Source organism: Brienomyrus brachyistius, chromosome 7 (assembly GCF_023856365.1).
Source record: "Brienomyrus brachyistius isolate T26 chromosome 7, BBRACH_0.4, whole genome shotgun sequence".
Lineage (NCBI taxonomy): Eukaryota > Metazoa > Chordata > Actinopteri > Osteoglossiformes > Mormyridae > Brienomyrus > Brienomyrus brachyistius.
The window spans coordinates 29676618-29929117 of NC_064539.1; the positions used below are offsets into that span (position 1 = coordinate 29676618).

At 46.6% G+C, this 252500-nt stretch overlaps 13 protein-coding genes, 2 long non-coding RNA genes and 1 pseudogene across 82 annotated transcripts in view; 6 read left to right on the top strand and 10 right to left on the bottom strand.

Annotated features, from left to right (window-relative positions):
- Positions 1-14803: 14803 nt before the first annotated feature.
- LOC125746000 (uncharacterized) lies at positions 14804-18034 on the top strand. The gene is made up of 2 exons (XR_007398823.1): positions 14804-15386; positions 16420-18034. It is a non-coding gene; the product is annotated as an uncharacterized LOC125746000 (long non-coding RNA).
- Positions 18035-19999: 1965 nt separating this feature from the next.
- pargl (poly (ADP-ribose) glycohydrolase, like) lies at positions 20000-30431 on the top strand. 5 transcript variants are annotated; one of them, XM_049019461.1, is made up of 18 exons: positions 20000-20124; positions 21483-21729; positions 22373-22512; positions 23423-23691; positions 23900-24016; positions 24129-24206; positions 24753-24824; positions 25732-25821; positions 25915-26075; positions 26814-26893; positions 27097-27163; positions 27272-27347; positions 27597-27744; positions 28112-28190; positions 28405-28513; positions 28939-29047; positions 29572-29700; positions 29991-30431. In XM_049019461.1, exons 3-18 carry the CDS (start codon positions 22395-22397, stop codon positions 30104-30106), a joined length of 1818 nt encoding a protein of 605 aa, XP_048875418.1. In that variant the 5' UTR covers positions 20000-20124; positions 21483-21729; positions 22373-22394; the 3' UTR covers positions 30107-30431. The 5 variants fall into 5 exon arrangements, with proteins under 5 accessions (XP_048875418.1, XP_048875423.1, XP_048875420.1 ...); XM_049019466.1 differs by lacking the exons at positions 20000-20124; positions 21483-21729 and adding an exon at positions 21747-21765; XM_049019463.1 differs by lacking the exons at positions 20000-20124; positions 21483-21729 and adding an exon at positions 22024-22107.
- On the bottom strand, positions 30420-55607 carry LOC125745988 (2-oxoglutarate dehydrogenase complex component E1-like). Of its 7 annotated transcripts, none has more exons than XM_049019405.1 (24): positions 54936-55607; positions 53495-53569; positions 51788-52158; positions 44958-45131; positions 44613-44697; positions 40880-40995; positions 40429-40583; positions 39766-39912; positions 39480-39570; positions 39148-39327; positions 37830-37958; positions 37546-37725; positions 36070-36222; positions 35877-35979; positions 35465-35593; positions 35083-35233; positions 34655-34782; positions 34045-34223; positions 33783-33854; positions 33279-33404; positions 33123-33195; positions 32206-32369; positions 31880-32034; positions 30420-31794 (listed from the first exon to the last, which is right to left on the bottom strand). In XM_049019405.1, the coding sequence occupies exons 3-24, from the start codon at positions 52004-52006 to the stop codon at positions 31674-31676; spliced, it is 3030 nt and encodes a 1009-aa protein (XP_048875362.1). In that variant the 5' UTR covers positions 52007-52158; positions 53495-53569; positions 54936-55607; the 3' UTR covers positions 30420-31673. The 7 variants fall into 7 exon arrangements, with proteins under 7 accessions (XP_048875362.1, XP_048875357.1, XP_048875361.1 ...); XM_049019400.1 differs by having other exon boundaries at positions 52961-53569; XM_049019404.1 differs by lacking the exon at positions 53495-53569.
- A 2047-nt stretch (positions 55608-57654) lies between these two features.
- LOC125745991 (calcium/calmodulin-dependent protein kinase type II subunit beta) lies at positions 57655-118194 on the bottom strand. Of its 50 annotated transcripts, none has more exons than XM_049019409.1 (25): positions 117786-118194; positions 112227-112321; positions 105752-105811; positions 105226-105280; positions 104658-104723; positions 101083-101155; positions 90858-90960; positions 89574-89657; positions 88894-88988; positions 87896-88018; positions 87535-87618; positions 86985-87027; positions 85459-85551; positions 80978-81015; positions 77917-77949; positions 76317-76385; positions 70713-70757; positions 68695-68743; positions 67769-67864; positions 66671-66808; positions 66034-66168; positions 63315-63390; positions 62456-62550; positions 62041-62275; positions 57655-61723 (listed from the first exon to the last, which is right to left on the bottom strand). In XM_049019409.1, the coding sequence occupies exons 1-24, from the start codon at positions 117845-117847 to the stop codon at positions 62043-62045; spliced, it is 2043 nt and encodes a 680-aa protein (XP_048875366.1). In that variant the 5' UTR covers positions 117848-118194; the 3' UTR covers positions 57655-61723; positions 62041-62042. The 50 variants fall into 50 exon arrangements, with proteins under 50 accessions (XP_048875366.1, XP_048875367.1, XP_048875365.1 ...); XM_049019410.1 differs by lacking the exon at positions 101083-101155 and adding an exon at positions 97314-97386 and having other exon boundaries at positions 80978-81012; positions 117786-118193; XM_049019408.1 differs by lacking the exon at positions 101083-101155 and adding an exon at positions 97314-97386 and having other exon boundaries at positions 117786-118193.
- A 961-nt stretch (positions 118195-119155) lies between these two features.
- nudcd3 (NudC domain containing 3) lies at positions 119156-123941 on the bottom strand. The gene is made up of 6 exons (XM_049019468.1): positions 123530-123941; positions 121918-122222; positions 121437-121569; positions 120575-120718; positions 120076-120264; positions 119156-119780 (listed from the first exon to the last, which is right to left on the bottom strand). The coding sequence occupies exons 1-6, from the start codon at positions 123725-123727 to the stop codon at positions 119670-119672; spliced, it is 1080 nt and encodes a 359-aa protein (XP_048875425.1). The 5' UTR covers positions 123728-123941; the 3' UTR covers positions 119156-119669.
- A 580-nt stretch (positions 123942-124521) lies between these two features.
- Positions 124522-135537, bottom strand: gnsb (glucosamine (N-acetyl)-6-sulfatase (Sanfilippo disease IIID), b). The gene is given in 16 exon segments (XM_049019467.1): positions 124522-125227; positions 125362-125554; positions 126092-126199; positions 127360-127470; positions 127741-127842; positions 128367-128470; positions 129019-129137; positions 129487-129569; positions 129689-129859; positions 130654-130752; positions 131081-131146; positions 132509-132655; positions 132657-132713; positions 133432-133491; positions 134713-134914; positions 135398-135537. Coding segments are annotated over 14 exon segments (1554 nt in total). The 5' UTR covers positions 134887-134914; positions 135398-135537; the 3' UTR covers positions 124522-125227; positions 125362-125401.
- A 307-nt stretch (positions 135538-135844) lies between these two features.
- polm (polymerase (DNA directed), mu) lies at positions 135845-144817 on the top strand. Its single transcript, XM_049019473.1, is given in 13 exon segments — positions 135845-136054; positions 136242-136275; positions 136277-136422; positions 137020-137116; positions 138581-138751; positions 138843-138914; positions 139994-140080; positions 140082-140115; positions 140755-140896; positions 141017-141119; positions 141205-141489; positions 142308-142391; positions 143434-144817. Coding segments are annotated over 13 exon segments (1521 nt in total). The 5' UTR covers positions 135845-135875; the 3' UTR covers positions 143521-144817.
- A 4069-nt stretch (positions 144818-148886) lies between these two features.
- Positions 148887-149037, bottom strand: LOC125746913 (U1 spliceosomal RNA; annotated as a pseudogene).
- Positions 149038-157171: 8134 nt separating this feature from the next.
- LOC125746901 (heparan sulfate glucosamine 3-O-sulfotransferase 1-like) lies at positions 157172-167914 on the top strand. Its single transcript, XM_049021517.1, has 2 exons — positions 157172-157427; positions 165448-167914. The coding sequence occupies exons 1-2, from the start codon at positions 157410-157412 to the stop codon at positions 166369-166371; spliced, it is 942 nt and encodes a 313-aa protein (XP_048877474.1). The 5' UTR covers positions 157172-157409; the 3' UTR covers positions 166372-167914.
- A 4307-nt stretch (positions 167915-172221) lies between these two features.
- On the top strand, positions 172222-180504 carry ved (ventrally expressed dharma/bozozok antagonist). Of its 5 annotated transcripts, XM_049021515.1 has the most exons (5): positions 176322-176376; positions 177170-177264; positions 177570-178028; positions 178787-179037; positions 179612-180504. In XM_049021515.1, exons 3-5 carry the CDS (start codon positions 177752-177754, stop codon positions 179948-179950), a joined length of 867 nt encoding a protein of 288 aa, XP_048877472.1. In that variant the 5' UTR covers positions 176322-176376; positions 177170-177264; positions 177570-177751; the 3' UTR covers positions 179951-180504. The 5 variants fall into 5 exon arrangements, with proteins under 5 accessions (XP_048877470.1, XP_048877471.1, XP_048877468.1 ...); XM_049021513.1 differs by lacking the exon at positions 176322-176376 and adding an exon at positions 172222-172389 and having other exon boundaries at positions 177170-178028; XM_049021514.1 differs by having other exon boundaries at positions 175422-177709; positions 177793-178028.
- Positions 180505-183545: 3041 nt separating this feature from the next.
- Positions 183546-189003, bottom strand: LOC125745770 (histone H2A.V). Its single transcript, XM_049018953.1, has 5 exons — positions 188848-189003; positions 186871-186948; positions 186621-186734; positions 184032-184161; positions 183546-183918 (listed from the first exon to the last, which is right to left on the bottom strand). Exons 1-5 carry the CDS (start codon positions 188848-188850, stop codon positions 183857-183859), a joined length of 387 nt encoding a protein of 128 aa, XP_048874910.1. The 5' UTR covers positions 188851-189003; the 3' UTR covers positions 183546-183856.
- Positions 189004-193036: 4033 nt separating this feature from the next.
- Positions 193037-199057, top strand: LOC125745769 (transcriptional activator protein Pur-beta). Its single transcript, XM_049018951.1, has one exon. It carries the CDS (start codon positions 193171-193173, stop codon positions 194065-194067), a length of 897 nt encoding a protein of 298 aa, XP_048874908.1. The 5' UTR covers positions 193037-193170; the 3' UTR covers positions 194068-199057.
- Positions 199058-199519: 462 nt separating this feature from the next.
- On the bottom strand, positions 199520-203354 carry LOC125745771 (uncharacterized). The gene is made up of 6 exons (XR_007398749.1): positions 203317-203354; positions 202966-203162; positions 201686-201728; positions 201081-201243; positions 200744-200806; positions 199520-200598 (listed from the first exon to the last, which is right to left on the bottom strand). It is a non-coding gene; the product is annotated as an uncharacterized LOC125745771 (long non-coding RNA).
- A 9540-nt stretch (positions 203355-212894) lies between these two features.
- Positions 212895-216857, bottom strand: il1b (interleukin 1, beta). Its single transcript, XM_049021348.1, has 6 exons — positions 216700-216857; positions 215951-216002; positions 215393-215579; positions 215016-215192; positions 214163-214299; positions 212895-213614 (listed from the first exon to the last, which is right to left on the bottom strand). The coding sequence occupies exons 1-6, from the start codon at positions 216738-216740 to the stop codon at positions 213393-213395; spliced, it is 816 nt and encodes a 271-aa protein (XP_048877305.1). The 5' UTR covers positions 216741-216857; the 3' UTR covers positions 212895-213392.
- A 14027-nt stretch (positions 216858-230884) lies between these two features.
- On the bottom strand, positions 230885-240706 carry LOC125746195 (metal transporter CNNM3). Of its 3 annotated transcripts, none has more exons than XM_049019908.1 (9): positions 238981-240706; positions 238550-238693; positions 237478-237636; positions 237173-237342; positions 236579-236675; positions 236292-236422; positions 233872-233998; positions 233378-233428; positions 230885-232868 (listed from the first exon to the last, which is right to left on the bottom strand). In XM_049019908.1, exons 1-8 carry the CDS (start codon positions 240338-240340, stop codon positions 233379-233381), a joined length of 2238 nt encoding a protein of 745 aa, XP_048875865.1. In that variant the 5' UTR covers positions 240341-240706; the 3' UTR covers positions 230885-232868; position 233378. The 3 variants fall into 3 exon arrangements, with proteins under 3 accessions (XP_048875865.1, XP_048875863.1, XP_048875866.1); XM_049019906.1 differs by having other exon boundaries at positions 233364-233428; XM_049019909.1 differs by lacking the exon at positions 233378-233428 and having other exon boundaries at positions 238981-240697.
- Positions 240707-242342: 1636 nt separating this feature from the next.
- Positions 242343-252500, bottom strand: part of LOC125746556 (metal transporter CNNM4) — a 23127-nt gene continuing 12969 nt past the window's right edge. Inside the window, exons 5-9 of one of the 3 annotated variants that reach the window (XR_007399007.1) lie at positions 251663-251759; positions 249063-249152; positions 246492-246667; positions 243568-245894; positions 242343-243292 (exon numbers count right to left, since the gene is read on the bottom strand). Coding sequence is in view for 2 of the 3 variants with exons in the window: in XM_049020655.1 (XP_048876612.1) it covers positions 245580-245894; positions 246492-246667; positions 249063-249152; positions 251663-251759 (678 nt within the window). In the remaining variant the exon portion in view is untranslated. Of the gene's footprint in view, positions 245895-246491; positions 246668-249062; positions 249153-251662; positions 251760-252500 lie in introns of all 3 variants that reach the window. The other 2 variants (XM_049020655.1, XM_049020656.1) reach the window with 2 other exon arrangements.

Genomic DNA, 252500 nt, shown 5'->3' on the forward strand with positions numbered 1-252500 from the left:
GTCCCCCGCGCAGACCCCGCCCCCCCCCCAGACGCAGATGATGGAGCAGGCCTCAGGCTCACACAGAGACTAGTCGTCAAACATGTACCCCACCCCCCCCTAACCCTAACCACCCCCCCGAGCCTGCTGGGTCTAATGAGGAACAGGCTTGTCCCACCCTTCCCCCCACCCACCCTGAGAGCCCATTGAGGAACAGAGAATTTTGGATGGGGGGGTTGCATGGAAAGCTGGTTGGGGGATTGCCTCTCTGATAGCACATTCCTGAGCATGGCTATGTGCCCTGAGCAGCCTACAGTCTCTTGCAAAAACCAAATATCTACTTAATTTGCACGGCCGTGTCACGCACCTCATGCTCAGGGCGACATCACGCTCTCAACGTGACCACTGAGTGAGGTCATACCCCAAGCATCGATGCCATCGGGAATCCCGACTCCGGCTTCATACCTCCTCAGTGGCTCCCGTTTCCTTTCCGGGAAACACCCTGAGTCACATGATGCGCACTGCGGGACTGCATGTCCCGTGTCACATGATGCGCACTGCGGGGACTGCATGTCCCGTGTCACATGATGCGCACTGCGGGGACTGCATGTCCCGTGTCACATGATGCTCACTGCGGGGACTGCATGTCCCGTGTCACATGATGCGCACTGCGGGGACTGCATGTCCCGTGTCACATGATGCACACTGCAGGGACTGCATGTCCCGTGTCACATGATGCGCACTGCGGGGACTGCATGTCCCGTGTCACATGATGCGCACTGCGGGGACTGCATGTCCCGTGTCCACATGATGCGCACTGCGGGGACTGCATGTCCCGTGTCACATGATGCGCACTGCGGGGACTGCATGTCCCGTGTCACATGATGCGCCACTGCGGGGACTGCATGTCCCATCTTCGAACACCAGACACTCAACCGAGACGGGCGGAGAGTCCACCCGGGCGAAGGCCTTCCTGCTTCCTCGACATGACTAATCGTGTTTTTTCAAGTAAGCACTTGTCACGCCAACGTAGCCTGGACACAAACCGAGAGCTGAGAAGGGTTAACAGGCAGCAAACTCGTCTGAAAGACGCTGGTGTCCCAATGGGTGTCTGTGAGCAAGACAAAATCTCAGAGAAACCGGTCTGTTACTCATAACACGTGACCCGCTTCTTGCTCATTTAACCCAAGGAGCCGCACAATGTGCGGCACACAGCCGGTCCGCCACATTCGCACAAACAGCCAAGGGAAGGAAATTAACAGCAGCAGAACATCTAGTAAAAGCTGGAGTAGATTGAGAAAACCAATGCAGTGGTAGGTAGGAATTTGTATTATACCCCCTGCCTAGAAAACAACCATTTAACTTAGAAGCCCTTAGGAGAAATTCCAGTTGAACAACAAAGACCTGTCTCATGGTCCATTTACAGCTATAATAACAGAGTTTTTTTTATATATATATATTATATATATATATATATATATATATATATTAATATATATATATATATATATAATATATTAATATATATATAAAATTAGTTGTTAGTCTATGTACATAAAGGCACACGTGCTTAGAAGAACATATACAGGGAAACCAACAGGCATAGTGTGTCACTCAGTGGGCATGAGCAAGACCAACTGTTAAACGGATAACTTAGGTTTCCGGTGTTTAACCAGCTCGCAGTAACCTGTTAACCTTGTGAGTCAACCAGCGGTCATCGAACCAAAAACCAGAGGAAGAGAAGGCTGCTCTGGGGGAATTCTGTATGTTTGATGTTCGAACCCCCGTTTGTAAGATATGCGAAGTATGTAAATGAAAAATGCTTAAAAACTGAAATCTTTGAACCTCTAAACACTTACAAGTCCATCCCAAATGATGTGGGGGGGGTGCAAGTCCATCACAGGGTGAACAGTCGTGCATACACAAAAGCGCAGGCTATGGGAAAGGTGGGGACAGCGATTAGTGTGACTGCATGCCTTTGAACTGCAAAACGGAATTACGGGAGAAAAACGTGCATGACAGGGGAGGACATGCCGAATCCGAATCTGCAAGGCAGAAGTGTGATTCAAAGCCTCAAAAGCAGCTACCCACTAAGACACCACGTTAACGAAAGAAACGTGTTAAATAACAAAACAAAAGTGCTGGAGCAGATCATCTGAATCATTAAGTAACCGGTAGGCTTGGGCAGTATCTTTTTTCATATGCAATGCAGTCATACTGTACGCCATACTGTACGCCATACTGTACACCATACTGTGCGTTTTTTATGGTATTTTCTGAAGTAACGCTACTCCCGCATCTCTAAAATGTTTACGATAAAATTCGCCAAACAAAACCACAGCGCTATTCCCAAAATATCACGGTATTCCCAAACGTGCGGTGCAAGCTTAGTATGTGCTACCTTTTTTGTTATTTTACTGGAGTGCTTAGGAAAGGTATAGAAATTACATTTGTCAGGAAATAAACGTATCGGCAAAAAGGAAACAATTTACGAGGTTTTTAAAGAGCAATATGATTAGACAGAGTGGAATTTTCCGAACAATTTGCTTTTATACGACAGGCTACAATCTCAGTCAAGCTAACACATCCGTGACACGCAGGGCAGGTCGGCACGCTCCTCCAATCACCTGTAAATCTATTTTACAAACTTTTCGAATTGTAGCAAAAAAAAAAAAAAAAAAAAAAAAAGTGTGTCAGTGTTAACAAACAGACTGTTCCTCTCTCTGAATTCAAAACATACTTGTGTATATACACAATCGATACACATTGGGAGGCAGACCTGAGGTTAAACGTGACAGACGATCAGTTTGTCGTGACCACACTAAGAGAGGGAGACCCCTGGCAGATCACTGCTGGTAACCGCTGCTCCAAGGGCAGTGCCAGTCCAAGGCTAAAGCCTCAGCGAGGCTGGAAGTCAGAAAGTGCCAACCACACATTTAAAAATAACATGTAAAAAAACCCTGGTGAGAGTCGAGACCCAGGGCATGAGCCTGTAACACGTGAAGGACAGTGAATGTTCTTTCACCAAAAGCTGCCAACACACAGCTACCGTGATGCTGGAGAATCTAGTTGTCGATGAAGGCACCAGCTCAGCCAAGCCGGTCAACGGTGTGAGCAAGGTCAACAATAACACACAGGCATCTAAGAACACACAAATACACTCAAACACACATGAACACACACACACACACACGCACAACTGGCATGCGCACACAGGCCCTTCATAATCAAAGCCATGAAACCACAAAGCTTCGGAAACCCAAACTGAAAATAACTCCTTTACAGACGTACAGTCAGATAGCCCGTGCAGACAGACACATTAACCAGCCCTGACCAAGAAGTCAAAGGTCACTGCAAATGAATCCAAGAAGCACAATTACTGACAGTGGCTTTATGCAGGTAAAAAAAATTGTAATATGACACATTTAAATACTAAATTAAGACGCAATTTCATTTACACCACTGACTTTTGAGGTTCAAAAATAACATATACATTTACTGATATATCGCCGTCTGACAATAACCCTCTTTTATGTCAAGCGAGTATGAGCTAGTACTGCCACATCATAATTACTCTAATTACTCATATTACTCAAATCAATTGCTCACAAACACAATTGCTTGCAGATAATTAATTGATGTGCAAAAGATGAGTGTTAACCCGCATATTTTGTTCTGGGAAGCCAAAACAGGGCTGTTCATTTATCACTACCCCCCCCCCCCCACACACACACACACACCACAGACACACAACACACACACATTGCATTACAACTGAGCACTAACACAAATGCCACCACAAACCACGGATTCCACCCCCCCCCCCCCAAACCATGGCCGCTCCTAATTATTGGATACCCTTATTACTGAACCCTGTCATCAACAGTGTTCCCCTTAACACATGCACATACCTTATTCAGTAGGAGGATAAGCTCAATACTGTCTACTACCTCACTTACCATTGGCAGTGATTATTTTTATTTATTCATTATTAAATTACCTACTTGACTTGTGCACAACTGATGGACTCAGCCCTTCAGTAAGAGCAAGCGCAAGCGAGGGGATTCGAGTGCTTCCTCGCAGACAGCACCAGGTGTTCACCATCCACAGCCGCAGCTAATGTAGGTCTTTAACTACTCGGCTACCCGCCGGAGTGTCAAAGGCGGTGTGGTGTGACGGGCTGCCTCGACAGCCGGACAGTCTCGAGCCAAAGCGGAGGCCGGCTGGCTGACAGACTGAGTGGGTTTGCGGGAGCGGCCGGGGGAAGTCGGACAGCCCCATCGCGTCACGCATGTGGTGGCTGCCAAGGCCGGCAAGGGTGACGTAGCGAGGCACAAATGGCCCTGGTGGTGGAGAAGGAGGAGCAGCCACATGAGAACTCGGACGCAGAGAGGGGAAGCTGCACACTCACTGTGACTCGGGAGATCTCTCTTCCAGAGGGGCCACCTCCTGACCTCTGTACTGTGCTGGCGGGGAGGGGCCCATATCGTCTTAGCTGGAAAGTCAAAGAAAGGCTTTCACTGGAACTCAAACTGGACCCAGGGGAGCGGCACAGGCTGTGCTGAGGGACAGGACAGCGCCCCCATCAGGAGGAAGCAGACAGCGGCAGCAGCTGGACTTTCTCCACTTCCACGCAATCAGAGATCCCCTGGCTTTTTTTGTTTGTTTTTCCGCGCGTTGTTATAGTAACGCGGTCGGGCCACATCAAATCCGGCCACTTGCAGATGCAGATCTGAGTTTCTTTAGAGTACTTAGACGTGAATGTCGCGTTTGATGCATTGTTGAATTTCACTGGAGGTATTTAACACACTTACACATTCCTACCTTGGAAAGTAGAGCAGTACCACTCATTCATACTCAAGAACACTTCTTCCCCGTGACTGCTTAAGGTAACCCAGACAGACCACAGTATTATTCCCCAATAACAATTTCCCAGCAGTCCCCCTTAAAAAAAACCGTCTACACTGCTGACCTAGTAGTAGTTCCTTCTGTAAAGACACAATGAGCCACAGCTCATTGTCACAGAAATGCCGCTCGAGCCTTGAGCAGAGACACTTTCAGCAGGTGAGCCGGTCTGACCCTTGAGAGCACAGAGGCGTTTATCTGGCTAATCTAATTGCAGGATAAGATGGCCACCAGAGGTCATGTCGGGCCAAACGCAGCTGCCCCTGGCAGGAAATGGAGGAGAAACCCCCCCCTCCCCCCACCAGTTTCAGCAGGCCCCCAGAAAACCCTTTGATCATGTCACACAGAGTCATTCGCAGAGTCGTGCGGACGAGCGGGGGCCAGAGGAACCGGCAAGAGCCAGACAGAGATAGGAAGCCGTACGATACGAGGGCAGCCGTGAGTGAGGTCTTTGAGGACAGATGGCCGCTCGTTTGTTAAGGCGTGCAGAAATACCTGCTATAAATCGGCGCCGGGAACGGAAAAGCCGGCACTGCCAATCGACTCACCGTGAGTGTATCCACACGCGACAAGCTGGTGACCTGCAGGAAGGTGCGTGTTTCCAAACGCAAACCCACCCTGTGCGTGCGTACGTGTGTCGGTCATCCAACGTCAGGCCCGCCAACGTGCGTCACAGCCGCCGTCGGGGGGCTCTGTCGCGTGGGAGTCCCGTCTCCCCCTCCTCTGACTCACTGCTGGCCTCCCGACGAGGCGGCCAGCGTACAGCAGACAGACAGATTTGCATACCATTTATATCCTCACGTGCGCCGCCCAGACGGCTCTCCACGGCAACCGCTCGCCGTCACAGCGACTCAGCCAGATCACAGTGGCGTAATAACCGTGTGTGAAACACAGCACTGATGTAGCAACCTCGCTGTGTTGCAAGACCCCCGTAACAACCCCCAGAAGCATTGAAATGGAAACCTAGAAACCCACGATACCAAAACCTGCCACACTTACCGCACGTGGTGCATCGCGCAGACAAGTTTGGAGCACCACAGAAACCGAACAGTCAAATAACTCCTAATAGCCATTTGTCATCCGCGAAAACCTTGTAAAGAAACTCAGATCGTCGAGGACAAACTATAGTTAAAAAAGGCAGATTTAGAAAGATCCTGTGATTACCGAGAGCTAAAAGTAAGTAAGGACTGTAAAAGACATTTGACTTGGTGTGCAAGGACTTGGTCAGCAGTAACGGAGAAGCAGAATCTGGAGGGATGAGGTGGCCTGGAAGAATAATGCTGATGCCATCTCTCTCGCTCTCCTACACGCACGTGCAAAAAAACAGGAGCATCAGTAGAAAGGATCGGCAAGCCTTCACACATGTAGCATGTAGGTACAGGTATGATCATGAGGTAAAAGCCACAGGGGACCAAGGGTGAAGGGGAATTTCCTTGCTTGTAGTTAGAACGTAGCACAGACAATTTCAGCCATATTACTGGTACCATAATTCCACCATGGGGCACTACAGGAATCTAACCAGCACCTACGGTGGCTAAAAATAAAAGATGATGATGGCACCTCTATCCAGTCTCTTTCATGAATAATTTTTAACCTGTTCACGATCAACTTGATCTGTTTGGTCCTGCCCCTTTTTAAGGAAAAACGTTTTTAGACGACCGAAAAACGGAAGCCATTAACGTCTACTGGAACAAAGAGAAAGGGTTCAGTCCTCACTGCTTCTGAAGGGGACCTGGCACAGCCAGCTGGATTCCCGCCACATCATGTTGTCTGCAGCTTTGTGCAGGCAGCATGAAGCTATGGAGATTGGATAATTATGGGGGGGGTGGGTTTGCGTTCACTCTCTCTCATCCAATCAGCTCTCGGCACATAGTGACGAGAAACTTCACTAAGGGGTAGCTCTTCTCCACCCGCTGTGGAGATATCAGAGCCAAACCCCATCCAGTGCCCAAGCTAGACACACTTCACAGACAACCTAGAGGCACATTTACACCCAGGAACAATTAGTGCGCGTGGCCCGGCACCACCCGTGCAGCCCAGCGCAGATAAAAGCTGCGACGGACCCCATCAATCCGCAGCCGCTGTGCTTTGAACCCAGGAGAGCGGCTAATTGGGCCTCGCACTAGCCTGGCGCCGGCCTCTTCTCCTGACCTGCCAGCCGCTGGATCCTCCCTCGCCGTAGCTCCCGAGGGGCCCAGCTGGTGAGGCAGCCTTTTGATCCAGGCCCCCATTACCCGACAATGACATTTCATCCCGCTTCCAATTCCTCTTCATTCCTGAATCACTACTTCACGACCATATGGGCACAATAATGCTCCATATCACAACAACCTAAAGAGCTTTGTGACCTTACACACCAGCAATGAGGAAGCGCTCGGGAATTACAGTGTCTGCAGTGAGATAACAATACAAAATTACATATTAACCAAAGCGCTCTATTTCCAGGTAGCATAAACAGTAATCCCCCTCATTTATTTATACAGTTTGGCATTTCCTGAAGCTTGTTGGGCTAGGTGTCGTCCAAGCACACCACAGGAATTCTGGGAATTGTAGTCTGTAATCTCAGTTGCTGTCCACAACGCTACCATCATAGCCTGCTATGGGGTCTGAACTGCCAACAGACTTTCAGTCTAATCTTGCTGGCTCACGGACGGACTGGAGTACCACACATTCCCCAGTGCAAACCCAAAAAAGGTGCTCACCCCGAACGTACCCTGAAAGTAACTGGCAATCAAGACAGACACTGCGTGCATCTGCTCGCCTACTGAATGGGCTAGATCACACAGTGCTTATGAATGGAGAGGGAAAGCTCCTCTCCGCAGACTACACACAGCCTCCCCTCACCCTGCATCATGCCAGCTGCCCCAGCTACGTTTTGCTAGATGACAGGGGGGGGGGGCCATCACACTACCCATCGCATGGAAGTGCCACCTGGGGGGCGCATCTCCTGGTGATGCCATGCTGGTGAGCTACAAATGTCCAAGGGGAAGGGGGCAGACAAAGGCACAGCACTGTCCTGAGCCGGCAGTTTGATGCACCCCCCCCACATAAAGTCCAATAATGGCCACGGACTTGCCAATAAGACAGCCATCTACACCTCCATCTGTTCTGCCCAACGCGGCTTGGCGGAAGAGGTGGTGTGGGGGGGGGGGGGCTCAGCTGTAGCCCGGGTGGATTATGAAAACACCATCTGATGATCTTCCTCCACACTACTGCTTCATAAAGCCACATTAGACAACCTGGGCTCATGCGCCACATGCCGGCCCCATGTCAAAACGAAAATGACGGAGGATGACCTAGACAGTGTGGCATTTACTCGGCCTGACTTACCCCCTGTGAGGCGCCCAGTACCGGCTCCTTGGCTCTCTGCTACACCATGCATGGGCGAGGGAGACACAAACCCAAGACCTGCTGCCCGGCAAAGACCCCTAAGCGACATCACGTTACCAGATTCTTTAATGACTATATAGTGATTTCAGAATGTGCCCGTCTTGACTTTCAGCATGTCATCAAGGATCCCTCCACCCCCTCTGGAGAAATACTCCTCTTGATAACTCTTGGAAGGGGGGGGGGGCATTCTCAGATAATATAGGTGACATCTGCATGGTGGTGCAGTGGTTAGCACTGTTGCCTCACACCTCTGGGACCCGGTTCGAGTCTCCGCCTGGGCCACATGTGTGCGGAGTTTGCATGTTCTCCCCATGTCGTCGTGGGGTTTCCTCTGGATACTCCGGTTTCCCCCCACAGTCCAAAGACATGCTGAGGCTAATTGGAGTCGCTAAATTGCCCATAGGTGTGCATGTGTGAGTAAATGGTGTGTGACTGTGCCCTGCGATGGGCTGGCCCCCCATCCTGGGTTGTTCCCTGCCTCGTGCCCATTGCTTCCGGGATAGGCTCCGGACCCCCCCGCAACCCAGTAGGATAAGCGGTTTGGAAAATGGATGGATGGATGGATGGATCTGCATGGCAACCCAAGCTGAACACTGTAGGGATGGACCAGCTGTGGGGGCTGCTGGGGGGGGGGGGGGGGACGGTCAGCATCTGCATTGACAGAATCACACTGCTTCTTCCGCCCATCAAATAGCATGCAGATCAAGCCAGAAAATTGCCAAACCTTCCTTAGTCTAAATAAAGTGACGCGATGGTGAATCGCCAGTGAACACGATGCCGATAAACCATTTATGGAAACTACAACTCAAACTGATGAGTCAGCCAAGTCGCGGCGACCCAGCGACGTCATTCTCCTCCAGCCCACGGCCCGATGCGCCAGACTGCGCCATCCAGAGCGTCGAACGTCCCTAAGGGCAGCAACTCTCAACGGCAAAATCCAGCTCCGAGGTCACCGGGGGAAAAGTCCTCGCCCAACCGAGGTCAAAAGTCAGCAGAAAAGGCGACGGATATGAACAAACCGCCTGTTTTCGAACGTGGAATCTGCCAAAATGAAAATAAAAATGGCAGAAAACTACATTTCTCTAGCCTTATTACAGCAGGTAAGCGTGCCCAAAGCGGAAGCAGGAGACTTGTTACACTGAGACAGGCGTGCAGTTTATTTGCTAATCCATTTATTGCTGGCGATTTCTGATTCTTAGTATCACTCACTCCCTGCCAGCTGCATCCTGGTGGGATTAAACGACAGGTACGCGCTGCTCACACTTCAGCTATTCAGCATACCCACGTATCACTGGGACGGCAAACAGGGGAAATTACATTAGGATATATAGGAGGCATCCTCCCTGTCTCCGTGAGGTCACATTGTTGAAAGGGCAACACAGCCGTGGGAAGGAAATTGTTCCAATAAACAGGATGACGATACGGCCTGCGATTAGCAGCCAGTTTGGCCCATTTCTGTATTCTCTGAATGAATGTAAGCACCTAACTCAGGAGAACAGGTCTTGAAATAACTCCTCTAGTTATTTAAAACACAATACAACCGCTTTGGAGAGATTTCATTTCATAATTGAGCTTAAAAAAAAACTAAACAGGTAACTAAAAATCTTTTCATTTACTTGTTCAATTATCAAGGGGGGGGTCATGACCAGTCATCTCCTGAACGGAGGTAGAGCTTATTACACCCAACCACACACTGCAGCCTAGAACCCAAACGAGACGTCTACAGCCCTTCTGCCACTAACAGAGGTTCCTGAAGACGATACAATCTGTCGTTTCAAAGCTTTCCTGAAACCTGCTCCCCACAAAGCAGGCAGGACTCACGGCTCGCGTGTTTGCCCGGTGGGGGCCGGTCCCACCCCGTTAGGTCAAACCTCCAGACGCTGATAAGTCTGAAGACCGTTCCCATTCTGGGGATCTGCTCCTTTTAATACGTCGTTAACCAGGCTATCCGGCAAGGCTGACATCCAAAGGAAGACCGGTCAGCTGAAATTGTCCGGCCCCAGTCCTGACGCTACCCTTCCTCCTACAGTTTACTTCTATAATGTGTATGCTGTTTGTCATAAAATTATAATTTAAGCATTCGAACTCATAAGTTCACAATAATTATGACTATTAACATTTCAGTCAGCTGCCACAACCCTCAAATATACGTCAACTACCTTTACTGACAAGGAAAGAAAATGAATACTATAAGACCTTAACTATGACGATCTTTTACACAAAATCTGTAACCAAGGCAGCCATTCAACGCAAAAGAAGACTAGAAATGTATGGTACACTTTGAAAATGCTACGATACCCTACGTACATCGTCAGTAAATGTTAATACACACAGCGAATCGACGTGACAGACGTCCATTAACATGTAAATTATATTTCCATATACAAACGCGAATGCAGCTGCACTGCAAAAAATAAGAAAATCGTGTCATATTGTGGAAGACACTCAAACCGGGTAGGTCTGCAATGTTATACCAAGCTGGTTAAAACACAGTATTTAATAAAATAAAATAAAAACTTAGTGCAGGGTGCGTAATTCAAACAATACACTGCAGTGCTGTAGGGTTAGCAGAGGTAGACGGGCTGTTAACTACGGGAAATAAGATTCCACAGTAACACGCCAACCCGGTTTTTAAACGTAGATAAACCATTGTCGGCAAAACCCAAGAAACACTCGGGCAGTTTAATTATTTTAAGAAAAAAAGAACCATTAAATATGCCCCAGTCGGCTAAGTCTCAATACTTCGGTTTAAACATCGCTAGCTATGCAGCAGCAAAGCAAGCGCAAGACCGGCAGTGACTGTAAAAAAAGAAAGCAAACAAATAAGCAAAATCATCTTTTTGTTTCTGCAGTGGATTAACAGACAGCATGGTAAGAGGCATGGAAGCTGGACATGTGCGATAGATTATAACGGCGCGTTAGTAGCTACATGCCAGGTACAATGTATCCGGCACAGTGGCACTAAACGCGTGTCCGCAACGAAATAACAATGGGAGACATTTTGTACATCATTTGCTGTATCTAAGTCTAAAGTATCCGGCGAATTGATCTTTTTCGCCTCGATTTAACTGGCGGATCATGCGTGCGGGGATCCGTTCGTTAGCCACATTTCCTTGACACTGAAGAGTGCACATCGGCCATTATTAAATCGCCGAGCTAACTGGGCTAGGGAAGGTTAATTAGTGTCCGATTTCGTTAAATCACACGTGTTGGGGACCGAGCAGCAGCACACTGCGCACACACGCCGAGAAACGCAGCGAAACGCAAACGATGCAAAGCTTGAGTTCACCATGTCAGACGAATAGGTGAAGTGTGGAGGATCTATTAGCCATCGTGCTTACCTTCGACTCAAAACTGCCCGAGGTTGATGTGCTTTAATCTCCAGGTCCAACAGCAGAAATCCACCAAGATCCTGATGCGCAACCCTCTTTACAAAACCAGTACGGCGGGGGGAGATCGTCTCTAACTTTAAAAGCACGCTTGGTCTATCTTTTTGGATCCCTTTCCTCCAGGTGTAGCGCACTAGCCGGCGAGCTAGCTTAGCTTGTCCGTGTTGTCTGCTCAACCAGCGACTTAATCCAGTAGTTTTTTTGCCGTTTCGCTTTGCTAACTTGTATTCTCCATACTCCGGTATGTGCACCGTGCCCGTGCGGAAAACGTGGTAAAACACAGTAAGATGTGTCCGCGATGTCTAGGCGGACCCGGCTGGGGGGTAGTTCCTTCTCTGAAGGTGCATGAGTACAATACGGAAAGTGAGGACAGCCCCCCCCCCGATTACGCTGCTGCTGTAAATGCTACACTCCGTGCAACTCAGCCGTGTTTGTTCGGGCTTCGCTGCATACCTCCCTCTATTGCACAATGGCCTGCTATAATTTATTCATGAGATCATGAGGATGGAGCTTCTCCGTCGGGGGGGGAAAAAGCATTTTTTTTCATGTTTCTCTCCCCCTCATTGCCTTCCTGACTGACTTCTCCCTGCCCTCAGACCAGAATAGCAGATCAACTATTGTAGGAGTTACAAACAAGAAATATGTTGTGCCATCCGTAGTATTTGCTTGCGAGTAGTACTGATGAGATCACAGAATACTTACGCCATTTTAGCTTTTTGCATTGTGACAGAGGCGTCGCTGAGACGATCTAGCATCGTATGAGTCCTGGATAAGACGATTTATATACTAAAATGCCGTTTTCTGAGCATTGCCGCGAAACTTTCATGACGCTTGTAATCTGATATTTAATTACGGTTGTCACTGATGATTAATATACGGCACATTAGTCCGTAGCTACAACGTTTTGGCAATATTTACTTTTTATTAGTTTGATATGTATATATAATTTTATAGTATTGACAGTAAAACATATACTAATATACAGAGGGCGCTATTTGTATTAAGCAACTAAATTAGAATAAAAATGTCCTAATATATTGCAAAATGTGTATCATAACATTATTTTTTTTATAATTTTCACTTTTATGATGCCCTGAATGTTTTTATTCCTTAAAGTAATTAAACATTAATAAATTGTCTCTATACGTATTGTTACATTCATAACAATATTGTAATTGTCAAAACTGCAATTTTGACAAAAAAATTACAAATCTTAAGTTCAAGGTTTAGTCTTGGGAATGCCCATAAAGTTTATTTTGAACAATGCTGAAAATGTGGCGTAATCCATTCAGCTTTGTATTTTTCTTTTTACTAAAGGAACTTCAGAACATAGTTTGGACGTTCTGTCCAAGAGGAGGTCTTAGCCAGTTATATGAATCTTGGCCAGAACTGAGAAATGTGCCTGGACGGCGTGTCCTGTTCTGGGCGTCTGCCCAGTGATGTGGGGAGATGGGGAGACGCATGTAAAATTGAGAGCAGACTGGTGTAGTGAATAGCTCGAAAGCAAGGTCATAGAAGGTCAGGTCCAACCACACCCTGTACACTCCAGGAGAAACACAAGATTCTATTTAAAAAAAAAAAACACTAAAAACGAAATGCTGGATGAGTGGCAAAGATTAACAGAATGGAACATACGCGAGAGAAATCTATAGCTGTAACTTTAGTTATTGGTGTTTATCACTGATAAGTACAGTTACGTCAATGTTAAACAGGCACCTATGAACAAAATATGAAGTACACGGCAATATAGTCTTTTAAAACATTCACTGATGAGCACAAAATCCTTCAGTGAACTGAGTGAGTTTTTTTTAATTGTTTAGCATGTTAATTCTGAGATGTCGTGTTCACTTTAAATGTGATTGTTCGCAGAGAGATGTGACGCAAAAAGCAAGCATTGTAAGAGTAATGTGATATTGACTGCCTGCAATTATGAGATACAGTTATGATATTATATGCAACCACCTTTCTGATGAATATGTACAGGAAGTCACAGTGGGGTTACATTCTAACGACAACGGACTTTTCAATGTGTATAAGCTACAAAAAAATAATATGTGATGGACTTTTATTACCATGTCAGTGTATCCATGTTTACCCGCCAGCATACTGACAACACACTTCTCTTCAGTGATGTAAGCCTTTTATAATTTGCCACTGTACACATCATGACACTAAGACGGGGAGTGTGGGTTTGGAAGTTCAAAAAACGCCCTCATTTCATTTTTTTAAGATCAGATCACACACACACACACACATAAAATGCCTGGGGTTTGCGGGGATTCTTGTACTATCCATCAATCCTGGTTACGGTTGCAAGGGGTTAATATACCATTATCACAAAAATAATTTCAGATTCTATGCAAACGGTTTAAAATATATGGAAATATATGGAAATGGTTCAAAGCACACAACAATGTTTCCAGTGCAACCTATTGTGTTGCATAATAGATGAGAGTGACTGTGTCCTGGTAGCTGAATAATACATTTCCGGTTCAGTATCTGAAGTTCCATACCTGGAGAATTTTATCGTTCTGGCCTATCTTAAGTACATGACATACACATTTCTTTCGAAATGTCTATTCGTGCATATTGTTAAATGTCAATTTAAATAAAAAGAAACACTGGGATTCTATAGAATTCAGGACAAGTGAGAGCCAAGAAATCCATTAACGAGACATCCGAAAAGTCTCTATAAGTGTGGCTGGATACTGAAAGTTTATATTAAAAGATTCCGAAGTAAAAATGTGTACTTCAGTTTACACAGACTCATATAATAGACAAAAACGAGAAAGTATTTTATTGTGTACGGTTGTGAAGACGGATTAAATGAAAAATAAAATGTATTTTCATCGCCTTCACTGAAAGAATAATGTCCAAATTGTCATGTTTTTCCTGGTAGCAGCCAAATTCCTATGACTCATCAACCACAATCAGTTAGTTAAAGTCATATCACACTTCTATCTCTGAATGAGTATCAACTGCTAAGCTCAGTACAAGAATATATTTACAACTCTTAAACAACCTGATGTAGAATAAAAGTTAGTTTTGCAACCTCCTTAAAGCATAATGGCAGCGCCACCTTAACCAACACAGAAAAAGAACAGTCTCTTTGAGTCAATAAGACGCTTCACAAAACGAGAACGAGATGGACTGTACCACTTCGACTGGTTGGGAAAGTATGTGTGTTTACAGCACTGGGGAAGGACATTGTTTCCTGTTATTATGCTATCGTGCGTTACTACGGAGTAATGCTATGCTGCAGATGGTTGTAGTAGTCATTACGGTTAGAAAGTAGGGGGAAAGACCGAAAATAGTACGCTTCCTATACCTCCCCGCTTTCGCAAAAGGGCTGGTGGTCTGTTCCGCCCGAGATGGCCGGCTGTCGCACATCATGGGAATTAGCCAGCAGAGAGACGGAGAGTGGAGCTAGACAGAAGCTGCAGAGAGGGGAACAATGGATCTGGAGTTTCAATGTGCGTCGCTGAATGGCACCCCCAGCCCTTGAGCTCTGGGGCCAGATTTACCATTCTTTGCCTCAGAGACATCTGTTTACCACCCTGTCTTTGCAGGAACACTGAACTAAAAAGAATCGACTGATCAGGTTATGAAAGTACGCGAGCAAGCGCCCCTCAGGAAACGCACAAACCCAGTAGGGCACCGCAGTGTCATTTTTAGGAAACGCACTCAAATATTTTATAAGGACATCGGAATACCATTTAGAAGGTAGGCGGCTGTTAGTGGTAGAAGAATTTCAGATAACATTGAAGGTTGACTGGAGGAGAACTATATTTTTTTGTTTCCGGATTTTAATGGCTAATTACAAAATATTGCATGACGGGAACAGCAGAATGTATTTCCCAGTGTAATATTTCACAAGGGATGCATGTGTGATCGAAACCTAACTGGGCAGCTTCGTCTTTGAGCTGTAGGTAACGTAGGAGTTACTGATTTGGCAACCAGACACATGGTTAGTATTGTGACACAGCTGACCTCTCCAGCCCCTGTTTGGAACACAGGTGGAAAAATGCAGCAGTGAAATAAGCTGGAGAATATGGCAGGATGTGGTTTGTTGAAAAGTATCTACCGTGTTTGTGCCACACCATATTGGCACAGTTTATGCATTGCTCTGTCTGTGTGCTGTCGGGGGGGACAAAGTCAGCCCCTCTGCAGCTCAGGGTTGCCCTGGAAACAGGTGCTGATATTCTTTGCATTTTCTTCACCCCCCCCCCCCCACCCCCCATCGACATAAGAGCAACAGAGCCCCCTCCCCCGGTCCAACCAACCGCAAACCCTCCACCCAAACCTACTGCAGTCATTTGACACTGTCACATGGCTGTAGAACCAGCTGCCTCTTCCCATTGCAGGATGCGTCTCGTCGGGGGCCGCCGATCCCAGTCGGGGCTGCGCGGCCTGGCCGGAGCTGGTCACGGCAGGTCACCGGTTGACCTCCAGCCAATCTGCCACCTAAAATCTGGGATCGCCATCCACTGTGGCTTTCTCTGTCCATCCAGTAGACTGACAGAAACCATCAGCGAATATAATGGGCGTTTCTTTTGCTCGGCTGTCATACAAATCGCAAAACAAAGAAACTAACTCTCTCACCGCGCTGATTCCTGCGCTCGGTGTCATATCAGCAGCTGCACTGTCTGGCTTTAACATCTGTATTCATGTGTTCACAGGCAGAGAAATTGGTTTCATTTTCTGGCCTTTTTAAGTCATTCTTTTGTTGCTTAGCGACCTCTGCATTCCATTGCAGTGACTCCTGGCCAGCGGAGGAACATTCCATGGAAGTCGCTGACCGGCAATAACAGTCCGTCACTGAGCTGTGGGGGCAGGACCCATGGGATGGGTGCGCCTCTTCTTCGGAACACCAATGCCGGGCGTGCCGGGTGGCCCACCCAACCCCCGGCGTTCCCACTACTCCCAGTTCCAACAGTGACATAGCAATGCTGGGTGGATCCGCACATCCCCCGCACGTAAACACACATGCACGCAGACAGCGTCTAGACCAAGAAAGTACAGATTGAGGTTTCTTGTTAAATGGGAATTATGTTCAACAACAGAGCACGATCTTGAGTGGGGGAAAAAGTAGAGAAAGACGCAGAAAACTACAAAAAAAAGTGATGTTTACAGACGATGGGTGAACCTTAAAGTGGCAATGACCAGATACGAAAAGGCTGAATCCCTCCATCAAACTGGAACATGGAGTTGAATCGCCCAAGATCTAAGAAGCTGATTAAGGTAAATCGTAATTTTCTGAGTTTTTCTGTGGAAGATAAGATGGAGATCAGGACCGATGAGCAGTCGGGGGAGATGCACGACAGCTGCTCCCTGCTGACACTGAGATCTTGAGCTTCAGCCTGGAAGGAACATTGTGGTTCAATCAGACGTTAATCATCCCATTTTTAGTTGCAGATGTGGTTACTGTTACCTTGGTCTACACAACAATGGACCAAATCCAGCAAGAGATAACGGAGTGCAGATAAAATCACATGACTTGTATGTATACAGGTGTAGCTGTTGGATTTCAGCACCTGGTCCTTGGGATCCTTAAGGTCACTTTCTCTGATTTCCACCGATCATGCAGGGAATCAGCCTGGACTGAGAGAATGAGCACATTGTAATATTCAAATCACATTAAGCCTCTTGAGCTTGAGTCATACCAGACTTCCCCAGCGCTGCCCAGTCATGGCATCCTCTGCAGATAACAGGGGGGCAGAACAGTTAAAAATGCCGCAACTGCTAGGTGACGCATGACCAGTCCTGACCACTTTTACCCACCCTGGGAGAAGTTGAAAGGGTTGGGCGGGGGGAGAGGTCACGTCTGGCTGGGCAACCTGCTGAGAGACACTGCTGCAGCTTTTAGTGTGGCTAGGGGGGGGTTTACAGGGGCGGGATCATGTGACATGTCACTGAGTGGAGCGGACACTGATGGGAAAAAAGCCCCCAGGAAGAGCCATCTGACACACACAGGGAGTCTTTCTCATTTAAAACAAGCTGTTGTTCTGTGCACCAGAGGTGATCGCCATGCATGGGGGAGGGTGAGCTCTGAGGGACATTGGCTGTCATAAAGGGCGAACGCACACCCTGATTGGTCGGCCAGCTAATTAACATGATCTGTCCTTTTAAAAATCCTACCCATCACACCCTTGAGTGTTCCCCATTTTATCTTTAAAAGGCTGGAACACAAACTAATGTTCCGCTTGCTTGACCCTGTGACCCGAACACCTGTACCTGTCCTCCCTACTCCCACTTTACTGCCTGTACTATGTTACTAAGCATTACTTAGAGTTACGCAGAAAAAGCCTAAAATGTAGGATTCTCCTGTTGTGTTTAAAGTATTAATTATTAAAAACATTTTCCTACTCTGACATTTCATACATTGTCATTGGACTATGATTCTGGCTTTAAATATTGCAGATATCTTTAAATATAATTCAAATGCAAAATACTTTGTGTTATTAAAAATCATTCTTGTTTAAAATGAGTTTTACTATCTCCCCTTTCTCTTCATGTTCTGCCCATCCCCCATTCCAGTCAGCTAACTAACCAGGTCATTTGGAATTTACCCACAATGCCTCATGGGCGCTACCACAATGCAACATACGGATAGCATTAGCGGCTAAGCCTGACCTGACCTGCTCTTTAACCTGACCCTTAAAAAAAACAGCACTACTCTACTCTACTTATGGGGAACAGGAATCAGATCAATTATTCAAATTAGAGAACGGTGCCAAACAGAATGCCATATAAAATTTGGCATATTTGTTTTAAAATCATTTATATACTAATTCGGTGGTACTGGGATGTGTATATGCACTAATTAATATGCCTCCGGGTATGCAGCTTAGGTCTTCATGTACATTACTATAATCCAAATTGTTGTCAATCGCCAATGAATTTGCCATTTAAAATGATTACTTAATTGGTTGTCAGTTGCATGGTTATTGCCCTATTGATGTATTCCGCGATCAAACAGCACTCTGCTCTGTCCTGGTACAGAAGCTTGAATGTAACAATATGAAGCTGATTTTGATGCTAAAAAATATGATTTTGCATTCACATTAATCAGAAGGTTGTTTCGCTCTGAATAAATGTGAAGTTTTGAATATAATACATATTCAAATAGATAAAGCATGTGTTTTACCCCTTCATCTGATATTGCGGCTATTCGCAACATCGTTAAATGAATCGACCAATCTGTATTTCAAACAGTAAAGCAGTATAAAAACAATCCTGACATGTCCCAGTACATACATTTTGATTAGTTTCCAAAAAATTTGATCCGCAAGCGAATAACTACATGCATGAGTGGTAAAGAAATGTAACATGCATCTGTTTTTTTAGACGATTTAGGGACCATGCTGGTTGTATGTCATATTTTTAAAAAAGGTGGCGGTGATAGTGGGGGTGGGGGGTTGAGTGGAGGGGGGGCGTTGGTGGCAAACCTTTCCAATGACGCCATTGCAGCAGATTGTAGCGAGGACAAAGATCGCCATGACAACGCGGGGAAATGCAGGAGAAGGCTGAGTTACGTCCCAGCTCGTGTTACACCCAGCCAACACACCGGAACCAACCTTTCGGCTGCAACGCCAAAGTCGGTGCAGCCGTTAATTTTATCCTGAAATTGGTTGAATTTGCAGTTACGGATGTTAACTTAAACACAAATATCTGCGGTTCGAGCGTATATAAAAAAAATAAAACAGTTAATGGAATTTAACTCGTATGATTTAATACGTAAATCAAGGATCTTTGATTCCCTGGTAGCGTACGGTTTTCACACCAAGTTTTTAAACAAAATATGTGAAAAATCCGATTTTCATTTATATGTTATGCATTACTGCCATCTAGCGCTCAAAGTGAAAATACAGTTCGTTCATTCTTTATTTAACTGTTTTATTTGCTGAATATGGCGCTGCAGCCATGAAAAGACCTACCCATCCATTATCAGAAACCGCCTGTCCTATACAGGGCCGCGGGGGGTCTAAAGCCTATCTCGGAGGCTACGGGCGTGAGACAGGGAACAACCCAGGATGGGGGCGGAGTACCCGGAGGAAATCCCACGACGACACAGGGAAACATGTAAATTCCACACACAGGGAGACACACAGTAGAGACTGGAACGCAGGTCCCAGTGGTGTGAGCAGACAGCGCTAACCACTGCCCCACCGTGTCCAATACAATTTAAGGCTTACGGGAGTTTCCGAAAGAAAAGATCTACGTCTGTACTATAGTGATCACAATCATTGAACAAAAACTTCCGCCTCCACACTGCTCCGTGTAAAACGCATATCAGCCTGCACTGGGCATGCGCATAGGGGCGGGAACAGGAAACGGAAGTATCCTAAACGGCACGCGTCATTTTCAACTTTGTTTTGAAAGCGAGGAGATACGAGTACAGTAATGGCGAAAAGCACTTTACTTTGTTTGGACTGATGATGAGGTGGAATTGTTCTTCAAGGTAACACGATTACAAGACGTGCAAGACAGCTTAGAACATTAATTGGGCGTCTTGCCATTCGAAATATGTAGACATACTGCAGCGCTATACAAACCAGTAGCCATCACTCGAAGAAGCGGGACGCTGTTGTAAGGACTGCTTTCACTAGATCGAAGAAATATCTAAGTTGATATTGTCTTCGAAGCTGAAATATATACGCATAGAATTCTGGCAAGCTGTCGATTTGCAGAGGAAAAGTGGACAAGAGAGGTTTTTTTTATTTTGAACGGTGCGAAGTTATCTGGGGAGGCTGCCCAGTGAGAGCTGGCTTACCCAGGAGGATCTGGTAATAAAGAGGGTTTTGTTGCAGACTAGACGCTGCGGACCGAGAGCTTTCGGCGACAATATCGTCGACAAGGCTAACTTCGGTCGTTGAAAGACTTACCAGTGCCATTGTGGACTGCACAGCACAAAACATTGCAGCACATGGCTCCTCCTCGATATTCATCGAATCAGTTTACATATCCCAGCATGCATGTACATAATTGAAATAGACTACACAAACAACCAGCTTTAGTGTAATTTGTTTATATACGGTATACATGGCTGGTTCATATGTACATTTCTCATTTGCACAATCAGGTAAAACTTTCTATAATATTTTTAGAAATGGCACACTTTATATTTTCTTTGTTCGTTAAAGCTTGAGCACAATGTTATTTGTAAATTTTGTTTGTCCAACCAGAGTTTCTTATTATTGTAGAAGTGACAAAGTACATATTTTATATTGTTTTTTTTTAATGAAGTAAAATTTTTCTAAACTCTTTACTGTTGATAAAATTTACACACGGCCACGTGTTTTAGTTACAAAAAGCGAAATATAGTACTGTAGCGTCGCAAACACAGTTGCACATAAAAGGGACCATTAAAATCACAGTGACAACGCAGCTATAAATAAAATACACCACGGATCCAGAAACTTCTTTACTGCACGTCTCACTCTCTTCCTCTGTTTCCGCGCACACTTGTCTTACTATAATGTTTGATGGAGTCACTGTCAGAGGACTCAACTGTTCGTTGAATCAAAATCTGTCTGAACTTTTACTTTCTGGAACCGAACTATACACCTCTGAATACTTCCTAAAAATAAGCTACCTAAATGTTTCTAAACTGGTGCAATCACGCAGGCATCCTTCCATCTTACGTATGTTCTAGAATGAACGGGTTTACTGTGGCCCTGAATTGTATAAGTGAAAGCAGAACGTTGGCTGATGAATGCAATATAACTTTACAATGCAACTTATTTAACTTATGAACTTTGTTCAAACAGCACTTTGACCTGACAACTGAGTAGTATGTTTCCATCCGTTCCCATATAGACGTTCAAAGCTTCAACATAGGAATGTCAAAAGAACTTCACACTAAGAACCATGGATTGCGTTCTACTGAAGCTGCAATATTTTCCGGATTCCTTCAAATATACCCATAATGTACCCCGCCCATGAAGTGCATACTTTCGCTTTCAGTTTTGAACGGCGCGCGCTGTTTAAGATTACATGGGATTGGCCGAAACGCTTCAGAAAATCTCTCACGTCCGCGTGACGAACATCGGCTTGTCATAAAGCAGTGAGTAAAATCTTTGCACATTTACAGTTGTCTAACGTAAGCTTATTCAGCTGTATTGCTACATAGTAAAAAATTACAATGCACTTCTGTGTAAATTACGACGGCATTGATAACTGCCATCACGATACTTAAGAGTATTTTTTCGTGTATATATTTTGTACGACATTCATTAAATATATGAAAAGTAACCTGAATAAATTACATTTTAATTTCCCCCCAGCAGCTGCATGTTATATATGTGTTCGTATTGAATTGCAATCAACATATCTTTCATCTGAAGTGAAACCGAAATATATTTGATACACGTCGTTTCCTTAGCTGGGAAGCTAATTGGCTAAATATGGCTACTTGTAGTTAAATGGCTATATGCTGCACCTGGTGGGTTACTGCTACTCGGTCTTCTTCAGTTATTCACCCTTTCTTTCTATTTTCTAAATATAAACTAATCTTATTACACCAGACTGGATGATTTACTAAGATGTTAGTGTCTGGGTACTGGTGCATTTACACTTGCGTGCTAGTGATGTTCTGCAGCGTAGTTCAACGCTTCGACAAGTTAAGACTGTATGTTAGCAAGTTAGCCTCCTGTCTGACGGCAAAACGTGGTTTTATGACATATGCCTTTCGTACATTAAACTTTCAGGAGCGTGTAATCACCGTAAAGCATGTCAGATCGCCGTACTGGGGACAAACAGAGCATTCCTCCCGAGGCTGGACCATCAGGCGTAGGCGATCCGGCGCACATATCCGGAAGTGACCAACATGCGAAAAAGGAACCCTCTGGTAAAAAACCAGTATCTTTTTGCTGTTAAATTAAAATAACCGGGAAATGTACGGTCCTATTAGTGTTAAGATGCATTGATTGCAACTTTTGGATTTTTTTGTTTCCCTTTCTCCTAAAATGTAAAAGTCATAATGGGCTCTTATCAGCTAAAAACGTACATTTATCTGCTAGAGTCTTTAGCCAGATAAACTATGTGTCGGTCAAAGCCAGAGCTGAACTTTCAAGACACAGGAGTGTGCTTGATCAGGTTAAACCAGTAGTTCTCAGTCCTGTTACTGACACTCTCCCTGCCAGAATGTTTTCTTTCCATCCTTACCTTAATCAGGCTAATACTGAATGTGGCAGATTAAAAGCAGTGTGGGTTGGAGTGAAAATATTCGGGGGGGCACCAGGAACAGGATTGAGAACTACTGGTTTAGACCATCTGAATAAGTACAGATGTTCCTTGACTTAAAATGGAGTTACGTTCCAGTGCCATTTGCCATCGCAAATTGAAAACATCGTCAATCGAATATGAATTCATAGGACGCCCTTGGACATTTAGTAGATATGATGGGCTTGTGAAAAAAAATTTAAACATAGAAAAAAATGCCATTTTATGAGACACCGTATGAGATGTACATGCTCATTATCATCACAGAGACTGGAAGCACAGCTGGGTGGATGCTGTTGTCGCCCGGCAACAGTATGAAGTATTGTACCAGATATCCATAGCCTGGAAGCAGATCAAAATTCAAAGTTTGATCACTACTGACTGCATTCCTGTCGCACCATCATAAAGTTTAAATATCGTCAGTCAAACACGTTATGAAGCAAGGAGCATCTGTATGTTGGAATGGGTGTTAGGGTTTTGCTGTTGTGTCTGGCGAGCTCGTCACATTAATTTAATTAAAAATGGATCGGGGGCAGTCTCTCATTCCTCAGGCGCGTCCAAACGGAATGACAGCTCTCAAATGAACGATATACTCCACCATGATGACAAGGCACACAAGGGTCAGAGTCGCAGGATGTCGTCCAGTTATGATGAGAGCAGGTCCCAGTCAGGACAGGCAACAGGAGGTGAAGTGGCGAGACAGATCAACAACAGGACACCCCTGTCTAAGCTGAAGAGCCTCCCTACTTGCCATATGGAACTGGATAAGTTGTCCTTCAGCAAGCACCACACAGTTCTGGTCAACGTAAGGATTTAATATTGCTTTAGCTGGTCACGTACTATGGGGTCATATTGAGAGTTCATAAACATCACTCCTGTTCCTTTACATTGTAGTAAGAGAAATTCACTGGTCGGCTGTAAAGACATTCCCGAGCTTATTTGTGTGTTGATGGACCGGTTGTTGTATATTGTTATACAAATTTGTTTATTTTTTGTTTCCCTTCTCTGTCTAGGTAGATGAATTCCAACATAAGCGGTTGGTACCACAACATGGCAAACCCAAATGGAATAGTTGTTCTGTGAAAATGCCTTACTTGACTGAAAGTGTTATGCAGTCAAACATTTACCAGGTGGGGAACCAGAACATTGAATTGGCTCGGCTTGCGTAAGGGATAGAAGTGCTCTCTCATTTCGTATGTCTTTCTGCAAAAAGCTAATTCTCATTGTTCCTCATTTATTTAGACTGAAAGAACACGATGGAATGGAATTTGTAAAACTTTGTCCCATCTCCCAAAGACCCCATCATCATTTGACGTTGAGGTATGGTGTTTGGTAGGAATGACCATTTCGGGCAGAATTATTAGTCAAATTTTGCCAGTGATTTTTCAAATAATATTCAATTAACCTCTCCCCCAGCCCACCCCTACATCAGACACAGAAAAATGTATATGTAGCATGGATCAGATTAGTTACTTATTTCCTTACACAATTCGATATTATTTGTGGCTGCTAAAAGATTAAAAAGTAGCTTGAAGAAATTAAATTGAAAGATGAAATCAAACTGACAAGCTCAAGGGCAGTTACCATATAATGACATATATTAGTCTGTGCCTTGTGGATTCAGGGAAACACTTCTCTGGGGTATCGGTTACTCCATGAATGTATTTCCATGCAAAATGAAACATTACTCATTGCTGCAAAAGGATATCTTAGAACGTTATAAGTAGCCTCGAAACATTTCAGTGAGAAAATTAGTCAGACTGAATCCAAAGCCAAAATAACTTCACTTTACCAGCCTGAATTCTCTCCCGTCTTTTCTAACCTATGAACACGTCACTTCCGTTTCCCCTCTCTTTCTCTCTTTAGAATGCAATAAAGAGATGCAACCCAAAGTACAAAGACCATTGGTCTTTTGATGCTCTGCATTATTTCTCTAAGGTCAGTGATTCAAGTCGTGTTGTGTTCATTTAGTAGCAAATGACTAACTGACTTTGTGATACAATTATATAACATCATTAAAAAGTCATGGTCCTCAGCAGCTCTCATCACTATAGCAGTTCAAGAGCATATTTCATAATCAGATTATTTATTGCCACACGACCAAAGTTACCAACAGTTTGAGACACCATGTCACAGTAGACAATTAAGTGTAATGTGGATAGAGCATACACACAAGATAACAAGCAGAGAGGGTGAGTGATAAGTACAGAGGTTGGTGGAATTTTAGTCAAATACTGGAAGTAAATACAGACAATATACATTCATACATGCAGTGCGTGACGTATAACTCATGATATGCAATTACAACGTGCAAGTAAATCATTAGGTATCTGTGCTGATGAGAAAGTAAATATCGAAACGATGCAGGTATTGCATTGTTGTTGATTAAAAGCAGGGGGAGTTGTTGAGGAGTCTCATTGGCATTGGGGAAGAAACTGGTTTGAATTGTTTTGTTTTGGTGGTTAGTGATCTGAGTTACCTACCGGAGGGAAGCAGTTGAAATAGATCATGCACAGGATGTGAGAGCATGTGAGAGATCCTTTTGGCAGGTTGAGTGTATAGTTGTTCAGTTGATGGCAGTGCAGAACCACAGATCTTTCTGGCCTTGGTGACGATTGGCTGGAGTCTTTTCTTAGTGAGGGAATCCATTCCACCATACCAGACTGCGATAGAGCATGTCAGGTTGCTGTCTGTGATGGAAGCGTCGAATTGTCCAAAGAGGAGCCGCAAATGAACATTCTTAGCCTGCAATGCATGTTTAAAGTAAACAGAGCAGCCCCTGACACCAATTTGTTTATTAAAAATAATGCAGTTCATCATTAAAGTGTTAATCTATACATTTCAGTCCCTAACCATTGAGGAGCGTATGGACATGTCTTCCATTCTGTACAAAATAGCTGTACTGGCCCTCAGGTTGCCGGACCTTTGCCCGAAGGTAAGATGTACTGAACCCACATGGCCACCTCTTCTGGTTTTGTGGGGTTAATTGCAGCCTAACACTCCTTTGTCCCTCATCATTCTTTGGCAGGCCATTCCCTTGCTGAGACGCGACCAGTATCACTCCATCACGATGTCTCAGCTCCAGATCGCTTGCCTGCTGGCCAACGCCTTTTACTGCACCTTCCCCCACCGCAACGCCTCCCACCACAACTCAGAGTACTTCAACTACCCCACCATAAACTTCTCCAGGTCTGCTCCTCCTCGTGGTGTTTTTGTGCCTGGCCCATCTCGCCATCTCACAGCCATGAGATGTATGTCTCTCATATTGTGATGAGCCCAAACCAGACAGACGTTTACTTCAGTGACAAAATGACAACATATTGCAGAGTGGACATGATAGATGAATTAATCTGATCAGCAGGCTTCACCACTGGCTCAAGCTGGGCAGTTTCTGGTGACAGTAGTATCAGTAATATTAGACACACATACATCGGTCTCACATCGGTACACCACTATTTAAAAGGAAACCTGACCTTTTTTGATATTTCACTGTTGTCACCAAATTGTGCAGGTTTATCACACATTTCACTGTTCACTGTAGCTAATTTGACATATATTTAAGGGAGCCTCTTTTTATACAAAACTGTCAATCATGGGTTAGGGTACTTTCCTCCCTAGTCAATTTTTAGTAGTAGAAAATGGAGACATTTTAACTTTCAGTCCCTGTTTAAATGTATACAATGTTCATAGTGCAAAAAATTCTAATCGCTGTATGTTCATCTCCTGAAGTTAGTGCTCACCTGCCCACATTACCCATTTCGTGGGACATCAGTCTTCCATTCTTTACTGGATGATGACTGGATTGCTACCATGAAAAGTAGTTTTCTGAGAAAGAGGAAAAATGAAAGATCTGTGGAATGTAAAGTGCGCATCTCCCTTTATGTCACGTTCAGCGTGCTGGGTGTATTCTTTTCGCCCTCTCTACAGCTTGTTTGGGAACTGGTCACCAAGGAAACAGCAGAAACTCAAAGCCATTTTCAACTACTTCAAGATAGTTTCAGATCACGGTAACTGCTGTCTGAAGTGCTCCCTGATGGATTATGGGTCATTATCCCTTTCCTGTTCCTTATAACTTGGAGGTGTGCAGGAGAGAAAAGGCAGGGTCAGCCTTGGATCCAGACACTTGTTGGATCCTTTGCAGGAAGCCACAGGAGGTCAAAATGGTTTTTCTATCAGAAACCCACTGTTTGTGCTCGTTCTCTGCCTACAGAAAAAGAGATCGAGGGACTGGTAACCTTCGAGAGGTGCTCTCTTCATGTCCCTCCGCAATGGGAAAGGTAGCTATGGTTCTTCTTCCTGGTTGCATGTGTTGTAAAAGACGGAATGTGTCATTGACACGCAGCTGATTGTCCCCCCTTTGTGGCTGGCCCTCTGGCATTGTGTAGGGAATCCAAAATGCTGACTAACCTTCACGTCTCCTCGGAAGGCACCATTGAGGATAAGGGCCTGGGCATGCTGCAGGTATGAACCCCAATCAGACTTGCTGTCCGCCTGACTCATTCTGAACCTGCTATCTGCTTCTACTTCCTCAATCATCTCTCGCTCTGCTATGTTGAACTGGTATATGTCTGCTTGTGTATCACAGCACTGTTTGTCTATGAAATATAAGTCGATCGATCTTTCTGTATCCTCTTGTAATACTGCAATATCACCCATGCAAGCTGCCATGGAGTTTTCTGTGCTGAGTTGAAGGTCTCGGGTTTGTGGCAGGTGGACTTTGCCTGCAGCATGGTAGGAGGGGGTGTGCTTGGGAACGGACTGGTCCAGGAGGAGATCCTGTTCCTCTGCTACCCAGAGCTCATTGTGTCCAGGCTTTTCACTGAGAAGCTGGCCGACCACGAGTGTCTCCGGATCACTGGTAAGGGCATGTGTGAGGTACCTCAGACTAATGTCACCTCCAGAGTCTAGTGGGCAGCCCCCCACTGGTCTGGTAGCTCTGCTACTAAAATGTCTTGTAAACTTTGGAACAATATGATTGTAAAATATGTATTAATCACTGATCAATTAGGTGTTTTTTCAGTTCCAGGGGAACAGCTCAGTTTTGCCCAAGCTGGGAAGTTACTCTACTGATTCGCATAAACGATGGCTGGGTTCTGCTTCAGTTAGCTTGGTGTTTTAGGGCTGGGCTTAGGCAAAAATGGCCAGGTCCGCTGGGCCACTGTTTCAACGTGCACTTCGCATTTGTCATGCCCTGTGCCATGACATTATTTTGCCTCCCCCTACAGGTGTCCAGCAGTACAACACATACACTGGCTTCAGCGACACCTTTCAGTGTAGGGAATTTTGCATAGACCGATGCCAGAGGTAACCTATGAACACGTCACTGCCGTTTCCAGTTGACTTTATGCCTCTGCACCCAGGCTTTGCTGCAGATGCAGCTTTTCCCCACTTGCAGAAACATACTATGCTATTCTTGTAGATATGCAGTGCCGCTTTGCAGGGTACAGTGCATGTGTGCCGAGTGAAAGGATTCTTCAGACTCGGTGAAAAGCTAACAAATGTTAATCTCCATCCAAAGGGACGAATGGCTCAGACGTCAGAGAAAGATGGTCGCCATTGACGCCTTGAACTTCAAAAACCAGAGGGAGCAGTACGACATGAGGCGCGTAGACCGTGAGCTGAACAAGGTCGGTTGGCCTGTACGGTCTCACCCTGTTACTGTGACTAATCATGGAAAGGAAACCATTGTGGGTGTGACTGCTGTGCTGTCAGGCAGCAGCTGGTGTAGTCCAGTAAGAAACGCAGTGTGACCACTGTCACTAGGGTGCTTGGAAGCAGCTCAGATCTTACCTTCTCTACAAAGTGGAGAAGGTCAGTACATTAGGCTGCCACGAAGAGCTTGTGAAGCCAAGAACGTTTGTCAATGTTTGCATTTGTTGGTCGCTATCAGCATCTGATTAGATCTGTTACCCAGCTTATTTGATGTTGCCAAGGATCTTTTGGCTCTTAGCTGCTCTTGTGTTTTCAGACTTTGCTGACATGAGTTTCCATCTGACCAGGTTAAGAAGCAAAGGAGCTTTTCTCAATGTGCGTTTTGGGTTGTTTTTTGAAGGCCTACTGTGGTTTCCGGGGAGAAGAGGACATCCCTCCCGATTACCTCCCAGCTATAGCTACTGGGAACTGGGGCTGTGGTGCCTTTAAGGGTGACCCCAAACTCAAAGGTAAGGCAGGTCACCTCCCAGGAGGACAGGAAAATGCCTTGTTGGAATATGCAGCTGTAAATGTACCGAGGCCCTCCTCTTGTTAAATGATGTAGCATAGCTGATGTGCCTTTCTGTGTTCTAAGACTAACGCTCTTGAATTAGTTGTTGTGGTTTTTCTTTAGCTCAGTGCTTTCGTCTATCTATCTTCCAGTCCCTGATCCTGGTCAGAATGGAGCCAATGCTGCATTTCACCCACACATGGGATCCCCATCCATCACTTTCTGTACATTTACACAGACACTATGGCCAATTTAGACATGCTCATTACCCTATTTACATGGCTTTGGACTGAAGGTGGACATGGAGTGAACATGAAAGCTCCACACAAAGAGTGTAGGATTTGAACACCCAGCTCAGCCCTAAAACCCCCATGGTTTTCATACTTTGGCAGTGTTTCCCAGTCTGGTCGTCGGAGACCCACACAGTCCACACTTCTGCCCCCTCCCAGCTCCCTCATGACCATGATCTCTCCTCTGCTGTAGGTCTTATACAGTTAATGGCTGCAGCCGTGGCTGGGAGAGATGTGGCCTACTTCACGTTCCACAGCAAGCACCTTGAAATGGAGCTGCTGGGGATGTACGAGTTCCTCATCCATCATACTGTGACAGTGGGTGAGTCAATTCCCCCCCCCCCCCCGCCGCATGCTAAATGAAGACTCAAGATTACACAACATTGTTTGGGCATTTGTCACATTTAAGACGTGCACCTGAAAACATACGATACCTGGTCTGCCTTTTGCTTATATTCACTGATAACCTTTACTTCATATCGCTGATGTTTTATGTTGTTGCGAAGATCGTAGGAAATCCACAGCCTTGAGCTTCTTAGCGATGGGTCCCATCTACTGCTGACCCCCACATAAGTGTCCACGATGCTGATTTTTGTCTCACTCTCTTTCCAGCTCGGCTCTATGAGCTACTCAAACTTTACTGCAGGCTTGTGAATGAGAGTCGAGAGCCTGAAGACCTCTTTAGGTTCATCAAACGTGCTATCACCGACACGACATGCAGACACTAAGAGGCTGCATGAAGCTGGTGCACCATGAGAAGGTTCTGAGGCTACACCGCCTTTGCAAACAATCAACGGAAAAAATTATTCCTGTAAATTAGGTGAACTTTTATTATTATTTTTTGTCCGATCAGTATTTAGACTTAATTGACGGGATGCTTTTCTAGTCTGGGACGACACTAAGGTTATGAATATCACACAATATACAAACTGTTCTTGCTGTTTTAAAGAATGAGTATATTTAACCAATAAATTCTTATAAGGTGTTACAAATTAATTCAATGAAAATGAGTATGCAGGTTTAAATGCAATAAAATTACCATTTGTACAAGTACATGGGAATTCTTTATTTTTCACATAGAACATCTCTCTTCTCTGAGACACACACATGTGCGCAGGTAGGAGCAGTGCTTAGGGTCACACTGACATTAGTGTGGCAGGCCTGGAGCTCTTGGGGTTCGGGGGCTTGACCAGGACGCAGCAGTGATGCCATGACTCTGTCGGGCGATTCAGGGCACCAGTGCAGACATGAGCCCCGGCCAGCTGGATGATACACCAACCTAACGTCACCCACTCACGGTTTCATTTGTGTTCTTGTGTACAAATAAAACTTCCAGAGAAACTGGAGCACAACGTGTGCGGCAAACGTCCTTTCCAGGCTGATCTAAAAAGAAAATAAAAAGCGAACCACGTGCTTTTTTTACGGAGGTAAAAATAACACAATCAGATCTATCACCACTAGGAGAATAAATATATGAGATACAGCTTCTGATTGGAGAGAAAAGTGCAAATTTTTCATAATGTTAAGGTCTTCCGGGAAAGCATTTAAAAATTTTTTTGCAAACCGCATACTTTCTCCTCAACCCTTTTACTTGGATACCGGAGAATTAATGGGGAGGGGTGTGGAAAACATTGTTAACACTATGCTGCATTATCACAAAATGGCTGCCTCCATGGGAACAGGAATGTCATGTGACTTGGTAAGTACAGAACACCTTCCACCCGGGCCTCCTATAAGGAGTGCAAACTGCTCGTCATGTGACCAGCTGGGACCAGTCAAAGTGGAGAGTAAAGGAAACGGTTGTGGGTATGTTTCCCAAAGGCTCCCGTTGGCAACTTGCATAGTTGGAACTGTTCAGTTGCATTGTTCCAACTATGTAAGCTGCTAACTTTGTTAGGAACTATGCTTCTGGGAAATGTAACCTTCAACGATTTACCGCAGCTCACATTCACAGGTGTGGCAAGAGAGCTACTGTACTGTGCAGTAATGTCACTCTGTGGTTAAGCATAACCTGTGCTATAATTTTGTGTTTAAATTCCAGTTCCTTGAAATTGACTTTGTTAGCCTTGTTGGTACTGGTGCAAAAGATGCGCTTGACACTGTTTCTGTGTGCATGCAGAAGTGGCATCCTGAAGGTGGGGGCAGGACGGCCTACTGGGTAGCCAGAAACGTCCGTCCTAGAAGGATGGGGAATTATGTAGAAGCCAACCACCAGGGCTGAGTTAGGGGTGAGGGTATCGGGCAGCGAGGGGGCGGTTTGACTGGAACGGGTGTGGGATGGGGGCTGGCTGGGTGCTAGGATCGTCCCCGGAAGCCATCCAGGTTGAAGGCAGTGTTCAGAAAGCGCCGCAGCTCCACCCCATGAGTCATCTTGTTCCCGGTGGCAGGCGCGGCTGCGGGGTCCCTGCCGGCATACCTACAGGGCACAGGAACCAGAACAGTGGCCGTGAGAAGGCCGTTTGACTGGGGAAAAGGGAGGGGCACGGGGAGGCGGAGCTTACCACACGGCCCGGGAGTCGGCTGTGCTGCTGCGGAGGCGGGGCTTCACGTAGTTATAGTAACCCTGGTTCTTGTGCTCCTCCTGGCACCACACCAGCTCCGCCCCTGCGTACTTATCAGCCTCCGCCTTCACCAGGTCGAAGGGGAACGGAGACAGCTGTGTGCAGAGGACGAGCAGGCGTGTGGGGCAGGCCATGTCTGATCCTGCAGCGACACCTCCAGTCGAATTTTATCTACACACATCGTTGAAGAGCTTTGCGGTACATTTTCGTTTACGGTTCGCAGCTGTAAAGCTGGCAGCTGAGGGCCGAGTGCCCATGGCCGGTACCTGCTCGATGCGGGTGATGGCCACCACGTGCTCCATGTCACGTGCCTTCCGCTCCTTTGTCAGGTCATAGTAGACTTTCCCCGTGCAGAAAATGAGGCGCTTCACTCCCTCCGGGCTCTGGGACGCGGGGCCGGCCTCTGCGATCAGCCGCTGGAAATGTGTGCCTTGGCATGACAGGGACAGTGTCACATACAAAGGGTTTGGTGACCAAGACCATATCACAGCATATTTCTTATTCTTGCCTTTTGTGTTCTTGAATGTTATGTTAAGAACATAAACTCTAACTGCCTAACACACTGTTTCCCGACCGTGGCCCTTAGACTTTCTGCAAAAACAGGAACTGTCTGGCAGGGAGCTGGCAGGGAGCAAAAACATGAACTGCTGGCAGGGAGCTGGGAGGGAGCAAAAACATGAACTGCTGGCAGGGAGCTGGGAGGGAGCAAAAACATGAACTGTCTGGCAGGGAGCTGGGAGGGAGCAAAAACATGAACTGCTGGCAGGGAGCTGGGAGGGAGCAAAAACATGAACTGTCTGGCAGGGAGCTGGGAGGGAGCAAAAACATGAACTGTCTGGCAGGGAGCTGGGAGGGAGCAAAAACATGAACTGCTGGCAGGGAGCTGGGAGGGAGCAAAAACATGAACTGTCTGGCAGGGAGCTGGGAGGGAGCAAAAACATGAACTGTCTTTGGGTCCCGGTGGATCGGGTCAGGAAACACTGGCCTAACATACCTCATACATTTCACAAAGGTGCAGAGAAATTAGCCGAATGCTTAATGCTGCTAGTCTAAAACAAGAATATAATGGGAACAGCCTAAAACTGTCCCATTCACTGCATTGCCACATGGCTTAGTTCACACACAGACTGGCATTTGATTGGTGGACGTTTGCTCCTCCCACTCCGCTCTTCATCTCTCTCACCTGGCAACATCTCATCAAAGCTGGATTTGGCCTCTGGGTGGCGCAGCAGCGACTTGGGTGTGAAGATGATGAGCTGTGATTGGGGGGTAAAGGGAGACGGTCAGACCTTTAACTGAGGGTGCCAGTGGGTTTGGGGGAATATCAGTTAAGACTCACAGGTTTCCTGAAGGGCAGCAGGATCTGTCTTCTCAACACATGGAAGTAATTGCTGGGAGTGGAGCAGTTGACCACAATCCAGTTGCAACCATATAGCTGCCTGACCGCAAAGTCCTCTGTTATTTTCTGCAGCATGAAGGAGTTAGAGATCAGGGAGTATTTAATGCACATTTAATGCAGCAAACACATCTGATTACCCAACAACAATTCATTAAATTACTTCACAACTTCATTAAATTAGCCTGTTGCTCCTCACTAATGCTGCAATATAAGCAAGATGATTCGGGGTTCAGCAAAAGAATTATTATGACTGTATAGGTTTTGGGTCCAGAGAGTATAAATCCAGACCAAGATTTTATTTCAACCAAGCAGTTGAGCAGGTACACAGAATACTCAGCTGGATGGTTGAAACAAAATCCTGGTCGGGATTTGTATTCTCCAGACCAGAAATCTCCAGCTCTGCTGTAACTTCATTTAGCTTCAGGCTGTGAGAAGGTGACTTACTGGGAAAACATCTGGGTCATCGTTGCACATCTGCAAGAACCTTTCTGGACGAGCAGATGAGTGTTCTGGGCCCTGGGGGAGGGTTGTACAGAGGGGTAGAACTGTAACAGAATCTTCTATCAATCACAGTTTCAAACTGGTCAACCATAGGCTCTCTCGCCATGATTTAAAAAAAGCGTAGTTCTTGAGAACGCAAATGGTCTATTTGTTACGAATCCATGGGGAGCCAACAAAATGAGGGTGATATCTGATAGATGCTGACCATGCCCTCCATGCCGTGGGGCAGCAGCATCACGATGCCGTTCTGACGGACCCACTTGGCCTGGCCGGAGGAGATGAACTGGTCGATGATGCCCTGGGCCGTGTTGTGGAAATCTCCGAACTGGGCCTCCCACAGGACCAGGGAGTTGGGGCTGGCCATGGCGAAGCCCAGCTCAAAACCTGCCCGCCCCCGGAAGAAGAACAGAGTGGAGGATGGGGGAAAAATACCTACAGGCCATTCGCCGACGAGCATTTTAGCCAAACATAAGCATTTTAACACATAATCAAGGTATGAGCATCCTAGCCCTGACTCATCAGTACTGTACTCTTCGCTCGTGGGAGTATTGTTCATGAGGGCAGAAAAAAATTATTGGTTCAGAGAGAGAACCAATCAGATTGTAGAGGAGATGGGTCCAAGTAACTAGAGGAGGCGGGACCAACTATCAGATGTCTTGGTCTTGCCTCCGCTCGTTACTTGAACCCACCCCCAAGTAGAACTCCCACTAGTGTACTGTTCACATCTATCAAGACTTTGAGAATAATGGTGGAGGGTTGGGCTATCATGTATATATAAAAGGCCATGGGTACTGTATTGGGAGGGGCAGACTGACCCAGCACGCCATACTCTGAGAGGGAGCTGTTGCACACAGTGTAGGGCGCCTGCTTTGGGGACAGGTGGTTCATAGGAACGCAGGTCCTCTTGTCGACGTTCTGGTCGTGCAGCACATGGTGACGGTGGCTGTGGAGAGAAGAAGTAAGGGGAGGAGCAACGAGGAAGGGAGCAGGTCAGCTGGGCAAAAACATCACCTTTATTTAAGCACAAGGTAACATAGATAGGTAGATAGGTGGCTGGATGGATGGATGGAGAACCTTTATTTATCCAGAAGGAAATTTAGGAAACATGCTAAAAAAACTATTTCCAACTTTAAATTAATATCATGAATAATGTGCTAAGAGTCAATCAGAGTAACAAAGAACTGCACAGAGATTACAGTTTGTCCATTGCTGCGGGTGGACGGGCTGGGCCTTCACTGCGAACCTGAAGGTGCCCCTCTCGACGTCCTGGCCACTGAGGCGCACGTGGATGCCTTCCTGGAGCAGCGAGCCGAAGGCCATGTATTCGGCCAGGGCCCAGTCCACCGTGTGCCGCTGGATCATGGCTCCCCGGCTACTCAGGACGCGTGTCAGTCCTGAGTCACAAGCAGGCGAGAAGCAGGAGTGAGGAGCTGCCCTGTGTGAATGGCGAGGCGTGTCCACACACATGCACGTGTGTGTGAAAGGCACTCCAGACATCCTTAGGCGTGTCATATTCTGGAATCCGGGCGCTCATATGTACTCCTGTCACCACACCTCTGTCATTGGTAAAAAATGCACGTGAGTGTGTGCTCTGTGTCTGGTAAAGAATGCATGGCATCACACACCTGCGTGGATAGTGAAATTTTCCACAGGCACAGAAGAGGCCACCTGGCCAATATGGACCAGCTCCTCCTCTTTCAGGCCCGTGGACGGGCAGGTCATACTCTTTGGCTGGCCGTCCAGAGTGAAGAAGCCTGTACATGCATCCGTAAAGGAGGAGAGAGACACCGGGACAGATCAGTCCTCCAAGGTCATGCCACAACCTTCAGACTCAAGACCTCAAGACTACATAATTACTTCATTCAAATAATGGAAGCATAAATATTTGCAGGGCCAGAGGTACAAGTTTGGAATTTGTTTAAAAAACTTCTAATGTCTACACCTGTTATGAGCTCATCCCTAAATCATCCTCTGGAAGGCTGGCAGTGGTAACCGAAATCAGAACCGCTCACCCATACCGGGTCATTCATAACTCACCCGGCCAGGGGGAGTCCAGCCAGTGTTTGATGTTGAGGATCTTCTCATCCTTGGAGCGAGTGTATGCGTCCTCGCAGATTTTGTCATACTTTGCCACCTCCTCCTGGAGGAGATCCACACACACTGTCTTAGCTCCCTCCATCTCCCCTCTGCCTCTCCCCACCCTACCACACTCTGGAGTGGATGATGTTACCTCGTACTCCTGCCTGGTAACGATGCCTTCCGTAATCAGCTTCTCTGTATACTTCTGAAGGACCCCTTTCTGCTTTTGGATCTTCTTGTACATCAGAGGCTGTGTGAACATGGGCTCGTCCATCTCATTGTGGCCATTCCGTCGGTAGCACACCTGAGGACACACACACACACACACACACACACAGGTTTGTAATTATATCTTTGTGGGGACTCTCCCTTCATTTCTATGGGGGAAACGTTAATCCCAACATGACAACCTTAACCCTCACCCAGCTCTAACCTTAACCATAAGTAACCAAAGAAAATACAAGACATTTTTAGTTTTTTGATAGCATTCACAGATCTTTGACCTGAAAAATGGTCCCCACAGTGTCAAAAAAACAGGTTTTTGTCACACTGTGAGGTACATTCGGTCCCCACAATGTAATATAACCCTAACCCACAACACAGTAAACTTTAGCCTTACTCTGCATTTGCCTTAATGCAGTAGTGAAAGCAGCGATATTTCCTACCATACGCAGGGTTTCTGCAGGTAACTTTATTAAAGTCCAGTGATTCCAATGAATAACCGAAACCGTGGGTAAGAGCTGTAAACCTGTCAAATTCGTATTTTAAGGCCTAAAATTCAGATTATTGGACTTTTTAAGGACCAACGGAAATAGGCCTATTGCGTAGAGTTCTAACAGCATGTGACATGTGACACTGCCACTTCCCTCGTACTTTCATAACCTCACAACCACTTGGAGCCAGGAAAAGACACGTAAATGACAGATTTAGCAATGTCACATTTACAGTAACCTTAAATGTCAGCTATACGTCTCTTCTAGTGGGACTGAAAGGAACTAGTAAGACTCAGAATAATTAGTTGGTTCTAGGAGCATGATTAAATGACTAAAATTTCTCAAAAAATAAAAATAAATACCATCAAAAGTTTGGACACACGTACCCATAGAACAGTTCATTTGTACCATTCTCTACATTTTCGAATAATTATAAAGACATGAAAACTATAAAATAACATATATGGAATTATGCACTGACTAAAAAAATATTTATTTGGGGGGGAGAGGCAGTTCTGTGGTTTGGGACTCAGAAGGTTGCCAGTTCAAATCCCTGGGTCGGCAGAGCGATGTCACCCTTGGACCCTTGAGCAAGACCCTTAAACCCAATTACTTTATAGACTGCATGACCCCACTTTCTCCTCTATGCCACTCTCATGAGGCGGCCCCCTGGGGGGCTTTTCCAGCGGTCCTGAAGGAGGTCCCACATACGGTATATGCTGAGCACTCTGGGTCACTTTCCCTTCACTCTCTGGTCAAACTCCACCAAAAACCATTTATACTGAGTTCATGTCTGACGGCCAGGTCATGTGAGGCAGCACTACCACCATCCACTGTAGACGGCTTGGCGTAACCAAACCTTTGATTGGTTGTAGGTAACACATATATCATGCCCAAAAGAGGCGGAGGCCTACCAGGTCCACGACCACGTCCTTGTGGAAGGTCGCACGCCATTCAGCCGCTACATTGCACACATACATGACGGCCTCGGGATCGTCGGCATTGACGTGGAAGATGGGCGCGTTGACCACGCGGGCCACGTCAGTGGGATAGGGGGAGGACCGCGCCATGCGGGGGTCTGTTGTGAAACCAATCTGAAGGTGTGGATTTGGAATGTTAGAACAAAAGGTGACACAAGGGCATTTGTAGTAACTCGTAATTAATTTACTTCTGGGAATTAATTTGGAATGCAACTGACCTGGTTGTTGACGACGACGTGCACGGTGCCATGTGTGGTGTAGGAAGGCAAGTCGCTCAGGTGGAATGTTTCGTACACGATGCCCTGCCCAGCGAAGGCAGCATCGCCATGCAGCAGGACGGGCATCACCTGCGACGCAGATGCTTGTCAGCACAGCTGCACCACACTTCCTCATGCCTCTTTCATGCCAGACTCGCTATTCCACAGCTTTCCGACAATCGGGTCCAAGAACTGACAGATATATGTACTGATTCACAGCTGAACGTTTGAACAAACCCTTCGTTGTTTGTTCCACTTATACTCAATGGCCAGTCTATTAGTTATCCTGGTTTATTAGAGCAAACAGCCAATCGTGTGGCTGCGACTGAATAGCGCACAGTTACTGTGTGGCTATGCATTAGAACAAACATCTTCATTATTTTTTTGATGGTTCCAGCATACCTGACGCCCTCCTGGGGTCTTCACACACTACAATGTCATTAGTTTACAATATTAACATATTGCAGTAGTTTGGACATCCTGGTTTTGCCGAGTTCGATGTGTCCTTTGCGTTTCACTTTCGATAACCAATCACATTCTTCATCATATGACATCACCGCCTTTCTTTTTCATTTTCAAACTCTTGGCTTCCCGTCATCCAGTCATCATGCCAGGAACAGTGTGGCTCAGCAGGGGAATGCACCTGTGATCACAAGCTTGTTGTTTCATGACGTGTTATTAGTTGTTTGTTATTTTTATTTTACTACTATTATCATCCTGAAATGAAGACTCGCCCATACATTGTTCCATTCAGTCCTTGCAGGTAAACACGTCCCTATATTTTGTCTATATTTATCTTAACAAAAGGCAAACAGAATAAGACAGGTATTGTAGATATCTGTGCAACTTACTGCTTAACAGAAAACACTGGTTTTAATTAATGCGGTGATGTCATAAGATGAAGACCGTGATTGGTTAAAGAAGTGAAACACAAGCCCCTCCCTTGTTGACCAAGGAACACATCGAATTCTGCAAAATCAGAACGTTGGTGGTAGTTCAATGGCTGAAAAAAAAATCCTTTGAGGTCAAGGGATAATGGCTAGACTTGGTTAAAATTAACAGGAAGTCCACAAGTGTAAACACGAAAAGTACCAGCTAGGTGTAGCCAATAAAGTGGCCACTGACTACATATTGTCTGTTATGCTACCTTTCTGCTATTTTCTCCCAATATGGAATGAGCAAATAACATGCACAGTAATCTGCGAGGAGTTAAGGTGAGAGTGGAGCCCGTCAGGGATGTCGTGGAAGAACGTGGCACGGTCGTCACTGGGACTGTTACCCGCTTTCCGTCAGTGTCCCCACAGTAGAACTGCTCAGCTTTGGTCTTGCCCTGCACCACAGAGTCTACGGCTTCCAGGTGCGAGGGGTTGGCCATCAAGGACAACGTGACGTAGCGGTCCGTTGCCCGGTTGATGGTGCGATGGTACATTCCCAGGTGGTATTTCACATCTCCTGAACCCTGGCAAGACGCAGGAAAAGAGAAAACCTCATTTCAATAAGGAATATGGGCTACCTACCACAAGGAATCTGCTCCAAGTGGGACAAATGTGTAAAGAGAAGGTGGAGCCACATCCCCAGGTTAGATGTGTTGGAAGGGTCCCACTATCCCACCTCATCTGCAGCTTCCAGTTTGGAGTCAAACTGACAGAAGATCTGCTCCAGTTCCTTGCGGATGACATTGGCCAAGACATTGAGACGACCTCTAAGCACAGATGGGGAATATTTACATACTTTGAATGTAGAAATGTAACAGCATGAACTGTATGAGAATCTGAAATTCTCCATACTGAGCTTAATTAAGATTCAATTAATGAATAGATATAATTTAACTTAATCTTTTGGTTTTGGCCTGAGACCAAAACGATGACAGCCAAAATGGCCACCACAGTACGTGTACCTGTGTGACATGCCTATGATAACACTCTCCACACCGTTCTGGCTCGACTTGTCGATGATGGTCTTGAGGGCGGGGATGAGCGACTCGCAGCCCTCCAGCCCAAATCGCTTCTCTGAGGACCACTTCCTCTGTAGGAACTCTTCAAACCTGCCACGCGATGACAGAGAGCCAAGCAAACTCTCAGGTTTGGAGTCCGAGCATGAGGAACGGCCAAGCATTGGCGGAGGCAGCAAGGAGACCACCATCGCTGACAACTAGTTAGTACTGGATGCCTCATTTTGTGAAGCTGTGTTCTATAGGCTTAACAACCAACTCCCCCAGCCCAGAGCATTCCACCACTAGGGGGCTTTTAGTTAGAACCTGCACATAACTATTCAGTTCCGATTTTTATCCAACATCTTTGCCAACACAGTTCCCTCGATGTCCTTGAATTATTTTTAAAAATATTAAAAGTTGATATGACCAGATTGAGATGTTTGGGTTCTAGAACACCATGCAGCCAGACCCTAGCATCAATACCACGAAAGAAGCTACACTTCTGAGCTGCTTAAAAGCGCGATGAAGATACAGTTTAAAGAAGCATAAGGAGGTGTTGGCTAACTGACTGTGCCGTCAGGGGCCTGGAGGTGGTGGGTGGGTGGATAGGAGGAGAGCAGCGCTGACCTAGTGGACCGGATCATCCGGGCCAGTAGGGTTCTCTTCTCCTCCAGCGTGAACTGCATCACACCAGGCTTCTCAAACTTCTGCCGGATCCACTGGCACTGCTCCAGGTCATTGATGAACATGAACTCCACACCAATATGCTGGCAGTATGCCATCTAGACGGGAGGGGAATTACATATGAGCTACATACTGCTGTTCTGGTGCCTGACGGCAGTGAGCGAGTATGCAAGCTCCGCCCACTATTCTACCGACTCCTCCCTCACCCTAGTTTTCTGTCCCTATGCCAGTTGTGTGACTTTTACAAGAAGGGATTAATGTCATGACCCCTTCGTGCACATAGTTAACTGGAACTGGCTTTAAATGACATTTAGTGTTGTGTGACTAAGGTTGCCTGTTCCAGACCCAATACATTTATTGTTTGTGTGTGGGGGGAGGTGGGGGGCTGGCGGACCTCGAGGCGACGAATGATTTCCCTCAGGGGCAGGACACTCTCGTTGCCCCCAATGAAGGTGGTGGTGGGGAGTCGGAACATCTTGTCCAGATCGGCCTCCTCCAGCCTGTAGAATCCTGGATAGGTGAGGGAGGGTGTAAAGCAAAAATAGGGTGGGGAAGAGAAACGCTGGAGGTTATGGGGGGCAAAGGGGGCAGAGCAACATAGACCAGAGACAGAGTGGTGCAGCAGAGCACCAAGGAAGACAAAGAAAAAACACAATAAACAAGCACTAGGGAATGTGGAGCAGGTTGGTTACAGGACATCAAAACTACGTTCCTGATGAGATACAGATATAGATAAATGCGTCAATGGTGCATTCATGTTATGTTAGAAATGAATACCAAGGCACCGGCAGAGAATGAGCCGTAAGGCAAACGCAGCAGTGCAAAGGGGGGCGAGAGATGAGTCAGTAAGAAGTGACAGGCTTGGGGGTGATACAAAGCTTTTTTTTTGCATTTTCAATAAAGGGTGTTCAGTGTGGTTTCAGTGGTGCTACTGTCATCATCAGCTGAATCAAGGGCGGTTCATCTGGATGCAATGAAAATGAGCAAATAGTGGGATTTGACAGGGAAAAGGCAACTAAATTCTGCTCCAAGCTGGTAACTCCTTGGTATCTTATTACACACATAAGGAGCTCATTGCAGCTCTACAACGTCTATAGTTACATATTAAAACCCTTATTTGGACCACTGCTTCTCGCTACCTTCCCTTCACCCTGGAAGTTTTTCCAAATTACATTTGCTGAAGTGTTGTCCCAACACCTTAAGGAACAAGTCAGCAAAGGCTGATTTTCACTCAAAACACCCCTTCACCGGGGGCATGTGGAAGGCTAGTGAAGTGTACGCATCATGTAAGAGAAATTCACCTTTGGTGACACCCCAGGCATAAAGGCATAAAACTTATACTTCAGTGATGACTCCATGCATACAGGCGAAGCATGGTAAGTCATCGAGGATGCAAGTGTGTCCCAATTCCACTTTTTGTCTATGCTATCTCACTCACTCACTCACTCACTCACTCACTCCTTCCCTTGTCAGCTTCATGAACTGTTAGACAGCAAGTCATTGAGGGAGGGAGCGAGGGACCCATTGAAAAAAAAAATTGGGATGTAGCCTATGAGTCCTATAATAAACCAGCATTCTTCAGATTTAGTTGGTAACAGCCGCAGCGGGCAGTCCTGCTGGTCCTGATCGGAAAGTGAAGTTATTCATTACAGGAACCTAAACCACGAGCAGTGGCCTCTTTATTTACAGGACAAATTGCATGTGAAAAATACCCTGCATGGTAGTCATCTGCTGCACGTCAGTGCTGGGGGAAAGGATGTTTATGACGAAAACCACCTTATGAAGAGCAAAAAACAAAACACTGCACAATAACCGGGCTAACAGCCAACGTGCAACGACTCCAATGTGGTTAAAGCAGTGGGAAAGACTCAGAAATTAAGATACCTACTCTAACACCAAAGTCCTGAGTGGCAGTGCAGAGACGGATTAGAGTTAAAAACCCAAAGCCTTTTGTTAATATGGGAAGGGTTTCAGGGGCGACTCGCGCCCCCCACTCTGTGAAAGCTTAAGATCACTGCCTCCCCATGTCTCCCTGTGAGAGGTCAGAGAATGAAATGCGCAGGGACAGCCCAAAGACCAGGGCCCATGTTGGCAACACGATCTGCAAAGGATACCAAGGGAGGAGAGAAAAAACAACCATCTGACCTGAAGCTGCAGAGCTAGACCCACACACTTTATGTGATAGAAAATATTGCATTTTTACATGTTTAAGTAATTAATATGCTACATTATCATTACAGGATGAGCAATGACTTCTGAGAAACAGTCACGATGTTCTAGAACCCAAACATTAAGTACAGCTGACAACCCTGTATAAGAAGGTGAAGTTCTGAGATGCTCCATTCCTCCATTCTCACAATCACAAGATAAACCAGAGATTTCAGAACTCGTCTCTCCAGAAAACATCTAATCAGATTGTACATCCACCATCCATTTTCCAAACTGCTTATCCTACTGGGTCGCGGGGGGTCCGGAGCCTATCCCGGAAGCAATGGGCAGGAGGCAGGGAACAACCCAGGATGGGGGGCCAGCCCATCGCAGGGCACAGATTGTACACTATGCAAGAATATATAGTTCAACAACAAAGCGATAGAACACAGACTTTCTGGAGAACCTGGGAACGGAAGAGATTAAGCAGTGTGACGTCTACTGGGCCGCTCTGCATTCCCCTGAAGATAAACAGACAGCCGGGCTCATGATCATCTGTGTCGTATTAACAAAACAGAGAGGAGGGGCATCCCCACCCCTCAGGAGCTTCTCCATTTCTTCAGATCTGGCCACCACTGGGACCAGTTTGTTAAAAATTAGACTGCACGGTCCAAAGCCCATTGGAACGCATTCATGTGTTGTGTCCAAGGGTTGCTGTACAGCGTAATGTTCTGGTACTCACCATTTTATGGCAGATATTTCAACGTGAAGAACAGTTTTCTTTTCATGTATTTTGCATACTAAGCAAAATGTGATGTTGTGCAACTCACCATTACTTTCCCCCCATCCTGGGTTGTTCCCTACCTTGCTCCCATAGCCTCTGGGACAGGCTCTGGACCCCCCCCAACCCTGATTTGGATGAGCAGGTACAAAAAAACGGATAGTCTGTTTTTATTTATATGTATTTTTACTGAGTTTTTTAATTATTATGTTTACTGTTCATAATTTAGTTTTGATTTCAGTTTTAGTTTGGTTTAGGGGCACTATGGTTCAGCAGGATCTTGGATGGGACAGACACAGCACTGCAGTTATGAAGAAGGCCTTGCAATGCTTGTATTTCCTGTGACAACTCAAGGATCTCATCCAGGATGAAGAAGAAGGTGGGGAAGATCATGGCTGACCGCTCACATCTTTGTGCTGCTGGGCTTACAGATACATATTTTGCGGTTGATCCTACACAGATAGGTGCATATTAACTCTTATAGTTGCTGAGAATAAAACGTACTGGTGCAGATTAGCGGAATGATGGTTTTTTTATTCTACGGACACCGAATGATCGATCTGAGGGCCAGATTTCATAATGCAATTTAAACATGTCCTGGACTGGCACTTTGAGACCTTGTCTAAGTGGTGAATGAACCATTATGGAAAAATGGCTGATTGCCCAATGCCATGTTCTACATTGTTTTTGTAGTTTAGTGTCTTTAGCTCTGGTGCTGTTGGCTTTCAATATTAATAAAGTTTACATATTGGACAAGATTGATTTTTAAGGAATATCACTGATATTTTAACTAATATCCATGCAGGGAAATATGGGAAGGTTAGGGCACGCATGCAAAGGAAGCAGATGATGGAGGTTTTTGGAATGGGTGATACAATGAGCAGAGAGTCTGCCCTGTAGCCATGGAAACCTGCCCACCGCTCCCCAACGAGTTTCATGCAGTAACTGCCCTCACCAAGTTTATCCGGAGATGTGATTATGTCAGTGAGCCTGACTCCATATCAGCGTCCGTAATTCCCACAGGGTCCAACTGAATAAAGATCCACCAACCGGCAAGAAGAACAAATAAAATATAAAAGGAAGAGACTCAGAATCTGGGGCAGAGAGTGAAGACAGAGGTAGGCGACGGAAAAGAGGGCAGGTAGCAGCATTGAACAGACACAGAGTTCAGAAATATAACAGCTGTAATGACCCTCACCGACTCGATGGAACCCAACGGTTCCTGGAGCATCACTGGAACTGATGCCCAGAGGGTCCAGTTTGGCTATGTGATGTCCTCTCACCTGTAAACGAAGCAACAATGGTCATTGTGTGACAGCACACCGGCAGAGGAACACACCAAATGGCACAGCTGTGACCCAGCGTCTATCTAACGAGGGTGTTTATCAATGACAAAATGGGTTCCAGTCTTCAGTGGGTATTGTTTTATTTGTCTGTTATACTAACTTAACAATGACGAATATACAGATAAAGTCTATATATGTATGGAAATAAAACTGTTTACTTTATACATTCATGTTGGGCATTGAGACACCAGACTAACCTGGTAGCCACGGATGAGGGACTGTACAGCCAAATGGTCCTCCATCAGCTTCTCCATGTTGGGCTGTGCCCCTACCAGTGCCTGGCTGTGTGCCACCCGCATGGGAGAAGAGGTGTGGTAAGCTGTACCTGGGGGAGATCCAGCGTTTGCCTTTCGGAAGAAGACGTCCCATGACTGGAAAATGGAGAGATTGTCAATCCGTCAGTCTGTCATGTCAGTCTGATGCATGGTGCACATGAGAGATCACCATCTACTTAGATCAGATCAGAGGTACAACATATAGCCTGAGTTCCAAACTGGAGCAGAAATGAGACAGACTGCCTATCAACCTGCCTTTCTGCAACGAGGCAGCCTGAAATGAAACTCGAGCAGACCAAGGGACCCCCAATCACATAAGTAACAAAACAATCAACAATCTGGCAGTTTGCCATTCATTTCCAAGGATCTCCAGGCTGTCATGGTGCACCGGTTGAAACCTCTGTTCGAGGCTATTCACTAAATCGGCATCATTGCTGTGTCAGCAATCTTCAAATTATCATCTGCATATTTAAAGGCATATCTCAAACACAGGCAGCACAGACAATTCCACATCCAAAGCAAGATCCACATGTCATCTCTGCCCTACCACAGCAAAGTCCAAATTTTTTTTTATCAGATAAATATTGGCTGAAGTATAATAAACTGTTCACAGGACACCTAACTTGTTCTATCTTTTCCGTTTGTAAAGAGACAGGGTGCAGTGGGTTGGGCTGGGCACCGTTAATGATTGGCTGACTCTGCATTTTTGATAAAGCTGTATCTGCGGTCATCTCCGTGCGCTGATATGGCTGGTACAACTGCGATAGGGGGTGTGTGAGGTGACGTGAGTGTGTGGAGAGGGGATTTCCCAATGAAATGTGACATCACTATTTGTAATGGCAGGGACGGGGTGTCCCAGCACATCCGGTTACTTCTAGCTTTGTCAACATTAGGGACAATTCCAGTAGGGGTGGGGGTGATAGTGTTGGTTCGGGTGCGTGCGTGAGGGAGAGTCAGGGGCACACGTGCATCTCAGGAACCTGCAATTTTGCATTATGTTTGCCTGCACCTAGCTAAGCCTCAGGTGCACATGACTGCCGATCTCAGAGGTGCTGAGATTAGAACGTTCACAGTGTCTCATAGGAACCTCGTCACCTCAAAGCACATAGAGAACTTCCAACGAGATAACAGCCTGTTACTCGATACGTGTCACTGCCCCGTATGTCTTTGTAGACGCTCCCTTTTCCGTTCTCGTTTTTGTGGTCAATGCTGGACAGAGCATACATCATCCCAGAAGTGGGCCCGAGATGAGCTTAACTCACCCATGAATATGACAGGATTAACTACCTGGAAAGCTGAGAAATTTTTTATTTGTCTTATAAGCAGAGGTGGAGATTTCAGGGTGGAGAGTACAAATCCAGACCAGGATTTTGTTTCAACCAACCAGTTGAGTCCTCTGTGACTTATGACTCTTTATGCTCAACTGGTTGGTTGAAACAAAATCCTGGTTTGGACGTTTACTTTCTGGACCTGAAATCTCCACCTCTGCTTATGAACCAGTGAGTACGAGTCTGAATCACAGCTTTGTGGTTTTCATAGTCAGAAACCTTACATTACGTAATCAAAACGAAAGCTCCGGCAAAGCCAGAGAGTGACAAGCATACCGTGACCTGGCCTGTTTGTTTCCCCGACTCTCTTACTCACTAGATCAAGGTCAGGTCAAAGGAAATTATTCACTGGCTGCAAGATCAACACAGACTGTCCTGTGACCACAGCATGCAACGCAGGTATGACAGCGTCAGCATGTGACGCGGGAGAACATCGGGAACGATCAGCCTGTAGAATGATGGGAAGCAGACCCAGGCACGTGCTCTAATTTGAACACACAGCTTGAAGTTCAAGTGCAGCTCTAAGGTTCAAGCGTGGAAGAGGTGGAAGCCTTAAGGTCAAGGACGAGCGTAGCCCCTTGTAGCAAATAATCAGCTGGTATAACCTTCATGTAGCTGGCCTGAGCGAGTACGGAGAGAGTACGGCCTCCCTCCACGCTGAGACGCCCTCCAGTCCTCGGGTCACTCTTCCCCAATGGGATAAATGCTTGGACTTCAGCCAAATCACCTCCAGTGATTAATGGGGGCTGAAGTGGCTTGAGGGGACTCACATAACACTGCAAAAGCCACTTTGTACCTAAACTACGGAGAGTTTCACTTATATGCTTACAGTAAGATAACCCACTGCAATCATAGTGAAGTCGCACTATCCAGTGTACAGCTAACATAATGAATGAATGTTGACAGACGAGATTGAATTAATATCGTTACACAACAGCATAGCAGCAGGTGAACCTCTATGCTTCAACGACCAACTTCCTGGCTGAAGTCCATGATCATACCTACTGACATCCAGTGACCCAAAGTACTTAATGACCTTCTTCTTCTTCTTATGCTATAGAGAGGGCAGTTTTTTTTGGCTGCCTGACCTTCTCCAGATGAGTATCCAGCTTCATAGACAGGTGAAACCATCATTCTGCGTAACACAGAGAATTAGGGCGTTATGGGATTTCGGCTGAGCGGTTCCCATGCTTGGGGGCGGGATGGGGGTGTGCTGTGGATAGACCGGGCTGTCATGGATGTTTGGGTCTCATCCGAGCCAGTTCCTCTGCAGCCCTTTTCAGGCACAGGCAGCTCGATTTATGACTAGTACAATATTAGTCATGCGTTGCTTAACGACAGGGGGACCTTCTGAGAAATGCATCGTTAGGCAATTTCGTCATTGTGAGAACATCGTAGAGTATACTTACGCAAACCTAGATAGTATAACCTATTACATACCTAGGCTACATGGTATACAGCCTAAATAACGATAAAAAGTAAAGTATAACCAATATATAAACCAATAACGTGTTTATTGTCATTATGAAGTATTATGTACTATACATAATTGTATGAACTATACTTTTACACGACTGACAGTGCCGTAGGTTTGTTTACACCAGCAACACCACAAACACGTGAGTAATGTGTCACGCTACAATGTTACTAGGCGATAGGAAATTTGTAGCTGGATTATAATCTTTTGGGACCACCGTTGCATATGCAGTTCGTCGCTGACAGTAACACGGCTAAGTGACGCATGACTGTATCTGCGTTTGGGGGAGGGTGACCTTGCTTTGAGAACAACCTCAGGTGTTTGGTTTCCTCTCTGACATGCACTACAACATTTTTTCCCGCTCAACTTAAGCAAAAAACGGGTTGTTGGTGGCCATAATTATTTGCAAGTTTTGTAAAATGCTTTGAGAGAGCTTTGTTGGGAAGGGCACTAAATAAAACAGAACGTAGTCGAAATTCAAACCATCTGCTTTTGAAGCATTTGGAACCAGCACTGCTGTTTACGGGAGACTGAACAGAGATGTAAGTGCTGTTTACAGGTTGTTGAACATTGTGCTGCAAAAACTACGGCCCTCAAACTTGTAACGGACTGGAAAGAGTTCAGGGCAGATTATGGCTGACTGATTCCTTCCCTTTCTCACTTGCAGCCATTAGCCCAGGACTTGGAATGTCTTTACTCTCAGTAGACAAAACCTCAGATCAGGATCAGGGCAGAGACAGCTTGGCCCTGGGGCAAAACACACTAACATGCAGTTAAGTTATCAACCCGAAACACAGTCTTGGGTGGAGCTGTTCTATCACACCTCCTCAGTCGTACATACTGATCCCAGAACACCAGTCCAGTGAAAAACTAACAGGGAATGTCAAAACACCACGACAAAGACAGAGGCTTCTCCTTGAAATGCCCATTCCTCCAGCAGGAGTGCTTGTGCAGTTTATATTTATTAATAAGAATAATTAATAAGAATAATACCGCTGGACTTTGGGGGGTTGAATTCAGAAAAGAAAACAATAAATAAAAAATGAATTTTACAATTAACTGCTTAGTAGAACAAATTATGTCAAATACAGTGCGATGAGGGATCGCTTTAGTCTACGGACACTCATCTGCAGTGTGCAGAAACTGCACATACCGCAGTGTGCAGAAACTGCACATACAACAGTGTGTGCAGTGAAATAGCAGAGCACGACATATGCCGGACCTCCTGCTTGAGGCACATCCATACCCAGTTCATAGCCCAATCCATACCCATCGCTGGCGGCTTGCTGCACCTCCGTAACACATACTGTGTGTGGCATGTGACTGCATCGGCATTCGGGGGGGGAGGGGAGGGCAAACCTGTTTTGATAACGACCTTTGTTTTCCTCCCTGACACGGTCTTTAGGATTTTTTCCAGCAAAAACAGCAAAAAGTTGTAGGTGCCATAATAATGATTTCTAAGTTTCGCATGCTTGCCGCATGTCTATACTACATACTGCGTGCAGCGCATGACTGCATTGGCTTTGCGGAAGTGATTTCAGGGAGAACTATTAGGAAATGAGTGAAGGACTTGGTGCCACCGAGCTGTATATTTTCACACTGTAAATATTTTGGTTGTTTTTTTTCTTTTTCCATTTCGAAGGTCCCCTTCAGTGGCCGCTGACCCCATTCTTCCACTGGGATACGTGCTCTTCCCATAATCATGAATCATTAACATCTGAAACAGAGCCTCTTACGGCAACCAGAAGCACAAAATTTCCAGGAACCAGGAACATCGGTCACATTCTCACCGCAGGAACTCGCATTGAAGTTCTTGGGATGATGGTGCATCGTTTTTTATGCTGGAGAAACTGAAAGATTGATCCGCTGATCAAATGTAATAATAAATTATAAACATATCATGGGCTATAAAAAATTAAATATTAAAAAATGCTGTGTCCCATCATCCATCCATCCGGGGTGGGGTCACAGGGACAGCAGTCTAAGCAGGGATGCCCAGACCTCCCTTTCTGGTATCACCTCCAATGTGTCCTGGAACACAGGCCAATCTCATTCACCCCCAGAGCCTTACCCATCAGCTGCCTCAGGAGTCCCACAAGCTAACCAAGCTCAGAAGGCCTCTTTCTTCAGCCTGATAGCTCCCTTTACCGCTGGTAACCACCACTGGGTTTAGGGATTGTCGCCACGTCAGACACCAACAACCTTACTGCCACAGCTCCGCACAGTCGCTTCTGCAATGGAGTTCCGGAAAATCGCTCATTTTGGCTCAAAGTCCCCTGACTCCCTCAGGATGCAGGAAAAGTTCTTCCAAACAGGAGCCTCTGAAAGACCTCCGAGACAGGGGCCTCCAAATTTGCATCTCCTATGCTTATTTAGCATAAAGATCGCGGTTCCTGTTGTGCGATGGGAAAGTAACACAAAAAAGTGACCAGGAACCAAAAAGTTCCTAGGCCCAGAAACTCAGAGAGAGGAACCAGATTCCTGACCTTCGGTGGGAAAGCAACTCAGATAAGCCCTTCTCGAGGATTAGGACCCAGGACGAACCAACTCAGATGCAACTATTATGAAGAATAATAACAATTCACAGATCACTCACAGTCTACAGTGTGACCTTTTTGGATTAGCTAGCGCCAGTTATCTGTAACCATAATAAATAGCAATAATATTTCTGCATTAAACATCTGTTTGTGAGTTTAGGTTCCACTCATATCAATAAATGTAGCCTATTCATTCATTTCATTGTGCATACCAAACCGAAAATGCGCCTTATGGTACATAGCGAACACGTGCACTGTTACAACCTTAATATTGAACCCATTGAAATGGCGTATTAAGATGAAATGCGGCTGCATACAATCAATAAAAATATTTAGTAACTTTTATTATTAATTAGTTAGCTTATCATTATCTTGACAAGTTTCCCTTTTCAGCAACATTCCCTGGAGGGTGGGCCGCACCGGTTACACCCACCCCATAGGCAGCTTTGACCTCAGGAGACGCCCTAAAGTAGTGAACCTTTCCCAAAAGTCCCTTCCAAGGTGTGTGTGAGAACAGGGGCCTAAACCACGAGTCACAAACAACCCCCACATTAAATTTAGACATGCGGGTAAGAGAGGAATGAATGAACAGCAGTTATATATTTATATATTTTGTAAAATGACACAGATCTGCAGCCAAACTGAATTTCTTGGCCCTACTGAAAACCCTAATTCAGAACAAGGCCTGGAAACCAAGAGAGATTTTCCAATGTTTGATCTTAATCTGAATGGGGTCCCCTGCACTATAAGATAGAGGAAGCAGTTTGCAGTGTACTTCCTGGAAGCCTGGGGTTCTGAATAGGATGAGGCACGATTTATTACACCAGACATCCAAATACGGATGAACGTCAAAATGCTTCATGTCATTTCATGACAAGCTAATTTGTACTCTTACGGGAAAACTTTTTTTTTTTAACTTAGTGGCACAGTGGACCATCAGCCTATATTGATCAATCAGCCTGTATTGATCAATCAGCCTGTATTGATAAAGATTCCTTTCAGTTCACATATTACAGAATTCAACAAATCAAGTCTTTCGATCTCATCGTAGTTAATGAGGACGAAAGCTTTGCTGAGACAGGACAAGGTCTGCTATAAAAGGAAAGGTTCCTAATTAATCAATGACAACATGAAGATGGAAAGGGTGTTTGAGGAACACATTGTGGTTGGAGCACATTTTGGGCGACACTCCCAGCGCTGCTTTGGGATCAGAGTAAACCGAAAAGAACTGGTATATGTGCAAACAAATGCATCGGAACCTGACGCAAATACTGCAGCAAACAATGCAATGTGTGGAAGTGTTCGAGTCTGGTAGAACTTTCAGTCAAATGTGGATTTTCCTAATCTTCCTTTAATCCCCCCCCCCCGCTCCCAGAGTCACCACCCCCTTCTCCTCCTCTACCTCCTTACCTTGTGCACACTCTTGGGGTCCTTCAGCCAGGCATAGTACATCTCCTCCATGTAGTTGGAGCTCCTCCGGTTGAGGAAGCGCTCAGCAGCTATGGGTGCCATATACTGCCGCTCCCCTCGCCTGGGATTTGCCGCCAGGCCCCACAGTAACGGGCAACGGGCAGCCTGGGGGCCCATCAGGGGGCGCAGGCGCGTGGCACAAGTCCTTATGTGGTGCATGGCAGTCTGTCAGCAAGCCAGTGCCGCACTTCCTGCCAATCCTGCCGCTTTCAAAGAGGTCCCTTCAAGAAATTTCAAAACCAGTCTCTCTCCAGTGTTCCGCTATCGATTCTTCCCACTTCTGCCGCTTTTTTTCCTTGATATCCACCAGCCTGTGACAGAGAAGATAACAGTTACCCACAGTGACAATGAGAAAAGAGTCATTCAGGAAGCACAGGATTGTAATAGCAGGGGTCCTGGGTCTTCAGACAAAGAACCTGCTTAAGAGTCTTTCAAAAAGTTGGTGCAATGACACCCCAGGCACAATCTGCCCTTACACATACTTTTCTTCTGGTTACTTGGTGAAGCATCCATTCCCAATCGATATTACAGAGCATGTGTTCCACAACTCAACTTATTATCCAGCTAGACCAACCAGCACCATTCTGCTTACTACATTTACATTTACATTTACAGGATTTGGCAGACGCCCTTAGCCAGAGCGACTTACATAAGTGCTTTGGCCACCAATGCCAAGACTCCTAAGGATGAATAGGAGAGTTTTGTGGTTGACCGTGTCAAATGCTACTGATAGGTCAAGAAGGATGAGGACAGATGACAGTTTGGCCGATCTGGCAGCATGTAGCTTCTCAGTAACTGCTAAGAGGGCAGTCAGATTACTGAGAGTGCGGCGCCTGGATGTTGGATGAGATATTCTAGGTCTCAAAGATAAGTGTACTGGTATACGTCTAAGGCACATGTCTGTAGTGATGGTGTGAGAGATTGCGAAGTAGAGGATAGGATAGAGTAGGAGAGAAAGGTTTAGAAGCAATAGTAACAACTAGACCGTTTACCTTTGTCCCTTCAATTTAAACTCAGTAAGCCCTGCCCCCTAATTAACACCTTCAGGGAGACCGAAACTACACACAACAACAGTTTCAACAGACAGTAAACAGAAAGCAAACAGAGTCCTACCTTACTAGCAGAGAAGTAATCCACAAACAGAGCTTGAAGCACACTGAGTATTGAGCTGGAGTCACCTTCAATTTAAACTCAGTAAGCCCTGCCCCCTAATTAACACCTTCAGGGAGACCGAAACTACACACAACAACAGTTTCAACAGACAGTAAACAGAAAGCAAACAGAGTCCTACCTTACTAGCAGAGAAGTAATCCACAAACAGAGCTTGAAGCACACTGAGTATTGAGCTGGAGTCACCTTCAATTTAAACTCAGTAAGCCCTGCCCCCTAATTAACACCTTCAGGGAGACCGAAACTACACACAACAACAGTTTCAACAGACAGTAAACAGAAAGCAAACAGAGTCCTACCTTACTAGCAGAGAAGTAATCCACAAACAGAGCTTGAAGCACACTGAGTATTGAGCTGGAGTCACCTTCAATTTAAACTCAGTAAGCCCTGCCCCCTAATTAACACCTTCAGGGAGACCGAAACTACACACAACAACAGTTTCAACAGACAGTAAACAGAAAGCAAACAGAGTCCTACCTTACTAGCAGAGAAGTAATCCACAAACAGAGCTTGAAGCACACTACACCTCTTACTACAACTCTGCACTTACACCTACGAAAGGTTGTAGTAAAAAGGAAATGTCACATCCATTCTTTAACATGGGATAAACATAAGAATGTCCACAAATAAGACAGGCTAAGTAGTTCCTACTAAGGAACCATTCTCCCTAAAGCGACGGATCTCAAACTCAGCTCTGGGGGACAAATTAACATAAATAGACATGTCTAGTTTGGCGCGAATGACTTACAATACTCGGCTCAAAAATAGTTGCACTTTTTTGCAACATATCTTAATTGATTTAGATGCTCTTGCAATATTCAACCACACCAAATTAACTGAGAACTTGTCATACGTGGAAAGCTATATTACACAACGAGCAAACAAACAAATTGATACTTAAAGTATTACATTTATGTTTCATTTCTGATTCCCGTACAGTGGACGTCTTGCAACAGGAACAGGAACACAAATATATAGGGGTAAACATTTCTTGCATTTCACCCTAATCCATCAAGCCGATGGCAATTGTCAGTATTAAGTAAAACATGTCGACATGGCGACAATTTAGCCTTTAGCCTAAAATATACGTGTCCGGGTTTAATTTCGGCATGTCACTCCGATCACTCATTTGTAGTTGTTCGAAGTTTGTCTGGGTGGTAAACCTCAGTGAAAGCTAACTATAAAACGGAATATTAAATATAAAAAACAAAAGGGCGAACACTGACTATAAGCTAAACACTGTACTGAATTCCGGGGTTTCACATGCAGTTTCCATTTCTACACAAACTAGTTTCCCCATCGAATTGCATGAATTTTCGCACTAGGTGACAGTCTGGACAGAAAACTATGAAACATGCTAGCTGATTAATAAGCAGAAAAAAATATTATGTTCATTCATTAAATAAATGAATACATAAAGAGAGCGTGAATATTCTAAATTCACCGGTTAAATCACCTTCTCCGGCACCGTCCCGTCACCATTGAAACTGAACACCGCTGCCCTTCAGCTGTCGGGTAAGTGCCATTAGAAATACACCAGTATATGTGTGTATTCGTATCGTATTAAACGCAAAGGAGCAGAGCTTTGGAGACGTTTGCCGTGTTTTCTTTCACCGGCAAGCCCATACACTAATCGGGGTCGGTGAGGCTTGTAAAAAATTATAGGAAATAGGGCAGTACTGCAACCTAAAGTAGGCAACTGTCACTGGGAATCCCGGGTCCGCTCAACACCCAGGACAACGCCCCCCATCTGATACCCACTGCACAAAACATAATATTACCGGGACGGCAACTAACCACCGGAAGGCATAAGCCGGTTACCACTTCGTTAAAAGGATGTACATCTGGAGCTCTACAATCTATAATTCCCGGGTAATCACTTACGCGTCATATGACGGCAAAGAACAGAAATACTTACCTTTTTGCTCCGAAAGTGATGAAATATAAAAGATTTAAATTTTTTATACTTTCCCTCTGTTTAGTAAATTCGGATGTACAGCAGCTTCCTGGCAGTAAGCGCGTTGTCCTCGGCAACTGGACTGGTTACGGACTGTGTGGCGCTGCGTCATAGCCCTCTGACGTCACAAAGCAGGAGTGCAGCAACTCCATTCAGGGAGATTTAACGGCATAACGCGTAATGGAGCTGTAGGGGAAATCCTAAAACTACACACAGTATAACAGCAATCATATATGTTCCAGTGTAATTACTATGGGGTTAGAACGTTCCTTGTAATTCCCCTACTGCTTGTCCTATCCGCCATGCACCTGGCCCTTCCTCTTAGATCGGGCCATAATTTCATTGTGTTTATGTGAAAATAAAAGTTGAAACGTGAATTGCAGTGTTTTATTACGTTATTAGTTTAAGTAACACAAAAGTTAAACTTATCTGTTGTAATATTCACATTTAAAAAGCAGTTCTTGTTTCTAACATGTCAACCATGAAGGCAGTGTAAAACCGCAGCAGAACTGGCTACAGAAAGACGACACCATGCAAAAGAGCCTCTTTGTCAACATTGGGGAACTGAATAAATACGCTGGAGAACTTTACACACAATTGTGGTGTTACGTAAAATAAGATTATAATTCATAGTACAGTGTGTATGCATATATATGCGTGTGTGTGTGTGTGCATATATATATATATATATATATATATATATATATATACATACATACATACATATATATACATACACACACACACACACTGACACTATGAAATGAAGCATGGCATAAAATTGTGTCTCTTATCTAAATGCCTGTTCCTTGCAGCTGCATTCCAATATCTTTCACTTAACCTCGCTAATGTGTGACGCAACTCTGCCGATACAGTTTTATTTGACATGTGCTTTTGCAAAATAAGATCCAACCTTCATCTTCTGCATTTGTCACGGGTTTTATTGAAAGGAACTGGGAAGACAGCGGCACGTGAGGTAGACGAAAGATATATGCACACGACAGGCTGCCATTGCCTGTGTTAACAGGAGAGCTTGAGTTTTTTTCCTACTTCGTTATTTCAAATACCATCGCCTCTGTAGTGCTTCGGCGACGGACCATTTAATTGTGTTACGTGAAGTGTTTTCATAGGAGATATTCCTTAAAAAATGTCACGGTTCATATTCTGGCAATATAAAAAACCGCATGTAAACCGCGAGACAAAAACAGAAACTCACTATATGTTAAGGGCAAACTAACAAATAAAATACAATGTTTTATCTTCCGTTCTTATTAACCAGCAACAACAACAAAAATTATTTATCATTCCAAATAAGAAAACTAACTCCTAATGTGAATTGAGCATGTAGGGAATAGGCCTATGGGGATAAATTAATACAATCTGACACCATTGGCATTTTTTTGGCGACCCATCGGGACAACCACTATCTGAAATACTTAAGTTGCCGTTTAGTACACAACACTTAAAAATAAATAGCATTGAAAACATTTGCTACTGGGAAGTTATGTGAAGTAAACCGCAGCTTTTGTGCAAGAATAAAAGAACATCTGATGAAACCCAGTGAAAAGGGATTACGTGACCCAAAGCTGAGAATACCGCGTGACATTACATGGGGGTCTACTATGTACTTCCGTATCAGAGGTTAATTAAAATGTTTTAGGGCGTACATGTCGTGACAGTGGTTTCCAATGCGGTTTTAGTTCACTGTTATGCTCAGGTACTTAGTGATTGAAACAGCGACAAAGAACAGTTAAGAGACATAACACAACCGCTGAGTTTTTATCCCGTTGAGGAATTCACTCCAGTGTGGTCAGCATACCTACCGCCCGTATGTTTGCAGTCTGCAGCCATATGTCTGTATATTTCGTCTGCCTTGCTCAAGCTCAAAACATGTACACACATACTTACCATAACGTTTAAAAATACGAAGCTACAGTACTGGACAAAATGTCTTAGGTAACCAAAGAAAATAGTACTTTAAACTATTTTTCTGGGCAGTAAGGGTAAAAATTGACTTTAGAATAAATGAAAAAGAAGAAAGAATGTAATGTTCTGCAAACAAATCAATATTTTGTTTACATTGTAGTACATTCCTCCTAACTTTTTGTCCAACTTGCCATAACTCTTGTTTTGACTTGGCCTGTAATTTTTCCTCTCCCACGCTGCATGGGTAATGTGGAGGTCAGGCTCTCAGCTGGTCATTCTAACACTCCGGTGGCTTAAGACTTTTGCACAGTATCGTACGGTGAAACTTCATTAATTTCTGATATGGAGCCCAACTAAAAGTTTGTGTTAGTTTAACGCCCAAGCCGGATTTGCATACGTGACGAACCACCAATCACAGCTGCCTGCAGGGTGCAGGTCCCACCCCTGCTGTGTCACATCCCGTGTTTAGGAGGTTCACTGCGTGTTTTGTTAGCTCGCTTCTCCTTCCTTTCATCCATCAACAGCGATGTTTGTTGTCGAATGAGCCCTACGGGGAACATGCAGCTCTGCTCTCTGTATGTTATGTCACTCAAGGCGGCCCACGCCCAGGTGAAAGGTGAAAACACAGCACAACTCCAGGGAAAACAAAACCAGGAAGAAGGCAGCTTACTGTAGGTTCAAAGAACATACCTGTATACACACGCAACTCAGGTATTAGCAGGGGGTGGGGGGCAGGGGGTTGTGTGGTGGTGTCTTAGTATTGAAGTTGTCAATTTATTGATAACGTCTTAACACATTTCCTTAGGTTAGAGAACACAGAGCGCACACTGGAGAACAACGCAGTCATAATCAGTGGAATCAGAGATATACAGCAGGATTCACATAATCTTATATATAGAGAAACCCCAGCTGAGAAAAGAAAAAAAAACAATAAAGAAGAATTTAAAGGCTCCTGTGAAGAGAAACTATATATCATAAGAGTTCAATGAAAGGAAAAAGTATCAGGGAATAGATTTAAAGACACACTACAAATAGTCGTCAGCGTACTGTTGTCAGAGCAGCAGGGGATCAGCGTCACTGGAAGTAGAGATGGCACACATGAGCATGCGATGGGGCACACCGCAGGTGGCATGAGACTAAGGGCACAGCCTCGCCCTGTGGCCCCATGGAGGGTGGAGCTGAACCGCGTCACTCCCTCGTACTATAACGTGAACCTCATGCGCACGGATTCCGCATTTTCTCTCTGTTTGCTTCATCTAGTTGGTTAAAATTCACTATTATTGCTCGTTGGCCTTCCTGGTATGATAAGCTCTCCGTGACGTAAATCCTGCGTGGGCAGCTGTTACTGCTTTCCACCGTTCGTCATCTCCACCATGGTGTGGGACAAGGCCTCTTAGGCAAGGAGGCAGCACCTTGTCCAGAGGAAGACTCTGTATTCACAATAATCTCAGTGTACTTCAGATGCAAAATGATCTGAGTTTCAAACAACAAAAAAAAAAAATTGAGCATTAAAGCTACTGTAAAAGTTACAACGGCTTTATATTTATATGTAATTTAATTCTATGTGTGTTATCATGAGACCTTAAAATCTCCAAATGAAACTATGTAGGTTGCAGGGGAAACAAAATTGCAAACAATTGTTTTGTGCTCTTCTTGATAATTGTGCCATCTAGTGGAGACCTTGGGGAAGTACGTCAACACCACATGCACCAGCACTGGCCAAGGCTAAGATAAGCACTAGGAAAGATCTCCCCCGATCTATTTGGCTGCTTTGCAATGTTCTGTTTTCACACACCAGCATGATCTGCTCTGACGACAGTGGGCGCTGCACAAAAGCATGCTGTACAATCGTCATTACACGTCCGTCTTCATTATGATAACCATTGTCATCATCATGGTAATTGTAACCTCGAGACAAAAATAGTTTTATGCACTTACAAAGCTCAGAAAATAGATAAATAGATTCATAGTTTACCAGCATTCAGTAAAAAATCAACTAAAGGAATTCCAAAACACCAAAACTTGTCCCAGTTGAAAGTCATGCAAATAAATGCCATTTATGATATCACTAGATAACTGTAGTTTTACAATATATAATCTTTTAAAAGTTAATATTTAAAATGATTATTTGCAATGCTAAACACACATAAGAACATAAGAACCATACTTCGGCAACATGCTGCCTCTTCTCTCCTTTTGAAGGGGGGGGGGGATTCGTGAGATTTGTCCGTCTTTTGTTTCCCCAAACCAAAACACATGGGGGGTCCACAAAACTCCTAACATGATTTCACATTTTATGTAATAATGGAATAAAATATGTTTTTTAAAAATAACCCAGAAGACAAACAGACTGACCCTCCTCTTGGGTTTATTTTGTGAGCTTATGAATGTGAACGCAGGACCTCACTGCTCACTGTCTTTCTGTTGGGGGGGGGGGGGTCCTCATCTCCACCCTCATCACTCACACAAGCTTGAGTTTACAAAGTCACAGGGGCTGTGACTCACGCACCCACAGCGCAGTCAAAAAACGGAAAGAAGCGTACAAACATACACAGACATGTAAGTCGAAAGGAAAATAAATAAATATATAAACCTGAGGACTGTGCAGTGCATCGTGGGATGAAGTTGAGTCTTGGTGCTCTTGTGCCATGCTCCCTCTATGGCGCCCCCTAGAGTCACAGCTTACTCACTGCACTACCCACAACAGCGTAACGTACACCAGCGCATTGGCAAAGAGCCGGCTCAATCCAAACACGCGCCATAACACTTTCGGCTTCATGTTCGCCGCTGGTACGCAGCAGCTGGAGTGGTTGAGGGTTTGGGCGAGAGCATAAATACCCTCTATGCCGTTCAGCGTCCACCTTGCCCAGATGCACCGCGTTAGCATGTGCTAACCGCCACGTCAAAAACACCTGCGGGCGACGGCAGCTCCGAATCACGCTACCAAGCTGTAGTTCGCTAAGTCATCATCAAACAACGATAAAATGTTAACGGTAACATTAAAATGCACCCAAACAGTCTCCATTTCAAAATATGTCATAAAAAAACTAGGAAAATCATGTCTTCGATTTTCCAATAAGTAAATACAAAATAAATCCACAAGCTGCATATACAAAATAAATAAAGACAATGACGATAATCGTAAAACCTGCATTGCAAAGGAACGGCCTGACAGGAAATTCCACCTCAACATGATGCCGATGCTCCTCCTGCCACCGGGTTCCTCCACACACTCCAGTCCGCAGCGACTCTACGCAGCATCACTGGCTTCATTAATAAAAAGGCCAGCATCCTGCCACACTATTCCCCCCCATTTCATGGGAACACACTTGTCTTTATTCGCCATCAATCGCTGAGATGCCACCAACCCCCCCCCCCACCCCACTAAACACTAAACGTGACAGAAATGAGTCACACCTGTGGGTAGCTTATGAACTCCAGGGGTCTCTGCTATGGGTCGTATCACTCTGGCTGACTCGCTCTCAGCCGCACTGCTACTAGAAAGACCCTCGGGGGGGGGAGGGGGGGGGCACTGTATGCGGGACACACAGCAGAATGCAAACCCAATGAAACACAATGAGACTGCTGGGAATAAAAAAAAGCCAAGGTGGGGGCTGAGCAGTGGCATGGCTGGAGCACTGAACCATGGAGGAAAGTTCTAGAGGATCTGGAGGCCAGCCGTCACGCTGCTGTTGCAGAGGGGGCACATGGTGGCATTCATCACGGCACACGATGAGCAAAGGACACAAGCAAATGAGGGAACCAGAGGCAAACCTCCAGGTCTCTCGCCTTACACTGCATAATGGGGTTCGGAAAGGGGGCGTGGCTGGAGGCAGTGCCGACCTGAGCCAGCCAATCGCAGCCCGGCACGCAGGGCGGATACCTCCAGTGCTGACGAAAGTGACGATTATGCTTCTACAGGCCTCTCTCAGCTCCCCTTCCCTCTCAGGCAACCCCCATCCTCCAAACGACAACAAAAAAAACCTAACGAATGAAGAAATAAAACCCGCTCTCACTTCCAATGCCAGGCTGCGCAGGATCATCGTAAGCTGAGAAAAGCGTGTCCAAAACTGCCAACGTTTCTCTTACCAAGCACGATAAAAAAACAGCCACTGTGAATACTAGAAAAGTCATGCGTTCTTAAAAAGAGAAAAAAGAAAAATGATTTAAATAAATTGTCTTAAACTCCTAGAAACCACTGGCATCAAGAATATGAATTGTACCAATTAAATATACAGTCGCTATAATAGCCATAATAATAGTAATAATGATGTTGACGATGATGAGAATAACAATAAATGTTTTGTTTAAAACTTTACATACTATAATTTGAGTATCTGTGTGCTACGACACAAATCCCTGGTGTAAGATGATCAAAGAGTTAGGACAACAAAAAAACACAGCGTGAGGATTATAATACTGGAGCATTAATTAAAAGTCTCTTCCCTCATCCAGAGGCTTAGCTGCAGCTACTGCCACGGGACATCTTGGCGTGTGGAGCTCTCATGGCAGGTGGGTGGGGGGGCAGCGGGGGTCAAAGCTGAGGTGCGGTCAAGGTCAGGGCTGGGGTGGTGGCGCCTGGGTGGGGAGGGTTGGGGGGAGGGGTGAATGCGTGAACTGGACGCTGATAGGCAGGTGCAGTAGCGAGGGCAGCCCAGCAGGTGGCGGTACTTGTAAAAAGAGACTTGCATGCGGGTGAGCACGGATGCCCAGAGTGGGAGGGCTATGTGCCGGCAGCTCAGAGCTCTCCAACTCGGGACTTGTTCTCCATTCCCTCCTTCCATCCCTCTCTCCCTCTCACCAGGCAGGCGTTACTGTCTCCCCTGAAAGATAGGCGTGCGCACGTCAGTACCGCCGCTCTTCTGGAACGTTCTCATTTTCTTTTCACATCAATTAATGATTCCTAACCTCCTATAACAAAACAACTTCTTGTTAAAAAGACTTCATTTCCTGCAGATCTTCCCCACAGAGTATCAGTTAGTCTCTGAGGAGATACATCTCAATTTACGCAGCTGAAAATGTTTCCTGACGTGATTCTGACACCCTGGTACAACTGTGGTCCCCAGTCCCTCCGTTTCTCTGACCTCATTCTAATCTATCTCACGCTCATATATGGATGCCTTGGGGAGGGGGCACCCACCTTCACTGGAGCGGCGCAGCCGGGGCCCCCGAGCAGTGGAAATGCACGTTCTGCCACCGCGAGTCGCGGCGGTGCCACACGCGCGTCTCCTCCGACTGGCTGCTGCGCGGACGTCCCTGGCTGTCCACGAACTGCGTCAGGCGGATGTAGGCGATGCAGGCGGCGTCTTCGCCGATCAAGTGCACGTGCGGGTTCAGGATGGTGGTGTGGATGGGCTTGCTGTTCTTGGAGAGCACTGGGGGGGGGGGGGGGGGCAGAGATCCATCAGCGTGACCTAGTTTGGCTCATTCACATTAAGCTCAACTGGTGGCCCTCCCCAGCCTTAACCTTTTGTAGTCACACATTTTTAGACTGAAAAAATGTCCCCACAATGTCAAAGCAGCAGGTTTGTAATGCATCTCTTTGATCCTCTTACAGTTTTCAAAGTAGAATCTGTGGAAATCCATCCCCTCCACCAGGTTACCCAGAGCCTCGGGTTCGAAGGACGTCAAGCCGGGGTCACAGATCTTCCTGTTGGGAAACCACACACCTCGTCACTCGACAAGAGACAGTAACGTGGAGCGGGAGGACGGGCGTCCCCGTGAGGAGCACCGAGACTGTCACTTCACACGGGGACCTGAATCCACACCATGTTATGGATACAAGTGCTAGGATTCAGCTGCATCACTGCAGACAGTGTGGGCCGATTCGCACCAACATGTCTGTATGACAGGATGCTGCGCCTCGGTGTTCGTGACACGTCTCTGGCGAGCTTCCTGCTCCTCCATGAGCTGATGTTCATCCATAAAAAGGAATGACTTCTCCTCCAATGGCCCTGTCCAGGATAAGTGGCTGGATGCCAGATGGAGGGAAGGATGGATGGATGGATGGATGGTTCCTCCAGGTGCCACAGAGTTGTGTCACCGCTGTAGCATGTGTGCTGGGTTTACGGGTCCATGACAGTTTGTTCAAAGTAGCGGCCAGATTACAAGAATGATACCAAATGAAGGACCGGAGATTTTTTTTCCCGAGAAGCTTAAAATTTAAGTATGTTGTTACATTTGGGGTAACTAATAATAGTCTGTTAATGGTGATAAGGTGGGACAAATAAAAACTAACTGATCTATTATACAAGTCAATGGTTCAACCTGCTAGAGATGAGCATCATGCGAAGGTTAACTGGGTACAAGGTGCGAGTCACTGATCCCACACAAAAGCTCTCCACCTGCCCCTCCTTCCCCAGAGCCCCCTTCCCCCCCCCCCCCCCCCCCCCCCCCCCCGGCTCCGTGACTCACGCGTAGGCCTCAAAGTCCCCGTTGTTCACGGCCTCAATCAGCTGCTCTGTGATCTTGATGATCTCCTGCTTGCGCGCTGCGGGGAAACCAAGCAGAGGATCGTTCAGGGAATTTGTTGGGGGGGGGGAGGGGGGGGGCAATCAAACAGCAAAGGACAAACACATTCAATTCCAACATGCGCCCAATCAACACCTAGAATCTGGAGGACAGACTACAGAACCAAACCTCATTGGTAGTTGGAACAGAAACACGGGAAAAACTGCTAGTAAATAGTCATTAAAACAAGAAAACGTTTGTCCAGCCAAGTGAAGCCGAATGTGTCCGTCCGCTTACTGCCATTCCTCTGTAATGCTGCCAAACCAACATCCCTTAGTAATATTACGTTTGCATTTTTTTCATTTAGCAGAAGCTTGTCTCCATGGTGATGTACAAGTGAGGCAACTTGTGCATGAGGTGCTGTGTGGCTCAGTGGGTTAAGATTCTGTGCCTGTGATTGAAAGCTTGCTGGTTCAAAATCCCATGTCCAGCAGAGTGTTTTCACCTTTGAACCCGGAGCAAGACCCTTAACCGTGTGCTGCTTCGGATAACAGCATCTGCTGTGTAAATAAATGTAGCACATGGTGGGTACTTTCTGAACCTTTGAACCCTAAAACGCATCTTCCAGCACAGCACTGGAAGGATACATGCTGAACTCACATGCCACCTGCAAATGCAGGACAGCTTTGGCGCCTTGTTGCCCAATATCTATCTAGGTGCTATTACTGCCAAAGAACATATCACACACACAGCTTTCAAAACGCAGGGCAGTAAAGCCAGCGATGTGTAAGAGAGCATGAGTAAAGTCCTCTCACTCCTCTCCTATTCACTGACACCCGTATCTGAAATTCAGCGGGAAGAGATTTAGTTGTGCAGTCGACAATAAGACACTGTCTCCTCTATGAGGGAACAAAAACGCTCAGCATTTACATAATTGCTCTTTCTAAATAATTATGTTGTTATGAATTCCCTTCATAAATATAAATTTTTTTCCCCCAGCCAAGCTTTTCAATGTCATAATTACTCTCTCTGGCCTACAATGGCTGACAAGCCTCGGGCCTGAAAAAACCTCGGAGGCGTTCCGGCGGGGGCTGGTGGAGCAAACAGTCACGCTGCTAGTAAACAAGCTGTGAGCGGGACTTGTGTCGGACCCATGGTGTTCGATTTTGTTTTCTGGAAAAAAAATGCACGTTTTTACTGGACGTAATCTCACTGTTACGGGGTCCTGCCATATCGGAATAACATAGATGACTGGAACAAATAAACGAATCACCCCAGAGTAGACTGGGCAGAAAACGGTTCCCTTTGAGCACCGTCACGATTCAAAAGAGATGCCTCTCTGATATCCTGTCATTCTGCAGCCACGTGTTCCTGCGTTGAACATCCTGTGTTTAATAGACCCTAAAGTCCGGTTTGTACTTCACTTTTCTGCATGCCATTACAGTCCGTACATAGGGTGCGTCATTGGGAGTGGCCCGATTAGAGATTGGGTATAGCAGAAGTGTTGGGCATTCCTGCGCATTGACTGCACGTGTGCAAGGAATGGATAGTGCATTACTAGGGGTCTCCAACAGGTGGCAGCACTGACTTCCATGGAACTTGGAAAACCTTGATGCTGAGTAGCAAGACTGTTAAAGCATGAGCCATAGAAGATGCTGAAAACCTGGGGGGTTTCGGGTGTCGGGCTCACTTCAGGCCTAGTCTGTTCTGCCTCTCGCTCTCAGCCCAGCACACACTCCAGTTTCTTCCCCTTACACTCATCATCTCAGTATGTTACACATCGTATGCTAATTCAGGCTCCTGTCTCTCTGTGACACCCTTCCTCAAATGCCTCCCTTTCCGCCGGCCTCCTTCCCCCACCCTACACGCACCGTGTGATGGCTGCTGACCTCACTGTGCTATTTCTGTCCCTGAGCTTTAGATCAATTTCCCTCCCCCTAAACAGCAGGGAGAACTTGCTCGCTGCAGAGAGCCCTGAGGTGGCCCCATCGTCAGCTCTGTTAGCACTCCAGCATGCCAGCCTGCTTCAGGCCCAAGGGCCGAGGCTGCACCATCCCTCCATCGACGGACAGGGGTAGCTCAGGCCCAGTCGTCATCTCTTCCCTGAGTGCTGCCTTCTCAGGGCACCTGTGGCATTGTACTGAAGCAGCTGGCTCATTAACATCTGCATCTTGGCCAGAACATACACTTCAGGTTCTATGCAGGGCTGGGCTTTCTGATGCTAATCAGTAATGATGGACAAAATAACACTTCATGAACCACTTGCTGTACTTTTTGAGCCCACTAGATGGTGCTCTCTGATAAAAAAAAAGGGCATAAAGGATGCCCCAAAGCAAACCAAAAGCACCATCTAGTGGGCTCAGAAAAATTCAGCAAATAGTTTATGAAGCATAATCTTATCCATCACTACTGATCAGACACAGTGGCAGCCAGCACACACAGAGAGCACAGAGGAGACCGACTGACAGGCCAAGCTGAAGAGCAACATAGACTGGAGACCAGGAATCACCGCAAAATGCATCTTTATGCTGTGCATGCTCATCTGAATGCGAGCTGCTATGTCTCTCTGAGGCGTCGCGATAAAATCACGAACTACCGCAAAAAATGACCCGGGGAGGATAAGGGAGTCGCCGCATTTACTCCACAGACTCTTCCGCACACGACGGCCCCACACGGTACTCACTCTGCGAGGACAGGGAGGGGGAAGAGGACGGCGGCGGAGGGGGGGAGGAACGAGGCGGAGGCGGGGCTGCCTCCGGGCCGGGCTGGGGGGCGGAGCCCCGTCGGACGCTGCTCACAATGTCAGTCAGGCGAGATGCTGGGGCGAGGTTGGGGGTTGGGGACACGAAACAGAGGACGCCGTAGAGAAAGGGTGATGACAGAGAGATGAGAAAGGAGTCGCAATGAAAGAGAATTTCAATACAAACAGAGAAACGGAAGAACATATACAATTGAAACAGGTAGCAGGACAGCACAGCCGCTATGTCAGCAAACAGGAATATAGAGTGTGTCCACATTCACATGAGCGGGGCGGGAGGGGGCGGGGTGTAAAATACTCTAGGGGGGGGGGTGTAAAATACTCTAGGGGGGGGGGGGTGTGAAATACTCTAGGGGGGGGGGGGGTGTGAAATACTCTAGGGGGGGGTGTGTGAAATACTCTAGGGGGGGGGGGTGTGAAATACTCTAGGGGGGGGGGGGTGTAAAATACTCTAGGGGGGGGTGTAAAATACTCTAGGGGGGGGGTGATGTGGGCGGGGACTCTGTAATTCTACAGGTCTCTTTGCCAAACGGGTGATGACCCCCAAGCCAGCCATACTTACCCTGCATGGGAGCAACAGGGGTGTGGGGAGGGGAGGGCGCACGTGGGGCAGCAGGGGGGGTTCCGAACCCCCCCTCACCATCAGACACAGGGCCTGAGCCCCTGCGCACGCACCCTAGGATGTCTGTCAACTTCGAAGCTTTGGTGTGGGGGGTGGAGTCATAGGGGCGGAGAAAAGCACAGAGAAATTAGGACAGTGAAACTGAGGCATGAAAAAAGAAAATGGGGGCATGTCTGCCGCATGCAAGTTCCTGGAACTTTGAGAAGCTTCACGCTCGCTTTAGACCCAGGGTCAAAGGTTAAAGTTCGAGCTCCTTCAGGTCCCGGCAGGAATCTGGAAACCGCAGCTTTTCAAGTAATAAAAAATGCTCTGTTTTTCTGCTACTTCTGTTTCTTAAGTTTTGTTAACTGGAATCACCTTTTAGTCATGATTAAACATGAAGGAGTGGGTCATCGGCAGCTGTGAAACCAAAAGCCTGAGCATCGGGAACAACAGAGAATAAAATAATAGCGGGGGGGGGGGGTAGAGAAAATCCATATTTTTATGAGTCAATCTGGTGAGTCGGCAGAGCTCTGTGGTTCCCGATGGCTTGTGCCTGCACTTCCTGCTCATCGCCACAGGGTGGCAGCAAGGTTCCCACACAAGTGCGCACACAGCAAGAGAAGACTGGAATTTCTGGCACCTCAGATCTGTAGTGGGGGCTGGGATATTCTAAAACTAAATTACCCAGTGCTTACTGCTGAATCATCTGGGCAAGTGCAATTTCAATGCACTTCAAGGAACTTTACCTTTTATGGGTGTGAGGTGCCACGCAGCTCGGTCAGGAGTAAGGGGACACGTCCTGACCTGCGTGGCTGCCCCGTAAAAACAGGCGCGTGCCTATCGAGGTGGGGGTCCCTTTGGTGCCCGTATGTGCTGGCATGCGCCCAAAGCTGACTGGGCAGACTGTCTGTGCGCGTGGGTGTTTGTACCCGACAGCACACGCCCACAAACAGCGCAATGGTCGTAGGGGCTGGGTGCCCCTCGTGATGGGGAGAGGGTTAGGGTGGTAAGTGTTGGGGGGGGGGGGGTCAGGCAGCTCCAGATGTGTCCACTTACAGAAGATGGCGGGATTAGGGCTTTGCGGGAGCCCTGCCTCTGGCTGAGACGTGCTGCTTGATTGGCTCTTAACTGAGCTGTTATCTAGACTCTTCCCTGTCCAGATCAGGAATAGGGGAAATTTGGGGGGGGGGGAGGGAGATAATGAAACATAAACAAAGGAAGACAGAGCACATGTGACACATGGTGGGGGGGGCAGATTAGGACGGGGGGGAGCCCTCTATGCCCACTGACTGGACAGTGATCCCAGCATTAGGGTGGCTGGGAAAGTGGCTTTGATCGACAGGCCGCCGGAACACGTGACAGAGAGCCTGACAGCCCGCATGGCCGGACAGGCGAGACGCAGGAAGGACCATGTAGTCACGAGCTGAAATGAGACACTGCTGTTCTGCCGATGTCACACGTTTGCTATCCGTCCATCACACTCGATCTCACGACGCCAAACTTGCTCCCACGCCAGATCCCACACACGCACACATTTGTGGTTCTGCGTCGTCTCCTTTGCCGTCCCGTCTCCCACAGACCGTTATAAATGCGTCCCCCTCTCTCGTGTCGCCCTGCCAGTCTCCTCGCGGGTGCTATAAATACCCGTAAGGTGCCCTTACAGTGTCCTCTCTGCATTGCCAGTCGCTCCTGTCTTTAACCTTCCCACTGCATGGGCCGGCCCTGTACATCGTGACCCAGAAAGCGCAACTCCACAAATTGGATCGGCACAGAACTCTTCGGTGGGGGGCATGTGGAGCGTGCGGGGGAGGGTCTTGATGTGGACGTCCTGCCAGCACGTCTAAGTGGGCAGGAGGGTTTGGGTAAACAAACACCAGCTACTGGGCCGCCTTCAGAGGGCAGCTGCGCTTCCTGTGACGGGCGTGACTGACCCGCCAGCCGAGGCGGGCGACCCAGGCCACCAAACGGCCCGTCGGACTCACCTTTCACGTCCTCGTCCTCAATGGTGGTGTTGCTGCTGTCAGAAGACTCCTGGAAGAGAATGGAGGGATACAGAGAGGAAAAGAAAGAAAGAAAGACAGAAAAAAAGACAGAGAGAGACAGTGGTGTTACTGAGGGTCAGTGCTGTGAGAGGCGCAGTGAAACGCAGGCGCACTGCTCCAGTGACGCCTGACCCGCTTGCCTGCACCAGTGCGCACAAACACTGCACAAGACGGCACAGAACCAGAAGAAGCTGCTATCACCCACATTAGCCGGCGTTAAAATGCTCTGGATCACTGGATCATCACTCCCAGCCTCTCTCTCTCCCTCCCTGCAGGCACCCACTCTCTCGCAAGCTGCCTGTCACAGAGGCTGGACAATAAGCTGCTTTGGGGGTGGGGGGGGGGGGGGGGTAAAAGGGCAGCTGGAAGGTCCCAGTTACTCTAAACAGAACGGACACAAGCAGGGATTGCGGTCAGCTGCAATTCACTGGAATCCTCCCTGACTGTACTTCAAGATTTGAACACCAGGTGGAACCGTGGAGTCAGCTGCGATCCAGAAATCAATCTTCTGACTTGAGATCAACCTGGTTTCATCCGACAGATACATATCAGATCAGCAGACACATACCAGATCTGACAAATACATATCTGTCAGATTAATACATATATAATGCACCCATATTATACAGTGGATTTGTGCCACATCATTCTGCTTATTTATATACATTAATCTTCTTTTTTTCCTTGAAAATGGCTGCCTTTTCATGCCTTCATCTCTTCCTCTTCGTTTGGCAGAGTAGCTGCAGTGACCTTGCGGTCTCTGTTGCGTATCCTAGTTTAAAGCAAACCCTGGCTTTCCTGGAGAGTTTAAAGGCACTTTTTAGGGCACTATTGGGCACAAACACCCCACGAATAAAGACGAGGGCTCCAGGGACCAGGGCACATGGTGGGGCGGGGGGGGCACGGGGTGGGGCGGGGGGCACGGGGTGGCGAATCTACTGACAGGGAGACAGTGAGAGAAACGGCGAGCGGGACCAGCAGTGGTACAGGGGAGCAAGCGACCTGCGTTATCAGACACACTCTTTTGACCATTTCCCTCTCATCAGCTGGAAAGGCAAAATGGCTGGGCTTCACTTCCTGCCCACAGATACACAAAGGCACACAACAGCCCATGGGAGGGGCTCCGGTTCTAGCTGTGAGGTTTTGCACTGTTTCGAGGGTGTGAAATGCTGCACTTGTCTGTTAGAGGCTGAGAGGCCCATTATTCTCAAAGGCTGCAGTTTTCCCAGTTGGCCACTTGGTGTCACTGTGGTATACTGAGAAATAATGCACTCAATTCATACTTGTCCCCAACAGCTCACGAATGGGGAAAAACAGCTATAAACAATTTACATTTTCAGCTATTTATATCAGCTCTTCAGTATATATTGTTCCATCAGTTTCAATCCTCTTAAGGCTGTCTATAAACTTAAGGTGCAGATATTAAACAACTCTACAGTCAATCCATTAACAGTAAGACACTTTTAACAATCACTTTGAGGGATAACCAAAAGTATGAGTGCATCTTAAAAAGATTATAAAGATACCCAAGGCTGTTTATATCTATCAGAAAAAGCCATACATCCAATCAGTTTGACGTTAATAATTTGGTTCCCCACGGTGTCTATATAATCGGCTAAATAAATGCTCGTCTTCTCGCTGTTGATCACTTGACATGAGAACACAGCAGTGTGTGGCACTTCACACGCACAAGTCCTCACGGGAGGGCGGGTCGATTGAGCCCTCCCACCCCTCCACACACACACACACACACACACACACACACACACACACACACACACACACATACAACCACACGTAGAGGGGCGTGGGCTCAAACACCATGCTGGGACGACCCCAGTCACCGATGGCGTCCCAGAGACAGTGAGAAGGAGACAGAAACTCATGATAGGGGTTGGTGTGGGGGGAGATGAGAGGGTGAGAGGTGGGTGGGCTGGGGGGGGGGCGGGAAGATGTACCTTGATCCCATCCACTGGGTTATGGATAACAGTGGTCTGAGGCTCCTAGAGAGAGAGATAGTACCAGCGAGATAGAGAGAGAGAGGGGGTGTGAGAGAGAGAAAGGGTGTGAGAGAAAGAGCGAGAGAGAGCACAAGAGAAAGGGAGGGTGAGGGAGAGAGAGAGAGAGAGAACGAGAGAGATGCAGAAGCGTGGGCGTGAGGATGAGATGGAGAAGAAGGCAAAGAAAGAAGGGAGGTGACAGCAGGAAGAAATGGAGGAAGAGCAAGAGAAGAGAGTGAATAATTAGGTCTGGAAGAAGAGAAACACAGATCACGGCAAGTGGCGAAGTTAGCTGCAGAGGTTGGGCGGGGGGGGGGGGTCATCGTTATGGCCGTGGGGCTAAGAAAGCGAAAAAGAGGCCAAGGGGCACAGAGGGGACCCCTCCGCACGGGGCCGCCTGTCCTCCGCCCCTTGTTGTGTGCATCTCCCGACAGCCCCCACGGCACAACAAGCATGCCGTCCTGCTGGGCCGAGATTGCATTACGTGATGGCCAGTGGGGGGGGGGGGGTGTTTCATAGTACAGAGTGGAGGTTTATCCGTCCGGATGGCAGTCCTTACGTGGATTCCAAGTTAGCGGAAAGCAGTCTGGTGGGGGAGGGCTGCATATCGCTTCACCTGATGTCTTCCATGTGAACTGCTGCAAACCCCCAGCTTTAAAGGGTCTCTTTGGTATGAGCAAAGTGACAGCTGGGATCCTTAAGAGCGATGTAATGGGGGGGGGGGTTGCAGATGGAGGGATGGTGGTCTTACCCCTGGGACAAATTATGAAAAATGCCTATGTGAGTGCTAGATTTTTGATTGCTACCTTTTCTGTTTAAGATGCCACATGCTGTCTCAAGGAATCCCATGAACACCAAGGGGCAGGACACTGACCGTTGACTGATTTGGGGGTAGGAGCCTTGGGTGAGGATGACCAGCACTGTCATTCTCTGGAGGCAGGAGCTTGGGGGCTAGTAGGTGTCCGGAGGTCATCCTCCGGAGTGCAATACTGAGAAGGTCAGTGGCCAAGATCCATGTCAAGAAGCTCGACACAGTAATCTATTTATCAAAGTTATCAACCTTTTATATCTCATTTATTAATGATGGACAAAATGCTGCTTCATGAACCATTTGCTGTATTTTTTTGCCCCACTAGATGGTGCCCACTGTTCAATAAATGGGCACAAAGCATGTCCCAAAGCAAACCAAGAGCACCACCTAGTGGGGTCAGAAAGTACAGCAAATGGTTCATAAAATGGCTTTTTGTCCATTACTATCATTCACAGGCTTATATTACATTGAATACAACTTATTATAGTAGATGAAATGCTTGGAATTGATTTGTATATTATGGTGAGCTGGAGTGGCCAGGAGGATCTCTGCAGAGCTTGAGAAAGCACTTAGCAAATGAATTAAAGATGAATCTTTTCTGAGAGACACATGAAGTCACCGCTGTACATTCTCGTAAGCTGACAGGCCAGATGAGAGCACTCCGCTCTTGACTTTTCTCCTCCCCTGGTCATCAAGGCCTCCTGCTCCTCAAGAGGTCTGTCTCTGCTCTGTGATACCTTCATCACGCAGTTTGTCAAGAAGTTTGGGAAGGAATAAAAGTTCACGAAAGTCAGAAGACGTGAAATGAGGTCATGGACGACGAATGGATTCGGAAAAATCCAGAGAGAAAGTCCTGACCTAAATAACACCAAAAATTACAAAGGAAGTTAATAATTAAGTGACTGTTTCTATGATAATGATTATAAGATTCTTATAAAGATGCTTTTCATGCTTCTTTCAGTTTCAGAAGAGGTTGTCTCATTTATTCCAGTTTCCATCCCTTCATGTGTATTATTCATCCGATTGCATAACAAATAATTCACTTGAAAATGTCTCATTTAAATGAAATCTTAAATTTAAATGTCTTCTTCAAGTTATTCAGTCTTGAGAAAGGAGGCTTATTCAGTTCTCTGATAACACTCACTTGGTTATTTTTTAAAACACCGAATTGGTTGTTATAGTAACAAGCCAGGGAACATTAAAGCTTGCTTCATAAAACCAAGACACTAGGGATGCATTTTTTTACATGTACAATGGGGTAGCTATGTAACCCTGCTTTGTCGGATGGAGCACTGCACTGAAAAACGTGGCCACATCCATCACTGCATAACATGACTGCTTTAACTGTCGAGGAAGGCATGAATGTGGATATCTGCTGTGCGCATATCGGGCAAGATCATTACATATGTGCCATGGGTCGGTCTCATTGGTCCGCCATGTCGGCGCTATTCTGTAGCCAACTGGCGGTCAACGCATTTCTGCATCGTTGTGGCTGCTTTGTCACCACGGCAACGGTCACCCTGGGAAACAGTTACATCTACGACAGCAGCAGCTCGAGATTCCGGGCACGGCGTGGGGAGTCGGAGACTGGAGCGGGACTTGAGGCGACATGCTAAAGCGAAAGGCAGAATGTGCCTGAGGTACGTTGAGGAAATAACCGCAATGCTCCTCCATAATGGGTCTATTAAGCAGATAACCGGCACAGCACAGACCTGCCTATGCTTATGGAAGTGGTAAATGCTCTCTGTGTCTTAGTCAGAAGGCCCATCGGGCATCTCCTGAGACACCCTGCTGCCACCACTACCACATCCCTGTCAGAAGGCCCATCGGGCATCTCCTAAGACACCCTGCGGCCACCACTACCACATCCCTGTCAGAAGGCCCATCGGGCATCTCCTAAGACACCCTGCGGCCACCACTACCACATCCCTGTCAGAAGGCCCATCGGGCATCTCCTAAGACACCCTGCGGCCACCACTACCACATCCCTGTCAGAAGGCCCATCGGGCATCTCCTGAGACACCCTGCGGCCACCACTACCACATCCCTGTCAGAAGGCCCATCGGGCATCTCCTGAGACACCCTGCGGCCACCACTACCACATCCCTGTCAGAAGGCCCATCGGGCATCTCCTGAGACACCCTGCGGCCACCACTACCACATCCCTGTCAGAAGGCCCATCGGGCATCTCCTGAGACACCCTGCGGCCACCACTACCACATCCCTGTCATGATGTCTGAGCTCTGCAACGATGGTCATTTAACAAGCTCCCAACCCAGGGAAGTAACTGCTGTCAGAGTCTTCAAATTTGATACATCTGACAGGGGGCTTTTTTTTATACACCCCCCATACGTGACGATTGCATCAATATTTCTTCAATTACTAGATCATGTCCTTTTCAGTCATACCTTCATTAATGTACATAACCACTGTTCATATTATTGTTTGCGTAAAATCCCTGTTTTTAGCAAAGATCTCATCTCACAGTGTCGACTGTACAGCAGTGAATAGCATATTTCACACAATAGTATATAACAATTGCTTCCGAAGATATTAAAACATATACAGTCTGTCTTTATGTTCCAATGACATTTGGGATTGCTGGTAACTGACATGTATGTGACCTTCGAATAGCGAGCTCACAATGGACGGCGAAGAACAAGCATCTCTTTTTCGTGGTGACCGTTTGGCTGGAAGTAATCCAGTGGATCGTGACACTGGTAGATTAAGCCATTTCGGGGGTAGCTGGAGACTCTCGGAGTGTTGAGGGCAGACAGCCCACTAGGGCCGAACGGTGAGTGGATATTGCGCCTTTGCTGTACTATCCCACAGGCCACTGGGTGAAAATGGATATTAATGCTGCACAAACAGCAGGGGGCGGGGGGTCCTTCGGAGTACCAAGAGACACAAGATATACGGCCCCCAAGAAACCCATGGCGGGGGAGAAATGACATAGACACATTCACATCTGCCGAGGACTCACACACACACAAGACACACACATACAAACACACACACAGGCACGCTCACACATATATAGCTACACGCAGCGTGGGGTGAGCAGTGGTATGGGAGTGAGTAACATGAACATGGCGAGGGGAATGACGGCATGGCAGTGTGACAACAGCAAGGCTGCCTCAGGTTTCCATCAGGCGTTTTCCCTTCGGGGGGGGGGTGGAACTCAGCACAGGGTCTCTGTAAACACACACATACATGCGCACGCACCCGCATCTGCTCCCGCACACGCGTGCAGGCAAGCCAGAGCCAAAACACGCACACACACACAGCAGCATTAAAGGGCATCTATGAAGGAGCCTGAAAATACAGTGAGATATGGCTCCAAATGTCGCTAGGCCCATTCGGGTCACAGTGCCGGACATTTTTGCGTCTTCGCTATTAACGTCCTGACAATGCCACACACTGCCGACGCCCCTAACTGGACCACATTCCTTCCGGCGTCCCCACAGCTGCCACAGCTCCTCACTGGATTTTTAACAGAGAAAGCGGGACAATGCAAGCGCTCATGGTCGAATGGGCGCCTTCACAGCTATCTGTGGTAAATGTTAGCACAGGAGAATCCAACTCCGGTCCTGGAGAGCTACTGTCCAGCAGGTTTTCCATCCTACCTGGCTTCTAATGAGCCACACCTGTTCCTGGTATTTACCTGAGAGCAGGTGTGGCTCATCAGAAGCCAGGTAGGATAGAAAACCTGCTGGACAGTAGCTCTCCAGGACCGGAGTTGGAGACCCCTGCGTTAGCAGATCTTCCCTACGTTGACTTAGCCAACAGAGTTACTGCGTATGGTGTTTTGACCACATTTGGTCAAACGAGACGAGGTAAGTAACCAGGAATCTCCTGGATGAAAATATCGATGGCAAAAGGCAAACATTACATGGCGAGCATCTGTACATATATCTGCCTGCTAAGAATAAGTGACCCATTTCCCGCCTGAAGTGGCGTCACATGATTTAGCCCGGTAGCCTGAGGTGCGAGGAAGTCACGAGAAAAAATTGAGAAAGAGGAAGTAGACCGTGGAAAACAAGGATTTGTCTTAAGAAATTTGTCTTAAACTTAAGTAGTTCAGGTAAAATAAAATGTTCATGTTTGTTCAGTAACAAAGGTAGCCTTAATAATTTATGTGGATGGACAGTACATTCCTGCAAAAACATGGATTTTCACAAACGGGCAAACTCCTAAGCCAGCTATCAGGCAGCGGGGATATCTGGGAAGTAGAGTTTGGCCGTTCGGCTATTTTCATCACACCCCTGCTCTAGTTGCAATCTGTTATCATTAAGATGCTGAAGGGTTGACATTGCGAACGTGGACGGGAGGTCTAATTTTAAATCCCACCCAGAGCACATCGCTGGGACCTGTGTAATAACAACAGGCTTGCCGAGGAGGGCACTTAACCTGAATCGCTCTAGTAAGTATTCAGTTATAAAAATGGGTCACGCAACACAAGGGGCTCGGAATAAGGGCGTCACCGAGCCAATGGACACAGAGCGAATGTCATGCAATGACGAGCCTGACTGACCACACAGGATGGACTGGCCACGAATCAGATGCTGAGATGTGCTGATTGACAGAGAGAGGGGGCAACGGGGGCTGTCATAAGGGACTGATGCTGACTGAGAACGACAGGGAAAGAGACAGGGAGAGAGAGAGAGAGAGAGAGAGAGAGAGAGAGAGGACAGTGGAGCCAGAGCAGGAGCATGAGAGAGAGACAGAGAAAGAGATAAAGATTTAAATACCAGAGCAGGAGAGGGGACGTTTCCTTTAGGGCTGGTGACTATGCTGTTTTTCGTGCTGTTTGACTGCGGCTGTGCAGGAAACACAACACAGTATTAAAGTGAGTCAACCATCATGGAGGAGTCAAAACAAGCAGCACAGAGATAAACTTGGTCGGCACTGACTGTACTTTCTGATTGTTCTTTACTGTACATCTGGCCTGGACAATAAAAAAAAAACGCGTCAGCCTAGAAATTATTTATCATTTTAAACAAATTAGTCACAATATTTCTCACTTTCCCAGTACATTGTCTTTGTAAGTTCAGTCGGAATATGGTACTGATTGGTCGTGACTAATGGCTCTTTTCAGTGTCTGTCACACGAATGGCAGCCAATTGGAGTGGTGAGTGTGCAGTTGTGGGCGGGGTTAGACAAGGACTGCAGAAGAAACATCGAAAAGGAAAGAGACGAAATAGAGCTTCTGAAAAGCCAAGCGCTGAGACGAGTCATAATCCGGCGAAACAGCCACAGAGCCGCTGAGGAGGAGGAAGAGGAGGAAGAGGATGCCCTCACAGGCACAGAACATGGCGACACACGTGGGGAGTCAGGGCTCCCAGACACACACAAGTGCAGACGCACACACAGGAATGCAAACGAAGACGGGCGGCGCCGGGGCAGCTCAGCGACACTCCGACCACACGGTGCACAGCAGAGGCCATCGCACAGCAGAGGCCATCGCACAGCAGAGGCCATCGCACAGCAGAGGCCATCGCACAGCAGGACAGCGGCACCAGCATCGACTTCTATGCACATTCAAACACAAAACGAAGGTTCCGGTGGAAATAAACCACCGTACACGCTCCAGCACGCTCTCACACTCGCACCCCAGGCTCAGAGATGCTCACTAATAGTACTCAAGGGGGTCTTAAAGAACAGGGGGCACAGGTGTTGGGCTACACGGAGTTTTCATTTCCCTAAGTTCATCGAATTATGGCATCATTAGAGCTCGTAAATCCACGAATCCTGTCCGTAAACCGAGAGGCATGTGAGCTCACTGGACAGACTGTTAAAGGGACGGCGTTCACGATCACTGCAGGCCCCTCTGCCGGATCCCCGTGCATCCTCGGTGACCACGGCGCGCCATCAAAGCCCGAGGACTGCCTCAGAAAACCCCACAAGGCTAGTGGTCAGACACAGGCGAGGAACGAGCAGGGCTCACGGAAAGTCCGGTGCCCAAAGTGTCGTTTCCTTCGCTGCAGTTTGGTTTGTGTTACAGTGGAAGCGAGAAACAAACACTAATGTCAGTCAGCCAGTGAAATAGAAGACAGGAGGGGCTTCGTCCAAATGAAACACCAGCCCTCTGCCAAAGCGGGGAAGAAGTTTTCGCTTCTCCATCCAAAACACATGGAACTTTAGTAACTTTTATCAATATCAAGTACTTTTAAATACTATTTTGCCACATACAAGTTCATGAACAGTAGGGAGGGAGGAACAAAAGTGGAAATTGTCAGTTGTGGAGATAAGAGTCAGGAGCAGGATCAGGAGAAGATTGTCATGGATGGAAAAGAATGCATCAAGGAAGAGACGAGTTGTAGAGGAGGTGATGCAAAATGGAGTCCTCACCATGTACTGGACCGTCGAGCTTGACTTCCTTTTCTGGCCCAGGTGATGGTTGAGATGATTGGGAATGGCAGCGACAACGAGGTAGGGATGGGGGGGGGGGGGGTGGTGTCGGCGAATGGGAGAGAGAATGAGAGAAATGTATGTTACGAGCCATATCGAATACACGCCTCGGCCTCGCGCATCATCTTCCCGCCAAATCTGGCATCGGTGACGGCGCCGGCAGAATGAAATGGAGGCGGCGGGAAAAGACGGCGTCCGAGGGCGGAGAGACGGCGGGGGGGGGGGGGGGGGGGGGGCTGCCAGAGGAGGAGGAAGAAAAGAGGGCAGGAACGCCGAGACTGAAGCTGAGGAGGGCAGGAAGCAGATCAGTGCATGGCAGAGGCCGTGGTGTCATACGGAGCAGAGCTGGCAGGATAGTAATGCAGCTACGATGGATTTGGTGCCGAAGCTGGAGCCACTAATGTCTGCTGCTGATGGTCTGCGGATTACAGCCTCCATAGAGAATATAAAAAAAAACACCATTCTGCTGTATTTCTAAGGCAGCAATTGTTGTGAAATAGGATTAAGAAGATTTATCTGGAATAGCAGGAGCGCACTAAGGTGTGCTATTGTCTGTAAAATATATAACGCTAATATACAGAGGGAGTTTGCTGTTAAAAAAATGTGGGTGTTACACACCAGATTCCTTTTATAAGTGTCGGTTTCTCCGATGCAGATTACAGGCACAACCACCCCAGCAGGCTGTCTCTACAAACTGCATATCCCATGGGGCAGTGCGAGAAAGCAGGCACCAACCAACCAATGATCCGTCATCTCCCGTCAGAGCTGTAGGTGGCTACTGTGAATGATGGAAGTCAGATGGCAGAAGGGGCTAAAGTATCTCACCCGCAAGGCAAGGAAGCCCGTTCAGTAAGAATCTCCTCGCAAATTGCAAGAAAAGTGAACTCAGCTAAAAAAAAAAATCCATGGGTATACTGTGAAGAGACAGATGGGAGGTTGCCAAGGTAACGGCTGCCCCAGACCATGGCAGCGGGGGCAGCCTGAATACGCTCATGTAGGTGTGCGGCTGCACAGGTGGAAGGGGAGGCCTGGCTGGCACAGGAGAGGCAGCAGGCAAGAGAAGTGAAAACCCTGAAATGTCAGAGTGCGGATGCAGGGGGAGCCTGTTGCTAGGCGATGACGGAGCCGCACTGCAAGGCTCTATTTCTGTCACCGAGTTTCCAGGGTTCCGACTGGCAGCTATTCCTAGAACCGGACTCACATTCCCAGCTGAGCTGACCCCACCCCCCACCCCACCAAGTCAACACACGCATACACACACGCCCACCCAAGGCTGTGTGTGTGTCTGTGTGTGTGTGTGCGCGCGTATGTGGGGGTTGGCGGGGGGAGGCGTAGCAGAGGCGGACAGATCTGTGAGGATGGTTACATGGCGCGGAAAAAAACCCGCGAGAAAGAAAGGGATGCAGAGAGGAGAGAGAATAAGCCAGAGAAGGAATAAAGAATAAGAAGAACCAGCGATGTTTAAAATAGCTCCGTTATGAAAGAGAGAACAGAGACGCGGCCTTTGACACAGTAGGGGGGCCGGGGGGAGGAGTGGCAGCGATGCCCAGATCTCTCCCTGCCAGTGCTGTCCTCCAGTCCTTTCCCCGCGCCCCGCAGGAAGCCCTAAAGCCGCCTCGCACGCCAACGGATGGGTGTCTGCGGAGAAACCAGTGGCGGTATCGCATATCTGCCGAATGGCCAGGCGATGGGCGCGTAGGGGGCCGATCTGAAGGCCACCGCGTTTGGGGTTGGGGGTCCAGGTTGGCGTCACCTGGGTAAAGAGCAGGCAGAGGCAGCTGGGGGCCAGAGCAGGGGCCAGGCGGGGCCCCATCATTCTCTATGCAGCCATCTACCGTCCCTAACCTGACTCATGTTACCCAGCAGCCCCCACTGCACGCACTCGGCACAGACAACGCAAAATAAACGGAAACGCCACAGTGAGCAAGACCAATAAATTACGCTGTAATAGACATTAACGGCAGAAGTTAATTAGACAGCGCAGACGATGGCGTTGGAGGTAAATAAGGGATGACGTTAGCCGTGGTTGTTCTTTACCGCCAGGGATCTGCTCCGGTCTCCGGAATAACGAGAATATGGCACCACAGAGAACGCCGGGCCTGATTAATCACCTCGACGAGCCTGCAGACAACCGTCTCCTTTACAGCGGCAGCGAGAAGGAAAGCGGCACACAGACAGCCGCGGTGCCGCCTGACTCTGGGTGAAACATGTGCCTCACCTGCACGACGGAGGCGGACTGGGGGGGGGGGCATTCCGCTTTACAAGTAACACCTTGAAGATCTGATGCTGAGATTGAGGGAAACCATGATGTGTCGTTCACAAGCTGGTTTGGTCATATTTTTCCAGAAATGTCAATGTAGATGGGTGGGGGGGCATCTAGGGCTCTTTAGGATGCCCAGCACCCTGCCACAGTGCCTGACCCCCATGCTGCTTACAGGGTGACCACTGCGATTCCACGTCTCAGCTCAGTCATGTGACCTGTGCCAGGAAATGTGCTTGGTCTGCGGGGGGGGGGGGGGGGGATTTTGGACGTCAGAATGGATTTCAGTCACTCAGGGAGCCTCTGGAGGGCACTGCGGCCTTCTGGTTCTGCCTGGGGTCTCGGGGTTCTTTTATAAACACAAGCATGCACTCACAGATTTACACACCTAAATATTCACATAAACACAAGCTACAGACAAACACACACACTTAAGCTAATATAATAAGAGACACAAATAAGCTTAGACAACACAGACACAAATATGCATGTGAACAGGTAAACGCACAACTCTTCTCTGTCTCAAACACGCGCAGCAGAAAAACGCAGCGGTCAAAGGCGGCTCAGTGATTTACTCCAGGTGACAGAAGCACGTAAGTGATAGGAGAGAGTCGGCATTGCAGATACAGACAGGACAGCTTTAGCAACAATAATCTAAACCAGAGAGGAAAGGAGTTAATGACGACAGGATGACCCAAGGGGACAGACAGAGGCTGGGGGGGGGGCATCTATCTGTCTTACCTTGACATCTGCCTTCTTGTTGAGGAGACTCTTGGCTGCTGCAGAACGCAGAAAAGAAAGAGAGACAGCTATTCAGTGGGGAACTCCATACAGAGGACAGAGGAAACCAAAGAGCGTGCCAAGGATCTCCTGGCCGTGACAGCCTCCTCCTAAACACGAGCTTCATCCACTGGCCGCAAGGTGCTGGTCATGGAGAGGACAGTACTACAGGCTCCAAGAGCACCGGCCAGGAGTCTTAAAGGAGTGTCACATAAGAAGAGCGACTGTCGATGGAAGGATCTGAATGCCTTCCGCTACCCAAATAGTCTGAAGTGACAGGAAAATAGCGACAGGGGGAGCTGTGTGACATCACAGCTGGAGCTCGAAACCAGGAGACACGTCGGGGAAAAACGAGCAGATCGGAGTTGCCTCCCTTGCCTGGTGACCTGGACAAATGATGCTCTACCTCTGTTACTCAAACGTAAATCACGTGCTGCTCTTGGCCCCGTTTTCGTTTCTTCTGGAAGAGGCAGTACATGAAGGTCACATGATCGGGTTGTTAAAGTCTACCCGGGGAGGCAGAACAGCAGGCTAAGGGTTTAACCTGGCACAGTATTAAAGGTGCCCAGCCGAGGTGCGCTAGTGGAGTCCACATGCTACAGGTGCTGGGCTAAACCGGAGCGCGGAGAGGGCGTAGAGCGCGGAGAGGGCGTAGAGCCGCAGAGAGCCGCGGAGAGCCGCAGAGAGCCGCGGAGAGCCGCAGAGAACCGCGGAGAGGGCGGAGAGCGAGGAGAGGGCGGAGAACGCGGAGAGGGCGTAGAGCCGCAGAGAGCCGTGGAGAGCATGGAGAGGGCGGAGAGCCGCGGAGAGGGCGGAGAGAGAGCGCGGAGAGTGCGGAGAGCGCGGAGAGCCGCAGAGAACCGCGGAGAGGGCGGAGAGCGAGGAGAGGGCGGAGAGCGAGGAGAGGGTGGAGAGCGCGGAGCCGCAGAGAACCGCGGAGAGGGCGGAGAGCGAGGAGAGGGCGGAGAGCGAGGAGAGGGCGGAGAGCGCGGAGCCGCAGAGAGCCGCAGAGAACCGCGGAAAGCACGGAGAGGGCGGAGAGCGCGGAGAGGGCGGAGAGCGCGGAGAGCGCGGAGAGAGCGGAGAGCGCGGAGAGAGCGGAGAGCGAGGAGAGGGCGGAGAGAGAGCGCGGAGAGAGAGTGCGGAGAGAGAGTGCGGAGAGAGAGCGCGGAGAGGGCGGAGAGCCGCAGCGAGCCGCAGAGAACCGCGGAGAGCGAGGAGAGGGCGGAGAGAGAGCGCGGAGAGAGAGTGCGGAGAGAGAGTGCGGAGAGCCGCGGAGAGAGAGCGCGGAGAGAGAGCGCGGAGAGGGCGGAGAGCGCAGAGAGCCGCGTACATACATACATCATGTACATATTTATAAATACAATCATAAAAATACATACAACAGCAGACATATATAGAAAAATACAAATATATTTCGCACCCTCCCACATTGGAACAGCGATGACCTTGTTTCCCACAGATGAACGCGCGGAGGTTGCAAGCTGGTAAAAATTGCCTGGCATGCGACACAACTGCAGCTCCTGCTTCCAGAATTGCACCATCGCATCGCAATTTTATGTTAACCCAAGGAGAACGTGCCGGCTGGGAATGAGTTTTACAAAGGGAAAGTGCACAGCGTCATGCGGCACTGAAATGCGACGTCACCTAAAATGCAAACAGGAGGCTCCCTTTAGGGTGTCTGTCTACCTTCAGCCCATATCCCAGAACGCACTGCGGCTCCTCTGCCAACCAAAACACCGTGACGTGCAAAACTTCAGGCCAACAACGTGCTGCCATTGAAGTTTCTTTGCTCCATTTCTCGACCCAGGCCTCAGGGGCCGACCGTTATTTCTCAGAACCACTGCTGTTCGTAACCCCCCTGGGGGAGCCCCACGCTGTTCCCTAACCTCCCTGGGGGAGCCCCTAACCGTTCCCTATTTTCATATTGTTCCACCAGGGGCTAGATGGTTAGCTATTGAATTAAATCAAAGGCTCTCTTGGAACAAAACATGACGCTTACGAGAGCTGCTTTTGGGAGGAAATCCGTTCACTTAAACGTGCAACTGCAGGTTCCTCACATTCGTTACTTAGCAGCCCGTCCCACAAGTTCTGAGGCCAAAATGCTCGCAAAGATTCCCGGGCCGGAGCTGAGAAATGAAGGAGGAGCGACTCGGAGACCGGCCTTGCTCGGGGTGACCCGAGGGGTGGTGGGGGGGGGGGGGGGAGCGGGGGGGGGGGGGGTGAGGCATTGCAGTACTTTCCCCTGCAGCTCGTGCCCAGAGGGAAGGCCTTCCTTACCTTGGCCCCAATGTCAGAAGCAAGAGGGAGGAAGACAGTGGAGAGAAGAGAGATTAAGAGAGAGGAAGTGTGTTATGGACGCCGTCTGGTCTACAGCTCCAGTGAAGGAAGGCCATGGGGGTGTATGCCTTCACCTTTGTCAGCAGCTTCCTGGATTACTAGGTCCTGGCTGATATTAACACCTACCGATGTCAGCAACATTCCCCCCCCACCCAGCCTCAGCCACCTGCGGCCGACTGAAATCGCTCTAATTTTAATTCTATCATCTCGGCACGATCCGCTCCTCCTTGTGCCCGTATAACAAGTTCTGACCCCCATCTTTACACAAAGGCTGCCTGCCACTGCACACGCAGACTGGCAGTTACTCTCTGGAGAAACGGGCCGAGCCGGGCTGTACCTCTAAGGCCCTGGCGGGCCGAGCCGATCTGGCTGAGCTGCCGGTTCGGTGCTGGAGGTCTGAGCTAGAAGCACCCCGCCCCCACTCTCACCCCCACCGTATCCAGACCACCTGCACCTTCATCTACTGAAGGGGTGAAGTAACAAATGAGCAAACTGCACTAGAAGTGGGGGGGTGCGAGGGACAGAGATGTTACACTGGGACAGACAAAAATACATCAACAAAACCATCAAAACTACCATCACTGTTCAGAGATACTTAAGGGGGAATTTATCTGCAGCTGTCAAACAAGGGAACTGGCGATTCGATACAATTAGAGAGAAACGTTAACAGGTAATGCGTCCCACACAGTCAGATTAAAAATCCATAACAAAAACAACAAAAATAAATAAACAAATTCCCAGTAAAGGGAAAACATTCATTTTAGGGATTTTCAGAAACACTGATCATCCACAGGAAACTAACTGTAAAGGACGTTTACTGAATTTGTCAGACTGACAGTTTGACAAAAGATTTTAATTACACTGAAAATAACCAAATTAAATGATGTTTGCTGGGTGGTTTGGTGCCAAAAGCTAAATAATTAAACATAAGCACAAAAACAGGCATTTTATTTCATGGCAGCAGTGTTAATGGAATAAAAAAATGAATGTTAAAGTTTTAAAAAATATATTGTTAGAAATGAGTATTTTTTTGCTTTGTTTGCAAGACGCGTGAAAGTTGTTTTACTGGAAAGGAATGGATTTGGGTTTAAGTCCCATTTGTGTAGTTTGTGGCCTTCAGTGAGAGGCTAAGACCCCGCTGTGAAACCCCATCCCAGTACTGCCACATGAACTGTAGACCGTCGACGGACGCAAGACGCACACAGCAGAGTGCAGGTGTCCAACATGCAGCCCGACAAGACCCCGGTCAGCCCCCAGGCCAACCCCCCCGACACTACACATGCGTCAGACCGTCTCCCCATGCAACACAGAGCAGGCCATTAAGGCAGGCAATACTATCCCTCAGACGGGGGGGGGGTGCATAGGGCAATCCCACACTCAAGAGAGACCAGTGGGGAAGGAGGAACGGAATGAGTAGGAGATCAGAAAGGGAGTGGTTTCAAGGGTGGATACTCCTAGGAGTCCAGGAAAAATATCAAAGAAGAGGAGGGGGGAGAATGTAGATGGAGGAGAGGGTGGAGGTAAGGGGAGACAGTGAAGGTAAGGGGAGAGGGTGGAGGTCAGGGGGTGAAGGTAAGGGGAGAGGGTAGAAGTAAGGGGGGTGGAGGTAAGGGGGCAGGGTGGAGGGGAGGGGAGGGGGGGTGTGGAAGTAAGGGGAGACGGTGGAGGTAAGAGGGCGGAGGAAAGGGGGTGAAGGAGAGAGGGTAGAAGGAAGGGGGGTGGAGGTAAGGGGAGGGGTGTGGTCCGTCATGCGGGGACTCAATGGTCAGCGCTGTGGATAGACGGGAGGGAAGAGAGGCAGTTGTCAGTGATGGCATAACCAGGCAGTGTGAACTTCAGGAGAGACAGTGAGAGAGACAGAAAGACAGCGAGCACGAGCTTCAGACCAACACGACAGCAAGCTCAGTCTGTCAATCGAGCCGACGGCCGGCGTAACACTAGAAGGAAAATGGAGATGGGGGGGTGGGGGGGTGGAATCCGCGCCGCACTGCATGCTGGGAGCTCCAAGCCTGATGGAAGGTGAGGGGGCGAGATGAGCAATGATGAGGGAACGGGAGGAGGAGGAACAGCGCCCCCTGCAGGGTGGGGTGCTGCACGGCTACCTTGTTCCACCAGCCCCGCGGTCGTGCCGGCGGCAGCAGCAGCGGCAGCCGCGGCGGCTGAGACAGTAGCTGGAGCCGTTGTCTGCCGGCCTACTGTTAGTGTCCGAAAGAACAACGTCATCAGAAAGGAAGAGGGGGCCGGGGAGAGGAAGAGAGAGAGAGAGAGGGAGATAGCAGGAGGGAGAGAGAGGGAGAGGGGGAGGGAGAAATAAAAAAGGGGGAAGAGAAAAGAATCACCAGTTAGTCTGAAAGAAAAAATAGGGAGAGTATCGAGTGAGACACGGAGGATGAGTGGGCCAAACCAGCACAGCCTCCTTCACTCGGCTGTTTATCACCCATTTCCCCTGGTTTCCATCTAACGAAAGAGCCTGGAATACCGAGAAGCTGGCCGGACCCCCGGAGGTGGCAAGGGGGGGTTCTCGGCCATATCGACGCGTGGTATCAGAAAACGGGCGCGCCACTTGGAAGGGGGCCCCCACCCGGACAGACACCAGCCCCCGGTCGGTAGCGTTCCCAAGGCCCCTGAATAGGTGCCTGCAGTCTGGGGGGGGGGGGACGGCGTCCTACTCCCACTGCAACTCATCCCGAAGGATGACATCATTACGGTATCAGGAGCGGCCAATGAAGACGCTGGTTATGGTGGGCGGAGCCTCCACTGAGCGTGGTGGCAGGTGGCAGCTGCTGGAGATGGGGAACTCTAGCCAGAGCTCCTCCTCTTTCCTGGTTGCCGAGGCAACTGGAACCTGGGACCCCACCTTCTCTTAGGAAAGACACATGCTGCCACAGCCACCCACTGACCTGCTGTAACTGGGTGTGTGTGTGTGAGTGTGAGAGACACACCTCAATAAGGAAAGAAGTACACCGGACTGGCCAGCTGACATCGCCATGGAGACCCCCACCCCCACCCCCAACACAGGGATTACACCTGCATACCCCCCCTCCCCATCCATCATCCATTACTGGCAAGGTCATGGTCATGCACCTTCTCACACTGAGACACTCTGCACACCTGTGAGTCTAACAACGAATTTAAAAAATCACTTAAATCTAGCGATTAATTTCAGGACATATTGACACCTCCTTTTACACGAAGCAGCTGGCAGGGTTCATGTCATAATTTATACATGAAAAATACTGGTGCAAAGGGGAAAAACGCGAGTTTAACAACAACAAGGTTTTTGTGAAAAAAAACGGCTCGTCAGTAACAGGCTGGTCACGAGCGGCGCTGCAGGGGCGAGTCCGTCATCGAGGGAGATGCAGGTGCTGGCTTAACCTTAATCCCCCGTCATGGCAAAACACACGTCTGCCAAAACCAGGGGGCGGCAGTGACAGGTGGAGCCAGAGTGTAGCACAACCAGGCCTGGGCACTGGAATACATCAGGGTATGGGATTGAATCCCAAACAGGCACATGACCCTGAGTCACTCTGCTTTCTAAGTTACCTGGATGCTGACCTTTGCTGTGAAATACAGCTGCTGCTAATGGATCATTTTAGACCCTAACCCCCCCGGTCCCACAGATCCTTACCAGAGAAGTTACGGGACACCAGCATGGTGGTGAGAATGGCACCCTGTGGGAAGGGGAACAATGTATTGTATTAGAGATCTATTCTGCATTTTTTGCTATCTGTCCTGGGATCAGATTCTGTACTGCATTAAAATTGCACATTACATGTATTTTTGTGTTTATTCTGTGTAGTGTAGTAAAGTATAGTAAAGTGTGGTAAAACTCCAGTTCTTCAAGGCCAGAGCTGACAGTACTAATGCCCATAAGGACATTACCTTCAAATTATGCATGTTATTTCCGGAGGATTCCCTTATTAAATCCTATAGTTGAAGTAACATGCATATGACATTCCTCAATTTTGCATTTCATGTGGGGATTTCAGCCGGCTACTTCTTATGCAGTCTGGTCCCATGCAATGCTGCTCACACGCACATGCATCGCAGCAGCACAGGAATTTTGTCTCCTGTTATTTGACTTGATTTAACCTAAAAGTCCCTACATGCTGAACGGGAGAACGCCCCCTAGAGGTCAGTCTGGCTACTGCAGCGTGTGAGTGCAGGCGCTGACAGACCTTCAGTTTCCTCCTGGCGTTGAATTTCTTCAGACACTCGACGGTCTCCTGTCTGTGCATCATGGAGGCTACTGTGGACCGTTGCTGTGTTTTTGAGAGAGTGAGACAGAGAGAGAGAGAGAGAGAGAGAGTGAGACAGAGAGAGAGTGATAATGAGAGAGGGCGAGAGAAACTCAAACCGCAGAGGGACCGATGTGGGTGTGCTTGTGTCTCATGTCAGCACAGAGTAATGCACTTTGTGTGTTTATATGCGACTGTGACACGGCTGCAAGTTTTCAAACTAATACGGCATGGGGGCGGAGTCAGGCTAGGTGGCGCCATCCATAATGCCCCGCCCCCCAGGGAGGGGAAGGACACTCACGCAGACCCACGGGTGCTTGAGGGCTTCCTGGGCTGTAATCCTTTTGGCCGGGTTAATGGTCAGCATCTGGTTGATCAGGTTCTTGGCCTCAGGGGTGACGGTGTCCCACTCAGGAGAAGGGAACTGCGACAGGAAGGGAGGAAGGGGGCGAGGCAAGGGCGGGAAGAAGGGGAGGAGTTAGGGTCACTCAGCGAGCCGTCGGTTGGAATTTCGCAGGTGTCACTCTCAGGTTCATTGGTTTGCTTTGCATAGATAATCTCCCTAAACATCATAATCAATTCTCTAAAAAATAGACTAGATTCGGTATTAATGTTATTCCACTGCATTTTATAAAAAGCTGTGATTCGACAGTCAGTCAGTACAACAGGAATCAGTATGAAAAACCCATATGGTTAATTAGCTTGCAATTAGACATCTAAAGCGAAAGCCAGGTGTTGTGTTCAAATACGAGCCAGACACACAGACCCCTCCAGGTAAACACGTGTCCCGCATCCTCATCAAACACAGAACAAATACCAACCTGCCCCCTCCCCTTTAACGGTCCCACTTTAAACCCATTAAACCAACATGTCATCGGGGAAAGTGACTGGAAATGTCGACAAAACGTATCAAACAAAATAAATGTCAACACGATAACACAAAGGTGTTAAATGTGGCCAGTTCTCCCACAGTAATCTGCATGAATATTTACTGGACGACACACTTCTACAAACTCAGATTCAGAAGACCATTACATAAGAGGACAGCACTAAACGCCCGTAGGGATCTTTAGTAAGGAGAACGCGGGGATGTGTGAGAGAGAGAGAGAGAGAGAGAGAGAGAGAGGGAGGGAGAGAGAGAGAGAGAGAGGGAGGGAGAGAGAGAGAGAGAGAGAGGGAGGGAGAGAGAGAGGTGCTATGGGACGGAAAACAAAGGCATGACTGACAGGGGCTGAGTGAAAGACGGCGAGAGCGAGAAGAAGAGTGTGAAACAGCGAAGGGGACTGCGACCACACTCACGTCATAAGCTCCGGCCTTGATCTGCTGGTACAGCTTGTGCTGGTCCTCGTCCCAGAAGGGGGGGTAGCCCACCAGCAGGATGTAGAGGATCACACCTGGCCCACGGATGCAGAGACGCCGTCAGAATGCAGCACTTTGCTTTTGCCCAAAATGCAACGTTTCCTCTTTTATCTTTGTGTCTAACCTGTGCATCTAATGTCGTCACAACAATTTACAGAATTATGCCAATATTATTATTATTAACAAATGCAATATTTGCATGGGGATCCACGTCCAGCTTGTCCTGACTTTTAATGTATTATGACACAATCATTCTAGCGATGATATGTAGACCGGTCGCGGTGTTAATGCTTGGACTGAGAATTGATCTGGGTTTCCCAGCTCGAGGTCACAGGGCAATCGCGTGCTGCTGATGTTCAACCCTGAATCACCGCTGGGCAAATAATTATATTTCAGGCCCAAATGATGCTGCGACAACTGCTATGTTCTGACAGGATGATCGATATATGAGAGCTATAAGAGCTGCTTTCTGCCTGCATGGTTTCCCCAGATCCTCTGCAGACGCTGTATCTGTGTGGGTAGGTTCACCTGTAAGTACCCACAGTAGTGTCTGTCTGAGTGTTTCTCTGAGTGTCTTAGGTAAGGGCCGATGTGATTGCTGTTCCGAGTTTGTGACTCACCACATGCCCAGATGTCCACCGGCTTCCCGTAGGCCTCCTTCCTCAGCACCTCGGGGGACAGGTAGCCAGGGGTTCCCGCAAACCCTGCAAATTAGCACATGCCGACTGATCACAGTTCGGCCAATCGCAGCTCGGCCAGACGCAGCTCAGCCAATCAGAGCTCAGCTTATTACAGCGCTGAGATGTTCCTAGCGAGTGCCTTCCTGTCCTCTATCACAGTGATTCTCAGCCCATGGGTCGCGACCCAAATTTGGGCCGCAGCAAATTCTGGAAGGATCGCAAGGCAGAGCTGCAAATGTAAGCATTTTAAAATCATCAAGCTCCTATGCTGATTGACGATCAGATTTCCCAGCCCCAGTCCAAGAATTAATCTATATAAACAGGCCTTGGGTTTGCAAAGAAGCCAAACGGTTCATTATAAAATTCACTGGCACATCCAGTTTTGTGCAACAGGCATTGATCGACGTACACTGCAGAGTGCACTGCGCACTGTATCACAATGTTAATTTAAACCTACACTTGATATAGGGTCGTGACTGAGCTGGCGTGGCGAAAATTGGGTCACGGTGCAAAAAAGGTTGAGAACTGCTGCTCTATCATTCCAAATCCGAAACAATAAAACATTTCGGCACTTGTGGAAGCCTTAATATTTTGTTGCTTGGGTGAAGCAGTTATCAAAACAGTCAGATTTGACTAATTGTTTTTGTCTCGTTTCACTGAAGCTGTTCACTTACAGGAGATAAGTGCCTGAAGGCTATGTGGCTAACACTCGCGCCACCTGCTGTCCCTGCTGTGTGCGTTACAACCAGCCTCTGTGGCCTTTAATCTGCTCTACGTGTTAGCTGAGCACCGCTTGCTGTTCCCCTTATCCTGTGTCTACTACACACCCAGCCTGAGTGTCACAACCTGGGAGCCTAGCCATGCATAAAGAGGGGCCTGTTGCTGTCATCACAGCAATATGGTAAGTTGGAGGTGGTGGTGGGGGGGGGGGGGTATAGATGGTGTAATTATCTTTGTACATGTAGAGGGAGGCATTAAGCGCTCCAGGAAGGCAGAAACCACATCAGCAAATATGAGAGAGACCGCCAATACAATGCTAACACGCCATATGCTGAATATTAGCCATAGCAGCGAATTAACTGATTAGCATTCTGGGAGCGTGAGGTACCGCTAGCAGAAAGCCCTCCCCTTTGGAGTTCATAACCTTGACTGCGACCCTGACCCAGGTGGAGAGCTGCGAACGAGGCTGAAGGTGGAGGCGGGGCGAGGGAGTGGCGCACGTACCGAACCAGGCCTGCTGATCGCCCTGGACCTCGATGGCCAGTCCGAAGTCGGCCAGTTTGACGGCAGCGTTCTTACACTTACTGGCCAGGAGCAGGTTCTCTGGCTGAGGGGAGGAGGGGTAGGGGAACACTCAGATTACCATGAAGGGGATTATCATGCGGTACACACCCCCCAACACACACACACACCCATCAAACACAGATCTGGTGACACAAATACACTCATTCTTAAACATACATAACAAAGCTAGCAGAATTAGCACACTATGCTTTGACCAGGACCGGCCACACGTCAGCCAATCGGGTGACACCAGGCGGCATCAGCTGCGATTTCATCAGGACCGTGTGAGCGGCCCACCCTCCGGCCTTGGGAAGGTGACACTTTGCGTGCGAGGTTCCTTTCCTTGTTCAGCTGCGTGGTTCTGCATCTGCAGCCCTAGCGTGGGTGGGGGGGGGGGGGGGGGGGGGTGCTGTCCTACATTAGGGACCCTCATTAATCTGCACTGGCGACAGTGTGTAATTGTGCTATCCCCACTGCAGGCCTGCCGCCGTCTCGGGGCCCTGCTGCTCCGTGCCACCAAGCGCACTGGCTGCCGTGTTATTTATATCCTCCAGTGCGGGAGCTGGGGGGGGGGGGGGGGGCTGACCACTGTTCGGGATGTGGCTTGAGCTCCCCTGTATCACAGACACTCCTGTCACTGCCATCTGTCTTCCTCTCCTTCCCAGCTCCTCTGGCTCCCTCCTTCCTCTCCTTCTCGGCTCCTCTGGCTCCCTCCTTCCTCTCCTTCTCGGCTCCTCTGGCTTCCTCCTTCTTCTCCTTCTCGGCTCCTCTGGCTCCCTCCTTCCTCTCCTTCCCAGCTCCTCTGGCTCCCTCCTTCCTCTCCTTCCCAGCTCCTCTGGCTCCCTCCTTCCTCTCCTTCTCGGCTCCTCTGGCTCCCTCCTTCCTCTCCTTCTCGGCTCCTCTGGCTCCCTCCTTCTTCTCCTTCTCGGCTCCTCTGGCTCCCTCCTTCTTCTCCTTCTCGGCTCCTCTGGCTCCCTCCTTCCTCTCCTTCTCGGCTCCTCTGGCTCCCTCCTTCCTCTCCTTCTTGGCTCCTCTGGCTCCCTCCTTCCTCTCCTTCCCGGCTCCTCTGGCTCCCTCCTTCCTCTCCTTCTCGGCTCCTCTGGCTCCCTCCTTCCTCTCCTTCCCGGCTCCTCTGGCTCCCTCCTTCCTCTCCTTCTCGGCTCCTCTGGCTCCCTCCTTCCTCTCCTTCTCGGCTCCTCTGGCTCCCTCCTTCTTCTCCTTCTCGGCTCCTCTGGCTCCCTCCTTCCTCTCCTTCTCGGCTCCTCTGGCTCCCTCCTTCCTCTCCTTCTCGGCTCCTCTGGCTCCCTCCTTCTTCTCCTTCTCGGCTCCTCTGGCTCCCTCCTTCCTCTCCTTCTCGGCTCCTCTGGCTCCCTCCTTCCTCTCCTTCCCGGCTCCTCTGGCTCCCTCCTTCCTCTCCTTCTCAGCTCCTCTGGCTCCCTCCTTCCTCTCCTTCCCGGCTCCTCTGGCTCCCTCCTTCCTCTCCTTCCCAGCTCCTCTGGCTCCCTCCTTCCTCTCCTTCCCGGCTCCTCTGGCTCCCTCCTTCCTCTCCTTCCCGGCTCCTCTGGCTCCCTCCTTCCTCTCCTTCCCAGCTCCTCTGGCTCCCTCCTTCCTCTCCTTCCCGGCTCCTCTGGCTCCCTCCTTCCTCTCCTTCCCAGCTCCTCTGGCTCCCTCCTTCCTCTCCTTCCCGGCTCCTCTGGCTCCCTCCTTCCTCTCCTTCTCGGCTCCTCTGGCTCCCTCCTTCCTCTCCTTCTCGGCTCCTCTGGCTCCCTCCTTCCTCTCCTTCCCGGCTCCTCTGGCTCCCTCCTTCCTCTCCTTCCCGGCTCCTCTGGCTCCCTCCTTCTTCTCCTTCTCGGCTCCTCTGGCTCCCTCCTTCCTCTCCTTCTTGGCTCCTCTGGCTCCCTCCTTCCTCTCCTTCCCGGCTCCTCTGGCTCCCTCCTTCCTCTCCTTCCCGGCTCCTCTGGCTCCCTCCTTCCTCTCCTTCCCGGCTCCTCTGGCTCCCTCCTTCCTCTCCTTCTCGGCTCCTCTGGCTCCCTCCTTCCTCTCCTTCTCGGCTCCTCTGGCTCCCTCCTTCCTCTCCTTCCCGGCTCCTCTGGCTCCCTCCTTCCTCTCCTTCTCGGCTCCTCTGGCTCCCTCCTTCCTCTCCTTCCCGGCTCCTCTGGCTCCCTCCTTCTTCTCCTTCTCGGCTCCTCTGGCTCCCTCCTTCCTCTCCTTCCCGGCTCCTCTGGCTCCCTCCTTCCTCTCCTTCTCGGCTCCTCTGGCTCCCTCCTTCCTCTCCTTCCCGGCTCCTCTGGCTCCCTCCTTCCTCTCCTTCCCAGCTCCTCTGGCTCCCTCCTTCCTCTCCTTCTCGGCTCCTCTGGCTCCCTCCTTCCTCTCCTTCTCGGCTCCTCTGGCTCCCTCCTTCCTCTCCTTCTCGGCTCCTCTGGCTCCCTCCTTCCTCTCCTTCTCGGCTCCTCTGGCTCCCTCCTTCCTCTCCTTCCCGGCTCCTCTGGCTCCCTCCTTCCTCTCCTTCCCGGCTCCTCTGGCTCCCTCCTTCCTCTCCTTCTCGGCTCCTCTGGCTCCCTCCTTCCTCTCCTTCTCGGCTCCTCTGGCTCCCTCCTTCCTCTCCTTCTCGGCTCCTCTGGCTCCCTCCTTCCTCTCCTTCTCGGCTCCTCTGGCTCCCTCCTTCCTCTCCTTCTCGGCTCCTCTGGCTCCCTCCTTCTTCTCCTTCTCGGCTCCTCTGGCTCCCTCCTTCTTCTCCTTCTCGGCTCCTCTGGCTCCCTCCTTCCTCTCCTTCTCGGCTCCTCTGGCTCCCTCCTTCCTCTCCTTCTTGGCTCCTCTGGCTCCCTCCTTCCTCTCCTTCCCGGCTCCTCTGGCTCCCTCCTTCCTCTCCTTCCCGGCTCCTCTGGCTCCCTCCTTCCTCTCCTTCTCGGCTCCTCTGGCTCCCTCCTTCCTCTCCTTCTCGGCTCCTCTGGCTCCCTCCTTCCTCTCCTTCTCGGCTCCTCTGGCTCCCTCCTTCCTCTCCTTCTCGGCTCCTCTGGCTCCCTCCTTCCTCTCCTTCCCGGCTCCTCTGGCTCCCTCCTTCCTCTCCTTCTCGGCTCCTCTGGCTCCCTCCTTCCTCTCCTTCCCGGCTCCTCTGGCTCCCTCCTTCCTCTCCTTCTCGGCTCCTCTGGCTCCCTCCTTCTTCTCCTTCCCGGCTCCTCTGACTCCCTCCTTCCTCTCCTTCCCGGCTCCTCTGGCTCCCTCCTTCCTCTCCTTCTCGGCTCCTCTGGCTCCCTCCTTCCTCTCCTTCTCGGCTCCTCTGGCTCCCTCCTTCCTCTCCTTCCCGGCTCCTCTGGCTCCCTCCTTCCTCTCCTTCTCGGCTCCTCTGGCTCCCTCCTTCTTCTCCTTCCCGGCTCCTCTGACTCCCTCCTTCCTCTCCTTCCCGGCTCCTCTGGCTCCCTCCTTCTTCTCCTTCTCGGCTCCTCTGGCTCCCTCCTTCCTCTCCTTCTCGGCTCCTCTGGCTCCCTCCTTCTTCTCCTTCCCGGCTCCTCTGGCTCCCTCCTTCCTCTCCTTCTCGGCTCCTCTGGCTCCCTCCTTCCTCTCCTTCTCGGCTCCTCTGGCTCCCTCCTTCCTCTCCTTCTCGGCTCCTCTGGCTCCCTCCTTCCTCTCCTTCTCAGCACATCCCTCTTTCCTGACGCGCGCTGCCTTCGAACGAACCTGTTCCATAGCCGGACCGAACAGAACACTGTGGGAGCTGAAGACCCTATGGGTTGCGCTCCTATCCAGAACCGGGCCTAACAGTACTAAAGCCATCCAGAATCATCTTCCTACACGGAACTGGGCCTCGCTCCTGTACCAAATCCCCTCTGGGCAGCGTTCCCGTACAGAAACAGGTCACATTCCCTTGCAGTTCCATCCTATTCAGTGTTCAGTGCTCCCAGGCTACACAAACCGACACCCTCAGCAAACACATCCGCATCCACACACCACAGAACCAAAATGCTGCGTTAACACATAGGGAGAAGTCAGAACCCGGCCACATCTCTGACCGACTCAGACATTTTAGGGGACTCTGCTTATTGGTTCTGTAATTTAAAATTGACCACCAACTAACCGTACATGACATTCATTCCCTGACTATTCATTAATCACTTGTTAACTCCCCCATCCCTCCACAATCCGAAAGAAACAAAACAGCTGACAAAGACCCAGACATCTTCACACTTTCTGTTTGGAGGGTTTTCACCTCACAGAGACACTCCCACAAGGGTGACATTTTCACAAGACAGACATGGACAGTAATCCCTGTTAGAATAATGTGAATCCACACACACACACACACACACACACACACACACTTGCATACAGAGTAGCACAAACTCCAGGCGATACACCTCCCAAAGTACGCACATCAGCTCCGCACAGTGACGCAGATAAAGGAGGTTACACTCACACTGCCCCACTGGAACTGAGACTAGCTGTGAAAGTGGGTTACAGAGAGAGGGGTGTGTGCGGCTGGGGGGTGAGACAAAAATCAATCCCATCTCCCTCTGTCAGTCTGCTCGGAGGGAGTGGGGGAACTAAGGCAGAGAGTCATGTACACGCACAGAACACGGAACATGGAGCACGTGGTGAGAGAGGCAGGCCAGCGATCACACTGTCCTCAGGATCTCACGATCCAAGATGGCGGTTCGGCATTTTCTGTATCACACTCTGACAATATAATAGTGACAATACCACAGCGCTGATTGGAGCCTGGCGCTCAGGTGTGGTCGGATGTATGTCCCAGCTTTACCCTGGAGTGATGTACTCGGGCCCCGGGCCGAACTGACGAGAATAAACAGCACAGAGCTGCTCGGCATAAAACTGTGAGGTGACGTTCACTATTAAGTGTGAACCAAGAGCTCTGAGGAGACAAGCCTGAATGGGAAAGCACCCAAACCATAGTGACTGACTGGTCCTACGAGGCTACATGTCTAAGCTATTTCTGATTACATTCTTTTATATAATTTTATAAAAATAAACAGTGGTAAAAATTAATTCTGCCTGTGATCAAAAGATAACAGAATTAATTTTCTTCAAGCAGGCCTCCCCAGGTAAAGTCCAGCCCAATGTTTACAGGGCTAGTGCCTTGGGAAATGGCTAATATTATAATGTGCCGTTTCATTCAAGGGGGACACTTCTCATACAGCATCAGGAGGAGGAAACAAAACACTGAGAGTCCGAAAGATGTCAGCCGGCCTTCAGAGTCTTCAGGGGTGACTCATGCAGTACGCGTGCACATGCAAGCTGGCAGCAAGTCATTCGGATCGGACTCTGCAGAGTCTATACAGTGACGTTTTTATGGGTGGTCTGCTTCCAGGTCACAGAGCAGGTCTCCGAGCAAAGATAGCTTAGCGCTTTGCTAAGGTGTCTCCTTAAACCGGGTCACCTTCAAAGCAAGGAATGAGTTCCCCTTGATCAAGTGTCACGTCCCAAGAAGACTTCAGGCAGAAGTGCTATTGCAACACAAGCAAAATATCAACACAGATGATATGAAAATGCTAACACCCTGCCATCATAAACGGTATCACGGCGCTAACACAATGCTATCATGATGCCATCGCTGTGCTAGCACAGTGCTATCACCATGCAATTCCTGTGTTAGCGCAATGGTATGACAATGCTATCGGCATGCTAACACAATGCTATTATGATTGCACTGCAGTGCTAACAAGGCCCAAACGCTATGTGCTTGGCCGATGTTACCTGGATGTTAACACAACTTTATTACTGTGCTTTTCTAATGCCTGGCCTGGAAACTCGCCTGCTCTGAAGGACCTGCTTCAGCTTATTACAGCAGAATGTCTTAGCATGTCTTAGCATGTCTTAGCATGTCTTGAACCCCAATGAAATATCCAGAATTCATTGGCCTCGTTCTCATTGAAATCAAATCCCAGAACAACAGTTTATAATAAGCATGACGAGACCATTTATCAGACGTCAATGCTCACATACCTACCGTCCTGGGCAGGAATCGTTTAATTGCATCTCTTTGATGAATGTTTATTGACATCATTTGCATCTTGATGACGTGTAAAGCGCGACATGTGATGTCAGGTGCCAAAGAAACCCACAGTCGACGTCATAGAGCAAGATTTTTGTAAATTTTGAACATTTTAAAGGGATAGGTCCCTCGTAATTTGATAACACTTAAAATTTTTCAGTGTTAGACACAAATTCATACATATATGAAGACCCAGACAAGACAGGAAAGATGGCAGGAGTGCTGTCTATAGGATCTCTGAGAGTCGACATGAACTAGACGGCGCTTAGAAATAACAGTAATAGTAATAATAATAATTATAGTAATAGTGTACATACAGACTCACCAACAAATACAAACAGCACAGATATACAGCAATGCAGGAAACATGGCGGACAGGACCTGCCACTCACCTTCAGGTCCCGGTGGACCACGCCCATTTGGTGGCAGTGAAGCACCGCCTCCAGGATCTGCTGGATGCAATGACTGCATGCAAACACCAGGGGGCGCATGTTAGTCTGAGCAGCGTCACAGTCTCGTGCACAGGCCAGGGTTTTTGGGGGTGGGGGGGTGGGGGTGCTGAGTTGGGTGAGGAAATCTTTCCTGCCTCTTCCCATGCCCTTCCACTACACATCCTCAGATACAGAAATGCAAACGAAGGTGTGGAACAGAACTATGAGGTTCTTAGAGCTATACACCGCTATACACCGCTATACACCACTATACACCACTATACACCGCTATACACCACTATACACCGCTATACACCGCTATACACCGCTATACACCGCACCAAAGGGGCACTCCAACAGAACCAGCTTGACAGAGACTGTCGGAACATTCAATGGACTGCGAAGTACACAGCACATAATAGAAAGAGCACAGCAGCATTCAGAACCTTTGAAATCTAAGATCTCTTGACATATCTCATATCTGATCATCTTACATCTTGCGGGGCACCTTCACAGCTCATGGCTGCCCCTCTGTATGGAGTCTGTGGGCTCTCCTTGTCTCACCTTAAGCAGAAGGTGAGCAAGGCCCAACCTCTCCAGGAGTATCGGATGCTAGCAGGCCAGTGTTCTGACCCCAAAAAGATCTGATCTATAAAAAAACTACTCAAGCAGAAGCATAAATAAAGTACTACTACCCTATTCTCCCCGTGTAGTCCGGCTTTCCTTCTAGGGTACAAAGACGCAGAATTATGTTGACTGCCATTTCTAAACTGTCCGCAGTGTATCACTGAGTTTGTGTGTGAATGTGCCCTGAGATGGACTGGTGTCCCATCCTGGGTGACCCCCTGCCTTGTACTTCCATGGACAGGCTTCCAGGTCCTCTGGAGACCCTGATTACTTATTAGAAGATGGATGGATGGAGGCTCACGTCAAAGTAAATTCCAATCACAGAGGATCAATGGAGGACTAGCAGGAAGGAATGTTATATGGTATATAGTAAATATCCCAAAACCAAATAAACAAAGACAATGACTCTGTCAAAAAACACCACATCTATAAACCTTCCTGTTATCTATCCATTACTCATAACCAGAAAACCCATAATATTCTGAAATGTACTGGCATGCACAGCTGCCATTTTGGACAACAACCTGACATGCTGTTTATGTCAGAGGCTGTGCTGGCTAGTGGCGTGGAAACGGGAAATTACGGGCTGTCAGGGGAACCCGATAAAGGGTGCTAGGTCAGAGGTCAAAGGCTGAAGGTCAGTGTTTCCTGTGCTCATTCGTGACTGTGAGAGATCCTGGCAGGGACGTTGACAGAGCTGGCATGGTATTTTCAATCTGCATCCACTGGGAAATAATCTCTTTATGTATGAAATATAGGTATTAATAGCTACTGGATGGGTCTGTTGTTCATGACATAACTGTGAATTAACTTTTTTTTGTCTAAGCTTGTGACCTCTTGCCTGGGTGAAGGTGCTGTAAACGAAACTGCGTGACTGAGCCACATGACATCTGGCCCTACAGTAAACTGCAGACAGGGTGCTTCTGTTCTGGGGTGAGAGAGAAACAGAGAAAGAGAGAATAAGAGGGTGGGAGAAAAGGAGAGGGAAGTGGTGAGAGTGGAGGGGTGAGCAGATGAGAGAGGGAGAAAGAAGGGGTGAGAGTGGGAGAGAGAAGGGGTGAGAGTGGAGGGGTGAGCGGATGAGAGTGGGAGAGAGAAGGGGTGAGAGTGGGAGAGAGAAGGGGTGAGAGTGGGAGAGAGAAGAGGTGAGAGTGGAGGGGTGAGTGGATGAGAGTGGGAGAGAGAAGGGGTGAGAGTGGAGGGGTGAGTAGATGAGAGAGGGAGAGAGAAGGGGTGAGAGTGGAAGGGTGAGCAGATGAGAGAGGGAAAGAGAAGGGGTGAGAGTTGGAGAGAGAAGGGGTGAGAGTGGGAGAGAGAAGGGGTGAGAGTGGGAGAGAGAAGGGGTGAAAGTGGAAGGGTGAGCGGATGAGAGTGTGAGAGAGAAGGGGTGAGAGTTGGAGAGAGAAGGGGTGAGAGTGGGAGAGAGAAGGGGTGAAAGTGGAAGGGTGAGCGGATGAGAGTGGGAGAGAGAAGGGGTGAGAGTTGGAGAGAGAAGGGGTGAGAGTGGGAGAGAGAAGGGGTGAGAGTTGGAGAGAGAAGGGGTGAGAGTGGGAGAGAGAAGGGGTGAGAGTGGGAGAGAGAAGGGGTGAGAGTTGGAGAGAGAAGGGGTGAGAGTGGGAGAGAGAAGGGGTGAGAGTTGGAGAGAGAAGGGGTGAGAGTGGGAAAGAGGCAGCAAGTGAGGAGGGAACAGTTGTGAATTAGTTAAGTTCAGAGCAGTAAATTAGGGCCCCATGCCTTCTTCAAAAAATAAATATGGGGCCAGTGACATACACATATCAATTAGCCAACGAGAAAATGTGTGTGTGTGTCTGTGTGTTTGTGTGTGTGTGCTGTGCCAAGACAGGGAGGGGGCTGTTATGAGTCAGGGTGTGGGCTGTGACAATATATATTTGTCTGCCTGTGTTAGTGTGCCTCCGTAGGAGAGAGATGCAGATTAAGGGAATGAGAATGAGCAGCTCGTGTGCTTATCTTAGTATGATGATGTGTGTGTGTGTCTGTGCGTGTGTGTGTGCGTGTGTGTGTGTGCGTGTGTGTGCACTAATGCTGGTTTGCAGAGGAGTGGGTGTGTATCAGAGAGAGTGGTGGTCTGTGCGTCTGTGTGTGTGAGTGTGAAAATGAGCGAGGACGTGTGTGTCTGTGCGTCTCTCCTGCCTGATTTGAATTGATTTACACTTTCCCCGCTGTTCAGGGGCCAGTGGATGCCGCCAGTCCAAGCTTCCAGCCACACACTCCCACAACGTCGCGCCACCTCTGTGAAATCGGCATCCCGGCGGCGACACACTCCCACGCCCAAGGACTGTGGGCGGGAATAAACCTGCTGCTGACTGACAGCACGCGAGAGTCCCACCCAGTCCAGGTCTTCCAGCCTCCGGATTCCAAACGATATTTCAGACTCAGAGTTCTTCCGCAGAGATTATAAATCTGCGTGGCTGCAGGCTGTGCACACGTGCCCACGCACTATCGAGGGGTGTCCGGTGCTCATCTGGAGACCGATCTGCGGGCCCCCACTGCAAGAGCCTCGCGTTTCAAGATGTCCACCCTGGACGAAGAACAACGGTAGTCGGGATCACTGCCAGAGGCACCAGATCACAGCCTGCCCACTCGCCCGGCGGGCAGCTGCTCATAGAGGAGGAGCCGAACCTCAGAGAGAACACAATTATGCAAAGTGGAGCGGGGGGTGCAGTGATGCGAGCCCAAAGAAGCAGGCTGCTCACCAGGGGACGCAGAGTCAGTGAACGGGGGGGATTTTCCACCTCTGGGATTCTCTAAACAAGAGCCGGGCCTGTTATGGTCATGCTTAAGCTAAGGCTGATACACACACACAAAGACAAGGTAACACAACCAAAATGAAACCACAGGAGCATCCGAATGGCAGCCTTTAATGTGATCGAAGGTGTGAGACAGGCCAGCAGGTCACCTGTGGAAGGCGATAGATAGAGGAGGCGGGGTTAAGACAGGGGGCGGGGCTTGGGTTAAGGAAGGGGAGGGGCTTACTGGGCAGTCAGTGCAGCAGAAGCAAATCAGAGTGCTGGACTCGTACAGGATCACAGGCAGACGGACAGGCAGACGGACAGGCAAGGCAGGGAACGCTGCACATACTGACCTTCAGGTCCCTGTGAACTATGTCATGTTGGTGAATGTGATTGACACTGTCTAGAATCTGATGGATACAGTGACTGTGAAAACAAAATGGAAGAAAAGGAGGGAGGCGAGGAAAGAAAAAGGCAGGGTGAGGAGGAATGGCCGAGGCGGGGGTTACGGCGGTGAAAGAGGTGCAACGCGGGAAGGAGTGGGGGCGGGGGGGGGGGGGGGGGGGATGGCAAAAGCCATGGATTGAAATGGAGAAAAATGGGGGGAGGATGGGGGGTACAGTGAGGAGACAAAACCATTTAAACACGATGACAAACAGCGACCAAGTAGAGAGAGCAGAGCCAGACGCACTTAGAACATAGGGGGGGGGGTGAGGGGGGGGGCTTTGGAGGGAATAGAGGGAGAGTGGGGGGGGTGTGAAAGGAGGGACAGAAGAACGTGAGAGAGGGAGGAAGAGAGAGAAACGATGTACATGTACTTCACGCCTGGAAAGAGTTAAATGTTCTGGAAGTGTGAGTGATCTGCTGTAGCAGGGAGGCAGTTCTGTCTCTGCTGCCCACACACTGTCTACTGAGTGGGCAGAGAAAGGGGGACGGGGGGGGGGAGAGAGAGAGAGAGAGAAACACCGCGCACAGTGGGGACCGCAGGGGCCACAGCAGGAAGAGCGCCCCCTACAGGCCCTGCGCTGTCGCCCGCATGCACCAGCAGGTTAGCGGCTGAAGAGCCAGGATCACTGAGTGAGCTGCTCAAGATGACCCGTTTGGGAAAGAACCCGTAATAACGGAAAAAAGTGAAGGTGCCCACATCGGGTGACGCCCCCAGCGGAGCGAATACTGGTGATCAGCTGATCTGGCTCCATGGCCCTAAACTGAAGAAGAGGGTAATTTTGTGTGTTCGAAAGAGTATGGGCTCAAATCCCAAGGCTGGGTACAGCCTGGTCTTATGCCCTTCCTGTGGTTACGGATCCCCAGCACATGCTGGCCGGCCTGACAGAATAGCGCTACAGTGGCCGGCTGGTTGCCGTGGCACCCATGCCCCCTAACCGTAACCCCCTTTCTTCTTCCTGTTCATGCCCAATTGCCTGTTAACCAGCTACGGGTTCGAATAGGCCCATGGGGGTATCCAGAATTCACAGTACCCTCCTTAAACCTGCACCGCTCTCTGTCGCGCGCACACACACACACACACACACACACACACACACACACACACACACACACACACACGCACGCACACACACACACACACACACACACACACACACACACACACACGCACGCACACACACACACACACACACACACACACACGCACGCACACGCACGCACGCACACACACACACACACACACACACACACACACACACACACACACGCACACACACACACGCACACACACACACACACACACACACACACGCTCGCCCCCACAGTGTGAGACCGTGTGACCTCCCCCTCCCTTCCGTGGTCACGCAGTTACCCCTGAGTCAGAGTGAGCACGGCACGCTGCTAATTATCTCCTCTAATTGAGGCCTACTTTCAGGGGGGGTCCAAGGGACTGTAACAGCACGCCGGGCCAAGCCAAAGGGGGCTTAGTGACTCACACGCACACACACACACACACACACACACACACACACACGCACACGCACACACACACACACACAGAGGAGTATACAGGCCCCACAGGCACAGACGGACCCTCACACACAGATATATCACAGTAAATCCAATGAATAACTATAAAATCTAAAAGCTTCATCACCTGAAATCCAATTTAATCTGAAATCTGTTCTAAGGTACAACAGCAGCTCCCTGGATTTTTCCCAAACCGCAGCCTGACAAACTGCCACATTCGGTCACCGAGTAACGGCTGCAGCCCAGGAGGAGGGGGACCTAGCGACGGGACCCGGACCAGGGCCGTGGTGCATGCCAAGTGAGTGTGGGTGGGGAGGGGGGGTCCTTATGTGTTGGGGGGGGATCTGAGTAAAAAGGACAGTTTCTGCTGCAGGCAAGAAACGGGAAAATAGGAGTCAGGTCAAGGAGAGACAGCAGTGCGGAGGGTGTCTGTGCTCATTGGTGACGCATGACGGGAACGAGCGGTAAAGGTGGGTACAGGCCTGCGGTCAGCGTGAGGAATACCCCCAGAGAGCAGCCAATCAGGCGTTTCCGTGGGACACTCTACATGCCCTGGGTGTTTGGCAAGACCGGGGAGTCGACTTAAAAAAACACATACACATTTATGTGTGTGTTTGTGTGTGTGTGTGTGTGTGTGTGTGTGTGTGTGTGTGTGTGCGCGTGTGTGTGTGTGTGTGTACATATCTCACCGGGGAAACTGGACCGTGAAGAAGAGCGTACAAGAAAACTGTATATGAAAAGGAAGGAACAGAGAGAGAGAGAGAGAGAGAGAGGTGGGGGGAGAGAGGGAGAGGCGCGTGGGCAGACAGAGAGAGAGTAACGTGGGGAGGGTTGAGAGAAGGAGAGGCAGGGGAGGTGGGGGGGGCGGGTTGAGGGAGGTGGGGGCGGGTTGAGGGAGGTGGGGGGGCGGGTTGAGGGAGGTGGGGGGCGGGGTTGAGGGAGGTGGGGGGGTGGGTTGAGGGAGGTGGGGGGCGGGTTGAGGGAGGTGGGGGGGCGGGTTGAGGGAGGTGGGGGGGCGGGTTGAGGGAGGTGGGGGGGCGGGTTGAGGGAGGTGGGGGCGGGTTGAGGGAGGGTGGGGGGCGGGGTTGAGGGAGGTGGGGGTGGGTTGAGGGAGGTGGGGGGCGGGTTGAGGGAGGTGGGGGGCGGGTTGAGGGAGGTGGGGGGGCGGGTTTGAGGGAGGTGGGGGCGGGTTGAGGGAGGTGGGGGCGGGTTGAGGGAGGTGGGGGGGCGGGTTGAGGGAGGTGGGGGGCGGGTTGAGGGAGGTGGGGGCGGGTTGAGGGAGGTGGGGGCGGGTTGAGGGAGGTGGGGGGCGGGTTGAGGGAGGTGGGGGGCGGGTTGAGGGAGGTGGGGGCGGGTTGAGGGAGGTGGGGGGCGGGTTGAGGGAGGTGGGGGGCGGGTTGAGGGAGGTGGGGGCGGGTTGAGGGAGGTGGGGGCGGGTTGAGGGAGGTGGGGGGCGGGTTGAGGGAGGTGGGGGCGGGTTGAGGGAGGTGGGGGCGGGTTGAGGGAGGTGGGGGGCGGCGGGTTGAGGGAGGTGGGGGGCGGGTTGAGGGAGGTGGGGGCGGGTTGAGGGAGGTGGGGGCGGGTTGAGGGAGGTGGGGGGGGCGGGTTGAGGGAGGTGGGGGGCGGGTTGAGGGAGGTGGGGGGGCGGGTTGAGGGAGGTGGGGGGCGGGTTGAGGGAGGTGGGGGCGGGTTGAGGGAGGTGGGGGTGGGGGGGGGGGCGGGTTGAGGGAGGTGGGGGGCGGGTTGAGGGAGGTGGGGGGCGGGTTGAGGGAGGTGGGGGGCGGGTTGAGGGAGGTGGGGGGCGGGTTGAGGGAGGTGGGGGCGGGTTGAGGGAGGTGGGGGGCGGGTTGAGGGAGGTGGGGGGCGGGTTGAGGGAGGTGGGGGCGGGTTGAGGGAGGTGGGGGCGGGTTGAGGGAGGTGGGGGCGGGTTGAGGGAGGTGGGGGCTCCTACCTGGCGTCTGCCTCGCTGTAATACTCTCTGGCCACGATGTCCTCAAACAGCTCGCCGCCAGTCACCCTGTGATGGGGGGACAGGGAGTCAATGCCCACACACCCGCCGCGGCCACAGAGCACGACCCTGCGTGATCAGGACTGTGCCCACGTGTGTCTCGGCACGCGTATGTGCATGTGAAGGTGGGCATCGCTGGCGTCTTCAGGTGTGTGTGTGAGGCTGTGTGTTTGGGGTGGGGGATGGGTGATGGATGGGGAATCCTCTGAAACAGAGATCCTGGGCCTTGGGGGGGGGGGGGGGGGAAGCCCATTCCGCAGGATACACTGGCGCTGGGCAGCCCGGATCCGTTGCCTTGGAAACAGGCTCCTCGCCACCAGGCAACGCGGAGGGAAGGAAGAGGAGCGCAGAGCGAGGGCACAGGAGCACGGGGGGCTCCACCGCGGCAAAACGAGGAGGATGAAACAGCAGAGGATCGGATTACAGCCTCTGTAGGGGCGGAGTTAAAGGGACAGGTACTGGGGGGGAGGGGGGGCGCGTGGTTGTGTATGTGGCGCCCGGAGACACTTACAAGTCAAAGAGGAGGTAATGGAAGCCTTCTTCTGATATACTGTCATGAAGTCGAACTGCAAGAGAGGACAGGATGGTGATAAACAGCATGGAGACGGAACTCCACCAAGGAGCCACAAGCAGGGAAAATAACACCCCCTCACCGTCAAACAAGCGGACGGGGAGAGCTACCCTCGCGTGTGAGAGAGAAAGGCCGGCGCAGCCCACCTGCACGTTCCCTGCAGGGCAGCCGACAGCTCTGTAAAGCCCAGAGGCATGTAAACACCGCAAATTCCCTGTTATATAACAGACTGGAGCAGGCAGTTCATGAGGGCACCTCCCCCCGGGTCCGTGCTCGACGGAGGCAAGAGGCATCAGCTATCAGGCAAATGACGGATGCAATGAACTGACGTGCCCCATATTTTAAACCTCGAAGCAGTGTGAGAGATTCAATTTCCTCCTCTGCTGACGTGAAAATGCACATATTTAAAGAGCAGGGTGTGTGGGCGGCGGTGGCCATGGCGACCGGCCTGCATCCACAGACGTACCGATGTTGGGATGTTTGAGCAGACGGCAGATCCGAGCCTCCCTCTCTAGCTTCTGATGATCTAAGGAGAGACAGTGGCAGAATCAGAGACACACACGGATCTGACGGGGCGAGACAGGGTTTCCTTCTCAGTCTACGTACAGGCTGATGGGAGAACAGCCATTACCCACAATGCCCCACAGGCCAGAGCTGCGCGGCAAATATGAAAGGACAGAATGATATTTGGGCTCGACGCCCCTTAAAAAAACAAAAAAACACCCAAATATAGCAATATTTGCATTGAAAGGTAAGGTGTGCAAAACGTATTCTGGATTCTTAACAAATTAATCCCCGGTGCTGTGTAAATTTCGTCCTGTTCACTCCTGGCTTCACCCAATCAGCTCGTACAGTAACCGAAGCCTTGACTGACTGAATCAGTACCATGACCAAGGAGCGGCACAGAGCGAGATGGTGGCCAATCACACGCTAAGAATAGCGATAAACCACCAGCTGTGATGCACGTGGTAGAGGATTAAACTGCCGATGACGTAGTAATCGGCGTCTCCCATAGTGACGGGGGTGATGAGTGGCACATGGAATGGAGGTAGACATGCCCTCTAACTGGATGGTGTTGAATCCAAACCCTAACTTATGATGGGCTGGGGGGCACCAAACCTTATACTCCTCGAACCCATTCTCACAGCTAAAGACGGGCTGCCCCAGCTGCTGTGGAAGGCTGGGTTCATCGGAAGCTGGGTCCGGACCCTAGTGTACTGTTACAGCATGGTACCCACCAGGAATCATCAAACCCCAATACCCGCCGGTTAGAACCGTCGTGCAATGCAAGTCTGCTACCTTAGTTCATAAACAATTAATGACTCATTCATGGGATGAAAGTCTTGCCTCCTTCTGGTGGCAGTGTGAGCCGTTTGCTTCATGCCCAAGGGAACCTTAAAGCCAAAGATAATGGCTGAATGAGGGAACATCAGGGAGCATAGAGTCATTACCAGGAGCAGATCCATTCTGTGTGAAGGCTGCAGTGCGAAGGCTGCAGTGTGAAGGCTGCAGTGCGAAGGCTGCAGAGTGAAGGCTGCAGTGTGAAGGCTGCAGCGTCGCCTGTCCCATGCAGACCGCAGAGTGATTTCAATGCATCGCTCGGCGATAGCTGCTGCTGTGTCTGGCTTGCTATCTGGGGTGCTGTGTGGCTCCATAGGTTAGGGATCTATGTCTGTATCCAGATGGTTGTGGGTTCAAATCCCACGGACAGCAGAATAATCACATCACCATCTGGTCCTCACGCCCCACCTTCTATCTAAGCTTGAACACCCCCATGGCAAAGCCCCATTCATCTCGACACGGTTCCTACATATGTAAACTTGCCAGTAACATAACCACAAAGTCAGCTGACATGAGGGGTCTGTGGCACGGCCATCGGGGCCAGACATTCGTTCCTGCAGCCCTAGTCTATAAATCCCTTAAGATTTGATTCTGCCAGATGAACCCCTGACGTTGGGGGGGGGGGTTTCTTTGTTCTACAATCACACTCTGATGTTTCCTCGGTAAAGTAATACTTGACTTTCTTTGGAAAACCGGAGTTTTCCCTCTCATGGGCCATTCAACACCGCCCCCCCCCCCCCCCCCCAACCGCCTGTGGAAGGCTGCCAGGTGGTACCAGCCGGCTCTCGGGTTGCGTTGCTATGGCGATCCGACAAAGCGTTATGAGCTGGTCATGGCAGGTCTCACTCCTCATGGCTGACACTGATTCGCGGTGAAGCCTTCCCCTGTTGGGACTCTATGGTACGTGCCGATTGGTCTCCCCCCGTTGGGGCTCTATGGTGCGTGCCGATTGGTCTCCCCCTGTTGGGACTCTATGGTACGTGCCGATTGGTCTCCCCCCGTTGGGGCTCTATGGTGCGTGCCGATTGGTCTCCCCCTGTTGGGACTCTATGGTACGTGCCGATTGGTCTCCCCCCGTTGGGGCTCTATGGTACGTGCCGATTGGTCTCCCCCCGTTGGGGCTCTATGGTGCGTGCCGATTGGTCTCCCCCCGTTGGGACTCTATGGTGCGTGCCGATTGGTCTCCCCCCGTTGGGGCTCTATGGTACGTGCCGATTGGTCTCCCCCCGTTGGGGCTCTATGGTACGTGCCGATTGGTCTCCCCCCGTCGGGGCTCTATGGTACGTGCCGATTGGTCTCCCCCCGTCGGGGCTCTATGGTACGTGCCGATTCACGGCACAGCTGGGCTGAGCTGCAAGCCCATTGGGTGAGTGGGGGAGGGGTTAGCAAACTGTTCAGCGGGTGAAAATGCATGAAGCGACAGAACAGAGCTCAAAGGAAAGGAAGCCGAGTGGTGGAAGGCTGGGGTGTGCGGGGGCTGGGGGTTAAGGACGGAGAAACCATGCGTGAGAAAGATGGAGCAGGATCCAGGAAAAGGGAGGAGGGGGAAACTGTCAATGTGTTTATGGGGCCAAAACAGGGACACTGAGTGGAGCCAGTCCAGCGAGCTGGAACTGCAGCAGTGTGGATCTGGTCCTGGTTCTGGTTCAGGGTGCAGTGTGCATGTCTGGTCATTGAACCCTGCGACCGAATACAACATAGGTCCACGTTAGAAACTGGGGGGCCTGGACCCCGTGACATACCGCTCGTTCCAACAGCCGATTAACCTCCACAAAATCAGAAGATTTACCCACAATTCCACTCCCTGGCAGCAGTTGGCTTTAGGATGTGAGACACAGTCCCGATGCAGCTCTGAAGTCAGTGTGTCTTGCACCATGTGGTCGCGCTGCACCCGGGGTAGCGCTCCGCTGATATGGCGTGATGCCCACACCCCCGCCCCCGCGTGAAGGCCCTCCCGGAAGCCAGAGCTCCGGTGGCAGCTGGGACGTCTTTGACGAGGCTACAAGTGTCACAGTGGTTAGGGGCAGTGGACCCCACTGAAGACCCCTCCTTCTGTCAGCCCCTTTTGTAACAGCACAGGGAGGCGGATATATAAGGGGGGGCTGTTGTTGACACTGGTGGGTCAAACGGGGCTGAGCGTGCCGTCCTCATGTCAGCCTGCTCGCACCGGCTTCTCTTACACCAAAAGCCCCCCCCCCCCCCGGCAGACGGCTGTTCCCCTCAGCCGGAAAGGAATCCATGAAAACCTGAAGCCAAGCGATGACCAAAATCCCTCGGGGCCGTTGATCCTCCGAACGCTAGTCTTATGGTGAAGAAGCCAACGTGACACATAAATACATCGCTCTGGAGAGCGAGTTCTGCCACACTTTTTCCCTTTAAGGCTTGAATCAGCAGTATAACCTCACAACTTTGTGGCTTCAAGATGCTGCCTCTATCATTCAAGAAAACACTCAATGATAATGGAAACTGTCAGATTACAGGGTCGCTGTCAACATTCAGTCATTACAGGAGTTTCACTGCTGAGTGGGTGACACTGCACTTTGGGCAAATCCAGGTCATCCCTCTACTGCATTGCAGCTACCGCTGAGCCACCAAACTAACCAATCACAATCCGTGCTTAAACTCTGCACTGCCCTATTGGGCCACGAGACTGCCCATCATAAATGCTTGCCCACCCCCCACTACAGTACCACCCCTTTCCATACAACTGCTCCCTAATTGGTTCTCCTTCTTGCCAGTGTTCACACCCCAACCTGCCCCCTCACATTTGCTCCAGTTTCCATTTACCACTATTCCATTAACCACTTCACTGCCAAGCCGAAACCGTTGACTGTTACTCAGGGGAACGTTAAGAGGTTTTCTTCTAGGTGAATTTCTCTGGCCACTTCAGCATCCTACAATTGCTACCTCAAGTGATACTGCTAACAAGGCAGACTCAACAAAAACAGCCAAGCTCAGTGTTACCAGCTCATGTTAAACAACTAAAAACATGCTTCACAAAATATCTATCCCCGTAATTTGGGTCCAGCTTAATGTGTTATCTACGGGTACTACAGGGAGCCCCCGGCACCGCCTGCTGTGGGGAGAGGGGCCCCCGTGCCGAGGGCTGGGTGTCACATGGCGGCCCCCCACCAAAGCGAGAGCATACCAGGACCATCCATCGTGAGTGTTACAAGCTCCTGGACGATCGTGTGCCGCACAAGCCAGAGAGCCCTGTGTCACCAGCCCTTTACTGGCTCTCCGTGGGAGGGGGTACTGGGGGGGGGGGGTCTCTGTGTCCCCGGGTCAGATGAGTGTCCCGTGCTCCAGGCATGTTGTGTCACGGGCGCTGGGATTGCAGGCTGCCAAGTGTTTGAGCTGCCTACTCACATAAGACGGTCAGCTCGAGGACCTGCACATGTTCCCCCCCCCCCCAGCCTGGCGCACAGATATAATATACACACAGAAAACAGGCACACATATGGCCAAATATAGGAAAACACAGGGGATCACTAATATACATGTACCCAAAGCAGGTTTACGACCGTATCTTGAAGGGTACTCATAAATAGAGGGGCTGAAACTGCCCTTGTAAACTGTCCCGCCAATTAAAAGGGGCGCTTGGAATTAAACGGTCAACAGCACTAGGGTAGGGGATGAAATATGTTACACCCAGGAATATCCAGTGGTCGCAGGCACAGGTTTTGTCTTAAGCCCCCTCCTGTGCGCACACTGCTATTACAACCACATAAAAGAGTCCCCTGGGCCCCCCCCATGTCCCGTCTGCCACAGCCATAGCCGGCGTGCAACTTAATCCCTGCCTGCCGGCATCGACGGAGGAGGCAGACTGGTGTCACTGGCCGAGGGACGAACGAGGCCATCGATTGCAGGCACCTCGCAGTAACACGGAGTGCCGCATTAAATTCTGCATTGATTCTAGGTATTGATTCTTGTTCTGCCGAAGAAGCATTTTCACTTAGTTTGTGGCCATAAGACCCCCCCCCCCCCCACAACACACACATACACCACCCCATAAACAGAATGTACCATCCACGAAACCTGAATAGTATATAAAAGGACCCAGAACGTTCTCTGCCTATAGAGAGGGTGTGTGTAAATGCATTAGGTTAACCCAGCAGGTGTGTGGCAGTTAAGTATGTAGATTCAAGGTGCTTTCCGTTGTACCCTTGAGCGAGCTACTTAACCCCATTCACTTCAGGGGTTTTACCCAAATATTTACCCACAGCCACACAAAGCCTGAATTTGTGGCTCCAACTAAAATATGTTATTTCGGATTTCTCCATCTACAAATCGGCAAATTCCAGCCCCCTCGCTTTGTCTTATGAAACGGGCCGCAAATCTCCTTACGAAAACAACCCCATGTGCGTCACCGAGCAAACAATACAGGGCAGCGGTAAAGCGCTGCTCACTTTACTTCAATTATCCGCTCATAGATCATTAATCGGCGCACCGCTGCACTGGCCCTCTGGGTTACTGACCACGGGGGCGAGTGGCTGCTGGCCTGCATCTTAGACGGGCGATAGCAGCCTCGGTAATCAGAGGCTAGCGTCTGATCTCTGATTTTAAAAAGCCATTAGCTGCAAAGGGGGTCTCTTTCTAGCCTGGATGGAACTTCAAAGGTACCGTGTTAACCCCCCGTAGCACAGACTGCGACTTCGGCTACTTCAAGGGAGGCTAGGTGTATTGGCCTCCATTGCTCCGAAAAAGCCGTCCCAGTGCACAGAAGGAGTCCGGCCCGGAGGCCTGCTGGCTCTTAGCTTAATCTCAACTGACAAAAAAGCTGGAAAGGCGTGAAATCTAACTGGGAACAAGCAGAAATATAGAATAGCTCACTTTTTAAAACAGCCAATTAAGGCCTTACTCAAATGTTCATACTCTGACAGGACCATGACGGCTATACAAAGCTACAGCCATATACCTTTGGGTAAAATAAAGAGCAGTCACATGATTGACAGCATATGCAAACAAAATCGCAAATGTGAAAACAGGAAGCTTCTGCTCTGTGTCTCCCAATAACTATAACTCACTTCGATCTCCGAGCAGAACAGCGACATCGCAGGCATGACGGCCAGCTGAAGGGGCCTGAAGTGTGCATTTGGATCTCGTAGAGAGACGTGTATAAAAGACGGGCAAGATGATGTAAGGGGATAAGATCCACATTTGTGTATTTACATCTCTACTGTAGAAATGTATAGGAATTAGTGCATTGTGGGTAATGTCAAGTTAAGAGCATATGCCAAGTAAATGAAATGACATCCTTTCAGCGAGCCATAGAGACGCTGTTGCTAATTTGAGAGAACTACGCAAGTCCTCTATACACAATATTTCATAGTGCCGTGGTTACCTCTGACCCAAATGACACTGTGGTGTTTCCACATCATGTCAAATCATGGTTACAGCACCTGCCATGACAATGTTTACATTTTAATGAGGACATACCTCATTCAGTAAAGTGCGATTGATCACAGCAATTTAAATTGTCACTGAATAAATTCTAAAGTTAAAGAGACTTTAGAGGAACTGTCAAAGAGCTGATGACACTTTCACACGTCGTGGGTTCGAAGCACATCAACCACGTGCTGCATTCACGCTTCACTTACCTCTTGCAGAGAGCTTTTTGGTGTTGATTATTTTTGCAGCATATTCTTGGCCTGTGCACAGCTTGACACAGCGGCGCACCACTGAAAACGCTCCCCTGAGGAAACAAAGCCGGCAGGGTGCAAAATTAGACTGTGCTGCCACCCCGGCCTTGGCGTTGCAAAAGTGGATGATTTCCTTTCTGTAATAACAAATGAGAAAACCTACTACCGAAATGAGGTGACTTATCATACTTAACTAAAACAAAAGTAGCACTGTTAGGGAAAACAGGAAGTGACAGGAAACATACACCTGGGGCCAACTGGACCTCTGCCCCCCCAATTCATGGACAGCTCATCCCGACAGACACACGCAATGATGGCTTTTCACTTCAAGAAACACAGAACAGGCCAGAAATGACAGACGTCACACAAACCCCTCGCACTCATTCTGAGGAAATATAGCAGAACAAGTAGACGAGAAAAATAAAACCACGTAACAAAAGATCGTCAAATTAAATATTTTTATTTGATTTATTGAATTTCCCATTTTAAAATACTGAGCTTATATACTAAAAAAAGATTATAGATGTATAAAAGGTTCTTAAAAACTACAGAAAATACTTTTTAAAAGACTGATTTAAAGAATGGCATACGTGTGCTTGCTGTCCGCTCAGTGCACTCTAGAAAATTCACACCTCTTCTTCACATCCCTCTGCTACTACTCTCATTTTAATATAATGCTCACAGACATTAAATGAATGTTTTTAACAATAAGGACAAATCCAAGACCCTGACCAGGACGAGCGGTTAGATGATGATTGGATAGATGGATGGATGGATGGATGGATGGATGGATGGACGGATATACACTTCCATTAAATGCTTACCCACAAGAACAAGGTAAACACACTCTCTGATGTGGTGCTTAGTGAGGTATGATACTGTCAACTCTACGAAGCTGCTTTGCTGTCAGTAATGCGAACCAATGACTGAGCGACTTTGCCTGGTCCTTCGAAACAGGGCAGCGGGATTGCGGGCTCTTAAGGGGGGTGATTAAACAGCCATATCGCCAACCAGAGAAACCTCCGGACAAACACAACATGGAGAAAACAAGCTGAGGTCACAAGACTACCTGCCTTGCAGCCACAGTCCTCATCTCACACGGGGGTCATGCCACATTTTACGTGCCTTTCAACAGACCAAGGAATTTTCGAAGGATGTTTTCACCACAATAATATACCCAGGAGACAATAATAGAATCTGATCTCATTCCCTCTGCCTGCTAAGTATAACTTACCTTGTTGTTGTAACACAATATATGGATTTGTCTGCTTGACAGGGTCCCCAGAGATACACTTTGCTAAATCAGCTAATTCTGTAATGTGTAAGATGAGACCAAACAGCGGGGACAGAGTGGGGGGGGGGGGGGTCCTAAAGGGAGGGGGATGGCTGTGCCTGTCCAGCACATAAGCCTGACCTTTGTAGCGACAAAGGACCCATTTCCTCACTCCAGACAAACACCCCACTATAATCAACCACACTTGTAAACACTCCTTAACGACAGAATTCAAATGGTCAAAAAACAAACAATGCAAAGAAACAAACAAAGAACCTAAACCCCGCAACGTCGACCTGACCTTAACGCGCAACCAATAAGCTGCACTTTTTGATCATCAGAGAAGAAGAAGTACAAAACCGGCCGGGATTAAAGGCTCATTCACAAATGCAACAGTGCCACACGGCTTCATTAAGCACGGATGCCTTTCACACCTGAGTTAAGTGCTGATCACACACCCAGTCCTCCAACATTAGAGGTATCTGAAGAACAGGAGACACATCTCTGAGGAAATTGGACACCGAATCACTTTAAGTTGAAATTCAAATTTTTTTGGGTTGTTATATTTTCTGCTTGTGATCTTTGCAACTTTTTGTGTTTCAGCGCAACATGGCAACATATCGAAATCACCATGACAACATTTTTCATGCGAACTCGATGCCAGCTGCCTACCCACCCACTATACCTCATCCCATCACTCTCAACTAGTTTCAGCATGCTGCCGTTTCAGAATGTTCTAGAACCTTCTATGGGAAACGAGCGAAAATCGGTACTAATTTACTCCTACAGTAGAGTTCAGAGCGGAGGGCCACCCACCTACTGGGCTGCTGTGTCCTAGCTCTCATGCGGTCTCTGTATACATGGATAACAGATATATTATATTCCTCCCATACCTGCTGCAGTAGCTCTATCCAGTGTTTTTGCCGTACCCACCAGCTGCAGTTTATGTGGCCAAATACTACCCCAACCATCTACTGCATTTCATATGTGAATAGCTTCTGCCCCGCCCCCTTGCCGAAGCCCATATGTAGATATATACAGCCCCGCCCACCTGCTGAAGTCCTTATGTGGACATGTAGAGCCCCGCCCACCTGCTGAAGTCCTTATGTGGACATGTAGAGCCCCGCCCACCTGCTGAAGTCCTTATGTGGACATGTAGAGCCCCGCCCACCTGCTGAAGTCCTTATGTGGACATGTAGAGCCCCGCCCACCTGCTGAAGTCCTTATGTGGACATGTAGAGCCCCGCCCACCTGCTGAAGTCCTTATGTGGACATGTAGAGCCCCGCCCACCTGCTGAAGTCCATATGTGGACATGTAGAACCCCGCCCACCTGCTGAAGTCCATATGTGGATTGTTCTGCCCTGCCCACCTCTCCTGCAGTTCCTCAGCATGCTCACAGAGCTTGCCTCCTTCGTGGGCAGAACACTGAGATCCACACTGAAGACGGAAGGCCTTGCACCAGGCACGTGATCAAAGATGGCGGCGCGCTGACCGCTGCCAGCCGACTTGCTTCCTGAGCCCTGAGACGTCGTGAGCAGATGGCACTGCGTTAGCCAGAAGTAGCCATACAACAGCCACTCTAATTAACGGGGCAGAATGCTCATCAGACCACAAAACTTCATATATAACGGAAGAACCTCCTGCTATGTACAAGAACCTTTCAAATTTCATGATAAAGAAAGTCTTGGCACTCAGTGGTCAGAGCTGAAATCTAATCATACTTCGTGTATTGCAGCAGCCCTTCCCAGGATAACTTGACAGGGGTGGTCAAGCAAGATTAGTCAATGAGTCTTCGTGTAGGACAGCATGCTGAGGAACTGACAGCAGATGGTCCGGCTGAAAAATACTGGGGAGCAATATGGGCATATCATCTCTGACCTGACGTCAGAATGTTCAGGGGAAGATGCCCTGTAATTCAGCCATAAATACTGACTTTGGGTAAGTGGTCACGTTAAAAAAGAAAGCAAGTAAACACCACTCAACACAGCGACATACAGATGTCACCTGAGAAGACGCGAATGTATAAACAGCGAGTGCGGACCACGTCTGCCAAATCAAAATAAACGTTCATTTAAATGTTCGCTGCCCGATGTCGGTACTCCCTTAGCGTCACTGCATTAAAACTGGCTGTTTCCAGCAAGTCAAATACATGCAGCTCCCAATCTTATCATTTTTTTTAGTTTATAACTGGCGCTCCATTTGCTCCTGCTCTCCGGTGAGTGGAAATGGGACGGCTGCGTTTGCCTGTCTGCGCTTCGGGGTAATCAACGTGTTAGCAAACTGCTTTTCATTAGTGCTTGAGCCGGCCTGCTCGGTCTCAGAGGAGACATTGAGCTGAATTAAATGGCTCCGCCCGTCAGGCGATTAGGGCAGCGAGAGACGCACAAACTACCGGCTATGATCCCGGCCACCAAGTATGCATTATCAACTCGCAGCCGTCAGTATGGCTTGTGCGTCATAATGCTTCAAGAAAACAAGAGGTTACAGAACAACTGTCCACTTAGGATTTAAATGAGAAAGGTTCACAAATGCATTTGTCTTAAACAAATAATATAATAAGAACATTACTAGGTTTTAGCAGGCCTATATCAAACTACAAATAGCAGCGGGATACCTGGAATTTCTTCCCCCCCCCCCCCCCCCGTAAAATGTCACCTCCCCCCGCCAGATTTTACGTATTCAAGGGCTCCCTGTCAAGAGCTGGGCCCCCTGAATCTGTCAGGGTATCCGTGGCCCTCCGACACCCCCGACAATTAGTACATAAAAATTTGAAATTGTGTTTTGAATTGATGTAATAGATATGACTTTGTAAGGCCCTTAAAACATGGAATTTTATGTCAATTAAAGTAGGCCTATGTTGAAAAAAATCTTAAAACAATTACAATCTAAAGAAAAATGTATTTAATGAATTAAGCAATGCCGAACAACGTGTCATGAATGTATGGATTATATATGACTTACATTAAAAAGTAAAGACAGGAAGTTGTAATCGGTAGGGTAGTTATGAAAAAAAAGTAAAATAGCAGGTTTTACAGGAAATGCTGTTTCGTGGTGTGGGCTTTGGTTAACTGTAGACTCTTAATTTAGTTGCAGTTTGGCAGCGGGATTAGATGATGTATATGCGTATTGCCCGAGCGTTTGAGGTATAACTTATTTATATATAACGTATTTATAGTATACCGAGTGGCTCCTTTAATATCATAAACATAACATGCTAAAATGTCTTGAAAGTGAAGGTGATAGCGGCCAAATATAGCTATTTGTTTAATTATTTACTGCCGCTTTCTCAAATGTCACCGGAGAGAAGGGGGGGACACATGCGGAGTTTTCTGATCCAGTCCGCGGACCACGACGGGCACCGACTTCGCCACATGAGCCGTAAAACCTACAAAATCGCCTCTAACCTGCAAAGCAAATCCACCGTGCAAGGAGCACATTAAAAACCAGCAATAACCGCACACCCCCTGCCCACTCACACATGTATATAGGCTGCATGCCACTCGCCATATCCTGTAACCCGCGCGTATTATGTTAGGGCGTAAAATTAGCAGCTTAAACTTCAGGAGCCGCACGTGTGCGCGGCGAACGGCAACGCTCACTGTCCGCATTAAAACATAATGGCATCTGGCTTGTTGTCTATCCATGACCGCGATAAATATGGTGGCGGCGATCCGTTCAATAACTGAGCAGAAAACAAGGCAAAAAACAACGCTCACAAAGCGGTGGGGGTGTGTGGTGGAGGGGGGGGGGAGAATAAAATACACTCCTAACGTCAGGGAGCAGGCATGCCTCACCACACAGACACATATTATAGACACCAAACAGCCGCTTCGATTTTTGACAGCTCAAAATGTCACTCCCCCCCTCCTCCCAGCACCACCACCAAGCTGTACCGACTCAACTACTGCAACTGTATCAGCACACGAGTTAGGGGGGGCGGCATAACTGCTAGCAACTACGCAATTTTTTTTAAAAAAGCAGTCGAGATCAGATTGCATAATTACATGTGAATTTTAATGCATGTGCGCCCGTTGAGAAAGCTGCATTTCGGGGGGAGCAGCGGAGCTCCAGCAAGCCGCCCGTCAAAGCGGCGCGGGTGCGACTCGCCGCCACCCCAAGGCGCCTCCTCCGGCTGTAAGGCAGCTAATGAAAGTAACGGCGGTCCGGGGCGAAGCCGAAACCATAATTATGGGGTTTGATCGCGCGGGCGAAAAGCGCAGAAAAACGGGGGTCAACAGCTTACTTTCCGAGCTCCTCGTACAGCTGATACTCGTCCGTAAATCGCGTACAGGTCGTGGTTGCCATGTCTCCGTCTTTTCCGCGGTGATCGTCTTCTTCTGCCGAACTGCACTACAATTAATATATATATATATATGTTTTATATATAAAAAGTTGAACTTTTTGTTATTTTAACGGCGGAGATCCGGAGGACGAGGCGCCCGCGGTTCAGCCGGTCGCGCTGCTGGGAGGCGGATCTGTGCAGGGAAGCTTTGCTGCCTGCCTCGTTCCCCTCCTTCTGTTGTGTGTGCGCCGTTCAGCCTGCAGTGCGTTCGGCTGCCACTGCACAGACGAAGCCTCCCCTCCTGGCACAACCAAACGGGTCATCATTGCCACCAATCGGGGGCTCGTTGTAACTTCGTGCGTGGGCACCGACTTGGGCGAGCGACATCGTCGCTGTGCGCATGCATTTTGAAAAACGAGGCGCATGTAACGTGTTCTTACGTTTCACGCCTGGTGGCTTCTCTGTGAATCCGTTTTTACTTTGTTGAAACAGCCTTCTGAAATATTAAAGGCAGCAATTCATATTCAGCTGGCGATGCACAAGGACGCGATGATGGAAGGGCAAAGTGAACACAGTACAATGTTCACGGTCGACGGCTTTTCACTGAGATTAAATATCACGCATCTGTTGTACATGTGGCACACAAGTCTAGTCGGTTTACGATAAATGGTAACTAAACCAGACTGAATGACAAACAGCAACAGCTATGAAATGCACTCCTTACTGGAACAGACTCGAGATATTTGCAGGTTTTTTTTGTTTGTCCCGCTCACATTGCATAGTGTTTCGTTTGACGTTTAGGGATGATCCAGCGTGGTTCCTAAGTCTGTTTTAACTGAGAAAATTCTGGTTCTGGGGCCCGTAGTGCTGCTCATCACACATAATCACTAGTTTGGACCAATTAGCTCCCTAATTTAACATTCTCTGTGCGGTTCAGCCTTACTCACTTGTCTTTTTTTTAAAGCTGGAACATCTACACTTACTTCCAGCTCCTGGTTCCTGTACCATCAGAGCATGTCAGATTCCTTGCACCCTGAGGATGGAGTAAAGCGGATACATTTCGTTCCTCGCTCTTTAATAAACGTGTGTGCAGCGCCACCTAATGATAACTTATAAATCAGAGGTTATTAGCAAAACAGGCGCCAGCAAACAAACCGTTACCTGTAAATGCAGCCCAATCTGAGTTCTACACGGCTTGCAACAGCTGACAGTAAGTAAATAGCCCAGCAGCACGTCATAAAATCTGCAGTGATACAGGTAGGATGAGCCTCCCCTGGCAGATCAAATGACATGGATTTCATAATCATCATATATGTTAAAAAAGCAAGAGATGTATCACACTTTTTATTTGTAGGTACACAAGATAAAAGGAGTTAATAAGATATGGGAACCAAGTTCTGAAGTGCTTAACCTGAAGATGAATGATGGCAGGACAGTAAACAGACAACTGATAAATTCTGAACACACTGCTGTGGGGAAAAACGCCGAGGGGGGGGGGGGGAATCCCATCAAGTTAACAAACATACAAATTAATAGCCACACATACAGCACCTGACATTGTATTTACCCCATGAAAGTTTTCCTAGAAAATTTCAGGAACTAAGCGGTGTACACGCAGACTAGTGACCAAAAGAGAACGCAAAGTACCCCTAAGAGATGAATTCTGAACAATTCAGTCCATTTCTGCTTTTGGAAGCTTTGGCAGGAGACTGTGGTTTGAACGCCTCTCATACTTAGGGCACATGGGCAGAAACCACACCCCGTGTGTGTAAGTGTGTGCATCCAAGCATCCTGTCCCTGTGAGGCTGAAGGCTGTTTGTCAGTGGCACCCTCTCCTGGTGAAACTCAGAACTGCACAGCACTGGGTGGGATGTCAAACATGGTCGGGTCAAACGTCTGTCCTTTGAAGGGGGATCCCTCTGCATCCCAGCCCTTCTTCAGCATCTCATGCACCTTCTGCAACACAAACAGGCCCATATAAGCATCATGATATAAATACACATATTTACACTATAATCACTATACTCTTTCTTTTTCCACAGGTACTTTCACATAACTACAAAAACAAAAGCTCATGGGTAAACCGCCCGATTTTCGATCTTCTACACAGTGTTCCCCAGTCCGGTCCTCTGTGACCCACAGTTGCCCCATATTTTTGCTTCCAGTGGGAGCAAAAACGTACACTATTTGTGAATCCCCCAGGACCGGTTTGGCAACCACTGTTCTAGGAGGCACGAGCACAGATACACACCATCTCATGGCTCTGCGGCTTGCCCTGTAGCTTCTGGTGGTAGTCGAAGGTGAGGCGATCCAGCACCGCGTGCTCCTCCTCGTCCACTGTGGCCATGGAGCGCTCACGGTTGATATGGTTGATGTCAATCTCCGCCTCGCCCTTCAGCACGGCACTCCACCACACCTCACCGCTCTTGTTGAGGGACAGCTGAAGGAAGAGGAAATCAGAGGGGATATACCTCATCAGCCGGCCCCCCGCCTCTATGCCTGAGCATCCAGCACTGGCAAGAAAGTCTGCAGAATCACAGCTGAAGCGATGTCTCCTTCTTCACAGCCTCTGAGAGCCCTTTGTATAAATCCCTTACCTATGCAGAGTACATCAGTCCCCCAAGCATGAAGTGTGACTGAATGCCTCAGATATCGAATTTGTATGTGTGACAAACAGTACCTGAGGTACAGGGCCTTTCCACAAACACCCCCGGCGGCCAGACGTGTGGGACAGATGCTCTCCGACATACCAGCACGCAGCTGCCGGGCTCCAGGCTCCAGAGGGAGTTCTCTGTGTTGATCTTATGCGTGAACTCTCCCTCCATAAGCACTCGCTCCGTGGCCCCCCCCCACACAGCCACGCGGATGCTGCTCGCCTGCAGATCCACCGAGACCTGCCAAGGTGCCCAAGCAGCCATCACACAGCGTACGCGTTCATTACCTCAGTGCCACTGCCGTCTGGTCCGCTCTGGAATGTCTTCCGATAATCTTACATTATCCGAGCTGCAATGCAAGTAATGCTGACCGTTTCCTAATGTATGCAGGACTAGCAATTATGGTAAAATTCACACTGCATTTTTTTTTGGGCTTCACGTGAAAATCCAAAGCATCAGAGGAGCTCAAGAGAGCAAAAGTATCAGAACAAGGCCTTTGAGCCAGTGATTGCTGGCCACCCTACATCTAAATCAATAGCCAGGGCTCAAATTTATTCCAACAGTTTGTCCTGAGAATCTGCGGCTTTAGCTTGGACCGCTGTGTACGATACACAGACCATGCCCCCCCCCCATGTTCGCAAAACACACGGACAGACTGCAGCACTGATTCAATCATCTATGCACAATTCATGTGGCGCAGAGGACTACAAAGTCAACACTACAGTTTGCAGGAACTAATCATTTCATTGACAATTTACAAGAAACTAATAAAATTAACTACTCTTAAATTTTCACTTAAATACAAAAAAATGACAAGATCGAGGTTATACAACACAGCTCAACCCCAAACAAATCAGCGCTTCCTTCAGTAAATGGCACAGTTAAAACTAAACCAATTATTCCGGACAGACAGACAGACAGACAGAAGCCATGCAGAGGAAGGGAGTGATGGACTCACCTGTTTGCCCCTGACAATGTTGGCGGGCACACACACACGCACTTCCACATCCGAGTAATCCTGAGACCAGCTGTAGTTGTCCCTGACAGCTCCATTATAACTGTCTGGGTTTGCCTGGAACTGTGTCTGCCCTCTGGAATAAGCGGAACAACAACAATGGCTAAGCAATACACCTTTGCAAACTTTTTATCGCAAAACAGAGATTAACAGACAGCCACAATCCTGCCACTACTTCTTCTGGAAATACCAGGTACAGCAGTAGCTAGCAAGGAACCCTGTTGTACTATACAGCAATTTATTGAATTACTCCAGTTAAACATCAGTTTCTCAAAAGACGTAAAACCTTGGATAAAAGCAAGGAAAATAGTAGTTTTTCTTCCAATTCATGATTCCCTTGCCTTACAAAAAATTCTGCACACAACACCCAAGGTAACAGAACGGCTCAAGCTGTTCCAAAGTGACAACACAGGCACAGACTCACGAAGCTGCATCAGTGGCATCTGAGCCCCCCTCTGCCTGACCAGCTTCTGGAGGCTGGGCAGCCTCACTGCAAGCTGGCTTTGACTCAGAAGGTGGGTCCTGCTCCGCAGTGGGGCTCGCAGACTCCGCTGCTGGGCTCGCAGATTCCACCACGGGCGCCAAATCTTCTTGTCCCAGTGCACCTGCTTCCTGCTGCTCAGACTGTACCACCACCTCCTGCACTGCAGGGGGCGCCGTCCTCATCTCCTTCTCCTGTGTGAGTCTCTCTCTATCCTGTGCTGCTATACGCTCAAACATCCTGAATGTCTGGAGTAACAAAAATGTAAGCATTTATCAATGCAGGTTTATGCAATAAAAAGTTTGTGATAAATCACTAATTGCACAAGCCAACTTCATCAGATTACTTCTTAAATTCCTAATGCAACTGTTTAGTAGCAGGGTCATTCCATTTTAATTCAACAAATGGCCTTTGCATCACCATTTATGATATTGATGAAATCTGGCATGTTACATACACCTTCCATAGCCCAGAAATGTGTATTTAAAAAAATCTCTTTGATATATAGCAGCATTAATAACCATTCAGGGTGTTCAGCTACACCGTTCAGCTATAGTTCTCATAAAAGCTCAGAAAGAGGAACCTTTTCATGGTATGATCAAAAATAAACAACATTTCTGACCTCTGGAAGATACGCAATTCAAATGCCAAATTTGATCAAAATCAAAAAGGCAAAGCAAAGACGTTTTTGGAAATTTCTGAATTGAAATGGAATGACCCTGTATAAATTTGCAACTCATAGATATGCATTAATAAAAATGGATTTCTCCCAAATGTATAGTCTCTTAATTAGTTTCTAAAAATATCAAAATATCTGATCGTTACTCCTCAGCCTTATTACTGAACTTCTGTTCAGTTATGTGCAGAAAATTGTTAAACAAACTACTTTAACAACTTCCGACTAGTCCATAAGTATGGCAAACAAATGATCATAAAATGTAATTATTACATGGTGAACTACAACTTCTTGAAGAACGCCTATTAGCACTGTTTGAAATAATGCTTAGTAACCATCTATGCTTCATTAATAGGTATAACATTAACTGTAACCTATTTTAATTTTGTCATTCTAAAAACGCTATTACTAAAATGTTTAATACGTTTTTACAGTTTGTGTGGTGTTATTTAGTGTAACTTCATTGTGATCGTAATAGTCAGTTTAAAACAAACAGTTCAAAATTGTTCGATTCGGATCCATTTTTATAAAAACCAAAGCGCCAACAAAAAGCACCAAAAATCACAGTATCTGTCATATATTTAAATGCTCGGACGTGTCTACGTAGATGCGTTAGTCACGCAAAGGGCGACAAATCCGCAGTACATACTGTGATGTCCAAGGCTAGTACAAAACTCAGTATTTACTAAACCCCACAGCACTTTACGTTCATAACACATCCTTTTCCGAATGTCACAGTAGATTCTCATATTGACAACTACACGCTGTCACAAAAAATACACTGCACTTAACGTAGCTTACGTTCACTTTTTAATCAATAATAAAGGTGTATACTATAATGTACCAGAAAGGGCTAACTAAGCTAACTGATCTTTTTACCTTAAGAACCATCTTCTCTGCTACTCCAGGGGGGAAACCCATGCGGTCGTTGGGGCCGGAGAGCAGGCGATAGAAGTCAGTTTTTCGGTACAGAAAGCCGAAATAAACCTGAAGAAAATTCTGGATGTTTCCGACGTGCTGTAGTATGCCAAGCAGAGCGTTGTCATACAGCTCGGTCATTTCCATTGGGGACGACATTACCAATGTGCCCAGGTCACAATAAAGGGAAAAGTAAACGCGAAAAAGCAGCTTTTTCCCACCTTTACACGTATGTAACTAACGAAGTTAGTGAATGTATTGCTGATTACTGGTATGACACAAACGTCAAACAAACAACGCCGCAAAACTACAAAAAAAACCGTTGTTGTTAAAGATTCTCGAGACTTCCGCCGTCCTCTCTGTACGCCCCTTTTTATGGTCCGGGTAAGAGCTAACATCCCAGAGCGCATGAGTTCCGGATGTACGTTTTACTAGGAGGACAGCGACGTTAAGCGCTATTATAAGCAATGGTAAATCATTTAAGTCATCATATTTCCTCCAGGCAGTGAGTCTCTCATAACAGCTGCAGGTGACTTCAGAGTTTGGATATTTCATCTCTAGTGTAATGTTAAAGCAGGTGCAATCTTGTACACTGCATATATGTACCATGTGCGTTTCAGAGAAAAGGGCAACGTGAAACTGGAAGGTAGGTTACTGTAGGTGTTGTCTTTTGTTGTATTTCATACATGCCTGCCTGCCTGGGTGGGATTTATTGAAAAGGGCGTCAAAAGTAGGTCCGTGCCATTGTTTTACGCTTCTGAGCTTTCCACCCCAGCGCCCCCCCCCCCCCCCCCCCAAGACAAATATTCTTGGACACAACTGCAACAAGACTGTGTGACCTTTATTTATTTTTTTGGGAGGAGGGGGGATCTCTAGGGTCACTTAGAAATTGTTTACATTATAAAGTAAAAATGACCTGAATGGAGTTTTGTCGTACTCAGAAAAAGTAAACATTCATCATTACCCTTTTATTGATGGTTTCATAATGCAGTAATATTCATATTGTGCAAACATACATAAAACTTCTCTTTAGTGCAAATGACAAAAGCATCAATGCAAGGCACTCCATTATTTATGACAATCGTCCCTATGGCTTAGCGCAGTGCCCCAACATGGTCTTCGGGGACCTACAGATGGTCCACATTTTTGTTTCATCCCAGCTCCCTGCCGGACAGTCCACATTTTTGCTACCTTCCAGCTCCCGGTAGGAAAGATATGGACTGTCTGCGAGTCCCCAAGGACCGCATTAGGAAACACTCGCTTACAGCATTGTGCTTTTCTCCCTTAAGCCCCCCTGCCCCTATTAAATCAGGATGTTATTAAAAACAAGTCAAAAATGCAAACCAGGCCATTTTTGTGTCTGTTTTCATTTTTAAAGTCCAGGATAATTTCCAGCAGAAGACAGATTTACTTTAAAAACATAGGTGTTGATAGCATACACAGAATTACTTCGTCTAAAGAGGAGCTTGTCACAGTGCCACAGGAAGTCTAAGTTCACATATTGATGAGTAGTGAAGCTGAACTTAAACAGTGAAAATCAGTTCAGGAATTGGTGCCGGTTGGAAAATACTGGCACGGAATACAGCAAAACATTTGGTTTCACATTGAGAAGGAAGAAGTGGATCCATTCTTCACTCCCTCTTAAAAGTGCTCTACAATCTGGAAGATAACACACAATGAATGGAGATTTTAGCCTTGTTGTAACTGACAGCAAAGAGTCACTGCTACTCTGCTCTGCCTTTTGATTAAGGCCAAAGCATTTCTGTCATGCTTTCTAGTGGACTGTACTGTACCTTAGAACAGCCGTGGTTCCGCCCACCCTTCAGTGATTGGCTAGTACTTGTTGTCCCTGCAGGAGCTTCCCACACACGACTGGAGCCTGATCAGCCTTTGGTTCATGGTCTGTAGGAGGGTGGGGTCAACCTTCTTCACAATGTTCTCCAGTTGGTGAGGGTCAGCTGTCAGGTTGTAAACTTCAACAAAGGACTAAAGTGGAGAAAGAAGTTTACAGTCAAAAGTATCACCTGCAACATTCATGCTTCTCTTTGTAGGGGAAACTGATGATGTCATTTTTACCCTAGACATGCTGACGTTTTAGAAATATCTGCTTTTATTAATATTTAAATCGATTTTGGCCTCTATCCTGGCTGCACATATGCTGAACTGTTAATCTGTAGTTATATTAACAGATAACCAGGTCAATTATTGAAATGAATGATTCAAAGGCTAAGAATTATCAATGAACATTTGAAACAATATTAAGTAATACTGTGTGCATTAAATAAAAAATATATACTTTATGATATTCTTTACATTGCAGTTGCTCATTTATGAAGGTTTTTGGTTAAATAATTACATTTTACACATGGTCAATCACTAGCTTGACCAAAATTAAGAACTTAATACAAAGGATCAGGATAGAAACAAACCGTCTAAAGTATTAGCATCTGAACCCAGACCGCTGACTCTAAGGTCCATAATCTCATTGAGCACCTTTAAGACATCAAGTGTGGACTTTGGTACCTCGCTGTCTGCAAACTCGCAGTACTGCATGTTGTATCCAGTGAGCGTCCGCACACAGGCGTACGTGTTGTTGAAGGAGTCTTCACACACGCAGTCAGGGAAGCATTCCTGTAGGCACACAGGGCATGCGTGTTAGGCGTGGCGTGTTAGGCGTGGCGTGTTAACCATGACAACCCCATTGCCTGCATTTCTGCCAGTAGGACACCAAGTATCTCAGCTACTCCTAGTTCCTGGATCAGAGTTCCTACACTTTCTTGTGCAGGTTAAACTTCACCTTTCGTGATCTCGCACAAAACTATATCGCCACCCAAAATCAGTGGAGGATGAACAAGTTGTTTTGTTACTTATTTGGGGGGGGCTTGATTGCACAGCTCAAAAATACAAGACAAATTGTGTCCCACATTGGTTCAAAACAGGACACAGCTTTTTATTTATATTTTACTTACATGGTCCACGACATTTTTGATTATTGAATCTGGCCAGCAGATCGATCTTTCCTTTTCCACAGAATAAAAACCATGTACAGTTATTCTGCCAATAAGCACTGCTGAGTTTCACTGCTCGCACTGGCGATTTTACACAAAAATATATTGCCTGTTAAATTTTCCAGTGCAGAAGTATTGAGAAGCAAGCAAAAAATGTATTTAATGCATTTAATTTAACTGAGATCACCTCTATTTTGGCTCCACTACTTCTCCACTTCCCTGCCCTTCTTCATAACTCCCCAGTTAGCACCAGTTTAACAGCCCTTCCCAGCAGTTCCTGGTCAAGCGAAAAGTTCCTACTCCAGAATAGTGTTCAGTTTGGTTTGTGCTAAACTAAACCTAACAACTGATGCTATTTAAAGGGAAACAGATCAGTACTACTGACCTAACGGGGACTGTCTTCTAGCTAGTTTGGTTTTTTTGAAGCCTTTTTGAATGATCCTAATATGCTCTTAAGATCTAAACAGGACATCCAATAGATGGTAAATTCTTTATAAAAATGGATGGAAAACTATAGAGATTTCCAGCATATACAACATACATTAAGAGAAAAATGAGTTTTGGGAAATCTGTACGATGTTTCACAAAAGAAATCTCTCCTTGCAGATCCTACACCCACTAATATCTTTACTCAAGGGCAAAGATCCTAAAAATGTATGGCCCCATTTGCAGAAATCAGGTTGCCATAGTAACATTAAGTGACATCTGCGATCAGGAGGAGCGGGCTGCTTCCTGCACGCCGGATCCTGACGGAACGAGCCGGAAACTGCAATCTGTACTCACAGACAGGCCCGAGCCCAGCTTTGGACAGTCCGGATCTGGGCCGGTGTGTCCCTCCCCAATGTACTCCACCAGGAAGTAGGGCCGGGACGTGCCATTCCGGAGAGAGGGGGCCTGAGGGGGGGGTCAGGAAGCATGAAGAAAACATGTCTGTACACACACACACACACACACACACACACACACACACACACACACACGCGCACACACACGCACACACGCACGCACACATACACACACGCACGCACGCACGCACGCACGCACACAGCCATGAGAAGCTTCGTACAGACTGAGGTAAGCAGTATCTTCCTTGCAAACCTCTCCAGGGTGGTGGGATTTGGGGGAGGTTGCCAGTGATGCTCACTGTCCACCCTGGCGACTCACCATCTGTGGCAGGAAACTCTGTCCGTCCATGTTCACCTGAGACAGGTTGACTCCTGCGATGTCCAGGAATGTGGGACCCAAGTCGATGTTCAAAACTGGGGCCTGTCAGACGCAGAAATAAACATTGAAACACAGTATCTTCCAGTTCACCTCAGCTCAGGAGTCGCAGCATGAACAGCACCCAGGAATGAACGTGAGAAGCGGCTCGACGTCAGCTCTCTCCAAGCCGGGGCGACAGCCGCTCACCGCGCCACACAGCCATCAACAAACACGGAATTAACTTCAGAAATCAGAGGCACCTTAAACACTTACAAATACATACAAATCACTCCCAGTTACAGACCACAAAATAAATGGAGAGGGTCTGTCTGCATTTTATAAAAATTCTGTGAGAGGGTCTGTCTGAATTTTATAAAAATCAAGGAGCACAAGACATTAAAATAGGCATTATTCTAAAACTAAATGTTAAAATGTCACATTCAGAGCAGATGTGTGCAAGACTTTCCAGGGGAAAGCAAATGAATCAGAATGAAAATGAAACGGATCAGAGGGGCGGATGGACCAGCTAGGTGACCGGAGGTGGGCAGCGCGGGGAGACTCGGGCCGGATACGCAGGAAACTCTCACCTGCAGGGTCTGGTTGGGTTTGATGCCAGGCCCACGAACCATGAGGGGAACTCTGATATCGAACTCGTAGAGCTGCCTCTTGTCGATTGGCAGGGAGAACTGCCCTGTGAGTGAGACACTGCAGCTCAGAGACCCACAGCCTCAGGCTACATAAACCCACATCCCATCCAGAAACTCATGCATCAACGACAGCCACAGACTAAAACACCTGCAGCAAACACCTTGCTGGAAGCAGCAATCAGCTGAACCCGCAGAGAGATAAGGCAAAGCCCTGACCGCAGCTGTGTGTGCACTGCGCGTGCACTGCGCGTGTCCTCCCACTGCTTACACTGGCCTGTTTGATTGCATGTGTGAATGGGTGCCACCGAGTGCCCAGTGATATGCCAACATCCTGTCCAGGGTGCCCCACTGCCTCTTGCCCTGTGCTGCCTGTGACTGGCTCTAGGCCAACTGTCACCCCCCCCCCTTCTGGATGAGCATCAATGAATGATGGATGGACAATGTTAAAGTAAAAAATGGCCTTTGTTAAAACAAATAATGAAAGAGATGCAGGTCTAAAATTAACAGTGAAGGTGAGAAATGGAAAGAACCTATATTATGACTGAAGAGCAGCCAAAGTGGACAATGAGAGCAGGACGTCCATAAAGCACACCGGTGTGGTAGCCGTGGTCCGAGGTGAAGAACACGTAGGTGTTGTTCAGCTCCTTCACATCTTCCAGTTTCTTCAGCAGTTTCTCCACCAGGTCGTCCACAGACAGCAGGGTTTGCCACCTGCAGCGAGGGGCAGCAGAACCAAAGCTTGTGGACCCAATCAGTACCAGTACCACCCTCCTGGTGTCATTCTTAGTGCTTCGTAAATGCAAACCTTACAGCATTTTTCTATTTTCAGCATTAGCAAAGAAGCAAAGAAGCCGATCATAAGTGAGGTACAGCGATCCCTGATCCGCGGCACACGACAGGGCAAGAGCTCACTAGAGTGGCGTTTCCCAATCTAATCCTTGGGGACCCGCAGGCAGTTCACGTTTTTCAAAAACACAGGGAGCTGGGAGGAAGCAAAACATGGACCATCTGGGCATCTCCAGAACTCCAGAGGGATCTCTCTCTGTAGGAAACACCATACCTCCTGCGATAGGCATTGTCCAGGTAGGCGATGGAGGTGTTGGTCATGGGGTTGGTGGGCTGCCGCAAGAGCCAGTGCTTGTCCTGGACAGAGAGAGACAGGAGGAACCACGGCCTAAGCTTATGTTTCTCATATACTATGAGATGCTCTACCCCCCACCTCCCATGCAGATCCCAAACCTTCGCCCCCCCCCTCAAGCAACCTTTCCTCCAGGTTTGTTGAAGCTCCCGTCTCTGGGCGCCTTCAAGTTGCTGAAGGCGTTCTGGTACTGGGGGGCCGCTAGCCAAGGGGAGTGAGGGGCGGGTGGGGCCAGCATGATGAGGAACGGTCGCTGTGGGCTTCTCTCGTCGATGAACTGCATGGATCTGTTCACCTGGGCGGTAGGAGCATGGAGAAGGAGCAGAAGAGCGTTACGACACCCCAACACTGAGCCAGACCGCACCGGGCTCAGGAAACGGAGTCTTTGCAGGGGCTCAGCTGACTAACAGCAGCAGTAAGTGAGTCACATCCAGGCTGCACTGATGATTAACCACACTGGCTGCCGAGCACGCAGTCACAGAAGCAAAGGATAACCCATAATTTAGGTCCATACAATCCCCACAGGGGAAAACACACTGCTAGAAAATGAAGGTTTGGTGGAACAGCTCATGCCTTACGAGTCTTTTGCTTGGGGAGAATCAATTCGCCCCAGAGCTCACAGTTCTGTCCAAGTGACTGATAAATGATGCTGTAAACAGATGGTCACATGACCTGACCAAACCTAACATGTGAGCACATTAGAACACTGAAGGCGTCACTAAAGCGTAACAGAACAGCAGATTTCTGTAGCGAAAGCGGACTGACACCTGACTAAACACTCCGCTTTGCGTTAAGGGTATACATACGTGCTGCATTAACCTAAACTGATGTCAGCCGAGTGAAAATGCAATTAAATAATTATTATATAAACCTCAAACCAGACTTATGATACGTTGGACCTGGTGATTAAGGACAGGCTCTGTGACCAGAAAACACGCTGGATTAAACAGCGCATTTTCAAGTTCCGTATTTTATGTGACCTCGTGCCTCGTGATGGACGGGCTTCCTGTCAGGTGCCTTTGGCTTTCTGGGGTGGGGGGGTGGTGGTGTGATGTGTCACGGTCCCGATTCGCCGGAGCTCACACTCACAATGAGATCTGTCAGGTAGTCCTTGTCATACTGGTCTCCATGGGTCTCCTCTTTGCCGTTCACCGATAGACTGTAGTTGTAATATTGCGAGTTCCCAACCTGTAGGCATGACATCATCCGATTATGTCATGAAACGGGCACCAACGACAAATGCTTAGCGATTACATCAACAACTTTGCACCCGGGGTTCCGTTAAACTAACGTTTCTTTGTACCGAGACCAAGGTGCAGAACTCTGCAGTTAGCATAGCAGCATGCTAAATGTGAAGACAGAGGCCCAGCAAGACCAGTGAGATTCACCGATCAAAGAGGAAGTGCTACACCGTCCAATCAGCATCCAGTACAAGTGAGACAGGTGGTCAGATGTGATGTTCACACCGGAAGAAGCGTGTGAGACACGCAAATGGGGCAGGTTTGGTGATACTAACCAGAGCGTACCACTGGTCCCAGCCAGGGGGGACATGGCTCACACCCCCCGCCTCCTCCTTTCCATACTGCAGAGACGAAGAAAAGTGGGGAGGGGTTTAGAAGTAAGGACAGCCAATCAGCCCCCTCAAAGGCCAGCTATTTATTGCATTAATCACACTTACAACCAAAGAGGCTGCTAATGAAACACCTGTCAAAGTGTGTCAGCTTAACCACAAAACCTCTCCAAAAGTCACCCCAGAATTGGCAGTAAACAGTGGGGTAATGGTGTGATGCTAGGTGGGTACAGACCCCCAAGGTCCCCAGGTTACGAACGAGAGCCAACTGCAGGTCCATCTTCAAGTTGAATTTGTAGGCAAGTTGCAAGAGCGTTAAAGGGCAACGTGAAATTTAATATGGCGGACGGCGTTCTCCTTCCTCGAGCCGACAAACTGCTGAAACTGCACAGTGTTTTCACGAGTATCTAAGTAGAGTGCGCATTCATTATTACGAACCATTGTGTAACTAATTTTTAATATAACAGGCTTTATGGAAGTCTGTCCATAAGTACGACTTGTCCAGTCCTTCCCTTACTCCACGTCCCCTTTGTTCACCACAACCCTAGACTGGGGCTCGTAACAACAGCTGCAGCTTGTGTAAAATTAATTTGCACATGCCTAGTGCTGCCCAGTAGAGGGAGGTGACTATATATTGGAGGTCTGGATAAAGGAGGTTTGCCTGTATATCCATAGCAGTGTCTAACCAGAGCAGTTACAGGTGATTTTACAAGCGCAATCAAAAGTCAAGTATTTCATTCATGGATGCTACCCCGAGGGAACCTCTTAAAACTGACAGATGTTCCTCGGGCTTCAAGTCCAAGTAATAATCTGCTGATGAGCTCCTCAGAATGTAATTGCGATAACGGCTGAGGACTTTGCTGTCCAAATGAATGACATTTACTATGAGATTCACTGAAAGATTTGATAAAGATGAACAATATGAGAATCCTACTTAGACAAACAGTGCAGGAGTTTTTTTTCTACTACACAAAGCCAATCAAACCAATACTACATTTTCGGTGCAGTTCTAGCACCACCTAAGACGTTTCGTCAAAGTGAACGAAGCAGCTGTTCTGCTTAGCTGCCTGCTGCCGGCTGCAGAAAATGACACACAGGAGGATTTGAATGGTCCAGCCACACATACTGCTTTCTGCTTTACTGCAACAGCTGGGGATTGACAGCTCTGATCTATATAAATAATTCAACACTGCAGAGAGGGCGAGCAGTGTATAATTAAACACCTCCCAGTTCGATAACGATCCTAGTCCGTTTGTAACACGCGCCGTTGTTTACGGTGATGAGGCATTGCATGCTGGGATACAACACAGATTACTAAAGAGCGAGAGAGAGAACGCCGTACTGTGGGAGGCTAAGAAGGGTGTCGCGGCAGACCTGGTTCAGGTACTTTCCCCCGTAGAAGGTCTGGTACAGCTGCTTCCCCAGGAAGACCGGAAAAGCCGTCGTCTCGGGTCCCTGCTGCCATGCAGGGCTGCTGCAGTTACCCCCCAGGGAGTTGTTACGCACTTCATGGTTGTGGGGGGTACTTTCCCGTCAGAATACTGCTGCGGCTGGGGCAGCACAGGGGCGACACCACGAACTGCGGGAGAGGCAAAGGAAGGCACAGCAACAGGTGAGCTTAAGCAAATATCCAGACCTGAAGAACGTGCAAAGACGACCAGGTTACAGAAAAACCAAACTTACAAAGAGATCACAACAATTAGTACTTAATAATATTTATAGCAAAAGGATCCAACCTTCAAGGAAACATTCATATACTACAATCGCAATTTAGAATGTTATTTAAAAACAAAGAAAGACAGTTTGAGGAAGTGAGGAAAAGATGGGGATTTATTTCAGATGGCGGAGGCGGTGTGGGGGCGGGACCACTTCTGTGTCAGCATATTAGCAGGTTTCCGACGTGTACAGAAACTTCACAAGTTGGAGGGGAGCAAAAATGTGGATCATGTGGGGGGGGGGGGGGGGGGGGTTTAGAAACCCTGCATTTAGCAGAAACGTTTCTCCAAAGTGACATACAAGTGAGGCGAAACGCACATTACAAACGTACAGCTGCTGAGGAGTCGGTCAGGCACAAGTGCAACTAGGCTGAGCTTCCAATGAATACAGAAGCTACACAATTTCTAACCAAGCAAGAACCTGATAAGACAATCCAGGGACCAGAAGTGCAACATTCAGGGAACATGAAGAGGCATCAGGGAAGTGAAGATATTCATGGGCCAGACGGCTCTACGGCATTTACTGAGCATTACTACACACAAGTCAAATAGGGCCTTCTGATATCAGGGACAAATACTCACAGCATTGGAAAAGTAGACCCCGGCATCACCAATCAGCGATTTCGTCTTCTTCATTGGTGTCTAAAGCAGCAGTAAGTCAACATTGTGCAAGTTAATAATTACAAGAGCCAGTATTGGAAGCACCCTAGTATGATGGATAATGTCCAGTAACACCATTTGGCTTTGTCCCCCATAACCACTGGTTATTTCATTTTTTTTCCCCATTTCCCCATTCTGGGTTGCCAGCTCTCACACATCTGGCATGACACTCACGATTTATCTTATGACAAATATTATTATATTATAAATCTAAAATTAGCTATATCAAAAGCATTGGGGTAGTTTGCAAACAATACATATTGTTTAGAAAGTAATGAAACCTACATACATGTTAACATGTGTGCATGTGTGTGCAGACTTGTCTCGAATTGAAAATCTCACGCTAGAAAACTGAGCAAAGTTGCTAACACTAAGACATCTTCCACGCACTTACCATGGACAAGGCAACGTTGGTTTCCACTGATGTGCGTGTGTATTTTGTCAATATTTATCGTGTGTATGTTTAACAAAAACAAAAAAAAAACGAATCAATAGTGACTCGCATGAGAAAGGGGATCGTAAACTAGAATGTGTGTGAACGCCCTTCGACCCAGCAAACCGCTTACTGCTGGAGACGAAGCGAAAAAAATGAATGAAAGCGGAAGCTCAGAGTGGCTGCCAAATTTATGCATCAGAAACAACAACCGATCAGGCACCATTTGTCTTTGGAGAGATTTTTAAAAGTATATGAAAACAGCATTTCGTCACGTTTCACAGCCATTCCACCTGCACAGTCACATGACAGCACAGGCGTAAACTGCTTGGCACGAATCCGTCCGTCCCGATCTAATCAGACAACCAACCTAAAGTTGGAACATTTACCTTCCTATTAACCCATAACGTGGGAGGCAAGGGGCCGTAAATAGAAAGTAATGCTTTTGTGTTTCGTCTGCCGATTGAGTTACTGCATATTTCACAGTTCAGGGTTCTTCTTAGGATTAGACAGAAAAGCAATAAACGAGCTTAAGGCTAGTGCTTGTATATTGAAACTTTCATTTCAAACCGCAGAAATACGGCTGCGTCGCCTTTTTCCTGACGGTAGGTGCGACACAGGATCGAGATCATCTTTAACACTGCAAACGAGGCACATATCACATCAAAGTTAAACTTTCTGGCCAGTTGCACCAGCTGAAGTTACTGGTGAATGTGAGTCGGTCATAAACTGGGGTTTTCCAGGTTAGTGCTCGGGGAAGCGGATCTCACCAGTCCCCCGAGCTGGACATCCTGGTCGTCGGTGAGGATCAACACGATGTTGCTGGGCTTGGCGCACACGGAGCTCCAGAGCGCGCAGGCACACAGCGCCGCCAGCGCCGCTCCTCCCCGGCCGCGGCTCGGGCGCCAGTCCCTCGGGCTCCGTCTCGTCTGCGGACCGGCCATTGGCAATTACAGCCCAGGAACAGCACTACTGCCGCACACGCAGTGATTTGCATATAGGAAAATATAGAGAGGAGGGCAGAAGTTACGGAAAGCGATATAAAGGGGAGGTCTGAAGCGTTCGAGGAAGCGTGAAGCACTTGCCGATGGTCATATGACGTGATTTTTTTTTTGCAAGTTTAAAACGCGATTGTAATTAGTCAGCAAAAAATATTACGATTCCCGTTTGCTTGGATAAAAACCAAAGTAGGAGTTAAGAAAATGCGTAGAACGTTTTAATATAACTAGTACGCAAAGCAAACTTTAATCGGCCGATTTTACAAGGTGTCTATAGGGACTTCTAGCGGCGCAAAGGCCGGTTTGATTTCAGCCTATGCTTAGTGATATTGATTGATTTAGTACTGCCGAGGCACTGCTAGTTAGGAAAGCTGCACCTCTCACTGGTTAATAACCGGTGCAGCATCGATTAGATTCCCATTTGGCTCGGCGAATGGCAGGCGGTTGGTTTTCTTACTTTCCTGCGTTTGTGGTGGCGACCCCGATGACTTAAATATATTCTTCACCCGTCTGCTTTTACTTGTATGCAAGGCAATTGCTCCCAGCACGGCCAGTGCATTTTTTGTTAGCCGCATTGCTAACGAGATATGGCAAATAGGGACTTTGCGATAACGAAACGAGTTTGATCGTACAGCTTCGGCAAGCAGACATGTTTGACTTTATTACTTTCCTGGGTTAATCGGAAGCTGTAAAATTTAAACATGGAGGATGAGACTCACTCCGTTGACGAAGAGAATGAGCGATTTCCTAGTCGGAATGGTTACAGCTGCACATCCTTCCTGTTTTTACACTAAGTAGCACTTAGAGCAACTTCGCTCTGCATAGGCGGATGGGCGCCTGCGCCTCGTTCATTGCATCGTGCAGAGGGTAAACGGGGTCACTCGTTTGTCGGTTTCCGAGTTCAGAAAAACTGAGAGTGGTACGTGTTCGTGCCCATGATTCCTCTGAAGCGCAGGAAAACGGTGCCCTCTCCACCTGGCAAGGGTAATGCCGGGAATGTCAAGTTTCCAGATATTGTTATTTTCCTCTTTGAAAAAAGGATGGGTGCCAGTCGTAGAGCGTTTCTCTCACGGCTCAGCAGGAGCAAAGGATTTCTCGTAGAGGACTCTCTATGGTAAAGAAGTGTGCTCCTGTGTTTTGCTGCCAAAAACTATACATCTAAGACGTTTTTGGTAACAGAATTGTACCGTGTAGCTGCATTGTCTTAGATAACCCCGTTGTATATTAATTGATGAATTGATTTTATAATCTGGTTCTGTTTTATTGAGTTTTTACTTACTTGCCATATCTTGGTGATTTAGCCAGGCTGTGACACACATTGTGTCAGAAAAACACATCTGGGGAGGAGGTGCAGGCATGGCTGGAGAGCCAGGTAACTGAGAGAGGATGCGGAGACACTATCCATCTCCTGGACATCACGTGGTTCACGGAGAGCATGAGAGAGGGCTGTCCCGTCCGCATCGAGGACAGACATCGCTTGCGGGGTGAGAGACTGATGCGACAGAAACTGTACCTGGTTTGGAGAAGACGGACCTTTTAAAATTTGAGTTGCCTCACGTTACTTAAACTTCCCTTGAAAGTAAAACTTAAATGTTGGCTTATGGGGTGGGCAGTGTGTCTGGCTCAGTGGGCTCAGCCTCTGTGCCGGAAGGCCGCCGGTTCATGCCCGGCCTCAGTAGAATAGTCACGGTTGTGTGCCCTTCAGTGAGGCCATTAACAACAACAACAACAAAACAAACAAATTTATTTTTATATAGCGCATTATCACAACATTACATTGTCTCAAAGCGCTTTACAGCATCCCCACCCAAAGCCCCCAGTGAGTAAGCCATAGGCGACAGTGGCAAGGAAAAACTCCCTAGAAGGAAGAAACCTTGAGAGGGACCAGACTCAAAGGGGAAGCCCATCCTCCAGGGGCCGGCAGGGATAGTCAAACCCCCAGTCCCATGGGCTCCACTGCAGGTGGCTGCCCTTCACTGCTAAACCGGCTGCCACTTACATGTGGGTCTACGGGAGGATGGGGTAGGTGAAAAGAGAATTTCATTCAACATGTCATTATTATTATGCCAACTTTGTCCAGGTACATGAGCACAGTACGCACAGTGCAGGGAACACGATGGACAGCTACGCTTGTCAGAGGAGGACTCCACTACAACATCATAACATGGTCCTAACTGTAAGGCCGCCTCCTTCCCACAATCCACTGCTATCATTCTTAGTATTGTAGTTACCAGGCCTTATCATTTGTTACCCTATGAAATATATTTTTAGCATATTAATTATGAGTTATGTATTTCAATGCAGCAGAAGAGAATTATTATGGTAAAATATGAGGAATTCTAAAGTACAGTAACAGTGAAGAGCAGCACTGTGGCTGAAACCAGAGCTGGAAGTGTGTTGGCAGTGAATTACTGACGGCATACATGCATAAATACAGTGTGATCGTCGGTAAGAAAATGTCAATAATTTCCAAACGTGGTTTTCGTAATTATTCTTAGTCATTTTATTCATATTCATAATCCCTTTTTCATTATACAGCAAACTTGTCACCTTTCATAACCCATTCAGTATTCCTTAATCCATCTCACAGCATGAGTATGTACCTGGGGAAGATGACAATGGTGTTAGACATGTTTTAGGAGAGCGATATCCAAGCCCAACTACAAAACTTAATGAGACAGACGTGTCCAGTACAGTGTGGTTTAAGCAATGGACTATGGGGTCCAATGGACAGCCCTTGATTTTCAGATTATGTATTTCTATGCATCTTTATTAATACTGTGTTCATTCACCACTAGTTACTGTAAGAGAACAAGAGCTATTGCACATGAAGTGCATGTGTGAACATCCACATATTAATTAAAATTTGCCCGTAAAGTAATCTAGGAAACCAAGGGGTGTGAAAGAATTGCCATCAACTCAAATTGCAGAACCAATATCTCGTTACAGCAGAGATCACCTCTTTTGTTAGATATTAACGGGATTTGGCACGAAAAGCAAAAATCTGATTGTGGACAGTAAAGGTATGTCATTTAAAAACTGCCTGTCTTGCTTGTTGAAAGATATTACAACAAGGTGACTTACTATTGAATATACAGCTAACTGTATGTAATGCACCAGTGACTTCTCATTGGTCTAAGCACTGTCTGAAGTCCGTGATCCTGAAAAATAATATGCTACACGCCAAACCTGCTCCGGAGCACGAGTTACCGTGGTGATGTATCACGCTAAGAAGTAAACCAGCGTCGTGAAAGCCAGAGTTGCCTGTACTTAGCCTCCAAGTTATCCGGCTAAGCAATAAATCTGTCCCCGTGATACAGGACCTTGGGGCCTTTGTATTTGTTGAAGTATTCATGCTGCGATGAGACATGAAATCATTGAATTTATCATTCTGTGAACAAAACTGACTCATAAAATAGTGCTTCTTGTAGTGCTCCTGAGTGTGCCACTTAAACTGAATTTTTCTAGTGAAAAGTCTAGCTGCATATATATATATATATATATATATATATATATTATATATATATATATATATATATATATATATATATTTTGGTTAATGTAAATGAGTTAGATGTCAAATAAAATGTGCTGTTTGTAAGTCACCTTGGTTACAGGTAACCTGGACCTTTTCCCCCAGGACGCGCTACAGTTGCTGTCCGAAAATGCTGAGTTCTGTGAGAACGAAGGGCGCAGCGTCGCGTTCAAGAGGGCGAGCGCCGTTCTGAAAGCCCTGCCGCGGCCCGTGCGCTCCCTCGAGGACCTGCGCGGCCTGCCCTGCCTGGGGGAGCACTCGCGGAGGGTCATCAAGGTGGGGCAAGTCGCCGGGGCCACTGTGACCCCACAGGCGTCGTGACTGGGTCGGCGCTTACCTCACTGTCTTTCTGCTTCGACGCGTCCAGGAGATCCTGGAGGATGGGGTGTCGAGTGAGGTGGAGGCCACACGACAGTCTGAGAAGTATCAGGCAATGAAGGTTGGGCTCTTCCTACACCGGTGACCCTTCTTCAGGGCCTGTATTCCCAAAGCATGTTACCTTACCACTAAGTTTCTTCCTAAAACCTATTTACAAAGTGGCTGAGAGAAACTTTTAGTTAGGAATAGAGCCTAAGACTGCGGCAGACTCCTAAGATAAGAGTACAAGTCCGTCGCTTTGGCTGACGTCAGTTCTCATGCACGAGCTTGTCTGCAATTACCATGGCGACTGGTCGATGGTGCTGGTGAAAATGTACGTGCAACAGTGTTAACTGCTGTACTGCTAATAGTCAGTAAGACTCAGTACATGGCAATGCTGTCCATTTCATTACTTTATATTCATGTGATAAATATTCAGATGTGAATTAGATGGTAATCTGCCTGAGACATAAAGAAAATTTTAAAAAATCATCCACTTATAGTCAGGGACGGATTATGGGTTGTGTGGGCCCCTGGGCAAAACGTTCGCGAGGGCCCCCCCCCCCCCCCCCCCAACCACTACCACCAGCACCACCACCACAACCACCACACCCTTGGCAGCCAAACGCCCTCCCTATAGGGTCAGGGGCCCTTGTAGGCAGAGGATCATAGAATGTAGGCCCTCTAAAATAGACAAACGAAAATACATTGTTGATAAGTGTTGCAAATTGTTTTGGGCTAGGGGCCCCACGGGCCCCCTGCACCCCAAGGGCCCCTGGGCAGTGGCCCCGCTGGCCTGGTCCGTAATCCGTCCCTGCTTATAGTGGTCAGTTTCACCTGGACAGACATGATCAATATAAGTGTTTTCCACTGTGTATGATTGGGTTATGTTAATGTTTCCAAGACATCGCGACATGGACCGACAGCAGCCTTCTTGCCACTGTTTATGGATTGGTCTTAGTGACTTAGGAGTCCCCTTGACTCCCAGACTTAGGTGCTACGTTTAGCACTAAGGGGCTTTGTGAATTCCTCAGTCAAACAAAATGAGGAGTCCTTCAATTAGGACTGAGACGCCCATTATTTTCAGGAGCCACTTCTAGCCTTAAGATGCTTTGTGAATATGGGCCCAGATCTCCTGCACCGCGTGCTTTCTGACTCCAGGCCCTCACCGGTATCTTCGGCGTGGGCGTGAAGACGGCCGAGCTCTGGTTCCGGGAGGGAGTCCGGAGGCCCACTGACCTTGAGGCTTTTGGAAAGAAGTTTAAACCGAGCGCAGGCAGCGGGTAAGTTAACCGCGGAGGTGTCCAGATCACACATTGCAGCCAGAGCACCGAGGGTAGTGCGGTTATCTGGCAGTTCATTGGTGTGTAATAGCAGCAGCAACGGGCCTCTGGGGGAGAGAGAGAGAGAGAACAGCAGAGGTACCTGAGGTAGGTCAGGTTTAGATGGTGCTCACAGAGCGACCAATGGAAGATCTCGAAGAGCTGCAGATGGAGAATAGGACCCTCAGGTAACATCTGTCGGGTATTTTGTACAGCAGTACTTTTGTTAGAAGGATGAGACCTGAACAGAAGCACATCTGGCTAAATTAGTGTTTTTGTTCCCCATTGAAATGAGACCCGGACCATCGTGATGGTTGCAAAGATAATTGGGAGTTTTGTTACAAGTTACCATGCTGTAGTACTAAACAGTGCTCAAGTATTAATACAGACAAACTTCCCCATTAATTACAATTAGTTATACGAAAAGACAAATGACTGACCAGAATTGGGCACTTGATTCTCTCATTTTGCTTTTGCAACAGATCTGGGTCTTTAATGCCATGACATCTGCCAGTTGTGGATCATATAGATCTTCCCTGGGAAGTTTATTAATTCTGCCGCCGGCCTGCCTCTCAGCCTCACGTGTTGCTTTCCTGTCAGGCCTGCTTTACTACGAGGACCTCAGCACCCCTGTCACCAAAGTGGAGGCGGACCTTGTCGAGGGGATCGTGGGGGAGGCCGTCCGTGCCGTGCTTCCGGGGGCCCAGATCACGCTGACGGGGGGGGTTCCGCAGGTGCGTCTGTGTTCTTGCGTACAGAGACATCCCAGAGTGCTTTGCTGCAGTTCTCTCTCCATTTTTCTCAAGACCACCTTCATCACAGACAGGGTCTTTCCTCACTGTAGCTGGGTCTGTGCACACAGGGGGAAGCAGACAGGCCATGATGTGGATTTGCTCATCACTCACCCTGAAGAGGGTAGAGAGGAGGAGCTACTGCCCAAGGTCATCGGCTGGCTGGAAGCGCGGGTACGACAAGCGTTCCAACAGCGTTTTAGAACTGTGTGGCATGTCAGCCATTTTAACCCTGATCAGTCATTCACTGCCCCAACAGGATTTGCTGCTATATCAGAAAATTCACAAGAACTCATACCTGGAGGCCAAAGAGTGGCCGGCCCGACCCTCAAGTAACATGGACCGCTTTGAACGCTGCTTCACCATTTTCAAGCTATTGCTGCCCCATGTGGCCCCCCAGGGAAACCTACAGGCTCCCAGAACACCTGAGGCGCAGGTGGGGGGCACAGGGGAGTCTCGAGGCTGGAAGGCTGTGAGAGTGGACCTGGTCGTCACACCCATCAGTCAGTATGCGTTTGCCCTGCTTGGCTGGACTGGCTCTCAGGTACGGTGTCCTGCAGGGGACACTAACCCTACATCCTAACCTACCTTTGGGCCACACCCGGGGGGGGTCGGGTTGGGGGGGGGGGGGGGGGTTATGAGTCTGTAGTGCCGTAGTCACTCTTCTGCCTGTTGGCTTCATTATTAGGGTCAAGAAATTTAAAGCAAAGAACATATTAGTCAGTATTATACAATTTCTTTGAAAAATATACTTTAATGTGATTTTAGTTTCTGCTCGCATTGGCTCACTGCTGTGGCATTCCGGTATAGCTTCCTTAACATTAGGGTTGTTTCATGATCCTAGTTCCTGCTTGATATAGTGATGGGGGCAGAGGTTTTAGGTCGCAGACTGGGTGAGGCTACGCCCTGAGATGGCTGCGAGTGACCCCGCCCACCGAAGGCTTAGCTCCTCCCATTACCGCTGTGAACGTTAATGCCTTTGGGTGCAGAGAGAGCAGAGGGCCCAGCCAAGGACAGGGCTGTAAAGGTGTGATTGGCTGTGATGGATGGCTGTCAGCGTGGGGTCCCCTGACGTCCAGCCACTCCTGTGTCGCTGACCCGTCTGAGCTGGGTGCTAATTGCCTAATTAATTACAAATAGTTGTGCTCTGGGTTAATGGGCAGGCTGGTGTCCGGCTCAGTCCGCGTGCCATTGCTCTGTCTCTCCCTGACCACTTGCTGTGCATTTTCTCCCGGTCTCTCCTCCTCTTCCTTTTCCCCTGGACTCGCGGTCTAGCGCCTATCCTTAGCGTCACTCTTCCTCGCTCTCTGCCTTTCCCCTCTGGCCACGCCTCCCTCCGTTCACCTGTCCCTCTGCCTGCAGCTCTTCGAGAGGGAGCTCCGTCGCTGGGCGGGCCAGGAGAAGGGTATGTCGCTGAGCAGCCACGCCCTGTTCCACTCCACACGGGTAAGAGACGGACCCCCACGGGCCCCAAAGGCCACCAGCTTAGCGTGCTCCATTCGGAATCACTGACTGAGCCAAACACCATGAAATTAGGAGGTGGGAGGGGGTATAAAAATATTATCCATTTTTGCTAGCAAACCGATTGACGATTACTTCAGCGTTGTTTTTCTGCTCCGTAATTCTTACAGAAAAATTAAAGAGTGAGGTTTCTGTTGACGAGTCGTGTGTGGACGTTATTGCACTGACGACACGCGAAACACGGAGCGACACTTTATTTGTGGTACTTGCTGCCCCCGGCCCCCCCCCCCCCCCCATGCGGTGAAGACAGAATTCCGCCCTGTGCCCTTTTCTACTGATTGAATGCTAATGATTTGGGGGCTTTTTAAAATACTGCACAAATGGAATATCGTACTGTCCGCCTGTCAAGGTTGTAACTGTTCTGGAACTTTCTTCTGGCTGATGTTTAAAAGGCCCGGTTTTGCCGCATAGCGGCGTGTCTTGGACGCGTGGGTACAGTGCATGCTGGTGCATGCTAGTGCATGCTAGTGCATGCTGGTGCATGCTAGTGCATGCTGGTGCATGCTAGTGCATGCTGGTGCATGCTGGTGCCAGTTCTCCATCACGGCGGTGGAAGTGAACTGGTTTTTGGTGAAGCTCCTTGCTTTGTAGCCGGTGCAACAATCTTGAAATCAGATAAGCTGACACTAACTGACGTTGCACATACACCAGGTGCAGATCATGCACTGCTAGACAGGAAGAAACCTGTGGATTGTGTGTGATAGCATGAACTGCAAGTAGATCCGATCATCTTCAGCTCTCTGTCCCTTAAAACTATTCAAAACGCCCCCCACAGACCAGTGGAAAGACACACACTCCTACAGACACACGCTCCTACAGACACACGCTCCTACAGACACACGCTCCTACAGACACACGCTCCTACAGACACACGCTCCTACAGACACACGCTCCTACAGACACACACGCTCTGCTACCTTACTGGCCAGTGCTTTCTAAGACTATTTTTTCGGTGTCTGTTTCCCAGAGGCAGTACCTGCGTGCCACCTCAGAGGAGGACATCTTCGCCCATTTGGGCCTGGAGTTCATCCCCCCAGCTGAGAGAAACGCCTGACGCATCCATGGTGGTTGATTCCGCAGGAAGGACTCCCATGATTCCACGCCTCTCTACCTCTAATTGCCTCATTTCCATTGGCACTGGCCTCAGGCGGGAAAGTCAAGTCTCCCGACTAACCTGTTCCTGCTTGTTTACACAACCTGCAACTGCGTACTGTATAGAAGTTGGAGCGTATACTGTATAGAAGTTGGAGCGTGCTCAGTAGCACCCACGCGCTGATGTTCCTGCAGTCTTCCGGCATCAGGGAGCCTCCCTCCTTTGCTATAGGAATGTGAACTGGCTCCTTCATGGCCTGAATTCTGCACTGAGCCGTTGTGCTCTCACATGCGTGTCTTTGGCTGTGCCATCCCCTCTCATGGCCACTAGGGGGCATTCTTCATTCAGCGGTCCAGTTCCATGTGTCATTTCCAGTGGCACTAGCCTCAGGCTGCTTTCCGATTCAGTACCGCTTCCCAGCACACACTGTAGGGAATCCAGTGCCATTACTGTCCAATATGAGCCGTGACGAACCCTGTGGGTGTGCAGTCACTGACGTCCCGCCTCCATCTGTGACATGCCCCCCCCCCCCGCGCTTCATGCATTCCCACACTTACCCACAGTCTCCAATCATCTATTTCAGTCCTGCCTTCATCCATCTGTTTTTGCATCCAGTGTAGGGAATCCAGTGTAGGGTCGCAGTGAACCTGCCCTGTCCGTCTCAGGGCACCCAGACGTGTGTCACGCATTAGGGGCAGTTACGCATTTTTAAAAGAGACGAACACAGACTGGCCTGCAACGCCATGTCTGATGCGACATTGTTCCGGCCACTTATGTGCATGAAGCAAAAGTCAGCTTGTACCTACAGAGGATCAGCAGACGATTTCTGTTGATTATCAATTTAACTAAATCAAATTAAAACTGTAAGATACTGTGGAGGTACCTGGGAGAATGTACACTTCTTACTGTTTGGCCTTCAGTCATTTCTGCACTTCGCACTCTGTAAGCTGGACAGTGAGGGGGTTTATGGGTAGGGATTTGTGTCTACCATCTGTTTTTATTTTTGCATGTTGCATTTTTCACTGCCCCCCACCTAAGCCTATTTCCTGGACTGGAAACATCTTAGATTGAACCAAACAATCCACGTGCCAAGTTCTGAAGGTGAAATTTAGTTTCAGATGGAATTCACTTTACCAGCTGTCACTGTGGCTTAATTAGATGTTGTGTCATTTTTAAAAGATGTGGCCAAAGGAATTTCTATCCAGCCTGGTTTTAAGGTAATTAAGCGTTTTATAAATCAATCTAAAAACATGCAAAACTGTGCCGTCGTTCTTAAGCTTGCATTTTATTCCATTTAAATAAATTTGTGTATATTGGAGAAAATGCAAGGGAAACATTGCAATCAACTGAAAGGTTTTAAGGTGGCTCCTCCCCCCAAAGACACACGCCCAGAAAGGTGGTTTTTGTTGACCTGTCTAAAATGCCGATTTTTGCTTGAGAGCTTCTTGCATTACGACACGTGTGGCAAATACCAAGAGAAAGTGGCTGATCTCCTGTCTGTCCTAAGATGGACCAGCATCCCATCCAGGGTGTCCCCTGCCTCCATCTTCCCAAGGCAGGCTCCCATCTGAACACCACCCAGCGTTAGCTAATTGGCTGTGTAAGCAACATGGCCATATTTCATCTTCTCCCACTTTCTCCCTGAAGCAGCGGCAGTCCCACCCCCTCCAGGCTGAAGCTGCCAGCCCCTATGAGTGATGTCATACCCATGCCAGCTGGTGATACCCCAGGCCAAAACTGACATTTACAGTTCAATCAAATGCTATAATTGGGGGGGTTGGTCTCATTCTTCCACATAATGTTGGCTGGGTAGGACTTGGACAGTTAGAAGCTCACAATGCAAGCAGGACTCCAGCTGCATGAAGCGTGAGATGTTGTATATCTGAAGCCAAAGGCTGTCTCACTCCATCTGCCGTTGTCGTCGGGTTCAGGTGTGGGTGTAGATTTGGGTGGGGGTGAGGATGCAGAGGGTAGATCGGGGCCGGTCGAATTTCAGTGTCCCTGCTGGGGGCCCCTATTGCCAGCATGAGGCCTGACATGCCTCTTCAAGGTGCCGAATGGGGGGACACACACCCTGAAACCAGAAGGAGCCTGTTACTGAGGAGCTGCTCCTGTTTGGAGGCCAGGTGGGCTGGAGCAGGGGCCGGCTCGGCTCCTCGGGAGACGCGAGAGACTCCCGCTGCTTCTCCTCATGTTTCTCCTCCCTAATCAGCAGCTCATTTCCGCACATAAACGCCACCCCAGGTGCGGGTGGGGAGGCACCAGCAGGCCCCCTTACTGTCCAGGTGGTGAGTGCCGTCCTACTCGCGCCGCCCAACTCCTGCTGTTTGTGGGTATTATCTAGATGTCGGGACGGGAAGGGACCTGCAGGACGGGGCTGGTAGAAGGTTCCAAACCCAGCTGGGGGCGTCAGCATCCGCCGAGGGGATTTGAGCTCTGCTGCCCGAATCACGCCTTAACTTCACAAGTGGTTGTGACTATAGAGATGGATTCACTCTAAACGTGGAAAAAAAAATCTATAGCTGTTTCCATCCATTTTCTGTAACCACTTGTCCTACGCAGGGGCACAGGGGAGGCCAGAGCCTACAGGTGCAAGGCAGGGCACAGTCACACAGGCAATTTGATAACTCCAATTAGCCTCAGCATGTTTCTGGACTGTGGGGAGGGGGGAAATTGGAATACCAGAGAAACCCCATGACGACGGGGAGAGAACATGCAAACTCCACACACACGGAATCCTGGGGGAGACTCAAACCCATCTCTGCAAATTATGGGGCAACAGTGCTAATCACTGTGCCACCTGGTATAGCAGCTCTCCCATTAAAACCGTTACTTTTCTCCTTGACATTCAAAGCCTGCAGTATTCAGAAGTGTGTTACCCTGGATTAGATGATCGTTCATCACCGTCTTAATTTAAGGCTAAGAAGAGGCGGGACTCTGTGTGTTTATATCATGGCCCAAGCGGGTTGCCTGTGGGGCCGCAGATCCCCCGTTCATCTCGCGGCCAGCCAACCGAGTCTTCGGCAGTGATGCTCTGCAGTTTCTCAAAGCGGTTTTCAGCCAGGGATAGATTCTCCACCTTAGCGCCAGCTGGGAGATCCTGTCGAGCGGAGAGCCGGCTTCAGCAGGTAGAATAGAAACCCACACACCTTGTGTCCATGGAGATACATGCCACTTTATGGGAAAATTTATATTTTACATACAGTAATTCGACACGTTAAAAGCAAAATCGATACTGCGCACAAACAGAATCTGGACAGAATCCTGTTTTCAGATGTGAAATTGTACAGTTTATAAATGCTGAAAATGAAAGACTGGAGCTGCTGCTGGCTCTTTTGCAGCCTGCGATGGAGCCGGAGCAGCTCCTGGGCAGGTTCACTGTCGCTGCTTGGACAGCACTTCTCCACAAAGCAACTCAAATCTGTGCTCATCTATAGAGCTGCGCTTTGGACGAGTTCCAGACTCGCGGGTGTTACTGCAGGCCAGAGACTCAAGATTTAAAATGAGCATGTTACCCACTGCTGGGAAGTGCAGGGCAATGCAATCCCCTGTGACATCTGTCCCCAAAAGGAGTTTGGGCTCGGTGAGGGACTCCCTTCAGACCACAAGCTGAGCAGCACGGCCAGCGCTGGTGCAGACGTTTCGAGTGGCAGGTGTTCAGAGGTGAAAAAAGGGCATTCAGTATCTTTGCCACTTGTACAGAAGTTCAGGCACTCCCAGCCTGAACACACACGCACGTATGCCTGAACACCTCTATCAATGTGATCGGCAATATTAACCACACAGTATAAGAAAATGAGCTCACTAACTGATCACTCGATCACCGGTTAAACTTCTAGTACAAGTTAAAATTCTCTGATAGGTCAGGAAATCGCTGGAATTGTCATTTCCTGTTCCCTTGTACAACGAAGGGGGAATGTTAAACTCCCGCAGTCCGAAGAGTCATTAATCACTACTAATCAGGAAAGTTATTTCATAGTCATTCTGGAATGGCAAACCCAGAGTAACTGTTAAGATGCACGTGGGAAGATACATCCATTAATTTTACAACCACTTATTCGGCAGATGGTCCTGGGAAGCCTGGAGTTGATCCCAGGGTAACACACAAGGCTGGGAATACTGGGTGGGATGCCAGTCCAACATACTCACCCAATATGGGCACATTAGGGACGTCTGTGGACCTTGAGAGGACATCTACACCAACATGGCGAGAGCATCCATAAGAAAACCAGTGAGATCAAGTGGAGAACATGCAAAGTCCGCGCATTCATAGAGACAAACGCACAGCCCTGAGTGTGAGAGCACAGGGCCCCCCTGCCCCCAGTACTGCCTAAAAATGACTGAATGTATCAATGAATCAGTCACCTGGACCATCTGCACACGGTCATGTTCTGGATAGATATTCAGTATGTCAGCCCATTGGTGGTGGCAGGTCGAGCAAATCGACACCATTATCTGTTAAAGTCTCTTTGCTGAGATCATGACAATAATAACAACAAGCGCTGTAGGTGGTTCCTCTCATCAGGACGTATCTGTTTCTAACCGTTCATTCATCCATCTTCCATAAATGTTTTTCCAAGGTAGGGTCACAGTGAGCTTGGAGCATTTCCCAGTAAACGCAGAGCACATGCAGGGAACACGATGGAAGGGATGGCGGTATCTGATTTTTATTGAAAGGTGTATTTGGAGCTGGTTGTATGCAGCATGTGTGTGGTAGAATATTCAACCAAGCACAGAGAGAGAGAGTGTAATGTGCCCTAAATCACTGCCACATGATGCTGTCAAACTATGTCCGACATCTGAAACACATCCGTCTGTTTCCATTCACTGCGGATCCATTGGGGGTCACTGTGATCTGCTGTTCCATCCACTGTTCCATCCATCCTGGATGCCTTTTCACACAGAAGATTCTTCATACAGGGAGGTGAGGCTGGAAAGTTGCAGCAAACTGAGCTTCACTGCCTTAAAGTGCTGCATTTAAGTGAAGTGGTTAATTTTCGTCGTTGACACATCACTGCACAAAGGGGACCATAGCTAAATGTGTCCTCTGCATTTAATCCATATGTGGCATAGCAGTGGGCAGCTATTATTTAGCTCCTGGGGAGCAGTGCGTGGGGGCAGTACCTTGCTCAGGGTACCTCAGTGGGACTTTGCTGGTTTATAAATAGATAAAACGATGACAATTAACACAGCTGTGTAGCTCAGTCTGCTGCAACTTTCCAGCCTCACTTCCCTGTATGAATTTTCTTTTTGCATTTGGATGCATTGTGTCTCACCATCCAAAAGCATGATGGTATATATATATATATATATATATATGCGGAGTGAGTGCGATGTGCAAACACATTCTCCCACTACCAGAATATATCCAGTCAAGATTCCCACATTTTGGGGAATTCGCAGGGGTCAACAGGGCTGCAGGCTTCCCCCTGGGAGACCACCATCGCGATCATGGCATCTCCCCTAAAGGGTAAGTGGACAAACACATAGACTGTATGGATAACATATGGACAATTTTTGGGGTAGACCATAAGTATCGCAGAGAAGACCTTCATCCAAGCCTCTCTGGCTCCGATATTTTGGCAGACCTGCTGTGGATACTGACAGAGATACGTCACCAACTGGATAGGAGATGAATAACTGGATAGGAGATGTGAAAGGAGGAATTATTCAAATTACATTTTTTATTGATAATGAGCAAAATGTCGACACATCTAGCCGACACCCAAGATGACGCTCCTCTATGGCAGCTCACTGAATAACGAGATATTTTGGTAACACTCTGGGGACACAAATAACGTAGTAGTACACTTTTACTTAATGCATTAATTAAGCAGAAATTAATTGTTAGTTACATTCTGATGTCATGTTTGTTCGTCATTAATCAATCATATCAGTTCATGTATGTCCCGCAGTTAGTAAATGTGTCCGTGATTTGTACTTGAGTAGTGACTGAGTTACTAAGTTACTTGTGCCGCCACAGGTAAAGTGTGACCAATGTTTTTGTGATTGATTAATTTAACTAGACCTTGTATTCTTGACTGAAACATGGTAATGGAGTATGTGTGATGGAGCAGCATCCTTAATGGAAACAGCTCCTCCACCCTTTTTTATTCATAAAGGTGGGGGTCTCGCTGCTCTATACTCAGACTGTTACCTGTATGGAAGCTGCACCAGGCAGGTTCTCTGTCATTGTACATCCACCTTTTATGGACGTTAGAAGGTCAGTCATCAGTGATGATTATACTCATTAATCGGCTGCCTAAACTTGCACAGGCGTTTCTCTCTCACATCTCAGAATTGCTCTCCTTCTCTATTATGAAATATGATTCTCTTTTATTAGCTGGTGATTGTATTCTCTTGATGGCATTCAGCATGTTGCTAGTGCTACATCCATCCATCTTCTGAAGCCACTGAAGTCCTATTCAGGGTCACAGGGGGTCCAGAGTCTATCCCAGAGGCTATGGGTGCAAGGCCAGGATCAACCCAGGATGGGGCGCCAACCCATCGGAGGGCACAATCAGACAGCTATGTGCAATTTGGTAACAGCAATTAACCTCAGCATGTTTTTGGACTGTGGTGGGAAAGCAGAGGACTTGGAGGAAACCCCATGATGAGAGGGTGAGAACATGCAAAATGTATGGAACCAGGGCAGAGGCTCAAACTCTACTTCCAGAGGTGTGAAGCAACAGTGCTAACCACTGCACCACCATGCCGCCCCTGGACATGCACTGGATGTAATCATTTCAAGAGGTTCGAGTGTTAAATCGTAGAATTGAGGCATATTCTTCAGCTTGGCCGCATCTATTAATCTCTCTAATATGGAAGCACAGTTTGTCAAAAAAAAATGGTGTTAATGATGAATCCAGTCATGCCAGTCTGACAGGAGTTATTATGCATACGCAAGGAGGTGAATCATTTCAATGGTCATCGTAGATCTCCGGTAGATATAGTAACACCTGAAGTAGTCAAGAATAAATCTAGCATCAAAACAGTGCTGTGGAGGACCAGCCACGTGCGATGTCTTTGAAGACAGTGTCGTAAATCTAGCATGAGTGTGGAGTTGGGGGTAGACTTACTCTTCACCTAGACATCAAAAAACTGGAGGAGCAGCCTTTCACTCATATGCACTGATGACTTAAATCTCCCCACCAATTAACATTCCTCAGACAGCCTCTATTATCAGCTTCAAAAAGTAGTCACATTTTTTTTATTTGGCTTTTGGTTGGTGTTTGCTTTTTTGCGTCCATTATGTTCCTTATGTTCTCTCTGCCACCGAAACTCTTTATTCTTAGTATTTTGAACCTGCTTATTTTATGTAATTGGATTTGTTTCATTATTTATGTTGCTTTTTAAAATTGTGTTTTCACTTTATTTTATCATCATTGTGAAGCATTTTGAGCTGCATAAGTATGAAATGTGCCATACAAATAAAATTGATCATAATAATAATAATAATAATAATAATAATATCTTGCCCTGGAGATGTGGGGGAGGAATTGGCTTGCAGTCACTGTAAGAGGAAATGATGCAGCGGTGAATGAATGTGTGACTTAGGGTTCATCACATTTTGTTTGTTTGGAAGCATTTGGTGCATAAGATAAATGGACAGGGGTCTGTGTGTAAAGATGGTGTGACAGATGGCGTTTCTTCCTATGTTTACCAGTTAGGGTCACTGTAGTGTACATCAGGGGTATAGCACTGCAGCCCACTGACACAGCACTGCAGCCCACTGACACACTGCGCTGTGTGTGTGTTTGTTAACGGCTGCCCAAGAGCTCTGTGTACATATTTGTGAATGATTTCACTGCTCCCCGTGGGTGTGTGCGAGAGAGCCGCATTCCCTCCGCATTCCCTCCGCATTCCCTCCAGTCTCACACATTCCTTCCCCGCTGTTTTCCTCATTCCTGCGTACGGGCACCTTGCTTCCACCCGCAGGTGTGCCTGCACTCGTGCAGGAAATGCGCTGCTGGTGCAGTAATCGGGTGCACACCTCCAGACACGAGCACGTCAGGGTGTCTTCTGGCATCCGTGCTCACGTGTGCCATGTGGGGGGGGGGAGGGGGGGGCTCGTGGTCACGGGGACGAGAGTGGGGGGGCAGTGAAAGGAGGGCGGCATGCGGTTTTGTGACACTCGGCAAGCGAAGCGCACCTGTAACCATGACGGCGGAGAAAGTTCTGGAACATGAAGTACCGGTTGTAGCCACCTGCAGTGTTGGGATCCAAATCCGCATCATCGGAGTGTTTGCTCAACCCCACTTCCTGGTCCTGGGCTGTCCTCAGAAAGGCCCAGAATGAACAACAGCTCTTCCAACGGCCCATATATGTCTAATCCACAGAGCTGACCCCCTCATGCCGCCTGGCCTGTGTGAATTGTGGGCGGGGCTGGGGGGCACAGCGTTAACAGGGTCAGATACCTGCTAACCTGCTAGCGTTCAGCACACAAAGCCACACCCCATCAAACTCAGCAATCAGGGGGCGGGTCAAGGCCCCCACCAGGCTGACCCCCCCATTCTCCACTTGCCCTCGCTCCTATCAGAATAACCCCTCTGTCTCCAGCTATCCTTACTTTACGTTACACCCTCCGATCTGTGCTATTATACAATATTTCCCCCATCTGATACGTTTCCATTAAATATTTCCCAGTAAATTAGGAGATATGAGGTGTTTGTGTCAGGATGATGGCATGTCGGTGCCAGTGATGATCTATGAGCGCAGTCATCTCCCCCCAGAATCCCCCCCCACACACAGCCGTCCGCAGCGTGATCCTCCAGTGAGACAGGTGATCAGTCTGGCTGCACGCTGGTTCCATCCTGGGTCCCCAGTGTCCCTGCCGGCCTGCTTCCCTCACCACCCTTATCCCCATGGGCCCCCGCACTTTGGGGGCCTTGTCCCGTCCCTGAGAGACAGCTCTGGGTCAACTGGTCTCTTATGTGCCAACGTACTGACCTGCCCATTAAGAGAAACTGCGGCATACAACCTTGTGCTCGCTGTCAGGTTACGGTGTGTAACGGAACAGGAAGCAGTTCATTGGCCGAATGAGTCTGCAAATACAGCCTCCATCTTTCCTTCCATCCATCCATCCACAAGTCAGGGAATAACCCAGGATGGGGCGCCAATGCATCGCATACAGCCTCACATTAAGCTTAGTACCACACTCACGCAGGAAATATCAAAAAGTAATACAGATATATAGGAATGCATAAGCACAGATCTAATTACTGTATACTACACTTACATACTGCAGCCGCAGAATATTAAGTATTAATCAGTGTGAAAGATGAGACATTTTAGTAAATATATTCCTTTATGAAATGATGCTTTATTTGCACAAGTATTAGTACTGATACATTGAAATGCTACTTTCTGCATATCTAATCTCGCTCTCCTTTGAGACATACACACGTATACACAATAGTCAGTGTGGTCTTGATAAAAAAATATCATATGTATTTAATAAACAGGCTTTATACAGTGTGTGGTTCCTATTTCTGTGTTCTCCTAGGAAGAATTTACATGTTTGGAATCAGAGGACACTGTTGTCCTTGGCTGACAGTGTGATGCGGAAATCTCCGCGGCGATTTGGAGTTTAACATGGGTTCCCTGATGCACGGCAATGAAATCCTGCTCTGTGCGCGGAAACAGCTGTCCTTCACATTAGTATTTACTGCTTAAAAACCTCTCCCCACCTCCCTCACCCATTTTATAATGAAATGTACCCCAAAAGTACCTGATGAAAATGACATCAGTGACAGAGTTTGCACGTGTATGAATTATAAAAAAAAAACTTTCCAAAATATTCTTTAATAAAAGGATATTTGAAAATCTGAACACTTTTCTATCCTCAACAACTTCCCTAAAATGTTTCGCTCTTATTCTATAATCAGGGCCCATGACAGTATGGGGTTATGATTGTAATGATTGTAGAATTTTATAGCAAATAATTCAGCTAAACTCCACTGTCACAAAGTATGCAGATTTCCACAAGCTGGTGCCTCGTTCAGATAACAGATGACGCCTGTCCAGGGCTGGGTTTCCCAGTAACGCTGACTTCTGGCATCTTACGAAGACTTATGAAGGTGAGACTTTAAAGGTATTTCTTTTCTTATGTATGTTTCCCGAACAATCTCTTAAGAGACTGCTTAAGGGGGAGCTTCTTAAGAGCGACCTTAATAGGCACCAGAACACCTGATTGGTTGACATCAGTGGCTTGAGAATTGATTCTTCCCTCCATACAGTAATTGCTTCACTGCCGCATGAGAGAAAATGATGTTCTTTATAAACATAACACTGCAGGAATGCTGCGAAATGTTACATTAATCAGAAGTGGGGATGAGCTAAAAATAAAATACAAAATTAGCAAGTTGAGTCGTCTAATCGTAAATATGATTTTCGTCCACTGAGTGCATGAACCCACCTCCCCACTGCAGTATCGCCATTTTATTTTTATTTGTTCTATAAAACACCTGCGTGCACCAATATGTCTGCATGTCATTGATACTGGGACGAACAGTGGTGCATTAGCCGAAAGAAAAGTTGGTTACTCTCTTAACATAAGAGAATGTCCTATTGCTCCAGGAATATTCCTATATATTAGATAAATATGTAAATAAACCTGCAGTGTCGACTCTTATCAGCCTCATGAAACAAAGTTTTGATCATACTGTGACTCAGGCACATTTAGAGAGGTGTTTGTATTCCAGGGGTGTCGGAAATGGGGGGAAGGCGTCCACCCTAATATCGGCAGAACCTTCCCTTCCTTCCCAATTAATAAATAAATACATAATCAACAGGGTGTTCCTTATGTTCCTTATGTTCCTGAGGCCAATTCGCTGCACATTCAGAGCACAAAGGACAAAACCAGATGATGACTGCAGTCATGTATCATACATACATCATTTTATCACATGGACCAGTTATTTTTTAATGAAGGGATGATTGGTTATGAAACTGCACCCTTAACAATGTTAATCTTATTTCAAATGAGCAATATGAGACAACAGCGGTAAGAGTCGGCTGAGAGAGGCTCAGACCAACCTTACGAAAGAATATCTGACGGATATTTACCTAAGGACATTTCGGGAAACACGTTGGAGTGTTAAGAGACGACGTAAGGTAAAACTTAGGAACAACGTGGCGTTAAGAAGGTTTCGGGAAACACGTTGGAGTGCTAAGAGACGACGTAAGGTAAAACTTAGGAACAACGTGGCGTTAAGAAGGTTTCGGGAAACGCGTTGGAGTGCTAAGAGACGACGTAAGGTAAAACTTAGGAACAACGTGGCGTTAAGAAGGTTTCGGGAAACGCCCCCCAGAGCAGAGGACCCAGCAATCAAAGACAACACCAGGGGCTCCTCAGGCGTCTTGTTGAAAGTTATTTGGCCAAACTGAACCTTTCTTCAGTGCTCGTGCCCAGTGTTTTTAGACTGTAAAAATGAAAGTATTATTTTCAGAGCCATGCTTTCCTTTCCCCTGGGTAGAATAAGCCCACAAGGCCCCCAAGCTGAAGCCCGGCTTCCCTCGATATTCCGCGACAGATCTCGTTATTGCTGCTCGGTCGGCTTTCCGCAGCTCATACGGCCCCAGTCCCTCCGCTTTTAGGTCTCAGTGCACTGACTCCAATCATTTCGTTTTGCGGTTGCTAATAAATCTCATATGAAAGTGCCGGGGGGGTGGGTGGGTGGTGGGGATTTGGAATCGTCTGAAGGAGAAAGAAAGATACCAAAAATGCAGACACTTTACTGAGAGGCAAAGACGGGTGAGTGGGAAAGATAGGGCAAGAGTGTCCCATATTCAAAGCTCTAATCTCGGGATAGGGGGCCTGGAAGAAGGGAGGATGGAGGGTGGGGGCCGATCAAAGGGGAGGGGGGGTGAGGGAGGCGTTATCAACGGAGAGAAGGAGTGCAAGGCAGACGTGCCCCCCACGGCTGCGCACAGCAGGGGGCAGCTCTGTTTGATTCCAGCCAATCCGATGGCAGAGACCTGTTAATCCAAAGTCTGTGGTGGGGGTGATGGAGAGATTTTGACAGGAGGCCTTTTCAAGCTTGAGGAGCTGGCCTGCAGAGCGCCTCTGATCTGATCTCCTTTTCGCTACGCCTCCTTCTTCTCCCAAGGCCACAGACCCCCATGTTGACACCCCCCCCAGTACGGCTGTTCTGATTCCTGCGGCCTTGATTGGGCCTAGAATGATCTTCTCAGCTGGGCGCAGGGTGAGGGTATAGGCTGAGATTTGTTCTTTGGGGGGGGAGAAACTCCTCCAGGCAACGCACTGCTCACACCCCTTGCTGTCTCACCAGCCCCGCCCTCGATGGCAAAATGCCACAGGTGAAAAGACCAATCTGCCCAGTAACACCAAATGGAAATGAGTGGAGGTGTTCGCCCTCACGACAAAGTGCCCACAACAAATTAGCGGCAAGCTCAGGTGGTTATAAAGGAGATCTTCTGGGCATGTCCCACAGGATGGAGACCCAGGACGTTCTTGAGGGATGCCCCAGGGGGGGCATGGAAACGGAGACTTGATCTGATCGACATGGTGTCCTGCCGTCACGACCCCCCCCCCCAGAGAAGATAAGTATGGAATTATGACTGCATGGACAAAAAGGGTCACCATTCAGTCAGTCCATTTGTAAAGCAAGTTTCTAAATAAATATGTAGCATTGTCCTGAAAAAGAAACTCGCAAATCCTAAACCCAATGCAACAGCAAAGAACCATAAACATCACCGTCGCTTAAAAAAACACGACAAACCGACATCATTTCAGACTGGCGATGTCTAAAGTGACTGAAGGATCTTTAATGACATTAAGCAAAGGCCAAGGGTGCGGAGATTTGCTGTGTGCGGTTTGCTATCGCGGCATAGTGCCTGCCAAGGTTTCCATGCTAAAATCAGACCAATTATCTCAATCTGGCAGCTACTGCAGTATTTTAAACACATTTTTTGTTTGTAGCTGCTTAGCAAACACAGGGCTTACTTATGCATTTACCTGACTAACAGCTGGCTAATTTACTGAAGCAAGCCAGAAAAGACCTTGGACAAGGTTACTGAAAACAAGCAAAGCTATTTCCTTAGATGAAGAGATGTGAGTAGATGAAGGGGTGAGGTGTCGCTGGCTAAATCCGCTTTTATTCCAAATATCCATCTACGGAACTGGCAGTTACTCGTTTTCACAAATAACACTGAGATGTTTAGCTGCAGCTCAGCCAGGTGGTGCAGCAGATACTACTAAGTTTGAGTCTCTGCTCTGGATCTGTGTGCGAGGAGTTGGTACGCTTTGCCCATGTTGTTCTGGGGAAGTCTGGTTGTCAGGTGAAGCTGTGGCCTCATGTGGGGCCCATGCAATTTCGACCGAGATAAACATCTGAAAGATGGCGACACAAGAAACTGTAAGGACACCAAGAACAGAAGGCAAAACAGTGTATTATATGGATGTATAGTAAGGAACTGCAGGCGAAAAAAAACGGAAAGGAGGTTCTAAGGAAACAAGGGATGGAAGCGGAAAGAAAATGCAAAAGGAGGTGGAGAAAAATCAGGGGAAAAGGGGAGGGTGTGAAGGTCCCTGTGGAGAGACGTGGTTGGGCAGACAGAGCTTGCAGGCTCAGGCTCACACACACACACACACACACACGCACACACACGCACACACACACACACACACACACACACACACACACACACACACACACACACACACACACGCACACACGCATAGGGGAGACGGAGCCAGAAAGCAAGCTGTGACTCTCTCTCCACCTCTCAGCTGCTCGCCTAAAGCCAGACAGACACTCGTCCACACGGCCAAGGGACGGACAGTGCAGGACGCGGAGAAGTCGGAGCAGGACTCGCACCTTTCTGCCATGTGGCCACCAAGAGCGGTAGGTGCACATTTGTGGGTGTTTAAGTTTGTGGCCAGTGGGGTGGGATGCCTGACTGGGGCGATTCTCACAGGGGGAAGTTGCCCTAAAGTGTCACCAGTAATTAGTACTGGTCTCACCATCAAACAGCCGAGCTTCACACACAGCTTAGCGTTGCTGTAATAACCACTGCGATGCCAGCAAAGCGGGGGGGGGGGGGTGGGGGGGGTGCTTTTTTTGTGTCTACGCTGAATGTAAATTTATGCAAATCACTCCAAACTTTGAAGACGCCGTTGAGATAAGCTGCCAGGTCCCTTTTCCGCTCACTTGAGTTGTGATGTTAGTGACGTTTTTTTTGGTGAGAAACATTGTAAAGTTAATTAACAGGCATGTAAGAGGGGGAATTTATCCAAAGATGCTAAGCTGACTGTGAAGTGAATGTGGTGAAGTTCCTCACCATGTTCTAGAATGTATGCTGGCTGAAGCCCCCGCTGATTGCACCTATCCCATGAGCACTTGGGGCTGTGGACCGTCGGTCAGCTCCCACACAGACCATTGTGACAGCTCCTGTCAGTTTCCTTGTCAGGAGGGACCGCACGGTGCTTGCAGTTCGTGGCTCCCCGCCGTGCGTTAGGGTGGTTACCAGAGCCAGATCGTGTCAGTCAGCACGGCCAAACTCTACACTTCACAAGCCTGCCCTAAATGCAGATCTGCAAAAGCGTTATTCCGCAAGTCACATTAAAAAGAATTTCTGCTCCTTTGGGAAACGGAAGTTAAAATCTGAAAGTGTTGCATACAGACCAAAGTGCTGTTGTGGGATTAAAGTCACACACAGAATAAAGCACAATCTGTTCAGTCCGTTTTGTAGTTGAATCATAGTGCAGGAAGTTTGTCAAGAGAAGTGTCCTAAAATGCAAAGTGTGGATGACATGCTTTAAAAGATCCTGCTGCCTCCCAAGGCTTCTCCAGAGGTTTTCCTGGCACTTCAGCCATAGTTTAATACTGTGTTGTGTATCTGTTGAACTTCAGAAAGCCTTAGTTCTTCTCTTCTGAACTGCAGTTCAGCTCCAGTTCACATTGTATTTCAAAATGACAGGCGACCTTGGGATGAATGTAATGCCCAGCCTTGTATGTGATGTGAGTGTTGTGGATGGATTCCTGCTTTGCGTGTTGGGTACGGGGGGGGGGGGGGGGGGGCGTAATATGAGAGCACGTGCAGATCGCAGGGTTTTATACTGCGAGTAAAAGGCGTCTGCTGAGCACGGAGTCTGGGGGCTATAGTAATTACAGCTGAGGGTACATAAGATCGGCTCAAACGAGGATAGCCTGCATGAGCAGTGTGTTTTATTCATATATATTTATTTATTTTTTTGTTGGTTATTTTTAATATACCTCTGCTGACAATAACCGAGTATAATAGCTCTTACTGCACACCCGAATCATTTATTTAAAAAGTAATAGCCTGCTTTGTTTGCTATAGATTTGATATGGGCGATGTTTTTTTTGTTGGAGAACTGGAGAGTTAAAATACAATATGGCTTATTTAAAATTGTGTGCCAGCGAAAAGTTCCACGTCGCGATGTATGTAACAAAAATATTTCTATATTATTATAACGAGATGCTCGCCCTCGGCAGAAAATGGCGAGGGAGATAATAAGAGATTGAACAGCATCATAGGTCATACCGTCAGTGACGATCACTCAGCATATCTATTCCATGCGCACATTTTCCCGATTTATATACGGCCGACTTCACTGCTTTTCAGGCACCGGTCTGTGATTTTTCACCCCGAAAACAGGCCGCGATGTTTCACAGTTAATCCCGCAGAGAGCAGCTTGCTGAACCGAACATCCGAGAAGCTGCACTGATGGGCAAATGAGCGCAGCTTTAGTCAAGTCACTTTACTGTCATTTTACACGCTGAAACGAAACTGCGATTCTGCGGAGCAGCAAACAGCGAGAACAAAAGCAGCCGAGTGATAAATACTGCGGGTGATTCTGGGACGCTGTGTGTTGTCGGGATTTAAAAAATAAACCCGAATAACTGATAATGGGCTTTTAAATTGCGCTTTGTAGTTTTAGCTGCGCTAAAGTTTATTTTGAACTGAATTGAATTCCTTTGTTGTCATTATCTATGAGATTCGAGCTGCAACTCTAAAACGAGAAGACAAAAACAGTGAATAAAAGTTTAAAAGTTTCATTGTCACATGTATGCAACACAAAATTAGTTGCTCATCTTTCAGTCTAGTATCAAACGAGACAATAAAAGGTGTACAGAAGATTTCACATATACATTAGCAAATGGCATAGGTAGAAACTGGAATTTAACTGTAACTCACTGTAATATTTTCAATATAGCGATTTCAGTGAACAGTGTAAAACAGAGTTCTGGAGTATCTAACTGAAAACTTGTGTAATTAAGATATAGAAAATCAAATGCTTATAATTATTAAGAAGTCCCAGAGAGGGTTACTACGGTATAACGTTGATTATTGTTGTAATTATTAATAATAGCATAGCAATGTGCCCAAGGCCGATTTTCCCTGACTGACTCCAACTATTCCTGCTCACACGGTATATCTGTTTGGTGCTAACATTCAATTCCCTCATTTTTAATTCTGCACTGTGTTAGATAAACATATTTGTTACCAAATCAGCATAATCCCATAACCACAACAACAGCCATTCATGAATTATGCTTTCAATAAACAAAAAGGTGTATATATAAATAAAATATGTGTGATGGTATTTTACATTGAAATATTGTGCATATATGAAATATTGAATCTTTATATCATTTTACATTTTTCATATATAAATTTCAATCACTAAATTGCAGGATAAAAACTATGTGCGTAAATATACCTGTTCATTATGTGGTATTGAGTACAGTGCATGATTATATAAATATGCTGCATTCTGTGCACTCGAACTAATGCCGTTTTTGGGTCACTAATGGTGGCAAAGCTGGTGAGTCTAAGGCCTTTCTGTGCTGCTGGTTCTGTCCTCTCTGTACTCTTACATCAGCAGCCCATCCTCTCCCACACTGATCCAGAACTGAACATTTAAGTCTGTGCATTAATATTTATATTCACTTTCGGTAATTGAGGTCAGTTATCTTGCTTAGCAGTGGTGTCACTGCTCTGCTCTATAGCTGTCGCATCCTGTCCTCATGTCTGATTAATTACCTGTGGCACGGTTTACAGCAGGCCTGGAGATCGGAGGAGCTTTGCTGTCATCCTGACACATGGTGACCTCATCACCGTGCCGCAGTACGGCCAAAGTCACACTGTGACCTCATCACCGTGCCGCGGTACGGCCAAAGTCACACGGTGACCTCATCACCGTGCCGCGGTACGGCCAAAGTCACACTGTGACCTCATCACCGTGCCGCGGTACGGCCAAAGTCACACGGTGACCTCATCACCGTGCCGCTGTATGGCCAAAGTCACACGGTGACCTCATCACCGTGCCGCTGTACGGCCAAAGTCACACGGTGACCTCATCACCGTGCCGCGGTACGGCCAAAGTCACACTGTGACCTCATCACCGTGCCGCGGTACGGCCAAAGTCACACGGTGACCTCATCACCGTGCCGCTGTACGGCCAAAGTCACACGGTGACCTCATCACCGTGCCGCTGTACGGCCAAAGTCACACGGTGACCTCATCACCGTGCCACGGTACGGCCAAAGTCACACTGTGACCTCATCACCGTGCCGCGGTACGGCCAAAGTCACACTGTGACCTCATCACCGTGCCGCGGTACGGCCAAAGTCACACTGTGACCTCATCACCGTGCCGCGGTATACCTGATATGGCCAAAGTCACACGGTGACCTTGAGGCAAACGGTTGGAAATATTTTTATTCTTTAATTTTGAAAGTTGGGAGCTGATCATGACCCCCCTCCCCAGTTCCCACAGTGGTCCTTTAGCGGTCCCCTCCCATTTTTGTGGCTAATGACGAGCCTGCGGCCTTTCTGTGCTGCCGGTGAGTGAATTCACAGAGGCCCACTGGCTATTATGTGCCATATGACCAGGGCACGTGTAGCGTGTGTCCATTGCTGCCGGTGGTCCTGGGAGGAGGGACAAAGTGACCCAGCGGCAGGTAGTATAAGCTCCCCCCCACCCCGTTGATGGCGGCAGGTAGACGGCACTCTGCCCACACCCTGTCTGGCTTGTGCCTTCGCCCCAGACTGGAAACTGTGCAGCAATAATGTCCGTTAAAGATCACGGCTAACCCTGTCCCAAAGTCAACATAAAATCACAGGTTCAGCTGCCAAAAATGGGCTCTATGATTTTTTTCCTGTATCCATTTTAATCTATATACCTGCTTTGTACAGCTGTATTCAGAAGCTTGGGCACTTCTGAGCCAGTGCAGGGCGGTTGGCTTTCATTACCCAAGTTGCCCATGTGAGCATTACATCTGTGTGGATGAGTAAAATGTTCATTAGTAATTAGCAGAATTCATAACAGAATTGATCTTTGTGTAGCGATGTGCAGCCATGACGCTAACCCTGCTGCAGAAACAATTTTCATTTGCATGTATTTTTCTCTGCCAGAGTTGCCCTACGGCAATCGATTAATTCACCCCCCCCTCCCCTGGCTCCCATGACACCAGTCCGTTCCGTCTATTTTTAGCTAATATTAAAAGTAAAAAGCTAAATACATTAACCTGCTGTTGCAGACCACAGGGGAACAGATGCAATCGCATGCAGAGCAAATTTCCTGAAGGAATTTCCAAAGGGGTGGCAGACAACCTCCGAGGCGTCATTCTCAAGAACCTGAGAATTTGTAAGAAAAAAAAAGTTACAACGAAATACAGTCTTTGTTTTTATGTTGGGCGACATCACCTTAACTTTTTAGGTATATTAAAAGTATAGTCATGGGCCCATAGGCATAATCCACCGTTTACACAATTACAGTACGTTTAGCTTGTCTGTCTAAAAATTAATTTTGAAATCTGTAAAAAACAGACAAATTTTTTTGTGGAATTCGTGAGAATGACTTCAACCCCTTTCGCCCCGCGACGTCTGTGAAAGACAAAACTGAAAGTGGAAATGGTTAAATAAAAATCACACCCTAAAATCGCTCGTACGTTGTATAATAAGAAAAGGAATTTTGCTGCCCCCATCAGGACGGTACTGATTTATTCTCGCAAGAACCCGTAGACATAGTTGGCTTAATACAAACAAGGAACCGTAATACATTACTGTATTTCAGTTACATATGTTTTACCCCTTTGAACCATGCCAGATTTTGAGCGTTTTTCTATCCCTGTCATTTTAGGCTTAATACAATGTTTATTACAATGCTTATTATATGTTTATGAGACCCCCACATGTGCTTTATATTTGTGTTTTCCGGACATTCTGGACTAGTGGCATATGCCATAATGTAATGTGTGATTAGTGCCAGGCGGGAATGAATACCTTTGATTTTGCATCTGTTTGGTAACTTGCTGAAGCTATCTGGTAGACCGCAATGCGCGCTTTGTGTATTTTTTTAATTTTATTTATTACTTTAGAACATGTGAAGGAAATTGAAATGTGAAAGCATTGTTTAGTTTATGATCCGCTAAAGTGATGAAATATTGACACAAACACACAAAAACAAACAACAATGCACAAAAAACAATATCAGCTCAAAAGAAATACTTTTAGGAGTAACATATATTCGTTTTGTTTCTATTTACGGTTCTCGCCATGTTTTCCGGGGTGCGTTTTGGTGGAATATGTTTATAATATATGCCTCATTGCGCACAGCATTACTCTGGAATAGTTTAGCGCACAATATTGCAACTTGCACGACCGGATCGGGTAATTTGTGTAGCAGCAACAAAATGCATAACAGCTCGATTATGCTTCTGAATCGTGGCACGTGATCAAATTCAGTATCCAGTCCCATCCTCCCAGAAGCGGAGCAGCTTTTCCTGGGAGGAGTGTGAGGTTCACCCTGATCTGTCCGCGCAGAGGAGGCCAGTCTGACAGCTGTACGTGGGTCAGGGGTTACCGGGAATCTAATTTCACGCACAGCTGGGTGCGCTACTGCAGAACTGCGCCGATTAACCGAAGGTCAGTTCCTAGTGTAGACGTGGCAGTTCGACGGAGGGGTCTTTCCAGGCCAGATGAAAACACCTGGATCAGGGCACCTTATTTCCAGCTCTCAATTATAGCGAGATCTAATCTCCATACGGTGCCTTCTCTCTGTAGTGAAGGGAATTCGCCATGGGGAGGGGTTATCAGATGGGAGTGGAGAGTGAAATTACTAGTCTGTGAGTCACAGAGAACGATGCAGGGAAGCTTCTCCTGGGATTTCAGCCAACAACCTCACATTTATTAGTCCAGGTCCTTAACTAGTACTAACAGCAGGACACATAACAACAGCTCGACACATCTCTGTGCTTTTTAAAATTGATCATTTCAGTCCAGTTTAGTAAGATCTATATGTCATGAAACAGTACAAGCACACCCTCCTGAAACCCACTTCCTGTTTATGCTCTAACAAGAACAATGTCTCACTACCGCAGAACATCCCATTTCCATCTGGCCAATGCCACTGAGTTTAATCTTTTCAAAATTACTTATATCCATCTATCCATCCATCCATCCATCCATCCATCCAGTGCACATTTGCAATGAGACCTGGAGCTTTTCCCAAGAACCACAGGCCACAAGGACATCAGACACCCTTTTCAAAACTTATCCCGAGAAAACTAGACTTGCCAGCAGTCATATCACCTGTAGTTCTGACCAGGTAATATATCTGAAGCTAAGCAAGTTTGGGGAGACTGACTAGGAAAACTGGGTTGCTACTGGAAGACATGTTTGTTGTAGCTAACAGGTTTAGCCCATCCTGTGGTCAGTGTGGATCCCAGTGCAGTGGTTGGGACAAGGTGGGGGGGGGGGGGGGGTCATGAAAAGTACTACAAAAATATAACATTCCTTCATTTCACTAGACAGAACATCAGTTAAGTTATCATCAGATAAATCATTCAATTATTGCTAAATACTTTAACAGACAAGGAATTTACTTTGCGGTGATGTACAAGACAAGCAAGGACAATCAAGACAAGCATAAAAATTATGTACATAAAATAGAATCAGTACATTCACTTATTCCTATTTTCATTCAGATCTTTCAGTCAAAACAATCTTATCTATTATCAAAAATATGTTCAAAATTCGAAAATATGTTTAGCTCCCTTCTGCTAAAACAATTCAAAAATCCTTTTTTTTTGTTGCAAAGTAGAACCTTTGTTTTTCTGAGTGCTTGGTGTACTCTTGACCTGGATAGAAGTTATTGCAGACCAGATGTTCTCTCATCCCTCAAACCATCAATGGCCCTCCAATACAATGCAGTCTTAACATTGTACAATACTCCTGGTATCCAGTGAAAATATTGTCTGGGGGATGATGGAAATTTTTGTTTATATATTCTGTGTATAAATAGAATATAAAAGTGTCTTGTTTAGAATCAAGGGCGTAGATACGCTAACGCCAACGAAAGGTCTAACTTGCAGTATTATCTTTCACCGGGGGGTGGCAGCAACAGGTCGTCTGAATGGCACCATACAGCAGACTGACTGCAGTTTGTGGGAACTCGTACTGTGGTCTTGTTCTTTTTTTGTTGAACGTATCTGCATCAGGATACATACACGCATATATGCACTTACACAAATACATATATGGCGTAAAATGCAATGAGGTTCACCTTATTTTGACTGGCACTACATCATTTAAAGGAAATTGTACTTGTGTTTTAAAATAGTGGATCCATTGCATATACAGCTACATAAACAATAGTACTATACTGTGAACAAGTGCTCTCACCTGCATTTGCTTCACCGCTGAAGTAAATTGACTTCATCAAACCTGAAAGTTAACGCTTAGCAGGAGTGAGTAGCATCACTCCCGGAAGAGAGTTCGGTGTGATAAGTGTGCAGGGTGTAAACACGAGATCACCTTCAACTTGCACGACCGATGACTGAGTTCATTATAAATGACAACTTCCTTTTTTCCTCTTCTGTAAATTCTTCTCCAGTCTAGTGACAGACCCCAGATGATGACTACACATCACTGCCACTGGGGGGGCCCAGCAGTGCAGCTCCTGTCCCTCATCCTCCTGCAGCCGACCTACCTGTGCCTTGACGAGACCTTACTTCCAGTGCCCCCCCGGGCGGCTAACGCCTCGCAGGGCCTGCCGGGGGCCATTGTCATCGGTGTGCGGAAGGGCGGCACCCGGGCCCTGCTGGAGATGCTGGACCTGCACCCGGATGTGGCGGCTGCCCCGACAGAGGTGCACTTCTTCGACCTGGATGAGAACTACCGGCGTGGGCTGGACTGGTACCGGGCTCAGATGCCCGCCTATCTCCCGGGTCGGCTGACGGTGGAGAAGACACCGGGTTACTTTGCGTCGCCTAAGGCTCCGGCACGAGTGTGGCACATGGACCGGGCCATGCGGCTGCTGCTTATCGTCCGTGACCCGGTCCAGCGGCTCGTCTCGGACTACACGCAGGTGCTCCACAACCGGCAGCTACGCAAGAAGCCTTATCCGGCGCTGGAGGAGCTGCTTCTGCGCCAGGGCCGGGTCAACCCTGGCTACCGTGCTCTCCAGCGGAGCCTGTACCACCTGCACCTGCACCGATGGCTGGCCCACTTCCCCAGGGCCCAGATCCACGTGGTGGACGGCGATGCCCTCGTCCGTGACCCCCTCCCTGAGCTGAAGAGGACTGAGCTCTTCCTGGGGCTGCCGGCACGCATCGGAGCTGCCAACTTCTACTTCAACGCCACGAAGGGATTCTACTGTCTTCGCCCCCCCGGCGGCCATGACAGGTGCCTGGATGAGTCCAAGGGCCGTGCCCACGCCCCACTGGCTACCGCGGTACTCCACGCCCTCTGCCGATTCTTCAGGGAGCCCAACCACGCATTCTTCCGTTTGGTGGGTCGCTCCTTCGACTGGTGCTGACGTACTGCCTTTCATCGTCTACCAGTCGTCGATGAAGAAAGGCAGTAAGGCGAAGCCCATTCAGAGACCCTTAGCCCCGAGGACCACCAGCTGTTGGTATGTCTGTATAAAACACAGAGGGTCCATTCGCAAGCCTCGACTTCGGGGGATAAGAGAAACGGCGAAGTGTCTGGGTCACGTCCTGTGGCAAGCCGGTGTTACTCTTTAGACCTGAATGGCGTCTGAGTGTTCAGGACGGAAACTGTCTAGTCGTTTTTCGAGTCCCTTCCCCCTTTATGCCTCTGCGTTGCCCAGCAAGACTACAAGACAACATTGTAAACTTCATCACAGAGCACAAAGTGCAGCAGTTCTGGAATTATTTAATAATGCTGAGGCCAGCCAGCTGACATGTGCAATTGTATACAAGGACATGCAATGAGGAGTCCAGCTTGTGCTCGCAGACAAGTGAAGAGGCAGCCGTACTTCTCTGATGTCAGACATGACCTCTGTTTCTGTCGTATCCTCCTCGGAACGTCCAGAATGGCAGAGCCGACTGCTGAGGCTTCATAACAAACTGACTCACAGATTCACACAAAGACACTGATATTGGACAATGAGCATCTGCCTTGACCTGCAAGTCTGTAATAATTGGGGAAAAGATCTGAGAAGGAACGCAAAGTACAATCATCCATTGACTTACACCCTAGCAAGTAACGTCCGATCATACTTACGTCCGCGGTCCCAGAGCCTTAGTAAAAATTGTCGAGAGACGTCTGAAGCAGATGGCGTGCACGTTTACATAAATTCATGCGATATTGTAGCTTATGTTATACAGCATACTTGACCTTTGCCCTATAATGATCGAAATGCATCCACAATTTCGGAACATAACCAGGACCTAATAACGATATAAAATAATAGCATAAAGTATTCATTTAAAGGGAATTTAAACCTTTTACACGAGAGACTGTAGGTGTAACAGGTGTCTGTTACATTACTAGGTAAGATATACTAGTTATGGTAGTGATACTGTCCTTCACCTGGTGGGATATGAACCAGCAACCTTCAGGATCTAAGACTGTGTTATGATCCACCTTGTTCACTTGATCACAGTTCCATGGGTTGTTGGTTTGTGCAGAGTAAATGAGTGGACATAAAACTACAGGCGGGGGTGCCTTGGGGGGGCGGGGGGTAGTTAGGACGATTGCAAGATTTGCAAATTGGATTGGTCTTGGTTGGAGCCTAAAATCTCTAGCAGTGTCTGTGATTACAGATCAACCCAGTTTACATTATAATTGCACCACATGTTGACAAAATGTTTCAGAGTGTACTTTTCATATTTTTACATTGTATAATTGCAGTGATGTTCGTAACTGTCACTGCAGCCCTGTACCCATTCAGTGGGCGTGGAAAATGGATCCGTGTACAGCTGTCAGGTTTGCGTTCGTCTGCATGTTATCTGCCAAACATCATGTCGGATAATAGTTTCGTGTAGCAAACGTTTTGTCGATGAACACTCTTAACCCCCCTCCCCCCAAAAAAAAGAATAAACAAACAAGCAAATGTCTGATTTATATAAATACCCTACGGAGGGTTGGTAAACATCTGAGAATGCAAACAATGCACTACGCTGAAGGCTTTTAATCCAACAAAAGTTATGTTTTATGTTTTCGAAGGGAGACACTGAAAAAGAGTCATGCAGGGACAAGCACGTTACATATAATATTATAAGGGTGTCAGAAGATCACACCCCCCAACAGGCATCATCAAGAAATGTATCCATGGAAAAGAGAAAAAATATTTTAACTGAGGAAAAAAATAAGTGTGCTACATTTTCAATGGGTGATGACCCCTGTTGTCCAATGAGCTGACAATGATCTACACATCTATTTGATTGGTGTTGTTCCGCTTGGACCGCCTCTGATTGGATACTTCCAGTCCATAATCACTTCAGCACTGTGGTCTGCTTTCCAGTTGGCCCACTGCTATTCACCTGGTTTTTTTTTGGTGTGATTTTCCACTAACTGACTGTCGTTTTTTCACCCACCCTTTTAATGCCATTTAGGGGGCTTGTCCAATCGGCAACCTCCTCTCTCTAACGGCGTCATTAACACTAGAACTGCCAAATCTACGCAAATTTGCGTAAATTCCCTGGGCCTAACACCTACTGGCATCCCTGCTGAGAGTTTCTTGGGCCATTGTCCTCCTGCTTTTGTTGTGCAAACACACCCATTACCTGTGAGGCCTGGCACATTTGCATTTTTTTACTCAGAGCAGCTAAAATCCAAGGCAGGCTAAACCTCTGTGTGTGACATGGAAACCTTCACAAAAGTCTGCCATATCTATACCAAATATCCCACATGCTGACTGACCTGCAAATATGAAAGACACACATTCACAAAATATATGGAAGCACAAGTCTGTTTTATTTATAAAAAAAATTGAGTGTTTCAAACTTTGCAGTGTTTGCAGACCTCGCAAGTGAGTTCGCAAGTGAATTTGTAACACTTTGCACTGGTAAACCTGCTGCGGTTTCTGTTGCAGTTCTCCTGTACCTGACACTGAGTTGTCCATACAAGTCCTGGCACAGCAGCAGCCTTCCTCTGTCCCCATAGCCTTTTGTGGCATAAATTGGCAATGGAGTTCCTTGGCTAGATGACTCAAAAATAATCTTCTTTTGCCTTCCCACCCTGTACATGCCTTGTACAGAACGTAGGAATTTACCACCACCAGGTCCAGCATGTTGTAAAATACAGCTACTGGCCACCTGCATGTTGCTGCTCTTACGGAATACATGCGCGCCATTTGGTCCAACACATTTACACCACACTATAACAGCAGAGAGAGAGAGAGTCATGAGTGTATTTGCTTTTTTTCTACCTTCTTTCTATATAGGCCTGTATAGTACATATCAGAAAACATTGTAGCACTGATGTAAAATTATACACACATTCACATACCTTCATGTGGTTATAGTCTGTTATCGTGTTGGGTTTCCTCTTTCTGCCTTCACAGATCGCCACATCTTGGTCCAAGGAACTCAGAACACACACAATCTTGTTTTTTTAGGTGCATAAATTGTCAAGGAGACACTGCCACTTCTAAGCACTGACGCGGAGAATTCCTCTTGCTGTGCAGTGTCCTTTGAAATTGGAGGAAGTTCATACCAAACTTTATTCCCTGTGCTCAGTAGTGTTGTTTTGCGCTGAAGCAGTCTGTGTGACAGTGCCAGTGAGGTGAAGAAATTGTCCGTTGTGACATTTCTCCCGTCATCCAGAAATGGCTCCATCAGACTCATGACCATGTTCTCTGCCAGCCTCTCCCTTTTCTGGTGACTGGGGTCCTTTCCCAAGTTAGGGGACACGTTGCAGACGTATTTGGTCTCCAAATCCGTGGCCATCCAGAACTTGATCCCAAATTTGTCCGGCTTGGATGCGATATACCAAGTGACATGGAATGGATCCACATCTACTCCACGTTGTCTTTCCACCGGTGTCCCTCAGGGCTCGGTTCTTGGCCCTCTCCTATTCTCCCTCTACACTAAATCTCTTGGCGAAGTTATATCCTCACATGGCTTCTCCTACCACTGCTATGCCGATGACACTCAACTCATCCTCTCCTTCCCTCCCTCAGACACTCATGTCTCCACTAAGATCTCTACATGCTTGGCAGACATCTCATCTTGGATGACCACTCACCAGCTAAAACTCAAAACTAGTAAAACTGAGTTGCTTTACATCCCAGCTGACTCATCCCCCCTCCAGGACCTTGCGATCTCCTTTGACAACTCCCTGATCCGTCCTTCGGTTTCTGCTAGAAACCTTGGAGTTACCATAGATGATCGGTTGTCATTTTCCTCACATATCACCAGTCTTTCTCGCTCTTGTCGGTTTCTCCTCTTTAACATCAGGAGGATACGTCCATTTCTTTCCACCCAGGCTACCCAGATACTCGTCCAGTCCCTCGTCATCTCACGCCTTGACTACTGCAACTCGCTTCTAGCGGGTTTACCACTGAGCGCCATCCGTCCCCTCCAACTGATTCAGAATGCAGCTGCTCGTCTTGTTTTCATCCTTCCCAAGTTCTCCCACACCACTCCTTTGCTGCGCTCCCTCCACTGGCTTCCTGTAGCTGCACGCATCAGATTCAAAACACTGATGCTCGCATACAAAGCCAAAAATTCTCTGGCACCATCCTACCTAAAGGACCTCATCACACCCCGCTCTGCACCACGATCTCTCCGATCCTCCAGCACTGCTCGACTGGTCCCACCTCCCCTCAAGGCACAAGGAAGACACGCATCTCGGCTCTTCTCTGTCCTGGCACCTAATTGATGGAATGAACTCCCCCTAGATGTCCGAACAGCTGAATCCTTGAATGTCTTCAAGCGACGACTCAAAACTTTTCTTTTTCAGAAATACCTGACGTAGAACTTCTATATTCTTACTCGACTCTTTTTCTGGTGTGTGTTTTAAAAAAATAAAATAAAATAAAAATTCTGCACTACTCAATGGCGTTCTCAGAGATAGTATTCGTAGCTGGGGTCCTTATTGAGCTAGCATCGGAAATTCATTGCAGAGTCTCAAAGCACTTATGTAAGTCGCTCTGGCTAAGGGCGTCTGCCAAATCCTGTAAATGTAAATGTAAATATACTGCATGGACAATGAACCTTGGTCGAGAACAGCTGTACATCTATGTTCATGTGTTCTCCTGGAGTGAAACTTTCAGCACAGTTCTTGGTGAAGGCTGGCAGAGAACGTGGTCATGAGTCTGATGGAGTCATTTCTGGATGACGGGAGAAATGTCACAATGGACAATTTCTTCACCTCACTGTCACTGTCACACAGACTGCTTCACTTTACTGGGCATGGTGAATAACGTTTGCCGTGAACTTCCTCCATTGGCAAAGGACACTGCACAGGGAGAGGAATTCTCCACGTCAGTGTTTAGAATGGCGCGCATGTATTCAGTACGAGCAGCAACAAGCAAGTGGCCAGTAGCTGTGTTTTACAACATGCTGGACTTGGTGGCGGTGAATGCCTACGTTCTGCACAAAGCATCTACAGGGTGGAAAGGAAAAAGAAGATTGTTTCCGATTCTTCTAGCCAAGGAACTCCATTGCCAAATACAGGGATGATGGTCACTGGGTTTTCAAACGCTGCAAACACAGACTTTGAAAGATAGACAGACTGTGTGGGACAGTAACCACTGAGACAAAAGGCAGAAAGATGACGAAGAGATGAACCTGGAACTGAGGCACGGATACATCAATTTTTACATGAACAGCCAAACATGCAAAGCTGGAGAGATCACACAAAAACAAAATTCACTTTTGGTGTTATAATTCAGTGATGGCCAATGAAAATGAAATGACATTTTATTCTGTATGTGTATGAGCATGTCAAAAACCATGGACCATGACTTCACTCAGCTTATGACATTTATATACAAACATGCATTGGAGACTGAAGTGTTAGCATGTTTTCATTTTATTCATTTCATTCTATTAGCAACTTTTCATTCTATTTTCACTCAATTTGTTTTATAAATAACACAGACTTGTGTTTCCATATATTTTGTGAATGTGCGTCTTTCATATTTGCAGGTCAGTCAGCGTGTGGGATATTTGGTATAGATATGGCAGACTTTTGTGAAGGTTTCCATGTCACACACAGAGGTTTAGCCTGCCTTGGATTTGAGCTACTCTGAGTAAAAAATGCAAATGCGCCAGGCCTCACAGGTAATGGGTGTGTTTGCACAACAAAAGCAGGAGGAGGATGGGGCTGAAGACCTGCGAAAATCACAGCAGGGGTGACAAACACCTTGGGACTCTCAGCAGAGAATAAAAACTCGGTAAATCTAGTGTTAAAGGCCCGAAGTCGTTTCGACATCAAAGGGCAGAGCTGACCGCTACACCCCCCCTCCTCTGGCCCTCGGCCACTCGAATGGGAAGGAAAAAGGCCAGACTGGCTACCTTCCTTCACACTGACGGTCAGGCCAGTTTCACCAGTTCGCCTGCGTAACCATTCAAATATTGAGGTATGATTCTGCTCTTAAGGATTCGTGATGAGTAGCAGGCAGGTTTTGGGGGGGGTGGGAGGGTGGGGAGGGTAGCTGAAAGGTGCTTAATCCCTCTTTGACACTTTCTTCCCGTGACTCATGTGTGAAACAAAAGTTTTTCAGATGGGGTGTGGGGGTGCTCACACCTGGGAGTATATCCTCAGCAGCCCCTGTGCCTCCCCCTGCTGTCTCCTGGCCCCAGGGCTCTCCTCACAATAGCACATCATGTATTTCTTGAAAGTTACTCCCAATTCACATTTTCCCTGCCACAGTCAATGGAGACCTGAGGCTCATTCGCATCACAGGTGCTTCCTGCTTCCAAACAGAACCTTTTCCTAGCACAGTGACCCACATAAGCTACAGGCCCACATTAATAGATAAGCGATAAGACTCTGGACTTCACAGGCTGGTGGTAACATAATGGCCAGGATTATTCACACTATAAAGTACAAAACATGAATAATGATGCAGCAGATACAATTAGGGTGACCAGCTAATCCATGTACGGAGGGACACTATGGGCTATAACAGGGTTTGTAAACTACCATTTCAACTAATAGAACCTGGATTTCCCTTTAGCACTGAGTCCTTGCTGTGAGCTGATTGGTCAGTCTCCTATAATCATGCACGTGTCACTAATGTTAATGTGACACAGCAGGATGAGTCTCAGTCAAGGAAACAAACCAGACAAAGCAGAAGAAAAACTGAACTAACTGGCCGAGCGCCGGAGCCTTTGTTTCAAAGTAGTTTGTAAAACCTGAAGTAGCTGAGTGTCCCTCCTGACACGGACTATCTGGTCGTCCTGCCTACAATACTTTGTGTGTATATGTATATATCTCCTTTTGTAATATGCATTCCATATCACATTAATTTTGCTATTGTCCCACTAGATTAAAAAAAATCCACAATTTTGTGGTAACATTGATGTCGTACCAGTACATCCAGTACACCCAGCTCAGACTACCTGTGACGTCCCCAGGAAGGCAGGGTCGGGAGGTGACTTGGTTAGGGTGATCCAGTACTGACCAACACACCCTCCATTTGTCAGCCCACCCCGATCTGATACTAGGCTCTGCTGTTCAGACTAGACTGGTTCCACCACCCCCTACTGCTTTGATGGCATCTGATTGGAATCAATACTGTTGAGGAGGACAGAACAGAAGATAGATAAGGCTCTGCTAAACAGCGTCATTGTAGTCTGGGTGGGGGGGATCAATGGCCAGCAGCCCCCCACCTCTCCTTTTAACCTAATCAAAGCCAACGCAGTGACACGGCGTGTGCCGTCACGGTGCGCAAATCTGCCCCTAAAAGAAGAGGCTGGGGGCTGGGAAATGCTGAGAGATTACACAGGACCGGCAATGGGGATCGAACTGGCTGATGGCTGAGCAGCCAGTGATGACACAGAATTATGGGTAATGTCTGTGCCAGATGTAATTAATTAATTGAATCGATGTAGCCCACTTTAGTTTAACTGTTTTTCATGCACTGTTTTTCTGGGATTTCTTGCCCTGCATCTTATTCTCACAGTCGTTTTGTCACTCAAAGTGACATTCAGGGCGTCATTAAAAGAGGCTTCAAACATTCCTGCATGATAATATTGCAATAATAGCAATACTAATAATAGCAGTCTCAGGATAGGCAGTTGGAACATGGATAGATGGATGGACTGTGATAGTGGTCCCTGGGCTCCTGTTCACCCTCGGAGGGCTGGCATTAGGGGGACGGGGCACTTGCGTCCGTTACGGGGCAGCAAACGGCCCCATTAGAGATGAAAGGAGGCGGTGGAGGCCCATCAAAGCCGCCCCCCCTGGAGGCCATTAGCATGAAAGGCCAGTGTCTGCCTCATAGCGGCCGGGGGGCCTCGTGAGCTGCGGAGACTCTATTCAGGACACTGCAGCTCTACTGAAAAGACCAAACCGGCATGAGAAATGTGATACCTGAATCGATTCGGCATTTCAGACCAAAGTACATGAACGGGTAGAGATCGGCTGCATTGCAGCACTGGAGGGAAAAGCCTGACGTGAAACAGACAGGGGTTGCGACTCGCAAAAGGACTCGGACAGCGCAATGCACCCAGACTTATCATTGCATTCAAAATCTAAATAGCTGAATGGTGCAGGTAATTGCTGAGAGGTTTGGGGGCTGGACTGAGCCAGACAGTCATTGATTGTATGAGGTTAATTGGGGTGAGACAGACAAAGCTAAACTGAAAAACTTAAACTTAACTAAACTAAACTAAACTTAAAACACATACATTTAACCAGAAGGCTTGATTTACTGTAATTTTGCCTTTTTACTTTATCTTTTAGACCCAAAAAAGGTCAAGGTACTGAAAATGCCGATGGGTTGTATCATTTCCATATTTTGGTAAATACTCTTATCATCATAAAGTCAAATGAGATCCAGATGAACATCTACACACCTTTGGTCAGTCATCAATACAGGGAATGGGACATAAAGTTTGGCACTGGATTTGACTTAGCATGAGCAGTGATTTCCAGTGGCGATACTTTTCAGAGGTGAGGAGTTGCTATATAAGCGACTGGCTGAGTGTGTCAGTCCAGCGGGAGACAGGTGGGACCCGTCAACCTCCTGCAGGGAGGGAAGCACCGCAGATCGCAATAAAGGCCGCAGGAAATAAACTTCGGAGCAATCCCAGGGACAATCAGATCCCATGTCGAAGGGCAGCTCTTTGATGGCACCCACTGGGGGTACCGGGGTGGGGGGCCGTCTGATGCTCCTCCCGTCTGTAGCCCATAAAAAACAAGCTCCCGTCTCACTACTGCTTCAAAGCAGCCCAGCCGACATTATCACTCACATATCAGGCCCTGGATGAGATGGGGGCTGTGGGCAGGGAGCCACCGTCTGCGATCCTGACCTCCACAAAGACACGGAGTGGGACGTCTCCGCTATTCACAGAGACGTGCAGGAGAGGCACACCGCCTTAATTTAGGGTGTCAAAAGGGGAGACGGTGAAAAATCAGAGATACTGAAAACTGGGGGGCAAAAAAAAAATGAGTTTGATTTAATAAAGAGCCATTCGGCCACATAAATTGCAGCAAAACCCAGATCTGTACCTGAATGGGACTTTTCTTTTGCTCATGATTGCCTTATTAAATGCATAATAGATCATAATAATTACTGCCTTGATGTGCATATATAAAAAGGTTATAGGTACTCCAGCATTATCACAAATGTGACACAAACGTATGCATGGCTCTGCCGAAAACAAGAAATAGATAACAAATCCATATACTGAAATGGAGACAGAGAAGGCATGCATCTATACGTGTAATAAATTTAATGTAAAAACCTTCGTTCAAAGTGATATCAATGAAAGTATGGCATTTTTAACGCTTAAATTTTGTAAGCTATTCAGATAGGGCTGCATAAGGTGTCTTTTGCTAGATTTTCAAATATATGAAATATAATTAAAAGAAACTAATATAGGTAGGTAGTGTGGAATAACATCAGGTCGGAAGGTTTAGAGAGACGAAATTACAGCTTCATATTTAACAAACACACTTTACAAAAGCTTCTAGTTAAAGTATAATAAACTTAAAAGCACTACGGACCCCAGCCCCATCGTCCAGGCGCCTATAAGTTAACGTACAATCATCAGCCCCCATTCCTGACTGATTTTCGACGCTGACATGAGACTTAGCAGATCAAGTCAATGGTTAGTGTTTCGAGGCGATAACGCGTCGAACAATCGCGTCGTTTTCAGTCGGCATACTAGTAAAGCGCCCTATCAGTTTTCTTTTGGGGATGGGGAGGTGGTTATCTGCTATAATCTACTGTGAAGGGCTTTAATCGGCTCGATCACAAATTAGCCAATTGATAAGATAATTAGTGCCCTTCGGCTTGTGAATGGAGACGAGACTGGACGGGACGGGACGGGAGGGGGGCTGTATTTCGCCAGACTGCCGCCTCCGGGTCCGACTGGCCGCCGCATCCTGCTAATAGGTCATTAACCGCTACCTGGGACATCAAAGCAGCGCCGGGCTTTGATACCTGCGGCCCGGACCGGGATCGCCGGAGTCTCGCGTACTTTTATGGGGGAATCGCTTCGTAATTTTATTTTATCCCCCTCCCCCCCATAAACATCCTTTAAGTTCATTTAACTGGGTACTATTTTCCTCGGTAGTTTGACGAGTCCCCCGAATTTTTAGTGATAAAAAAGAAACTGAATATGTCAGTGCGACCAGGAGTTCGTCGATAAAAAGCGCAATAAAGCGTTTTAGCCTTTAATCCTCTTTACAAGCCACCAATCTCAGGATCAATTGCATTATGATAAATCAATCAGCATTAACTCCCCTCCTAACCAACAATTCAGATGTCTTGGCGCTAATCCACCGTCTCAAAGTTAAACTGCGGAAGAAGAAACAGTGCAAACTGCAGATCTGTGGTAAAGCTAAACTTAGTAAAGGATGATTTAAAGTTTAGAAAGTACACAGGCACATTAAAAAAAGGTTCTAATCGCTCCTTGACAGATAGCTAAACCTGGATTTTAAGATAGGATGCTGATCAGAATCGTTATTATTGTACAATTTTCTTACTATTACATGTAAGGTTTGTTAACAAGGACTAATGTCTTGCATTACATAATGTGAAGGAAGCCATGCAGCGCAAAGCATTGTCATCGAGAACAAACAAAATTGCACATTGCTTGTCCATCTTTGTCATACAATCTTGTGGGGAAGACATAGTAGCGTTCCAGGAATTATTGTGATTTGTTAACCCCCCCTTCTCATTAAAGGACGCTTTGGGTGGGGGGGCTCGATGGAGGGAAGGGTGATGCAGAACCACGAGACAGTACAGACCGAAGTTGCTTGTCTCCCCATGCACTCGCAGGTGAGGACACGCTATCTCTCCCTTACACACACACACACACACACTACAGATAAGAGACTGTAATGAGGTGGGATAGGAGTGAAGAGTGGGAGATGGCCCAGACTCACTGGAGCCAAGAATTAATAGGCTCATTCAGAGTCGAATGAGACGTCTTAATTACCACACTTGTGAAAACTGGAGGGGTGGGAGTGGCAGGGGGAGGGTGCTCCCTTTGATCCCTGCCCAAGTGAATCACAAATGAAGAAGGGATTCCCTTCATAAATAGCAGAGTCCAGCTCCAGAGGCGAGTGACATCATTTCCACAGGCACCTCCAGCCCGAGCCACACGGGAGGACAGAGCACGGCACTTTCTTTGGGACCTGCACACTCCTCTCACCTCCAGCAGCTGGGAAACGGCGTAGCTTCTGTGAAAGCGAACAGCAGAATCTGTTGCCGTCAGAGCCAGGTTACTTGCCATTCTTGCGGATTTTGGAACCGTAACGAGGCCATGAAGGGCCCCTTCTCCATTGAATGGTTGTCCCAGAGCAGCTGTGATACAGCCAACCAGACTACGAGGACTTCATCTGAAACGTGGCCTTCCAGCGCCCAGACGGGCCCGTGCAGCTCCAGTACAGCGGCAGAGAGCCTTCCTGGCTTCTACTGCAGCAAGAGGGAGGCCGGTGCAGACACCCGGCAGATGGCACACAGCTCTCCCAGCGCCCCGGGCCAGGGCCAGGGCCCCAGCTCCAGCACCCAGAGTGCTCCAGCGCCCCACAACACCCAGGGTAAGCAGATACCTTCACTGCGCGCCATCAAGCTGCCTAATGAACAGCTTAGTAAGGTACTCTCCAGAAAAAAGGGAAAATATGCGTACCTTTGCTCATCACTGGGGCTGTGCTCTTAAGGGTCCGCCAGTTCTACCCTTAGCTGTAGGTAATTGTACCTTTTAAAGGTACGGAAGTGGATTCTGAGGAACATTTCTGTACCATTTATGGTACATTAATGTCGTTTGTACCTTTGGGATGTTCCTCAGAGTTCATTTCCGTACCTTAAAAGGTACAATTACCTACAGCTAAAGGTACAACCCTTGAGAGTACAGCCCCAGTGACAATCAAAGGTACAAATTTTTATCCTTCTCTCTGAGTGTAGTATTTTACATTTGCTTTCATCTCTGCGTTTGCTTAACCCATTTCTGTGATGTTAAAAGGAGATGCTGCATAGCAGATCTACTTTGACCCTGCAGGCTTTACTTAAAATAAATAAATAAATACATAGTAAAAAGGTCATTACAACCACCATTGGTGTCAGAGCCACAACTCACCGGAATTTTCCATCTGCCCTAATTCACATCAGTGTCAGCTTTGATGTCAGGCTATACTGAAAGTGTGACGTATGTACATGGTTATTACATGTTTATTAAGGCTGTTCCTATCAGCATGTAAGCTTAACAGTCCTCAGTGTTGAGGCAGCAGTACCAGCCCTCGTGGCATTTTGTGCTCTCGACAAAGTTTGTAATTGATTCTCTGCCCCTCTGTCTGGACAGCAGAGGTAGGCTTCAGCAGCAGTGCAGAGGAGGAGGAGACGTCGGGGTACGAGAGCGAGGGCGGGGGCTCCCCTTTGCCGGCCGTGGCTGGGAAGGAGGCAGCCGAATCTCCCACCACGAGCCGCCGGCCGCGCACAGCCTTCACCGCAGAGCAGATCACCCGCCTGGAAAAAGCTTTCAAAAAAAATGCATACCTGGGCACCCACGACAAGGCAGAGCTCAGTCAGAGACTGCGGCTCTCCGACAAACAGGTCTGTCTGCTCTCTGCTCAAAAATGCCCTCGCAGGCGACGTCGACATACAGCCATTTCACAGACTAGTAAGAACTGGAAAAAACATGGTGACCCTCTACTTCAGGGAACACAAATATTCAACAACTCAGTTACTACTCAAGAACAAATGTAGTAGTAACTTGAGATTAAAGATGCATCGCGAATCATTAATGATGAAGATATTTAGTGTGTTACTGATGACTTGTTCCTTCAGTAGTTCAGGAAAAACTTTCCAGAATTAACAGATATCAACAAATATAATAACTGCTTGAGATAAATTGCATCACGAATCGTTAATGATACGCCAAGCTGAGATCAGTATGTAACCAAAACTTACTTTGTGGTTAAGTACTATGTACTTAATAGTATAATACTACATAATACCCACCCCCCCCAAAGTAAATTGTTCCCAAAAAATATAATAACTAATCATTAGAAGAATAAGGTTTGCTATCTTTACTGGTTAAATGTGGTTATAATGGCAAGGTTTAAAACGTATCAGACGTTTTACTTATTTAACTGCAGCTCTATTCTTACTGTTATCTTAACTCTAGATAAGGAACTGGTTCCAGAACCGGCGAATGAAGCTGAAACGGACCCTTCAGGATGCCCTGGCCCAAGCCTGCCAGGCGAAAGTTGCTTCTCACCTGATGCAGTACCCCGAGCTGCAGGCTTTCAGGTCATCTCCATATCCCAACTACTATCCTGTCCAGGAAACCACAGCCTCTTACCTACCTGCTTCCGGCCTGCACTACACCTCATCTCCTGCAGTGGGCGCCATCGCCGCTTTGCCTGTTGACTCTCTCTACCAGTTCAATGGTTTACCCTGCCTGGTACCACCTCCTGGAGGACCCCCACTCATGCCTTACCAGCCATACCCTCCTCATTACTAAAAACACTGGGTTGTGGCTGCCTGTGACTCTGGGGTCCTGTATCACGAAGCTGGATTTCTTGCTCATCTAGATGACTTGTCTGATTTAAGGTACACCAGTTTAAATACGGTTTAATTTTGTTAGTTTACAATTAGCCCAGACTACCTTAAATCTGACCGATAATCCAGCCAAGCAAGAAATCTGGCTTTGTGATACAGGCCCCAGAGCTTGTTGCTTTTACCAATACATTGTATTTGTAAAGTAATGTTATAAAAAGAGATTTATTGATGTATTAGTAATAAACATGATATGAGTGTATGTTCCAGTGGTTTCCTTCTGATATCCTTTGTGTTAGAAATTTCCATGCGTGCAATGATAAATCTCAGCCTATTTAAAAATGGAATCGAGTTACACTCATCAACATGTGATTCTTTGTCTTACGTTTATTTTTGTTGTAATGTTGTATTTGCTATTTAAATGTTAATTGTACATAGTTATTCGGTGTCCCTGTGCAGGGAGGTAAACATTGGCTTACAATAAAAACATATACATTTTTCATTCGATTCGTTCGGTATTTGTGAAACCATAGAGGGGGTTATAATGGTAGCGTGAAGCACCATGGTGCGCCGTTTTTCTCCCTCTACAAGAAATTTCACTGCCTTTTAATGATGCAAATACAATTTATTTTAATTCTGGTATACGGTAACACATTTAATTGGCCAGTTAAATGCATTCCCATCTTCTAAGCATTGGTTTGTTGGGGAAGAGGAATATCCCTGGACGGGATGTGAAATCAGTGTGGAAAACGTCAATTCGCTCGTCTGGACATCCTGTTTATTGTACCATATCCATTAAATCTTCCAGTGTCTAATTATGTTTGCATACACTGTATACATTACTTACATTTGAAACTGTCAGTCCTCTCCTGCAAATTACAATTCATTCATGTATTTTACCTGCCTCCTGTAATATATTAACTAGAAGCATGATGTAAATTAAAGCTTTCTACCTTTCTTATCCCTGGGATACCCTTATGAAAACAAATAAGACCTACAGACCGCCACCATTAATGTGTGACCACATAATATAAGGCCCCCTGAAAATTTCGATAACATTCTGCAGATCGTTTGCAACTGCTCTATTTTTTTCAGCAAAGTATTTATCTAATTAACTTTTTGAATCATATGCAGATTCGGTAAAACCATTTTCCCTTTTTTGCAAGTGCTTGTGTGCAGATGACGCTTTTCACATTAGTTTTTCCAGGATTGACTTTGGTCAGCTGACCGGCGTGAGATTTTCAATTCGAGAGATGTCTGCACACACACGCATGAACATGTATTACCTTGTAAATAGTCTGTAGGATTTGCAAACCACCCCAGGACTTTTGATGCAGCTCACGCCAGATGCATGACAGCTGGTTACCTTGTTTTTTTAGCCGCCTGGACTTTTCCTTTCTCATAAATGTCTACATGAAAATATGTCGATCGGAATAAACTCAAATTTCTTAGCTTAATTACGCCACGTTCATTTTTTAGTAAAGATGTGCGCAAAAACAAACACATTGCACTTGCAACTTTACTAAATATATCAAGCATACAGAATACGGATAGTATTAGGAACGACGAGAAATCAATATCCGGGTGCGCGTGAAGGGCATCCATCGCGTTAATATTGGCAACCTGTCAGATCCCGTCTTATTCTGAGCTGAACATTAAAGTAACTTCATTGATTTCTTACTGGGATATTTGCTAACTCTTGAAATGCTGATAAAACGTGTAATTAGGAAGTATTTGGTTACCAATAACGGACACAGGGGGGCATTATAATCGGCATTTGTTTCAGCAGAAAAAGATGCAAAACGCTTGATGCCGTATTCCTTACAAAATGGCGGCCTTGTAAAATAAAGTATTCCGATCAATATACATTTAGATAATCAGAAAGATAGAGGTTACCCTCGAAATATGTGACATAAACACGAAAGTCGACATTTATAGGACCCATTAAATAGATGTGTTTAAATCCGATATCGATTTATATCGGAGGCTTGCATTTAACCGGAATTCAGAAGGCACTTTTTCCTGACCAGTTATACGAACTAAAATTAAACGAACAGATTTTCATATTATCAGGTTTACCGTAACTGACATCTACCCCCAAAAACATTATTTTATTACATCTACTCTTTTTCATTTCCAGCTACAATAGTATTGAAAAGTTGACCAGCATAATCTGTATGGTGCAACCAATTTCGCGCAAAATCGAACTTATTTCATTAAACGCGAAAGGGCATTAACCAAATTTTCCCTACGTCGTCAATGAAGAGTACAGAATACATGACCTTGAATCCATGAATATCCCGACGTATACCAGTAAATACATATTGCACATTCCTAAAACGTTTTGCAAACGGTTTGTACACCGCGACTTCAAGCTGGTCCAGCTAAATATGTGACGGAATACGTTCGCTCGTAATTCCGACAAATAATGTGAGGCTGGTAAGTTGTGGGACAGTTTTAACTCAGTCAGTGCTTAAATGGCATAACGGGGATTCCACAAATCATCGTTTGGAATAAAAATTATAAAAAACTTTGATACTGTGATAAAGTTTTCCTCATGCCAATGGTTACATGCGGTATGCACATCCCGTTAAACGCGCACCTTTGCAAATGAACCGGAGCCCAGAACTGCATTTCTTCCCAGTATAAGCAACACAGATGGGAGAACATTTGCTCTCAGCAAGATCACATCTAGCAACACCCACAGAATCTGATAGCACTCGGACAAGCAGTAAATTAATGAGGCTGGTTACACATATCTTGCTGAAATATCTGCATTGGTGACTTTCTGTTCATTATCATTATAAAAAACTATTTCTAAGATAGCAGAGGGAAACAATTATTCACATGGTATTAACCACTGCTATGCCCAACCAATACCCCCCACCAAAGAATTACCTAATCAATTCTGATCAACCGCATTATGTTTTAGCTGACAACCAAAGTACTCACCTAGGACCACTTTATCCTTACCGACTCATGCAGCCACACTGTATATTAACCAAGGTGATATTTTGTTAACACCACATTTCAATGGAACTTACCGTTTTCCCTAAACTGCTTGCAACCTCAGGGCAAAGGGAGACTGTACCGCATGCAAACACATGTGACAGAGGGCATCATTTTCCATTATGCAGCAATATATCTATATTCATTCCTGGGGTGGAAGAGTCACACAAATCCACTACCTCTTAACACACCACAGATATAAAAGTAATGCCTCTGCAATTAGAAAGTACGAGCAGCTCTGCTTTTGAAACAGTTGGTGATACTTTACCGTTTTCTATAACACAAACCACCCATAACAGCTGATGCAGTTTAGCGTTCTGCTGAGGCCGGAGCACATCCCAGACGTGACAGGGGCCACCCTGGATCTTAGGACACACACGCTTTGGAAAATGTGGTGTCACCATTTCACCAAACTGCATGCTCTGGCACTGCAGAAGGGACACGCACACCCCATGCACACTGAAATCAGAGGCAGGATTTGACGCTACAGTCCTACTGACTGGGCCAGCATTCCTCCTATGATGCAGATCAATAAGAAAACGACGCAGAAATACTGTTTTGTAAAACATGGTTTAAGAATTTAATTTCAGTATAAAACATTTTTGAAGTTTTAGGCCAATCAATTTTTTTTTTTACCTTCTGTCAAACTAAAACGTACAAATTTTCCTTTTTGGCTTTTTCTTCTCTCCGAAATAATACAACTTAAAATCTAACACTTTCACCTTTTACTACAATTACAAAAAATAATAATAACATAAAAATAGAAAGAGAAAGCGTGTGAACTCCCGGTCCGGACTGTTCCCGCCACCTGCCAGGTCCCAGCCGTAACGAGAGCCAGACAAACTCAGGGCCGCACTCTTCTCTATGCCGTTTTCTGTTGACCCTTCTTCCCAATCAACGACTTATGGATGTGTGGAATCACACCTGCAGGCAAAGAAAAGCATGAGAATGGGGGCATGGGGCCAAAGCGCCGACATTTACCTTCCTCTTGACAAGCCAGATGAATCACACTATAAGCCTGGCCATTGGCAACGCACCTCCTCCAGCAATGGTGGCCTTGATGAGAGAGTCTAACTCCTCATCCCCACGGATGGCCAACTGCAAGTGACGAGGAGTAATGCGCTTCACCTTGAGGTCCTTGGAGGCATTCCCAGCCAACTCCAAAACCTGCATAAGCACAAACTGTAAGCAGCTTGCCAGGAGAGCAACAGAGCAGTTAGGTCTTCATCACTAAAGGGATGGCATCACCATTCAAATAAGAAGAACCTGGAATGCGAATGCAGTTCTTTCACCAAGCATATAATCTTTCACAGAAATAATGTATGCAGAGCCGCTGCAGCTTCTTCAACACATCAGTCACTGAAACTGCACCATTAAAGATACATTTGATCTCCACACTAATCCATCAATTTCCTGTTCTTTATGAAGTCTGTCTGCATACAATGACTCAACGGCTGCGAGGAAACAGGTCACCTGCAATACTGTGAATCACATCACTGCCACCTGTCTCAGAGCCGCTACAAGCAGGTCCCAGACGGTAAATTTGACGCAGCCCCTTACGAGTAATTTCAGAAACTCGAGAAATCAACACCAGCCCATATGACAAATACTTGAGGCAGCAATAACTGCTTAGTTCTTTCCTCCCCCTCAGCAGACCTCACCTTTGAGTAAAGCCTCCTGTCAGTAAATCTCACGGAATTAGGGACTTTGCATTCTAATGCAAAGGTTTCCCCTAAGACTAAGGACTTAAATACCACTGCCTACGATGTTTTAAAAGAATCTTCTCCCCGCTGACATTATGTATGTTACAGCTTGTCGAAGGAAAAAAAAAAGGTTTTACCAGTGAAGGACTTCATTAATCACCTTCCATGCACACTGTTTTAAAAAAACCTCTTACTTAAAAACATTGTCCGTTATGGTCTTTTTAAAATAAAAAGTTTCCTAAACATGACTTAGTCACTGGGACGGCATGGTGGTGCAGTGGTTAGCACTGTTGCCTCACACCTCTGGGACCCAGGTTCAAGTCTCCGCCTGGGTCACATGTGTGTGGAGTTTGCATGTTCTCCCCATGTCATTGTGGGGTTTCCTCCGGGTACTCCGGTTTCCCCCCACAGTCCAAAAACATACTGAGGCTAACTGGACTTGCTAAATTACCCGTAGGAGTGAATGGTGTGTGAGTGTGCCCTGCAATAGGCTGGCCCCCCATCCGGGGTTATTCCCTGCCTCATGCCCATTGCTTCTGTGATAGGCTCTGGACCCCACGCGACCCAGTAGGATAAGCGGTTTGGAAAATGGATGGATGGACTTAGTCACTGTGTATGAAATATATATGAAAAACAGCCCCGTTAAATTAGATCTATAGATAGATCTTAACAGATAGATGTTTTAAGATGTAGTACTTAACATACAAACATATCGTTGGCATGTCTTTTAAATGCAATTGTTCCAGTTGCTGTAGGTATACTGATGAAAGCTTTAACTAATATTTATTAATTATTAAAAGTGTATAAATGGGTAAATTACAATATTCTTGGTGTCATTATTTCTATAAATTGTAAACTAATTGCACATGCTTCATCACTGGCACTCTGAACAAAGGTGCAGGTTTGAATAGTGTTGGGTGGAAAAAGGGGGCAATGGGTATTTCTGCAATGGGTCGCAAAGTGTCAGTTCTGGCAGAGATCCTGCCTTCCAAACTGAGTTGTGCATCTATATGAATGTAAGAGAAAAAGAAATCTGTCATCACAAAGTGATTATTTTCTTATTCATGCTATATTATGCATAGATAAATGCAAAGAAAACTTAGTATTAGACAGTCATGGATCAAACGCAATGGTATTGGTTTTTTGGACATAAATTGCTCCGTGGCGGATTTAATGTGCGTCTCTAAACAAAACTGCGGACGTCCCGCCTATTGCTTTGTTCACTTTAACACTGTATTCATAAAAGCTGCGCTAATACAGGCCTTAAACACAAACCCATTTTAACTCCAAAACAAAGATGCCGGAACAATTCAATGTCTCTTCATTCTCGCGCGTGTCATTTACATCATTTCGTTACCCTCAGACAAGATTTACTGACAGAGGTGGTTCACTCACAGGTGAAGTTCACAGCTGGACTCTTTAGAGAAATCGCCAATCTGTTTCACCACTAGGGGGCTACAGCCCCAAACTTCCAAATTTAACCCTTGGTATGAACTGATGCATAAACAAAACACCTTAACTGCCAGATTCACCCTGCATTTTACTATCATAAGAAATATCCAGTTGACTGATGCTGGCACCAAAATGATATGAAAACCCAAAGGATGAGCTTCAGCTGCAAGAAGGCACCATTATGGGCCCAAAAAGGTATCTGTTATACTCATTATTTCCTACTCCCTACTACAGCGGCGGAGCAGTTCAAATGTTGCTCCGGAGTTTGTCTTTAACAATCACACCAGATTGTTTCCATCCTAGCAACTTCAGGAAAGCTGGACACCACATGGGTACATAGCAACACAAATAAAAAGAAATGACTTTGAAATTCCACTTTATAAGTGCACACCATTTTATAAGTGTATTGTGGGACAGGGGCAAGAATTAGCTTGGTGTTCAGTTAAAACAGCAGCCAAGCAGCAAGGTCACCTCAGCAGTGAGGTACTCCAAGATGGCAGCACTGTAGACTGCAGCCGTAGCTCCAACACGCCCATGACTTGTTGTGCGGGTCTTCAAGTGTCTGTGGATACGACCCACCGGGAACTGACAGCAAGTGAAGCACAGGATCAATACACTGCCTTACACAACGCTAAGTAATCAAGGAATACTTTCAGTCATTCATTTCATACCATGCATTAAAAAGCACAGTTCAGTTACCACTAAAACACGGCAAACTGACCTGTAGCCCTGCCCTTTGTGAGCGGGACACTGCTTTTGCCTTGGCTTTGCCACTGTCCTTTCCAGCCTTTCCTCCTGCCTTAGGAGAGGGAGAAAAATTAGAAGCATTAGAATAAGCTTGGGAAAGTTTTCCATAATATCCATCTAGATGTATCACAGCTTCTGTGATACATCTGCAGAAACAGAAATACATATGTTCAATTAAATCTCATTTCACACATTTGACAAGGTTTTCAATCTGCATATATATTCTCAAGAAAGGTATCACACTTTAAAAATGAGTCTGACTGTAAATAGATCAACAGCATAAAGGCGCTTAATTGTAATGCCACCACATACATATCTCATAATAAAAAAAAACCTACTGACTATGTACTTTTATATTATAGATGAAATATTAGTCACTAAATTTATTTTGGCTTAACTCGGAACTCGAGGATCTGGCAAACCGAAATAGAGGAAATACTCTTACAGAGATATTTCAAATGTGTATTCTTGAGAATTTTTTTATATGAAAAACATCTACCACATGTGGGTTTAAACCAAAAGCATGTTAAGCATGAATTCAATAAAACCCCAGGAATATTAATTTCATAATGCAGTCCAACACTCATAACAGTAATTCTAACAGTTTTTCAAGCAAAAAAAAAGAAAAGAAAAAAAGATAAGCTTCTTTTATCACACTGTGTATATACTATACTTGACCACCACATAAAGCATTAAGTGTAGCATGAACAGATTTTGCGAGTTCAAAATGAACCTGAACGTCATCAAGATTTGGAGATCACCAACTGCAAGTATCAAAGATGGCAGATATTGGATGGCACAGTACTGTGGGAGAAGCCGAGTGTATATAAGGAACCACACCAGAAGGCACACAGCTGTTTAGTCTAAGCCACGTACACTTCTAATTGTAAATACAGCACACAATCCAGGAAGTGTTGTAAAATTTGTTTTAATAAAGACATCGTGCAATCAGTTCTACTTCAGGTCGATGCTGCTGGTTTGCTCGCCGCATAGTTTTACTTTTGCACAAAATAATACAAAGTTAGACGCAACACAGAGAAACTCTTACGCTCGACAATTACGTTTGCCATAAAACATCCGATCATCTGTCAACGCCACTACAGAGAATAAGGGATTAACACCAAATATTCAACGAAGTACTTAAAACCCCGCATTCAATCGTACCACATAAAACAACACTTTAACATAATATAATACAGCATTGCTACTTTAGTTAAACATCTAACAGACCGGGCGCGCTTAAGTAGGAAAACAGACCGTTAGTTATTCGGGAATCGCCAGCAAAAACTACCGGTTTCCTCTAGTCATTTAATGCAAGTCTTTAAAATACGCTCTTACATTTCAACAGACAGTTCTCTAATTCTGGAAGAAAAACTTTTTGAAATTCCAACTCTAAATAAAAGCCAACTTGTAAACATTGCGTAAAGCACTTCCATAGGAATAATGACAATCACTTTCCCGCCAACACAGCCCTCTCGGTCGCAGGACCTACTTAATGCTTTTAAAACTGTTCAAGAAATCCCAGGAGAAAATACATATGCAGAAAATAATGTAATTCCTTTGGCCATATTCACGGAACAAAAGAAAATTGATCTCATTAATTGTCTATTAAGAACGAAAGTTAGAATCCAAAAAGAGTGGTTAAAAAGACGAACCGGATCTCAAGGACTAGCCAGACACCAAAAATTGTAATTAAAAAAACAGTCCATACTGAAACCATTATTAGGTTAATTTTATAACTGCATAGTTACGGAAAATCCTTAGCTAGGCGGCAGCTAACTAGCTAAATTGGCTAGCGAGTTATTTCGCCAACACAGCTGCCAGTATATTCAGTCAGCGCAAGTTCACCCTCTCGGTAGTTTCATTTCATTCTCGTATGTTTCCTTTCTTAACACCTCCTCCGACTGATAACGGCGCAAACAAGAACAAACACAACAGAATATAAATATACCATTTTCACCGTCAAGTCGAGCGCTGCGTTCGTCTAGAATTAGCGAGGTCTGAGGCAATTTTCTTCTCAACACAATAAACCCCTTGGCAAGCCTGTGCGCGAGGACCCTCGCGAGCGAAACGACTGGCCAATAGGAGCTCTGAATGTTGGTTTGAATAATCCATCACGCCAATTACATTATTGTTTGTACAGTATCTACCATCCCCCCGCTTCCAACTGCTTTTTGCGCACGGACCTACAATGGCAGGGTAGCGTGCGACAGTAAATACAGCGACGCTTTAGTCAACAGAACTGCGAATGTGTGACTATTTTGTAGTCTTTACTTGCAATGGTGGGTATTGATAAATAAGACAGAATGTGTGAAAGTAAAGTGGTATCTGGATGGAAGTATTCTTTGGGAAAAAACGATTCATGCATGAGCTATTTTATTGCCTTTATGTGTCATGTAGAAGGCGACTAATGGCGTAGATAAAAAATGCTATCGCAAAGCTAACTTGAAAGCTAGTTAAAATTGCATGTAACATTGTACATTACTAACTGGGTATAGTAGTCAACAACAGTCTTTCAAAGTTACACTTTATTTTAAGAAAAAATACTCAAGAAACTGGTTGTATTGGGCAAAAAAATGAAAACACTGCCTGCTCCAATGAATTTCGTGCCGGTGAAATGACTGGGCTGAGGAGAAAACCGCATGACTTCATGCATCTATCACGCTGTGTGTCACCGTTTCAGGCTGATGCTTGTGGTGTGATGATGTGGGGTGTATTTTAGTAGCACACACTGCCCCTTGATAAAATGGAGAAACATTTTAATGCACATATTTGCTGATAAATTTGTGTATCAGTCTGCAGATCGTTTTCTGCAGATAGATGTTTTTCAGCAGGGTTATTATGCCTGATTGAATGCATTACTATGGATATGATACCAGAAATATATAAGAAAAAGATATACCTTTTGAGATATGCTGGGTGATGGTTTTTTTAATGTACAGAATAATTGGGGCAGTGTACAGCACATCATCCCTGTTTTCGGAAGGTTGCCGGTTAAAATGAGAGCAAGATGGGATATGTGTAAAGAAGTATTCAGATGTACTTTTTTCCAAATGGCAAATAAATCATAAGTAATACATTAAAGATAAGTAATACATTAAAACAATGGACAGGTTCAGCATGCTACAGGAGTTAGTTAACTTAGTCATGATGTATATTCCTTGTTTAATGGATATTATGGTGCCAGTGATGTTATGTATTAGTTATCGCTGTACCCAGTACTTTTTTTTTCCAGCTTTATTTTAAATTTAAAGACAAAGTTGTCACTAACATATATCTTCACATATGTAAGAGACCCACATGAGTGGCCTGTGTCTTTTTGTTGTGAGGTAGAAGAGTGACACAGGAATCCACACAGGCCCCCTTTCTCATGTATGTTGCTGTTTGGTACAGTTCAGTGAGTATGAGGAGCTAATTACCATTCTCACTTTTACAGGGAAATGAGTAAAACTAATGCAGGGCAAGCGATACAAGTGAAAAGCAGATAGGTGTAACCAAGTCTGATATGCCCGGCATTTAAAATGTCTATGTGTATATGTATTATGTGTATTACATATGTGTGTGTGTGTGTGTGTGTGTATACTCCCTGTACCGAGCATATCAGAGTGGAATTTGTGTTTGGCAGAAGTAGTCTAAGTAGAGTAAGATTTTCATTGCATAGTGGAACTGACTGTTAACTGGTCTTATGACAAAAACACTCTTGAGTCTTGAATATGAAGAGCATTTTTCCAAGATTTATGGCCTGGTTTAATATTTCACTTCATTATCCAGCTTTGTAGTTCGATATTGGATTAAGGTCAAGTTTGTAACGTCTAAATTTAATTACAAACTGCTTATAAGTTCTAATTAAGTTCCCTGGTTTTACTTTAAAAATTGAAGTTGTGAGCACATCGTATATAAACAGCAATTAGTAAAGTTTTGGGGCTGGTTGACCTATATAGTATAGATTTTGATGGCAACAAATGATATTTCTGTCACAATGAATATCAAATGGGTTATGAGTCACAAAATGAGCTGTAATGGCTGCGATAGTTTAATTAACATACCAAAATATTACATTCAACTTAGTGTGAAATGTTTTTGCTAAAATTGCTGAATTGAGCAGGATTGTGCAGTGGATAGTACCTCATACATGTGGAGACCAGGTGTTGTGCATGGAATTTGCATGTTCAACACATGTTGTGGCTTCCAAAAAATAGTAAAATGACTAAAATAACACAAACTTATATATAAATATGATCGCTAATTATATTTTCCCAGGTTGCTTTGAATGCACGTTCTGGCTCATGTTCTCGTCAGTTATCACAACAGGCGCAAAAACGGCAAATAAAAGAATAAAAAACCATATGTTGATTTTGCGCAAAACCAAAATGTCAATGTCATTTAGAAGAGTTTGTAGCAGATTACAAAAGTGTCTACTGATCCAATGAAATATTTATTATTAGAAGTAGTGAAATTTTTATGCACTATCCACACGACCCCAAACAAAAATAGCAATGTGATTTTTTGAATACGAACTACTTTGTAACAGATAATAAAATGATGTCCTAATATTCCTTGCTCTAATTAATTATTATTATTATTATTATAAATTGTGATATTTTAATAATTGCATATTATATCCATATGGCTTGCTGAGCCAAAAACCCAGCTATGGAAACTAAGCAAACATTTACGGGGCGGGGGGAGGTGATGTCACCATTGTTACAGTCTTGCATAGTCCAGTGAACTGCACTACACAGAGTAGAAGAAGCAGTGACCAGGCCTCGGGAGACCAATTACATCTACTGGTGCATACTGCTGAAATACGCAATGGAACATCTGTGCTCTGTATACAGGTGCAGAACATGGAGAATGATGCATATGAAGAAACGGGTTACATGGTTTTGTATGGGGGAAACAGTATGTATGGAGATGATCCTGACAGATATTTTGGTAACTGTGACCTTCACCTGGAAAAGCAGCGGGAAAATTAAATGAGAACTTCAGAGGTTATGGATTCATAAGTTAGTCGATTGCAAGGCCAGTCATGAAGGAGTTGTAGAAAAGAGAAATGTGAGGATGAGTAACCGAAGCAGCCACACGTGCAGGATTACCAGATGTAAGATGATCCTCTTTCTGTGCATATGTCATTCTATGGGTTTGAATAAGTTAAACTGTTTCTTGCAGTGATGAAGAGGGCGGAGATTATTAAAACAATGTGAAGCAGGTACAATTTCACCTCACAGGGCAGAGACGGAGAGTTCTGTCAGTTGAAGTCCCATAAGGTGTTGTTGGCCAGAACTTGTCGTGCCCTTGAGCATTGCGGTGAACCTTAAGTACTCCAGTGAAATACCGAGAATAGTAGGTGTGCAAGTACTGTAAGGTGTTTTGGGTCAAAATCTAGGTTTAAGAAATCAGTATTAAACGTAATGGATCATGACTGTGATACAGGCAGCTGGCTGAAATTAGATTTGGTACGAAGACTAGAGATTTAGGAGGTCACTAAAATATTCATCTTTGTTAATGGCTAAAACATGTACCTTGTTTTACGCAAAAGCATCAGAACAAATAATATATAATAAGCTTTTAGTGTGAATTTTTTTCGTGTTACCCGCAATGTTTCATACGCGATAATTTAGAGTCACGTGATTGAATTAAAGTATGTATGGAGGAATGGTAGGTTCAGATATAGTAATAACGTCACCATTCTGTCAGAAGGTACGATTTTCTATAAAGGAATATTCAGTGTTCGTTGGCAGCAAGTGTTGTTTGAAGGGGACTGAATTTCAGGAAACATAAACCGAACCATGGCATATCTTTTGTCTACGAATAATACACGTGACCACAAAATAGTGATTGACAAGCGCCACTTGCAGATGTTCCCAGGAAATAAGGTAACGTAATGGCCAGTTTCATTGACACATGTCTGTCGCACCGCGTACACTCTTTGGACAGTAATTTAGCGTGACAAGCAGCGGCGACCAATAAAAGCGCAAGAAATAACGGGATTCACTACGTCAATGCAGAAATGTCAACCAATTAAAAAAAAGACTGGGAGAAATTGTTGTGTCGGATTAAATAATTCTGACCAATGATATCGGAATATATGGGTAACAAAGGTATGATTGGCGAGGGAAGTGGAGCTGCGAGGAGACAAACGCTAGTTTTGCGGATGTAATTGGCAGGATCGAAGCCAATGTGAGGGCAATGGGCGGGACCGCACGACGTCCGCGAAAGGGGTGTAGACGGGGTAGGATACGCAGGAAGGAGAAGCTGGCTGCTGGTGGTGAAGATGGCGGATGGAGACAGCGGGAGCGAGCGCGGTGGAAGCAGTGGAGGCGGGGGTGGCAGCGGCTTCCAGCATTTCCAGAGGGAACAGGAGACCCAGGAGCTGGCGTCCAAAAGGCTCGACATCCAGAACAAGCGCTTCTACCTTGACGTGAAGCAGAATTCGAAGGGCAGGTTCATCAAGATAGCGGAGGTCGGAGCCGGGGGCTCCAAGAGCCGCCTGACCCTCTCCATGTCCGTGGCGGCCGAGTTCCGCGACTATCTTGGGGACTTCATTGAACACTACGCCCAGCTTGGGCCGAGCAGCCCGGAGCAGATCGCGCAGTCCTCAGGGGGCGAGGACGGCGGGCCGCGGCGGGCCCTGAAGAGCGAGTTCTTGGTCCGAGAGAATCGAAAATACTACCTCGATCTGAAGGAGAACCAGCGGGGAAGGTTTCTCCGGATCCGACAGACGATCAATCGCGGGCCCGGCTTCGGGGTAGGGGGCCCCGGAGGCGGCATGCAGGCCGGCCAGACGATCGCGCTGCCGGCGCAGGGCTTGATAGAGTTCCGAGACGCCCTGGCCAAGCTGATAGATGATTATGGCGGAGATGACGAGGAGCTGACAGGCGGCGCCGCCGCCGGGGGCTACGGCGAGCTCCCGGAGGGCACATCGATCATGGTGGACTCCAAGCGCTTCTTCTTTGATGTCGGGTCCAACAAATACGGCGTGTTCCTGAGAGTCAGTGAGGTGAAGCCGAGCTACAGGAACTCCATCACGATTCCCTTCAAAGCGTGGGGCAAGTTCGGCGGCGCCTTTTGCCGGTACGCCGAAGAGATGAAGGAGATCCAGGAGAGGCAGAGGGATAAAATGTACGAGCGGAGAGAGGAGTCGGAAGGGGAGGACGTGGACGACGACTGACTGCAGCTTACCAGCTCATTAGAGAAATAAAATGTACAAAAAAAGAGAAAAATCCGCGGAAGTCCACCACGTTAGAGTAATGTTTCCGAAATGCAGAAATGACATAATGTGCATGACAAATCGAACATTTAATAATACAGACAGGGATGCATTGTTTTAAAAACAGAGTTATATAAATGTTTTTTGGACATAGATTGGTTAAAGAGACGAGTATCTATAACTTAGGACATGTCCCATCATATCCCATGGGTTTGTCCTCCAAGCAAATCGATCAACTCGCAAATGACGCATTTAGTTGTTACTTTTTCTCCGAGAAAAAATATTTTAAGTACTTAAAACCTGGATATTGATTCTAAACAAATATTTGGTAGTCTAGTTAAGTGATGCCCTCGATGAACGGTGTGAAATAACCAGCATTCATTGTATTACCATTATTAGCGAGGTTTGTCCTGAGCAGAACAAGTTTGTAATGATCGCATCTACAAGGACTTTCCGGCTGTCCTTTACTGGAACAGCAGTTAAATGTTTCTAACATCTGTCACTAACCAGAGAATTCAGCGACAAATACAGTAGGTAAACATGAGACCAATTTGGTTGGAGGGGATAAATGAAATAGGCACTAACAGGTTCCAACTTTGTTGCAATAGCTCTCGACGGCAAAGATCGGTTGCATAAACAGATGTGGAAATGCTTTATGGGATGAAGCGCTTGATTTACGTTTTGCTTTCGAGTTTAAAGGAGGATTTCGATGCGTGATCACATACGAGTGACCGGCGTAGATGAGGTTTCACCGAACGCCTGCAAAATAGCTGCGATGTCTGTATGAAGTACAGACCATGTGTTTCAGAGTCGTTTTAACGCTGCTGGGACGTAAAAGAATTACTGATGGGAGGGAGAAGAGCGAAGCAACACGTGTCCTGCACCCCCCCCCCCCCCGTGCGGACACCCGGAGCAACATCACGACTCTTCAAGTTTATAAGAACTTACTACTGGATGTGTGCTTTCACTTTTTTTTTTTTTTTGGGGAGGGGGGCGTCATCTAAGGGGAGTAACAGATCAACAGATATAAGGACCTTGATATAAGGTAACATCAGTCATTCTTTTACTTCGAAGTGTTTTAGCGACTGATCAGTTTGAATCAATGGAATAAAATCCCAGTGTGGGACTGCAACGCGCCTTCTGTTGGACAGATGGATGAATGAGTTAAAAAAAAAAAGCAAACGCTGAAAGATTATAGTTAAGAACTGAGCAAACCAGCATAACATATTTTTAAATACTTAAATGGAAAATATATAAATCATAGAATTATAAGAGATTGCATAACAGGCTTATTTGATAAATTAAGCTTGGATACAAAGTTTGTCTATGTGGATTTTTTTTTTTATATATATATATTCTGTAAGGTCGTCTTTTGTTTCAAAGATAGTATGGAGGCCTGTGCTTCGAAATAAATCCGATGTTTTGATAGAGACAGCAATTTCTAATTTTCCCCTTTTCCTTTGATTTCATGCTGTCCTAATGGGCTTCTGCCTGTGTGACCCCCCCTCTTTTAAAGGAATGTTCCGCTCTGTCGTGTTAGTTTGCTGCAGGATGGCTGCAGGGCGAACAGCGGCACGCCGGTGGATGTGTTCAGGGGCTCCTTCAAGTCCTTTGAATTGTGCATGCTTATTCATGTTTTCAGCTGCCTCGTGTTAATTTATTGCTTATTCTGATTTACTGTATGTCAGATTATTAATCACCTGTGGGAAAGATTTTGGCTTTTGTAAAAAAAAAAGAGAGGAATTGGAGTGAGGAAAACATTTGTGGGTCGCAGCTGCTCCTTGAGATGTAGAAATCTGTACCCCCTGTCCAAATTGAGACCTTCCCTGCTTCTAGGGCTGTGTGTATAATCCTTCAGTCTTTAATTTCTTTTTTTTTCTCTCACACTTCTGCATAAAAGCATTTCTTTCAGGCCATTTGGGAGCAATAGTGTGTGAACACTCTCACAGTTACCAAGCTGAGTACACCTGTGTTTCTCTGCTGTTGTGTAAATGGCAGCTGTTCCTCCTAAGCGCTACTGTACGTTTCTGCCTGGTTCCTTTAAGCAATTACATTTTTATTTTTGCCGAGAAGAAACCGTCTGAGCTGGTCAGTGGAAAGAATTTGGATGTGGAAGAGGAGACCTGAAAGACAAATAAAATGGAGATGCGCGTGAAATGAACACGTTTCGTTTCGGTTCCACGGAGTTTCAGAAACGCAGCCAAAATGGCTGCCCGGGGTGTTGGGGGAGGTTCGTTGTCGTCCAAAACTGTGTTTAGCGTTTTTGCTGCATAAGAAACAGGGCAGTTAAGGTGAGACTGCACGCTTTAGCTCTTAATCGGGCTCCGGGGCGGTTGGACGGTGCTCTTGTTACTGTCAGTCGGAGGATTGGGTTGCCTTTGTCGCTGCTGAGGGACGCGGGATGCAGACTGTCTCGCAGACCTCGCCGGTGATGGCAGTAGTTGATTATGCGACGCATGTGGGTGATGTGGCTCCTGTACTTTCACACACAGTTATGCTAACTCCTAAGTCCTTCACCGACTGATGGAAACTTCCGTAACCTCTACTCAGCTTCGCGGGTCTTAAATGCAGTTTTTTCTTAACAAGGTTATGGAGGCAAGTAAGTGACCTTGTCAGGGTGTATGGATGGGCTGTAAGAGGGAACTGGTACAAACGGGTATCACTCGTCATAAAAGGTTTGATGGGCGAAAGTAACTTATCATGATTGTGATTTGGTGTACAGGGGCTTTCTTCTCTATTCATGGAAACATGGTGGACATCTGAAATAGGAAGGTACTTTAAAATCATTGTTTTGTCAGTTTTCTCTGTGGCTGTTGGTCATCAGCTGTTCTTCAGCATGCTGTTCTCTTACACCTTGGTAAAATCATGTCTCACAGACAGAGGGACGCTTGTAAGGGTGACTCAGCATGAACAGCTGTGGGCTGCACACTAGGTCACAGCCCACCTCCCTCCGTCAGCTGTCGTGGTGCCCCAGAATGGTTTTTTTTTTCTTTTTTTAGGGGAGGGGTGTATTGGTGTGTAATTGGCCCATGAGGGTGGGAGAGAATAAGAGGTGATGATGTTAGTGAAGGTGGATCTAAGTCACGTGTAAGACTCATTGCTGGCTGGGATGTGTTGGTGGGAGGGCGGTGGGAGGCCGGTGATGACAGCTGGCTGGGGAGGGCCAGTCACACAGCTGCGCTGCTGTTGCTGCGCTGCTGTTGCTGCGGATGGACAGGAAGGGCCAGGCTGGGCTGGACCGTCAAGCTCCTGGGGAGCTGCGTTCCGGTCGGACGCTCGGAACTGGTGTCACGCGACTGTAAGGCTGAGTCAATGGCAGCTTTTCTTTTCTCAGAATTGGCAGCATAGTGTCAAATTGGATTCGGAGAATTAGTCCCATTCGCGTCCTGTTTGCAGGACGGGAGGTCAGACAGACTGTCAGGTTATTTCGCCCCTCCCTCACTGCCGAAATTGTGTCCGATTACTTGGCTCTGTGCTGAGTCTACCCATGCGATCTGTCTCGCTATGAAATCCGGGCCCCTGTTACTCCTGCGTCGCCTTGGGGGCTCCCCAGTACGACTGACCCACTGCTGCCAGTCTGCTTGAAAATGCCACAAACTGAGAACTGATGGGGAAAGAAAAATGCATAACAGTAACAGGAAGTCAAAACTATTTGAAAATGACGTTTCCCTGGCAAGGACAGGATGTTTGTCCATGAGAGAGTGTCCATCTTTGTGGTTGAGAGGGATGTAACCAGATTCCTTCTCAGTTTTCACATCTAGTGTAGGAATTAATCAAGTCCTGCATCTGTCGCAACGTAGAGGAATTTTTTTCAGTGTCTAGAACTTTGAGGGAAAGTCTGTTAGCTATAAATCCGTGGGTTTTTGCTGGACTTGTGGGTCCTTAATTCACAGCCCGCTTTTCTCTAACCTGGATTTTGTGCTACATGGAGAAACAAACCTAAAGAATTTTTTGCTGATAATCTTGCAATCATTTGAGTGTCTTTTGGTCCATTGCAGAAGAATTCTTTCTGAAACTCAGGCAGGATTATGTCCTTGATGGGGGGAAATGCATGGAGAGGGGTGAATTTAGATTGAATTTGTTTTTAAGTGTTTTAATCCAACGGGCACATTTTACCTGTAGGGTGATACACGTCTGCGATCCTGCAGACGATATGCGAGTGTTTTTTACCTGACAGCTTAGACGCTGCGATAATCGTCAGCAGTCAGTGGGCTCCATACAGATCACTATATTTTTAAGCATAAAGTGTAATGGTGCTAACCGTTAGCATATTGCTTACATCTGCGTGATATACTTTTAAAAATACATTTTAATCTTCAGGCACAGTTTTAATAAAAATGGGAGAGGATTTCTCTCTGAAATAGCGTCGGTCATTTGTCGTCAACAAGATGGCCGCACGCAAGGAACTGCTGCCTTTCTGGTCCACATGCGCTCACTGCAGATGACATTCCCAAACGGCAGCTCCAATACCACAAGACCTCCGAGTGGGGCAGGAGAGCTCAGGCCTGCACGGCCCACAGGGTGGGGCCGAGTTGGGATGGGATTTGGGTTCCCCCTGTGGACCCTCTGACACAACCTACCATGCTGCACAGCTGCATTCTGACAAAATGAGCTACCTCCTACAGTGAGCTTCCCCTGAATTCAACCCACACTAAACAATCAAACGTCCCAAATTCCAGCCCCCTACAATGAACAGGAACATCTCTGAAGGAATAATGTAATTTCTTAGGTCACTATCGGTTTTTAATCGCTGGTTCTGATGATGCGATAAGCTACCTTGGTCATTGCTCATCCCGAACAGGTAGCTCAGCGTGTCAGACAGCCAGCTATCTACCCCTTCTTATGCTTTTATTTTACTGTTTTTTTTCCAAATAGAGTTTTACAAGTCTATATTTAGAAAATGTAATGTATGTTTGTATCAAATAAAGAAACCTATGATTAATGAAAATGATCATTCTGCCAGTTCTGGCATTTGTCCCTTTCTTCATAAAAGCTTCTTCACTGGACCAGTAAGTCCTGTTGGTGTCCTTCTATGTTGTTCTATCTCCACAAACCCGGGGACGATGTCAGCTCTGAGATGTGTTATTTAAATAGCATTTATAAACTAAACAATGTTGCCCTACATTGATTTCTTTATTGTTTTCCACTGTAATTCTGAAATGCTGTAGGCATTTTTAACACCTTGTAGGATCAGCGCTCTCTGTGTCTTTGACTGGTTTGCTCTTTTCTGGTCACTTTGGTCAATGACGCTGTTGTCTACAGCAGTGTTTCCCAACCCGGTCTTCAGGGACCCATGGACGGTCCATGTTTTTGCTCCCTCCTATCTCCCTGCCAGACAGTATATACTTTTGTTCTAGCAGGAGCTGGGAGGGAGCAAAAACATGGATGGTCTGCAGGCCCCCCAGGGAGCGGATTGAGAAACAGTGATCTGGAGTATTCCAGCATGGCCCTGACCCATTGGGATGCGTTTCACTGGAAATGTGAATTTCTCAACCTCCCGTGCCACTTTTCATATTTTCACCGACCTTCCCAGGAACAGCAGATCATGTTACTGAGATTGTTTCAATAAAACGACAAGTTTAAGTCTAATAAATGATGTTGCATTTTTCGGGGCTTTCAGTCAAGGCACAGATCCTGCAGTCTGATGTAAAGAGAAAACCCTGAGAAATGTTTCCAATCTCAGTTTCAAAATAATCTTGGAAATTAACTTGCTGGGTAATATTCTAAGACTATGAACTGGATTTAGACTGGTCTCATAGGTTTTCTATCTGGCTGAAAATTAAATCAGCTGGTGCCCTTTGAGACCAGCGTTCAGCTTGTGGCTCCATGAGTTAGGAACCTGTGCTTGTGGCTGGCAGAGTAATCATATCACCACTAGGTCCTTCAGCAAGGCCCTTAACCACAAAACTGCTCTCTTCCCCCAAGCTTCCCTTTAACTTGTATATTCTCATGGAGGGCAAGTAGGGATATGTGAAAATTAAAGAATTCTATGTGCCTGTATCCTTAGCTGTGCCAACAGCAAATAAAAATGTTCATGTTAATGGAAGTTCCCATGGTAATGTGAGACTCGCGACGGTAACAGGGTTCAGGCGCCTGCTTGCTCACACACGGCCGAGGCTCCCTCTCGCCCGTAACATTTGTCATGTCACCGTACATTGAGAATTTGGGTGAGAGGGTTTGGGAGTCTCTGAAATGACAAAGATCTAGAGTCCTGCTGGCTGCCCGCACACCCCAAGTCTCATCCCTTCAGACCACGCTGACCTTCTCCTGGGACGAGGAGAGGAGATTAGAGTGCTGGGTAGCTGGCCAGGCCGTATAAGACAACTGCAGCCTGCAGCCAGATCAAGCAGGGATTATGCCAACTGCCTGCGGCATCCTGCTACGAGTTCGCTGAGGTATGAGCAGCCGTTGAGCCCAGGGTCCTGGGAATGGGCAGAGGGCATCCTGCAGGGCGTGGGGCGATGAAGAGTGGGCATCCCAAAGCAAGCCCCCCTACCATCATCATCATATAAGAAAAGGTAGAAAAGATAGAGCAGATAGAGGGAAAACTAAAGCTCATATTAAAATGTCCAATTTAAAAGGTGCTATAGAATGTAAATCTAACATTACCTTGGCACAGTTGAAAAAGGAGACTTACCGTCAGTCTCAAATACTGTTCCCTCTTTCAAGTATAATTGCTGAAAATGTAAAAGAAGGAAGCCTACTTTTGATTAGCTAAACATATCTAAGCTAAACTTAAATTTTAAGTGAACTTAAAATTCACTACAAGCTGCTCGTTCTGAATTCTGATAAAACTGGCGAGACAAAGCTAGCATCGTAAAATCATTTGTTGCATGAGATGAAATCAATTTCATTGTTCTAGTTACAATACTGAAAACAAAGTTAGCATTATGCTAACATGCTAAGGCTGAAGTGGAACTATTATAGTTATGTGCTGCAAATTATTACAGGAAAAATGAAATGACAAAATTTACCACTCAGAAGCCTTTTCAATCTCCGAGCAACCGGCTGTTCCGCAACATCCAATTCCTCCATTGACACAGGCACAAACATATAGGGTTGATGCCTACATGCTCCATGCTTCACTTCACCTGTAGTGATCTATATTGGTTGGGTGTGAGCCATCTTGTTGCCTCACTGTAAACCAGCCAATCAGAGCAGAGCTCATGAACATATTAATAAGACCACCAATTAAGGGAAAACAGTCCATTTCATTCAAGGGCCAAATTACAGGATTGTAAATGGACATATAAAACGACTTCTGGACATTTTCAGATCAAGTTCACATATCTAATATGAAGACACCAGAGAACAATTTAGGAATAAAATGCAATCTATGCCACATTTAACCGTTTTCTTCCGACTATCTTGTGCATTTGTCCCAAATATGTAAATTACTTAATCTTCTTCAGACTTGCCAAAACCTAAATGCTGGTTCAGCTGGAAATCTTTATACAAATCACAAGGTATTTTCCAAAAACCTGTGCGTTCTAAAGTGTGAATAAAAACGCATTAATAATTGCATTCAATCGTGTGTTTTATATATTTGGCCAGGAAAGGAAACTGAACTTAAATTCACCTGTATCCATTCCGTAGCTTTACAACCATGCAACAACAGGACACTGGAGCAGAGGCGACAGGGGGAACATAAGGCAGCAGGGTTAGCTCCATGTTAGTGTAGGAAACCGCCCACCCTCTTCCGGAACCGCAACAAGATCGGTTTAGTCAGAATCTAAGGAACAGCTTGATGGGTGGGTGATGGGACGGGGAGGGGGGTGCTACAGCTGCGTGACAAGGGGATCCTGCGTTTGTAGAAAAAAGTCCTCATGCCAGCATACATGCCCGGCAGCCAGAGCTATATATAGATCGTGTTGCCATGTGCCGAGGACAAGGCGGCGTGCAGAGGCGCGTTCACGCGTCGCCGTGCCTGTGAGAGGGACGCCAGGCGCGTACTTACCCGCCTGCATCTCTACATACCACAGAGGCGCAATTAACAAGTTAGTTTCACGTGAATCATTCAAACTCTTGTCAGAAATTAAATTCGTTGAGAATTACAAGATCTTTTTTTTACTCGGTGACCAGAATTGCTGGTCATCGCAGTGTTTTTCCGAAATTATATGTGATTTATATATTAACGGGCACATTCAAAAGTAGCAAATCTATCGTTAGATGATTTTCTATCTCAAAAGTTACCACATTGTATCTATATACGCATCCAAATATACCCCAAAACCTCCGTAGAGGATCAGTACAGTGCTGTCATACTAACGGCTGCGCAAGGAATCAGATTATCTGTTTTTGAAGAAAAGCCGCATCAGCTGTGACAGATCTCTTGTTACCTCTCTGCTCGTCTAAGTGTGTCAGTTTGATCACCCAGGGCCTCCTGAAAATGCGCTTTTTTTGCATCCTTACCAGTTACCTTAAGGACAAATCAAGGAAAGTTAAGACTATGTCCTACTTGGCTGCTGCACTAAAGTGTCTTATAAAGCACCATTGAAAAATAAAACAGACACAATTAATTAATGTCTGTCATTTATTAAAATAAATTAATATTTGGTAATTGGATTAATTCCTCGTTTAGAACGAAACTGTCGTCTGCCATATTTGTAAGTGATTCGTTGATCGGGGTAATCGGTGCTGGAAGTGGGTTGGTACTCACCGGGTACAGCAAAAGCCTGTAATCGGTGCTGGAAGTGGGTTGGTACTCACCGGGTACAGTAAAAGCCTGTAATCGGTGCTGGAAGTGGGTTGGTACTCACCGGGTACAGTAAAAGCCTGTAATCGGTGCTGGAAGTGGGTTGGTACTCACCGGGTACAGTAAAAGCCTGTAATCGGTGCTGGAAGTGGGTTGGTACTCACCGGGTACAGCAAACGCCTATAATCGGTGCTGGAAGTGGACTAGTAGTGTCCGGTACGCAATGCCTGTACATCTTGGTTTTTCTCTTCAGAGTTTCTTGTGTACCGACACTTCTCATAATCCGCCGGTACTGAATAACAAGAGGAGCACTGGTACTTGCTCCCCCCCCCCTTCAAGCACTGCCTGTAATCATTCTCACCTGCGGTAAGGAGACGGAACAAAACAATCTGAAGTTTCCACCCAGGAGCGTCGGGAGGTGGAAGCATGGATACTCTGGCAGATTCAAGGGGTCCAGCATTTTATAGAGCCACTGAATACGTAAAATTATAATGTTCGTTTGAGGAATACAATACCTCCGCTTGGTAAATCCTGCCACGGGGACGACCCCCCCCGTCACCCCTGGGCAAATTCTGTCTACAATGCGGGATATGTATTTCCTCAAATGAAAAATAGCAATCATAATAAAGGTGGGGAAGGGGGGGGGGGTCAGAATTTCTAGCTATGCTCCTGTTTCCATCTCAAAGTCACTGGTTTTGGACCAGGTAAACTGTCTTAATTTCCCTATTCCGTTTCTGAATTTCATCACATTTGAAGACATTATCATAATGAACCACTAGGTGGCAGCACACATCAGTGCAAAGGATAACGGTGTTCGTTTAACTTATGAATTCATGTAGGTACAATATTTTATTTGTCCCCGGGAATCAATCATTTAATAATTAATGGATTAATTGATAACACAGTGTGTGTAAAATCCACTCACTATAATTTCATGAGTCGTCAGCATTATGTTTTTCTGGGTCCGGGTTCAGCGACCTCTTTATCAATATATTTCTGCGCCACTTGCCACAGAATGCGGTAGCGCGCGGTCACGTGGCTTCCCCCAGCCTGCAAAGCACATGCGGACTGAACCACAAACCGTCTTACAGGTCTCGAGCCGCTGCTCCGTGGCCAAGCTGTAATCCATCCAGATAGTTAGAACATACCACGTGGTCCCGTCTTTTAAAGTATATATTAAATTCATTAATATAATTTATGAAATATGTTATCATATTTCATATGCCACTGCAACCGTTCCCTTGCTGAGGCCCTTAACTAACATAGCAGCGTCACCTGTGGACCAGACTCTCATCCACCAGGTGTTTCTGACACTGCCTCCTTGTAAGATAGATAGATAGATAGATAAATGGATGGATGGATGGATAGATAGATAGATAAATCTCCAGTAGCTTCATACCACTGTGATATAAACATAAACGGTAGAAAAAAAACCCAGAAGAGACTAAAAAGTATAGATATACATTAAAATGGAGCTACTGCCTTTTCTAAAAGTTTTCTAAAATAAATGATTCAAAGTAAAAATAAATATATCAGTAAATAAATAAAAAGCACTAAGTGGGATTACTGACCCACCATGCATGATATTATAAATCAGTTATACATTTATGGTCATGCATTGAGATGACTGACTCACAGAGTAATGGGTAACAATAAGTCACTAAGTAAAGGGTGGAGTTGTAAAGAGCAATAGCATGAGGAATGAAGGATATGGGATTGATGACATATCTACCTGGTTAAGTTCCTCAAAGCGTTCCTCCCGCTGCCTAATAATGTCCCCACATATTTCTAAGGCATTTAACTTTACACAACATGCACAATTTTGATGAATCCTGATCCAGAACAGCATGTTTGTTAGGCAGCCAAGTAATATATTTAGTGTCTTTCAGTATGTACCTGCTCCTGATTAGACATAAATCCCCAATATCCTCACATTGTTTACCTGACATGGCCATGGCTGCTGGTCTTATGGAAAATCATTTAGCGCTTTATAACGCATACAGAATGTAATCATTAGGACTCTATTAAGAAGCGGTGTCACCTTGTAACCATCAGAGAATGCAGACCGATTATTGCTCTGTACAATTTGACGAAAAACACGTATGAATTGGCAACTTGTGTTGACTTAGAAGTCTCAGTATCTGTTAGCTATCTTTTGTTAGCCTTTGATGTATGAATATGTACTTTATTAGTGCTGCAGCTTATCTCTGTGTTGAAGGACAAATATATTATCAACCCTCTAGCCAGACAATGTGCAACAGGCTGAAACTGCCAAGGTTTGCTACTGATGGTAAGTGATTCGCCTGAGTTCACCAAAAGTTCACGGCTGAGTATTTAAAAAAAAAAAAAAAGACAATAATGTTTGGCCGAGCGACCAAATGGTAAAAGAAATGACTGACAAACTTAACTGACGAGGTATTGTTAAATGATAAGAGAATATATAAAAATTAATGCCAAACAGTATTGGAGATACTGCAGGTTGTGCGGCCTTGGCTGTAACCTTATTGCTGCAATAGAGACTGAATCTGGATCTACACAAGTGGCTTCTGACTCATGATTTGGCGTGGAAGGAAAAACCAAAACGTAATTTGGCGTCACGAACAGGATCGGAGAAGAGACCTAGGGAGGCGACCACCTGGTGGAGGAACCGGAGCTCGTCTGCACTGAAGGGGGCGCCCTGAGGACAGGTACGAAAGGGGTTTCATTATTGCGTGAAAAGATAGGGAAATAGAAGAGGGAAAAGGAGATGGGGGTGTCTCGGGGGAGCTGCCAGGCAGGACCTTCCGGTAAGGAGACTCGCCGACCAGAAAAGAACTGGGGGGAGGGGAAAACCGCAAAATAATATGAGCCAGTGGAGAGAGCAGACATACTGTGTATGGTTTTGAGTGGAGATAGAGGTAGAGTGCGTACAATTATCAGATCTGTTAAGCATTAAGGGGCAGAAATATTTGGTTCAGCAGTAAAAAGTTTATGGAGTCTAAATTAGTCGGAGATGAAATGATAGAGACACAGAAAGAAATATCTGCGAGCTTTAATGCAAAGACATTCTCTGTAATATAAATACGGGTAGGTGACATAGATGGGGGGGGGGGGGGGCATAGAAATGTAAGAATGTAACCTCCCGGTGAGAACCACCCAGACAACTAGGGAGGGAGAATCCCCTGCGAGAAAAGATGGAGAGGGGGTCCAAAAAGTGGGAGAATGGAACAAAGGGGCTGGGGGCTGGGTGGCCTTTTTGGCGGGGGGGGGGGGGGAGGAGACTCTGATGAAGTATAATAAGGCTAATAAGAGCAGAGAAAGGTCTTAGGAACTGGAGGCTCTGAGGTTATATAAGGCAAAGGGAGAGAAGGGAGAAAGGTGATGAGTGAGATTCAGGCAGGAGTCAAAGGTGAAAGGGAGCAGGAGGAGTTACGGCCTCAGTATCTGTCAGTGGACGGGCTGCCTCTGTTATGTAAGGGTCAGTATCCAGTGTTTGAGGGCAAGGTGAGGTTCAGAGGTTAAGTAACACAGAAGGATGAAGCAAGTAGGCAACAGAAAGAAACGGCAAGTTGTTTAGATGGGCTTTGCCAGCGTCCTGCAGTGGCAGGCCGTGGGGGAAGGACTGCGAGGGAGTGAGATAATAACAGAAGGCCAGGCATGTGGGTCTGAGGAAAAGGGAGCTATATAAAGGTGGGTACGGAGTAAGTGGTAGTGATGCAGAAGGGCTGATGCACCTGCTGGACACCCCTAACCCTCCATGTAGAGGATGGAGTCAGTGTCAGGAGAAGGAGACAGAAATGGAGAGTGAGGAAGGAATAGAGGAGGATAATGCAGAGCTCAGAACAGTGAGAAGCAGGAGGGCAGCGAGGCCCCCCTATGGGGACTCTCCGATGCTCCCCATGGTGGTGAAAGGAGCACAGACACAGTACGTGCCACGGGCAGGACAGGACCTGGAGGGCCTGCTTCTCAGACTCACGGTTCTGGCAGGCAGAAGTGGATAAAAGCATTTGAGGAGGAAACTATGGGGTGGCTCCTGGTGATAGGGGACATGAAGGCTATTCTGGCTTGTGTCCTGGGGGTGGACAGGATGGGGGGGGCTGTGAAGCAACGGCCTGGCAGCAGCAGTAGGAATTCCTGTAAATGATGCCTGTCTGTTTCATTGTTAGCATAGGAACCTCTGGCACCAGCTGCAGCTAATGTTTCCTCCACGGCTGAGTGTGGCTGAAATGTAAATGGAGGGGGGGGGGGGGGGCCCAGCGCCCAGCTGCCTATCTGTAAGCTGATCCGGTGGTGCACTGAGGACCTGCAGAATCCGGCATTCAGGGGTCTGTACCGGAGGGCTCGGCAGGACGCGCTCTCTAAGGAGCAAGTGGTGGGACTCATTATTCATTAGCCCGAGACGCCCTATGGGCCCGGTTAATCCAGGAGGCTCTGTAGGTCCAATGCCAAATAGAGGCAGGGGTGGCAGTCCGCAGTTGCAGAATAACAGACCACGGACCCGATCAACCCGTGGGCCCAGGGACGTTTATTCTAGGGGTGCCCAGAGAATCCTAAAGGGGGACCTCAGATGTCAATGTTGAGTAAGGGGTCTGAGGCTGAGCCGATGCTGCAGGTTCAAATAAATGGCAAAGTAATACCAATGGTGATAGACACTGGAGCCACCTACACTTGTGTAGGACTAAAAGATGCCAGTCATATCCCCCGGTCCGCTGAGAAGGTCAGGACCATAGGATTCTCGGGACAAGTGCAGCATATTTCTAAATCTTCTCCAGTGGAGATTCAGAGTAGAGGTGCTCAGTGGATAGTACGGCCTTCTGCAACAAAATTTGTTGATCAGTAGGGGGCAGTATAGCTTATGCAGTGTAGAAGATGTTACTGAAAAGGTCTGGGAAATTCTAGAACAGAGGGGCCCATTTATACAGGAACAATATAGCAATAGACTAAATTGGACACAGGACAAACTTAGTTGTTAGTTGCGATGGGGTGATTTCAGTGATCTGGGAGTAAATGGAGAGTGGAATCAGCTGATAGATTTGCTGCCCGGCCGAGAGAAAGACAGGATGGAAATAGTGACAGATGTAGGGGGTGCTGGTGTTTATCAACAGTAACTGCAACACCCCCCTCTTGCCTGTCCCAAAGGCAGGAGGCCAAATGCGCAGGTTAGTTTATGATTTGCCTGCAGCGAATGAGGTAGTGGAGGATCAATCAGCGGAAGGTCCCACGGCAATGAGCCTCACTAATCCAGTCACTGCAGTCTTTGATTTATGATTTTGACATTTTAGGAGTCAATTCACATCCCAACACAAAAGAAGTTTTTTTTCTCTGTCAATTTTGTCCCAAGTACATATTTATTGGTGTAATATTTCATCACGCTGCAATCATTGGTATAAGAAATACAACCTTGACTATAAAAATATAATTCCTTCTTGTAAATACATTGCTTCCTCTTTTCAGTGATTTCAGCAACACAAGATGCATATAACTGTGATTTTAACTGGCATTGCAGGCAAATCAGCCCCATTAAGAGTAATAAACATTAAATACAATATCCATCCATCATCCAAACATTTATCCTAAACAGTCCCCATGATACACTTTCAATTACATTCAAATTTCAAATATATCACCAACTCATGTTGGTTTTTTCAGGAACTAAGCAGTAGATTTAATGGTCACACTTTACTTGAGGGGGCATGAATAATATAGTGCATGCATACTTAATGCATTAATTAACCAGTAACGAAGTGTTTAAGTACTGATCCCAAGCTATTAACTCATTTACTACTCAAGAACAAATCATGAACTAATATATGGTTCCCCATGAAGTTCATGAACTGTGATGATTGATTAATGACGGATGAACAACTGTGCCGTATATATGCAGTTAAGTCTGTGGAAATCAAACAGGAGGTGAAATATGAAGGATTCATAAATCAAAACTTGTGTAATTGTCCGAGTGCTTCTTAAGTTGGGAACATTTTGATGATGATTATTATTATATTGCTACTAACTGGTTTACCCCTTTGATTTGATACTGACTATTTAACAATGGTAGCACGACATATTCCTTATTAATTAACATGTTACTTAATCCCTTTATAGTTCTGGCATTAAATACGAGGGGAAGGACATAATTCACTAACCTCACCTCCCTTAGCTTTGACGAAGGACAATCCTAAAATATATCCATTTAAAAATATAACTGAAGATCAAATCAGTAGAGCAAGCATGTCTAATTCCAAAGCAGTTTCTGACAGAATGGTACAATGTATCACTGGTGCACATCTTGCTGTAACATCTCCTCTCCCCCCTTAATCCAGTAAGATCTTAGATGCTTATCTTTCTTGTTTTGTTTTTGCTTGATGTTTGTATTCATATCATTTATGCAGCCAAAAAAATCCTGTATAGATTAGGTGCCAGTTAGCTACTGCTATAAACTTCACTTAGTACAGTTTAAAGTGTACATATCTACCTGATCGCAATCTTTAACTGTAGCTTAGGTACATTCTCTGAAAGAAAGAAACTGAATTCTTTACATAACGCAATACCTTGTAGAAACACATTTATCAGTCTATACCCCAACACGTACTTATTCAAGCTGCTTGAGAAATGCCTTCCTTGTTCATGTAGCTAATCATTTTGCTGCTTAACCAGTACGCATCTTATGCCAGACAAATAGTAGTGGAGTGGAGAGACCTAAAGCCACAATAAATGACAAAATGTCAGGGTACAGCTTTTAGTCCGGCAGTTCTAAGTTGCATGAATCCTGGGCGTCGACTGGCGGATGCTGTGTGAATGCTGAGAATTGAAAGTCTGCGTCAGTTAGCTTTGCTAAGCTTGACCATTTTGAAGCGTGTGGGCGAGCCGCCGCTGCAGACCACAGACTCAGACTGACCCATACAAATGAGGGTCCTGGCGTCCTCATACTCCGCTCCCCATCTGAAGAAGAACTGCTTATCTTTAATGGGGTAACAGGATGTTACTTGCTGTGCCTTATGACCAAGGGGAAAAGGGAAGGCAGCTTTTAGTCCACCGATCAACAGAGACACGCCCTGTCATACATTACACATGCTTTGACAGAGGGCAAATTTAGCCATAACATGATAATGAATAGTAATAACCAAACATCATGACTATGATATCAAACAATGCAGGAATGTGTTCTTACTGATTACTCTGTAGTGGTTGGGGTGAGAAGAAAAAACTTTAAAGAATAATTAACTATAGAATGTGGCTACCCTGTTATATATAACTAAAACATTTCGCTGTGTCCGTTACATAATGACAATACTGCTTGCAAATATGAAGGGCGGAAAAGGCAATTAATTCCTGAAGCTACTATTACCAACAGACAAATAAGAAAAAAACAATCACCTCGAGGGATCCATCTTTGACAGTTAGAAGAAAGCATTTACCGCTCATATGAATATGGAATGTCATATGGACAGAATGATCATCTGCGAAGGATTTATATACCAGTATCTCTGGAACAGAAAAAAACAGAAATCAACATGAGTATCTTTAGAAAGACGACGGCAGCATCCAACAAGGGTCCGTTTCAACCGGCGAATCCAAATAATGCACGTTAGGGTGGCTCCATCAACACCCCGAGTCATGGTGGGACAATTAATGTACCTCTAATGTTCCTCATAGTGAATTTCTGTACATTAAATGCTACAATTAACCATAGCACGTTTTTTGACTGTGTCCGGAAACCAATGGGTTTTACACTGATATCATAGATATTTACGAACATGTAAATTGTGCAGGATTCTCGTTATTTACTCACTGTGACTCTCATTCACTTGTTGCGTTTCACTGAGTTTTATCCTGAAGTCCGCGCCCAGAAAGACTTGCCTCCCATCATCAGTCTCCAGCAGATATTCAACGGAGGAGGAAGCGCACTGTGAGGGTGCACAGTAAAAGACCTAACATTACAGTCTAATCTTTATCATTCGTACTTATACTATAAAGTTTACAGTTCGACTTTGAACGTTTCATAGAACTGTGAACTGTTGATTTACTTTAAACTTCATGGTCACCTGTTCTGATGTTTTGTAATTCTGATGTTTCGTAATTCTGATGTTTAGCAAATTAATTCACTGTAAAAATCACGGTGAAACTTTGAAAGTACACAGTTCATAGGTTTATTAACTGTTTATAGGTTTACTCTGCAATTTTAAAGTGCGTTTTTCCTGGGATCTTCCTAAGAGCAGAAAAACTATTAACAAAAACGAACAATATGCATGAATAATTTAAATAAGAACTAATTAACTATTCAGGAATAGAGGAAACTGTGGAGTTCGATACATTTACAAGACAAATAAAAGAATTGCAAAAGTCTAAAATATAATATTAAAGGACGCCGATCCCCTTACCTTACTGTCAGTCATGGTATACCACTGCAGCAGGGTATTTTTCCAGATAAAATACTGCGTGCCGATGCCTTTTTCTCTGCAAACTATCCAATATATATACTTCAAGCTGTTCCGTTTCTCCACCCTAATCCGTTACGAAAAAGGCGGAGACCGTAGTTTATTAATATAAATATCCATATTCCATAATCTTAGATACAAGACGGAACTGTACCACAGAGACTGGGGGACGGTCGCCTTTTACGGCACTTTGAAAGCAGGACCCTCCTCTTCTGCTCGCTTAATGCTCCTAATATCAACGAAGTATGAAGCATGTCATAGGCTACTAAAATATGCCAACACAGATTAATGAACATATATAGATAGATATGGACACATAAAATTGTAATTCTAAGGATTTCACATATCACAGTGGGCACGTGCGGATTTCGGCTGTTTTCTTCCTAGCGAGATACGCATTTATCTTATTTCGCAGACGCTCAGCGAGGCATTCAGCGCGTTATAAATAGCGCTGTCCAGCAGCCATGCTCAGCTTCCTATGGGAGCAAAACACCGTAAATGAAATCCAGAAAAAAAACAGAATTGCAACATTAAGAACACAGTCCAACTGTCCTCCAATAGTAGGACTGCAATAAACTACCTGGAAATGCTGTAAAATGCGTCACAAAGGAGTGTGCTGTGCATAGGCTCTATGCCTGTTTTGATCCATATAGCACACGTACACGATTTACGTCTAAAACAGCGATGGCAGTTTCTGATCCGTAGTCTGAGGCAAAACTCTGGTATAAGCGGTTGAAGGAAGAACGGATGATATATTTGTGAAAATCAATAACACATAATGCATGTTAGAGTAAATGAACAGATTCCTTCGTCAAATGATGTCAATACTTTTTAATATATGCTCTTTGAATAAAGTTAAAAATTGAAATCTATTTTTCAAGTTTATAAAAAACTCAGATAAATACAGTGTACAGTGTCGGCTGGCTAATAGATGGCGCTACGGCGCTACCCTCCATAGTTTAAAGGGATTTAAATTTTTCTTTATATAACATGTATATATTTTTTTTTTTAAATACTTATTTTTACGCGTGAATGTGTTGAAAATGAATGAAAGCGGCCGAAGGGACTTGTCTCCGTTGTTTCTTTTTACTCCTCTCTCTTGTTGTTCGTGATGCTTCACTGAGTGCTGTGCCTAATGTTCGCTCCTGAATCCCAACACCGCCTCTGTCATACAAAATGACTGGTATGACTAACTTGACGGGACAAGAATGGCCTTTAGGGTATATGTCACCAGGTGGAATTTTTAAAGATCCAGAAATTTTGCGAGTCCTGTGATGATAATTTTCATTATTTATTAATTTGTTATATATAACGGCACAATTGACAGGTGCCATTGTAACGACGTAATTGTTGTTATTCCCTTCGCCTGTCAGTGGTTTTAATGTTATGTCAGAGGCCAAAGGGAGTGTGGTCTTTTCATGTATTTTTGTTGATTGTCACATTTTACCCACATGACCCAGGCGCTAATCCAGAATATTCCACTAGATATAGTGTTACTTTTTCGTACTCCGGCAGTTATGACAAAATTAATGGGTGGTAGTGACTTGGTCATTCAAAACTTCTTGAAAATAAATATACAGACATTTAAACACAACACCAAGTCACTATTGGGGTATAAATACATTCAGGTAACTGAAAAAGCCGACTGCAGCCAAGGGAAGAGACATGACAAAAATACATACTGTAGTCTTCATTTTATTTTTAAATAAATTAAATAAGTCACAATTAAAATACACGATGTGCATAAAATGCATCACGCGATTCATCCTAACCAGTAAAATGCACTACTTTTACATTTTATAGTGTAACAAAAATTCACCGGATAGATACACATAACAAGTGCTTCACTGTTAGCCACGGGCAACGATATCTTAAATGAACAAGAATTCAATATGATTTCTCATTAGCCACACATTGCATTTTAACATCGTAATTCATCTAAAGAAGAGAGCCATTGCATTAGCATGTTTTTGCAACGAGAACAAAACAATTCGTTTTGTACAAAATAATATGTGATATGCGAATTAAAATAAATCGCCACCTAGTGGCGAAGTGCGTTAGCTCTTGAACGGTTGGTATTTTTCAGCCGAACGACATCAAAGCGATGAGGCGCAGCGGGTAGTTGTACTTGGTACATACATACATAGGCACTGGAAAGTTAATAAACAAAAAAGGTTTCACACCTGTTTGACCATGAAGGATGTGAGACGACTGCTATTTTGCATGGTGCACATGTCCACACGTTCTCCGTTCTCCTTAGCGGTGCTGATGTACCACCCGTTGTACTTGGCAGACTCGAAGCTGGTCATGGTCAGGGCAGAGCCCCTCTTGAAGAACAGGAAGCGTGCCATGTCAGCTTGGGCATTGATGATTTTCAGCTTGGAGCTATTGCTGACCTCCTGAGGGAGAAGAAAAGGCAAACTGGGATGGAAAACTAGTTGCTGGTCAGACCACAAATGCAATCAATCACAGGTAAAAGCCAGACACGTATAGGATATTAAAACAGGTTACTCAGCACAGTTTACATCGTGATTAACCTTCCTGCACTAATTGGTGACACCAGTCTAATTTATTCAGCCATTCATTACCCAACTGATGATCCAAATTCAAATGTGATGCAGCACTGGGACACTCTGCATGGTTATGCCAGTCCATTACAGGACGTATGTAATTCAATTTCAATTTATCCATTACTGTGTTGTGTCCCCAACCATGACCAAGTACTAGACTCATAAATTACTTGGGGAGTAACTTGACCACACTTTGGGAGAAAGAAGATGTCAGAAAACCTCTAAGTGTTTTGAGATGACCAAGCAAACATCCATGTCAATTCCATTTGTTCATTTTGGAGACCATAAATTCCAGTCCACTTCAAACAGCCGTAACTGCAGTGCTTGGTGGAGTTTAAATAAAGAATCGGTGTAAATTCACCCCGTATGTTACAGACCTCCAGCTGGAGAATGGGCGTTTCTTGCTTCATGGAGCATGACAGGTAGAGGTTGGTCCCAGCGATGCCCAGGGCGACGGGCTGAGCGTAGCCACCCGGGAGACTCGGACTCACATATGTCGACAGGTTCAGTCTCACTGCAGATCGGACACGATTTTGTTAAGGCTATTTCCTGACCACCTCTTGGATAATTATATACCCACTTAAACAGAGGTTATTGTAGAAATGATAAGACAATCTCCTAATGTGTGAGGGAATTTCACTGTATTCTCCTTTATAAAGTTGACATTATGCTGCAATATTAAACTCGAGCTCTGGTAGCCTTATCACAGGATTGACAGAACTTGTCCCACCCTGCTGGTGCCAATCCTCCTGTGTGCCGCGCCCCCCTCACCCCCTCGTGTGGAATCCCCGTGTCATCAACTGTTTCTAGTTGTGTCTAATTAGTCCTGGGTATTTAAGTCCGCGTTAGAGTATGTTTCCCCAGTCCGGTCGTTGACGTCTTCCTATCGCTGGTGCTTCTCTGAGCTCCTGAGTTTGTCGTCCCTTTTATAAACCCTGTGTTGCCTATATTCCTGGACTCCTGCGCTGGTCTCCCCGCCGTACCTTCATTGAGTTTACGACAGTACTCATTACATCATATTCTAGCGGACATGTTGCTGTGGTTCAGTTAGCTGAAATTCCACGTTTGCCATACCGACTGCAGACGCTCCTATGAATAAGGATGCCAGTCAAACGGGCATTTGAAAAACAGGAAGTGGGAGTCTGAACTTCCCCCACTGAAAATGTCCAGCAATCATTGGCCAATGGTTTAATTTTGAGTTTCCCAGAAGTAGTTGCACGAGTGTGTTACCTCTGTGATAGAAAGTGCCGCCCTGCAGCCACATGGCCTGCAGCTCCAGACCCTCCTCATTCAGCACTAGACTCTTCTGGTACTGGTCGCACACGTTGCACTCCTCCATGCGGCTCAGGCTGGTGAATACAGTGTCACTGCTCTGTGTTTGGTCAACGACGTCCTTCACCACACACTCTGCGGGGGAAGAAGAGGGGAAGAGATTTTCAGACGCACAGTCCTGCTTTAAGTCGCTAAGATTACTGCGTTAGTAAATAGCCAGTAGAGGGTGCATTATATTATAGAAGCAAAAATCCAAATACTTTTCATTATGGAAAAAGGAAGTAACTGTAATCAAACTGAGGGTTTCCAAATCAGGTCATTGAGCTTTCCTCTACCTTCAACAACACTCTCCAGCATGATGCTGAGCAGCTCCTGGTCGCTGAACTCTGTGCCATTCAGCCTTTGGTTGTTCTTGATCCTGTGTGTGGCGATGATGAGGTTGACCACTTGCCGCATGTTGTGAGGGTGCAGGGTCACCTCCAGCTTAATCCCAGAGTGCAGGTCACACAACGATCCCTCCCGCTGATCAAAGACAGCGAACAGGAAATATTCTCACCCATACATCAGATGTTAGATGTAACTATCGCAACATTTTGGGTTAGGTTTAGGTGCTGGATACTAATTCTACAATCAATTATTCCTGAATTGGCTATACATTATAAATTCTAAATGAATATAAATTAATGACAGAACATTGAGCACATGAACTCATGTGATGCATGCATTAAAACGTTAAACTATGAACGTTTGACAGAAAATGTATTTGTAGGCTGTTGTGGTAATTCTGTACAATAGGAGTCTTTTCTTTCGGTGAAACCCAAAAATGAGAAGCTGCTCGTAAACCTACATGGACCTAAAACTGCACTTTAAAGGAGAAAGTCAGGATTTCTCACCTTAAATGGGCGCTGTGAGCTCATTTCGAGATTAACACCAAATCCATCAGACCTGAAAAATGACGGATTTACATAATACATTACACATGAGGTTACATAAGATGATTATCTTTCTCTGTGTTGTATACATATTTAACATTTCATTATATTTTATACCATTTATTTGTCAAACTATATTTGTCATACAGATTTCAGATGTCTGGCTAGTGAAGGGCTACATCTGTAGTGTGCAGCCTGGTCTAGTTCACTCACTGAATAAACTGAGCCAGTTATTGCAATGATAGAAATCATTTTATTCTATTGAAAGATTCTTCACATAAATTCCATTTACTCATTTATTGCTTTTATCATTTTTTAATTTTTTAAGCGGCATACAGTACAGGAAAGGGTTAGAATTACACGGGTGTTTGCTCAGGGATGTGAACCCATGACCTTTGTGTTAACATCACAATGCTGTATGTGCTGAAGTACAGAAAAAACGAATCAATCAAGGACGACTAAAATGGAGGTGAATCGCTCACACATCAGAGCACTATCCAATTACAAATGTGTTATTCAGAATCCCTCTTCATTTCTCATCAGCAATCATCAGACCAGTTCATGTACCCTGATACTCAGCCGAAACGATCTCACAGTAGAAGTAAATGCTACCAGACTCCATGTACATATGAATGTTATTCTACTTAAAAGCTGTAACACTGTTTTTTTTTTTTATCACAACTTATGATGGGTTTTACGGTGAAGCTTACCGCTCTAGAGCCTGGTTAAGTTCGAAACCAGTGTCGCACATCGTGTCTGCAAATAAGTCCAAAGTATAACAGTAAACCAGATGCGTTGTTTTAATCTCGAGGTTCTGGTATAGATCCTTCTTCGGAGGTGATATGAGACATGACTTTCAGAGTTGCCTATTTATGTTCACATTTTGGGGAAATTCCGTTTTACATCCGGTTGGCGATCTATTGTGTAACAAAGAAGCAAGTTAATAAATGTGAATATGATCCTTTTCTGTATATGTGTATTTTCTAAACATTTTCATTATAATACTGTTACACTTGCGACAGACTTAACTCTGAAATTGACAGTTCTCCACAAACTTGACAATTCCATTCTCATTCACGATGTCTTCACATTAATCTTAAACGGACTGCTGGTCTAAGATTAATAAATAATTGACATTTAATAGATTCATTATGTATCGTCATTTTAAGAGGGCGTGACGGTTTACTGGGTAGCTCTTATTCAAGCTTGCTCTGGTTTCCTCTGGCAGCCAAAAAAATATTAAAAATAAATTTCTTTAATTCACCCTGTTGAACCACTTTTTATACATGATCTGCAGCAAACAGGTTAAACTGGCACAGAATCAGTGCTGGAATTCAGCCGACACTGGTATGCAGTAACTGCACCTCTTTGTTTTTCCCATACTTCTCAATATATGCTGGTAATGAGTAACAAGGGGAGTAATGACTCCTGATACTGAATAACAAGGGGAGTACTGGTACCTGACACTGATTAACAAGGGGAGTAATGGCTCCTGATACTGAATAACAAGGGGAGTACTGGTACCTGACACTGATTAACAAGGGGAGTAATGGCTCCTGATACTGAATAACAAGGGGAGTACTGGTACCTGACACTGAATAACAAGGGGAGTAATGGCTCCTGATACTGAATAACAAGGGGAGTACGGGCACCTGGTACTGAATAACAAGGGGAGTAATGGCTCCTGATACTGAATAACAAGGGGAGTACTGGTACCTGACACTGAATAACAAGGGGAGTAATGGCTCCTGATACTGAATAACAAGGGGAGTACGGGCACCTGGTACTGAATAACAAGGGGAGTAATGGCTCCTGATACTGAATAACAAGGGGAGTACTGGTACCTGACACTGAATAACAAGGGGAGTAATGGCTCCTGATACTGAATAACAAGGGGAGTACTGGTACCTGACACTGAATAACAAGGGGAGTAATGGCTCCTGATACTGAATAACAAGGGGAGTACTGGTACCTGACACTGAATAACAAGGGGAGTAATGGCTCCTGATACTGAATAACAAGGGGAGTACGGGCACCTGGTACTGAATAACAAGGGGAGTAATGGCTCCTGATACTGAATAACAAGGGGAGTACGGGTACCTGGTACTGAATAACAAGGGGAGTACTGGTACCTGGTACTGAATAACAAGGGGAGTACTGGTACCTGACACTGAATAACAAGGGGAGTAATGGCTCCTGATACTGAATAACAAGGGGAGTACTGGTACCTGACACTGAATAACAAGGGGAGTAATGGCTCCTGATACTGAATAACAAGGGGAGTACGGGCACCTGACACTGAATAACAAGGGGAGTAATGGCTGCTGATACTGAATAACAAGGGGAGTACGGGCACCTGGTACTGAATAACAAGGGGAGTAATGGCTCCTGATACTGAATAACAAGGGGAGTACTGGTACCTGACACTGAATAACAAGGGGAGTACTGGTACCTGACACTGAATAACAAGGGGAGTACCTCCAGACCCTGCCAAAATATATATTTTTTTATTTCAAGGTGATACGAGGCTTTGCAATCCCAGAGTGTCTTACAAAAGTACAATTTAAGGCAAGAACAAATAGAGGCAGCTTCCTCCAAACTCCTTCTGTTGGCCTTAGGAAAGGCAGGACTTGCCTTTTGTATCACTTCCACTTTTTTTCTGTCATCATCAGTAAGTTGTCATGAACAGAGCAGTTTAAAGCAGATGTAATAATGGGAGGTGAGCATGGCCGAGAGGCACGCTGCCTGAGCAGGTAAAAAGTAAAGACTGGTCCTCTTGCCATGAGTAATGAGTACCGTGGTGTGACAAACTGGTGTTTGGAAATGTTGTCCTCGGTTGGAGCATCCTCACCGCGTGCAGTAAGTAGACATGAAAAAATTCCATTGTAACCATAACCACAACTAGTCAATCACAATAAATGTACCTAGGGTGACCCCCCTCTCCCCCACCCAGGTGAAAAGTGTCCTGAGGGGTATTACCACCACACTACCACAAATTGGGGGTCATGAATCACTGGCATCGTTATTTTGTTGGTTCTGGATAGTAGGTGGGTAGTAACATGCTACACATACTCTGTTACACTCAAGTAACTTTCTGAAATAAAATGTACTTTAACAAGTTGTTTTAACAGTGAAAACTTTATACTCGTACTGCAGTATATCTGCAGGAAGAAATGTGTACTTTTACTCTGCTACATATATCTGCATATATTTTACTTCTTATTACTTTATCCTGCAGTCTGGTCATGCTCTTCTTTCCAGATTCTCTCAGTCCATTCAGAGAGAAGAAGCCAGGGACATTTTGGGGGCCTGCTAGCGTTCACATCCTGCCACTGAACTCACCATCGAGTTCTGAAGCCTTGCAGCAGTGTGTAGGTGGAGAAAGCCAGTTATACTGGAGCCATACTGGAGCCATACTGGAAAGGAATCTACTAGGATCTCCTGATGAAGATGGGGTGCAGGGGGCAAGATCTTAATTCAGAAGATTTCATCCAACTTTCAATCAGATCACACACCCCCCCCCCCAGGACCTGCAACCATCCAGAGTCAGATAACCCCCAGGTCCTCGATGTTCTTCGATATCACACACGAGCAATTAGTTCCTCATACCTGGTCTGTATTTCTTCACAGCCCTGATTGACGCTGCCACAGTGGGGAATTTCAGCGATGCTGCCCTTGCAGGCCATCTAAATCTGCCCCTGCAACCAGTACACCCTTCACTCAATGTCTGCACCCTGGACTGATCGCTTTCCATACCCACCTGGTCCTTCTGTAAACAGGTTTATTTCATCAGGAACACATGCAGCAGTTCCCTAGGCCATCCGTGTCCCTATAAGCATGATCCCCACGTCTCTTGGCACTTAGGAGACTAAATGCTTGCAGGTGCCTGCACTCTCCACTTTGGTAGAAAGCCTTGAAACCGACTCCAAAGTCCATATTCCCCTGAATACCAGGATGTACTCAGCAAACCCAATGCCACCAAACTGATGTAATGAGCACTGCGATATGTACAGTATATTTAGATTCACAGCTTTTCAAATTTTTAATTATATTAATTTTGTTAGGTTCCACAGAGATTTTGCAAGCTCAGTATGTAGTGTGCAATTTCTGTGCATTGGCTATTCATCTCAAAAGCACACCTAATTGTCACTAGGTTTCAATTTAACTTCGCCGCAGAAACAATGACAGAGAAGGAGTGAAAGGCAAGTAGCGCTATCAGATATTTTAGTCCCAAAAAATGTTGTTTGGAAATGGTTTGGTTTTAGAGTGAGTGATAAAGAACAAAACATTGTTATCTGCAAGCTTGACAAGCAGGAAGTTGGAACAAAGACCAACACATAGCTTTTACTTTCTAAATAAGTGAATGAATCTTATCTGTTTTAAAAGATGCGGGCAGCCAGAGGAGGTTACACAGGTTTGGTGCAATATGATCTGTTTTCTTACTTAAGAACATAAGAACATAAGAACTATACAAACGAGAGGAGGCCATTCGGCCCATCAAGCTCGCTTGGGAAGAACTAAACTAATAGCTCAAAGTCGTTAAAATCTTATCTAGCTCTGATTTAAAGGAACCCAAGGATTCAGCTTGCACTACATTATCAGGAAGGCTATTCCATACTCTGACTACACCTTGTTAATATTTGGACAGCAGCATTCTGAATATTTTGTAAATGACTGTTTTTAGCAGGGGGCGGCATGGTGGTGCAGTGGTTAGGGTGAGGGGGGCGGCATGGTGGTGTACTGGTTAGCATGGTGGTGCAGTGGTTAGCACTGTTGCCTCACACCTCTGGGACCTGGGTTCGAGTCTCTGCCTGGGTCACATGTGTGTGGAGTTTGCATGTTCTCCCCATGTCGTCGTGGGGTTTCCTCCGGGTACTCCGGTTTCCCCCCACAGTCCAAAAACATGCTGAGGCTAATTGGAGTTACTAAATTGCCCGTAGGAGTGCATGTGTGAGTGAATGGTGTGTGAGTGTGCCCTGCGATGGGCTGGCCCCCCATCCTGGGTTGTTCCCTGCCTCGTGCCCATTGCTTCCGGGATAGGCTTCGGACCTCCCGCGACCCAGTAGGATAAGCGGTTTGGAAAATGGATGGATGGATGGATGGATGTTTTTAGCAGACCTGTAAAAGGGGAAATACAATAGTTAAAGCGATTTGTAATAAAGGCATGTATCAATTGTTCAGCATCATTACAAGGTAAAAGATCCGGTCTTTGCCATGTTCCTCGGATGATAAAATGCTGTCTTTGCAGTGTGCTGAACGTGGCTTAGTTCACAGTCAAGAATTGCACCAAGATTTCTGACCTCAGGTTATGTCTCTGGTATCACATTGTTCAGTCTTGACTTCAAGCTACGTCTTAGTACCCGGGGACCCATAACAGTTAATTCTGTTTTATCTTCAATAAATTGCATATCCAGTCTTTTACTGCAATCAGACATTCTTCCATATTCCTTATTATACCCAGAGCCCAAGGCCTGTGATACATATTGCTGGATATTATCAGCATAAAAGTGAAATTCAGCAACAAAGTTTCCTCATTTGACCTGAAAACTTCTGCCTTATATATGTTATAAACCAGTTTGAAACCGTGGCAGGTTATGAAACATGACTGAGAATTTTCAGAGACATTGATTTGCAAGAATTCAAAAACCTAAAGGTAAAGAAGGTAAAACAACCTTTTCTAAACTTTTACTCATAAAAGGAAGACTAGCAATTGACCTGTAGTTACAGTATTAAGGGCCCTAATATCTAAGGATGCTTTCGGTCAAACGTCAGCCTATTTCAAAGAATATGGAAAAATGCCTGTTTGAAGTGATATATTAAGAGAGTGCAGTAGCCAATCAGCAAATGAAGGGAATGTTTGTTTAGACATCCCAGTTGGTGGTGTGGTCAAGCGAATATCTTCATGACTTTATTTGTGGTACCACTTTGTTTAAACAATCTGTATCTCCATCCATCCATCCATCCTTCCAACCATTCATCCATCCATTGTCTCCATCTTATCCGGGGTCAGGTGACAGGTAATAGAGATAAGTGCGTGTGTTTGTGTACATGTATGTGTACGTGTGTGTGTGTACGCGTGTGTGTACGTGTGTGTGTGTGTGTGCACAGCACCCCTGGTCTCACATCACCTTAGACTTCATCACTGACCTGCCTAAAACTCAGGGGTACATGGCAGTTCTTGCCGTCATTGACAGGTTTTTGAAGATGTGGTCACTTCTCCCACTGCCTAAGGTGTCCTTGGCTCTAGAGTTATATTCCAGGATGTCTGGATGACGGAAGATATCATCAGCGATTGGAATCCACAGTTTACAGCCCAGTTCCGATGGGCATTTTGCTGTCGGATGGGAGTTTCACTGGGCTTGTCATCAGACTATGTCCCCCAGACCAATGGATAATGCCTAAATCAGGATATTTCGCAGTTCCTTCCATTCCTATTGTGCCCAGAATCAGACTGATTGAAGTCAGTATCTCTCATGGGTTGAATATGCCCAGACTTCTCTATTACATTCCTCCTTGCATCTCACCCACAACCAGTGTGTGTTAGGGTACCAGCAGTGGTTCTGCCCCTGGGAGACAGAGCCCAGTGCACTGGCCAAATGCAGAAGACTGCTGCCAATCATCATCACCATCCTGTCAAACTCCTCCATCCCGGACTGGAAGTTCCTTCTCATTTTGGATACCTGGCATTAACGTGGAAGTTACTTAGACACGTACCATCAATCTAAAGATTGTTGCAGACCATGTACAGCCCTTCATGGCAGCAGTATTCTCTGATGGTAGCAGCCTCATTCAGCAGGATAATGTGCCCCGCCACACTGCAAAAATTGTTTGAGGAACATGAAAAAGAGTTCAAGGTGTTGACTTGGTCTCCAGCTTCCCCTGATCTCAATTTGATTGAGCTTCTGTGAGATGCACTGGGCAAAGAAGTACGACCCATGAAGACCTCACCTCACAAATTACAGGACTTACAGGATTTGATGCCAAGGTCTTGGTGCCAGATACCACAGGCAGGGGCAGTGTAAGGAGGGGGGGGGTGAGTTAGGACAACTCCAAAAAAGAAATGCAAAGTAATTGGGTTAATTGGTTCATGTGATGTGCTTCCATGGGCCCGAAATCTCTAGCAATGCACCCCCCCCGCAGGAGACCTTCTGTGGTCTTCTGGAGTCCATTCCATGATGGATTGGTGCTGTTCTGGTGGCACGAGGCAGGTGGTTTTAATGTTACGGCTGATTGGTGTATATTTTACCTTCAAGCACAGAATACTCAAACAGAATATCCTGCAAAAGATTACTAACTTTCTTGGTCTTAATCATTTCATTACAAAAGTCCAGAAAAGCTCTACTAAAGTACAGGCCGAGTGTAGCTGACATGAAAGTGTATGTAGAAAAGTTAATTTGGTCAGATAGACTGGAATTTCGGTGTAGTAGCATACAAACCTGGCTTAAAATTAAAAACATGAGTATGTGCACTACTCTTGCAATGTTGCGTTTTCTGCCCGCATGCCGTGTTTAAGGTGAAGTTAATAAAAACAAAGTCACTGCCTTCTTGCAGTAACCCAGACTTTCGGTGTTGTGTCACACAGACGCAGATCTGAAATTTACGGCAGCTCTAAACCAGGGATTCTCTATGAAAAGTTTCTCCGAAAATATTGTGCAACATTTCGCATAATCATTAGACTGTTAATATGAAACTCTGAACCGGTTTTGTCTCTGCACACTGGTAGCAGGTGGAGATAGAAATGATTCACACATGAAAGTAATTCTCTACTCCATATAAACTGGTTTTTATTCAGATCTTTAGTCAATAGTTTATGGCTAAATACTCATTTAACAGAAAATCAGTAATCCAAGTATTAACATGAAATCAAAGTACATTATCAGAGTCATGCCTGAACCTACCAGTGAGGACAGCAGCGTTATGGTTTCTGAAGTCATAGAAAAAATACTGAGGACACTTTTGATCTCAGTGTTTCAAAAAACCTGATTATGGCCCCGATTAGAATTAACCTCTTCTGTTGTTACCATGACAAAAATGCACAGATGGAGCAAAGCCGTAGGCAGACATTTTTTTAAATCAAGGTAAAAAATGTTAGCCCTTCCTGGAGGGTGGGGGCAAAGCTGTTTAAGACCATAGTGTAAATTATGATTTTTTAACTCTTTCTGAGGGCAACAATAGTCGTTTTCAAAAACAATTTTGTACGAAGACACGACCTTGGTCTCCTCGATGTGGAATATAGGATATTCCGATCTGACTGGTGGGAAATTTGATAAACAGACAAGAAACGTGTTACAGACAGAGTATCCAGTTGTGAGGCAATACGAGAACGTGTCAGTACACAGGAAATTGCATCATGACGGACTTGCACCACCAGAGAAATTCCTTGCTTCACTTGTTATGTGTTATATGTGAATGGGATCATTTACAAGGGAGTGTAATTCTTTTTTAACTATTATTCAGAATCGTCAGGCCTGTTACTCTCCTCTTCTCACCTCTTTACAGTCCTGAATGTTGCACTTATGGTCATTGAATAGTCATTCAAGGGTCTCACTTGTGTAGCAGCAACAATTAATTTACTCTGGGTAGTAAATTAATGTGGGAGGACTGATATTCCATTGCCCCCCCTCCCCCCACTGAGTCCATGTCCTGATTTGTACTCTCACGTTTCACTTTTATCAAGGCACAAATAAAGAGCGTGCCCCCCAGTTACAATGCGGATGCAATTCCGAGTGCAAAAATGGAGAGTTCTACAACTGAGGCAACAATGATTCATTGCCCCCCCCGTAATTCCAGGCTTGTTACTCACATAGGCATACGGAACTATGACAGCAGGGTCATGGCTACCCTGGAAGATACAGCAGGACCCCTCAAATACGCGAGAGACAAGATCACATTTTAAGTGTCCAAGAATTTCAAGATATGCTGCTGCATCCATCATCCAACCAAAATGTCCAAACAGCAGAATGACATGGAGCACGAGCTGCATCCACATCACAGCCACAGCAGCATATTGTTCCCTTGTGGAGCATCTGGTTCTGAATTTAGGTTCCACCATGTAAATAAATGTTTTCATTTGTTTCATCGTGTGCACTGAATTGAACAAATACGTCTATTGTTACAGTCCTAATATGTAGCCAGAAAAATTCATAACATTATTATTAGTTAGCCTATCATTATCTAGACGAGCTTCCCTTTTGGGTGGGGTCCCTGCAATGTGGGACCTGGTGCCATCGCAGTGGTTGCACCAACCTAAAAGACCAGTGGTGAACTACCTAAAATCCACGCAGGGCCGCACTATCACTGAAAACCAAATCATCATCATCATCATCATCATCAAAAGAACAATTATATTATTTGACTCCTTGCAGTTGCAGAGTTGTGCTCCCACTGCCCAGTTTAAAACTGTTGCACCTGCATGCTCAGCTCCACTGCGCTCCCATTCCCCCACTGCAGTGAAAGTGACCTTAAAAGTAGCTTTTCACACTGCTTTGTGCAATCTGTAATTGGGCCAACATTGTGATGCTTTGGTTACGGATGGCTGCCTTATCGAGGAATGAAGTGTAAGACGATCATGTTTGCCCCACCCCTGCACTGATAATGTGTGATCTGTGCAGTGGGGTTGCATCAGACGCTGTTTTGAGTCATTCTTATGCTATTTGTTGATTGAAGTGCTAAATCGATTTATCATTATGACTTAAGAATTTGTTGTAGTTAGAAAGCTGAAAGAGTGAAGCAGGATAACATTTCTAATGAATCTATTTAATTCAAACTATTTAATCTCTCACATTCTTGTTTCACAGAATCATTATTCCTTACAGCTGGATCAAGTTAATACACACACAAGGAATAACTGCTGGGAATAGTGTTCTATTCACTTACACGAGTATTCCTGTTGGTTACAAAATGCCCTGTTTATAAGTTACGCACACAAGACTAATCCATTTTTCATTATTAGTAAAACTAACACAAATTGTGAATGTTGATGTTAATTAACTACATTAAATCCTTAGACTGTACTGATCGATTTTAAAATCACTTTCAAAGGTTTCGGGGGGAACGCCAGCTAGCAGCTGTGCCCCATGTCATTCATACTGAGTCCCATTGGAATCCTACCGCACCTATGTGAATGAGATCAACATTTTTGCACCGAAATTAGAATTGAGCAACACTTGGTGGAAAAGGCATTTGGTAAATCAGATGCAACCGTTTTTCACACACCTGCAAAACAAGTGACAGGCGCATCAATCAACGGGCCGGAGAAGTTTAACCACTTACATGTTTTTTTCAGATACCATCAGAACACTTCTCATGGATCGAAGAAAGGGCGTGGTGTTTGGGGTGGTGCGGGTGGTGGAGAACTAACCAATCCTGCCCCCAAATCCCCAGCATTCTGCGACTTGGGGGTAAGGAACCCTGTAGTGGAGCATCATCAGGTGCTTCAAAGACATTTTTTTTGGAAACGCATTTCTTATTTTTCAATCTAGATGTGTTTCAGTTTGTATATATTCTTACATGTCTGGCTCACAGCATAATGCTCTGCACTAATGTGGGAAATAATCGCAGTTACATCACTGAAAACATTTCTGGCAGCTCCTGAATTTTAACATAACAAATACAAATAGTAAAAAAAATCACAGGTTTTTCTGATTTGGACTTTCCTTCCCCATATTAATGATGACAATTACAAAAAGGAATTTCTCTGAGGGGAAGTGAAAGTGCCGAGAGGAATGACACGTCAAAGGAAGTCAGACGTCAGAATGCCTAACCCACCTTCTCTTCGTTGCAAACCAGGCACTTGTCCTGATACACGTATGTAGGCAGGTGAAATGCGTTATTCGTATATGGAGTGCCACCAACTTACGACAGGATTCTGCTTCAGCAGACAGCTCATATTTTGAAACGGAAGTAGCTGATGTCAGAATCAATATGTACAGTACAGTGTACCAACTTATAACATGAAAAAATATGTTCCCAGTATTCAAAAAAGCTATTTATAATTTCACATTAACATTAGTGACACAGGCATGATTATAGGAGACTGACCAATCAGCACACAGCAAGAACTCAGTGCTTAAGTAAAATCCAGGTCTTATTAATTTAAATGCTCGAAATGTTAGTTTACAATACCTGTCATAGCTCATAGTGTCCCTCCTGACATGGATTAGATGGAGAGCCTAACCTCAACAGACCTAGAATGTGAGGAGGACAGCTCTTTGCAACTCTAATTAACAAGGTGAAGACAAAACTCAAAATGCCCAACACAGGTGAGGCTGGTCTTTTTCCAGTCCCAAACCCACAATGCTAGAGGCATATAGTTCTCATGCACATGCTCGGCCCATTCAGCCCCATGGTGGCCTGGGACACAGGGGAACACACTAGGGACTATGACAGGTATTAAACACAGAAAAGAATGGGCTGGCCAGTGACACCTACTGGTCAAACAGGGAAACAACAGATAGAACAGGATAAGACAGGCACCAAAGGTGCATAATTTAGGTTCAGAAAGTGAAAATAAAGACCAAGACTTTATTTCAACTACCCAGGTGAGGACTCTGACTGCCGCCCTTTATACTGAACTAGATGGTTGCAACAAAATCCTTTCTTTCCCTGAACTGTCCAACAATGACCAATCCTGACGACACGATTCTGTAGTTTCTCTTCTATCATTTTATTACCGTTTGTCAATTATACCACGGAGGCCTACTGCACAATCCGCTGCAACTATCATACAGGAAGCAGGTTGCATTACAGGAAGGGTAGTGCTGCCAAGTATACTGTTGTCCAAAATTAATTTTTACATAAGCTAAATGTACTTTTTTTAAAATGTTGTCGTATGTGCAAGTGGTCGTAAGTTGGGGACAGTCTGCAGGCCTGTGTTACACAACGTGGCACTGCCAGACATGCCAGGCTCCATGGAAGCCGTTCATTTTGGGCCCCAACCCAGACCAATCCAATCCATTAACCCCAATCCCAAAACTCATATGACCCATTCAAAACTTTATTAACTTTAACTTTGTAGCTTGGTAGCTCTGGTGTATAATTAAGACTTTATGTCCTATACAACAGATGGTAAGTATATGAACATGTTTATTACTGTCAAAACCTGTTGCCTTTCATTAATTTTGTGCATGATGCTGCAGGGCAGGAACTGATTCGAAGCTCGGTTTGGAATAAAGCATGAAATTTTACTGTTCTATAAGTTAGCAATTGTATTTTATTAGATAATTTGTTAGACCAGCAAGTTTATTTTACTAACATTAACAGCTATAAAAGTCAAAGTAACAGGTTAATTTGCATAACATAGAGACGGACTGCCGACAATCACAAACGTAGCCTAAACGAACCTTTCGCTGAGATAAACTGGTCAGGCTCTTGAAAATCGTCAACCTTTGTCGTCCAACATTTTTGTAGGCTTAGTTCTCTGATATCCGGACCCCCCGCGACCCAGTAGGATAACCGTTTTGGAAAATGGATGGATGGATGGATAGTTCTCTGATAACCAGCATTTTGACTTGGGCGTTTTGTGCGTACGCTGCTATGCACGCCGGAATAGACTCAGAATTCAAGAGCCGGAAATCAATGGAGCCGATTGCAAACAGCTGTCTCCCAATCCCAAAGACTTAAAAACATGAAAAGAAAAAAACAAGACGCAATAGTATGTTAAGGCATCTTGATACTTTCCAATTCAATTTTATCGGCTTAATTTTTGCTGGCAAGTGTACCATTTAAAATGATATGCATGGCAGCACACCTCATCATTTATGTCTTGTTTGCACATGTCATACAAGAATAAAATGATCGGCCACATTAATAGTGTTTATTTTCTCACTGAAATTACAACGCGTTGTCACAAGGAGTAAAGGAGGGGCAGCCCAAACTGGAGCAGAAGGAACCGCGATGTAGCTGGAGCAGAGCAACACTGGAGTAAGGACACTCGCTGACACTACAACACAAGAACGGACTATAAAACAGTATCAGCAGGCTGATATATACACTGATGGTAGGTAGAGACAGGTGTCAGTGGTTTACATATCAGGAATTTATCAATGACTGAAAATATAAAATAGAACACGAAAGTGAAACGCCGAAGGGCCAGCAGTGACATCTACTGGCCAAAGAGGAATATGACATTGCAGATGAAGACGGATCGTGACGTGTGCAGCCGTACTACGTTGTATTGTCTATGGTTTTATTTTTCTTTAACTACCAGTGGACCCTAAAATCTTGTTAAAACATATTCATAATATTAATATTCAGGGTTGCAAAAACGTGCCAGTTTTGTTCTGTGTTCACCATGTTATGTGTGTTCCTTGTAAATACAGCATGCATACGCCACGGGCTTTAGAAGCGTTCAAGTTGACTGGCCTGACAGCCTGCAACAAGACAATTAAGCGAACCCTTTATCGGCACGTATAGCTCATCTAACAAATACGGCTGAACTTCTGCTACCGAGTAATCTGAGTAGTGTACATTTTATGAACTTCTTTAATGATGAAATTACAAATATTAGGCTTAAAACATGCCCAAATGGCTCACAGTTAACTACAATGCAAACAGAACGCGAACTATTAAGGTTTTTGAATTAATTAATGAAGAAGAGCTAAAAACGATTATGATGATTAAAATCAATGAAATGATCAGATCAGGCACAGCACCCTCCCACCCCTCCAGTTTTACTGACAGGGTTGGGCTGGTACCAAATATTAGGATCAGCAATATTAATATTAGAAATGGATCAAATCACCTTCAAAAGAAAATCAGTGGTATTGTTCACTCCTAATATTAGCTGACAAAATGTTTTCTGCATATTGTAATTGTAAACTGAAATGTCTGTCTGTGCTGATCCCAGTTTGATCGCTGGCAGTAGCCCAGGGCTGACCAGCTCTGCCCCTGGAGGGTTGCCATCCCGCAGAGGTTTTAAAAGAGTTGTCGTCTACCGTATTAAAATGACCCACACGTATGCCACAATATGATTATCACAGAAGCATCATCTCGTCTAGAGTGTTCTCTGCCTTTTGTGAAAGGCTCGAAAATTCACAGAGATTCTATACTTATATATATATATACATAAGCGATATGGAAGATGGGTGAATTTTTCCTCCCAGCGCTGGTCTACCACTACATTGAGTGTAGTGGATGAATGGACAGCTTCGCATTTGTATTACGTACTGCGCCATCTGCTGGCTCAACACACCAAAAAAGTGTGTCAATTACCTCAAAGCCTGCACTGTCATTCCAAGGTGTTACGTGTATGAATGCATGATTAAACGAATATGGCTAGGGCGAGTGTCCCCCCGAGGTTTGGGGAGGCTCGTGTTAGTCAAAAACAGTCACTACACTAAATATTGAATAAAGGCGTTCCTCATTTAGGAGATGCTGGAGGTGCATGTTCTAACACGCTAGCAAATTACTACTAAATACAGTAAGGGGGTTGTAACATTAAAGTTATATGCAACCATGAAGTGATTACATCTCAGAAGCGCCATAAAAACAGAAAATCAAAGACAGGAATCCCCTAACATGAAATTTACCGAAGCTAATCAGTTTCTTCCCCACAATCACGTGCCTGATGAGGACAGAGCGAACTTTACAAACACGGACAGACGTTTAAGGACCATGGTTTTCGGAGCTCCTCCTGAGTCCATGCAGGGATTTCCATGTTTGTTTCAACTAAATATGGCTTTATATGATTTGCAAATCATTGCATCGTTTTTATGTACATTTTACACAGCATTCCAACTGTTTTTGGAAACTGGGTTGTAGAAATTTCGCTTTACCTGGCAAGGAGATGCAAGTTTCCAGCTGAAAATTTCGTAAGGCAAAGATTAAACAAAATAATAATGGACAGACAGACGGACCGACAGAGAGACAAACAGACCAATAGATAGCAACCGAAAATTGATATGGTTTCCATTTATTTCCTATGAGACATTTTGACCTTGAAGTAAAATCCATTGCAATTGTATTATGCACACAGATCCTGTGAAATTCTAGAAAAATGAGAAATTTTACAACAAAAAGCTACTCTAAGAACAAGAGTAGTAGTTGGTAAAAAATAATGATTTTTTTCCCCCTGGTAACATGAAACCTGTACCTGAAAACACTTCTATAACTATTAGTATTTTCAATTTTCATTTCTATTATATATATATATATATATATATATATATGTTTGTTTTTATATATTAATATACAGCAAATTCTACGTCCTCAAAAACCAGCATCCTGACTATTCCTTTACAACATACATTCATTCCTTAGATACAATATGAATGAATTTCTACAGCAGAGCAAACAATACATTTCAACAGCAAAAAAAAAAAAAAAAAAAAAGTATTTACTTGGAATCACAAAGTTAATTATGTAATACTTGTTCATTATAGGCAAAGTAATTCAAGACACTATTAAAAAAACAAAAGAAAACATTAGGGGGTAGCTTTGGCCTGAACCCAACTGGCTTGTACAGAATACCGTACAAGTACCAACACGTCTTAACTGTGCCCTTGCAGTTCTGGTGTTGAAACAAAAAACTTTATTTATACATGTTATATACAACATTTATATAGATAAATGTTATATATGATATTGTATATAAACATCCATGGTCAATCTTGCAAGCAGTGAAATATTTTCCTGATGTCACCTCAGCCTCCAGTTATTCTTACTCTCACACGGACAAGAAACAGTGGAGAGAGAAAATTCCATAAAGCCGGAATGTGCATTTAGATCCCGCTCTCTGTCACACACACAACGGCAACGTCTCCCTGGCCGAGATGAAAGGCGCCGCACGTGTTGGCACAAGTTGCTGTACAAACGTACTGATATGAAACGTTAGACAGCGCCACCTGTTTATGTGAAAAGAGGTGGTGAGTTTGATGTGGCAAATAGTGTGGGGGGGGAGACAAAGGAGGGAAAAAAAATGAAAATTATACAGCATAAAGCAAGGACACTGGGACAGATTAGACAGGGCCGAGGCGTTTACAAAGCTCAAGACACAAGACACCCCCTTAAGATCATCCAAAAGGAGACCAAAAACAAAAGTATAGCTTTACTTGCACAGTCTAAAATAGTATGTTCCTGTGGCTTTCCAGTAATAATGAGTATTAATACTTCCAGTCTATTGATTGTGAACTTTCCTATTAACGACCAGAAATAAAACTGTGGTGGTTATTAGAACCTGAAAGCAAAGGTAGCATAAATCCACAAAACAAGAAAGTTGTGCAAACTGGCCACTGAGTATTATTTTATTCGTGCATCTCAAACTACAGATCATTCTGATAGAGTAACTGCGGCTAGAGAGACTCAATACACTGTGGAAAGGGCCGGAACGCGCGCGCGCACACACGCACACGCGCGTCAGCACACACAGGAATGCAGCTGACCCTTAGCTGTTAAAAACAGGAGTGGGTTTAAGCCCAGGATCTCACACGCATGCAAAACAAACCACTGCTGTACATGCATGGCCGATTTCACCACCTAAAAATCGCCTTTAGTGAGAGCACTCCATCACACGGCTGCCTCTTAACGTGTTAAAGGCGAAAATAATCATCTATGATGGACACGGTAATGCAGCGCTGAAAGGGGGCAGTCAGGCAGAGGAGTCCCACAGACCACCGCAGGCCCCCAATCCCATCCTCTCTTGCCTAACGAAGGACAAAGTGACCGATGCTTGGGTTCTGACCCCAACACCTCCTCCCCCCACCAGAGTCTCACTGTTAAAAGACATGTTTTTTAAATTATAAAATCTCTAAAATCACCCTCTCATTTAGGGTCATACGAGTAAATTTACAGGGGCGGGACGAGAGAGAGCAGGCGGAGGCTTTCGGTTGGCGGCGTTATCCGTGACTTTCCTCTTCTGCTGTGCTGTCCTTGCTCTTTCCACCTGCGGGGCCCAGCAAATGAGAAATCAGTCCTTCGTGACCCCCCCGGCTATTCCAACCTGAGGCACTAGGCGTCAGGCCAACAGATTACTTTGCAATAGGGAGGAAAAGCACAAAACACAACGACAGGAAAAGAAAAAGACACATATACAAGTGGGGGATTAACAATTATTGTGCCGAGTATAACCTGTGAGAAAATGTCTGAAACAGGACGGCTTCCACAGCGCGTTCTAATGTAACAGATGCGGAAACCACAGGCCTTGGCATCTATTTAACAGAGCAGAACGGCGAAATGCTGCGAAACAGCGGCCACTTCAGGTCATGCGTGGAAAACACTCACACAGACGCGTTGAACAGAAGTCTTCAAAAGTGAAACAGGCTAATTAGTATCTAAATGAGGACATTAGCGGGAGTGGAGGCCAACACTGCGCTGCAGTGCGTCTTTGTGCTTTGGGTATGCGGTCCACACAGCAGGGCAAGGCGGGCTTTGCGTTTACCTCATGCAACGTACACTAACAGTAGTTCTCTATTTTGTCAAAGAAAGATAAGTGGGCAGGAAGCTCTGAGGAGAGCGAGAAGGAAAAACAGGGAGGGAAGGAAAAAGAGGAGAGAAAGAACAGTCTTAGTTCAAATGAAGGAGAGAAAAAGACTGAAAAGAAGAGACAGTAATATTACTACTGTAACTGTACTTGTAATCATGCTGTTGAAATATTTTAATTGAATTAACATGAAGCATAAGGTGGTGTTGGGCTTGAAGCTTTATCTGCTGTAATATGAATCAATAAACACACAATTACCTCATAATATATCTGTAAGCATTTACTTGTTTTTACAAGATTTGCTGAAATCATATTTTGCAGGTGGTCAGTAAAACATCTTGTGATGCTATATTGTTGATAAATTGTTCAGCTGAATGAAAGGACACCCAGCCCACGCAGCTGCCCCCCCCCCTCCCCAGCCAGCCCACGCAGCTGCCCCCCCTCCTCAGCCAGCCCACTCTCATACCTGGGTTTGTGTTCCGCTCATTCAGCAGCTTGGTCTGGCTGTTTGGCAGGATCTTGATCTCGGGCGGATCGGGACTCTGAGTCACTCGGGAGGCCATCAGAGCGTTTAGGTACTGCAGCCGTGTCACCTGCAGGCAGAGCGAGTGAGAGAACCAGCCCCCCCACCCAACCCTGGGTCAAATTCTCTCCTGGGGCTCCAAGCCAGTGCCCCGCTGCAGCAGGACAGCCAACGCTAACAGTCATGCACAGTAATGCCACTATTGTCACTGCTTAATACTTCCTCATTGCACGATGGATTTTAATATGAATAATACTACTGCTTGGGTTGGGCAGTTATCTGAAATTAATTACAAAAAACAAAGAACACAGTGTCTCATTCCACCTGTTGACATCCATGGCCATACATTGTTATTACTCTGTATGTGAATATTGCAGTTTATGCTCTTCCAGGGTGTGAAGGTTTTCTTTTCCTTCCCCCAGGGTCATCGATATTTGTCATATAACCATTACAGGAAGTTTGAAATACTTCTTGTCAGTAGCATGACTCAGGAAAAATGGCGAGGAACAGACTCAGCTATGTCAGCGCTGCGGGATGCTGGGACTGTGCTAGTGTTGCGGAATATTGATTGTCAGCTGCACGGACTGAGCATTAGCCCTGTTAGAGCACTGCACGCACCACATTAGCCACACGTCAGCCACATTGTCTGAGCAGGGAGAGAGCTGGGCCTCTTAGCAGTGCAAGTGTGCTCAGCGTTAGTCACATTAGCGCTATGGGACAGGAGAGCAAGGGGCATGTTAGCGATGCAAGTATGCTCAGAAATAGCTGGTCAAGTAGGGCACATGTTAGCCCCGTTAGCGCTGTGATTGTACCCAACATTAGCCACATCAGCGCTGCGGGCTGGTCAAGCAGGGGGTGTGTTAGCCCTGTTAGCGCTGTGATTGTACCCAACATTAGCTACATCAGCACTGCGGGATGGTAAAGCAGGGGGCGTGTTAGCCCTGTTAGCGCTGTGATTGTACCCAACATTAGCCACATCAGCGCTGCGGGCTGGTAAAGCAGGGGGCGTGTTAGCCCTGTTAGCGCTGTGATTGTACCCAACATTAGCTACATCAGCACTGCGGGATGGTAAAGCAGGGGGCGTGTTAGCCCTGTTAGCGCTGTGATTGTACCCAACATTAGCCACATCAGCGCTGCGGGCTGGTCAAGCAGGGGGTGTGTTAGCCCTGTTAGCGCTGTGATTGTACCCAACATTAGCCACATCAGCGCTGCGGGCTGGTAAAGCAGGGGGCGTGTTAGCCCTGTTAGCGCTGTGATTGTACCCAACATTAGCCACATCAGCGCTGCGGGCTGGTAAAGCAGGGGGTGTGTTAGCCCTGTTAGCGCTGTGATTGTACCCAACATTAGCCACATCAGCACTGCGGGCTGGTAAAGCAGGGGGCGTGTTAGCCCTGTTAGCGCTGTGAGTGTACCCAACATTAGCTACATCAGCGCTGCGGGCTGGTAAAGCAGGGGGCGTGTTAGCCCCGTTAGCGCTGTGATTGTACCCAACATTAGCCACATCAGCGCTGCTGGCTGGTAAAGCAGGGGGCATGTTAGCCCTGTTAGCGCTGTGATTGTACCCAACATTAGCCACATCAGTGCTGCGGGCTGGTAAAGCAGGGGGCGTGTTAGCCCTGTTAGCGCTGTGATTGTACCCAACATTAGCCACATCAGCACTGCGGGCTGGTAAAGCAGGGGGCGTGTTAGCCCTGTTAGCGCTGTGATTGTACCCAACATTAGCCACATCAGTGCTGCGGGCTGGTCAAGCAGGGGGCGTGTTAGCCCTGTTAGCGCTGTGATTGTACCCAACATTAGCTACATCAGCGCTGCGGGCTGGTAAAGCAGGGGGCGTGTTAGCCCCGTTAGCGCTGTGAGTGTACCCAACATTAGCCACATCAGCGCTGCGGGCTGGTAAAGCAGGGGGCGTGTTAGCCCCGTTAGCGCTGTGATTGTACCCAACATTAGCCACATTAGCGCTGCTGGCTGGTCGAGAAAGGGCATATTTAATACTGGTGGTCATAGGTGGAAATTAGCGGGAGAACATTTTAAAATGAATTTCAGATAAAACTTCTTTACACAGCGTGTAGTTAGAGTATGGAATAGTCTTCCTGCTAGTGTAGCGGAAACTAAAGCCCTGGGTTCCCTTAAGTCAGAGTTAGATAAGATTTTACAAACTCTGAGCTATTAGTTAAGTTCTCCCCAAACGAACTTGATGGGCCGAACGGCCTCCTCTCCTTTGTAAATTTCTTATGCTAGCCCTGTTAGCGCTGCGGGCAGGACGTGCATTTGGGCCGACTGCTGGAGCACCACTTGCTAACTTAGCCAGAAAACTGCATGACACCGGCCACTTGTCATGAATCTCACGACGCACCAACACTCACTTTGATGAGCTGCAGGTCTGTGAGAGCACGGACAGTGTAGTCTGGACAGTAGCTTGATGGGCTGGCAGCCTCCCCAAGCTCAAACGGATCACGGGGCGAGCGGTGCTGAGTCGACACTGGAGACTGGTGCACTGCATGCACACACACAAAACAGTCAGTCAATCATCTACATCCAACTTAAAGCTTAAGTTTCTTTCCAGATTTTTCCCAAAAAAATAGATTTTTTTTCCATATACACATTAGTTAATTTTCCATTCACCAAAAAAATGAGCAATTCACTGATTGACCTGATGAGGGCGCCGTCAGCGCTGACACGCCGTAGTATGTGAAGGCGCCGTTCTCAAACCTCAATGCCTCTTTCCCAATCTCCACCTCCACACGTCCCTTTGGAGATACACGCAATTAATTCCTGGACAAAACTTCCAACACTTATGATAAGAAAGACGTTTCGAAGACGATCAAATGTCAAGTTCATCCTCCAAATAAACAAATGACCTCCTGAACATACATTCACTTCCCTCTGAATGCTATTAACCGTTGTTCTATTTCTTAAGCTATGCTCTTATCCAGAGCAACGTGCGATCAGTACGAAGTACAGGTGCATGGATCTAGAATCCCATTCAATCCTTATGCTAAGTGAGACACTCATGTGGCGAATAGGTGAGTTACGTAACGATGCATGTGGTATTTAGGAGCAATATACAGAACTAAATCCAGAGCAGCATTTAAGGGACCATATTGGGGACCTATGACCAGCCGGATTGAGGTTTAGTAGCAGGGGGCTGCATTAAAACAGACGGCCATCAGTGGGCGCCGATGCTCCCGGTATCTGAGGAAGGCCCCTGGTGGAGCATAACTGCTGCACAGCAAAGCCCGCGTACCTGCAGCAGCAGAAGGAAATAGTCCACCGGGTGGTTGCGGGTGTACAGGTAGTGTTCTGGTCGCAGTTTGTTGCCGGGGTCAAACTTGACCTCCTGGTTGACACTGGGGTGCTGCAGCAGGCGGAACAGGACCTTCTCAGACACGCGCTGCGGGCCGAACAGCTCCACCTCTGTGGGGGGCAAAGGATAAAGGGTGGGGGTGAGAATATAGCAGAGAGCCTTCCACCTAGGGAAGCGCTGCTTCAACACAGCATTTAAGAATGGTCTGAAGATGACAGCCGGGGGGAGCAGAGGGGCACACTGACCCCGGGAGAGGAAGCGATGCGTAGCCAGCAGCAACTGCGGCGAAGTGCGGATCCTGGGCTCCCCGTCTGGCATCCTGAAAAGGGAGAAGTCCTCCTGGCGGCACTTGGGCTCCAGGGCTATCTCCAGCGGAGCGAGGGGCCGTTTCACCTTGGTCTCCACTGGGCGGCAGGGTCAGGGGCACAGAAGATAAATTAGGGGTGAGGGGGTTAGGATGACGTCGTAAATGACCAGGACAGGACACCGGACCACAGAAATGATCTAGTAACACGGCAGAAGTGGGAGGGGGAACGTGATAGCAGACAGAAAAATGGGAAACAGGGCAGCGGTGGGAGTGTTCAGATGCGTTTTCTTTTACGATAGTGCTCAGTATAGCATAGCTATGTAAAATCTATTCCTGTTTGGCTTATTTTAGATGGTATCAAAGTGGCCGGGCTGTAAACAGACTACAAGACCACAAAAGACCTCACTGAACTAATAACTAAATATTAAGGTTACTCTACTTATACATGATTTAATGATAAGCGGTTTGGAAAATGGATGGAGGGATGAAACTTCTTCCCCTCCCTCCTATGGGTCCTTATTTTTATGACTTATGTACACAAAGAAGCGCTTATCTGACCATTAACATCTCAGTATTGTCAGAGACCTTTAAACACTGGAGATGCAAGTGCTTATTCAATTAGAACCTTTCAGCATTAACAGGACAAGAGACGATATCTGGTTCTGTGTTTTGGTTTGGATGGCTAAACCTGCTACGCTGTAGCTTTCCTGGTGCCTTGTAGTGGAATTTGTCTTGCAATTGTTTCTCCATATTATATTATTTGGCACGTGCCTTTATACAAAGTGATATATATATATATATATATATATATATATATATATATATTTTTTAAAAGCAGGGTACAGTTTACAACTGGGAGTAAAGGACCTTGCTCACAAGTGTGTCGATAAGATCACTCTGCCAACCATGGGATTCGAACCAACAACCTTCTGTTCACAAGCACAGCATTCTAACCCACTGAGCCACACAGCTCCATCATGTTCTTGGCCAATGTTAACACAGTCACTCACTGTAGCCATCAGACTCGTCCAGGATCTCTGACTTGATGATCTCCTCGATGACGTCCTCCAGCGTGACCAGGCCCAGCACCTCGTAGAAGGGGTCACCCTCACCCTCATTGTTAACCTTCTGCACGATGGCCATGTGGGAGTTTCCTGAGGTAGACAGACAGTTAGCCACATGCTCTGTGTGGGGGTTGCAAACCCCCAGTGCACAGGCTGGTCATAACAAGAAACTTTAAATTGTAAAAATACCTTAAACAATCCACTTGTGGTCTCAAAAGTTCCATAAAATCATTTGGGGACTAGCATCTTAGAGTAGCAAGTTTTCAGACTCTCTGATTAAATGCCAATACATATTACATATAGTTCCTGAAGGTTCTTCATGCATAGAACCACATCGGTTCCAAAGGTGGACTAGGAAGGCAGATGAATCAGCTCACCTTTCTTGAATTCCTCCAGCATGGCATCCAGTTTGGTGTCATTGAAGACAAAGTGCAGGGGATGGTTGTAGAACTTGGTGATCGTACTCATGGGCGTACAGTCCTCGGGGTCTACCAGTGCCAGGTCCTTAACGTACAGAATTTCCACAATGTTGGAGCGCTCTTCTTCATAAACAGGGACTCGCGTGTAGCCACTCTGCATAATCTCCGACATGGTCCCAAAGTCCAGAACGGCAGTGGAGGGAAGCATGAAACAGTCTTTCAGGGGAGTTAAGATGTCCTCCACTGTTTTGGTCCTGAGTGCACCTCTGCTGAACTCCTCCTTAACAAATTCGTTGTAGGGGTCGTTGACATTAGTTCTGATCATCTCCATGGTCTTCTCACGTATGTTGCAAGTGCTGATATCTCTGCGCAATATCAAATCCAACAGTAGTCCCAGCGGGCAAGACAAAGGGCAAGTCAGCACCATGCATATCTGGGCGATCCATGTCATGTTTGGTGCGAGTTGGAACCCATACCCGGAGCATACGATGTGCGGCAGCAGTTCAGCCACCAGAAAGATAAGGGCGCCGCATGCAAATATAGCAGAGACGATGCATCCTAAGACATGGTAGAAGAGTATCCCAAGTGCAGCATGGCCCAATGCGCAGATAAACAGCAAGGAGCATATCAGGAAATTACCCCGTCTCCTGAGGGGTTCCAGGCGCTTCGCAGCCCGCTTCTCCTCCTCAGAACCGCAACTGTGCAACACGTAGAGCTCCAAAGGATCAAGCCAAAGCAGGCTCAGCTTCAGGATTTTAAACACGCTACATGCAATGATCAGCAGGACTATGCACAGGGCATATCCCCACACAGGGAGAAACGGCTCAGATGAATTCTCGACAATGTGTAATCTTTCCGTTCCGACCGATACCCAATTAACGCCTTTTAAGATGCACAACTTATGGTATTTGGGATTGCTCTTCTGCTCGCCGTCCAGCGCAGGCGAGATGCTTTTCTTCGTCTGCACGGTTATAAGCCCGCTATGATTATCGGCCGCCTGGAAGTCGCTGACTTGGAACTCGGCCGAGGTCCGGCGGCTCTCCTCCTCACACGGGTCCGTGTTAGTCTCCCTCGTAGCTTCAGCGAAAGCGACCCACGGCCAAGTCCCATTAACCAGATAGAAGCCGAACAATCGCAGCCGAAAAGAGACACCGTACGGCGCAGAGACGTCCCGCCCCTTCATAGAAACTCCAGTCTTGGGCTCTTCCAGTCGCAACCCCAAAACCTCCGGGGCTTGCTGGCCGTACGTGCCGAACCCAAACCCACAAGAGAACAATATCATCAACAAGAAACGTAAGCCTACCGAGCCGACCACCATATTGGAATTGGGCAGCTGGGCTCTGTTCAAGTCACGTGACACCCAGCCCGACTTACGAGCGTCTCCGACGCCGGGCAAAGCGATCGGCGGGAGGTGAAGTCCACGACTATCTCTTATGGCACACGCGTCACCTTCAGTATGCCTTTTTAAAACGCTGTCAGAGTGCAACTACTGCTCAGATCAAATAAGCGCATCGCGGCTTTCTTGCCATTGACATTCCTATTTCTCGGACACCACGGCAGAAAACCGCTTTGCTTTCGTCGCCATTTTGGCTCAAAAGCCACGGTATAGTATAGGACGCGCGGTCTCTGTCGTCGAGCTACAATGGACGCAGTTTCTCGTTGCCCTGGCTGTCTTCTAACTTGAGTTTGGCATATATATCGTGTAAACAAGTCTCTCTTGTTTAAAGGAGCACCATAAATGGTACTAGCATAAAACAAGTGGTCTTTATTTCCTCTGTTTTGCCTACCTCATATTCACTCTTTCGGACAACATCAATTGATTGCTTAAGTAATTATTTCTAAGACTAATCTCCTTTCAGTTACCAAGTAACAAAAACAATCCACTTGAGGACTTTAAAAACACAACTACGGTCCACTGTTAATAATTCAGGAACACATTCTGCCCTTATTCCGACCAATATATGGTCTGCAAGCAAAGTGTATATTTAAATAATTCGAATATTGTATATAAAGAAAGATAAGTTTACTTTTTGCTAGAAACATGACTTACCGCACAATTCATTGTGGTAGTTTAATGCTAGTCATACCATTATGGACTGATTTTCTACTCTGAGCCATTTCTGTTAATCTGTTTTAGCCTTTACTGATATATTAAACAGGCAAAAAGGTGTATATGACACTAAGCGATTTACTCGCTAAACCCATTGCTGTCTGCCGTGCACCCATTGCTTGTGGGATAGGCTGAGAACCGCGGGACTGCATAGGGTAATTGGGTATAGAAAATGGATGGATGGATGGATGAAAAATATTCATTTACTAGAAATGTGGTTATACTTTTCTACAGAAAAAAACGGAAAACATCTGGTTTAAATAGAGAAATATATCTCAGGTTTATTAACTTTTCTTCAAAACTGCTTAGGACTGTTAATTATAAAACATTATGTACACATCGTCTCAAGGTAAAACATGCAAGGAAGAAACAGTACAATACATTTACATTTTAAAAGTCATTCCACTCTTCTCTCTTAGCTTACATTAGATAAATAAAAATATTGCTTGTCAAAAAGACTTATACAATGCATTCAGAGTACAAAAGTGGCCACTCTGAAGACTACCATACCCAGTCCTTAAAATATGACATTTCTTTGTATTATAACAATACCACAATTGGCAATGTAGGGATTGTAATTAGCAAATAAAAGTGAATTATTTCAATAGTAATTTTATTTCACTGTTTTTTTGTCTGCAAATGGCACCACAAAGACAAGGGGTGACCCTGCATGGTTTCCAGTCAAGGGAAGTAGAGTTTGGGCCTCAAAAGGTCTTGGTAACATAATCATTTAGGTCAAAGATTTGTGGGGGAAACAGATTGAAGCAGAAGTAGATTTGGACAACTGTAATGTCCAGGATACCCTCTTCCCTTGATAAAGTGCTTAGCGTGTGAGCCTGTATTACCAGTGGCCTTTTGGCAACAGGCCTCACTACATAAGGTTGGTCAAGGGAAGTTAGGCCTCTAGATAGTCATTCTAGACCATGGCATGTTGGAGCAGCAGTGCCCAGGTGGGGGGAGGGGCTGCAGGGTCCAAGATGAGATTGCCTCAGCTAGCCGTAATTGATTTTGCTGCCTCACATTATGCCACTTGTACTACAGACATAGTTTAGTGCCAGGGAATGGATCACTTAACATAGGGGTCTCCAGCTCCGGTCCTGGAGAGTCACTGTCCAGCAGGTTTTCTGTTCTATCTGGCTTCTGATGAGCCACACTTGCTCTCAGGTAAATACCAGGAACAGGTGTGGCTCAACAGAGCCAGGTAGGATGGAAAACCTGCTGGACAGTAGCTCTCCAGGACCGGAGCTGGAGACTCCTGAGTCTTAAAAGGAGTGCGATTAAACCCTGGACCTAGGCAGAGACGGAAGTCAAAGCACAGACCCGTTACTGGGAACCAGATCTCTACTGACATGACAGGGATGGCATGATGCTTGGCACCCTTAGCAGTTCTACGGATGCCGCTCTCCAAAACTGGTGTATAATTATCAAAGCAAGCTCACCAAACTCTGCCACTGCAGAAGCTAAGGGCTGTAAGCATCCATGTCACAGTGTTTCTAGGGTTTAAAGTTTTGGGGATGAAAAGCTGCTTATCGCGCCGGGGGGGGGGGGGGGGGGATTTCAATATTTCAAACACCAGGAGAGTCATTCACCTTGGACTAAGCCAGCAGTCCATAGGCTAACTGTACACAATGAGGGCCGTAACAAATCTGCCCCCCCCCCCCCCCCCATGAGCACCTCAAATGCATGGATAAAACTGAGACACAATTCTTTTTTCAGAATATCTCATATTTTTGTTTTGTGTAACGTTAACTAAACATTTGTGCAAGTACTGAAAAAAGGAATTGGTACTTTTAATTCTTCGATTGGTCTGCGCTGAGTTTGAAGTGCTCGCTGTCCAAATGCCACCTGTGTGGCCTGCAAAAATACACTTATACAAACATAAAAATACATTTTATTTATTGCTACTCAGTTCGGCTCCTTAGGACATATGGCAATAAAAATAACATTTACTGAACCATGCAGAGGTGGTTTTAACTATTTCCCCCCCCAAAGTCCATTTTTACAGGTCTTTGTTTTTAATACCAAGCTATCAGCAATACAGAATGATGCATTTTTGCACTCCAGGTATCTGCTGAAATACATCAGATGATCTTTTTCGTGTCAGTCAAGAAAGTCCTTGTCATGGTCCAAACTGCTCAGCAGCTCGTCCAACCTCCATGTCTGTAATGGATTGCAATAGTTTACTTGGAAACGCAGGCTGGCCAGTATTTTGCTCATTACTAAGCTGCAAACCAGTTAAACAGCAGGATGTAGCGTGAAGCCAACTTGTCAGAAGGTAGGACAGATTGTTCCTTCTGGAATGGAGTAACTGAGCCGCACATACCTCTGGATTAAGCTTACTATGGTATGCGCTAATTTACCATGGGCTCTAGCCTCCTGAATGATTTTCAAGTAATATTAAAAAAAGAAGTTAACATAACAAAAAACATCACTACCTCCCATATGAACTGGTTGAACGTTGGAAGAAAAAAAACATGCTGTGTGGCTTTAATGTCCTTCCAGAGAACCACCAACTCCAGTTCAATTCCATGATCAACATGTACAACTTTACTGCCACTGAAATGGCATTTGGTAACCAAGACCATCTGCAAAGAGAGATGATCATTCTCATATCCTCTGATGGAGAATCCCATGTTAATTGAATTTGATTTATGCCCGCAGTACCATATATGGGACCATACAACATGTGGAATGTATTTTTGGAAAAGCTATTATGATTAATCTGTGATGGTTGTGACCACTCTCTACCAAACAGGCCTGGCTACCTTCATGTGAAGGGGGGGGGGGATTTGGTATACAGTCTCACAGTGGTTGTGAATCAGGGTCATCTTCAGGAGAAGCCCACCCATTCACCATTATCAAAGAGGCCGGATTGGCTCAGGGCTCGTGGACTGGAAGGACCCAGGATTAGCTGCCCTGCGTGTGCCTCTTCTTTCCCTGATTCCAGATTAATAATAATTTAATTAATAAATAAACTCTTCCCTCTTAATAAATACGTCGTTGAAGTTATAAATACTGCTACATGACTAAGAGACGCCTCCACGTCGCTGAGATGGAAGGCCTGAGAGGGAGCTGGCCGTCAGGGCCGATACCGTGGAATGCATCTCCACATTGAACTGGACGCAGTCCCCACCAACAGGGCACTGGTCCTGCTCCACAGGATGCTCCCTCCGGAAGAACCTTTAAATGATAAATAACATCTGGTGCTTTACAGACAGTTACAAAAAACTGACAGAACAATTATATAAAAAAAAAAAATCAAAAATGTACAAAGTAAATAGTATGCAAAATAATAAAAAACAATTATGTATAATTTATATATAGTTTCTGACTGGATGTACATATTCTCTACATTGAATGTACAGATCCACCCCAGTAGCCAGTCCTAAAGCCAGACCTTAAAGGGCCCATGCGTCCAGATCTGGAAGCTGATTGGCTCCCAAGGTGGGCCGCCACTCTAGGAAGTGACAACCCAGAATGTACCCTGATAGTTTCGGTATCCTCGGCAACCGGCACTCATTCATATGCCGTTTAAGTTTACCTCCTTCCCTCCCACCAGGGACGCACGGTTAGTGATCAGTGGAGATCACTTTAGATTAGGAGAGCGCTAAAAACCATGGCTTGTCTCACGTCAGAGTGCCGTGGCCCCATACAGTGATGTACGTGGAGACGTTCGGAACATAAATATCGTTCTTTTCCCTACATATAAGAATAAATTGCACTGTTTTCCACTAAACATGTTTTGGAACAAACTTCTTTTCCTGCTCACTGCCGCCTGTTTATGGATGGCTACCGTTCAGTCTCCCTGAGTCACATGGCCGGAGGGACTGGCGCAGCCCCCCCCATCCCCTTTGGCCAGCAGTCGTCCAGCATACAAAACAGGCTGAAGAGGCAGCAGAAAAGTTATGAAAAGACGGACAGGGGAACCCCCCCCCCCCCCCCCCGTTCCCTCTGTGAGGCAGATCACTGATGCTTCTCCTGCCCATTTTTTGCATAAAACCCAGGAAATTATATCTACTGAGAACTGCAGTGTGGGGGTCAAAGTAACAAGATCAAATGCAGCTTCACATCAGTTCCCTTATTTTCTATTTCATGCTAAGAAGAGACAATAAGAGTGACCCCAATAAATACACATACGCTCTCTCTCCCTCTCTCTCTCTCCCTCTCTCTCTCGCCCCCTCTCTCCCTCTCTCTCTCTTTCATTCACAGACATACACACGTGCACGCACACACACCAGGCTGTCCATCCCAGCAGGACATGAGAAGCAGGCCGGGCTGGAGGTGCTGGAGTAAGATGGTATCTTCTGGAATAAGACTGCTTGTGTGTCTCTGGTTTACTCTGCCCGATGGACCCCCGTCTTTCTGGGTGTGTGCTGAGTGTGGAGTAGAGTATGGTTCAGGGAGATGTGAGGCCTTGTCGCTGGGCCCCGGAAGTGTGATCCTGCGGTCACATGGAGCCCTGTGTGTGTGCTTGGCCGTAGCCATGGGCGGATGCGGGTGGAGGTGTGGGTGCGGGTGGAGGTGTGGGTGCGGGTGGAGGTGTGTGTTCGGTGGTATGGTTTGGCTGGCACCCAGACAGGCAGTTCTGGTCGTTCAGCAGGGACGTGGTCTCATCCGAGCCGTTGCCGGGGGTTGAGTTGGGGGGTTGCGGGACTGGCGTTGAGGGCAGAGGGTCCAGCTGCTTGTGCCCGCTGTCCGGAGACTGGGGGGTGCTGTCCAGGCGGGATGCCATCAGGCCATTCTGGTACTGCGCGCGAGTGATCTGAGGGGGCAGCAATGGCAGCCATCAGGCGCTGCTCACAGCAAGATGGACACCAGCTGTCATGCGAGATGTTAACCGACGGGCTCCAGGTTTGCTGGTGTGGAATTAGCCTCCATTGTTCCATTACACTCCCATAAGGCTACAGGCCACGCTGCTCTGTGGAGGCCCTGACTGCAGAATTTACTACAAACTTACACCACAGTGTATTTGCCACATTGTGGGTAGAGGTGGAAAGTTCAAATCCAGAAAGTCCCACCACATCAAGGTTTGCATTTGTACTTTCTGGACCAGAACTTTCTAACTCTGATACTGGGCTGGAAAAACGTTCTTAGCTTGAGGGGATATTTTTCAGGTTCCCACAATATAAACCTCCGCTTTATAAAAGTATGAATGCAATCAAAAACTAAAATAGCCCAAAGTCTTTTGTTTGGTTATTTATGGTTAAGGTTAGGGCTGGGTAGGGGTTAAGGTCGTCATAGCTGGGGTTAGGGTTATGCCCATAGAAATGGAGAGTCCCCACAATGATAGGAATATATGAACTGTGTGTGTGTGTCTGTGAGACAGTGCAGTGAGGAGCGATCGCCCGCAGGCTGCCACCTTGACGAACTGCAGGTCTGTGAGGGCGCGCACGTAGAAGTCAGGGATGTACTGCGGCGAGGGGGCGCCACTGAGCTGAGTGTTGCTGCCGCTGACGGACAGGGAGTCGGAGCGCTCTGCGCAGCTGAGGGACGCTGAGCGGTTCAGGCCGCCGAAGAGGGACGGCGAACGAGGCTCTGCAACACACATGCATGGCGTCAGACAGGCGTCGGTTATGCACACACACGCGCACGCACACATGCATGCACGCACACAGACAAACAGTCAGGACCATACACACACAGACACCATCAGAGGGAAATGGCACTCGATGAGCGCACCATTACGCCTCTCACAAACACACACGTGCAAATGCACATCTTTCTGAGATCATAGGAATACAGGGAAAAGACAAACAGAGAAAGGAGGACATATGACACAAATAACTATTCTATGATGGTGAAAATGGGAAATAAACGGCAGAAATGGTGTGAGCCAGGCCGCATTCCCGCACTCTGTGAGGTCCGGCGGTGCTGGTGGGGGCTGAGAGACGGGGTTAGGGTAACGTTAGAAGGCGTCCGCAGGCAGGGAGGGGCACACGCGTGTCAGCGCCGTGAGGGGGAGGTGGGGGGCCTTGTTCAGCCCTGACCCTGCGAGCCCCTTGGTGGTGGACCTCCTACTCCTAAGGTCCCCCGCCTGGGTTTTCGGTCAGCTGGTGCCGTGTGGGGGCATGGTCCCGGCTTCACAGCAGGCCTGTGACCCTCACCGGCACCCGGGCCCAGACCGTCTCTGAGTGGCGGTCGGTCCAAACAGAAATAAAGTGCAGTAGGGCACCCATCACTGACCAACCCTGCGCCTCCCTGTCACTGCATCACAGCGGGGGGAAGCAGGGCGATGGTGCCGCGTCACGTCTGCACATCACTGGCCGAGCCTCTTCCCTCTCTGAGCCCTGCCCACACACCTGGCTGAGACCTGACCCCCGGGGTTCTGCCCACAAAGCAGGTCCACAGGATTTGATTAAGCTGCACTACATCATCCACAATGAGAGCTGTGAGCTTTGTCTCCAGAGTGTGACCTAAGCAGCACTCCTGTAAAGGTTAAACACCCATTGTGAGTTTTTGTTTTATCTCACGAGAGTTGATTGTGTTCAAAACAAACAACTGCTGCTGAAAAACAAAAAAGTAATTTCCTATGATGTCACTGTGGTCCTATGACATCACTGTGGTCCTATGACATCACTGAACAGGACCACAGCGGCACCACGATGCAGTCAAACCAGCGACTGGGCGGCAGAGAAAATAATACAGACTGACCCCCCCCCCCCCATGCACTGGTGGTTGGAAGAGACTGGCTCGTTCACACAGCCAAAGTACATGATTTACTACATAGTCAACATAGTGCGTAGATAAACATTTAGTATTGCTTATAATATTTGACATATCATGCAAAAGTACCTAAATATACAAATATATATATCATTGTGACATCTGATTTCTGCTGATGTCTGCAATATAACTGCCATTCACTGTCATATTTCCAAACGTGCTAAACTGCACATATTAATTCTATGGAATTCCATGGATTTATATATTCAGTGGCATTGCGTTCCAAGCCTCCTAGTTCATAAATATTCATAAGGGGAGGATCTTTTCACACACGGAACCACCAGTTCCTGATAAATACAGAACCCTATGAGGCAATCGGATAATGCCTTATTACAGTGGGTGCCAAAGCCCTCTGTGTCCAGCCAGTAATTCCATATGTTTGTTACATTCCACCTCCTGCACACCCAGACAGACTAATTGTAGGCCCTAAGGTTAGTTGATTAGGTAAATCAGATAGCATGGTAGTGGAATGTAATAAAGATACAGATTGGCTGGGGAACTCGTGTCATAAAATGTAGCTTCTGACCGTGCTGCTTATAAATGTGCATGACTGTCATGATTAGGCATGATGGGAAATCAGTGAAATCTCAAGCTAATGCCGAGTCAGTGGCATAGACAGGTCTAGGCAAACCCTGCCTGGCGCTGTGATCGGCAGACTAGGGGCACGGTTCTGAGTGCCAGCGCATCACACCGATGGCCTGGCATCGCCATCGGCAGCACCAAACAAGGAGGATAGAAAGTCGGGACGGAGTTAGTGCCGCGAGAGTGTTACACGGCAGTAACTGGTTATATGTAGCGCCCCCTAGTGTTAGAGTGCTCCACTCTTCCAAAACTTAAAAGGCCCCAATCGAGCAGGTTTGCTTGTGTCTTGACAGGCACCATGTGGTGGACGTTGCACCCCAAGATCCATGGCGTGTGATTCAGGGAATACTGGTCCTCTTTTGGTCATAAGCCCATTACTAATAATAATGTTTACATCTTTCCAGTTCCATAATCCCGATAACTCAGCATTAAGTAAACCGTGTGACTCCATCATCCCAATTCAATAGATTATTTTAAAATGCTACCTGAGAAACAGGTCAAGAGGGGGCACCAAACTGCTAGTGTGGTCAGTGTCAAACCTGCTGGACTGGGCCGCCTCCCAGCTATGAAGCGAGGTAGCCGATATTTAACTAGACTAACACACCCCCCCCATGCAGAATATTACCTGGAAAGCGTGAGAACAAAGAGAACCTCTTTAACGAGAGATATCGGGGGCGAGGCGAGATGACTAAGGGAGAAAGGGAGGGGGACACGACTGGGGGAGCAAGGGGTAAATAGGAAATAAGGGAGGGGGAGAGAGACCAGTTTAAACAGGTTCACACGAACCTGAAACTAACTCCATTGACATCAGTTACCAACATAGACTAGCAGTGTCCATTAAAACACTACTTATATATGCCAGGGAATCTTAACAGTCTGGATGCAAAACAATCTCTAGCAGCCATTTTCACAGGGATTGCAGGGTGATTAAAAACATGTATTTTTTACACATGACTAAAAATAGGCAATAACAAACTCAAAATATATATATGTGCGGAAAACAGGCGAATTCACCATATTGTAGAATATACACTCTGTGCTGGAGGGACAGCTTTTAAAAAGATCCCAAGCAGATGCCAAAACAAAATTGTAATCGGCAGATCCCCCCCAAGACCTTGTGCCACTGGGCACAAGCGCCATCTAGTGGATGATTGCTAGCAGATCCCCATAGATATCAAGTTTTATTTTACTGGCCCCAAGGTCTTGTAACTGAGAGTTTTGCTGGTCTGTACAAATATAATGCAAGGCTAGGAGACATTAAACAAGGGTGAGGAGGGAAGGGGTAAGAGGTGATGCAGACATCTGGTTGAAATCAGGAGCCTTCAAACCATGAAAAAGGATAAAAAAGTTAATTTTCGAATCCACTTTGTTCATGTGTTTTTGAGAGCTGAACTATGAAGAAATTCTAGAATTTCTTAGCAAAACCAAACTTGAGGGAAGAAAACAAGATTAAAAAGGCAATAAGAAAGCGACAATTCAGCTCATATTTTCAAAGAAATCCCTTTGAATTCTTATGCAGTGTAGACCATAGTTTCAGAGTCCATTTTCTGGGGTCTGTTTGGGTTCGACCATCATGTGTACCTCTGCAAAGAGGTTTCTTTGGTCACTCAGTCCTGGTGCTTAGCATCTACATAATCTTTAACAAAATCCACCTATATGCAACCATTTACAATTTTATATTTCCGCCTACTGACGCAGCACTGCAGGTGAACAGTAAATCTCTTGCTACGTGCTAACAGGCTAACTGAAAGGTCATTTATAAACCAAGGGATGCTGTAGCTTATCAGGCCTGCAGTTCATCATTACGAATAGCAGAGCAGAAATTTTAATGCGATGTGGGCAAGAACAGCAAAAGGCTTCCATTAATTTAAGGACAGAAATACAGAAAGTATATTTCCATTGCAAAAGATTCAGGGTGGAATCTGTGAGCATACATATCAAGAAAGCATGTTATATACATACATACATGTATATACACACACAAACACACACACACACTGTACAATATGTTTACGATGTATGAGATGTTTACGATCGCAATTCCTTCAGAGACTACCACCGCAATTCCTTCAGATGCTACCATCCCCTGGCATCAGTATAAAGTATCTACAGCATGTTGGTAGCCTGGGAACAGATTAAAATTCCAGGTGTGATGACTACTGAACGTGCCTCACTGTCGCACCGTTGTAAATTCCAAATATGCTCAAAATATAAGTCAAACCACTGCGGGGATGGCATCTAATGGGCAGCCAGTCACTTATTCACACTGACTTATTAAAACACAAATTCATCTGGCTTCCTTTGAGATAACGTTGCCGCTTCTGTGCTGCAAAAATTCCGGAATCCGGGCATAGAATCTCATGGTGAGATTTCATGTGTGTGTGTGTGTGTGTGTTTATGGAGAGAACAGAGAATAAAACACTCTGGCATTGCTAGGCTTTAGTTAATGTGCCTTTGAAATGTGTTTTTTTTAGTTAAAGCAGTCGGTTGTTGATTAGCCTGCCGAACAGTTTCTTTTTAATTTATCGTGGAAAGGATAACAAATAAACTCCAGTGAAGTTCGGGGGGTGGTTCTGCTATTTAGGAGTTTAGGCCTGAGTCAGGAAGGCTGCCGGTTCCAGTCATATCACAGCTAGGACCTTGAGCAAACCCTCACCATCACAGTGCTCCATGACCCCAGAAAATGCACTCTGACCCCATAGGAGACAAATACAGGATATGTCAAGATTTCATTTACCTGCTATCACTGCAAAGACAACAAATGTATTCTATTCTATTGCTGTAATTATATTTCTAGACCACTAGCTGGCACCAGAGAATTCCTGTTAATAGTTTTCAATATGTTGGCCCAGATCTCGCTGTCCCTTAATTACAGTTGTCTGATAGCAATCAGTGGCTCCTACGCTTTGTCCTCAGTGACGCAAGTCTTGTTCTGCCACAAATTCAGCAAGACAGACACTCCCCCTCCTCTTAATCTGTTCTAGTGTCAGTCACAACCTGAAGGTTACTGGTTCAAATCCCGAGAGGGCCCCACAGAGGTATCACTGAGCTAGGCACATGATCGGACTTGTTGCAGGTGGCATTACGCTATTTAAATTAGCAATAAGTTAATCAGTAAGTTATCAGTTATCAGTAAGAACCCGACAGTGTCAAATGGTCGGCATTGTTACAATAATAATTTACAAAGGGGCGGGGGGGGGGTGGGGGGTGGTGGGCTTCACTCACCCTGGCTCTGGGAGCTGAGGGCCATGACCCCATAGAAGGAGAAGGGACCTGTCTCAAACTTCATGTTCTCATTGCCAGCCTCCACCTCGACCCGGCCCTAGGGAGACAGGAAAACACGGTCACATGCGTGCAGGCAGACGTGAACACAGGCACAGGAATGTGCCAATTTAACACATACAGATACACGATATATGCCAAGATACAGAATGTGGAGTTCAGTGTCACATGCACAGGCACGCCCAAGCCGTGATTCTAGCAGCAGCGCACTCCCTGCTGAACGCGTTTACTCCTGTCACTTACTCAAAGCACAAGCCTTATTAGTCATTAACTACAATGTGTGTTTATCTGTTAGCTGCCAATGGCCTTAAAATCACCATAACAGACACGTGAGACTGCATTGTTCTCCTGCCGTACTCTGGACGACGACTGGAGAGCCCTGAACGGCGCTGCTCATTCACTGGGCGTTTGGTTTCTCGGCGTCTTTCCCGAGCGCTATCTGAATGCATGCACTGCTACAGGAGACAGACAGGATAGAGGGGAGGACAAACAGAGGGATAGGGAAAGATACAGAAGAGGAACCAAATAGAGCAAGGTCATGGGGGGGGTTGAGGGAATGTGTGAACGACAACAGAAAGACAGTACTGCTAATCTCCTGCCACACACACACATACGCGGTAGGAATGTCAGGCATCGCTGCAGGCACACCTCCCACAAGCCCGCTCTCGCATCCCTCCCAGATACAGACAATCCCAGCCAATCAGGCGTGGGCCAACATTCCGCACCCACCAGGCCTCACATGACCAACCCCTTATCAAAACTACCCCACAGTTCCCCCTGG

What these genes read in the sequence shown, in the direction of transcription:
- pargl (XM_049019461.1), top strand. Translation starts at nt 22,395, where the DNA reads ATGTCAGATCGCCGTACTGGGGACAAACAGAGCATTCCTCCCGAGGCT. An exon ending in CATCATCATTTGACGTTGAG is followed by an intron (nt 24,207 to 24,752) that starts GTATGGTGTTTG and finishes TTCTCTCTTTAG; the next exon opens with AATGCAATAAAGAGATGCAA. An exon ending in CCCACCATAAACTTCTCCAG is followed by an intron (nt 26,076 to 26,813) that starts GTCTGCTCCTCC and finishes CCCTCTCTACAG; the next exon opens with CTTGTTTGGGAACTGGTCAC.
- LOC125745988 (XM_049019404.1), bottom strand. Translation starts at nt 52,006, where the DNA reads ATGCACCACATAAGGACTTGTGCCACGCGCCTGCGCCCCCTGATGGGC. An exon ending in GCTGGACTCCCCCTGGCCGG is followed by an intron (nt 35,594 to 35,876) that starts GTGAGTTATGAA and finishes ATGCATGTACAG; the next exon opens with GCTTCTTCACTCTGGACGGC. An exon ending in GTCGAGAGGGGCACCTTCAG is followed by an intron (nt 34,783 to 35,082) that starts GTTCGCAGTGAA and finishes TTCTCTCCACAG; the next exon opens with CCACCGTCACCATGTGCTGC.
- LOC125745991 (XM_049019409.1), bottom strand. Translation starts at nt 117,847, where the DNA reads ATGGCAACCACGACCTGTACGCGATTTACGGACGAGTATCAGCTGTAC. An exon ending in TCAAGCACCCGTGGGTCTGC is followed by an intron (nt 87,619 to 87,895) that starts GTGAGTGTCCTT and finishes TCAAAAACACAG; the next exon opens with CAACGGTCCACAGTAGCCTC. An exon ending in ACAAGAAGGCAGATGTCAAG is followed by an intron (nt 77,950 to 80,977) that starts GTAAGACAGATA and finishes CACCTGGGCCAG; the next exon opens with AAAAGGAAGTCAAGCTCGAC.
- nudcd3 (XM_049019468.1), bottom strand. Translation starts at nt 123,727, where the DNA reads ATGTCGTCCCCAATGGAAATGACCGAGCTGTATGACAACGCTCTGCTT. An exon ending in GATGCCACTGATGCAGCTTC is followed by an intron (nt 121,570 to 121,917) that starts GTGAGTCTGTGC and finishes CGCTTATTCCAG; the next exon opens with AGGGCAGACACAGTTCCAGG. An exon ending in AGCCCGGCAGCTGCGTGCTG is followed by an intron (nt 120,265 to 120,574) that starts GTATGTCGGAGA and finishes CTCTTCCTTCAG; the next exon opens with CTGTCCCTCAACAAGAGCGG.
- ved (XM_049021513.1), top strand. Translation starts at nt 177,752, where the DNA reads ATGAAGGGCCCCTTCTCCATTGAATGGTTGTCCCAGAGCAGCTGTGAT. An exon ending in AGCGCCCCACAACACCCAGG is followed by an intron (nt 178,029 to 178,786) that starts GTAAGCAGATAC and finishes CTGTCTGGACAG; the next exon opens with CAGAGGTAGGCTTCAGCAGC. An exon ending in TGCGGCTCTCCGACAAACAG is followed by an intron (nt 179,038 to 179,611) that starts GTCTGTCTGCTC and finishes TCTTAACTCTAG; the next exon opens with ATAAGGAACTGGTTCCAGAA.
- LOC125745770 (XM_049018953.1), bottom strand. An exon ending in CACAAAGGGCAGGGCTACAG is followed by an intron (nt 186,735 to 186,870) that starts GTCAGTTTGCCG and finishes ACTTGCTGTCAG; the next exon opens with TTCCCGGTGGGTCGTATCCA. An exon ending in TGGAGTACCTCACTGCTGAG is followed by an intron (nt 184,162 to 186,620) that starts GTGACCTTGCTG and finishes GTGCTTATGCAG; the next exon opens with GTTTTGGAGTTGGCTGGGAA.
- LOC125745769 (XM_049018951.1), top strand. Translation starts at nt 193,171, where the DNA reads ATGGCGGATGGAGACAGCGGGAGCGAGCGCGGTGGAAGCAGTGGAGGC.
- il1b (XM_049021348.1), bottom strand. Translation starts at nt 216,740, where the DNA reads ATGTGCGACACTGGTTTCGAACTTAACCAGGCTCTAGAGCG. An exon ending in CTTAACCAGGCTCTAGAGCG is followed by an intron (nt 216,003 to 216,699) that starts GTAAGCTTCACC and finishes GTCATTTTTCAG; the next exon opens with GTCTGATGGATTTGGTGTTA. An exon ending in CGCCCATTCTCCAGCTGGAG is followed by an intron (nt 213,615 to 214,162) that starts GTCTGTAACATA and finishes CTTCTCCCTCAG; the next exon opens with GAGGTCAGCAATAGCTCCAA.
- LOC125746195 (XM_049019908.1), bottom strand. Translation starts at nt 240,340, where the DNA reads ATGGTGGTCGGCTCGGTAGGCTTACGTTTCTTGTTGATGATATTGTTC. An exon ending in GCATCGCTTCCTCTCCCGGG is followed by an intron (nt 237,343 to 237,477) that starts GTCAGTGTGCCC and finishes TGCCCCCCACAG; the next exon opens with AGGTGGAGCTGTTCGGCCCG. An exon ending in GCTGACGGCGCCCTCATCAG is followed by an intron (nt 236,423 to 236,578) that starts GTCAATCAGTGA and finishes GTGTGCATGCAG; the next exon opens with TGCACCAGTCTCCAGTGTCG.